The sequence below is a fragment of the Musa acuminata genome, chromosome BXJ1-4 (assembly GCF_036884655.1).
Source record: "Musa acuminata AAA Group cultivar baxijiao chromosome BXJ1-4, Cavendish_Baxijiao_AAA, whole genome shotgun sequence".
NCBI classification, from domain to species: domain Eukaryota; kingdom Viridiplantae; phylum Streptophyta; class Magnoliopsida; order Zingiberales; family Musaceae; genus Musa; species Musa acuminata.
The window spans coordinates 33,867,520-34,103,146 of record NC_088330.1 but is presented as its reverse complement, the minus strand read 5'-3'; the positions used below and the strand labels follow the sequence as shown (position 1 = coordinate 34,103,146).

The 235,627-nt window shown below is 37.9% G+C and overlaps 25 protein-coding genes, 2 long non-coding RNA genes and 1 pseudogene across 54 annotated transcripts; 15 read left to right on the top strand and 13 right to left on the bottom strand.

The window, feature by feature from the left end:
* Positions 1 to 9,263: 9,263 nt before the first annotated feature.
* Positions 9,264 to 14,849, top strand: LOC135581774 (probable methyltransferase PMT17). 4 transcript variants are annotated; one of them, XM_065175846.1, is made up of 8 exons: positions 9,264 to 10,121; positions 10,388 to 11,768; positions 11,836 to 11,897; positions 12,323 to 13,011; positions 13,121 to 13,331; positions 13,426 to 13,726; positions 13,800 to 14,267; positions 14,350 to 14,849. In XM_065175846.1, the coding sequence occupies exons 4-8, from the start codon at positions 12,328 to 12,330 to the stop codon at positions 14,573 to 14,575; spliced, it is 1,890 nt and encodes a 629-aa protein (XP_065031918.1). In that variant the 5' UTR covers positions 9,264 to 10,121; positions 10,388 to 11,768; positions 11,836 to 11,897; positions 12,323 to 12,327; the 3' UTR covers positions 14,576 to 14,849. The 4 variants fall into 4 exon arrangements, with proteins under 4 accessions (XP_065031918.1, XP_065031916.1, XP_065031917.1 ...); XM_065175844.1 differs by having other exon boundaries at positions 10,239 to 11,768; XM_065175845.1 differs by lacking the exon at positions 9,264 to 10,121 and having other exon boundaries at positions 10,187 to 11,768.
* Positions 14,850 to 15,885: 1,036 nt separating this feature from the next.
* Positions 15,886 to 23,883, bottom strand: LOC103975775 (CDPK-related kinase 3). Of its 3 annotated transcripts, none has more exons than XM_009390854.3 (11): positions 23,253 to 23,883; positions 21,337 to 21,467; positions 21,036 to 21,077; positions 20,843 to 20,951; positions 20,640 to 20,718; positions 19,787 to 20,083; positions 19,461 to 19,570; positions 17,671 to 17,778; positions 17,138 to 17,200; positions 16,274 to 16,441; positions 15,886 to 16,203 (listed from the first exon to the last, which is right to left on the bottom strand). In XM_009390854.3, exons 1-11 carry the CDS (start codon positions 23,814 to 23,816, stop codon positions 16,063 to 16,065), a joined length of 1,812 nt encoding a protein of 603 aa, XP_009389129.2. In that variant the 5' UTR covers positions 23,817 to 23,883; the 3' UTR covers positions 15,886 to 16,062. The 3 variants fall into 3 exon arrangements, with proteins under 3 accessions (XP_009389129.2, XP_065031915.1, XP_018678501.2); XM_065175843.1 differs by having other exon boundaries at positions 23,245 to 23,385; XM_018822956.2 differs by lacking the exon at positions 15,886 to 16,203 and having other exon boundaries at positions 16,312 to 16,441; positions 17,081 to 17,200.
* A 1,069-nt stretch (positions 23,884 to 24,952) lies between these two features.
* On the top strand, positions 24,953 to 31,206 carry LOC135672165 (probable serine protease EDA2). The gene is made up of 13 exons (XM_065180620.1): positions 24,953 to 26,237; positions 26,420 to 26,545; positions 26,750 to 26,905; positions 27,439 to 27,621; positions 28,128 to 28,244; positions 28,566 to 28,619; positions 28,690 to 28,761; positions 29,189 to 29,294; positions 29,448 to 29,544; positions 30,060 to 30,154; positions 30,711 to 30,785; positions 30,856 to 30,939; positions 31,103 to 31,206. Exons 1-13 carry the CDS (start codon positions 26,028 to 26,030, stop codon positions 31,204 to 31,206), a joined length of 1,479 nt encoding a protein of 492 aa, XP_065036692.1. The 5' UTR covers positions 24,953 to 26,027.
* Positions 31,207 to 32,882: 1,676 nt separating this feature from the next.
* On the bottom strand, positions 32,883 to 38,213 carry LOC135581763 (mediator of RNA polymerase II transcription subunit 19a-like). 10 transcript variants are annotated; one of them, XM_065175840.1, is made up of 9 exons: positions 37,905 to 38,213; positions 37,719 to 37,807; positions 36,268 to 36,332; positions 35,836 to 35,853; positions 35,564 to 35,724; positions 35,254 to 35,481; positions 35,080 to 35,151; positions 34,805 to 34,960; positions 32,883 to 34,403 (listed from the first exon to the last, which is right to left on the bottom strand). In XM_065175840.1, the coding sequence occupies exons 3-8, from the start codon at positions 36,296 to 36,298 to the stop codon at positions 34,910 to 34,912; spliced, it is 561 nt and encodes a 186-aa protein (XP_065031912.1). In that variant the 5' UTR covers positions 36,299 to 36,332; positions 37,719 to 37,807; positions 37,905 to 38,213; the 3' UTR covers positions 32,883 to 34,403; positions 34,805 to 34,909. The 10 variants fall into 10 exon arrangements, with proteins under 10 accessions (XP_065031912.1, XP_065031914.1, XP_065031907.1 ...); XM_065175842.1 differs by having other exon boundaries at positions 35,564 to 35,715; XM_065175835.1 differs by having other exon boundaries at positions 35,564 to 35,853; positions 37,719 to 37,813.
* Positions 38,214 to 38,968: 755 nt separating this feature from the next.
* On the bottom strand, positions 38,969 to 42,218 carry LOC135656367 (probable aquaporin NIP5-1). The gene is made up of 4 exons (XM_065175830.1): positions 41,534 to 42,218; positions 39,619 to 40,038; positions 39,476 to 39,537; positions 38,969 to 39,395 (listed from the first exon to the last, which is right to left on the bottom strand). Exons 1-4 carry the CDS (start codon positions 41,744 to 41,746, stop codon positions 39,200 to 39,202), a joined length of 891 nt encoding a protein of 296 aa, XP_065031902.1. The 5' UTR covers positions 41,747 to 42,218; the 3' UTR covers positions 38,969 to 39,199.
* Positions 42,219 to 42,304: 86 nt separating this feature from the next.
* LOC135656383 (uncharacterized) lies at positions 42,305 to 44,454 on the top strand. The gene is made up of 2 exons (XR_010504186.1): positions 42,305 to 42,756; positions 43,687 to 44,454. It is a non-coding gene; the product is annotated as an uncharacterized LOC135656383 (long non-coding RNA).
* A 1,170-nt stretch (positions 44,455 to 45,624) lies between these two features.
* On the top strand, positions 45,625 to 67,619 carry LOC103975818 (electron transfer flavoprotein-ubiquinone oxidoreductase, mitochondrial). The gene is made up of 18 exons (XM_009390912.3): positions 45,625 to 46,183; positions 48,531 to 48,607; positions 52,257 to 52,363; positions 53,163 to 53,244; positions 53,322 to 53,430; positions 55,765 to 55,811; positions 55,909 to 55,983; positions 57,036 to 57,152; positions 58,380 to 58,448; positions 61,356 to 61,448; positions 61,582 to 61,684; positions 61,905 to 62,029; positions 62,177 to 62,226; positions 62,311 to 62,377; positions 62,514 to 62,593; positions 63,691 to 63,819; positions 63,974 to 64,040; positions 66,994 to 67,619. The coding sequence occupies exons 1-18, from the start codon at positions 45,763 to 45,765 to the stop codon at positions 67,075 to 67,077; spliced, it is 1,902 nt and encodes a 633-aa protein (XP_009389187.2). The 5' UTR covers positions 45,625 to 45,762; the 3' UTR covers positions 67,078 to 67,619.
* An 8,227-nt stretch (positions 67,620 to 75,846) lies between these two features.
* Positions 75,847 to 80,429, bottom strand: LOC135581752 (trihelix transcription factor GTL1-like). 3 transcript variants are annotated; one of them, XM_065175827.1, is made up of 3 exons: positions 78,968 to 80,429; positions 76,659 to 78,306; positions 75,847 to 76,583 (listed from the first exon to the last, which is right to left on the bottom strand). In XM_065175827.1, the coding sequence occupies exons 1-3, from the start codon at positions 79,390 to 79,392 to the stop codon at positions 76,332 to 76,334; spliced, it is 2,325 nt and encodes a 774-aa protein (XP_065031899.1). In that variant the 5' UTR covers positions 79,393 to 80,429; the 3' UTR covers positions 75,847 to 76,331. The 3 variants fall into 3 exon arrangements, with proteins under 3 accessions (XP_065031899.1, XP_009389204.2, XP_065031900.1); XM_009390929.3 differs by having other exon boundaries at positions 75,847 to 76,579; positions 78,968 to 80,038; XM_065175828.1 differs by lacking the exon at positions 78,968 to 80,429 and adding an exon at positions 78,453 to 78,644.
* Positions 80,430 to 88,301: 7,872 nt separating this feature from the next.
* On the top strand, positions 88,302 to 102,101 carry LOC103975841 (sphingoid long-chain bases kinase 1). Of its 3 annotated transcripts, none has more exons than XM_065175825.1 (10): positions 88,302 to 88,581; positions 89,020 to 89,217; positions 89,726 to 90,284; positions 90,374 to 90,745; positions 92,165 to 92,258; positions 92,340 to 92,377; positions 94,571 to 94,717; positions 96,560 to 96,659; positions 100,028 to 100,974; positions 101,539 to 102,101. In XM_065175825.1, exons 3-10 carry the CDS (start codon positions 89,859 to 89,861, stop codon positions 101,686 to 101,688), a joined length of 2,274 nt encoding a protein of 757 aa, XP_065031897.1. In that variant the 5' UTR covers positions 88,302 to 88,581; positions 89,020 to 89,217; positions 89,726 to 89,858; the 3' UTR covers positions 101,689 to 102,101. The 3 variants fall into 3 exon arrangements, with proteins under 3 accessions (XP_065031897.1, XP_065031898.1, XP_009389217.2); XM_065175826.1 differs by having other exon boundaries at positions 89,001 to 89,217; XM_009390942.3 differs by lacking the exon at positions 89,020 to 89,217.
* A 1,205-nt stretch (positions 102,102 to 103,306) lies between these two features.
* On the top strand, positions 103,307 to 104,681 carry LOC135656273 (uncharacterized). The gene is made up of 2 exons (XR_010504117.1): positions 103,307 to 103,721; positions 104,273 to 104,681. It is a non-coding gene; the product is annotated as an uncharacterized LOC135656273 (long non-coding RNA).
* Positions 104,682 to 107,200: 2,519 nt separating this feature from the next.
* LOC135656206 (rab GTPase-activating protein 22-like) lies at positions 107,201 to 113,587 on the top strand. 3 transcript variants are annotated; one of them, XM_065175823.1, is made up of 6 exons: positions 107,201 to 107,695; positions 110,361 to 110,496; positions 110,601 to 110,650; positions 111,831 to 111,884; positions 112,090 to 112,129; positions 112,208 to 113,587. In XM_065175823.1, exons 1-6 carry the CDS (start codon positions 107,508 to 107,510, stop codon positions 113,339 to 113,341), a joined length of 1,602 nt encoding a protein of 533 aa, XP_065031895.1. In that variant the 5' UTR covers positions 107,201 to 107,507; the 3' UTR covers positions 113,342 to 113,587. The 3 variants fall into 3 exon arrangements, with proteins under 3 accessions (XP_065031895.1, XP_065031893.1, XP_065031894.1); XM_065175821.1 differs by having other exon boundaries at positions 112,090 to 113,587; XM_065175822.1 differs by lacking the exon at positions 107,201 to 107,695 and adding an exon at positions 107,712 to 107,961 and having other exon boundaries at positions 112,090 to 113,587.
* A 167-nt stretch (positions 113,588 to 113,754) lies between these two features.
* Positions 113,755 to 117,857, bottom strand: LOC103975870 (cytochrome b5). Its single transcript, XM_009390991.3, has 4 exons — positions 117,670 to 117,857; positions 117,513 to 117,601; positions 114,374 to 114,440; positions 113,755 to 114,231 (listed from the first exon to the last, which is right to left on the bottom strand). The coding sequence occupies exons 2-4, from the start codon at positions 117,594 to 117,596 to the stop codon at positions 113,981 to 113,983; spliced, it is 402 nt and encodes a 133-aa protein (XP_009389266.2). The 5' UTR covers positions 117,597 to 117,601; positions 117,670 to 117,857; the 3' UTR covers positions 113,755 to 113,980.
* A 6,290-nt stretch (positions 117,858 to 124,147) lies between these two features.
* LOC103975895 (protein S40-7) lies at positions 124,148 to 125,655 on the top strand. The gene is made up of 2 exons (XM_009391022.3): positions 124,148 to 124,339; positions 124,616 to 125,655. The coding sequence occupies exon 2, from the start codon at positions 124,628 to 124,630 to the stop codon at positions 125,456 to 125,458; it is 831 nt and encodes a 276-aa protein (XP_009389297.2). The 5' UTR covers positions 124,148 to 124,339; positions 124,616 to 124,627; the 3' UTR covers positions 125,459 to 125,655.
* A 210-nt stretch (positions 125,656 to 125,865) lies between these two features.
* LOC103975905 (kinesin-like protein KIN-14E) lies at positions 125,866 to 133,409 on the top strand. Of its 2 annotated transcripts, XM_018827533.2 has the most exons (21): positions 125,866 to 126,165; positions 126,235 to 126,531; positions 128,082 to 128,380; positions 128,465 to 128,636; positions 128,722 to 128,789; positions 128,880 to 129,060; positions 129,127 to 129,236; positions 129,345 to 129,444; positions 129,527 to 129,613; positions 129,696 to 129,872; positions 130,418 to 130,691; positions 130,789 to 130,950; positions 131,049 to 131,264; positions 131,350 to 131,387; positions 131,522 to 131,685; positions 131,833 to 131,958; positions 132,043 to 132,168; positions 132,261 to 132,326; positions 132,415 to 132,477; positions 132,556 to 132,618; positions 132,703 to 133,409. In XM_018827533.2, the coding sequence occupies exons 2-21, from the start codon at positions 126,519 to 126,521 to the stop codon at positions 133,189 to 133,191; spliced, it is 2,994 nt and encodes a 997-aa protein (XP_018683078.2). In that variant the 5' UTR covers positions 125,866 to 126,165; positions 126,235 to 126,518; the 3' UTR covers positions 133,192 to 133,409. The 2 variants fall into 2 exon arrangements, with proteins under 2 accessions (XP_018683078.2, XP_009389309.2); XM_009391034.3 differs by lacking the exons at positions 125,866 to 126,165; positions 126,235 to 126,531 and adding an exon at positions 127,009 to 127,540.
* A 594-nt stretch (positions 133,410 to 134,003) lies between these two features.
* LOC135656167 (uncharacterized) lies at positions 134,004 to 139,928 on the top strand. Its single transcript, XM_065175815.1, has 6 exons — positions 134,004 to 134,185; positions 134,265 to 134,477; positions 137,671 to 137,750; positions 139,214 to 139,289; positions 139,363 to 139,488; positions 139,598 to 139,928. The coding sequence occupies exons 1-6, from the start codon at positions 134,036 to 134,038 to the stop codon at positions 139,724 to 139,726; spliced, it is 774 nt and encodes a 257-aa protein (XP_065031887.1). The 5' UTR covers positions 134,004 to 134,035; the 3' UTR covers positions 139,727 to 139,928.
* Positions 139,929 to 142,973: 3,045 nt separating this feature from the next.
* Positions 142,974 to 144,849, bottom strand: LOC135672540 (AAA-ATPase At2g46620-like). Its single transcript, XM_065181033.1, has one exon. It carries the CDS (start codon positions 144,392 to 144,394, stop codon positions 143,015 to 143,017), a length of 1,380 nt encoding a protein of 459 aa, XP_065037105.1. The 5' UTR covers positions 144,395 to 144,849; the 3' UTR covers positions 142,974 to 143,014.
* Positions 144,850 to 149,126: 4,277 nt separating this feature from the next.
* Positions 149,127 to 153,135, top strand: LOC103975918 (uncharacterized). The gene is made up of 8 exons (XM_009391059.3): positions 149,127 to 149,316; positions 150,002 to 150,146; positions 150,226 to 150,394; positions 151,457 to 151,727; positions 151,817 to 152,082; positions 152,164 to 152,376; positions 152,567 to 152,675; positions 152,829 to 153,135. Exons 1-8 carry the CDS (start codon positions 149,166 to 149,168, stop codon positions 152,888 to 152,890), a joined length of 1,386 nt encoding a protein of 461 aa, XP_009389334.2. The 5' UTR covers positions 149,127 to 149,165; the 3' UTR covers positions 152,891 to 153,135.
* A 2,228-nt stretch (positions 153,136 to 155,363) lies between these two features.
* On the bottom strand, positions 155,364 to 156,475 carry LOC135656151 (mitochondrial import inner membrane translocase subunit TIM23-1-like). Its single transcript, XM_065175814.1, has one exon. The coding sequence runs from the start codon at positions 156,332 to 156,334 to the stop codon at positions 155,759 to 155,761; it is 576 nt and encodes a 191-aa protein (XP_065031886.1). The 5' UTR covers positions 156,335 to 156,475; the 3' UTR covers positions 155,364 to 155,758.
* Positions 156,476 to 157,676: 1,201 nt separating this feature from the next.
* On the bottom strand, positions 157,677 to 165,056 carry LOC135581724 (calcium-transporting ATPase, endoplasmic reticulum-type-like). 4 transcript variants are annotated; one of them, XM_065175809.1, is made up of 10 exons: positions 164,877 to 165,056; positions 164,552 to 164,766; positions 162,179 to 163,570; positions 161,470 to 161,575; positions 161,258 to 161,379; positions 160,421 to 160,699; positions 159,917 to 160,300; positions 159,265 to 159,374; positions 158,962 to 159,190; positions 157,677 to 158,500 (listed from the first exon to the last, which is right to left on the bottom strand). In XM_065175809.1, exons 3-10 carry the CDS (start codon positions 163,538 to 163,540, stop codon positions 157,937 to 157,939), a joined length of 3,156 nt encoding a protein of 1,051 aa, XP_065031881.1. In that variant the 5' UTR covers positions 163,541 to 163,570; positions 164,552 to 164,766; positions 164,877 to 165,056; the 3' UTR covers positions 157,677 to 157,936. The 4 variants fall into 4 exon arrangements, with proteins under 4 accessions (XP_065031881.1, XP_065031880.1, XP_065031884.1 ...); XM_065175808.1 differs by having other exon boundaries at positions 164,552 to 165,056; XM_065175812.1 differs by lacking the exons at positions 164,552 to 164,766; positions 164,877 to 165,056 and adding an exon at positions 164,377 to 164,509.
* A 3,096-nt stretch (positions 165,057 to 168,152) lies between these two features.
* On the top strand, positions 168,153 to 172,820 carry LOC135585942 (serine/arginine-rich splicing factor RS31-like). Of its 3 annotated transcripts, none has more exons than XM_065175802.1 (6): positions 168,153 to 168,240; positions 168,392 to 168,527; positions 170,303 to 170,415; positions 171,015 to 171,247; positions 172,112 to 172,360; positions 172,542 to 172,820. In XM_065175802.1, exons 2-6 carry the CDS (start codon positions 168,422 to 168,424, stop codon positions 172,573 to 172,575), a joined length of 735 nt encoding a protein of 244 aa, XP_065031874.1. In that variant the 5' UTR covers positions 168,153 to 168,240; positions 168,392 to 168,421; the 3' UTR covers positions 172,576 to 172,820. The 3 variants fall into 3 exon arrangements, with proteins under 3 accessions (XP_065031874.1, XP_065031872.1, XP_065031873.1); XM_065175800.1 differs by having other exon boundaries at positions 171,012 to 171,247; XM_065175801.1 differs by having other exon boundaries at positions 168,221 to 168,290; positions 171,012 to 171,247.
* Positions 172,821 to 173,629: 809 nt separating this feature from the next.
* Positions 173,630 to 174,462, bottom strand: LOC103975957 (calcium-binding protein KIC-like). The gene has a single exon (XM_009391112.3). The coding sequence runs from the start codon at positions 174,170 to 174,172 to the stop codon at positions 173,798 to 173,800; it is 375 nt and encodes a 124-aa protein (XP_009389387.2). The 5' UTR covers positions 174,173 to 174,462; the 3' UTR covers positions 173,630 to 173,797.
* Positions 174,463 to 176,798: 2,336 nt separating this feature from the next.
* LOC103975965 (probable serine/threonine-protein kinase WNK4) lies at positions 176,799 to 180,961 on the bottom strand. The gene is made up of 7 exons (XM_009391125.3): positions 180,158 to 180,961; positions 179,909 to 179,946; positions 179,557 to 179,784; positions 179,252 to 179,472; positions 178,319 to 178,476; positions 177,817 to 178,216; positions 176,799 to 177,736 (listed from the first exon to the last, which is right to left on the bottom strand). Exons 1-7 carry the CDS (start codon positions 180,269 to 180,271, stop codon positions 176,931 to 176,933), a joined length of 1,965 nt encoding a protein of 654 aa, XP_009389400.1. The 5' UTR covers positions 180,272 to 180,961; the 3' UTR covers positions 176,799 to 176,930.
* A 1,842-nt stretch (positions 180,962 to 182,803) lies between these two features.
* Positions 182,804 to 188,587, bottom strand: LOC135656032 (plant UBX domain-containing protein 10-like). The gene is made up of 4 exons (XM_065175796.1): positions 187,610 to 188,587; positions 186,873 to 187,043; positions 186,537 to 186,740; positions 182,804 to 183,352 (listed from the first exon to the last, which is right to left on the bottom strand). Exons 1-4 carry the CDS (start codon positions 188,414 to 188,416, stop codon positions 183,122 to 183,124), a joined length of 1,413 nt encoding a protein of 470 aa, XP_065031868.1. The 5' UTR covers positions 188,417 to 188,587; the 3' UTR covers positions 182,804 to 183,121.
* Positions 188,588 to 190,008: 1,421 nt separating this feature from the next.
* LOC135656006 (transcription factor LHW-like) lies at positions 190,009 to 197,290 on the bottom strand. 2 transcript variants are annotated; one of them, XM_065175795.1, is made up of 9 exons: positions 197,028 to 197,290; positions 196,797 to 196,917; positions 195,846 to 195,953; positions 192,525 to 193,116; positions 191,326 to 192,446; positions 191,136 to 191,237; positions 190,872 to 191,024; positions 190,669 to 190,794; positions 190,009 to 190,576 (listed from the first exon to the last, which is right to left on the bottom strand). In XM_065175795.1, the coding sequence occupies exons 4-9, from the start codon at positions 193,057 to 193,059 to the stop codon at positions 190,415 to 190,417; spliced, it is 2,199 nt and encodes a 732-aa protein (XP_065031867.1). In that variant the 5' UTR covers positions 193,060 to 193,116; positions 195,846 to 195,953; positions 196,797 to 196,917; positions 197,028 to 197,290; the 3' UTR covers positions 190,009 to 190,414. The 2 variants fall into 2 exon arrangements, with proteins under 2 accessions (XP_065031867.1, XP_065031866.1); XM_065175794.1 differs by lacking the exon at positions 196,797 to 196,917.
* Positions 197,291 to 201,913: 4,623 nt separating this feature from the next.
* LOC135655990 (uncharacterized) lies at positions 201,914 to 211,345 on the top strand (annotated as a pseudogene).
* Positions 211,173 to 212,462, bottom strand: LOC103976013 (dof zinc finger protein 1-like). The gene is made up of 2 exons (XM_018831218.2): positions 212,295 to 212,462; positions 211,173 to 212,065 (listed from the first exon to the last, which is right to left on the bottom strand). Exons 1-2 carry the CDS (start codon positions 212,460 to 212,462, stop codon positions 211,202 to 211,204), a joined length of 1,032 nt encoding a protein of 343 aa, XP_018686763.2. The 3' UTR covers positions 211,173 to 211,201.
* Positions 212,463 to 217,566: 5,104 nt separating this feature from the next.
* LOC135655959 (uncharacterized) lies at positions 217,567 to 221,165 on the top strand. Its single transcript, XM_065175792.1, has 3 exons — positions 217,567 to 217,894; positions 217,978 to 218,121; positions 220,845 to 221,165. Exons 1-3 carry the CDS (start codon positions 217,688 to 217,690, stop codon positions 220,986 to 220,988), a joined length of 495 nt encoding a protein of 164 aa, XP_065031864.1. The 5' UTR covers positions 217,567 to 217,687; the 3' UTR covers positions 220,989 to 221,165.
* Positions 221,166 to 224,499: 3,334 nt separating this feature from the next.
* LOC135655943 (heat stress transcription factor B-2b-like) lies at positions 224,500 to 225,868 on the top strand. The gene is made up of 2 exons (XM_065175791.1): positions 224,500 to 224,862; positions 224,953 to 225,868. Exons 1-2 carry the CDS (start codon positions 224,599 to 224,601, stop codon positions 225,568 to 225,570), a joined length of 882 nt encoding a protein of 293 aa, XP_065031863.1. The 5' UTR covers positions 224,500 to 224,598; the 3' UTR covers positions 225,571 to 225,868.
* Positions 225,869 to 235,627: the final 9,759 nt, after the last annotated feature.

Genomic DNA, 235,627 nt, shown 5'->3' with positions numbered 1-235,627 from the left:
TTTCATACAAAGGGCATGTTCATTTGGATATATAGAAATATTATTTTGAATAAAATAAGCATCTATTTAAGAAATTCTTACTTGTGAGGTTTGTTTAAGCCTTTAAAGAGTCATCTTTAACTTGTACATCTTGTCTTCTTACTCATGAATAATAAAACTAGGGGATTATTGAATATATATTTTTTCTTTAAGAAATTCATTAAGAAATATTGATTTAATATCTATTTATAAATTTTTTTTATTTTATTTGAATTGCTAGGGAGATAAGTATTCTTACTATCTCCAATCGAGTTACTAGTGAGAATACTTTTTCATAATCGATCATATATTATTATTTGTATCCCTTTGCAACTAATCGGGCCTTATATTTTTTCACCTACCATTGTGTATTTCTTTTTGTTTTAAAGATTTCTTTATGCATTTTATTTTTGTGTTGATAGCATGAATCTTCTCATTTATAGCTTGTCATCATTTTTCTTCTCTACCAGCTTTTTTGAAGGTTATTTGATCATATCAAAGATAATAAAGAATACTTATCATTGTTAGTATTTATTCTTCCGGTCACATCATATAGCTCTTGAATCATTCTAATCTTTTTTATAATCAGAATTCTTGAATAATATTACCTAATCTATTTAGGTGATCGATTTAGGCAAAGACTCTTATGTTGCTCATCACTTTTACTGTTTAAAATCTATTGTTGATCAAATTCAACATTTCTTGACATCATGACTTTATTTATGATAGGATTATAGAGTTTATAACTACTAGAATTCTCAGCATATTATGCATTTCTAATCTTTATCCTCAAGTTTAATTCTCTTTTCTTCTAGTATCTTAGCAAATACAATGCTTCTAAAAAATTCTCAAATGATGTAAGCTCCATATTTATTCTAGTGTAACATTACCAATTTGTCTTCTTGGAAACTTATTAAATAAATAAGCTCTGCACAAGCAAGAACATCTCTTGAAAATTCTTTAGGAATTCTTCTTTCTTTTAACGTGCATAGGACCATATTAAGTGTAATCATATATTTTCTTTTTGAGGTATCATTTTGTTGATGTGTATACGACATGGTGAATTAATATAAAATTTTATTATCTCTATAAAAAAATAAATTTATTTGATATATATTCACCACACTTATCAGTTCTTAAACATTCAATTAAATTCTTAAATTCTTTAAATTTACTTAAAACTTTTTTCTTTTTCTTTAACATGTACACCAAAGTTTTATCACTATGATCATCAGTAAAGATAAGAAAATACCTGCTTCCTCCAAGTGATACTGGATTAGTAGGACCACAAACATCAGAGTGCACCAGATCAAGTCAATATCATATTTTTATTATTCTTTTTAATTTCAAAGATTTTTTTTCTTGTATACCTACGACACACTTCATATAACTTTGATGGTGATCAATTCTTGATAATTTAATTATCATATTATATTTCTCTAGATGCTTTAAAGCCTCAAAATTTAAGTGAGCATATCTAAGAAATCATAATGTAGAATTATCGTCAATATCAGTTTTAAAATAATTTGACTAATAAAAAATGTATAAATGTAGAGGAAATATTTTGTTCTTCATCATTTTTACATGTGAGATTAATGTTTTCTTCGAATATAAGAGTCATATATTTCATCTTAATATCATAAACTTTTTCAAGCAATTGCCCCAAACTCATAATATTATTTTTCATATTAGAATAATAAACTTCTGAAATGTATAATTTTTTCCATTATTAAGTCTAAGAAAAAATTTACCCCTTTTATTAGTGTTTGAGATAGATTACCAAATTTAATGTTATCATAATAACTTGTATCTATTTTGAAAAAAAGTTCTTTAATGCCACATATATGATTTAAAGCTCATGTATCTAGATATCATGTCATTGACTAATCTTCTTTCAAATTATCATTAGTCATGAGCAAAATAAGATTTTTATTCTTCTCTTCTTTCTTAACAAAATTTGTTTTATTACCTTGATTGTTAAGATTATAATAACATTCAAAATAGTAGTGTCCATACCTTTTGTAAATATAACATTACATTTTAAATCTTTTAAATTTTCTATCATGTCCTCGATTATAACTTTGATCTCTTTGACTAGAATTTTCTTTATCACTTTTATTGTTTTAAGATTCTTAATTGATCTTATTTTTATCACCTTTTCCTCTTTGTCTATTGACCTCTTCATCTTTGAGATTTTGTTCACTTTTGTTCTAAAAGTAAGCTTAATTTATAGTATTTTATATATATATATATATATATATATATATATATATATATATATATATATATATATATATATATATATTTTAAGCCTTTGTTCACGAACTTGAAGAGAACCTATTAGTTGTTCTAAAGATATTTGTTCTAAGTCTTTAAACTCTTCGATTGCTATAGTAGTAAAATCAAACTTTAGATCTAGAGATTTTAGTATTTTTTATATTACTCTTTAATCACTTATTTGTTTATCATTTTTTCTCATTCAATGAATAATATAAATTATTTTTAAAAAGTGATCAAAAATAGATTTTGAAGTATCTTGTTGTAATTTTTCAAACTTAGTTTGTAAAACTTATAGATAAAACTTTTTTATCTTATCAAGACAACCGAATACTTTTTGAAATATTTCTCAAATCTCTTTTGAAGTCTTTGTTGGAGCGATGATCTCGAACATTGTATTATCAAGCCCTTAGTAAATCTTGAACAAAGTTTTTTTTCTCCTTCTTCCTATGATCTTTAATTTATTTTGTTATTTCTTTATTTATTTCTCCTTCTTCTACTGGACTTGGTTTAATAAATTTATCTTTTATAAACTCTCATATATCTTGGGAGCATAGAAAAACTTTCATTTGAATATAACATATATCATATATTTTTTTAATCAATTTAGAGATTTGAAATTGGAAAGTACTTGAGGAAGAGGCAATGACTTAACCTAGCTTTGATATCAAATATTGAAATAGATAAGGAGAGATAGAGCTATCCCATAAGGAAGATTAAAGACAAAACATAATATTCTTTATTTTGTGTAAAAGAAACTCACTACAAACTATATATCTTTCGTGAGACAACACATTCGGTTTATATAGTTTTCATGAATACATTATATTTATTATATCTAATATGAATCTTTTTTCTTCAAAAGACTCTTTTTATGAATTAATAATTAATTTAATTTATTTTTTTATAGACCTTTAATGTGTTCGACTCTTTTGATAGAACTCTTTTTCACTTTGATAAGTTTAATTCTAACATGTACTTAATGTGGAGTCAATCAACTTGTGATTAGGTGGTGTTCAACATGTGATTTTGAGATGGTACATACTGTGTGCACAATGTCGATCATTGCAGTTGTATCGACAGACCTATGACAAACTTGCTTGTAGTTGGAGTACGAAGCAAGCAAGATAGCTTTTTTGTTCAGCTACAAACTTGTTTCCTGTATAAACAACTGGATGAAAAGGTCGAAATAGAAGAAAAAATCGCCCATGGAGATTACAGAAACATGCTCCAGCCAAAGTACTGTCATTCTCTCTTTCTTTTCCAATTTCTTCTCTGTTTGGGGTTTGTGCAAGAAAGAGGACATGTTTGTCTATGTCAGCTGACAACCTTAATTTAGAATACAGCAGTCTCAATCTTGGAGTTCATAACACTAAGATAGTTTGGAATACAGTGGAACAGTGACAAGCGACATCGGCTTGAGATGTTTACAAAGCAACAAACGGATCTTTCATCGTCATCTTTAGATTCAAGGGTACGTGAACAAGAACATGTTTATGGGTCAAGCAGATGGTGCAGATTACAGAGGTGGAGGTGGCACAGACTGTGTTATAATACCATTAGTCATAGGTGACGGAGGAACTGGTTGATCTCTTGAACTTGCATGGATGAGCGGCTGCTGAGGTGTGGCCTCCAGGAGCTTCCTCCCCACCACAGGAACACCATGATCCATTGTCGCAGGAATGCAAAGCACACTTGCCATCCCCAGCAGCACCGCAACTGCAACGAGGACAATACCACCAAACCTTCTCATTCTAAATCACCTCTCTCTCTCTTCTATTTGGATCAGCACTACTCGCCCTTGATATTTGAGGACTTATATGTCTATATATATATATATATATATATAGAGAGAGAGAGAGAGAGAGAGAGAGAGAGAGAGAGGGAGAGAGGAAGTCAGGGTTCATTAGATGGTAGCGTGGAGAAGAATGCATTTGACTGGGCAATTAAATTGAAACTCAAATCAAAATTAACTATGTAATTTTCTTGTGGGTGTGGATGAAGAACACGCTTGGACTAAGGGAGCAGGTGCGGACAATTCCAAGTTTGACGGGGTAAGTTTTCTCTTGGGATCATTACTGTGGTGATGAGGACTGGTCGACTCCTAAGAAGAAAACAGTGGACTTGCTTTTTACGAGTCCACGCGTTCCCACTGCATACTGGAAAATATGATTTGCTTTCTTTTTCAAATGCATTTTTCAGTTTTTGTTTCGAGGAAAAAGGATATTTAAAATGAGATGCATAAAAGGAAATTTCAGTGCTTTCATCAGATTTTCCACATACTCTATTATGTGAAACTATGCCAATATTAAAAGATATTTAAAACATAAATAAAAATTTGTTTAGTTGATTGTATCTCTTGATCATCAGTTCTACTTGATATGAGAAATGATGACATGATCGACACGATACCAACACATGATCAGTACTTTCGTATTATATGACTAATACCCTAATGTTATGTGATTGATACCTTAGCTCTACGTGGCTAATGTCTATCTGCTATGTAACCAATACCCTAGCACCATATAATTGACATTACAATGCCATGTGAGCTAATACCCTAATAGCTCGGTATTATTTTGATCAATATTGACATGCATGAATACCAAGATCGAGTGAAGTGCTGATTCTTCTAATACTTAAGTTAATTCTAAGATGAAAAATTAGGAATATTTTGGGATATAGGTAAAATATTTCTATGTGAATAATTTATTATAACTTAGCATAAGTGGTTGCATTGTTGGTTGAGCTCCACTTCCTGTGCTGATTGTGCCTCCACGTGGTAACTTATGATTCGGAGTTAATCAGGCATGCCTTGATGTAATTTTTGCATGGTTCGATACATCCTAAATAAGAGGGATTCAAAATTTTCGATCATCCATGTTTGACTCTGAACTCTAATACGATAAGTAAAATGTATATTAACGTTAAGATGATGTTGTCCTCGGACACCCTTTAGTGGTTTGTGAGATCCAACTCGCAATTACATAATTAGATGATTTAAGTACTCAAATTCCGATCTGTAGATTAGCTAAAGATTTCTTCACGATGATTGTTTTGAAATCCTTTTATTGAGATGGTAAATAATTGCAGGCCATGTTCTCGCTGACCGTAAAAAGCAGAGACAAAAGTTGAAGACGACCATGGCAGCCGAGCAACAGGCAATTCCAGTCCCGTACATTTGAGCTTTCATTTAGCAATAGCCTCAGCGTGCCACAGGGGGGAGGATGAGGCGGTCGCATTGGCACGCGCGGAGAGGGTTTACCATACGAAGTGTGTCAGTGGTGAAGTGTGAACAAGGAGGAATACGCCTGGTGCGAGCTTGGTGGTGGCGGAGGCTGATGACGCGTATAGCGAAGGCTTAGAAGCGGAGGTGGCGATAACGATGACGATGGGCGTCAGAGATCGCGGCCAGTCAACCGACTTCCTACTTGTTGACCTCGGACTCTTTCTTCGGGATCCTCAGTCCTCGGTCAACAGTCAACACCGCTTGAACCGTCGGATCTCAGTTCTACAACTTAATCGATCAAATTAAAGGATCGAATCCGGTTCTCCTTTTCTTTTTCCTTTTTTTTTCTCTATGATCTAATTAAACTGTTATTTTAATGTATAGATTAAAAAAAACCCCTCTAATTTAAAAATAAAAAAAATCATCGATTGTTATTATTTTCAAAAAATTTCGTAGAATATTTTTTTATAAATAGTGATTTTACTCAACCAATACTCTTAATTTCGAGCCTTAGTTACATATATAGTTTAGCTTGGGTGGAGGCAACCAAGGGTTTGCTCGTGAAGGCGACTAATATCGAAGGTACAGGTAGTTAAGGCTCTTTAGGCAAAAACAGAGGCACAAGTAGTTAAGGCTCAATTAGTTAGTGATAGATGTTAACGAACAAGTATACTGTGGTTGATGAGTCAGCACGACTTGGTTCACGGGTCGATGTCGAGAGCCTTCTGTTGACTGAGCTAGACTCCGAGGTCAACCGGGCCCTCGCGACGGGGTGTTGATCCACGTTCTTTAGTGTGTCGATCCGGGCATCGTGTATGCCAACCTACGTCTCTTCGTTTCTAGGGTGGTTGGCAGCTCGTCTTCGTGAGGTGGTCGTGCCCTCGGAAAGGTATGCTGGTTGGCGTTGGTCGGGATCCGAACCAATTGACGGCTCTCTTTCTTACGTTGGGTGGCAATTCCCGGATTGAGACGCTCGCTGCTCGCGGGTGGTTGTCTGCCTGTAAAAATGACCCTCGCCGAGTGATCCCCGACTATGACCCCTCCGACGAGCAAGTCAGTGTGGGGTGGATTATTTTTTTCTCGACCATCTTAGCGGGAGGTTGGCCAAGGGTTTTATACTATTGTACAGGGGTCGACAGCGCGTGACCTCTGACCCTGGAAGGGCAGGACGAGACTTTTGACCGATCGCTGTGTCTGGGACGTGAGGAGTAGCATCAGACTTGGCGTGTAGCTTCAGCAGTGACGTGTCTGGTCTTCCAAAACATCTCGTATCAATAATGATGATGAGAGATAAAATCATCATTTATGAAAAAAAAACTGTTAAATTGTTTTTTAAAATAATATATTTTTTTAATTTGAGTGTTTTTTTTTTACTAAGACGTTTAAAAATCGTAGTTATAAATGTCTCGTAAATAATAGCTATTAAAGAACAAGAAAACGTTTGCCTAGCCGCATCTCCCCGTTCATCGCTCTGTTCTTTCGCCTCTTCGATGCCAGCTGATGCATTCGGATCCGTCGTCGACGACGAGTTGAAGAACTTCAGGTAAATACTCTAATTAGTTTATTATTTTAATCTTTGTTTCTTTAGATTGCAAAGAAGAATATGTTAGGGTTTCCTGATGAACGCCGCACTGCGAAGAATGGAATATGTAGATTCCTTCGTAGACAACGTGATCAGAGGTACAGACAATCAACTATTTTTTCCTTTTTGTGAGCAGTGTCTTTTCTGAGATTTCGGCCATCGATCCTGAATTTTTACTTGCATATGTGTATCATCATTTTGTTTAGTATATATGTGTTTACGAGATAACTTAAACATTAGTCTGTGAAGAGGAGTCTACAAGTAATTGAAAGCTCTCATTCTATTCCTAACCTTTCTCTTTCACTTTAGTTGATGACAGTGCATGAAAGCTTTGGAAGGCTGCAATTGCAAAAAGGCAAAATCTCATTCCCCGCTTACCTACAATTGAATTTAACATGTGTTTTATTTCGTTTTATACATCTTAATTAGAATTTGAGAAAGAAGGCTGTGGCTTTCTTACCAGAACAAGAAGATATTAGACAACCATGAATTAGGATATGCTTTTTAGCGAAATCGTTTAATTGGATGATTTCTTTGACAATAATGTTTGTTTGGATTTGATTGGTATATCTTCTTTATCACACAAAGCAGGGGCGTATATACCTTGAATTCTGCAAAAAAGTTGATAACTTGTTTCACTTGGAGCAAAAAAACTTGATGCAACTAAGATAGCATATTATGGTGAATAGTGTCTTTTATGACATTAATTTTTAGTTCATATATATTTTTTTACTTGGATTAATGTTATTTTCTTTGGTGTTGTCAATCCAATTCTTAAGTTCCATATATGCATACATGTAATTATTATTTTAAGTCCAAGTTTAACTAGATAAGATATCAAGGAATATTCATACAAATTCAAACTCATGGTTGATGACAATGAGCATTTTCAAGAGAATGCTTTCAAACTGACTACTATATATTTTAATTATAGATTTATCAACTGCTAAATTAGATTAACTTTGTCTTGATTTTATTATATTGTTAAGATGGATTATATAGGAAAAAAACACCACAGTCGTTTACTCATTTAACACTGAAGAGTAGCTCTTCAGATACAAGCAAATAATTAAAGATGTTTATTAGTTAGTTTTTGGTTGCTATTGCTAGAATTACTGAGATGGCACTTATGAATTTAAGATATAAAAAATAATAATTCAATTAAAGAAGGATGATGGAAGCTGTGAAGTTATTTATTACTTTGATCTAGTAATAATAGGAATTATTTATTGATTGATGTATCCAATAACATTTTGTAGATAATGTTTAAATACTATCATATTTCATACATGACTGAGTGGATATTATAATCAATTTATTTAAAATAAAGAAACTCGGAAAATGATTTAAAAGATATGATAGCTAACTGTTAATATTATATCATTAATAATTTTATCGACAGACTTAGTAGGGATCAATGAGCTAGTCTTATTATTTATTGGAAATCTGACAAGACATAGATATATAATGCTTCAAATTCATCTCAATAAAAAAAACTGGTATCATTATGTGTATATAAATATTAATTATTGTATACAATTTTTTAAATTAATTTTATGAAGCTTATGTATTCAAAATTTAAGTAAGAGGGATAAAATCAATAAATCAAAAGAAAAAAATATCCTAAACTTTAGGAAGAACATTTATGGGAAGATACAAATAACTATGATATTTTTTTGATTTAATTTATTAGAAATTGAAGATCGGTTAATCTCACTTATTTTTAGCTTTCTAATAAACAGATAGTATCATCTGTAAATATAAAATACATTAAAATTTATTAAAGTTTTCTTTACCTTCCTGTGAATTTGTGAGGATGCTTTTTTGCTTTCATCTATTGATTTTATTTTTCTTACTAAATTTTCAGAAAGTAAGCTTTGAGTACCATAAAATTCATTATAACAGCATAAAAATAAATATATAGATATGCATAAATGTTATTAAAATATTTGATGAGAATAAATTCAAGTATAATATATATATGTTCCTTTTTATATTTTCAATAAATAATAATACTGGTCCATTGATCTTTCCTAATTCTATCGAGAATATTACTCAAGTGATATGACATAAACTTTGAACTTCTAGCCTTTATATCATTTTTCTAGTTTTTTCATTTTTAATTGATTGATTGTAAGATCCATCTTATCATGTTTAGAATATAAGAATAATCAAAACTTGATCTACAAAAGGTATTTAAATATTAATTGATAAATAAGTACCATTAGTTTAATATCATATGATGACTAGATCAAAGAAATAAATACGTTTGATTTTCATCATCTCTTTTTTAATGAGTCAATCATTTGTTTTCACGTCCTAAAATTTATAAATGTGATCTCAACATTTCTTGCAATGGTACCCAAGAACTCACCTAATAACCTTTCTTTAGGTCTTATAGATCATTTACTTATGCCTAATAGAACTACAATGTGTTCTCTAGTGGTAAACTTCATACATTAGTTAGATAAGTATAATATCTTTATACAAATAATATATTATAAAATTATGACAATGTTTAAAATATAATATAATAATTGATAAATATATATAAAGTCATTTTTAAAGCATTCCTTGGGAATATTGATTCTGATCGATGGTTGAACTTGAATCTGTTTATGAGTATTTTCTTGTCTTCTGTTGTTAAGTCTGGGTTTTAGCCAAGCACAAGTACAAACATCTTCCCTATCAACTGAAAATGTTAAATGTGAATGCAAGTTATGCACTAAAGTGGTAAACATCAAGATATGGTTCTTTTATGATCATTGTCCGTGAGACATGTATGAAAAGTATATTTTGCTAGAGTGACATCATGAATTCATGTTGGATGCACAGTTTTCTTTTGTTGGCTTTAGTATATTTATAATACAATTACTTGTACTTGTATGAGGTGCATCTAATAATACGTCTGTTGGAGTTATTCTACTGATTTCCATTTCGAGACCATCACACAGGTACGGGAAAGTTGCATGTGTGCCACAGAAGGCAGTAGATCAATGCTTATGAATCCAGGTGAGAGTTTCACTATACAATACATTTTATAGGTAAAGAACATGGTTTTTGGTATTAATTGGATCCATTTGATTTGTTGATTACTTCAAACTTTGTGTGGGTGACCTTTGTTGACAGGTATGATAATATTAAATCCACTGCTCACAATGTGTTTTTACTCAGTAGCAAAGGGTGACTATAACTATGTATTCCAAGAACACAGCAACACCATGATACATCTGCAGAAAAAGTTTTAAAGATTTTTGTACTTTGCTGCAAGATGACAGAGTAGCTGAAACAAAATGGCTTAGAGAACTCACAACTGTTAGCAGCAGGGGAAGAAGTGTTAAGTGGATTGAACTTAAAATGCACAGTTCTCCTTTTGTTAGGGTGAACACGATTTATACCCAAAGAAAGATTTCTAGCTGTACTCTTAAGAGAGGATGGGAAGCACACACCCAAAGGATAAGAAGCTTTTTAATGGAAATAAGAATGTCATCCAAAGCGATCTCTAGATCAACCTTTATTTGTACTGCCCGAGTCAATATGGTATGGGTGATACGCATTGGTCTAACTGGCAATTGAGATGTGGATGGTTTGAGTCCTTGTCGGCATGCTCTAACTTATTGTGTCGGTATATCGATATATATTGGTATGTATCGATTTGATAAATCTTCTAGATGGGTCTAGCCCATGAAATGATGAACCTTGATTGAGATTTTATGATTTTGTTATTGTTGTCAAATAATATCTTTGCCCGTTGTCCACCTACTTAGTTTTGAATTCATGATTCAATCCATCAAATTGACCTGGCTCAACCATCTTGACTTAACCTCGGGCCAAGCTATCGGATCAGGTCCGAATCAGAAGCCCAATCTATTTGTAGGCCTTACAGCATTGATTCTTCGTCCATCTCCTTAGATCCAATATGCTGAAAGGCACATGCAAGAGCATCAAGAACTATAAATGCGAATGCTGCACCCAACTAAGATGGATTGGGAAATCAAGTGTTATTGGAATGCGCACTCAGTGGGAGGGCAGAAGAAGAAGCTGACTTTTCCTCAAGCTGGACCAGAATCTAACCGGGAAAGACATGGCCATACAACAAAGACATGTAGTAGTACTGTGGCATCTGCTTGTCCCAAAAGCCATTCTTTCCAATGCCAAAGTGCGACAACAAAGTCAACAAAGTGATTTTGAATGCTCTGGAGCTTTAGGCGCATCTGATACGAACGCACTCAATCAAGAATTACTGTCATATGTCATCACCCAGGAGAGAGAGAGAGAGAGAGAATTATATGGTGCTAATTTAACCGAACCGTTGGTATGGGATATCATTGGCACTACAGACACACGTCAATGCTACGATACGTGGAGCACTACAGACATCTTGTTAAACACCACAAACTTAGTCTGAAGCTAAACCACAGAGATCATCATGTGTGTGTCTCACAAAGAGAGAGAGAGAGAGAGAGAGAGTAATTTGGGGCAGGTAATTCTCCGCAAAAGCAGCGCTGGTGACTTCTATAATTTGGTTGCTTAGACCGAATCCATACATGCCGAGCCTCTAGATAAAGACCAGGAAAACAAGAAACACACAACGAAAGCAGTGTGTCAAAGGAGAGAAGCATTGAAAGCAGCTGTGATCTACGTTCTCCTTCATCTCAGGTAACCAAACCATTGCAAGCCGAGAGGCTCTTCTCCATGTTCACTACGCTTCCTGTCATGAACGCAGGGTGTGTGCAGAAGAGAGATCGGAGGACCGAAGAGAAGGTGGTGGACACGCAGCTTGTTCAGGTCTGCCCATGTTTTCACCTTTCCATTGTTTGTTCTTCTGCATCTCTGATGGTTAGATGTGATTGATTCTCCAATGAATTCTTGCTAATTTTTTGCTGCCTTTGTTTCTCCACATTTCTGCCATGCAAAAAACATTCTCTAGTTTACATTGTCTCTTCATCTGTGATGGTGTCATCATCCTCATGCCTCCTCGTCCAAACAGTGCTTGTTGTTTCCTCTTAAATGCGTATAGATGAATCTATCTTGATAAGTTTGTATGAGATCTACGCTTTGTGTTTGATCTCTGCTTGTCTGAAGCCAAACGATTCCGTGTAGGAATTAATTTCTATTCAATAGATACCCTTATTTCTCTTTTTGCCTCTTTCTACTGTGGAGCTGTCTGACTTTCAACTGCTGCTTCTCTCTGGTTGACTTTTATCTAACAGGTCTGATGGCCAGAGACAATACTGGGTCTCCCAAGATCCATCAGCTGGATTCGAACAGATGGAGCGTCACCTACGTCTTGGTCGTCGTCGGTCTCTGCATCACGTTCTACATCCTTGGAGCTTGGCAGAACACCACTCCGCCCACCCTCGACCCCACCTCCAACCTGGCCACCAATGCCGGATGCGACTGTCCCTGTCTGCGCCCCGGTGGCTCGTCATCCACCAATGCGGTTCTCGATTTCGACGCTCACCACGAGTCGAACCTCAACGTGACGCCGGCGACGAACGACAAGTTTCCGCCTTGTGACCTAAACTTCAGCGAGTACACGCCTTGCCACGATCGAACCAGGGGAAGGAGGTTCGAGAGGGCGATGCTGGTGTACCGGGAGCGGCACTGCCCCGGCAACGACGAGCTCATCCGGTGTCTCATCCCTGCTCCGCCCAAGTACAAGACGCCATTCAAGTGGCCGCAGAGCAGAGACTACGCCTGGTACGACAACATCCCCCACAAGGAGCTCAGCATCGAGAAGGCCGTGCAGAACTGGATCCAGGTGGACGGCGACCGGTTCAGGTTCCCCGGCGGCGGCACCATGTTCCCACGCGGTGCCGACGCTTACATCGACGACATAAATGCGCTCATCTCCCTGACCGACGGCAGCATCAGGACCGCCATCGACACGGGCTGCGGAGTAAGGCCCCCCCCCCCCCCCCCCATCTTCTTCCTCCTCCTCCTCCTCGTTCTGTACCGATCTCTCCGATCACTGAGACGTGTCGTCCTTCTCTGTTTCCGTCTCGGAGGTCGCCAGTTGGGGTGCATATCTTTTGAGGAGGGACATCGTGACGATGTCGTTCGCCCCGAGAGACACACATGAAGCGCAGGTGCAGTTCGCTCTGGAGCGCGGAGTTCCGGCCATGATCGGAGTTATGGCCACGCAGAGGCTGCCGTATCCCGCTCGAGCTTTCGACATGGCTCACTGTTCCCGGTGTCTGATTCCTTGGCACGCTTTCGGTAAGTCGTCACGGAACCTAATCGACATTCCAACGAACAACAGTTACATGTGCAACGACCTTGGATTCTGAACCGGAGAAAATGTTTGTCTCAGATGGTCTGTATCTGATCGAGGTGGATCGAGTTCTAAGACCAGGAGGGTTCTGGATTCTGTCCGGTCCTCCAATCCACTGGAAGAAGTACTACCAAGGCTGGGAAAGAACTCAAGAAGACCTCAAGAACGAGCAGGACTCGATCGAGGAAGTCGCGAAGCGGCTGTGCTGGAAGAAATATATCGAGAAGGAGGATCTCGCGATCTGGCAGAAGCCATTCAACCACATGGAATGCATCGAAAGCCGAAAGATCTACGAGACGACGCCCCAGATTTGCAAGAAGGACAACGCCGATGCTGGCTGGTAGGAATCGAACTCACTGCACCACACCACGTGAGCTCCACACCCCAACCGTGCCGACGATACCCTTTTGCAGGTACAAGAAGATGGAGGCCTGCATAACCCCAATGCCGGAGGTGAGCAGCCCAGATGAAGTCGCAGGCGAGGTGCTCGAGAAATGGCCCGAGAGGGCATTCGCCGTCCCGCCGAGAATAAGCAGGGGCACAATCCCCGGGCTGGACTCCAGGAAATTCGAAGAAGACAACGCGATGTGGAAGGAGCGGGTGACACACTACAAGAAGATCATCCTGCCGTTGCCCAAAGGGCGGTACCGGAACGTGATGGACATGAACGCCAACTTGGGTGGATTCGCGGCGGCTCTGGTGAAGTATCCCGTGTGGGTGATGAACGTGGTGCCTGCAAGCTCCAACCAAGACACCCTCGGCGTCATCTACGAGCGGGGATTCATCGGAACGTATCAGGACTGGTGTGAGGCCTTCTCCACTTATCCTCGGACGTACGACCTCATCCACGCCGACGGTGTCTTCAGCATCTATCAGGACAGGTAAAGAGGGCCGTGTCGTCGTGCAGCCCATCTTCTCGAAGGAAGAAACCCATTAGAGGCTGATTTGGGAGGTGGTGTGCAGGTGCGACATTACCTACATCCTCCTGGAGATGGACAGGATACTGAGGCCGGAGGGGACGGTGATCGTTCGCGACACGGTGGAGGTGCTCACCAAGGTGCAGGCGATCACAGATGGGATGAGATGGAACAACCAGATCATCGACCATGAAAGCGGACCTTTCAACCCGGAGAAGATACTGGTGGCGGTCAAGACTTACTGGACTGCTGACCCCTCCACGCAGCAGTAGCTGCCGAGAGATCTTTCCTTTGTCGCTCTGTTTTTTTTTTTGTGTATGCTCTAATTTGTATTTTAGGTTGTGCGCTCTTTGGATTGCATCTCAATTTTGCTCACCGGAGACTCTTTGAGATGGTCGGTGATAGGTAGAGAAGAAGTGCAGGGTTATGCAACCTGTGACATTGTCTGGGTGTCAACAATCAGAATGGTTGTGTAAACTATATTCCTACTGAATGTTGGTGTTGCCATTATAGAACAAACAGTGTGGGTGTGGATTCTGCTTTCAATTCTCAGTTAATAGCAACATAAAACAAACGTTTGTTTCTAAAAGCATACATATTGCAGAATACGAGATAACAACCGACAAGTTTTAATTATAAGATTTGATATATTTTTTTTATATTGATTGTCGGTGATTTAATTCATCTTTTTTATTCAGACTTGAGACCAATATTAATGATGTTTATGATATAATAATTAATAATAATAATATATTATGTTTTAAAAATTTAAAATTCTTGTAAAATATTTTTTTCATAAATAATTATTTTGCTTATGGACTCTACCTCCACTATCGCATCCTCTTCCTTTTGCATCGTCAAACCTATTGCCATCTTCACTCCTACGCAATGGATGACAATGACGATCTCATATAATATTCTCTTGTGCGTAAGGAATATGAGTCATTATTACCTTTCATGGAACCCATTGAATCCTGCTCTATTCATAAGGGACGTTGCCATGTCCCCTCTGTTGCACAAGGTCGACAGGGACCATCGTCATCACACCCCCTCTCTCATGAGCGAGGCGGGTCCGATAAGGCCCGTGAAGGTGACACAAGACAAAGGCAATACTGAATTCGATGGAGATAAAAGTAAATTAATCTTTTCACACAATAATAGATGCTTTATGAGAATCTTTCAAAGTTAGAAACATTTTATAAAAATTTCTCAAAGAAAAAGGTTTTTTCAATAATTCACCCAAGATGGAACAAATTTGTATTTATGAAATACTAACTACAAAGAATGGATTTATTAGTCACAGTAATAAACATGGCAAGTTGAAATTAAGATATTGAAACTACGTTACAAGAAATGTATCATACTAACTAACTAGTTAGTACAGAGAAATCCACATAATTGTCAAGCATTGTTCCTTAAGGTGAAGTTGTGAAACGACTAAATGCATACCAAAATAATCTGTCAAACCTTAAAAAAAATCCATTCGACCAAGCTTAGAGAAAAGAATACAATCTTAATTATTGATGGTATGACGGTTCTATGGATCGATGAATTTGCTTCATCGAGTTCTTTAGCCGATTCATAGATGAACCCATATAAGCACATTTGCAATTGATTATGACAATCGTTTTGTACAACACATTTTCTACAAAATTATAAAAAGAACACAACAAAAAAGATCAACCAAAAAAACATGCAAAATTCCATATAGGATGAATGACATGAACAAAAACAATTAAGATGAATTGTGATTTTGAGTTCAATTGTCGTATCTTGTTTTGGAGCTGCGTATCGTCACACCATGCAAAAATTTGGTGTAACCAAGAAAACTGAGCTTTCCATCTGCATGTCGTATCCAGTCACGCACCATAGAATAGGCCGCTGGGGCAAGGTTCATTTCCTGCAAAGGTATGTAACATGATCTGTAACACAAAAGATAACCCTCTTGCAAAAAGTCATGATGTCAATACCTGTGCAAGTTCCACGACAGAGATAACTCGATTGCCTTCTTCCTCAAAGTATCGAAAAGCTGTAGTTGCCATCTGTTCCCATTCTTCCAAAGCCTCAAGCTGATAAGGGCTGATTGTGGCAGCACAAAACTCTTCGAAGTCCATCCTTCTATATGAGAGTGGCTCCAACTGATTTGTCAATAACAAGTTCGCTCACATGAACATGAAAGTAGAAAACGAGAACTTTTTCTTGTTACAAACCAGAAATCAAAGTTGCATAATGAGAGTGGGAAACTGGGCCATAATATTCATGTTAAGAAAAAATAAAAAAATAAAAAGAGGCCAGTAAAGTTTTATAGAACAACACTGCTACAAAATCTCACCTTCACTACAGAATTCAAGATTTGTTCTAAACAAATATTAAATATCCAAAGCAAATTATCATCTGACCTTCTGTCTGTTAACTTAAAGATAATTTAGTTTCTACAAGAGATTTTTTTTCATGGGATATGAATTCTCAAAGGGTGACATTTTTAAGTGTGCATCCTCTACATGCATGAAAAAAAAGGCTGAAAAGGTATGAAGTTCTGCAAATGCTAAACCTGAAAATATTTATTTGATGCAATTTTCAAACAAATAAAGTGAGTTTACCCTATCTATAGTAAGGCCAGTATGTACTGCTGTTCTGTACACCAATAAAATAATCTCATGACATGTTACAACAAGGCATCAAGATTACCTTTATCAACGAAGAAGTTTCATTTAAATTTGAGGATCAATGACAGAAATTCATGTGGAATGTAAAATGACAACATGAGTAGTATTTACATGTAAGCCTCTCGCAAGAACATCTTAACTGAAGACAGAGGAGAGCAAATGTCTTACTGCATTCAAGATATCAGGAATCCTGGATTCCTTCATAGCATCAGTTGAATTGCGCCAGAGAGCCTGCATCAATTGATGACAGAATTAAAAGCCTAGAACAAATTTGCATGGTCTTAGGTGCAACCCCTGTCAGTCTCAGAGATTGGCAAGGGTTTTGTGGCATGTCTAGGAAAAGTGGGCGGACCACGTCTCTATATAGGTTGGTCAATATCGTGTGTGTACATTTCAGACACCATTGTTCTGCTGAATTTAAAACCTTATAAATTTTTTATTAAAATTCCAATCATCTTTACAACTTCAAACAATCTACCCTAAAATTGGCAGTGTGCAACCATAGAAAGGTATTTAATTCATCAATCCCAGAAAACAGATGGCTATACCTTCTTATGCATATAAATATCAAAATTACTATTCGCACTACAGCCCCCACTACTCCATCCCATGTCAGTGCAAAACAACTTTTGTTACTCATCCCCCACTAAACCTACACACAATTAGCAGATTTATAGGATAAAATGAATCAAAGAACTAACCTTTTTAAGATGTTCAAGAGAAATGTAACCATCATTATTTGGATCCAATAAATTGAATTGACATCTTATATACATGAGCTCATCGTCGGTTAGAGCCTTCGACAGTGCCTGTAAAGGAGGGAAAAGGTTAAAATGAATATTCACCAACGGTTCACATAGCATCTTTCTTCAATTTCAAACCAGCTTGCATATATCAGACAAATAAAACCAAATAGCAGATATCCATTAAAAGTTAGCAAAAAGGTCGGTTAGAAAATATCATCAAGATATTCATTCATATTGTCCCATCCCAGAAGAACCTATTTAACAAAACCAGCAACAATGTCCGTAGGTTTAACTAACAGAAAAGGGAATTATAGTTATAAAGATTCATAAATAGCTACAATATGACATTGATTTCACTCTGTCATCAAGCAATTGGGCGTCCCATGAACACTATATAACTAAAGGCCATTAGGAAAGAATATAATCTAGCCAGTATGCTGGAGACCTCAATTGTAGCACTTCAGCCAAAATCCTTCTGGTGCTTATTACCAACAGAACTTCAAATTTACCCAATGGCTATTTTGACAAGGCAGAAACAGCTCGGGGAAATATTCACAGTAGAGTAAATTGTGAAACAAACACATACTCTGTAGGTATGATCCAACTGATTGAACCAAGCACAACATACAGAGGCAAAAGATTTATTAAGGAATGAGGATTATGGTCACCAATAAATTGTAGTGTAATAAAATATATACAAATTAAACCACTTAGGATACAAACATCAGAACATAATAAACTAGTTCTCAGCTTCAGGAAAGTGTGCAGCATGGAGACAAACATACAACAGAACCAACACGGCAGATCTTTCAAAACTGGGACATGGCACTCCTTGGTTACAATTTTATATATGTATAGAAAGCATATATTGTTGTAATTTATATATTAACATACATAACACATAATTTAGAAATATCACATACATGAAGAAATTATTCATAAGAAAATCCTTTCTGAACCATCCAATAATATTTATTCTGTTTTCCAGGAATTAAGGAAATTATGCTATTCCACAAGTCCATAAGATATACATACAGCCTATATCCTATATAATTAGAGGTCTTATGTAGATAATGTAAGATATGATAAGTCGACATAGATATGAGCACAAAGTATATCACACGAATTAAGTACTCCAAGACATTTTGAGGTGCCAATGCTTCAGAGCATGTAATGCATCCAGAGAAGCATGAAATAGTTACAGGAAACCTAACAACTCCGACTAGCACAACCTAACATGTAAAACTTGGGTTGACAAATAAAAGTTTATTTTACATTTTACAAAGAAAAACTAGAAAGAAAATTAACATAAATTGTGAAAACAATGCAGACATGTTTACTACCTCTGAAAGCGGATGGAAAAAGGAATCCATTGCAAGTTCTATTTTAACAGTATATGCCTTGCCAAATATAACCTTTCAACTTGCCAATCTTTGGTGTCCACTTTCAGAAAGAAAAAACATCTTTGAACAAATGTAGATTTTGCTGTATTCCATTAGCATATGCATTTGAGAAGTGGTAATAGAAAAGGAAAATATCATCATCAAACATAGTGTTATACTAGTGCTACTTAAGATATGCATGTTAGTTGCTAAAAAATATAGAATCTCATATTTTCACATATGATGTATCATAATTCTCACATATGTTGTAAAGAAAAAAGAAACAAAAAGAATGTGAAATGCCAACAGAAAAAAGATCAATTCTATCCAGATTATGAATTTGAACCTAGAATGAGAGAGAACCTTTAGTGCAGCACGTTTGAATGGAGTGATGCGAAGGTAGGCCTTGACTGACTTATAGACTAGTATATCCAGAGGGACCTGCCACTGCTCACCTCGAAACCAAGGGTGAGCTGCCACAGAAATGCTTATTAGAATCGAGTAGACAAGGATTTGACCATCCATCTTGCAAAAGGAAAATAGTGAAATAACTTCCATTATTTAATAGTTTTGATAAGACTTTACAAATTTTAAGAGGTAAGTTAGATGTCATTATAAATTTAAACCTAGAAATTTTGAACTGATTGGTCAAACAAACAAAGGAACAGGACATGGAGCAAACTACATACTTAAAGCTTTTGCAGCAGACACTCTTTTTCTATAATCCTTATTCAGAAGCCTTCTTACGAACTCTTTGGCTTCTGCAGATACTGCAGACCAAGGTGAATCATCAAAATTAGGATCAGCTCTCAGGACAGCACGGAAAATTCCTGATTCTGTCCGTGCCCAGAAGGGTCTACTACCACATAATAATATATATGTTATAACACCAATGCTCCACATGTCTGCTTCTGTGCTGTATGATCTATGTAGAACTTCAGGGGCAACATAGTATGCACTGCCAACAATATCATTTAACCTTTCATCTGCAAATGAAACCACAAAATCAACCCCATTGCAAGATATATGAAGTCATAATGAAGATCATAGGTCCACACTTTAAGACAGAACAACAATTTAATTTTTAATTACATACGATGTGCAGGGTTTATGTTGTTCTTGATTTAATGCATGTGGCTGCTTGTATATGAAGTATATGCCATGTGACGAACATTTGCAAATTTTTATTGAGTTCTGAGATCCTGATATGAAGAAAAAATAGCTCATACAAAAATAATAATAAATTGTTTTCAACAAATAGATGTCTCAGAACAACAATGCACAACTTTAGAATGGAGAATATATTTATTACAAGATAACTTTAAAATAGCATAGCCTTTCCCATCAGTATCATGCCAGCTAAAGATCACACTGAAACACTAGAAGGCTACAAAACATTTTAGCATTAATGTCGCAAATATGATACAAATGTGGTACTAAGTGCTAAAAAGAAAATTACACAGCATAGAGACTTGTCAAAAGGAAGTATCAGTTCAAAATCCTGAGCAAGAGAAAAACTTATACTATTCAACCAGTAAATACCAGGTCGGATAAAATCAGAAAGACCAAAATCGATGAGCTTCATGGGAGCATTTTCATCCCTTGTAGTGAATAGAAAATTCTGCAAAAATCAGATGAAATTTGTGATCAGCTAAGATAACGTGTGAAATTAGAAAAACACACTATAAAAATTCACTTTCAGACAGCAGTAAGTACATGATTCAGAAATAGACCATGAAGCAGACCTCTGGCTTTAAGTCACGATGAACAATGCCTTGAAGATGACAGAAGGCAATTACACTCAACATTTGCATGACAATAATTTTAGCATCTTTCTCTGCGTACTTTCCACCTCTGCAGCAAATCACAGGATGTATCTTTTTCATGAGCATTTAAATGTTACAGAAGCAAATCGCATTCAGATAAAACATAAATTACCTGGATAAAATTCTATCTAATAACTCTCCACCTTCACATAATCTGATCAAAAGACAATGATCAGAATGAGAAGAAATTATTTTCGAATTAATCTCCAGTCATATGTAATTACAGAACAAAGCATATCCAGATAGTTTCCAACCATTGTGTAATAAATAATTTTAGTTAAGCACGTTGAACCCCCAAATCTCAATATGCAAGCATTTAGCTAACACAAGGTTGTGCATGTTAGTTAATACATGTATTAACTAAATCAAAATACAGAAACAGCATACTAAAAGTAAGTGAATAGGACACGTACTCCATAACTATGTAGATATTAAGATCATCCTCATATGCTTCATAAAATTTGACCAGATTTGCATGCCCAGATAAAGATTTCAAGATCTTTACTTCCCTACGAACATCTTCAATCGATATTGCTGTCGTCATCTGTCAAAGATGTTGGATAAGTAAATGAATTACCACACAAGCAATTTGGCGAAACCCTTATTGAGTCTTTAAAAAAATTACCAAAATTGGCAAGAGAAGCATTGACCTCCAAATGAGAAGGTTTAGCAATATGACAGTAATAAGAAGCATATAGATATTATTTCCAACAATGCAGATGAGGAGGTCTTATTAGAATTCTATTCTATTCCTTTAGTGATTCTGGTCCCATGTTAATATATTTTGGTGCAAAACTAATAGGAGAGAAGCTTATCTATATAAGAAAATAACAAGAAAGATTGAGCTAATTGTACCAAGTTTGGATCCAAGAAGAGAAACCAAACAGGAAAAGAACAATGATGAGTATGACAAAATGAAAATAGAGTTAATAAATAAGAGGCACCTAAGACGTTGAGGAAGTACCTCAGGGGGCCTGGGGTGGGGGGGGGGGGGGGGGGGAGGAGGAAAGGAAGAGAGAGAGAGAGGAAGCTAGAGATTGCTGGAATTCTTGTCACTATTCAGTTTCTATTCTAGCCAAATATATTTCTAACTGATTTTCAATTAATACCTTAAGTTCACTATTAGAAATTATAAAAAAGAATCAAAATAGAACAGAGAGAGCATAATAATCAGCCATTAAGTAGTTATCACATAGCTTTGTAGCCCTTAAGTGCAGATATTCTAAGAATCTAGGAGTCCTCAACCAAAATCAGGATCGCATAGCTATCTAAAATTAGTCAACTCTAGCAAAATAAATTCCAAACTGATTGACCGATTATATTCAGCAATAGAAAAATCATAAAAAAGAATCAAAAAAATAACCACATATCTAAGTCATTATGCTGGTAGTAGTATAATAAAACTTTGAGCATATTATTGATTAAGTTTCTTAGAGATCTCAGCTCCATAATGGTGTAGATGTAAAACATTATTTTGCTTATAATATCAAATCACAGTAGCAAATAATCTGGTAAATGTGGAAAAACTGAAAATGTCTTTTGGGGTGCACTATGGTTAATAACAAATGTTTACCTTTTTCCATTGCTTGGGTTCTAGTAAAAAACATTAATGCCATAGAATTCAAGACCACACAACACACAATATTAACAACATTCACAGGACATATCATTCATAGTAGTTTTACTACATCAGAGCAAAGTGCAAATACAAAGTCACTGTACTCCCTAGCAATTTGGCATAACCATTCAAAAGATATAAAGATTTCATTGATTAGTCTGGATCATCATCATAGCAATTATATACATAAATTAATGAAAAAAATTCAACTGCTATCAAGTGCATTAGATTTAATGTATAACTGCATTCTCTATGTAGACAAATACAGAATCATGCAATATCAAAATTCAAAATATGCAGGAGTCGACAAAGTAGGATAAGCACTCATTCAGAACCTCTGATGTCTTCTCATAGTCAACAAACAGAAACAATAATGGCGTCACAGTAGAGAAGATAATACATCCTTTCTAAATTAATTATGAAGTCGTGCACGCTTATCATCATAGCAAAAAATCACCGGAGTAAGAATGCAAAATACACAAACGTCATCTCAATAAACAAAGATTGTAGCAATGTGGACTCCATAAGTTCTTGAAAACAAGATCCAGAATCAACAACAAAAAGATAATTGATAAGGATCAGAATGCAATAAAGGTTGTGAATGATCGCAAAAGCAACAGAAGTCTTTAGGACATTACCGAGTATTAAAGTGATCATACAAAATATGGAAAGTGATGGAGGCAAAACGCCCCCCTTGACATACCACCGCACCTTAGCTTTGGAGATGATCTTGACGGCCACGAGCTGACCCTTGAGCTCCCCCTTCTTCGCGATCGCCAAGCATGTATGGCCGAAATGCCCCTTCCCCACCTCCTTCCCGACCTCGTACTTGGCCCTAAAGTTCTTCTCGTACCCGAAGCTCTTATCCAGCAGCCGCTCCCCTTCAGCCTGCCCCACAACGACGCCGCCGCCGTCCTCGGGGATGGGTCCCTCGTTGGGCTTGGGACGGCCGAAGCGCTTGGCGAGGGACGCCTTGATGTGCTTCGCCGGCGACGGGGGGCGGCGAAAGAACCTCCGGGGCGTGGAACTCGCCGGAGACGATGCGACCCCGGGGGGTAGCGGGCTGCCGGCGGCGCTCCGGGGGTAAGGACTGGGCCAGGACCCGGCGGATGAGGAGTATCCTGCAGGGGTGACGGTGCTCCTGGCGGGGGTCATCCCGGAGGCAGCGGCAGGGGCGGAAGCGGTTGGAGGTGATTGGGGGCGGCGGTGGTCGTCTCCGCCGTCGGCATCGGCGTCCATGGCGACTGCGATGTTCTTGGCGGAGCACTGACCCATGTCGTCGTTCCCGACTGCCTCCTCCTCCTTTGCGTTGGGCTTCTATTCTTCTTTCCTTTTAAATCGAATCAAGATGGAGACAATGCATCCAAAAAGAAGAGGGAGAATATGTATATATAATCAACGGTGGAAATTAAAATGGAATAAGAAGATCGACGAAACGGACGGTCAGAAGAAATCAGAAAGAGGGAGAAGACGACACGCCAAGATTCGTACTTGATATGATGAATGATTGCTTCTCTTGCATACAGTTTCTACCAAAAAGACAAACACAAAGCGAAAAATAACATCAAATGATTTCATTGACAGAAGTCTTTTGTAGCTGTTGTTTTGTTGTGTGCTTTAAAAATGTGGATAAAAGAAGAAATACAATAAATGGCAAGAGATTGAAAGTTTAGGAAAGGAATTACTGCATTTCTTTTAATTTTCGAAGGCCAGACATGATGTTGCTTGCATTTTTTGATGTCAAGTGCAATAATGGAATGATGATGATGTTGCATCAGAAATATGATCCACTTGGATTTCCATATGGCCTCTTGTGAGAACAACTTAGATGCCACATCAATGTCATATGATGTGCAACCACACAAAATACCATCTTCTTACATGTTTCCAATTCTAATACCATTTTTTTTTTGCCATCCAAATAAAAGAAATTATTCTGCATTTTGCACATGATATACTTAGCATGTTGATGTAGAGAAATATTATTTTTTGTTGTTGTTGTTGTATTTGTTTCACATAAGAACACACTCCATCTGCATTGGCTCTCTCTTGCCACTGATACTGAGCTGTCTGTGAAGATCTCCATTGAGCATTCTCACCATATTTGAAAGAAGCAATAAAGGGTGCTGAATTAATGGTCCTGTTGCTGATGATTGATCATGATATGGCTGTCAGCTTAGACTTTGACTTCTGAAGCAAAAAGACCTGATGCAGGGAAGCTTCCAACTTTGAGTCAAAAGTCAATCTGAGACTGCTACTTTGCTTGCCCAACGCGCAACGCTAAGGTTCATGTGCATGTTTTCTTCCACCCCCCCCCCCCCCCCCATCCACTCCGTCCTTCTTTGAGTCTCCAACCTGATATAAGATGGGCATTTCATCAAACAGCTGCAGAAATGCTGATGATCCATGTTTGGACAATGTAGTAATTGGATCTTGACTCCATCAACATAAATCATTACTCTTTTGGGGACCTGTGTCTCCCTTTTGTGCCACACAACTGGTCCAACTTGTTGAAGATCTGAATGGAGCAGGGGAAGGGAAGGGAAAGAAAAGGAAAGCTTGCATGAGTGGATTCCATGTGCCTGCAAAATGACGACGAGAAAAAGAAGGATTGAGAGAGAGCTGATGCTGATCGGCGTTGTTTAAGCAATAGGAACCATTTCCATTCAACGAGATAAAGATATACCGACTCCGAAACGTCGAAATCTGCATCTCCTCTTCATTTTCAACCAGCAGGCAACCACCAAACTTCGAAAAGGTGAAGCATTCGAATGAATGATCGCATCCGACAGTCAGCGAGCAGAAAAGGAAGAAGCCATTGGTGAACCAACCACTGGATTTGTAAGGTCAACTCTTGCTTTACACCTGTGCATGATCTTCTTGTTTGTCGATGCTCATCGCTGGTCAATGGCTTGTGTTGCACACAAACTGTCGGTGGGATTTGTTTGACCCCTTCGGGGGGGGGTTGGGAGGAAGACCTTCTCACATGACTCCATGGCGGCAGGTGAGCTACCCAAGTGGGCTTGGAAGAAATTGTTAGCATCAAGTAATGGATTCTTCTCTATTTTCTATGTGTTGAAGAAGCGAGGCTGTGGGAAATAGTGCCTATTTCGGCTGTGGATATAGACGACCTCTTAAGGTTGATATGTGCCTGCCATGCTTAAGGTTCCGTATCTAACACTTGAAGGTTATGGTGGTACAATACGTGTATTGGTGGGTGTAGAGGAGGATCTAAGTTCGGAAGAAAGATGTCAAGCTTCTTGATTTCCTCCGACATATGCTCCATTTAAGAGTCAATATTCCTCCGTGCATTAAATGCATATATATTAGGAGAGATGAGAAGGTGATGAAGAGGCAAAAACCCTACAAGAACATACACCATCATGGAAGAAGTGAATGCCGGTTACCAATTACTGCGACATGTAACCCATGGAAGCCTGTAACTCTTCGACACTTGTGTAACTCCAAAGATATGCATCCCTCTTCATGCATGGCCACTCTTTTGCTGCTTCTGCTCTCTTCTTTCTGTGCATGCATATGAGGACTCTTCTTGGCATCATCTCTCTTCTTCTCTTTCTCTTGTCTTTCCCCTCTGCATCGGAGTCGTATGGTCTCCGCAGGCTTCAGGAGAAGGGCGGCTACCTCACCCAAGAGGAGCACTGGTTCCACCAAACCCTCGATCACTTCTCCCCCACGGTTGATTTGATTCCTCTCTTTCTTTCTCTCCTTTGAGGTTAAAATGCCAAAGAAGAAACCCCATTAACATATTACTAAGCCAAATGCTGATTACTGCATTTTTGTTGTTCTCCTTTGGTAATCTTTGTTTCAAATTCAAAACTCCATTTAATTTTGTGTGTGTGTGTGTGTGAATTATGCAGTGTCATAGTATATTCAAGCAGCGATTTTACGAATTTCTTGATTACTACCAAGCTCCAAATGGACCAATATTTCTCATAATTGGTGGTGAATCAGAACTAGATGGGATCTACCACAGTTATGTATCTGTAAGTGCAATGCTTCTTGCAACTCACATTCTTAAGAACACTTGAGACCAAGTTAACTATGGCCCTAAACTATCCATTGTTAAAGTTCTACATATATTTCTTCTTAACACTACTCAAACAAATTATATTTGCTTTGTTAATCATGAATAATTGGTGTCCACATTCTTCTTCTTTCTTTCTTTCTCTTTTGTTGCAATATTGTAGGTGCTAGCAAAGAAGTTTGGTGCAGCTTTGGTTTCTCTTGAGCATAGGTACTATGGAAAGAGTTCACCTTTCAAAATACTGTCAACAGAAAACCTAAGGTTTCTATCCTCCAAACAGGCATTGTTTGACTTGGCTGTTTTCCACAAATATTACCAAGTATGTACTCTACATTTCAGGATTCAGAAAAGTCTATTTTTTTGTTCCCTCTTTTTCATTCTTATATTTAGTTCAACTTTCTTTGTTTTCAGGAAGTTGTATTCAATTTATTGTTCTTCATGTTATCTTCTTTGTAGCAACAACAATTGTAGAAGAAGAATTAGGCATTTCCCAATTACAAATGTAATATAAATGGTATATATGACTCGATTAGCCATTAAATATTATTTTATCTAATACGATATCATTGTTTTATATGACATTGTATAAGATATGGGGTATGGGGTGGTAAATTTAACACTATATTATTTCATGCCTTGAAAGTGCAATCTTACTATTGTGCAAAGGAGTAACATTATTCTATGTGATGATTTAAGGAACTCATTCTAATTTATTAGGAACAATTATGACTTTAGGGAATGAGTTCTAAGAATGTTCTAGTATTAAAATTATTCTTCATTTTATTTGTAATAGAATGCAAACAAATGTTTATAACATTATGGTTTTCCAACTTTTTTTTTTTTTTTTTGCAGGAGCATTTGCATGGAAAATATAATATGTCAGAATATGAGAGTGCATGGTTTGTGATTGGTAGCTCATATGCTGGAGCACTTAGTGCATGGTTCCATTTGAAGTTTCCTCACCTAACTTGTGGGAGTCTTGCAAGCTCTGCATCTATTCTTGCAAGCTACAACTTCATTGAATATGACCAACAGGTGCATGAGCATAATATATATACATGTTATATCTTTAGTTACTTTACATCACCTAAATAATCCTCTCTTTAGCCAATCCCAAGGCTAGAAATTTAATGTGCAGTCTGAACAATACTTTGGACTATTGAAAATTGGATGATGATGATGATGATGACCAATTCCTTCTCTCCATCAATCCTCACTGAAATTATGGCATCACTTTCTGTATGAGATCAAGTTGGATGGTTTCCCTTATGTGAAGGAGAAGGGAAATGGGATTTTAGTTAGGGTTAGAAAGGAATAAGTATTCTATTTTTCTTTAGCAAATTTGGCCACTGAGAGCTTTGAAAATTATTAGATTAGTTAAACCCAATGAAGAATTAGTCAAGCATTATACTTTTTTGGACTAAATAAAAAAAAAAGATTGAATATAGTGTTTGGAAGGCATTGTTCATTTGTTCTTTTTGTATTAAAATTATTTTGTAATCTCATGACCATTCAAAATCGTAATGGTTATACTTTTGGAGGTTGGAGAGTCAGCTGGTGCTGAATGTAAAGCTGTGTTGCAAGAAATTACTACTCTTGTGGATAGGAAACTCGAGGAAGAAGGACAACAAGTGAAGAACTTGTTTGGTGCAACTAAGGTACACTTCATCATCATGTTTGATTTGTGATTTATGAAACCATTGATGACAATATGTCTTCGATACAGTCAATTAACTACTAAGAGAAGTTTGGCACAAAAGAATTCATGTTTGCATAGATTACTACAAGTACAAATATAACATTTCCTTGAAATGACTAGTTTTGCATTCTCTCTCTCTCTCTTGAAAGATTGATGCAAAGTTGGCCATCTTGAGAGAAGTTTTTGATATTGTGTAGAGAACTCTTTAATTTTATGTGATTGATATCATGATATATCTAAGCATATCTAACACACAATCTATCTTGCTCTTTGGCTGCAGATTAGCAACAATGTCGACTTCTTGTATCTTCTAGCTGATGCTGCAGCTGCAGCTGTAAGCAAATGATATTCCTAACACCATCATTTTCTATGTTTCTATAACTAATGCTTCTGTATTCTCTCAGTTTCAGTATGGGTTTCCTGATGATCTATGTTCTCCTCTTGTTGATGCCAAGACAAATGGGAAGGACTTATTGGTACATTTGTATTTACTTCTCTTAATACATCAAGATTATTTGAATGTTATTTAGATTTTAGGGAAGTGTATGTAAATTATTGAAGCTATATAAAACTTCAAGATATAATAGTTAGAGGATTAGATTGGAACTCAGTAAGTGGATGATGTCTTTGTAAGAGAGTGGAATTTGCACCAATGACCCATTTGTTTGTTGATGATTAGGTCTTATCACAGTGAATCAAACTATATACACAAACATATTCAGAACCTCACTCAAATATCTGTGTTGATGTGAATAATTATCTTCAGAAGTTCTAAATCTTCTAGCCATACTTCAAAATTCAATTTCCATTGTAAATTGCTTGAGATTCACTTTCATAAATTGTTCATATAGTAAGTGTATGATAGCTATAAGAAAGGTGCTAACTTGGATTTGGTGTCTGCAGAGAGTATATGCTACTTATGTTAAGGATTATTATCTTAGGAGATACTCGTCGATCGAACTTTACGATCGTCAACATTTTCGGAATACGACTCCCAGTGAAATTAGCGGTAATATGTTGCACTAAGATCATAACTAGAGAAGCCTCTTTCAGTCAAGTAAAGGCACATTAATTATTTTAGATATGTTTTATTCTAAAGAAAAATTTTCAAATGCATTTTTTTTTCATATTTCATGTGTTAATAATATGTTTGATATCGCAGCGGGTCGATTATGGTCTTTCCAAATTTGTACCGAATTTGGAAATTTCCAAGTGGCACCAAAATTTGATGCTATTCGTTCACCAAAGATTGATTTAAGGTATTATCATTGGATCTTATACTATGATATCACACTTACCTGCATAGATTGATCTATGAAATGTCATTTGCTATTAAAACTTGCATATTTGATTTAAGAGGATCAATAACCAAGATATTGAAATAACTAAAAAGAATTCATACAAGTAGATACACCCAAAAAAAAAGTAAAATTAATTTGAAAGAATTTGGTATACATTGCACAAATTAAATAAACTAACACAATGTAAGACCAATGGACAAGTTTATGCAATGATGCAAGCAAAAGCTTCAAAGGGACATTTGAGATGTGTATAGATGGATATGGTAGATTGGCATATCAAAGGAAAAAATTGGTGGCATTATCTCTATAAGCTAAGTTTCAAAAACATCAACAGGTCTAAATTATGCTTCAAATTTGAACCCAACAAAAAAAATGTATTCAAGTTTTCTAGAATGACTGGAATGTTTGATTCTCTAAATTTATCATTTTTGTGATTGAATTTTATTTGATTAAATTTTGTTGATGACTTGTAGGTATCATCTGGACCTTTGCAAGGATATGTTTGGAGAAGGGATCTCCCCAAACCTGAATATGACCAACATTTATTATGGAGGCACAAATATTGCTGGTATGAATTGTGGCAGACTTCAAAGTTGTATAGAATTTTTAGAACAAATAAGCCAAATTGCAACTCAATTCACTAACCTAAGCAATATAAGCATGGTCAAAATAGGTGATCAGAAAGCATTAGAAGTAAACAAACATCATGATACCCATGTTCAACCAGAATTAAAAATGATGAATATATTGCTATGAAAATAAAGATAGATTGGTGAATGTGATTGGTGCATTTGATATGTCATATGTCCTCTTAATGTTTTATTTATTGTATTTTAAGAAATATTTTCTTGAGCAATATAATCTTTTCTTTAACATAAAAAGAAAAATATCAAGAAATGTAAATGTGTTTTTAGTTAGATAGCATAGGGTGGTGGAGTTGTTCTTCTTTATGACCTAATAGACGGAATCATAGAAACCCTGGTATACACACTCTTACACCAAGCCTAAATGATTGCAACAAGATAACTATCACAAACCTAATAAAGCTCAAACATTGATTTTAAGAGTCCATAAATTGTTATTTATATCATATGAGAACTAATTGTCTTCTTCTATTTGAATAGGTTCAAAAATAATCTTTACCAATGGCTCACAAGATCCTTGGCGCCATGCATCCAAGCAAACATCAACCAAAGATTGTAAGACCAACATTTCATTCAAATGGGTTCCCAGTAATGCATGTAATAATGCTTTCTTGAATTGTTTCAGTGCCTTCCTACTTGATCAAATGTCACAATTGCGCCCATGGCATCGATATCATTGGTTGCCCTAAGTCAGCTTCAAAAATTAAAGGTGCTCACTCTATTATTGAATTCATTTAATAAATAAGAGATTTAATATTAAACCTAAAGAAAGGTTGCCATTGAATTAGTGATTTACGATGAATTATTTATTTGAATATCCATCCAGCTATGGATTAGGATTGCATGATCTAATAAATGGAATTTTGGTTCAGGTGGTCTGGAACAGTGCACAACAGCGGTGCAACAAGTGAGACAGCACATCACAGACCACGTTGGCTTGTGGCTTTCACAATGTTCAGTCACTATGAGTTCATAAAACAGTATTACTTCATCTGCATTATCATTTTTATGTTTCGTTTTGTAACATGATGAAAAGAGTACTTGCGACCACTCAAAATGTCACCGAAAGGAAAGAAAAGAATTAGTAATCAAATAGGATTAATGTTTTCATTCACCCATTCAGCTCGTTTCTTATATTTAGATCTATCCTTAACCTTCGAAAGCTGAAGAGCATTTCCAATCTAGAACAAATTTTGATGAGATAATTACCCATTCTATGGCACACTTTTTAGTTATATTTAGCTCAATAAACCATTTCCCACTTGGGGATGCCCGTATACCCTACCAAATTAGCCATACAGTTCACATGAAGATTGTAGAAAACTGTGTCCACACTGCACATCACCTGACAGTTATATGGCCAAATATGTGTTCCAAAGGGAGAAACATTCACATCTCGATCTCCTATTTAACTATCCTAACCAGAATAAACCTCTTATGACAGACACAACTATTGCAGTGAATCAGCAGAGGGCATTTTCAATAACCTGTGCCGTTATTCTGATCACAATCTAAAAGATGAGGATCAACCTCCTAGTCATATGCACAACTAGAGATCTTACCCTGCTCAGCTACTTCCATTAAACCATATAAACACGCATCAACATAAAGCATAAGCTCACTGTTCCACTTATCAAGCAAACCTCCAAATTACAATATCCATTGATAAAAGCATTCCACTTCTCACGTCCCCTTTCAATCAGCAGTAAAGTTATTCAAAGAGGGCAATAAATTGTATAAAACTAAATACAAACTCTTTACCTGAACAGAAAACAACATATGAAATTACTATAGTTAAAATGAGGAGCAATAGACATAATTTGCAAAGTTCTTTTAGTAGTACTTGGCCTAACACCATATGTATGTATGTGATAGGAAAAAAGACAGGAACAGTCCCAGTCAGCAAGTTGCAACGTTCGCTGATCAGAATTGTTAAGACAAAATAGCACCTGATCTGATGTTTTCCACCAAATTAAGAGCATAGCCGTGAGATCTTCACAACTTGTTTCTTGTTAATTTGATTCTCAGTAAGCTTGCATTACCAATGTAACTAGACGATAACTAGATTTGTTAGATAGTTGTTTTGTCAGCTTACTCTGTCAAAAGATCACCGTTTAGATATAAAAAAAAGCCATTTACTGTTCATGTAAATTAGAAGAGAAATCTCTGCCCATAATGCAAATAACATCATAATGTTACACCAGATGAGAAACTTCCAGTAAGATTAATGTATATCTTAGTGCTCATCAAGAGAAGATTACCGTCGACCAAATGTGTTTATGGTGTAGAAATTCAGGAACAGAGAGCAGAAGCAACGGAAAACAACAACCATCTTTTTACACACAAGGCATGAGCAATCTCCAGTACAATCCATGTACATCTTACTGCTCATCAACAGAAGTTTATTAACGACCAATTCTGATTATGGTGTAGCAATTCAAAACCACATCCTCATCCATCTCCAGGTCTTGTGGTTTTTCACAAAACTATATAATGAAATCTGAATTTTTATCATAATGAGATTGCTTTACAACTATAGTTCTAATTAAGATAATACCAAATGTTGACATCTAGCTCACTAGATCTGCATTCACGATCATTAACCCTTTATATGCCAGAAAAAAAAATGAAGAAAACAACAACACTGTATAATGGAGAAAACAATAACATAATATATGCCAGGATAAACTAATGAAGAAATAGCAGCCATAGACAAAAGTTAACATGCTTATATAGATCCACATGATACAAAAAAGTTAAGTGAATATATCGTCAATCATCATCTTCGTCGGGTTCAAACTACGACACCTCCCTGCTCCCTGTTGCATCAAGCAGATATTGTTCTTTTCTCATGCATATTAAACCATATATACGTAGTGTAAATTTCTCATCACCTACAGATGAAGACTGAAGTTACACCTAATATTTTTAAAAGAAAATGATCCACCACTCCAGATAATAACAAATTGATTGTCATTTGGAAATGAATTCACTGTACATGTACAAACAAACTAATTATGACAAATAATTGCAATAATACAAGAATTACCTTTATTTTCAACTTCAGAACTATTTTTTAATAACCACAAAATCAACTAAAGGAAGAGAATTCTATGCCTTAAAGACCACATTTACTTGTAGAATATACATCACATCATGATCTTCCTCATAAAGGGACTAAAATATCCCAATATTACTGCTAACCTACTGAAAAGTGAAACGTTTTAGGCTACAGTACAAGTGAGGTTTAACATGTGGGTGTTCTAGCTAATTGGTTCATTATTGTGAACTGTGACTTGCTACAGAAACATTTTGGTTAAATCACTAGCTCCAACATATAAAATATTTAAAGTTGCTGAGCCATGAGCTATAAATTTAGTTTAGAAAAAGCCAATTGTGATAGAGAACCCAATAACTCTTAACTCATTAATTTTGTCTTGTTATTTGGTGTCTTTATAGTTATTATTTTTTTCTTGAATAAAATCTAGGGTTGGAAGTTGGAACATGTAATATGGATTATGGATCTCATTTGTCTTTAAATAGTTATGATGTATCAACAAAAATAACTTAATACATTAAAAGTATAAATGTTGTGACATGCAGATTGCATGTGCATCTTAGATCACAAGTACAAAATTGCAGGAGCATTCCTGGTAATTAATAACCTTCCAAAAAAACGGTTTATCTCAGTTTTGTTCAAGATCTGAATCTTGTGCATGTAGCATTGCTCCTTTGGTAGTTTGGAAAAATTATCAATCGTAACATTTGGACTTGGAATCCAATGAAATTACAAACGTGTCAAGCCATCACAAAATACACAGAACAATTCATGAACTACAGAGAACATGCCAGGTGATGCACCAAGTTAAGAAGAAAGTTAGATGAAAAAGCGATGATACAAAAACTTGCATCTTCACCCAGAAACCAAAATGCAAAGTTACTTTAAGAAAAACACTCATATAAATATTAAAGTGTGATCACTGGCAAAGCTTGTTGTTCCGACCAATGTGAGAATGGAACGCACCACGCCAGAAAAGAATTCGTGTGCACGATGCTGACCCATGCCAAGGTGTTGACGTAACATTGAGGTGCAGACATATGAGTAGACCTTTTTTTTTCTGCCCGTGCCAAAAAGGTATCACACAGAATGGCAATCCTTGAACGATGGAGTTCCTGACCACAAAATGATTAGTGGCAGTTTCTAGAGGGCTATTTCAACTAGTTCATTAATATGTATGCGTATGATTGCATAATTTCAGCTTTTTATTTTCTTTTTTGAACTTTTAACTCAGAACATAGAGACAAAGAGTGGTAGATTTAAGCCTAAGTGCCAAAGAGTACAGACATATTCAATGATACCAAAAAGACTAAAAATAATGATTCTATGATTCCAGCAACATGCCACAACAATGGTGGCAAGCCTAATTTATATAGCCATTTATGGACATAAAGTACATTCATGACACAGAAATCAGATCAGTTCATCATAACAAATTATATCAGACAATTTAAGAATTAATTGATCAAAAAGGGGTAGTCTGGCCATGTTATCACGACGACAAGAAGCAGATTACCTCAAAGAATTCTGGTGCAAGATAAGAAATCCTTCGAACTAATCTTCTCCAACAGCATGCTTGATAGTGAGACAATGAAGACAGACAACAAGTAGTCAACTTCTATCAGCTTGAAACCTTTATCCCTCCCACTTCTTCAATCTTTAGACTCTTATGCTGAGATATTTCAGAAGATTGCTTTAATGAGAGGAGAAAAAACAGGAAATATCATTATAAGAAAAGTAATGAAGTTGAAGAAACAAGAATAACTAAAATGGCAGAAGGAAGAGTCTAACCATGCCTACTACCTTACTTTTCTTGTGTTTGTGATTATCTACTGAATCTTCATTACCATCATGTTTCCTCTTCTGAAACATTAATATTTAAATAACCAAGAACATTAGGAACAAGACTTAACAAAATTAAATATACATATAGTTTGAAAAAACATGGTAAGCACGAAAAAGGACCTTCTCATGATGTTTCTTTGAATGATCACCACCAGAATCATGATGTCCACTTTTATCCTTCTTTTTCTCTCGGTCTTTATCTTTACTCCGATCTTTATGTCGACGTTTGTGCTTCTTATGCTCCTTGTCCTTTTCTCTATCTTTGACCTTGTGTTTTTTGTGCTTCCTCCCCTTGTCTTTAGAATCTCCTTTAGATTTCCCAGGAATGGTTGGTGTTCCTTTTTCTGACTGAAGAATATTACAGAAGAATCCTTCTTGTAGGAAATTACAACAAAAATATGAACTCCCATTCAGATGACAGGATTCTTACCAAAGGCAAGTCAATAGGTGCAGTATCTCGCAGCTCAAATGCTTGCCCTAGTAGATCCAAGTTGAATTGTTGAATCTGAGCTGTTGTCTCTCTCAGGTATGGAGCACTCTGAAAGAGCTGACCCAGCTCCATGCCTTCTCCCTTTCGGATTTCTGTGTCTCCTACAACATTGTGGAGATAATGTGTGTCTGAAATTGACAAAGGAAGAATTCTTTTGCAAAAGAAATCATGGTGTGCTGACAGCTTGTAGCGGTTAATCAAATCAGCAGCACCTGTAAGCTCCCTAGGTCCTGCATGTTCAAACAAATATCTCAATTGAAACCTTTTAGGATAAACGCTAAAAAAAGAATTGAAATTAACAAGAGCTTGAAAGTTGAAACAATTATTAATGACATCATACACCACCAATTGCAAAGTCAACGTTCTACAATTGTTAAGGGGAATATAGTCACTACCTAAAAAGGTCCTATTCAAAATACTAATACCGGAGACAAACTAGTGGAATCTCATCGAACTGACACATACTGACTAATAAGGTATAATATACGTTGGTGAACTAATGAAAAATAAATAATACCCAATGCATGAGACTCCCACAATGCAGGGACTAGGCGTTCCCCATCCTTATAAATAAATATGAGGACCATACTGTATTACATGTCTGAACTATGAACTATCCAAATAATTTCATTTAATAAATTTACCTCTTCCAAACTTCTTGCTCTCAGGATCCATTCTATCGTAGCTTACAATATTCACAATTCAACATCTGCAATAAAAAAAATATATGTTTAACAGAACAAAGATAAAAATAAGAGGCCACAATCCAAGAATCATTTTGCAAAGCATATCTAGTATGACGTGGATAATCTTCCAGAAGTTGCTTCACGGAACAAAGATCAAGGTCACAAATCAGAAGAAAATCTATGCAACACATATCTAAGAAACTTCAGAATTATTTAAAAGGTGCAAATACACTATTATTTGCATGAAGTTGTTTGGTAACATAATTCTAACACTGAACCACAGATGATAGTACAACTTCTCAAAGAAAAATCTCCACTGTTTAACTTCAACATAGTTATTCATGATAGAATCAGCACCTATACACTGGTGAAATAATAACCACATCTGAAGTTCTCTCGTACTATACAATAACTTCCATGGTAAGTACCAAAATCTTACCTTAACTTTTAACTTGCCTACCAATTTTCATATTAATGATGCTGTCCAATCTCATGAGGACTGGAGACCACACTGGTTTCAGTTTTAGATAGCATGGCCAAAAGAAAAGCGCCAATCCTAATCCAAGTGGATCGATTAAATCACTTCTGAATAACTTGATTTCTCTGAATTATAGGATTCAGACAGAGAAAGTGATCAAGGTCGATTTAGTGTGGTCACAACCAAAATTGATCCCTAATAAATCAATCTTGAGCTGACTGCAACAGATCCGGATCCAACAATCATAACCAACCAACTCAGCCAGTCCTTCATATCCCAACCTTAAGATCCACAAGAAATCAAATTCTCTAACCCATGCTAAGTTCAAAGATGAAGATCCAGGGTAGAGCCATATAAGGTTGTATTTTGGTCTATCCAAGTCTAGTCCTGGAAAGTCACCTGATGAAGCAAAAGAAACATTTTGCTTGTATGTCATTATCCACATACTTGCTATGAGTGTCCCATTGGCAATTTGTTTCCCAATATAGTCCTCCTTTGTCTGTATGCATATGCATACAACAAGCAATCAGATCATCCACATATGAAGCCATACAACTTAAATAAGGCTGCATAAGCTTTATACAAGATAGTCACATGTCAGACGACTCCAGCAATTAGACACATCAAGGACATTTCATATACTTGCTCCTTCCTTGAACATCCTCTTTCCTCTCTTATTTCAGCTTCCAACTTTTACTGTTAGAGACCGTCCAATAACAGTATCATAACTTTAGTTTGCTAAAAAAGTTACTAAACAACATCAATGAAATGGGAGAGAAATGTCTACAAGCCAAAAAAAGTCAAGTCTCCACTTTCGGCGACTGATCTTTAGATATCACGAGGGTAAATATAATATTGAACATCTACCGACAGATAATCATTAGTCCTCTTATGATATGCTTTTTCTAAATCCCTTCCCCGAACTCATCACCTCGTCTAGGTCAAGCATGAGAAGTAGATGCGGACGCCCCAGAAGAATAAATTCTTCCCTCGCTAACCTACATCCCGTATCCACGCACGCTGTTTCTTTGAGAGAACAGAACAACGAGAAGCAGGAAACATGAATCAGTCGTTTGCAAAATCGAAATGCAATTTAATTAGATGTTGCAAACAAGACCTGTTTTGACTTTATTATGTGAGTTCGAACCAGTCCTCCTCTAGATCGCCATGAAGAGCAAACGCGGGTTCACAGGAAGTCAAATGGAAGGAGGGAGAGGAGCCGGATGCCTTGTTGCCGGACTCCGGGGCCACCTGAGGGGACGCAGAAAGCGGAAACCGCGGCGATGACGACGGTGGAATCAAGGAGAAAAAATAATGAGAAGAGGAGGTCCGATATCGAAGGAGAAGAGGGAGGGAGTGGGGGAGCAGAGAGGGGGTTAGGGAGAAAGACTAGGGTTGAGATCGATCTGGCGTCGCAGTATTAACGGGAGTGAACTCAGTGTAATCATAATAAAAATTATTAAATGGATGGTTTCTATTAGATTAAGTGGGAGAAATGTCTCCTCTCACACGATGAATTGGATTCCTCAATACCCATTAATAATATATATATATATATATATGAATTCTCGGATAAAGCTGTCGATAAAGCTTAGAAAAATTCTTACAGAGTATTTCTTTTTTCAAATATATATATATATATATATATATATATATATGAATTCTCGGATAAAGCTGTCAATAAAGCTTAGAAAAATTCTTACAGAGTATTTCTTTATATATATATATATATATATATATATATATGAATTCTCGGATAAATTTGTCGATAAAGCTTAGAAAAATTCTTAGAGAGTATTTCTTTTTCCAAAATTCTTTTCTCTACCCAACACTATTGTATGTTGTTAGCACCCTCACCAATCCCTTGTCCTTCCCAACCCTAACCTTGCCTTCATGAACTCGTCCCCACCTTTACACTCACAACATCGTCCACTTGCACCTTCATAATTGGATCCTATGCGACGAGTGAGAACAGTGATGGTGAGGCTTAGATGAACATATTTATATTTGTACTGTGAATCCAAAAGTCACAGTAGGTATACAAACAACATATTTATATTTGTACTCGTTAATGGACAGGCTTAGATGAACATCTCATCCTTCTGTAGAAGATAATACAATACATAAACTGTGAATTCAACTAATGAAGACCCACAATGCAAGAAGGAAACACTACCGAGATACCAAAATACAAATACTAACTTAGAAGTTCAAACACGACAATTATTACAGGGCGCATATACTGCCCACTTTATTCCAAGCACTCCTCACAGCCACACGAAGTATTAAGGACACACCAACACACGGTATTCGTGGACTTCATGTCACGTCCACTTGAGCAGACATCAAGCAAAGACAAATTACTTCATACCTTAATAATATTTATTATCGCAGGTCTGCGAGTGCCAACATTTAACGGCGGAAGCTCCTAACTTGCCGTGGCATCTCGCCGTCCTCCTCCTTGAGCTTGACGGCCGTGTAAACGGCGGCTCCCGTGACTGCCCCGGCCGTCGGCGCCACCAGATATATCCATATCCGCTCGTAATTGCCGGCCGCGACCGCCGGCCCAAGCGTCCGAACCGGGTTCATCGATCCCCCGCTCGATGGCCTGATCCCAACATGTCGACCGTCAGAATAATGCCACGTGTAACAATTAATAGAGACTCGGGTCGGTTCGGTGCTACTAACCCGGCCACCAGAATGTTGAGCATGACCGTGGCCCCCACCGCGATTCCTGCCAATTCCCCCACCTGTGTGAAGAAGCAGCATTGCGTAGGAAATTAAGAGGCGGAGGTGAACGAAGGGGGAGAGGGCAACGGTGTGGAAATTACGGCACGAGTGTCGGTGGCGACGGCGGTGACGACGAAGAGGAGGTTGAAGGTGATGAGGAACTCGATGAAGAAGGCCTGGGGGGAGCTGACGGAGGGCACGGTGACGCCGCCGGAGAGGAAGGGGTGGAAGACGGCCTTGAGGGCGAAGGAGGCGCAGATGGAGGCGGAGACCTGGGCGAGGATGTAGGCGGGGACGTGGGCCCAGGGGAAGTGGCGCAGCATCGCGAAGGCGATGGTGAGGGACGGGTTGAGGTGGGCGCCGGAAATGTGGCCTGTGGACAGGATGACGATCATGACCGCCAGGCCGGCGCAGGCGGCGTTGCCGATGAGGGTCTCGGCGCCGTTGTACTTCTGGTTCACGATCGGTGCCGCCGTGGCGCCAAATATGAGGATGAATGTCCCCACAAATTCTGCTCCCAGCTGTCACGTCATCAACAACTATAACAAATAATTTTTATTTTTAATATATATATATATGTAAAAATAGTGCCTCTTTGAAATAAAATTTTAATTACATATTATGCTTTAACTATGATGTCTTATAAGTTCATACGTTGTTTAAGTAAATAGAAACTTCGAACATTAAGACTATCAACCAAATATTTTGGCGTGTCAAACACACTAAAAGACAAACTAAAAGTGACTGAATTGACGTTACAGTTGACGTGATGACTTTTATCTTCATCAAACGATAAAGACAAAGCAGTGTCATAATCTATGCTGATATAACGTCAGATTCTTGCATGTTATCACCATCAACCTAAGGAACGCATTTTGAAAGAAAGAAGCATATTTCTCTATCAGCAAAAATATTTGACCCACACTAAGAGATTGCTGGGGACATGAAGATGGATGGATTCATTAAGCCATGTCTACTCCACCTACTCAATAGAATTAGGGTTAGTATTGGGTCATGCCACCATGGATTTTCTTCTTTGTGTGTGTGTGTGACGGTATGATAGATATAATTCGCAGTGATTTAACATCTTACGGAAGGAACAGCCATACTTGTGAGGAAGGAAAAGCTTCACAGATTTAAATGTAGTTTTCGAATGTTAACAGGGATTACAGTATTTTCTTGAATTTAAAGCTAATCATATTTGTGAGAAAGGAGATTCCCTGCGAGTTGTCTTTTTCTTCTAGGGATGAGGCAGGCAGGAACGTACCCTAGTTGAAGATGTATAATCCCTATGCATGCCTGCTTCTTGTTGTGGTCAATAATGGGGAGGGTGGCAGAAGCAGGAGTTGAGGACAAAAGAGAGAAGAGGTTAAGATGCTGCCGCGATGCAAGGCAAGATGGGTGATGGGACTCGTGCCCGGTGCTGTCACTGACGGCCGTGTGCTGTGCGTCTCCGGTAGATTCCTCTCACACTTATGATGAGGAAAAGAAAGGGAAATGAAAAGCCATGCAGCATCTTCCATCTGTTCTTGGAAAGAGATGAATTCAAGAAGGTAAAGAAGAGTGCATGGATTCTTGAATTTATTCTTATTTTCTCCAGTCCATCTGGACCAGTCTAATAAAAATCAACAGATGAGGAATCAACATAAAGGTGCAAAAATAATAAAAAAAATGAGAGAGAAAAGAAATAGAATTTGATGATCTAAAAAAGACTTTATTATAATCCTTAAACTGATGCATGATTTGAGCTTTCACAAACTCATGTATATTTTTTCTTTGATGACATGAGAAATAATAAATTGTCAATCTCTGAGAAGAGATGGTAAGTTGAGAAATATGAACTCTCAACCAAACCTGCAATAAAATAGTGAAGTTGGTGACTGAAAATTCAGATAAATTAAACCCTGTCATGCTTGATCTATGGCAGTAAGATATGGTGTCTTTTAAGAAGCAATGATGATGATGATGACAAGGGAAGACATGCGCGAACGAGAGGAGTGTTGATGGGCGGCGTACCTTGCGGGTGAGGGAGACGTCGGGCTTGGGGAGCTCGATGAAGCACGTGTGGGGGGAGGAGGCCCACGACTCCAACGGGAGGCACCTGTTGCACCTCGGCATCGACTTCCGGTCGTAAGACAGCGAGTCAACTCGGAGCGAGTTGAAGAGCGGCGCCCCCGGCGTGCCCGGCGTCGCCGGGGCTGACACGTTCGGCGTCTCCGGCTCCGGCATTGCCAAAGGCTTCAGTTTCAGTGTATTTTTGGTCTTTTTTTTATTTTTTGGAGGGAAGAGTAATTAAGAAGGGACGAAGTTACATGATCTAATTGTTTTTATAAAGCTTTTGCTATGAGAATGGAGGAATTCTAGCCAGGATTTGATACAGCAGATGCAGTTTCACTCAGATATCATAAGATGAAACCCTACTATTGCTACTACCACTATTTTTTTGTGTTTTTTTTTTGGGCTTGAATTCTGCACTGAAAGAAACAAATCTTACATGATCTGAAAGCTTTTATAAACGTCTCGCTAAGGAATGATGAGAAGAAAGCAAGCCAGCTGAACTTTTGCCTACAAAGCTACTGAGATCTACAGGTGGAAGACTCAGAAGCACTTATGCCTGCAAAGAAAAGCTGCATTAAGAGCTTCCTGAAGGTGATGGTGAAGGTAGGAAGGAAGAACACTTCCGACTGCAGGGGAGGAGAGACAGAGTGGTGGGGGAAAGAGAAGCACAGAAGTGGAGGACATGGAAGAACAAGTGGGTGTATATATTGGGACGAGTGAAGGGAAGGTCAATGCCTCACAGTGACAGCTCACATCACTGTGACAGCTTCAAATAATTGTATGATAAAGAGATATTTGTCATTGCGAATCTAAACTGCATTAATTATCATTATTATTATTTGTTAAAGTTGTGATCCACCTTCAATCTTTCATTAATATTTCTATCTCATGAGAAGGAAGGTTAATTATGTTCATCATTGTGATGATTAGATATATTAGAAGGCATCACCGATCACATGTATCGATCCGAATGTATTCTTTTGTGTGCTAGCTAGTGGGCGTATGAATCCTCTCTCCTTTAGGTTCACCATCTATTCCCATGCTCGCTCACATCATGTGATGTGGTCGAAGCCTACCTAAAAGAATGGTGGGCAAGCAAGCAACCTCGACGGCATCTTCCAGGCTTTTCCATATTCTTCACTCGTTCATTCCTCTCGGTTATTCCTCCTTGAATTATTGATGTAAGTATTCTCTCTGTCCTTCACAGTTTGTAGATGAATCTCTATAATTATATCGTTTTGTTTGTTCTGCCTCCTGTGTAATTTTGCTGTGTTTGCACTTGAAAATGGAGCAAACATCTGTTCGTACGCAAGGTGTTTGTTTAATTGACCAGTTTCTGGTTCCTTCTTGAATTATTGATGTTTGAATTCTCTATGTTCTTCACAGTTTGTAGATTAATCTCTATAATTATATCGTTTTGTTTGTTCTGCCTCCTGTGTAATTTTGCTGTGCTTGCACTTGAAAATGGAGCAAACATCTGCTCGTACGCAAGGTGTTTGTTTAATTGACCAGTTTCTGGTTCCTTCTTGAATTATTGATGTTTGAATTCTCTATGTTCTTCACAGTTTGTAGATTAATCTCTATAATTATACTGTTTTGTTTGTTCGGCTTCCTGTGTAATTTTACTGTGCTTGCACTTGAAAATGGAGCAAGCATCTGCTCGTACGCAAGGTGTTTGTTTAATTGTCCAGTTTCTGATTCCTTCTCTTCTCAACCATGAGATTTAGCTTTTGAATGTCCTTTTTAGAACCTAATGGTGTGCTAAAGAACTAATATTCAATTAGCACAGAGAAATCATGTGTAGCTGTAAGTGACCACATTGTGGTGAGCACTTATTCCTTGCTTACCATGATCTTGGTGTCAAAAGCCGAGCCTTGGAGTCACTAATTGGATGATTGCCACCTTGATTACTGGAATACTTCAGAAAAAAGTTGCTTTGACCATCGGTAATCAATTTCGTTACTAAAAAATTTGCGTGAGTGTTTGAGTCTTCAGTTAATTCATCAAACTTCGATATTTATAGAACAAGCATCCGAACATCCCTCGATCACCGAGTAGAGTGTTTGAATCTTTAGTTAATCATTTCAGACTTTTTTTTTTTGCATATGCAGGTTTGAATCAAGTAGGACTGATATAATTATCTTTGAGATCCACCATATCATTTATCACTGAGAGGACAGATGGTCCATCATTTTCTTTTCTGAAGCTTTACTTGTTGGTGTTTGTTCAACCGCACTCTCCTGCCGCTGCCTCAGTTGGAGAACTGTTCTTCCACTACACAATCAGTGAACTCTTCCCTGTCTGGAGCTAGCAGAAGTAAGCCATGTTAGATTACCAAGGCACCGACCCCATGACAGCAAAAGGAACGGTGAGGAAGAGCCACAAATCATTGTTCTGCCCGAACTCACCTGATGCCTCTCCTCCATTCAACCCAAAAGCAAGTTCTTGTGGTGGTGTCCCTTTTTCTGGTTGCTTGAATGATGATGGAGCTGCACATTGTGTAATGACAGCCACTGACACCCATTCTGTCTCACCACTGGCCAATCCCTTTATTGAGTTGAACTCTCCAGAAGCCACCTCATGGATGATGCTCACCAACCATACTGTCTATCCATGGTGATAAAGAAGACTACCGAAGACTAAACGTCAAGGCAAGGCACCAACACAGATGAAGGGTGAAGCAAGGCACTGTCTGAAGACTCCATGACAAAGAAAGGGCAGAGCTAAATAGGAAGAAGATCACAAACAGCTAAAGGAAAAAGCATGATAGGCGTCTGCTTGTTGCCTTCCCTTTGTTCTTGTTCATCTTGTACAAGTCAACTATGGGGGACAACAATCTGAATTTAAAATGTGAGATGGCTGCCCACTGGATTGGTCCACTCAAATCATAACTCAGATTCCTAGTGTAAGATATAAATGAGTCTCTGGTGGCATCCAAATGATCAAAAATTTCAACCAAAAAAAAATCATATTTAGAGTGATACGATCTGATTCGATAGAATAACTGATGATTAACTCAAGAAGTTTGTGTTGTTCACATATAATATGGGAAGTTCTATGATGACCAGATTTTATGTTGCATGGCTCAATCGATTTGGCACGCCAAAAAAGATCCAAAAACAGGCATATCAAGATGGATGGATCTTTCTATCACTGATGCATTTACATCGATGTAGCACCAATTAATTGATTAAATAAATATGTTTATTTCGGATGGGTAAAAAATAACTTATATTCTTGTCATCTTTATGAGACTCCAAATATTCAGGTCAATGTAATTGCTTGCTTGTCACACCAATATTTGCTGAATTAGATATTGATTCATTAGATGTATGCAATGTTTCTCTACTTCAAAATAATTACATCACATCTAAGTAACATGCTATTGTGATGATGAATTGGTCAAGATTTCTTTCTCACTCTCTCTCTCTCTCTCTCTCTCACACACACACACACACACCCCAAAGGAGAAGTGAAAAGCCTCTGTGAATAATTTAGTCGATCCAAGAAAGGTCGAGTCTTATATATCAATATGTACTTAATATATTCAATTATATCATACATTCAATCAAATTTAAGATTTTTTTTCCATATAGTAAACAGAAAAAACATATTATACATAGTTACATACATGCATATATAATATTTTGTGATAATTTTAGGAACATTATGACATCAATAGGGAGGGGAACCTCACGAAATTGACACTTGTAATTATGTGGTGAAGGCATATTCTAAAATTAGAATTTTGTAAAACAATAAATAATAATAATAATAATAATAATAATAATAATTAATATTATTTAATAATATGTATTATAATTTTTTTTATAAAATTATAAAATAAACTATTTGATTTTGATTGTGCGAGCAAGATTCAATCGTGAGGTTCCCCTCCCTATTGATTTCTTGTATGCTTAAGGTAATAAGACGTTCGGATGATTTGGCTCGGTTATGAGATAGAGAGATGTGTCTTGAGAACCAACTTGCCTCCATCTCTTTTATTCCTTTGTTATACTACATGTGTAACATAAAACGGATAGAGATAAGACTAGACAGATGCAGGTTGATTTGGTTATTGAACACATCCTTCTGAGTTTAGTTCGTTTTGGCAACGTGGGGGGCTTCATCCATTTCAATACATCGTAGCCGAGCAACTCGTCCGGCGGCCACCCCGTACCTCCGCCATGTACAGATCAGCGCTCTCCGCCATCACCTCCAAATCCCGCCGCCCCCTTCGGTCTCCCTTCTTCTCCCCCTTCCGTGCCGAAACCCCGATCATCTCATCCGTCTCGCCATCCCCCGGACCCGAATCGCGGCTCCCGATTCCGTCGAACCGGTTCTCTTCCTTCAGAGATCCTCCGAGTCGCGCGAGTTTTGCGCCTTCGATCTGCTTCCCGGACTGGTCGCCAGGGCTGCGCCGCCGCGTGGTCAGCGGAACCAGGGGTCTATGCGGCGGGTCGGGCGACCGGGAGAGTCTGGAGTACGATGTGGTCATCGTGGGGGCGGGACCAGCCGGGTTGTCGGCCGCGATACGGTTGAAGCAGATGTGCCTGGAGAGGAACGCCGATCTTTCCGTTTGCGTCTTGGAGAAGGGTCCGGAAGTCGGTGAGGTTTTAATTATGGCGTTCTTTTCTTTAGTAGATTAGCAAATGGATGAGGCACTTTCTTGCTATGTTTGTTTGGTTCCATCTTATTTTTCCTGAGCGTGCATGAATCCTTGATGCATTTTCATAGCTTATGATAATTTGAATCAGAATGTAAGAAACAGATAGAAACATAGACTGGTTAAGGGAGAATTTCAAATTCTGATGTTAATACTTACTATGAAAAGTTTGTTGAATATGGAGGGCATGATCCGATCTAGGATTACACAACAACAATAACAACAATAAAGCTGTAAAATCCAACTATCCGGGAGTCGGCTGCATGTATCTTTTGTCGCCTTGAGATATATAAAAGAAATCATATATAGTTAAGTTGACAATTTTTAAATCTTTATTTATAGTTTTAATTAAAGTCTTTTTAGTCTTTAGGTCTAGTATTGAGTCACTCAAAATTTATAGAAACCAAAATTTCAAAATTTCTGGATATTAGCAGTTCAATATAATTAAAATTCATCCTGGATAGCCGTCTAAACTAGGAATGAGCCACTACAGAGAGTTCACAAGTATTTATCACGTTGTCCGCATAGATGCTAATCTTAGAATTGTTTTTTAGATAAATCTAGTTTCTAATCCTTTTTATTTTCTTTACTACAGAAGTTGGTCAAGGAAAAAATTTCTTGAAATTGGGCTTTTGAGACCAAATAATTGATCCATTCTAACAGTTCCAATCAGCATATTAGATACACAAATTGGATCTATTTGGTTTGAAAAATAATTCTAAAGACCTATATGAGGGCTGTACATGTATCCTACATTTCTAGTTTTCAGTGGATACCACCACCTGATAGCCTTGTGTTGTTTTGCTGGTGGGATGGAATGCCCAAAGAGAAAATAGACTGGAGGAGGATCAACCGAGATGTACTTTTAGTATCTTTTTTGTTTGCATTTTAGTTTTTGTGTATTTTGTTGCTCTGCTGGCACACACTTAAAACATGGGAATGTCAAATCCTTTTGGGGAAGTGCTGAAACCTTGGTTTCATTGAAAATTGTAATTTAGTGAGTTGATACATCCAGTTCTAGTTGGCAGTAACTGGAAGTATGCATGTTCCAGTATGTTGTTTGATGTTTTGCCAGCTCTAATTCTACTAAAATCCGTTTTAGGATTGGTCTGCCCTTATACCAATTAAAGTGGCCTTCATCTGCTGTCCCTCCAGGGAAAAAAAAAGCACATACAAACACACAGATGGAGAAAGACAAGATTCAAAAACACGAGCAAAAAGAGTAGTTGGGTGGAAGAAGAGAATTAAGATGAGGTTACACATACCAAATGGACCTACAGAAGGAACCCCAATAGAAAAACAGGTTATCCTGGCTTTGTCTTGTATATGAAACAGAGAAAACTCACATTTCCTGTAATCACATAATTTCTGTCAGAATTATTAGGAAACAGTTATGTTGCTGGAGTGATCATTTTGGGATATTCAAAATGTTAGATTTTTGAAGTTGAAACAAAGAAATTTGTGCCCCAACAATAGTAAGGAAAACCAAGTTGGTTTACTTCAGGTTTGGAACATATTGCATTGCTTTACAACATCAAATGCACCTACTCTTGGCGACCATATAAATTTAGATATTCACATTAGTCATGGATCTATGTATTAATTTAGTCATAATTCTTTTTATTACATTTTGTTTTCTTACCAAAGGGGATTAGGAGAGGGAGGGAGAGAGAGTTACCAAAGAAGAAAGATAAGTCTTGCCAGACGATTTGATTGTGTTCTCTATAATCTGTTGAAGAAATGACAACTAGCATTCCACTACAGTGCCTTGTAGCAGTTGCTTAAGTCTAACTGACTCCAATTATATAATGCTGGTGGAATGTTTATTGGTGACAACTTCCATGTTTATAGGAACAATTTAAAATAATGATTAGTTGGTATGTAATGACCTACTGTCATCAGTCTGACCAAACCGGTAATTAAATCATAGGTTTGATACCACTCAGTATGTCATGTACTATTATTTTCTCCAGCAATACCGAATGATGTAGATCTGCATACCACTTAGTTGCTTAGTCATACCGGCCTGACGCATTGTTGAAAGTTGAAACCAGTATCTGACTGGTATTTAAAGCCTTGTTTATAGATGTCATATACTTTTTTCAACTCCTTAATATTTGTTACTATTAGAAAGTTCCATTACTTGTAATGGAACTTTGTTCTTAGTCCTGTTTGCTATTTGCTCTTCAATATCATTCACTAGATTTGCACTGGAATTATTGACTGTGAATCTGTGGCAGTAGGGGTTATTGTTTATTTCATCTTCTGACTTATAGATTATGATTACAGGTGCTCATATTATATCAGGAAATGTTTTTGAGCCTCGTGCTTTGGATGAATTGATCCCACAATGGAGACACGAGGGTGTAAGTTTGACGATTATTGTTTCAGATACTAATTTTTACCTTTTAAATCTATTAAACTGCTAATTTACTTTCCATCTTTTAATCATGAATTGATTTAAAAAAAAGGAAAAAATAAAAAAGAAGGGACTTACCACCCGATTCATGGGGCTTATCGGGTGCTATACTGATCATATTGAAGTAATACAAACACATGAAATATTTTATATATTATTTCTTCTGGTGGGAAAATTATGACATACTGGACCATGTCGAGGTTTTACCAATCTGAAGATGAATCAGTATTCGGTATGGAGTGGTGCTTAAATCCTTGGTAAAGCAAACAAGATACTGAAGGCAAACTTATATATATATATACATACATATATATATATATATATATATACATACATATATATATATATATATATATACATACATATATATATATATATATATATATATATACATACATATATAATTATATGTGTGTGTGTGTATATATGTGTATGTATATTTGTATATATTTGTATATATATGTATACAAGGATTTTAATGTCGAATGATGTCACCCGTACCGGGCGGTACGTACCAGTCCGCTAGCAGATTGGTATGTGGACTGCCCACTATCGGATGGTACCATCAATTGGGGTTGTTTCCGCCCCGTTACCGTAGCGGGCGGTATTAGCCGAGGGAGAAGGAAGAGAAGGAAGAAGAGGGAGAAGAAAAGGGAGAACTTGGAGATCTGGCACCACTCTCCCTCAACGATCCTGATCCGTCGTTGCTCTCCCTTGCTGGATGCCACAAATGAGATGTCGCCTCCTCCTCGTTTGAGGCGACGAGGCCTTAGCATCATCGCGACTTCTCCTCATCCGCGTGGGGAGAAGCATCGACGGGGAGAAGAAACCGTTCCCCACGCGGGGAGAAGAAACGAGGCAACGTTGCCTTCTTATATATATATATATATACCGAGGTACCCTCGTTACACTCATACCATACTGTACCGAGCTAAGATCGAAACTTCGGTACAATACAAAATTGTAATCCTTGTATGTATATATATATGTATATGTATATGTATATATCTATATATATATATATATCTATATATATATATATATATATGTATGTATGTATATATATATACATATGGTCTTTTTTTATTTTGTTTAAAATATTTTAGTATTTAAAGTTGTTTTTTGGTAAAAGTCGTGAATTGTCACAACCTTATAGGGCAACATCTCTTGTGTTTCTATTTCAATTTCCCATGGTGCTCAAGGTAGAAAAAAATCACAACTTAATTTGATTGAGAAGTGAAAATCTTGTTTGAAGATTTCAACTCTCTAAAGAAGTTTCTTCATTATATAAGGATGAATTATTTAGATTCTTTCCTATTAATCAAATATATTATCAAAAAGAAAGTTATTCTGCTAAACAAATCTAAAATTTTATCTTCTCCAAATAGGGAAAGAATAAGTGACTGATTTGACTTGATTAATTAAATTCTTTCCTTACTTTTGTAATTTTCTATTCTTCTTGCAATTAAGGGTAGTATAAAAAAAGGGGAAGATAATGAGTTTCTTTTTTCATAAACCCCCAAAGTAAGTTTGGAGGACTTAAAAGTGAGTCCAAGAAGTTCTCTATTTCCTATTGTCTTCTCCTCTCTTTCCCAATTGTCCTACTACCTAATTCCAATATTACATAATTCTAAAGCATCAAGATGGCTACTGTTATAGATTTTCCTTTGATGATACACAATCCATCAAAGCCCAATCTGCTGAGAAATTAAAGTTTTAAAAGCTACCAAGTATTGTAGACTAGTGAATCAACATTGCGACAAAAAAAATCAACATTACAATTAAGTAAAGCTAGTTCAAAAAGGTGGTAAGTTGTAACAATGCCTTTCTCCATCATCAAGACTGGCATATATCTGATTTTGCTTTACTTATACCTTTTCATTGTTATGAATAGTTTTTTCTTTAAAACAAGCATTTTTTTAATTTTATATAATTTTCCCTCTCTATTTTGTCCACATTTTTCTCTTTTCACTAGCTCACTATGCAATCACACATTTAATTGAACTCGAATCCAAGTTTATTATCAATTCAAAGGAATTTGGGTTGGTCTTTCTTCTTTATGAGCCTAATGTAGAGTTAGAAGGTGTTGAATTCTATGGAAAAAGAAGCTTGGAAAGATGGATAAGTTTAATTAAACTGCTAATTTTAGGATCTTCTAGTTCTGACTTCTTAGACAACTGAACATATGGAAAGCAAGGACCTAGGGAACAACAATGAGATGGAAATCCCAAACATGTGGAGCATTATATATGTAAAAGATGCAAAGACTAGGAAACCTCGAAGGCTCAATTTCTCCTAACAATCATTAAGGAGAAAAACTGAAAAAGAACCTCTAAATTTAATCAAGGTGTAGAGAAGTTTGATTTTTTTTATTAGTGCAAACAGATAAGGATTGCCGATATAGAAGATGAGAACTGGGTGTAGGTCTCATGGTTTGCAGTACCGGTCCGACAGACTTTCGGTACGCGGACCATATGTTACCGTTCCGACACTGTAGCAGCACTACCGCGGACCAGCGTACGCACTGTAGCAGCACTGTAGCACTGTACACCTGAGTGTACCGAGCGGTATACCGTACCGTACCGGTACCGAGCCCAGATCGAAACTCCGGTACGGTACGGTATTGCGAACCTTGGTAGGTCTATTGCTAATTACCTTAAATATCACCAGGTCCCTGTTTAGTTTGACCCCAAAAACAATGATACTTATCCAACAAAATTTTCATCATTCATGCAGAAGGGGGAACCAACAACTGGAAAGCCAAAAAAAAGAGAGAAAAAGGGCTATTGTGATGGTTCTTGGATGAAAAGAAATTAAATGTAGAAAATTTCGGTACTTATATATGTGAAAATTGCAAAAGCAGAAAAAGGATGATGCCCTTAGCTCCTCACTAGATAGAGACAGACATATTACCTTGAAGAGAGAATTGGAATGAGTTCAAATAGAAGATATGTGGATCATTCTTGCACTTTTTACACTTTTCGTGACCCTTTGTAGTTTTTAGCCTCTGCAACTAAGGGAGTAGATAAAAAAGAAATGCCTATATGACTATTTAGAGAGAGTACGGCAATGGATCGAGAACTGAAGTTTGAACCAGTAATGTAGCACATATCTAGAACTCTGTTGAAACAACCAACAGTAAATAATCCTGAGACTTTACTGATCATAATTTATCAAAATGTCTGATTCTGATGATAAACTTGTAAGTGCTCTTAATTTAAGTCGATGTTATGTCTGTTAATAGGTGCCATCATGGATTATATATGTCAATTTTTGAATATTTTCCTTATTAATAGTGAAGTCGACCTTGATGCCATTCCTTTATATGTGAAACTCAATGTCATTAGGCCATAACATCAAGTATATACTTCCAGAATGATCTTACATTTAGCTGTTAATATGCCCATGAAATTACATAGCATCATAACTGAGATCAGTGTGTTTTGATGCATCATTAGTGCATTTACTTTCAATATTGTAACTTGTGAACATTCAAGTGGGTGCTCTTCATAATCAATATCTTCAAAATACAATGTCCAGAAACTTAAGTATTGTAGAACTCACTGTTTCTTATTTCTGTGTAAAATGTTCTGTAGGCTCCGATTGAGGTTCCTGTCTCCTCTGATAAGTTTTGGCTGCTTACAGAAAATCATTCATTGCAACTTCCATCCCCATTTGATAACAAAGGAAACTATGTGATTAGGTACATTACTTTTCATCATCTTATATCATGGATAGCTGGTGAATATTTGTGACATGCATATATTGTGCTTATATCCACAACATTTCCATAATGCTGCTTTTCATCATCTGACACTTCATTAGTGCACTTCGACACATTCACACCAGCATCTTCTGGAGAACTTCCCTCTCAATTTAGTGAATTTTTTAGGTTTCATAATACTTTCATTTTCACAAGGTTGGTAGCTGAGATAGGTTTATAACCCTCTATAATATTTTCGTCCTCTCCTATAAGTTTTGGCATTAAAAATTTACAAAAATAATTTTCTCAAAATTTGTGTTTTCTTAGATTTGTAGTGACTAGTGAGATCAAGGATTGTCTTGCCAGTCTGGTTTCGTGTAACTCAAATTCCACAAATTTTAATTAATTTGTTTTGTGTAACTCAAATGCCTTAAAAGAAATGGGTTTTGCACCAAGGTTCGACATACCGTACCGTACCGGCGTTTCGACCCGGGCTCGGTACGGTACGGTACCGGTGTATTGGGTGGTACATCAGGGCATACCGAGCAGTACACCCTGGTGTACCGAACAATTTTATACTTTTATCATACTGTAGCAGTGCTACAGTATAGTACTATAGCACTGTAGCGGTACTGGGTGGTCCGCGTACCGATAACCTGTCAGACCGGTACGTACCGCCCGGTATGGGCGGTACGCTTCGGTATGGCAGACCTTGTTTTGGACACTGTCTTATTCATGTTTCTATTTTGAAAAGAATTTCTTTTCCATATGTATCTGACCTTCACCATATACTCTGTAGTTTGAGCCAGCTGGTACGGTGGATGGCAATGAAAGCTGAAGAGGTGGGAGTTGAAATATATCCAGGTTTTGCTGCAAGTGAGGTGATATACTTGGTTGCTTAGTAGTAAACAATGAATTGATTGCTACTTATCTATTTCTAAGCTTGATAATTGGACAGATTTTGTATGATGAAAATCACAGAGTCATTGGAGTTGCAACTAACGATATGGGTGTTGCTAAAGATGGTTCTAAGAGGGAGACTTTTCAACGTGGCGTTGAACTGAAAGGCATGCACCTTTAATATCTTTAACTAAGAGACCATATTATTCAGGTCTATAGACATTTGACATAGTCCTGATCTATATATTACTTATAATCAGCTGCTGTTTTTTTTGCTTCATAGATTGAACTTGGGTTAAATTCTAGCAATTTGTTTAGCTTTAATTAGATTTTTGTTGGAGTCAGTTTTAATTCATATATTAATCTATTTTGAGTCTGTTATATTCATTTTAGGTTTGTTTAAGTCCTATTGCTAACTAGAATAGAATGTGAGTTTTGTTTTAAATAGGTTTGGAGTTTATTGTAATAGATTACATGTACTTTTCATGTTATAGTCAACCACTTCTAGTTTAATGGAAAACATAGTTGCCTACTTCATTGAGAATGTGATTAATTAGTTTGAAAAAGGATCAGCGAAATATTTGATAAGAGTCCTTTGAAGACTCAAATATGTTGCTTATTGTTTATATCTTTATAAGGTGTTGTAGATTTTGTTAAGGTGTCATAGTTTCGATAAAGAGCCCTAAGAATGTTGAACTTCTAGTGGGTTGATAATTTCCTTTAAAGAAAGTTGTATATTTCTTTAAATAATCCTGGGTAATTAGATATATATGTTAAAAGCTGCAGATTATGATATGCAGCTGGTCGTTAGATATATATTTTATGTTTCTTCTCCATTTGTCATTTTGTAAATAGAAGTCCTGTGAGTCTTTGCCTTACATTAGAGTTTTCTCTTGAGAGTCAGCGCAGGTGTACAACTCATACAATTGGATAGTGGTAATAGAACACAAATTTTCTTTAGGTTGTTGGCTCCTATTATTCTTTTTCTCCTTCATATTGGGTTCCTCCTGATCTTTTTTTTCCATCCACATTCTTCTCTCTGCAACGATTCGTCACTCTCTTTTTTATTGATGTGCTTCTCTTTATTTTTGAAACATAAAATATCATGGAATAAGATTGTGATACAGTGAGGTGATGCTGTGATAAAATCTTAGGATGATGACTCAACAGCTTGAGTTGGATCCTAGTCCCTATGGGGGTATGGAGTTGTTCACTTGCTTCATATTCTTGAAGATACTCAAATTTGTCAGGTAGTCTACATGAAATTTCATATGATCCAACTTTTCAGGGGACAAAAGTGCTGGACGAGTCTTCACATAGTTGGCTATGTTTAGGCCTTGGTTGGCTGTAGGGACTGGTGTAGATCCCAAGGTGTGGGCTTGGGCTGGCAGAAGGGGACCCATTTCACCACATCAGCTCCTAAAGTGAGTTAGATCCCGCCATAGACAAGTCTTCCAGCCTGTGTAAGAGTTTGACAAAGGTTGGGCATGGTTCGACTAGTGAACTGATTGTATTCCTACTTTTCTTAGGACTTAGGAGTAAATAAAGAATGGTCAACCCAGCAAGAGAATTCTGACTGTAATTATTTTGTTGAAGCAGCCTTAGATACAATAGGAGAAGGTTTGCATCTCTAAATAACTTAAAAGAACGAGAAGGCCATAGAGGAAGAGGGCTCACAATCTGCATGTCAAATTGGAAATCTTTTAGGAATATATCTTGTACTTGATAACCAAAACTATAATGTTTCGAAGTGACATATGAGGTGGTGGGATTAGCTTCTCTCCACAAATCCTCCAAATATATTGTACATCATTAAAGTGATGTGGACTTTCTTTTTCCTCCTCTTTATTTACACACACCTCCCTTCCCCCCTTCTCTTTCTGGCCTTCCAAGTTACCTTTTGCAGGTTACATCTTTCTTCAAAGTAAGAGTAAGATAGCACTTGATAAGATGTAACTCATGTTGTCATTGACTTCTTGATTTGGTTATTATTTTATACAAGCTATACTTAATTCATTACCTAGGTAACTAAGATTAGTAAAATGGAGGTATCCTTAACTTAGCAGAAATTCTTTTAGTTTACGTCATTGTGCTGCAATTTATTGTGTGTATATTCTATACTTGTGAATTGCACAATGTGCCATTAGGAAAGATCTTCTCACTAATTATTAGTTTGAATGACTTTTTTGTTTCTTGTGCCAGTAAATCTAGAGCCATTATACTGTATATCATGTGAACTGCTAGAAGTTGTCCTTTATGAGCATAAAGTTTTTGTCAATGCATGTTCAAATTTGGTCTTTGTTGTAAAGTATTGGCTTTTATATATAGAAGCTTTGTTTTCTGAGGGATTGTTTCTGTTTTTGGATGGATTATGAAGAGGACGAGGAGGAAAAGAAAACTGTTCGCACATTGTCCATTTTGTTGGTTTGAATCTATATTATCTTTTGCAAGATACTTCAATTTTTATTTGGCTCATTATATATATGTTGAATATGTTTTAGGACGTGTCACACTTCTTGCTGAAGGATGTCGAGGGTCACTGTCAGAGGTTTGCTTAACTTATCTGGTGATCCTTTCACAGTTTCAGTTTTTTATTTTTTGGATTATGTAGTTCATTTTTTTGCATGTCAAAATTTTTTTCTTAGAAAATGATAAGGGCTCACAAACTACACGAAAAAGTACAAGGACAGCATCAAACATATGCCTTGGGCATCAAGGAGGTAATGGATTTTTTTTTATTTAATCATTATATACATTTATGTTTTAACTTTTAACCCTTACCATGTCTCTGTTATTCTCTTAACAGACAAAACATGTTGTTTGCATATCAGTTTTTCAGCCCCTCTGTAAATTTGGGCATGAGTGCCCAAGGTTCGCTGTACCGTACCATACCGGCGTTTCGATCCGGGCTCGGTACGGTACGGTACCGGTGTATTGAGCAGTATATCAGGGCGTACCGAGCGGTACACCCTGGTGTACCGAACAATTATATATTTTTCATACTGTAGCAGTGCTACAGTATAATACTGTAGCATTGTAGCGGTATCGGGCGGTCCACGTATCGATAACCTGTCGGACCGGTACGTATCGCCCATACCGGGCGGTACACTTCGGTATGACAGACCTTGTGAATGCCCAAACATGTAGGTTCCAACATGAAGTACTTGATAAAATAGTGCAAATATTGGCTAATGGATCCTCTAAATCTTTATTTGTTAGTTTCACAGTTACTAGGAAGTAGGAAATCATTTTCCCACTCAACTTTGCATTCTACTGGAAACCAGCTTAGGAAACTAAATTATTTTTCCTCAAAGCTTGTGAGAAACTGGACAATATTCCAAATCAACTCTGTTAGGAGAAAACAAATCGATACCAGATTCAAAGAAAAAAAAAAGCAAACATAGACAAAGACACATGAATTTACACGGTTCACTCAAACTGGCCTATGTCCACGGAGCCACTGCACTGCAGATCTTCACTACAAGGGGAAAATTACAAGTGTGTAAAAACATTTAGTTCTCACCAACCTCTCAAACTCTCAGCAACTTCTATCAATACTCCACACATCCACACCTAACAAGAGAACTCCTCTCTATTTATAGTGTGTACACACCAAGAAAAAAGAGATCACCTGTAACCCATTAATCTAAAGATTCTAAACAATCTCTAATTTGTAGCCACAAATTACTTATCCTTATTTCTGAACTCTCTTCTATATGTTTTGCATGAATAATGTCGAATTGTATGACACGAGAGTACATGTCATGTTCAGGTTTGGGAAATTGAGGAAGGAAAGCATAAACCAGGATCTGTGCTACATACAATGGGATGGCCATTGGATATGAAGACATATGGAGGTTCTTTTTTGTACCACATGAGTAATAGGCAGGTGATTTAGTACTTTGCCTTTTCCTAGGTAGAATTACTTTTCAATATTTTTAAAAGCTAGATCTAAGTTGCATTTTTTATTTACAATTTCACTGTCTCGCTTTCTAGGATTAAAAGATCTACTTCCAGGGACTTCACAGTTGAAGCATTTCAATGCGAATTTTCTCTTCCTAAACTACCTCTTGATAAATAAATCAGAAAAATATTTTTTAGTGGGTTTTAAGATTCTATCAAGTTTTTTCCATAATAATGACAAACAGTTTTACAGTTTGTTGTTGTATTTATTGAATGATATATATATATATATATATATATATATATATATATATATATATATATATATATATATATATATATATATATATATATTAACATTTGCCAATTATTGACTGGTGCTAATATTACGATAAAATTCTGAAGTTCACGTGATTACAACATGTGACCCTGCAGTCAATTTCTTTAAAGTATAAATTAATGCTATAATTATTCATTATTAAGACAATTATATATTTGAATATACAAGAGATATGCAGTTATGCACATTATAACTTGTTGAAGTTAGTGTATTGGATATAATGCTTCCACTTGACATAAACATTAAAATTAATTATTATAGAAAACATGGCTAATATCTTGTTTAGCATACCTCCAGTGGGTAACATGTAATCTCCCAAAATGTTCATTACAAAAGTGTCCAGTTCCTTTAAGAGAGATACAACAATAATTTGTCTGATCCCCACCGAATATATATGATACAATACGTTGAGTTGAGAACAAAGTTTTGTCATCGAAGTCATACATAAAGACTTTTACCTGTGCCTGGCCTTTGAAGTCTATCTTTTTGCACTTCTATTTTTCTGAAAGGTTAAGTTTATGTTTTCAAGATGAAGCCACATAATCGAGTAAATGCCAATAAACTTAGTTCTCCCTTGTGTTTTAAGAAGCACAAAACAAGGATTGCATGCCAGTCAGCTCTGGGTTGGCAGGTTGGGATGTTCTGTGTGAAGTCGATATCAGCACACTACCATAACATAAAATGGCAATCCTTGGAACAAGTTTTGACTCATCTGGCTGCTATATGGTTGAGCTGTTTGTTAGCAGATCATCTTAATATCCAAATTTGGCATTATAAAGCTCAGTAAATTAGTAAATAACCAATCTGGATATTTTCCAGGCTTATCTTTTGTACTCACAATTTATCTAATTCGCAATTGCATATTATGTGTAGATCGCTATCGGACTTGTCATTGCCTTAAATTATCACAACCCTTATTTGAACCCTTATGACGAATTCCAGGTATCTCCTCTGTACTAAGGTTGATTTATGCATTTTATCCTTTTAACAGTTATTTACATCTGTTGTTGGTTGTCATTGTTTGAGTAGAATCTGGCATTTCGTTTATGCATATTGGTAGTCATCTGGTCTCTCTAACTAACAGTTCATCCTGGGTAGTGGAGAAGACCATTGCAGAATGTTATCAGCATTCCCTTGTCGAGCTAGTTAGTGAAATGACTGTTTCCATAGATGCTGGGTGTTTATGTCTTTTCACATGTTTTGCCCTCGTGATCTGACATATCTACTTTCATTCTACCTGTGGAACCAAGTTGATCTATTATTATACCCATTTTTGATAATTCATCTTCAGCTACTATGTAGAATTAAATAGTCATTTTGACATTCAAACACCCAATCCTTTATTACTGTATGAACCAGCTTTGTTATCTTTAATCACCAGATGGTGATTCGACATCAACCGGTTTTAATTAAAATTATTAACCAATATGCACTTAGTGCTAGAGATGTTTGCTACCTTGTATGTTAAAATAAGATTATGCACCTAAAGAAGTGCTTTCTAGTGCTTGATTATCAGTTTGAACAACTTGACTAGTTGAAAATGTAGCTTTTATTATCCTTTGGGTGCCTTCTAATCACCAATTCATCTGACTCTTCTTCGATTCGGAGGCATATCTGATGGCTTCATTGTATAATTTTGAAACTTTATTTGGAAAGCTATACTTGTTATGGTTTGAGAGCAAAACCATACATGTAACGGCTGATTGTTTGCAAGTGAATGCATATTCAGAATATTTTATTAGTGCTCTGACAGTTATAATATTCATCTACTTCAACAAAGATTCCCTATTTTGAGACCCTCTGTTACAGAGTCAATCACTTATTATTTGTGGTAACACCATATCTTACCATGACTTTCACGTAGTGATAACTTTATTTAGTCCAGTTACCAACATTATCTTTGTGTTGACCCCATTGGATCAGCGAGACCATTTTTAACCCAGGCCCATATAAATTTTGTGACCAGATGGGTCTGGGTCCTGGTCAGTTCTATTGTCGAAGGTGCATTGGTTATGCAGGTCAGTTTCATGAATTTGACAGTTTGAGTCATTAATATATATAATTGAATATCACTTAATTCTACAGAATCAAAAACAATAAATACCTATACTATGAGTACGTGAACATTAACATATTGATTTTCAGAAAATGGTTAACATTTCTGTTTCTATAAATTAACGGACATAAGGAAATCAAGAGCAAAATAAGGGGCAAAAAGAATATAAGCTAACTTTTAAACCATGAAAGCCCCTTTTAGGAATTACTAGTAGATTTAGTATTTTTAATTTATTATAATATCAAAATGTTGAGCTCAGGAAATTGATTGTGATTGGTTACAGCCAGGTATTTTTCACTGAACCCAAACATGGCGAATAATTCTAGTTACTCTCATAATAAGATTGATGGGCTCTAGGTTCTTGATTAGGTCTCAGTTGTGACCAAGTCTTGGCTGGATTGTCATATTCCATTCTCTAGCTTATTTCTCTACTTTTCCTTCCTAATTTCATGGTGGTCATGTTGATATTCTCGTTTTTCTTGGGAAGAAAACAATGCCTCATTTGTTGTTGTGTTGTCTTGCTTCTGTGACAACCCAATGAAGTGGGAGAATGAATATACTTGTATATAGGGCTAGATGATTTTACTACTATTAAATTAAAGATTTTTGGACCAAGTTAATGGATTAATTCTTTTGTCAGATGGGGTCATGGTAATTGGTACGACAGCAGACTAGTATTATACATGGTTGGGGACAATTTTGTTAGACATCTGCATATGTTTATCACTTTAGAAGTGGTTCACTGCAACTCTACTAACTGGTATGATTTGGGATTGCATAAATATTTATATCACTTTAGAAGTAGTTCACTACAACCCTACTAATGGATCTGTGATTTAGTGATTTCAATTTTGTAAAGCCACTCATTTTTAAAAAATCTCTCTTGCAATAGGTGCCCTAGTGCTTCCTAGGGATTGAAAACCAAGTAGTTACAGCTAATTGGACTGGTAATCCACATTCTTACTGGAGGAAAAAAAGTAAAATGAAAGAAATTCAATTTTAAAGTGCATCGGTACATGTTAGATATCCTTGCACATTGTAAAGAACGTTTATACAGTTAATTGAAACTGAAATTTATATCCATTTGGCGACTAAGCTTTTAGAACTCTGGTGTGTAGTTTGAGTTTCTCAGAGCGCAATCGCTTATACCTCCTTTAGATAGAAGGGGTAAGAAAGGTCAGGTTCATCTAGAATAGTAATGTGTGTATAAAATTAGGGAGCATATTGTAATTTAGAAGATTCTATCTTCTATTGAAAATTTCTATTGATCTTGTTACTGATCTAGTATGTTTAATTTAACTTGCACATAATATTGGTTCTGTTAATTTTTGTTCTATTGAAAAAATCCATGATTTCAATCTGATAGAGATTGGGTTTTGATGTTATACGCATCTGAACATGTTATACTGAAAGTTAAAAGAATTTATATCCTTTTAGGCTTGTGTTGATCCTAAAAACCATCTTTTCATCTTATATTGTATCCATGACTCTAAATGCACAAACCTATAGTTTTCTTATCTGTCAGTGTTTGATGTTTAAATATATAGAAATTGTTAATTTTCTTTACAAGTAATATGTCCTGTGTTTTCTAAATGAAGTTGCATTCAGCTCTTAGTTTCTGTTCTTTTATTCTCCTTGTTTCCAGTGCCTTCCAGTTCCAGATTATATTATGCTAATTAGGTAGTCTGCCTGCTTTTATGGGATTCTCATATGTTACCTGCATCTGATATATGGAAGCTAATGACTACTCTCTGGCCACTTCTTATTCGTAATTATTTCTTTCTAAATCTTAGAAATTCAAGCACCACCCTGCCATCAAACCACTTTTGATGGGCGGAACAGTTCTCGAGTATGGTGCTCGCACATTGAATGAAGGTGGTTTCCAGGTGCATATGAGCAAACTAATCTTCTCTTTGACTCATTAAAGTGACTGATGATGTATATTTACCTACATTTGCAGTTCTGTTTTAAATTTATGTTACTCATAATCTGATACAACTATTATGTGTAATGTTTCAGTCAATACCTTATTCAGTAGTTCCTGGAGGAGCAATTATTGGATGTTCTGCTGGCTTTCTAGATGTGCCTAAGATAAAGGGCACACATACTGCCATGAAATCAGGTTTTGCTTTCAGTTGCAAAATGTTCTTTGGTGCACTGTTCCATTTTTCCTGGACTTTGTTAAGCTTTTTGTTTATATCCTTCTATGATGGTAATTATATAAACAACATATTTTACTGCTTTACTATGTATGCTAGAACATTGCATTACTTCACCTTCTGCATATGTTTATTCGTTGTTTTAAAGAGTTTCCCCTGGTAAAATTCTTCTGTGCCCTCTAGGTATGCTGGCAGGGGAAGCAGCTTTTAGAACACTAGTTGAAGGAGCAACAATGGAAACATACTGGGACAATTTGAAAAAGTCCTGGATTTGGGAAGATCTGAAAAGAGCTAGAAACTACCGACCAGTTAGTCATTAATTCCTTTTCCTGCCATCTTTGGCATCTTGCTAGATAAAATTTTGCAGTATTAACATTATGAGAAGCATATGGGTCAAACTTTGCAGTTGTGTCTGTTTTCTTATCTTCAATATGTGAAGACTTCATTTCTTTCAGGCCTTTAAATATGGGCTTATACCTGGATTGGCCTTCTCTGCACTGGAGCGGTAAGGTTGAACTGTGTGACAATCTTACCTTTTCTGCACTTAAGATGTCAAACTGCTTATATTATTTTGTTTTATGTATGTCAGCTATGTCTTCAGAGGAAGACTGCCTTTGACACTGAAGCATGGGAAACCTGATCATGAAGCTACAGATGTGAGGATATTTTGCTCCAATTTTTTATAAAATTATAGTATATATTAAGAATAGGGATATGCAACAGTTCTTTTTCAGTTACATATTTTCATTTGCTAGTAGTTCACCAACTAATTAAATTCTCCTGAATGCTTAGATCGCCAGTCTGCATGCTCCAATTCAATACCCAAAGCCGGATGGACAAATATCTTTCGACGTGCCAACTTCACTGTACAGGTTTGTAGTAGCAAAATTTACAACGAAATGGTTGCTGTTGTTCCGTGCTTCTATTATCTCTTGCATTAGCACAAGCTTTCTGATGAGAGGACCCATGATTGGTAGCCATGATGTCTATGGATTTTTCCAATGTTAAGGAGCTCTAGACCCTTGCTCTTGTGGCACATCAATTGTTGCCTCCATTTGTAGGTTTTTTATGTGTTAAATGCCTCCTTGCTTGGCTTGGCAAGAAGAGATCAAGCATAGTTATCATTTATAAATGCATCCATGGAAGGGGACAAGAGACTTGTATAACAGGGCTCGTATCCTGCAACGCCCTCAACATCCAACTAAAGGTTACTGTGGGACAAATGGCTCCCCTCCTCCGAATGCATGCATGGAGAGGCAGAAAGATATGATGTATAATCATCGATGCCTATGTGTAGGGCGCAATGTGAACATGGATTTGAGTTTCAATCTATATGCATTCATGCATCTATCACGAGCATCCCCTCATTGCATTACTGGTGTAGAGTCCATGCTACTATGTTACTGTCATCATGTATTGTGCTGACACATGATTGACGTATGCCTATTGGTATTTTCCAAGCAGGGAAGGATTTCAAACACTGTCAGGCCTATATATACCTACTGTATATACAAGCCAACCAAACACTGATATCAGACCATATAGATTGTTACTGACGGGTACTTTTTTTTTTTTACCTTGAGACATCAAGCAGTATGGATCAGTACACCATCCAATATTTTCAAACTGAACTGGTCCAACCATTTGTCGAAACTGGTATTAGATAAAGTTCTTGATATAGGGCATGCTACTTCTGCTTAAACTTGTTGCAGCCTTCAACCCTATTCCATCTATTGGGCCCATCGATCTGCACAATCTTTACCTGTGGTCTATGTACCATGGTTTAGGGTGGGGGGTGTGTGTGTTGGGGGGACTGGTCTATTTAATATTTAGAACCATGACCTTAATAACCACAAAGTTTCTGGAGTAGCTTATATCAGCAATTCAAATTATTAGCTTTTCATGTATTCTATCCTTTTCTCTACTTTTCCCTAATGATAAGTTTAAATGGATTGAATTTATACTGCAGGAGCAACACAAATCATGAACATGACCAACCAGCTCATCTTCATTTGAGGGATTCAACAGTACCTGAATTAGTAAATCTTCCACTATATGCTGGACCGGAGTCGAGATATTGCCCAGCTCGTGTTTATGAGTAAGGAATAGTGTTAGTACCCATTACTGTACCATTATTTTTTCCGATTATTCTCCATATACTAATTGTGATTGAAGTAATGACCAACAAACTAAATGATGAAATAGATGTAAAAAGCTAAATTATGATTTTTTTCTTTTTGTACTTGACAAAGGTATACTCCAGATGAGAATCATCGTCTGAAGCTCCACATCAATGCCCAAAATTGTCTACACTGTAAGGTACTGATTGTTTATTCAGATTACTGTTCTTTGTGACTGTGATACAAAATGATTAGAAACAGCAATATAATTGTTTAACAAGGAAAGTTGTCTCCTAATAGTTTAAGAGGGTGTCTCATCCATTATGATCAGTGATTTCAATAGGCGCTCGAGCGCTCGCCTAGGTGCTTGGGTGAGGCGAGGCCCGAGCGCCTCGGTTCATTTCCAGGTGGCGCGCTTCAAAGAGGCGCCGCTTGCTTGAGCCTAGGTGACGGGCGCTTCGAGCGAGCGTCCGGGTTAAACCAGGTGACCGAACCAGCGTTTTAGGTCTGGTTCGATCTCCGGTGCTCTAGTTGGTTCAATCGAACCAACTAAAGCACCGATATTAGCCTTCCTCTCGCGACTTTCCAACCCTAACCCTGCTCATCGCTCCCGCTGTCGTTGCTCGCTGCTACCGCTGCCATTGCCGTTGCTCTCTGCTTCCACTGCCGTTGCTCGCTATTATCGATGCCGCTGCTCACCACTACCGCTATCGCTGCCACCATCGTTGCTCGTCGCTCCCACTCCTGCTGCTCGCTGCTGCCACTGTGGTTGCTTGTCGCTCCCACTCCCGCTTCTCGCTGCTGCCGCTACCACTGTCGGTGCTCGCCTCTCCTGCTTCCACTGTCGTTGCTCACTGCTACCGCTACCGTTGCCGCTGCTCTCAGTCAGCAGCCTTGGTCTTCCTCTTACTCTCACTCTTCTCAGTCTTACTCTTACACTGCGTCCCCGCTAGCATTGTCGTTGCTCGCTGCTATTGCTATTGCTATCGCTGCTACTACCGCTGCTCGCCATTATCGTCACTCCCGCTGTCGCTACTCGTCGTTACTATTACTCTTACTCTCTCTACTCACATCGACTCGATAGTATACTGTTAACAGTATATTAACTATATACTGTTAACTGTATACTAGTAACAATATTTTTTAATCTATTAGATTAATAATATATTATTTTGATTTTAATACTGCTAATTTTTATTTATTTGGAATTATTGTTATTGTTTTGAATTTTGAGATTTTTTGTTAATGTGATATTGTGATTTTGTAAGATTTTTTAATTTAATATCATATTTTTTTATTTAAATAATTATATTTATTAATTATATTATATATTTTTATATTTTAGTGCCTCGCTTCGCTCGGGTGTTTTTGGACCTTGGCGCCTTTTGATGCCTAGCGTTTTTTAAATCACTAATTATGATATTCAATTGAAAGAGTTAGTCCTGCTATATTTTCTGATCTTGATAGTGCAAAATTAGTTTTTTTTATGCAAAGGGGTCATGTTACTGTATATTTGTGAACCATTTTAGTTTTTCTGATGCTTATCAATCCAATATGTGAAATGCGATACCTGATACTCTTGATTGTCACTGCCAGTGGAGGTGAACTTTTTATCTTTACGTATTGATTTTGAAGTTTTTGATGAGCTTAAGTTAGCTTGATTCATTCTGGATGCTGCTTCATCATCATTATGGTAATTAATTCACAAGATTCTCCTTAGTTCATAGTTAAGCAGGCAGGGCAAATTCATGCACTAGAAACAGCACTTGGCTTTGGAGTTTGTTATGGTACAGTCATAAACTGATAGATTAAGTTTTATAAATAATTCTTTTGAGGCAAAGGATAGACAAAAGCTTTCCAACTAATAGCATTAAGATAAATGAGTAAAAAATGAGAAAATGGAAAGAAATTTTGGGAGGCTTTGTGGAACAATAAGTCTCCAGGAATAAATTCACCATCAAGAGTCCTTGAGGCTCCATTTGGTATGAATACTAGAAAATCTTTGGATATCGTTAGAAGTTCCAAATAGGGACAAAGTTTCAAGTCACATTTTTGAAATCTCAACTTAAGATGTTCAAATAGCACCTGGGATTTCATTTTTCTGTGTTTGGTTCAAAGATATTATTATTGTTTTGTTTAGCCTAGGGTTTAATCCTTTGTTTTTCAAGTTTGAAGAGTATATTAGGATTCTAAAGTCCCATGCTTCAGATTAGGGTTTTTGAATAGTCCACTTCCACATGAGCATAAGGTGTTTGGTTTAAATTTTTGGATTTCAGAAGAAATTCCCATTGCATCTCCATAATAAACTAGGCCTACACAAGTTTTGGGATCTATATCAGGGTTCCTAGAATTATCAGAAGTAGTAGACTGGCACAACCTTCAATCAGACCAATATAGCAAATCCATCCCTGATTTTCCTCCATACCAAGATAAATGATTAAATTCCCTTATTACCCCACTAATCCTGCCAATTTGTGCAGCAAGGTTATGGAATCCTGGGAGAAGCAATGGGATGACTTGTTTGTGCCAATTCCTTATAAGATTATTCTACAGTGGATTTGATAACATGGTTAGAGCACTAATGTATCTTGAACTTACACTAAATTCGGTTGTAAAAGATTAAAAAAGAAGAATCAGATTGTTCATGAATATGTAAGGAACTAGATTGATGTGGAAACCTAAGAATGGAAACTTGTTTATGCAAAATAGTAAATAGAACTAGTAGCATCAGAAATTTCTCTCTCTAGAATGTAACTAAGTAGTAGAGTAATCTCTACAAGAACCAATTGCATGAAGATTTTATCAGATTGGTTAATGCATAATGGACTTCCAAACACTCATCCAAATGCATCTTGCTTTGTTGATCTTTATGCATTGCTATAACCTTTGATGAAAGCATTGAAAAATATGAAGCTGAAGGTCCATATCACTTTTTCCATATTGTGGTCTGCCTCAGGCTTTGCTCGTCAACAGAAACATCAAGTCATCATAAAGTTCGTGAATTTCAATTTGTTTGTTGAATGGTCTTAAATTTTTTGAGTGAAAAATAGGTCTTAAATTGGTATATTGTTATTAGTCTTCAATTGATTCATCATTAGAATCAAATGTTCTCCTGAATTGTCCTAACTCTGTTGTTATTAATGATGTCATAGGCTTGCGATATTAAAGATCCGAGGCAAAACATCAAGTGGACGGTACCGGAAGGTGGTGGTGGTCCTGGGTACACAATTATGTGATATCACATATAAAGGAGTCGCACTTTTGTTCATAATAATTAAGGCCGAAATGCTAGCTGGTCTTTCCCTCTTTGGTGATGTTTGCCAGATCTAATAGCTGGACACTATGATCAGTAATATGATAGATTAAGAGAAGGGAGCAAATAGAGGAATGCATTTTTCCTAGTCTTTCTGTCCTAGTGTTTTTCTTATTAATAGAAGTGACCAGCCCACCATTTGGAAATGGCAAGCCATGCCATTTATAGCCTGCTGCGATGGGAATCATTTTTGAAGACCTTACAGATTATAGAACTAGGAGACACTTTTCCAAGTAGAGGAAGGATGGCTCCTGATATACCCCAGAAGTGTGACCTAGAAGAATGAGTTGAAATTTCTATGTTTGCAAATGATTATTTCTGTCGTATCTAGACTTGCAAATACTGATGATGCTGTGCCTCAGCAATTTACATGTGTCTGAGTAAAAGTCTGTCATTTTCTGACAACTATTAACATTTTAGACTGTAATAGTCTTAGTTCTTTGAATATGTGCAATTGCTTTATTAGAGCCAGTTGTAATATGAGAAATTTATTGTACTTTGAATTGTGTGATTTCTCAATTTACCAAAATTTTGAGTTTCTATCCATTCTGTCTGAGGTATTTTAATGATTTAATCCCTGACAGAATTTTCTATAATTTCGAATTAAACTTATCAACTGATATTGACTAAAGAGGGCATATAGAGAATAAATTATGGCCAAATTTCCAGGACTATAAATATGGTGATAATTGTTTTAAAATTCATAGTTCAAATGGAATCAGCTGCTAAGATTGTCTTTTTGTTTCTTCTTTTTTCTTTTTTGCTTCCTTGTTCTTTCCTTGTGATAATATTCATTGACAAGTAACCAGCTTCTAATATCCAGTATGTGCTTTTTAGAAGCTTAAGCGGCTGAATAGCTGTAATGTATCACCAGGTCACTCTAAGTGATTATATATCAAGTTTATTAGTGAATATTATTATTCCTTTTGCTCCAGCACAATATGGGTGACAATGTATCATGTTAAGTGTCTGATTAAGTATTTGGACATTTTGGTGTAAAACTCATTTTTTTGGAGAACTAACTGTATTCTTTCAAAAATATTAACTGTCAGAGTACTTTATTTTGGAAAGTATCTTATTCACAATCAATTCTTTCACATGCATCCTATCTTAATCTACCTTATGTTAATTGAACTAGATATGTCATACAAGTCTATGCTCTAGATTTGAATTACGCTTGAGAACTTGATGTATTTGAAATTAGGGATTCGACTACAAAGTTATTGTTGAAGATTTGGCAATCTTTGTGCAAACAAAACCTTGCTCATGGGAGGCAGATCAGTTTTTCATAATTAGGTCAAATATTTTCATAATTTCTTTGTAACTACATCTCATAGTTGAAATCTATGGATGATGTAGCTGTTTTTAAGGCCTTCCGTTATTTGGCTTTAATTGTTTTGATATGTAATCATATAATCATTGTAAAGAACATAGTGGAATCTTCATCTAGAGCAAATGCTGAAAGTAGCAGCTACAGGTGCAGTTGATTCTGATTCATGCATGTATAGTTGTTATTTGCAGCAACTAGAGGAGACCATGATCGATGCTTGGGAGGAGGTAGTGGTTATATGGAATGAATTAGATGACTTACAACTTAACCTACAAGTACAACTTGTGGTATTTCTTGATGACTAATTACATAGGTATATCAGCATGAGACCTTTCTTGGTATGCACAGCAGCAAAAATAACCTTTGACTGCACATTTATTGCTCACACTTACGATGGCATCTCCTGTGTTAATCTGCTATAAAATCTTGATGGAGTGTTGGTGAATATATATGAAAAAAGAGCCTTTAGTTGAATGTGTACATATTGCTGGTTTATGAGTGACATGTTCGTATGGTCATAGATGTTATTTTAATAATCCCTTTCTAGTCTTGCCATTATTCTTATGATTGTTATGTATATATTGACATAAGCTTTTGTTGGTGTCCATCTATGTGCTTGACACAATTTTTTTGCTTCCCAGTTGATTTTTTTGCTTCCCAGTTCCCAGTTTCTTAGTGAACCGGAATTTTCTTTTGTTTATTGCTGCTTTCACCATCTTGTCATTTTCTTTATGCTGCATTCATGTTTGACACCAAGTTACACATAGAATTAATCAATCGCATGTAACATCCTGGTTTTCTTGGTTTGATTTCTTTTCTTCTTTGCAGAACTTCTTTGATTCTTTGCAGAACTCCTCTGCCACTAAACCATAATTAAAACAGCCAGATAGCCGTAGAACCATAGGCAAGACCCTGATATGTATAGCTGAAAAATCTAAACACTTACGCTGTATTTCTGCAAGAATTTGATAGTAGTTGCCAGAACATGAAGCTTTATTTTACCTTAGAAACAAGGAGTGCCAATATAGTTTCTATTAGTTTGTTTGCTTGAAAGAAGCACTTCTGCGGTTGATTTTTCTGCATGGACAATTGTTCATCGCATCATGTTTTTTTGCTTTTGTGTTTGTGGGAATGGCTTATTTAAAGGGATAAATCACTGGATCTGTAATTGATGTTCTAATGGTAAATCCTAGATACTGCACAGCAGATTTAGAATAATGAAAGCCCCTCTGTAGGCAAAATTTAAGAGATGACAATGAAGAAACCAACCAAATTAGGTGGAATATTGAGTGGTTAGACATGTTCTTGCCATCAGACTTTGTGACTGGATACCAGTCTTCATGTTGGTTCATATTAGGAGATCAAGGAAAAAAATCAGTTCAGTGGATCTGCTTTCTTCTGCACATCACACATTGTAATTTAGATTGACTTCCTAATGGTAGATTATATGTGTACTGTCATTATATTTAACAGAAGAAATTAAAATCAAGGGAGAAGAAGTCAGCGAAAGTAGAATAGAGGATGAATGATAGATCTATGCATCAAATGATGACAGATAAGGTTCTGAATGAGGTAGAAGACTAGGATAGAGATAGTAAACATATATTCCAGTGTCATGTGGTTTTAATATGCTTCAGATATAGATATAAACTAATTCAGTAAGCAACACACAATGCACCGAGTTAATGGGATAAGATCATTATTTATCAAATATCACATTCAATGTATCTGTGATGTTCTTTTCTTCAAGTGGAATAGTTATGGACACTTGAACTTCTCATCAATAAAAAAAAATTGGCTTTGCAAGCATGATGATCAAATAAACTAGAGCACCCTTTTCTTCTTTACTGATTATTCTTGTCACATGTGATTACTGCTACTATATTAAGTCTGAAAGATTCCCCTTGTTCAAAAGTTAGGATAATCACTGAGGCCTTTATCCATCCATCACTTTTGTACTAATAGATTAAGTCTTGAGTGACAACTTTGTCATTAAATATCATAAAAGATGAAGATGAACTGGGGGGGTGTTACCTATGATAATGACCACATGAAGTGTCCCTCTCACTTTCAGAAAGTAAGGAATGCCATAAGGTGAAATGTTTTGTTGGGATAAGATTGTCTCCAAGGTCCCAACTCTTTTTACCATTACAACTCAGCTGTAAAAATGGGTGATGTCACAAGCTTTGAGTGGTACAGCCAACCTGAGTACCATCCTTTTCATGCATGCCACAAATATCATCATCTCTGCAAGCCAAGCTTTTAGTCTTTGCAAAAGCTGAGATTTGTTTATTCTACTGATATTAAAGGAGGGAATGCATTGCATATCTGCATCTGGAAGGGAATATGTGAACAAGGAATAAGCAGTAAAATTCTCAAGTTAAGTTGGGTGTTGAGGGGTCCATGCTGGTGTCAATTGATGGGTGAATGAAGCCATGTGCAAGAGGTGCAACAAGTGGGGAACAAAGGATGAAGGGAGTAACATGGGGCATTATCCTCCTCTGGCACAGCAAGCTGGAAAAAACTCAACCCTCCCCCAGCTTTAGCTAGACCTTGCTTTTCCTTTAAGCCGACCACTCTTTCATTAACTGGCTCCTTTAATCTCAATAAATTGTCATCTAAATGCAGGGTTTATTCCCATAAGTTTTACAGTTGATTGCCTGCAGCACAGTTGCGTAGAGACTCACCACCCTTCATCAGCCATATCATCAGATCCACACACAAGGAACTTTGTAGGATTTCATATTGTGGTAGAAGATTCTGCTCAGTCTGTTATCAGTGGTGAGAAGAATATATTCAGGTAATCAAAGAAGGGCTTTTCTTCTCAAATAATAAGAATCATCTTTGCTCCGAAGCTGACATTGAAGACTGTGTTGTAAGAGATGCTGATCACCAGAAGAAATAACATCCTGTGCTCATGTATGCTTATGATCTATTAGAGTCTGATTACTAGTAGCCTATTGTGGGATCCTGGTGAGATTCTGTCATCATGTAAACCTAACAGTGAAGTTAAAATGATCTGTGTGCTCCTCTGGAAACTGTGGAGACTGGAAATAGACCTTCAATACTATATGCATAGAGTGAGTAATGGATGGAATCAGAATAATTTCTTCCTTGACAATTTGAAGTATAGTGAAAATTTTCAATTAGATCTTCAGATCAAGGCCAGCACCAAACTGGTGTTGATGGTGAGAGTCACAGCAAGTTTCTTCCAATATATATTCTCCTTGTACTCATCAAGGGAGACACACTCGTGCCACCTTCAGATCTACTCATGGAGTGGATGACAATGACCCACTAGTATAATAGAGATTGGTCGTTAATTTGCTTGTTGAGAGTTGAGTTTGGATCAGCATCCCTAAGTGGAAAAGATGTACTGCTCCTCCTGCTTGTTCATATATTGATGATCACATCATGCTTTCTTATCAGGCAGCATGTTGCTCATTATACAAAGGCTTTATTCCCCTGTTTTGCTATCATCACTTGACTTTTCAATGCCTTTGTTGCCATCAATGCATGATTTGGATGTTGGCATTACAGCTAAACAATCTGCAGGTCCAGAAAGTGATGAGCTAACCCTAACCCTCTAATATATCAATTTGGTGCTGGTCTCTTGGCTGGCAAATATGCTTGCTGAATGTATTCGTTAGATGCTCACAGGATTGCAAGATAATTGCCATCTTGTAGATCTTAGTTAACCACCAAAATTGTGGCGTGTACGAAAGCTGGAAACTCTTTATAGTAGAGATTCTCTTATGAACGATGTTATTTAAGGGGGATGATGTCACCTCTCATACACATTATATTGGTGAGAGGTGAGATTAGTTTTATGAGAGTTGATATCTCTCTTGAAAATTGTTGGTCGATTCATCCTGTCATCCAAATGGCTTCTTTCTAACTTCTGATTGCGTCTGTTTAGGCCAAATGTCACTTTTAAATATCAAGTCAAATAAGAATAATTATCTTTTTCACATGCATTATTTTGTTTCTCAAATCAATGTTCATTTTATCTTCTTCTTCTTCTTCTATGTACCTAATGCGAAAGAGAAAAATATACATAAGGCTTCATCTTGTGACAAAAATATTTTCAATGTGCTTTTCCCCTCTCACATCTATTTTCTGCTTGTACTGTTTTAATCTTATATAGAGTTCATTTTTTGTAATAAAATAAGCCAAAGCAAAGTCAAATAAGGTTAGTTTTGTCTGGAATTCAATGCTAAATGCGTGCAAATAAATGGTTTGGCTTTAGTTGATGTGCTCTTCTTCTCCACATACTAAATTAATGTTGTCATGCGAGTTGGCACTATCATCAGATAGTCACCACCGAAGCCTTTTGTTCGATCACGCATCTTTCGAGTGTGGCTTTTGATTTGATGTAGATTCCTTTGTTGAATGCTAAAACGACCGGCTCTAAGAAGCTTCAACTCATGTGATATGCCAAATATCTTTGGATTGAATATAAATATAAATAAATGCAGATTTCAAACTCATGACCTGAACTGATACCATCATAAGAATTTTGATTGGGTGATCAATAATCACACATGCTTAAATTTATAAGATTTAATGGGGAAATTTCGTGTGATTGGCATTAGCTATTGTTATATCATATTCTTATCACCATTTGATTAATCTTTTATCAATGTAAGTGTAGCAATGAACTTTGAATATTGATCTAATTTTAGGAACTCAAATTTTAGCTCATTCTTGGTTTTTATATTTTTTTCATTAATTATCGGTGAGGGTTTCAAAACCGACGATTCTGAAAACAGAATCATACAGAATTAGTATCGAAATTGGACTCAAGAACTATTGATGTTATTTTGGTTTCGATTTCATTCGTCATTTATTATTATTATTTTTTAAATTAAAAAATAATCTAAAATTAAAAAAAAATCATTAGCCTTAGCTTTGATTTTTAAAAATTGAGAATCTGATTCCAACCCAATTCAGTTCTGATTTTAATTTGATTCGATTATTATTTGAAGCCAAGTATAGTCAGGCTTACCTCATCCTATGGATATCATCCTACTAGTTTAGTTTTGATTTGTTTAAGTAGGCGTGAATGATTCGTCCTGTTGGAAGATGATGTGAAATTATTTATTGTTAAAATCACGACTCAAAAGCTACACAGGACTTCACTTGCAATGGATTCATAATAGCAATAGCAATAGCAATAGCATAGTGGGCAGAATATTATTGTACGTAGTGATGCTCGCATGATCATAATTAGAATTCGCCATCGTACAATGCCGAGAAAGAGGAGAGCTGCTGCAACTCCCCATGCGATGCATCATATGATCCAAACTGCACGAATAAACAAGGCAAAACCCCCCTTTTGGAGTCGGCGTACGTTTCAATGATGCCTCCCATCAGGTTTAAATACACACACTGCTTCCTCGTTCCAAGGTGGCGTTGGATCTGCGGAAATCGTAAAGAAAGACTTATTATAACACACTCACATAGAGAGAGAGAGAGAGTGTGTGTGTGTGTGTGCCTGTAACATGCTTCCTTCAAGTTTTCACCTTCCCTTACCTCTCTGTTCATCTCTCCCTCCGCAAACACTTGCCCTCACACCCACACTGTGGACCTCACGCAGGAGTTATCATTTGCCTGATGCCTGCAGCAGCTGCAATCCACAACCGGAGTCACATGCATGCACTGCTGCGAGCTTGATGATCCAAAAGGATCAGAAAGATAAGATATATTAAGTGTCGAGCATGTGGAGTTCAATGATCCCGCAACTGCATGTGAGAACGGCTGGGGACTGACTTCACTGTTTCCTCTTCTTTTAAGCTTCACAAGCAGCCATGTAGATACAGACAGCGAGAGTGAACGAGGAGGGCTCTCAGGGTTACGTGGCCGATGTTCTTTGCATGGATCGGTCATTTGAATGATGACACCCCTTCTCTCTGATCGACTGATCACTGCGCGATTCGATGGTAAGAGGTTGCTAACTTCAACTCGATAATTGCAATGATACATAGCATTTCTTAGTGACATTAAGATGTAGTCCGTTAGATGACACATCGTATTCATTTTTGAATGATGTGTTAATTCGGTCTCTGTCCCACGATGATGACGACGTAGATGGTGACTCGCATACATGTATAACTCATTCAACTAGATACCAATCAGTGATCCTTCATGTCAAGATGAGCAGTTACCTCACAATCATAATGTTAACGGTTCGATGTACAATCTCATGATCACAAGTCTAATCATAATTTTGGTTCGATGAACGTCGCAACAAAAAGCACTCTCGAAAAAGAAAAAATCCAACCCGTCAAAGTCCATTTCTAACTTAAGCATCGTAAGGGTTCCGTTGGATATGCTCTCGATATTGAGCTCGAAAGTAAACCTACTTTAATACAATTGGCGATATCTTTATTACTTTGATATGGTTTATTACGACTTGAAAATATGTAAATGATATATCATTTACGTCTATTAGAAATAAAAGTACTCTCGAAAAATAAAAAATCCAACCCGTCAAAATCCATTTCTAACTTAAGCATCGTAGGGGTTCTGTTAGATATGCTCTCAATATTGAGCTCGAAAATAAACCCTGATTTGATTAGAACATACTTTAATATAATTAGCGATATCTTTATTACTTTGATATGGTTTAATACGACTTGAAAATATGTAAATGATATATCATTTACGTCTATTAGAAAAAAAATAAAAAAATCTTAGGAAAATAGACACTTTCTCATAAAAAATTATCTCAATAACTTCAAAATATAAAATATAGTAAATTATATTGAACTCGGTTGATTCACCCATGATAAATTAAAATTCAACTGAAATTGTATCAATCTTTTTTTTCCTTTTGAGGACAAAAGATCAAATAAGATCTTTCTTAATTCCAACAATGATTGAGAGAAGATATATATGATAAGGCGAAGAGAATATAAAGCAAAAAAATAAGGAAATAAAAAGATTGAGAAAATGAACTCAAATCTGTAGACTAAATTTAGGCAGCAAGGAAGCAAATAGTGAGTGAGGGGATCATTTGGGCAATTCAGATCAACACTACATGTAACAAAAAGGAGGGCATTCTGGGAACACAAAGAACTGAGACTTACTGCCAAGACTTGCTGTGTCTGCTACCATTTCTCCCTCTGCTGCTGCTGCTGCTGCCACAAAGCAGAGAGAGCTGAGGATAAAATAGATCATGTCATAAAGAAATGTTGACACAGATTGACTCCTTGCAATCTCCTCACAAAAGGCACCTCAACTCTCCTAATTTTCCCTCTCTCTCCATGCTCATCCATCTCCTCTTTTGTTGTTACCTTACTGGATTCTCACTGTAGCTCACTCAAGTCCTTGGCAGATAAAAAGTACTCTTCAGCAACATCAAGAATCACTGTGACAGTGCACATCAAATCATCAACAGAGAGAGAAACAGTGTAGAAAAGCTGTTCTACTACTTTTTCTCTCACAGTACAGGAACTAAAATTGTAGTGTGAAGTAGATAAGAGAGATTTGAGATGTTGAGACAGTGAGATGTTTTGACAATTTTTGTTCTGATTTACCACATTTCCATGTATACTCCACAATACAGAATTCTCCTTATTTCTCTGTCTCTAAGACTCTCTTCTACCACTAGTAGTGAATGCTTGCTGTGTTATTACCTCCGCTGGTCAACGTCTGCCCTCGCCGTTGGCCCGGCGAGGATTCTTATTCCACAAACAAATCAATAAATTGCAAAGGACGGATTGATGAGATGACTATAAGACGCACAGAATTGGGATTATGTTGGTGGTGGTGGTGGTGGTGGTGAGGATGCATGCACGGAGGAGAAAGCAGCATGTACGGTCATGGATGGTTGTCGGTAGAATCTATTGGACGATGGCCAAGAAGGAGCCTGCAGTCGCTGCGGCCGCCGATTCGTTCCCTCCGCCTCCGGCGCTCACGTTTTGCCTCTGGAACTGTATCTTGTACTGCATTTTTCTAGCCTCGTCATCGTCGTCGTCGTCTTCGTCGTCGTCTTGGTCGAGGTTGATGCTGTCAGCTTCGTCCAATTTTTCGTAGTCGTCCATCACAGATTGCTGTGGCGGTTCCCCCATCAACTCCTTCACAATGTCTTCTGGCTTCAATGCAATACCGGTCCATCACATTGTGATCCATCAGCGAAGAAGCATAAACCCTTAGGGAGCAATGGTTACCTTCTTCAATCCCACATCGAAGAAGCTCGGGGAGAGCTCTCCGTTGCTAGTCGGTACCTCTGAACCACCTGGACCCTCGCCACCCTCGGAGTTCCCACCGTTTTGATTGTTGTCGCTGCTGCTCTTCCCATTATTGCTTTCAACCTCTGTGGCAGGTTGCTGCTGCGGCGGTGACTGTGGCGGTGGTGGTGATGCCTTCTGTTGTGGCATGATCGTTAGCGCGTTACCTTGTTGCTGACTGGAAGGGGGATTGGTTTCGTGGCCCTGCTGCCCTTGAATTCCCGCAGTGCTGCCGCTGCCGCTGCCACTGCTGCTTCCAAGGAGCCTGTTGCGGTAGAGGGTATCCAGTTGGTGGAAGTAAGGGCAGGTCTTGGAGTCCTCGGGCCGAAGCTTGTTGCTCTCCTTCACCTTCTTGAAGTACTTGTTGATGTTCTCCCACTTCTCCTTGCACCGCTTGGCTCTCCGGTTGTAGCCGAGCTGCTGCATTCTGGCGGAGATCTCTTCCCATAGTGGCCCCTTCGGCCCAGCATCTTGGAATTTGGACTCCAGCGCGCTCCGGATCTTGATCAGTGCATGTACCTCCGCCTTTGGCCACCGGGAGGATGACGACATGGCCTCCTGCAGGCTCGCACGTCCGACCGCATCCTGAGGCTCCGAACCTGGGACAGACTCCGTTGCGGACGACGGCTGGTGGTGAGCGATCTCGCTGCTTTGGAGGTGTCGCTGAACCTCGTGCTTCTGAGGGAGTGGCTGTACCGGTTTCTGCTGCTGCAGCGGTGGGGGGTGTAGTTGTTGCTGGGGAGCCGCTGGTTGTGGCGGCGGAGCATGCGATGGCTGATGGGGGGGAAGCGGCACGATGGAGATGGGGGTGGCAGGCATGGCGGGCACCCGGAAGGTCTGGCCGCTTATTTTCTGCAGGTAGGAGATTATGGCGGTGTCCCGTGACGCCGCCATGGCGCGCTCCTGCGCTAAGACCTCCTGCTCGCGGTTCAGCCGCGCCATCTCCTGCCTCCGCCACGCCTCATCTCGTATCATCCTGTCCTGCTCTCTCTTCTCGATGGCCTCCAAGAACCGCTGCTGCATCACCTCCTGCCGCTCCATCACCTGCCTCATCAACCGATCGAAGAATGCCATCATCTTCCGGCTATTTCCCGACCCACGGCCGCTGTGCTTCCGCTTTCTCCCTTCCTGTCTCTCCGCGGCCTCTTCCGTCTCCTCGTCAGACTCGGACGACGACGAAGAGGACGAATTCGAGGAGAAGCTGATTCCCATGGCGGCGGCGGCGCCGCCGCCTGTGGCCAGGCTCGAGATTCCTTGGAGGCCACCGAGGGGAGGGGTCATCTCGGGCATAACCGCCCTGGTTGGCATCGCCATGGTCGGTGGGGCCACGGAAGAGATAGGCTGAGCTCTCCCGGGTGGTGGGCCCGCCATGGCGGCACTGAAGGCGGACGAAGCAGCGACGGCAGGAGGAGGAAAGGCGGCAGCGCTGCCGCTGTGGAGGGCTTCTAGCTGACTAAAGAAGCGGTAGCTCTTGCCGTCCTGCCGTCCGGCCCGGCCGTCTTTGGTGCGCTTGTAGTACTTGTGCACGTTCTCAAATTTCTCCTTGCACTTCTTGGCGCTTCTCTTGTAGCCCAACTCCGCCAGCTTCCTGTCGACAAGGTAACCACAATTATACGCAACAGCCGCAGCAGACGAGGCTAATAGAGTAAGGACCCATAAAAGAGAAACAAGCAGCACAACAATGAAAAGGCAAATGGCCGCAGGAAAAACGAGATGATCATGATTACATTATACCTCGACAGACGCACAAAGCATCTTAATCCGATTATATTACAATTATGAACTCCCCCCCACCTCGAATACAGTTGTGACGGAAAAGGGAGAAAGCAAGAAGCAGTCGTCATAATGAGTAGTGGCCTCGAGGGGAGGAGCGAGGGAATGCATGCTATGCTGCTTCTGCATCTGGGAATCTTAGACGCTTGGAAACCAAGGACTGGATCGGGATTGGTGTAGCGGATCTGAAGCAGCAGTCATCGAATTCGGAGACCGCTATAACTTGGGAAGGAGAGAGAGAAAGGAGTGGGTGGGATGTGAGGAGGTTTAGAAGAAGAGAGGAGGAGCTCTGAAGTCGCAGTAATGGAGCGCTGAAGTCGGTTGCAAGGAAACCGTTAAAGGGAGGTCGGAAGCCCATGTCTGCGTCTCGATCGAAGCATCAGAGATCCGTGAATTCTGTGAAGGGGAAGGCTCCACATTCTGGTGGCGGTGTCAAAGGGGAGCATGCAGTGGGAATCGTGAAGGACTTTAATTACCTGGAGACCTCCTCCCAGAGAGGGCCCTTGAGGGTGGCGTCCCGGAAGACCGCGTCCATCTCGGAACGGATCTTGAGCAGGGCGACGGTCTCCTGCCGCGGCCATCGGTTGGCGGTGGCGCCGGTACCCCTCTCGGCGTCGTCGCCCGCCGCAAGGACCACGTCGTCGGGGAAGTTGCCGGCCACAGCGGGGACTAGCTCGTCAAAATCGGCAGAGGGCGCGCTTCCAGCTGGAGGTGGTCGGCTGCTGATGGGCGACGCAGTCTCGGCCAGCGGCTGCTGCTGCTGGAGGGGATCGGGGCCGGGAATTCCGAGCAGGGGCGCCCCGGGGCCGACCGCAGAGGTTGAGAATGGGGCCATTTCGGAGGGCGGCAACCCGTACGTGGCCCCTCCTTGCTGCTGCTGCTGCTGCTGCTGTTGCTGCATGTCCTTGGATTTATTATTATTTGCTCTCCTCTTCTACGCTTTTGAGCAATCCGCTACTCTCTATTACCACAGTGCGTGGCTTGATCGGTACACCGACTCCCTCCTCCTCCTCCTCTCTCTCTCTCTCACACCTCAGCGGGGAGACAGAGGGGAGGGAGTGGGGATTGGCGCAGTCGGAGAATTGGAAAAGGAGCCCAGTACATGAAGGGGTGAAAAAGATGGGAGCACAAACAACTGGAAAGAGAGAGAGAGAGAGAGAGAGAGAGAGATCCAATTCCAAACCCAGCTTAGACAGAAAACTAATACCTCTTCTCCTAACAAAACGCTGAGTAATTCAGCTCACCATGCAACAGACCCCCCGCGCGGGGGGAGGGTTGGGGGGTGGGGGGTGAAGGTTGAAGAACACGAAGGGGAGTGGGAGAGAAAGAAAGATCCAACGACGTGAAAGAGAGAAGAGATAATGGAATGCCAGGGAGTAGAAAGAAGGCGAGGGAGGGGGGCAGATGATGATGCTGATGATGATGTGAGAAAGAGGAGAGAGAAGAGATGGCAAATGATAAAACAAACGAGATGCTGCGTTGTCAGGGAGGCTTACTTTGTGCCTAAGAATAGTTAACACCCAAAGGACAGTGCAGAGAGAGAGAAAGATAGATCAGATATAAGCTCAGGTTTGTACCTGAAGCAAGAGGGGAAGAGAGAGAGAGAGAGAGAGAGAGAGTACTGTGCAAGAAAGAGAAGTAATCTTGCACCGTCGGCATGGAATATCTCGAGTAAATTTATCCCTCCCCCCACATGCTCTCCCACCTCAAGCCTGGTTGGTAACATCATTCATGCATGCAAGTCTCCCACAAGTAAATAACACCACCCACAGAAGTTGCTTCACCTTCTTGCTCACCCCTGCAGCTCACAGCCTTGCGATCCCATGATGGTCGCCCTTCTGCCGTGTGGTGGCCCAGCCTTTCGACCCGGTTGATAGTAGCCGGAGGTGCAGGAAATATATCTATATTTCTCTGAGACTGTGAACAGGGAAAGCGAGGGGGAGGGAGACAAGCATACGTTGCAACAGCTGTAGCATGGGCCTCCTCCTCCCTCCTCCCTCCTCCCTCCTCCTCCACGGAAGGGTAACAACGTGCAAGGCGATTAAAGCGGATCCCACGCACAAATAAACCCACGGCATGGCATGTTAACGCCTCCGTAAGCCAGGTCATGACCCCATTCTTTTGTTGCCCTTAAAGCTCGATGGAAAGGTCGACAAAGACGATCCAGGAGGCCCTACTGCCGTTGTAGAGGAAAGCGAAGGAGGGAGAAGAGTACATGACGGTCAAATGGCTGATGATGATGGTGCCTCCTCAACCGTAGCTCCTCCATGTAATCACCCCAAAACATTACTTAGAGATGAGGGGTTGAGTTATTACCGTGGGCCCGCCTGATCTGGTCAAGTAATAATAGACCCCATCCTTCCCACTCGTCTCTCCTGTTGTTGTTGTTGTTGCTTTCCATTTCTTTTTCTTTTTCTATATAATTAATATTTTTAACCTCACAATATATTTTTTAAATAATTTTAGGTGAATTCTCGAAAAAAACATTTTCTATTTATTTTTTTCGTTTTTCCCTAATACATTAAATACCCCCAATGATCTTTTTTTTTCTTTTCTATGAACTAGTCTAGTTATAATATTTTTATATTTAATATTAAAATAATATGTTTTAGTATTTTTATACTATATTATATTTTCTAATATTATTAAAAAAAATAAAAAAGTATTATATTATCATGGTATAATGTTTTTCCTAATATTACTTAAAACACTATAACATGTATAAAAATATTATACTAAATATTTTTATATTATGTTATAACGAGATCGATTTATCGTATAGACAGATCCACAAGAAAAGAGAAAAAAAAATATTATAAATGATTTTTTTGTAAAAAATGATGCTTCTCAAAAATAGCCAGAAAGATCCAATAATTATTAATATGAATTAGAGTTTCAATTACCTGTACAACATAATATAAAATAGCCAATAATGAGGGATTGGTGGCTCCAATCAATCTCAGATCACCGAAAGCCATAATTGTAGCAATTGGCTACGGCAAGAATTCATGGCAAGTCGGCATCAACAACGAACCCGACCGGGTCCGATTTATTGGGTTCGGGTCGATCGGTAATAGAATTAACGGAAACGTGAAATGACTGAAACGCCCTCGAGTGCTGACGGACTCCGTTACCACGTGGTCGTTTTCGTCCCGACGCCGACAGCGTTGGCGTCGCTCCGCCTCCCCGAGGAGACGGCTTCCGGCGGCGGGGCCCCCGCGGTCCCCCTTCGATGATTTAATGAGCGGGCCGGGAGATGAGACGCTCGCCGTGGGATCTCGATCGGACGGCTGCGGTTGGGTCTTGGTGCCCCTCCCGGGTGGCTTTCTTGGGTCGTGCGCAGGTGATGGCTGCATCGCGATCATGTGGCCACCGCTCCCTTCGGCTTCGCCATTAAGTCGTTTCTAATGCCACTATGACTCCGATTTGGATGGGTGGGTCCATATTGCTTTGGACCACTGTATTGCTTTGGATTTTGCTACCATAAAGAAGAAAATAAATCTAAATTAAAATTAAAATCAGTGTAAATACCCTTATTTCGGATTTACACTAACTTAAAATATAATTTTGACCGAATAAATGATAATATCCCGATTATTTAGTACAAAAATTAATTCTGACTGTAGTGAAGGGTATATATTTTATGCATGCAAGAAATAGGATTTGAAACACATACAAAGATTAAGTCGGAGCCTAATGACATTTTGATAGGGGTTTTTAGATTAATATTTGTATTGTTAATGAATAGTGAGAGTATATAAATGGGGATGAGGAATCAAAGAAAAAGCCAATTGAAAGTGACATTTTCCCTACTAAACCACCTCAATAATACATTGAACCTAACTTGTTCTTGGTCGGGCCATAGAAAGAACACCAACAAAAAGTTCATTTTGGATTTACCTTTTCTATTACAAAATAAAAATATTTAAGTTGAATTAGCTTTAGTATTTTTAATATCATATTGAGTCTCTAAGGTGTGTCGAATAATGATTGAAAAACACAGACTTTACATTTAAAATTATTGAAATGGATATAAAAAATCATTAATTTTGGAGGAATATATATGCATGTGAAGTTTTCTCCAACAAGGCAAAAAAAGAAAAAAGTGGATGCTTATCAACCCTTTCATTCCATAAATTGGAGACTAATGGATCCTCCAAAGGCAATGGCCCTCATGCAATGGGGATACCACTTTTATTAAGGCATCAACACATCCATCACATGATACCTAGCTTACTTACTAGGTTGGGCATCCAACTATTTGTCCTCCTCTCTCTCTGTCTCTCTGTGTCTCTCTCTCTCTCTTCCATTTTTCATTGGCCTCACCATGTGAAAAGTTGTTTCACAATTATGGACACATAATTAAGCATCCAAAGATGACATTACTTGGGGATATATTCTTCATTGCAGTAAAGGAATCCAAAGCATGTGCTCAACAAGTGATCATGACACTCAAAATGTTATTCCATGCTAACATGAACAGTTTCATAAGAAATATCATATAAATCCTTAAAATGTATCTTTTCTTAACTTAATGGTGTGATGCGGTTATAATTATACGGTGAAGACGATTACGTTAGACTAAACCAAATCGAGTCTAAGCAAGTAAAACATAAACTTAAAAATAGTGAACACAAGATTTATATAGAGCAAAATTTTCACTAAGTGTTAATGATACAAGAAAGAAAAATCTCTCTTGAATTAAATCAAACATGAGCCTAAGGTGTTTTTGAATATTTTCTCGTATAAATTGAGAAATATTTTCATATGAATTCTATATATCCATTGGAGAAAATTTTAGGTCTTATTTTTTTTTCTTCTGCAACACATTCCAAAAAACTTATACATGAGATATTTATTATATACCTAATATTTAATTTATAAGGATTTTTTTCATTCAATTAGAAATGTTTTAAATTAAATTTTTTTTATCAATCAAGTAGATTTATTTTCCAAGTCTTTAAATATTAGACATATTTATAATTAAGATTTTTTTAAAAAAATACTTGTCATCTTTAGCATGCACAAAGCTATATTATATTGGCTAATTAAGACTAGGAGCTTCACAATATTGGAGAATTTTAAGAGAGAGAGAGAGAGAGTTTGAAAAGCTTTGAAAAGAAGAAATCTTGAAAGAGAGAGAGAGAGAGAGAGAGAGAGAGAGACAAAGATCCAAAAAACCGTTGGCAAGAGGAATCTCACTCTTTTGCTTCAATCATTTCATGGACATCAGTGGGGGAAATGGTCACATGAATTCACAGGAGGAGAAATGTTTGCTTTGGATGCAAATGGATGGGAAATATCATGTCAAAAAACATTTCATATAATTTCTCTCTACTGCTACATTATTTTCTTATCATAATAAGAAACTTTTATTCAGCCAAATAACTGATTTTTTGGAAAGATGAAGGCATTGTTTGAGTGGATAAGAAGATGAAGGCATCCATCCAATCGCAGTCCAATCACAGAGAAACTTATCTTAAAAGTCCAGAAACAAGTCCCACACTGACTGACTCTCCCTCCCACCTGACCTCACCATTGGTGGTGGATGTGGGCTTACAACATCATCTCTGCAACTGGCAAGGTAGGAGGAGAAAGTTATTGAGTGTAAATCCTTGGGGCACAGTTCACCATCCTTATCTTGAGGCCCTACCTCCATGGCTGGACCATTGCATGAATTATCCACATTCTTATCTTCAATTATGAAAGGGAATAATGGCTCAGCTACTAGCGAGAATGGTACCAGCAAGAGTTGGATCCAGTCATGTATGTTTGTTCACTGTCTCAGGCCTTTTCTTGGTTGTAGTTTCATGTGTCCTTCACATATCTGCTGTCTTGCCATGGAAGCTTGCAAGAGAAAGTGATGATCAGCTGTGCATTTTATCTCCTCTGATTCAATAGAACTTTATAAAATATACAGTAAAAAATTGTCAATAACAATCTTGAGATGTGAAATTGCTCAAAATCTTGATTCCATGCAAAGGTTTTTGTTTTTGTTTTTCTTCTATGTTTCCCTCATCTGCAAATTCCACTTCAGTCAATTTAATTATTAGGTAAGACAAAAAATGATTGGTTTCATGATTTCAGATCACAGCATTTTCTTGACAAATCCTAGCAAAACTCTTGCTCTTTATTATTCCTTTAGGATATAATTTGTTTCTGTCATCCAACTTAGTGACATTAATGAGTGCATGAATCTTGTAAATAGTGGTGCATGAATCTTAGTGACATTAATGAGAAAGAATTATGAGGTTTAGAAAGTAAAGGAATCATTCATAAGAAGTGTGGATTCTGAACATGTAAGTCTGATACATTAGCCGGAAGACACAACTCACTGTCCTCTTGCGGAGAGAGAGACTGGATTGCATGGATGCAAGCATCTCATTTTCAGATTGGAGCTACTGATGATGAAGAATACTTCACTATATTTGACATGCATCAGAAATTACCATGTTCTGAAATCTTGTTTTCTCACTGAAGAGCCAATCACTGGCAGCTCCTTCGCAGATCATTGCATGGTGAACCCTAAGGAATGTATGAGGAGCATGTCGATTTGTGGACGCACAAGGCACACCCCACAGGTTGGTTGAGACCGTCAACCACCCTCCGCATAAAGCTTGATGTTATCTGCCGCTGGCTGCTGCTCACCTCTGCGCCATTAATGTCGACCACAACCACTGGCTGTGATGAAACAGTGCGGAAGCCGAGGAGGAGAAGTTGGTGCAGAATTGATGCACCACCACATCAATCTGCTTCAACGAGATCGACTAAGAACACAACCGTGACATGCATGAAACATGGACATGGATCAATGGCCGCACAGGAGTTGGGCTGCATTAATGAAAGCAGCAACTTACAGGTCAAGCAGCGAAGGACATGGGTGGCCTACTCCATTCTGTGAGATGAATGAGTCGGTGATGCAGCACATGAAGTAGAATGAATGCATCATGGACAAGGAGAATTGTGATCCATGACAATTTGGTTGAAGCCTTCCGAAACCTTCAAGTGGGACTGCCTTGGTGGTTGGTACTTTGCCCCTGGCAGGCACCAGTCTCCTGCTCTCCTACTTCATCAACCGAAACAATCACCATCTCAGCTCATTAGGCCTTCGCAGATTCAAGAACAGGAGGAGATGGGTGACCAACCGAGCTGACATATAACTGCACTGGGCACCATCTGAAAGTGAAGCACAAAGGCAAGTTGGAGAACACAGATTCCTTTGATTCAGAAGCTAAGCAACCAAAGACAAAACAATCCATCTCACAGGAGAGTTCACCACCAGATCAGGCAAGTCACAGTCTCCTAAATCAAAATCCAAGAACATGAAAGACACATGATGTACAACAATCATCACAAACAAAGACTTGTAGATAAGATGTGATGAAAGGAATCGAAGATTATTTAAGGAAAGAAAGGCATTGAAGAGTAGTGTCACTGTGGTGTTCTCCAAATAAATTTGACAAGCATCTAATTGTCCCTATCAAACTTGGAGTATCTAAATATCATGGCATATGAATCTTCTGAACTGACAAGGGGAAAGAAATATGCCAACCCCACTTATCAAAGCTATCAAAATTGTTGCAAATGATGTGGCCAAACACTAAGCAAAAGTGATAAAGAACAGACTTACCTACTGATATCGATGGATTGAATTTGATGACCTGATCATCCAATCATTCTACTTGATGGGCCTTTAGATTTGGGTTTAATTTGCAATTGAACTTGCAACAGGTTTTATGGGCCAACACTAATATGATCATTTTATGAAATAACTTGTCAAATTCTAAAGTTAAGCATGCAATTCAAATCCTATTAATCTTCACCACCTTTTCACTGTTCATCCAAGTTACACATAAGTTTCCATTCAAAAGAAATAAGCCATCTGGTAGATAACTCTCACAAAAAATTTAGGGAGTATTATTTCATATTAAATGACTGCCCAAAAAATGGATTTATTTAATGTTTGTATAATCATGCAAGAAAACTATTAGCTTCTATATGGAAGTTGAAAGGATTAATCTAACCTCATCAACACATACATGGAGCATGATTTTGGATCAACTCTTATGTTGATTATGTTGATGAAGATGACAATTAGATGATTAAGAGCTGTAAGATTTATTTAAGGGTTCGAAATCTTATTTAATATTCTTAATACCTTAAATATTAATTTGATAGTGGTAATATCAAATTTATGAAATATTAAGGATTTAAAATTTTATCTAATATATTTTATATATTTAAACATTGATATAATAATGGTGTGTCGTTCTCGCTTCGATATAATTTTACATCATAAATATTTATCTGATGATAATATATCAGATTTTGAGTTTAACATCTCATCTGATACATTTTATATCTTAAATATTAATTAATGATATAATTTAATATCTTAAATATTGATTTAATAGTGATGTATGACTTACTTTTCGAAAATTGAAAGTTGGAAATCTCATTAAAAGTATTTTACTCATTAGTATGGTAGCTGTATAACATACACACATACCAAATGTTAGGATTCAATATATTTTATACCTTAAATATTGCTTGATGGTAATATATTAAACTCACATATTTGAAACCTTATTTCACAGGTTTTTATTATTTTTATTAGATTTAATTATCATATTTAGAAAGGTATTAATTAGTTTATTTGATAATTTTTTTAATAAATTATCTTAATATTTTTAGCTTAAATATTATTTTAACCACTTATCCTTTATAAAAAGAATATTTAGTTACTAACAATAGATCACCAAAGGTAAGTATTAAAACAAAAAACTCAAAAATTGCTCTTTACAGGTGAGAGAGAGAGAGAGAGAGAGAGAGAAATTATGTGCCAACTATAGCATTATTTCATTTAATTCAAGGAAAAAAAAGAAAAATAAATAAATATTAATTTAATTGTCCGAATCACCCAATAAATGTCTCCCTGTCTTGGTTCGGTCAACCTGGGTGTCATTGGATGACAGAGTGGCTCCCAGTGAAGTGCCCTCGGCCGTCGAGCAGTCGACGTCACATATGACCCGACCGTTCCATCGCCATCACCAAATTTATCCCACATTCCAAGGTTCTACCGTCCGTTCAGAACCTTTTAATCTATCCGGTACCCTTGGACCCCGACGGCCCATCCAAGCCGAGGCCCCACCCTTCTCTCCGAAACACGTTTGCACTGCTGCGACTCCGCCGGATCATTGTACCATTAGTTTTAATCTCTGACAGCTGGCCGAACAGTAAATGGCGTGCGCTCCAACAGCGGGCGCAGAGAGGCACTTTTCTTTTACTATTTCTGTCTCGCTGACCGATCCACCCGTGTGATGATTGGTGAGGTAAATCTTGCGGGCCCACGTGGGGCCGCCGGAGCAATCCGCTGACTACGAGGGTGGGGAAGCGGGCTCAGTTTCAGGCGGGATTAGGTGACCGTACCCCTGGGATATAATCCTCTGCCCGGTAAGCTTCTCCCCCGTCACCAGCCACCCAACATAACATAGTATAATCCGAGGAGAGAGAAAAGGAAAGCGAGACCTGTTCGGATCCTCTCCAAGTAATAGTTTTGCCAACGGAGCTCGAACTAAAATCTGCACCTCTCTGACGGATATGAGCGGTTGAAATAAGAAGAGGAAGATCTTATTTAAAATATATTTTAGAGTGAATCCTCTTGCAGGAAACAAAAAGGCGGGCTGGCGGTGACGCCACCGATACCTTCGCCACCTTCCAAGATAGAGAAAAAAAAAAGAATTAAATAAATAAATTAAGAACACTAAGAGGCTGATAAATAGAGAAAATGAAAGATATCGGCATCCGCAACGCCGCTTCGTGTCGGAAACGCGACTTATTAGACGGCTTCTCGGAAGACGCTTTCTCCCCATTATTATTCTCTCCTTCAGTCTCATCGCCTTCCTGGTTCCGGCCGCTTGTTCTTAGGGTTCTTCTTCGGGCTCCGACCAGAGTAGACGCCGCGGGATCTGGGATCTTCGTTGTTTGTGTTCTACCTCGTTCTGATTGGGCATCGGCGGCGGTGGAGGCTTTCTTGAATTCAGTGTCGAGTATCGGGCGATCTACTCCGCGGATCGGAGCTCCGTGACGGGTGCGACTTGTTCTATTAGCGTTCCCTCCTGCGTTTGATGAGAATTGCATGTTATCGCGTCAATGCTTCGTTTATTCGGATTTGATTTGGTTCCGTCTCGTTGATCTTTTAGTTATGTGGACTCGCGGCGATCCGAGCTTTCGGACGCCTAGGTTTCGTTAAGAGGAGGATGGATTAAGCAAAAAGAAAAAATAAGGTTATTTTAGAAAACTTTGTGTTATTATCTTGATTCTTGAAATTAATTTGGATGAAAAGACCGAAATTTGAATCTATAAATTGAAGCTGACAAGGGTATTGGTGCTGCTTTCTTGGGTGCGATTTAGCCACTAATTGATCTGGTGATTTTTCAGATGATTATGGATAATTTAGTTTAAAAGTATGCTGTTAGGACATCATAAAGAAAGTAATTTTTCTGATAGATGAAGGTTTTTGAGGCAGAGAGACCTGTTATGATTGAGACTCTCCTGTTTCACTGGGCTTTCACTCATGCGACCACAATCCAGCTAGGGAGCAGTTTGTTTGGAGACAATGGCTCCCCGTCTAAGTTGTTTCTGTTGGAGGTCTGGAACTTCCGGATTTGGGAATCTTAGGAACACCAGAGCGATAACAAAATTGATCAAATAAATTTGTTTACAGGTTAGTGTTTCTGTTTGTCTTTGAAGTTATATGTCAAGATGAAATTCATTGGGTTAGGTATATGTTTCTGTACCTTGGTAGAATCAACATTGGTAAATCACCCGGCATCATCTGATGTTTGCACAAGTAAAATAGTTGGAGAAGCCCATCTTTGGCAAACAGTTGATTCCATGTATGAAATTAATGGTCTTTCAAAGCACTATGTGATGTTCGAAAATTCTTGGTTTTCTTGTTTGCTTCAGATTAGAGTAGTCGTCCTTTTTTATGCAACTAATGTGCCGAATTCCTCTTATCTATAAGACCACATTGATGGCTTAGAATAAAAGCATTTTGCAATTTAAGAACATAATCTATAGGACACCGTTTATACCAAGATGCACTAAAGGTACATATTTTAAAAGGGAACTTTGATATGCCTACATTTCAGAAATTTCAATACATGGTAGATAAAATTTCCAATTCTGTTCCATGCTTTTTATAATGCCTAATAGATATTTGTAATTTGCAGAATTCATTATTATGCTGAGAACATCTGATGGGCCCTGTTGAGTGATGTTCCTTGTCACTTGTAAGATATTGCTCTCTTTGTTCAGTATTTGTGACCTGTACTCATGTCCTGAGGCACCAGTCGAAGAAGAGCTATGCAGAATTCTGCCAACAACCCTCAAGATATTACCTCGCCAAGAGGATCACTGCAGCAATATGTTCGCCGTTTGAGCAGCAAAAAGTCTCAAACAACAAAAGGTCAGCATTCATCTCCGATTGTTTTCCCAGACAAAAGAGGCAAAGCAAAATCATTGAAGAAGAGTGATGCTGATGTTGCAAATGAAGACCTTGAGAAAGTAAAGCCCAATGAGCACAGGATTGATATCGGGGATGAAAAATCTGATTTGCTAGGGTATGAAGTTTTCTCTGGGAAGCTTGCTTTGGATAAAAAAGCTAAAAGTGTTAGTGTCCATGAGCAAACAGGATCAGGAACAGGAAACCCTGATAAACTTGAAGCAAAGCTGACAAGCAAGGCCCTGATCTGGGGTTCTAGTATTCTAAATCTTGATGATATCATTTCTGTAAGTATCTTAATTGCTTTATTCCATTAAAGCTATTCCTACATTTTACATTGCTTAAGACCCATTTTGTTCTGTTTTAACTTTGGCAGGTGTCTTACTGTGCTGGTTTAAGGCATTTTACTGTCCATGCATATCCTACTAAAAGGAGGTCATGTGGACTTTCTTGTGTTCTGAAGCCACAAAGAGTTCAGAGGGACTTCCGTTTCTTAGCTTCGAATTCAGAAGAAGCCGTTCAGTGGATACGGGGCTTTGCAGATCAGCAATGTTTTGTAAATTGTTTACCTCATCCCATGATGTCCAATAAGAAGCAGGAATCTGATATTCTGTCCCATGAACCTCTGTATGATATACCATATATCAAATGCAGAAGTCCCCCAAGCCTACTTGTGATACTGAATCCTCGCTCTGGACATGGTCGATCGAGTAAAGTATTCCATGGAAAAGTTGAACCAATTTTTAAGGTGTGCAATATCTAGTAAAATTGATTGTTATAAAGGATTTAAAGGAAATTGTTCTTTTCTGTGTGATTTCTGTATCTTTATCCTTGATAAATTCCACTTGTTTATGGCTATTATGGATTTTGTTATATTTCTATTGAACTAGTCTATTTTAAGCATGAAATAATGATTCTTTCTAGTTTTTAGGAGGTCTGGATCTGGTTGGATTATAGGATTTATCTATGCTGAAGTAGGATTTTAGCATGTTGAGACATTAGGTTCCTTGAGGTTATTAATGCTCATAGCTGAGGATAATTATTGAGCTCACTTTAATATTATATGTAATACTTTAATATTATATGAAGGTCTCATTTGATCATGAAGAAGTTCCTTTGAGGTTCATTACCCAAGAAGAACTGCAGCAATGGATACCCTATGGAGGACGTGTGATTAGTTAGCTAGAAAATATATGAATTCCCTCATCATTCAGCCTCACATTCTCACATTGGAGTCCATAAGGTGTATGGTAGAAGTATAAAATGTAGATATATTTACAATAATATATGTAAAATTCCCTGCAATTCTTTCTGTAATTACTTAATTTTTTAATTTAGTCAATCTTTTTTCTTCCCTAATATGGCCTAATTATGTACCACTAAGATACACCTTAAATATTGGATTTTTATTTTACCAACTCACCTACATGGCTTTGTGGCTTCACTTGCCACCATGTAATTCAGAAATATGCCAGCTATTCAACTATTATTTCTGAAGAATAATAAGGATTCTTGAATATACATGAAAATTTTCATATGTGACTAAACCAATTAATGCTTAATTGGACAACATGACAATTGCCTACAAGAAGTGAATAGCTTAGTTTTAATTAGATCGAATATATTTACAACTAGTTGCATCATAAGCTTTTATGTAAATTTAACACAACTTGGTCTAAAGTAATTGTAGGATGCATCAAATTAAATGAACAAGATACAAAACTTTGGTGAAAGATATGAATTTCATTAACTTAGCTTTTTTATGCTGAATTATGATTCTATGAAGCAATATTCCTGATGCCAAAGCAACGTTCTCCTGGGCTGGGTACATGCAAAATTTAATGCAGCAACTTTAGTTGGAATATATATGACTATTTTATTGTCTTTACTGTCTTTATCTGGACAAGTAGCTTGTTTATTTGGTGACAACTGCATCTGGCAACTGGTCTATTGTATCCATAATACTTTCAGATGTATTTGCATCTTTGGTTTGGGTTGTGATTCATGATAATTTATTAATATTACTTGTATCTGCTTGGAAGATCCATCTTATTTAGCATATTTTCTGTGCCTATCGAAATTGCCCTTTCTTACTTCCTGGTTTTGATGAATAACGATCATTATAATTCTTAGGTATGTTTTCTTAATGATAGAAAGCTGGTAACAGCTTGCAGGTTTTAAAATGGAAGTAGTTAAGACGACATATGCTGGTCATGCAAAAAACCTTGCTTCTACAGTTGATTTCAGCATGTGTCCTGATGGTATGTAGCTCAAGTTCACTTTTTTTAACGTTTCTCTTAACCATTTTGGTCCTCATTGTTGTGTCTAAAATGTTCTTTCAGGAATTGTATGTGTTGGCGGTGATGGAATTGTTAATGAGGTTAGTTATTTTTACCATGTTTTTGTTTATGCCCATATTCTTTGAGTTCCCTCTGTGCAAATTATCTGAGATAATGTGGTTAACCGTTTGAGAAATCAAGAATGTTAAAGAGAAAGCTTATTCAATGAATCTGCAAGGTTTAAGAGCAACTTGTGCCATAATTTTCCTGGGAGAAATGCAAGCAAGTGCTCTCCTCTTTCCGAAAGAGGTCAATTGCTAGTTGAAGTACTAACAAACTAATCGACAAATAATAATACTTTGTTAAAAATATAATTTTAGATTATTATTTGATTATAGTGATCATAAGCATATTTATGATAACCTATTAATATAGTTATGCATAAAATACCTCCATATGTGAAGTGTGAATGATATCAACTTGGCTATGTACAAAAACATTTAATTATTCACTTGGCTAAATTTATTTCATATAAAGAGAATGATATCTAACCATATGGCTTCAAGACTTACATATATATATATATATATATATATATATATATATATATATATATGGTGCTACAGTATTATACTGTAGCACTGCTACAGTATGAAAAAAAATAAAAAATTGTTCGGTACACCGGTACTGTACCATACAGAGCCCGGGTCGAAACGTCGGTACGGTACGGTATAGCGAACCTTGTGTATATGTATATATACATATGTATATATATATATACATACATATGCATACATATATGTATATATATGTATAATACATATGCATACATATATGTATATATATACAAAAACATTTCGCAGTCTGGTCTACTCCTTTGGTAAGTGGCTCCATTCTGAGTTCGCCATTGATGTGGTACCTTGGACTCTTGTTTTCCTGTATAGTTTGTTGCTCTCTGCTTCAACCTTAATGTAGTCCACCAGTCTAAACATTCATATTGCTGATTGGATTGCAATTTCCTTTTCTCTGAATTTTTCACTAGTTAAAGCAAAATCTTGACGGCGCTTCCTTGGTTTGATGATATTGAATATGACCATGGAAGTTGATCTTACACTACAGCGCTTCCTTGGTTTGATGATATTGAATATATGACCATGGAGGTTGATCTTACACTACGACTGATTTTTAAGTTCATGGAAGGTCCTCAGTTGCGTTGGTTGCCTTTGCAAAGAATTATCATTCATTTTTACTAGTGAGACTTCAAGTTGAATCTGGTCACAAAAAATTTTCCTATTCTTCCAAGAAGCCTTCACATCTTGGAGTTTGCAGACCTAGTCGAAGGATAAAATGTGGAAGATGGTCAGTTATGTTAACATAATTGACATAGTCAATTTTCATAATCTAGTTAAGATTTTAATTCTTTGATCATAGTTAAAAACCTTTTCTTTTTGTTATTTTTTCGTTGACTTAATTGTCTCCATCTCCCTCTCCTCACCCCCTCACCCCTCTCTCTCATGTCTTTATGTTTTTATAGATTTCATCCTTCACTAGGTTATGATTTCCTCCTTTTTGTTCATCTGATTGCAGGGCATATTATGTTCTCTTACATGTTTGCTGGCTTATATTTATTGTCCTTCTAGTAAATAATAAATCTCCCATCTTTCTAATTTTCCATGCATGTGGAGTACTCTTAGGATACAGTCAAATGATAACGAAAAGAGTAATTCCTTTTTCCTTTCTGATTCTTATTATTCTGGTATTGGCATTACATTTTTCCTTCATCTTGGTTGTGTACTCAGACATGTAGCTCTACTCGTGATTCATGTAATAGATGGTTTTCTACTAGACTTCTCCATGATCTGCGTAAAATGTTGATCATATGTGTTTCAGCATCTTAACATAGATGGTCTTGTTGTTTCTTTGTTCTTGCCCCAACAATGTATATGCCTTTCAAGTATGCCAAGATGGGAGGCTATCTAGGAATAGATACGCATAGAAGTTCTTCATGCATTCAGTATTTTGTTTTGCTTCAAGTTTTAGTGTTTGTTATTGCTGTCAGCATTGATAATTCTAATTTCTAAGTATCAGATATCTAAACATTTTTAAACCTGAAAAATCCTTTAGCAGTTCACTCATGCTTTTTTAAGTCACATCAGAAGTCATTTGCTTAACATTTCTTTGAAATTATCATCTACCCCTCTATGATTAATTTATCTACAGTGCATATGTAGAAATATAGTTGTGATGTTTATTTAAAAAACTTATTAAAATATGTAGTTTAAATGATGATGCAGGTGCTTAATGGTCTTCTAAGTAGAGAGAACCAAAAGGAATCGATTTCTATTCCGATTGGTGTCATTCCTGCTGGTTCTGATAATTCACTCATTTGGACTGTTTTGGGAATTAGAGATCCTATTTCTGCTGCAATGGCCATTGTAAAGGTACTACTGTATTGTTAGTACAGAAATACAACACATAAAAGCTTTGTGTTGCCTTTTCGTTCTCCTCTTTTTACTAATATGCAATTCTCAAGTTTTTGAACCAATTATAATCATGTGTCAGACTAGAAAAAATTTTCTGATGTTGTTCTGTTGATATAATGATGCCTAAAACAAGATATGACCTAGTATGATCCTGATTATCTGTGTGTGTGTGTGTGTGTAAAGACATAGAAAGAGATATAGTTATGTGCTTTGGCCTAGGCAACCATTGCCATTAAAGGTGATGCCTTAACTGGGTCTGACATGTTAATATATTAGGAACATTCCATAATGCATATCTGAATTGCATATATGTTTGAGAGAATTCTTTGTTATGTCTTGCATAAGGACAAGTCATGTTTTCCAACTTTCTCTTGGATTAATGATATTCCTTTTTGTTGGTGAACTAAAAGCAAACTTGTGTTTTGCTGCTTGCTTAACAAGGGCATCTATAAGTTGTTCTGTCAGGTACACCTGCAAAAATGATAAAAGGGGATGAATGGATCCTAGCTTTTGCACTATACATTCAGACATCTCCACGATATTGACTCTTTCAAGCCCAGTTCATCTTGAGTGCTTTACACAAGTTACATTTTTGTATCTTTGTTCAACAGAGTAGCACGTAGGATCCCATATCTTGGCACTTCTTTATTTGACTATATGATTAGGATATTAAGAAACTTGTATGGTGCCTGTGTTGACAAGACACGGCAAGAACACTGGGTGTGGTAGATGCGCTAGACTTGGTTGGAATCTGTAACTGGGCAAGAGTAAACGAAAAATAGACCTGCCTGTTGGGACTGATTCTGGCCAATTAGCAGAAGATTATTGGGAGGAGAAAAAAAGAGAGGATAAATATACCTTTATTGATCTGCTGTAGCGACTGTTGCAGTGCCACTATCCCGTGCTACTGCTAAGATGGTGTGCCACACCACTGTTAGCTGAAGACAAACAATTCTAGAAGATATAGAATGTTCTGTAACAGTAAGCATTGCATGGTAGTATTGTGGAGATACAGAGACGGGGTCCCTGTGGTGACAGAAAAACAGAGGACTACCAAATTTATCTTTTAAGATCTTAATTTCCTTTAATTCTCTGAGACTGCTTGCAGCCGTAGGCATGCTCTTCGTTTTAGGATTTATTCCCATTATTATTTTGGCACTGACTGCAACCACAAGCAGGCTTAATTCTGACTGACAGTCAGACCCACAGGCATACTATTGGTCTTGGATCTTTGTTTAAATCAATTCCCTAGTATTGATCAGAGCCACCAGTGTGTTCTTAGTTATAAGAGTTTTGCTTCCATTAATTCCTTAAACTGATTGTGACCACTGGTAACCTCTCAGATCCCAGGTTTCCATCATAGCTATGCTTAAAGCAACAAACAATTTTCATGTAAATGTGCATGGGTAAGGTGTGAATGCTGAGTAAATGGTTTAAATTAGAGAGGAAGAAGTTGAAGATGACTATAATTTTTGTAAGTTTCAGCTTTATATTGAAATAAAATAAGGTTGAGAGCATGACTATGTGAAACAAAATTAATTGAAGGATCCAGGTTTATGGTTGGAATTAGATGAGCAATTAGTGAAAGGCCAAGAGTTCGACTAGTGATATCGCTTTGCAAAATGATGCTGTGGAAACGGTCTCTGAATGGATCTGGCATGTTGATCAAGATCATGATTTGATGGTGTTGGATTGTTCAGTTCAGAGTTTAGTATACCATTGTTGAACATTTGTTTATGTCTCCTATAAATTTATGCCGTTATTTCTCATATTTGATGGTTTATTTTTTCTGTAATACAGGGGGGACTCACTGCTACTGATGTTCTTACTGTTAAATGGATCCAGAATGGGATAACTCATTATGGGACAACAGTTTCATATTTTGGTTTTCTCAGTGATGGTAATTTCATTAATTTATCATGCTGGATATTTGTTGGCAATATAGTAGTTATCGTCAATTTTGCTGCATTACCCCTTATCTATTATGCTACCTATACCTATATTTTTTGCACAATAAACAAATTGCTATATGTTATGCGAACTTTGATATGACAAAGTTGGTAATCACATTCTTAAAACCTCTACTCTTTCACTATGGTACCATATTGTTGATGAGTGATTCTGGCAAGCCAATCTGTGTTCCCCAGATTGGAACTAGTTAATTTTGTATTTTGTGAGTTAGATTTACCAAATCTTTATCTTTCTTTTATTGAGTGGCTATTCCTAGTACCTTGTTGAAGATACACACATTGCTTCTTCAGTCATGCCATTATAATATGCAGAAAAAATCAGTTATCTATGTTTATTACATTCTTATGTTTAATTAGGAGGAAAAAAGTATGAAGACATCATTTTAAATGGGAATATTTCGTGTTTAAATAATGACTACTTTAAATCTTTCTAGATAAGATAATTTGAATATGGTGATCATCTAGGGGTGAGTTTTCAAGTCATAATAAGGTTGCTTGTCTGCAACATAGGTAATCGAGGTTCAAGTCACAGGAATAGTTTCTGTAATTACAGGAGTAAGGCTAGATACATTCACCTTCCCAAACCCCATTCGGCAGGAGCGTTGAGCACTGGGTTTGTTATTCTATCTAATTTTTGGATGTTGCGACTCCTTCGTTATGGGTTCAATATAGGTTAGGGAAAATTCATATATAAACTGGGCAAGATGGTTATGAGCACAGTTAATCTGTTATACTTATTCTTTAGGTTGTGTCAGATTAGACCCAATGGTTGTGTCAATTAGCATGTGTCAGTACATATCTGGGATGTACTGGGCTAGAAAGGTTTCAACCTGTGCGATGTTTGTTCATGTCAATTGTGCCTACATATGGTTAAGGTCAGATTTGGATTTATATTGGTCGGTAAAAGCACATGCTGATAAACATAAGGGCATATGTCAACTGTCATAACATAGAGCTACACCATGCGTGAATGGTATCTACTTGTTCTCATGCCAAAAACCAAGAATATTTGTTTAGATCTACCATTGATTGAAAAAGGCGCTCGGGCGCTCGCCTAGGCGCTCGGGCGAGGCGAGGCGAGGCCCGAGCGCCTCGCTAATGTCCCAGGCGGCGTGCTTCAAACAGGCGCCGCTTGGGTGCTCGCCCGAGCCCAGGTGCTGGGCGCTTCGGGCGAGCGCCTGGGTAAACCAAATGACCGAACCAGGATTTTAGGTCTGGTTCGGTCCTGGTTCGGTTGTTAGTTGGTTCAATCGAACCAACTAAATCGATATAACCCTTACCCAACCCTAACCCGCTGTCGCTGCCGCTCCCGATCCCGATCCCGATTTCGCTGCTCGTCGCTCCTGCTCCCACTGCCGCTGCTCGCGCCTCCCGTGAGCCCTCCCTCGAGCCTTCCCGTTGCTTGCGACTCCCGCGATCCCTCCCGTTGCTCGCGCCTCCCGCGAACCCTCCCGCTGCTCGCGCCTCCCGCTCCCTTTCCCTTTCCCGCTGCCGCTGCCGCCGCTCGCCGCTGCTTCCTCGTTTCTCCGTCAGGCTCAGTATACAGTATACTCTTAATATTAAGTTTATTTGAATTTTGAAATGATTAATTTTCAATACTGTTAATAGATTAATAATATATTATTTTGATTTTAATGTTGTTAATTTTTATTTATTTGAAATTATTGCTAGGTTTCAACATAAATGACAAGTGTAGAGAGCAACTCAATAGAGTCTCCAATGGTATCAAAAAAAGATCCTGCATGGAAGTATAATTATTTGAAGGATCCGAAAGATCATAATGCAGTGACTTACATATTCTGCGATAAGACTACCAGAGGTGGTATTTTTCGTGCAAAACAACATCTAGTAGGAAAGAGAGAGAGAGAAGTCACAACACACTACTAAAAGACTTTTTTTCTATCACAGTAAAGAAATAAACAATACTAAACAATAATCTCTCAGACTTATACGTCATATTTGGCAAACTTAAATAAGTTTCAGGGAAAGAGTTTCTTTTTCTCGAGGTCTCAGGTTTCCACAATATCCTCTCTAAAGACACATCTAGAATTTGCAAAGCATAAATCTTAATAGCTTAAGCACTCCCCAACCTACCTGTCTATAACTAAAATAAGGCTCAAAGATAAGAACACAACTTAAATTATGACCAAACTCGACCTAAATAGCAACTAAAAAACGTGTGTGTGTGTGTGTTTATATATATATATATATATATATATATATATATATATATATATATATATATATATATATATATATATATATATATATATATATATATATATATATGTCCGAAGATAACATGAAGAGAAAATCAGACCAAAAAAACATTGTTTAGGATCAGCCAAGTTGGGGTCCTCGCATGGGTGGTTTGAGGTTCAACTGTTGTCTAGTAGTTCAATCCCCTTGCTGTTTTGTCACTGAGTTAACTAATTTCATTAAACTATCCTATTCGTAGTTTTGTGCAGTATTTGGAGCATTTGCCTAAGATAATCAGCATAATCTTTGTATACAGAATTGTTGTGTATATGTTTTCGATCCAACACTTTGGGTTACTGTTAAAGTCTATAGTACTTTATATTAGCTTAGGAAACCATGAGAACAAAATACCAGGCCACATGCTAATGCCCTTTTTATGTGAACCATGATGGAATAGTTATAATGTATACGACTCTGATAAAGGGGAGACTTCTTGCACTTTGAAGTCATTGGAACTGACATCCCTGGGTCGATAAGCAATGGTGATGGGCAGAATAATGTTTCTTCGGCAACAGTAGAGTACTAATTTGAAAATAAAACAAAAAGGCAAAAATCTTGTATTGCCTTTGTTTTCCATGCTATGGATAAGTCCCTTCTGGCCTAGTTTTCATGGCTGGAAAATTGTTAGCTTTATGAGTAGTAAATGTTACTTTTTTCTGTTCTGCTTCTTTTTCTTGCCAGATAGGCAATGTCAATGAAGTTTATTTTAAACACAGCTCTCGATTGATGTATACTTCTTCTTTTTCCTTTTCCAGAAAAAGGTGAGCTAGTGTCAATAGTTTGAATACTACATATTTTCTGTTCAAAATTTTGTGTATGTCACTAAGTGATGCTAGTTCTTGTAGAAGTACAATGTCCTACCATCTAGCATGTCAAGAAACCACAAACAGAGTTGTCCAAGATATCCTGCCTCTATGTAAATTAAATTGCAATTATTTATGCATGAACATGCAGATTTTTTTGTTAATAAATCGTAGTCAATATGCAATTCTAATTAGTGATTGTTGTATCTTGATTTATTTTGCTATAAACCATGCAGTTCTGGAGCTCTCTGAGAAGTATCAGAAACGCTTTGGTCCTTTGCGCTATTTTGTGGCTGGGTTTCTTAAGTTTCTTTGCTTGCCAAAGTACAACTTTGACTTGGAGTATCTCCCGAAGGCTCAGGTGATAAATGCAGAAGGAAAAAGCTCAGAAGATCAACAAAAAATTGACATGTCAGACTTTTATACAGACATAATGCGGAGGTCAAGAAAAGAAGGTCTTACCAGAGCTTCTAGTTTGTCTAGTATTGACTCCATTATGAGTCCAAGTAGAATGTCTGGAGGGGATGTGGATGCTACTGGTAGCACAATCGCAAGCAGTGAGCCATCAGAGTATGTCCGTGGACTTAATCCAAAAGTAAAACGGTTATCTTTAGGGAGAAGTAATTTAGTGGCTGAGCCAGATGAAGTGCTTCACCCCCAACCTCACTTGTCTGTCAATTCAAACTGGCCAAGGACCAGATCAAAATCTAGAACTGATAGAAGTTGGACTGGAATGACTGCTACAACTGACGCCAGGTGTTCTTGGGCACCCACCACTTTGTATGACAAAGAAGACATATCATCAACAATATCTGATCCAGGACCTATCTGGGATGCTGAGCCAAAGTGGGATACTGAGCCTAACTGGGAAACTGAGAATCCCATTGAGTTGTCAGGGCCACCTGATGACATAGAGTTAGGGTTGAAGAAGGAACTTGTTCCAAGCTTAGATGAAAAGTGGGTTGTTAAAAAAGGCCAATTTCTTGCTGTTTTGGTATGCAATCATTCATGCAAAACTGTTCAGAGTCTAAGTTCCCAGGTCGTTGCACCAAAAGCAGAGCATGATGATAACAGTTTGGATTTGCTATTGATCAATGGGAGTGGAAGAATGAGGTTGTTGAGATTCTTTATGTACTTGCAGTTTGGTCGGCATCTTTCTCTGCCATATGTTGACTACGTTAAGGTATAGCAATACTACTCTTTATTGCCTCTCAAGCGTAGAATCTTTCTTTATGTTTAGTACTTTAGTACAGTTTTTAAACTTATGTTTGTTTCTTGTAGAAAATTGTCTTGTGGGGTAACCCAGCCTCTTCTGATCTTCCTGTTAGTTTCTCGTGCTTGCCAAAAGTAGATTTTGATGTTCTTCATGAGTTTCTTGAGATGTATTTGTCGAATGCTGATTTAATTTGTTTTTTCCAGATATGGTAAAGCATGTAAAACAATTAGAAATGGAGTTGCTTTGCACGCGGAAAGTAGTTTTAACAATTGAAACTTAATAATTATTTTTTGCTTTATTCAATGCTGCTCTTATGTCCTTTTTATATCTTATATTACAAACAACTTAATTTGCTTATGATATGGATGTTCTGATTTTAAATTTTTGTTCGGAAAATGTAGTATCCTTCTGCTCATAATAGTATCTGTTTCCATAGTTCTTTATTTTATGGTGACTGGACCACCATCATGAACTCATCTCTTTGTGCTATCAAATTTCAACAGACATGAGACCTTATTCTTGACATTGCAGGTGAGGTCCGTAAAGCTTAGGCCTGCTGCAAACACGAACGGTGGGTGTGGTATCGACGGGGAACTTATTCATGTTGATGGACAAGCCTTTTGTTCCTTGCTACCGGATCAGTTTAGACTGATTGGCCGCCCTGCCAAGGATCGTGCATAGTAGTTGCTGTGTTTATACAAGTTCTTGGCTTTTTTGCTTCGACGACTCATAAGAGATGTGGTAACTAACTACTCGGAGCAGTCAACTCTACTATAACTTGGATCTGCCGCTTGTTTGTAGGTCTCTGTATATTTAAGTGCCTTTGAAGCACGGCGAGCAATCAATTTTTTTCTTTTCCCCATCACTTAATCGGTAATCACCTTTTGCTTCTCTTCACCACCTGCTGTCCATCCCTTCTGTTACAGGTTTTTTCTCTCTGCCCCTAATAGTCTATTAGATGAAACCCGAGTTCATTTTTTTGTATGTACTTGTATATTTTAGCACTTCTCTGGATGCTACTTGCATGAACAGCTATGTATTTGTATGCTAATTCAACACCATGTTCTATGACATTCTGGTTATATATTTATATACATTGGAAACAACCAAATGTAGACAGACAGATTATGTACATCATCTGCACTCTGAAACCTCTTATTAATTTCTTTTAATAAAACCTTGAACCATGAATACAATCTTACATGTCCATATGTTATGAGCATTTAAACATTTAGATGGTGCTACTGCTCTCCAACACATGCACCTATCAATGAGCTATGGAGTCATCAAACATGGCACTCCAATCTTAAATTGACTGATGGTTCTCAGACCACCAATGGACAGGCCCTATTTCACAGCATATATGCTTTTACATACAGCTAGTCCAAGCCAATCTATGGATAAGAGAATCTCTCTCTCTCTCTCTCATGTATGGCAAATGAATCCTACTTTGTTTGCTGTACTTGCTTCATCTTCCACAATGCTGAAGCTTCTGTATCACTGTCAGATGAGAGCGGCACTGTGATTTAACGATGGTGGCGAAGTTACATGTTGGCTTTGGACAAGTAGGCCACCTGGAAAGGTCAGTGGATACTATTGGCATACATGTTAACACCTGCAGATATTGCAATGCATTCTTAGACCATCATTTACTATTTGATGTAGAAATCCGCTCCATTCTTATTCTGTATGAAGAACACAGTAGAACCTTTTTGACTCTGTCGCAAACTGAGTCGATGCTGAGAATATCTGCCAGAATTGACATAAAAATAATCGGGGAATAGTCAAAAGATAGATGGCTGCATGTCGGCGATGGATATATTTGTTCTTTGACTTTGTGAACGAAAAATGGGCTTTCAATCAATTTTATCCGTATGATTTAAAGAGAACCCCTTCTTTAGGTGGATGAATACGCTGAAGTATCTGTTGCCTGCAGCAGTATACTCCCTGCGGAGGAATAAAAAGTGTTTATTTTGGAGCACTTGTCATCTCTATCATCGACGAAAGCATATGCTGTGAGGCATTCATATTGATTTATAACATCTGATTACTCTTTTAGAGGAATACATTTTTCCAAAACAGTAAATTCCATGATGACGGCCACATTGATCAAAGCAACCTCTGCCGCTCTCTCTCTCTCTCTCTCCTCACTCCAACCTATCCATGTCGTGTGTGTGTCTGTATATATACGTTAATTCTCAGTTGTTGATGATCCCTGGACCGTCCAGATGCAGCTAAAGGGTGGCTGGGAAGCGGCCTGTACTGTCTTGTAGACCGAGAGACGACTTCCATCTATAAAAGGAGAGAGAAGATGGGCTTTCATGAGGTCGTGATGGTCTTATCCCAAACGTCAGTCGTAGGGTTTGGGCCACTGCTACTCCATTTCTTTTGTCTCACCTTCTTCACCTCTCTTCTTTACTCTTGTTGTTTCTCTTGTTCTTTTCCTCTCTCTCTCTCTCCTCTCTCTCTCTCTCTCTTACACTTATAATTTCACGTATAATTGCGATCCAGACTCCTGTTTGCTTCTTCCAAATCTATAGGGTTGAGAGAGATGACAAATCAGGAAGTTTTTCTTTGAGGGGAATGTTGTCTGGCTCGAGGACACTTTCGACTCACCTCTCTGTGGAAGAGACCTCGGACCAGGCTTCATTCCCCCCAATCACAGCTTCCGTCTCCACCAACTCACTGCATATGTTTGAATCGCAGATCTGCAGGTTGGATGGCTTACGACTTCGCTTCTCCTTTTGCTTGTTTGAGTGGTGATATGATCTTTGTTCTCTCTCTCTTGATAGCTTGCTCGTTCGGTTGTCTTGTGATTAGGTTCTCAGGGTACATGTGGAGCAGCAGATTGGTGTAATGATATTAAGTTTGACCAGCTTTCATTCTCTTGCTTTCTTTTTGTTTCCTTTCACTTCTTTATTCCCTCCGGGCAGTATGGGTTGAAAAGTCTGTCATCATTTCTTCATGATCACCTTCTGAAATATTATTGCACCTTTTTCCATTTTCTCTGTTCATTTTATGGAAATGAAGATCTTTTTGCATAAATTTCAGATTTCTTTGATGGTTAATCAAACTCTTGTTTTCTTTCTTTCTTTCTTTCCTTTTTTTGTTTTTCTTTGTTCATGCTAATTTCCACTTGATGAAAAGAACATGACATGAACTAAGGAAAACATCTATTGGTTCTAAAATTTGCTTGGATTGCTTTGTTATCATATTAAATTGTATATATGTCATGATGAATATTGAGGCTGTTTTATTCCCACAGCACAACATTTCACCTCTTCTCCATCCCCAAGACAGAAGAAGAACATCGAGCAAAAGACACCATAGGAAAATGAGCCATAAAGCTAATGCCGACAGTACTTGCAGATAGCTGTTTAATCACAGTACATGAGTAGGTCCTGCGGTCAAACATGTTAGGGTTAGAGAGATACAAGCTTAGTGGTGTCGTTCACCGGCAACCTTGTCCTATTGGTGTACACACCATGGGAATATGGTGATGGCAACCTCTCTCTCTCTCTGGCAGGAAGCTCTCGACTCTTGCTCGCTCCTTCTCTTACCATCAGGCATGTTCTTGGGATGGGGAGTGATGCCTTTTGTGCGTTGGGGAATATGAGCTTTATCTTGGATTTTGATATGCTTTATTATGGGAGTCTCACGTCCACAACTTTCCATGGCTGATTGCAACTCTTCACACTTGGATGGGAATAGGAATGTGGGATCGTGCACACACACAAGAAAAGGAAAACAAGTGGCACTGTGATGCTTGGCTTGCTTTTTCCTTCTTCTTCTTCTTCATCTTCCTCATCTTCCTCATCTTCTTCTTCTCTACAGATACTGAAGGATGTGGAAAAGAATGAAGGTTCTGCCTGTTTTGACTTCACAGTGACTTGCTTTAACACTATCATGTGCTCCTGAGATTTCTTGTACTTGCTATGTTAGCTAATTCATGTTCTAGTATTCTCTTCTCGCACTTTTTGTCTGCCTATGCACATTGAATTTGCTGCAGCAAGAGTTGATGTTTGATTGCTAGTTAAAGTGGAACTCCATGCTTTCAAGTCTCCTCTATCTATATGTCTTAAGCTCAAAGAGAGCTAGCTATCTGCTATGAGGAAAACCTTGAAGAAACTACCTACATAGAATTGTAAGTCTTTAAGAACCTCTTGCAAATGAGACCATCAATGATTAACTAAACCTTATAAGCAAGTCTCTTTTATCGAGCTTAATCTTATAGTAAAATCTTAGGATAGTCTTCACTATCTACCCTTTGAAAAAAAGTAAAAAACAAAAAATCTTAGGATACTTTTGGTGTTTGAGTGGAGAGATTATATGATTCTAATATGATAAGTTACGATGAATGATTACTATTGATAATCACTTGTTTTCGATAACTCTTTTAATAAATAATAAAATTTTATTTTATTATTTATATTATAATATTATCTTTTTTTTTTTCTTCTTTACAACCTCACTCTTCTTGCTAACGTCGTCAGTGTCCTATGTTCTCTATCGGTACTCTCGATTGATGGCAACACTCTTTCTCTTCCTATCGATGTCATCCGACCTTGTTGCTTACTATTCGTCCTCTGAAAATTAATCTTATAGAGTATATGAATTTTAGGAGACACTTTAGAGCAAAAAATGAAGTTGCAAATATATGTTAAAATGTCATTGCACTTTCTTTGGTGATAATTGCAAGTTTAATTTCTTTATTAACTTTACATACTTTGATCCGAAACAAAATTTATAAAATTCATACAAAGACAAGAAGGTCTTATATCAGAAAGGCCTCTCTAAAATATGATTCTTTTTAATGGTTAATTCTTGAAAAAAAAATATTTTTTTTAAAAAAATTGACTCATTTTAGTAAAATTTTCTAACACTTTTTCTTAAACTAATATCTGAAAGACTCTCAACGCCTATCATTTTGTCCTCTCTTTTTTCTTTCTTTTTCTTTTCCTATAGATCGGGTCATAGTTTGAATCAATCCGTAATATTTTCACATTTTGTTATAGTATTTAAAAAAAGGAAAACACTATAATTACTATGTTATAGTATTTTTAATAATATCAAAAAAATAAATATACACTGAGTGTAAAAATATTATAATTAGATCGATTCATGCACCTATTCATAAGAAAGAGAAGAAAAAATTATTCTAGATTTAAGACAAAAGAAAAATAGAACACTCTTAAGGAATTCAAGAAATGAGAGGCACTTCATGAAAAAAATAAAAAAAAATATTTTTCAAAGATTTCGCTCATAATATTTCAGACTTCAATTTTTTTTTTAAATTTTAATTAGGTGAGATTAATTACTACATTTCAGAATTAGGAAGTAGAAAAATTAATGATCATAAAAAGAAAAGGAATCGGACAAAAAAGTATTGAGCATAATGATTGATTTGCTCTGAGTTTGTATCTATCATTAGAGAAATATTTTTCCACTAATTAAAGAAAGTAGCATATGATGTTTATATGCTGATAGTATTTTTTTCTATTAGATTACAAATAATACAGAAAAATAAATATCACTTTATATTTTCGGATATAAATTAGAAGAAATTATGATATTTTAAGTCTCATGTCACCATTGTTGAATTGTCTTTGACATACATCATTCGTTTACGTAAGTCTCAATTATTTGAGATGGATTAAAAAAAATATTCAAAAAAATAAAAATAATTGCATTCCATCATATTGAATTGCATATAAAATATTTGTGGAAAGACTCAGACAATATGATGCTAACCACCAGATATTAATGTTGTAGGAAGCACAAGTCTTTGTGTAACTAAGTCAATAATATTGACCTAAAGATCCATTGCTAATTCACTAAGACTCAGTCAAGCAGACTTATTTTGACATATATCCCTATCTTTGTCAAGTTGATATGACAGTATCATCATCAATCATGTCTTATGAAATTAATTGGAGGAACCCAAAGACTCTTTCAAGTTGAGATGAGCCCAACAACAAATTATTTGACATACTCTTCAATTCCTTTGTACTTCAAGTCATTTGGGTTGGGCCAAAATCTCAACATCAAGTAGCCCAGCCCACTTCTTTCTCTCTCTCTCTCCCTTGATTCCAATAGGGTTGGTGGAAGGAACAAAGCAAAACCACAAGCACAAAGAGACAAGGAGTGCATTCATTGATGTAGAGAGAGAGAGAGAGAGAGAGAGAGAGAGAGAGTTCCTTCTGTCCCACTCTCTTTCTCTTTTGTAGATTGGCTTTCACAGGGCCATCAACACATGTTCCCCTTGCCCCTCTCTTTGAACATACAAAAGTTAAAGCCTCCCCCCTTCTCTGCTCCCCATACCATCACACCAAGCTCTTCTTTTTGCTTCCTCTCTGGCTCTGTTCTGCCGCAATTGCCCCTGATCTCTGTTTGATTTCGCCCGGTCTCCATAAAGGGTGATACAGATACACACACAAGAGAGCAGTGCGGTTGGGACTGGTGGTTGGAAGAGGCTGCGGGGCGGTGGCGGCGGGCGATCGATGTGGGCTTGGAGCTGGGTGGAGCGTGGGATCGGGAACTTGGTTGGGAGTGCGGCGGGTGACGGCGGGGCGTGGATCTGGGGCGGCCCCGGTGGAGGCGAGCGGTGGCATGAGGGAGTAGTGGTCGTCGGCGTGACGGCCATGGCCGGACTCGCCCTGGCCGCTACCCTTGTCATATCCTCTCGTAGGTAAACAGCCAAAGGCGCTTCATTTCCTGTTCTTTCCCCCACCTCTCAGGAAGTAGGAGGTTAAAAATCGAGTCTTTAGAAGAGAGAGAGAGAGAGAGAGAGAGAGAGAGAGAGAGAGAGAGAGAGAGAGAGAGAGAGAGAGAGAGAATGAGCGCCCTTCGACGATCCCATACTTCTTCGTCTTCACAATCTTCGTCGTCGCCTAAGTCGTCATGGATCCATTTGAGATCGCTCCTCATTGTTGCCTCCTCACCTGTTCCTGATCGGTGAGTTCCCTTTCCTTTCCCCTCTTCTCATGCGGGTTTCTTGTTCCATGCCTTTGATTACCTTCTTGTTTTTCACTAGAAGATCAGTTTCCCTATAACATCCCGGCTTTGTTCCCAATTAATCAACTGAAAAAAACAAGGGAATAACAGCTAAAATGCCTGCCGGTGACTCGGTTCCTTTCTATTGTGTTCTCCCTTATGAAATTGCTCGAAGAGTTTCACTACGTTGTTGCCCGTAGTCTCAAATTATCCATTCCGCTTATATCAAAGCTACCATCTTTGTCTCTTTTCCCCTCTTTTTGGTGGGCAGTGATCATTGATAAATCTCCACAGTGTAGTGTGATCACTGATTGATGCCCTCTTATCTTTCTAATAAGAGTATAGAAGAGTAATTTTGGCCTCATCGGTTGGAACACTAACGCTCTACAAACTTTATTAGCAGTTGAAGAAATTTGGAAAAAGGGCAGCTTCGTTTTCTTGTATCGTTAGATCTGCTAAGCATGAATCATATCATTAGTTCTGTTTAATACTGTATTAGCCTAAATGATATGCTATCAAATTGTTATGATGTCATTCTTTTCTTTTCTAGGTTGTTTGTACTTTGTAGGATACAAATCAATCATTTTGACAGTAAATACTAAAGACTCACCTGCATCTATTATAGAGACATTAGGATGCATTTCAGTACCTTCAGTAACTATTGAAGTTTTTCCAATTTTGCTGTGTTAATCTTGCTCAGCTGCCAACACCTTATTTGAACAAGTGATTATTCTTGTATTTTATGTTCAGTGGGGATGGTCTCTTTTGGAGTTGCATTTTAGCATTGTGGTCTGCAATTTTGGTTTCAGTTTTGGTTAAATTGTCAAATCTCACGTATGTTTTAGAAAATTTCAATAATAAGGAAGCTTTAAGCACCATGTGTGTAGAAAATAATAGTATTATAACAGTATGATTTTGTTTATAGGAATATAAATGTGAAGTTATGAAGCAACCAAAATTGTAAATTCTGTAGGTTTGGACAAGTAAAAAAAAATTGTGAACCTAATAAAAAAGCCTTATCCTGTGTTATATCAAGTGTCAACATTACCCATTTAGCTTAGAGCGGTGAAGAATGTGATCTTTTGCCCCACCTTACTGCGAAGTCAATGAAACAGGGGTTAGAGGATATAGCTGCCGACCATAATTAGTCATCTGCTCATCTACACTCTACACAGAATGTATGAATGAAGAACATTGTACAAGTGGACTTTTATTTTAGTGTGAAATTTACTAAATACATGAACGGATGGGTCATAAGATAAAATTGGCATGGACAAGATAGGAAATGTATGAGTCAGAGGACTCATAGGCAAAGACAAAAAGGTTGAAAGATGTATGGAAATGTCAGCCTGCCAGCTTATTGTCATTCCAGGGACTAGTCTGATTTCGACTAAAGTATTTAGACTTAAAGAACCTTATACTTCCTGTTGAATCAACTGAAAGTGGCCTATGATCGATGCAATCTTTGGTATCCCAACCGAAAATGACTATTGACTCCAGCTTTGAGTTTGTTTCAGGGACTTATATAGATAGTATTGCAGCTTGCTGAGGAATTTGATTCATCATGTCATATTGCCCATACATGCTAGCCTACTGCCAGATTAGGTCAAAGACTGGTCTAGGATCTCTGATTGAACTAATATTTGAAAGGTTTTGGGTTTGTTTCGTTCATTGATATACTGCTTGAAAGTCTTAGAACAATACAAGAGGCTGATTCAGCCCGACCATGATGTTAGCTTTTGAGAGTCACAAACTTCATGCCATGATATCCTTCAAAAAATGAATAGGGATCATCATAGCACGCAAAGGGACATAGACGTGTTTGTATAGAATTCTTTCTTCTTTTCTTTGGTTTTCCTCCCGTTCTTTCTTACTTGGTTGTTTTTCTTTTGTTGGCTTGCGTTTACATGGTGGCATTCCGGACAATGAAGAAGGCACTTAGCTATCTGTCTGTCCTTCGATTTACATTGGTTGTGCTGCCTTTTCCTAATTTAGACTTCTGTAAACAGGCAGATCTGTTTTGATTAACAATATTCTATTCTTGATCATGGATAATTATCTTTAGTATCTATCTTTTTCGTCCATTGAAAAGAAGTTATGGCCTAATATTCTTCAGCTTCACCTTTTTAGGTCCTAGTCTCTCTTGACTATGAAGTTGCTGCCATGAAAATTGCAGATTAAATTATAACATGTTTAATTAATGGCTTTGACTTCACAATTCTATACTTGGCTATCTTAGAAAAGTACCCAGCCACTTCAGTTGTAAGTGAGTGGTAGTGACATGGCCATCTGTCTTTAATTTGTTTGCCTTTCTTCATTCTTTAATGTTTTTCATATGTGACGTCACTGCAAATTTTCAGAGGAAGCCTTAGGTCACCATGGTCTCGAAGGAAAAGGAAACATGCACTTACAAAGCAGCAGTGGAACAATTTTTTCACATCGGATGGAAAGCTCCGTGATGGAGGGGTGAAATTTCTAAAGAAAGTTCGCAGTGGAGTAAGCTCCTAGTATAATTTATCTTTCTTTTATCACTTTATCTTAGTTGTCTTGACCCATTTTGACAACGGTCGATTAAAGCAGTTGTTTTACACATGCTTCAGGGAATTGATCCTAGCATCAGGGCTGAAGTCTGGCCATTCCTTCTTGGAGTGTGAGATTCTAAACTATTTTTTTGAAATTTTTCTATGCAATGCTTCTGAAATTGTTATAAGATAAGGTTCAAATTGTATCTATTTTGGTACTTCCTAATTTTCATCTTCAAATTTTATGATTATATTATTGTCTAATCCATCTTTTCAAAATGTTTCTATGTGAAATTGTTGGTTTATTGATCTTCTGAGTGTTGTTAGTTGTAATGGATAAAATATTCAGAGGATTTAATGGATAAAATATTCAGAGGATTTAATGGATAAAATATTCAGAGGATTTAGTTGTAAGATAAAATGTTTCTATGTTGTTAGTTGGTTTAATGGATAAAATATTCAGAGGATTTAATATGTAATCTCCCCCTTTTAAGTGAAAACGAGTCACCGATCTATCTGAGTGATAGATATGTTCTTGATGCGAAACTGGGTAAACACATCATTTTAACTGTCATCTGATACTATGTTTTCTCTTCGTTCTTCAAGCAAAACATTGAGTATACCTCTTGGTAGCATTTGCACCATTCTTGATGCCTCTGCTGCATTTAGTTTCTTTTATTTTATCTGTTTAAAATTAAATCTATCTATTTCAGCTAGTAGACATTTGTAAACCCTATAGTTTCTCTTAGCTTAATCTCTTAAATAATTATTAAACTTCTAGAAAAATAATCTTCTTTTGTTTGGTATGTGTGACTAGTTGTGCATCTTGTCAAAACCACATTACATTTCCAGCAAGCAGAGGCTTGCAACACGGTTTATATTTGCATAGTTAATTCCTAATTATTTTACGACTCTCAATAGCTTATTTATAGCTCATTCTTATTGGTATCATTATCATTCTTGTGTGATGTGTCATTATGTCGATCATGTAAAAATGGTCATAGCACTCTTAAGAAAGGTACTATAGTCCTTGTGCTAAGAAATGTTATATCTTTTTGAATGCTAATGCATTAGTATGCAAGAAGCTGCTTATTTCTGTCACTTCGATGCAATAAGCGGAATTATGTGTAGCAAATGGAAGTCATAATATTGGTCTCTGGGTGCTAAACATGATATTTTTGTTTGGACTCGAGGCATTTGACAAATTATTAATTAATATGTCTATCTAAGCACTTGAACTGATATAATCTTTATGTGGAGCTGCTTGAAGCATGTTATTAAATTTGAACTTTTTATTTTGTTGTGCAGATATGACCTAAAAAGCTCAAAGGTTGATATAAAGGCCATTCAAGCACAAAAGAGGTACTTGGCCTTTTTGCTAAGCGAATTCAGTTCTTAATTCTCTTCCCTTGTTTTAATTTATGCATAACAAGATGGTCCCAAATTCCATTTCTTGAACTGTCAGTTTACCTTTCATCATTGTTCGACTTGGATACAGATATAAATTGATTAATACCTGCCAGCCTTGGAGGTGGCTCATTTTGTTTCTTTTCTGGTTTCATAACAGGAAAGAATACGAGAAACTAAGAAGAAGATGCCGGCAAATGGTAAATCGCAGCAATGATGGTGATGAGTTTAATGAAATAATCAAAACAAGTTATGCTGACAGTCCCAGCTTTATACAGGGACGTGATTCTGTTTGCTCCGAAGAGGTTTTTAGTGCCAGAGAATCCCTTTCCACTGAACGAGGTAGCCCGCGTAATGACACTTTGGAGCAGAGAGTGAGTGAGGAAACACCTGCCTCCGGGTTAGTTATACCGGATGAAGATGACAAAAGTGGAATAACCCATGCTGATGCATCTGCTGAGGATACAGAATCTTCTGAGAGCGAGTACTCCACTGATGAAGAACCTGGAAGCATTCTGATGTCCTCCAGGGCAGAAGGATGCATTGGAACTTATCCTAAGCATACCAAGATTGATTCAGTCATGGGCGAAGACATTAAATCTGATCGAAAAGCTGAGGATTTTGCAACATGGCAGCGTATCATGCGATTAGATGCCATCCGAGCTAATGCTGACTGGATAATGTATTCTCCAGCTCAAGCTGCAGTCTCCAAAGACAAGGCTTTCAAGTCTGCTATTGCTGTTGGTCTGAAAGACTATGACCACTTGGAGCCATGCCGAGTGTACCATGCGGCACGACTGGTTGCTGTACTAGAGGCATATGCACTCTACGATCCTGAAATAGGCTACTGCCAAGGAATGAGCGACCTTCTATCTCCCATACTTGCCATCGTGGAGGAGGATCATATGGCGTTTTGGTGCTTTGTAGGGTTTATGAGGAAAGCTAGACATAATTTCAGGCTTGATGAGGTGGGCATCAAGAGACAACTGAACATCGTCTCCAAGATCATCAAATCCAAGGATTCTCATCTCTATAGGCATCTGGAGAAGCTTCAAGCTGAGGACTGCTTCTTTGTGTACAGAATGGTTGTGGTTATGTTCCGAAGAGAGCTAACCTTTGAGCAGACTCTGTGCTTATGGGAGGTGATGTGGGCAGACCAGGCAGCAATTCGAGCAGGGATTGGGAAATCAGTATGGGGGAGGATAAGGCTACGTGCGCCTCCCACCGATGATCTGTTGCTCTACGCCATCGCAGCGTCGGTGCTGCAGAAGAGGAAGTTGATCATTGAGAGGTATAGCAGCATGGATGAAATCATAAGAGAGTGCAACAGCATGACAGGGCAACTGGATATCTGGAAGCTTTTGGATGATGCCCATGACTTGGTGGTGACCCTGCATGACAAAATTGAATGACCTCTGTTTCTCCATTTCTTCTCTGGTACCATTTGTACCATCTCTCATAGTCTTTTAGTTATTTGCAGTTTCTAATTGAATTAATTCCTCCACAATGTCTTCTTCTGAGAGACATGAATAGTTGCTTCAGCCAGGCATACACTGATAGCCATGATTAGCAAAAACTGCTCAATTGCAACATTGGACTCACTCAAGTGGATTTACCTATTGTACCAATGATTCAAAGAAACATTTCCCATTTTATAACCACCGCTGTCCGGTACTGGTCTTTTCTTTTTTACCTTTAAAGTTTGCATAATTGATGAATAGAACATGTAGCAATCTTGTTCAAGATGGATAATATAGCTGGAAAGTTTGTGATTAGATGTGTTAATTCAGAGCAAGATCAAAAAGAAGAAATCCAGATGCATGGGTTTCCATAAATTCTACTTTTTTGGGATTCAACATTAGAAAGCTGAAGAATATCCAGTACAGGAAAAACACACACAATCCAATTATGACAGATCTAGACGAGCACAACTTAACAAGGCAATGCATGCCATGACAGCAGAAACAATGCCAAAGTCTTGGGACTGGTAAATGCTTTCATCCGCCATTAGACCAAAGCTTCAGAGGGAAAGGATGATGATGGCAACACAGCTAATCCACCTTAGTTAAGTATCGGACGGCAAATGCTAACCCCAAGATCATTACGGGCAGAAGGAACTGTAATATTTTGATCACGAACTCCGGGGAGTTATCAGGCTTATGGATTACCTGCTGCTTCTGTACGTAAGTATCCTTTGTGGGAAGAGTTGAAGCATCTATCTTTCCAATGTAGTATTTATCCATCATCTCCCGGGCAGCATTACTGTGACCGATATCTTCGAAATCATTGGTTGCATCTTTCCCTGCAAAGACATGCTTATTTACTGGAGTATTTACAACGAGGAAATCCATGGGATTTGATCCGTTTAGTCACACCTTTTTCCTTTTTCTTTTGATGAAGTAGAGAATAATGAGCAAAGCAATAGAAGAGGATATTGCGATTACCAGATGCTGTTAGCAGAACGTCATCACCACCAGGATGCTCGTCCATAAATTGAGTGACATCATAAACCTGGAGAAGACATCAAGGGGAAAGAAAGGGTGATCATCTTGATATAGGACCATATTGTAACATTTCACATCACAAGAACATATCATTGTGCTTAAAGAGCATTGGTGAACATGCCATACAGATTCTCGAATTGTATTTGCTTCTGAGATACACTACCTGATTTAACAGTAAGCCATGAATGAGTTTGCAGATGACAACACTTCATTGCGGAAACACTGACCAAGCTAGTTATGAAACCATTGAAATATTGGCAAACATGGGAATATCAAAATTGATAATGTCTCACCGGTTGTCTCCAAAGAGACATTCTAGTGGTCCAGACAGTGTACACAATTAACAAATCAGGAGTTTGAGTTTTACTGTAAGCATTTGATAGGCATGCTATATGATACCTGAATGAAAAAAGTAAATTAGAATAAAACAAATACATTACATGTGAGCTTTTTCCATATAATCCTAATGAAACAAATACCCAGGGTCCATAACATGGGAAAAGATTCTTTAGATGAATTAGAACTTGCCAAAATTGGCTGTTCTGTTAGTAAGAGATGCTTGTCAGAATATAGAGGTGCTTGGTCCACGTGTAGAGGAAGAGAAAAGCTGAAAAAAGTAAATTAGAATGAAACAAATACATTACATGTGAGCTTTCTCCATATAATCCTAATGAAACAAATACCCAGGGTCCATAACATGTTTAAGATTCTTTAGATGAATTAGAACTTGATGCTTGTCAGAATATAGAGGTGCTTGGTCCACATGTTGAGGAAGAGAAAAGCTGAAAAAAGTAAACTAGAATGAAACAAATACATTACATGTGAGCTTTCTCCATATAATCCTAATGAAACAAATACCCAGGGCCCATAGCATGGTTAAGATTCTTTAGATGAATTAGAACTTGCCAAAAATGGCCGTCCTATTCATAAGAGATGCTGGTCAGAATATAGCGGTGCTTGGTCCAAATGTAGAGGTCGGTAAGTTAGATACAAAATTATGAGAACACCATCCTATAATGTCAAAATGAAGCCATAAAGAATGATGTGCTACTGATATATTAAAAATCATGAAACATGAGTTTGAATATACCACTTATTTGCATTGTTTTTAATTCAAGTCACAAGCTCTAAACTATGAACTTAACACTACGACTTGATAAATGATTGTAACCGTAGCCAACCAGCCTCAGTAAGTGTGTTTTACCATAGATTATTAGACTGTTGTTAACAAGTAAATTATGCATATATTTCCAAAGCCCACAAAAAAAAAAGGAAATCTAACTGAACTAGCTCTATATGACATTCAACTGAAGAAATTACACCAGGGATCAATAAATTATTTTCGGAGTATATTTCTTTAAACTTTTAATGAACCTAAGACTTATTATCTATGTCATTTATGTCATCATCTTGATTACTTTTTGACATCTTGTTTTGCCCAATGCTGGTAATCATATATATTGCACTTTGCTAAGGAGAAAATCTTGTCTCACTTGCAGAAAAAAGGGTTTCTGCTTCTTACCATTAGCATATGCATCAAATATTTTTCTATTTTACTAACTAGGAGGCTAAACCATGACTTGGAACAAAAAGTAACATACCTACGTAAGCAAAACAAATAATGTAACATCTGAAAAAAAAAAAAACTTTAGAACATCTAAAAAGGACAAACTACACTTTGCCCATTTTGATCAAGAATGGCCAAAACAGCAACAACTTATGCTAGCAAGTGGATGAAGAATTGGAGGATTCTGAACTAAATGTTCATGAATCTTCATTGTGCCATAAATGGGTTCTTTGCCGCTGAACTGAGACAAGAAGCACATCAGAAGGAAACACTAGAAGGCACAAAATGATTTTAATTCAAGTTATAAGATTCAGTTGAGATTAATTTATTATCAGCACCATTGTGTTATGTTATTTGAGTCAAAATAGTAACTTGAGTTTATATTAGAAGCCTAGTATTCTCAAGTCTGAATTGATGTTTCATTCAAGATCATTAGTGGAATCAAACAGCTAAATGAAATGTTCTGTTACTGTCCATTGCACTGTAGCATGAAAAGCATCTGCTACAGTTACAAGAGGTAGAGTTCAGTAGATTTTTTTTGTCCCTCTAATTCTGGAGTCCTAGCAGGTTTGAGAAGTTTTGGTGGTCTGTGTACAAAAGGAGCAGTCACCCATTTATTGGAGAAGAAAATCAACAGACTGCCAGCCCTTCACTTTATTTATATATTCATTTATTCCTTCTCTTTTTTAATTCCACGAACCACTTAATCATTGTACTGAATCAAAGTTGGTATGACTTTGCCAAATGCAAGGTCGATAAACCTATGTTGTTGCTAACAATTCCACTGGTACAAATTCTTTATCCTCAAAATGGAGACATTTTTTGTTGTGTATAGAACATTTTACAGAGATTTTTTTGCCTCTGAACTTTCAGGAACAGAACAGATTACGTGGAATCAATTCACCTTCTTCAGCTAATGATACTAATAAAGCTTGTTTTGAGAAACCTTTGAGAAGTAATTTGGTCTTAAAACAAGTACATTCAACTCATATTCTTCAAATTTAAACGTAAAAGGTTTAATCTTGACTCTTATATTAAATGAAACAAGAAAAGCGATGCAATGCCTTTGTTACCTGTTCTTAGAAACAACATGAGAAACAGTGTCAAACGGCCATAAAGGCATAAACAAAGATCAAGAAACTGATTTTGAAGTGAAAAAGAAACTTTCTAAAACTTGTCAGATCGTTCTACAGAAGCGAGACCAACGGAAAGCAGCTGACGACTCCTATAAATCCGTCTCAAAAACATAGATAAAAAAACTTATATTTTTGAAGTCCAAAATTTATTTAAAGCTTTCAGATCGTTCCACAGATACAAAACCAAAACCCTCCCAATACTCCCTATTTCGAATCAAAATATCCGCTTTCACACAGGATCATCCGCGAGCGGCTTTCTACCTACAACCATGCATGGTAAGTCGATCTATAAACCACCAATCTCTTCACACAAAGAAAAGATAAAAGACCTTCCAATGAAAAGAAGATCAGAAAGATGAGATGCGGTGAGCTTTACCTTTCCGGAGATGATCAGCCAGCAATCTTTCGCACCCTTGTGCTTGGCAACCTCATCGAAATGGTAGATTTTGGAATCGGCCATTTTCCCTGCTCCAGAAGCTGATTGAGATCTCCAAACACAAAAGAAAAAGATATAACAAGAGAAAGAATCTTACTTGAGAGGGGGAAGCTGAATCAGATTTAAGTCTACTCTCTCTCTCTATATCTTTCCTCCCAAACTCTAATGAGGGCCTCACTCCGCAGCCTTCCAAGCTCGACGTTCCCAACCATTTAGCGCATCCATTGATACAGAAAATTACCAATCTGTCCTAAATTTCTCGGTACAATAACGGAGTTGAGATACCTAAATTACACATACATCCCTTCAAAGTCTGTTCTTTATTAAATATTATAAATTAAGTTTAATAATAATAATAATAATAATAATAAAATGAGATACATGGATCTTTTATGAACATAATATTAAAAGATAATATAATATTCTTGTACTAATTATAAGTTTTTTGAAGGGTAATATAATATTAAAAGAATACAATTAGGATCAACCCCAACATAATATTCATTAGGAAACAAAGGGCAAAAGAAACGTTTGGGCACACAGGGGATAGGTAGGTGAGGTGGAGTCAAATAGGTATCTGCCAAAACATTGGGCTCGATTCCCTACGTGAATTTTAAAGTACCAAGAGACTAGATCTTGGCCACACATTAAGGCCTCCTACCTACCTACCTCTGTCAGTGGCAGGCGAGTCGCGTCACCACCCGTCAGGCACCGGTAATCGCTGCAATTTTCCAATTCGTTTCTCTTTTTCCGTTTTCTAATGGGCGATTTCTCCACCCCTGCCCACCTCTGCCGCCGCCCGTTGTCGCCCGCCGTCCACGAGGCACGAGGGGATGAGAGGGGAGGAGGGAAAGGAATGGGAGGAAACGGGAGGAGGGGGGAGGGAACGGAAGGGAAGGGTGCCAACCTCCGCAGCCGTCGCTCGCCGTCCATCCGTCGCCGTCGCCCGCCGGGAAGGACGGGAGGAGGGAAGGGAAGGGGAGGAGGAGGAGGAGATGGCGGGCTAAGCGGAAGGAGGGGAGAGGAGGAGGAGAAGAGGGCGGGCGGCGGCGCGGCAGAGGCGACCGCGGTGGAAGAGGGGTGGAGGAGGGGGTAATTTGGGTAGTTTCAGAATTAGGGATATGATTTGAGAAAAAGTAAGGATATGTTTTAGAAAAATAATCTTTTTTTGATTCTTGGCTTCGAGAATTCGATGCCGTGATGGAATTAGTGCAATTAAGTCAAAATGTTTGACTTTCGCCAAATATTTTTTTGAGTTATATAAGAAAAAAAAATAAAAGTTCAGGTCTTGATATTAGAGTCAACATCGGAGACGTTTGAGAATCCAATATTTGATCCTCGCTGCCGCTTTTTTTTTTTCCTTTGTTCAGTTTGAGTTTGTGCTCTAAAGTTCAACGAGTTGATGCAGGAAGATGTTATTTATGAGAAAATTTTGTAGTAAGTCAACCGTTTTAAAAGATATTTCATATTGCATAGTAAAGAAACGAGTGGTTTGTGAAATTAATATACGAAAATAACTTTTTGTAAACTCACAAAATTGTTTCGATTACGGTAATTGATTGAAATCTAAAAGATTAACGTTCGGAGATGTTTTCTTGTGTTTTATAATAAAAAAATGAGGCTAAATTTTTTAAAAAATTTGTGTTTCAAGTTTAAAAAATTTATAATAAATTTATAAATTTATTTATAAATTTATAAAATTATTTTTTTCTTGAATATGTCGTTATTTCATGAGCTGTCTTTATTGCTCACAACCTTTACTTTGATTATCCTCTTTGCTTATAGCTCTTACACAGTGTTTGTCGTTGCACTTTTGTTATTGATCGTGGAGGGACTATGTAATCTCTTTGCATCCCTTCCTTGCTAACGTGATTTTCTCGTACTCTTTTCTCGTCATCGATCGTAGATGAGAAAGGAGGGAGCTTATGACCTCCATTGTTGGTTGTAGAGGGGTCATGAAGGCTACGCATTTATCACGAGTCTAACGAGTTTGACGAGGGCCATTATACCTTTATTGCTAGATGAGTTCGACAAAATGGGGCGGGGTGATCGACATGTCGAAAAAGAGCAATTAACGAGGTATAGTGCGACGATTGACGAGGGATAAAATGATTATTCTGAAAAGAAAAAAGAATGTGCAATGTGATTTTTTTAAACCTGGGCTCTATATAATTTTTTTAAACTTAGGGTGTTTTAAAAAATTTACCCAAAAATAATCAAATGTGTTTTTGATTTTTTATCCATCTTTAATGCATGCATATTTAACGAATTTGAAATAATTTCAATAAACCTCTAATAAAGGCATTTGGTTACTTTATCTTTTTGTTTTGTTTCATTTGATCCTAACTCAAACGATGGTTCATATCAAGATACAACCATTATTAATCTTGCTGAATTTAAACCACTAATATTCATGGTAAATCGAATTTGTTGCGTCTGAACCGCTAGGGTTTAGACTTCACTGTGGTTTTGGAACTGACGATTCCATGGAAAATGGAATCACAACCGGAGCAGTTCCAAAAACCGTTGGTTATGGAGATGGATCACATTATGCTCCTTACGCGCGGCTCTTCTCCCTCAGTCAGTCTTTATCCGCCGTTAACACCAACACCCATGGAAAATGGAATCACAACCGGAGCAGTTCCTCCATGCTCGGCGCCTGCTCCATTTGCAGGATCACCGATGGGTTGCTTAGGTTCGTCATCCCCAAGCACAGTAACATCCGAAAGCTATCAATCCTCTCCCCCAACATGAGATCTTAAGAACCCAACGGCTCCATCCTTAGAAGAATGGGTGGAGCAACACTAGCCCCTAGATGGCGCAACAACGGCTCCGGTGGAGGCCACACCGCTACCCTGGAGTTTCATGGGTGGTTCGGTCTCGCTAATAGTCTGTTTTCCGTTCTGGTGCCGGTCCGGCGGCTATTTCTACGTTAGCCCATGAAATGCCGAGCGTGCCCGCGTCCTCCTCGTGTCTACGGATCTCGTCTCCGTACTCCGAGACGGCGAACCCTAATCCTTTTCCTCCCTCAATTTGTGGAGCCGGAGTGAAAGAACGGCAGGTCTCGCCATTCCCGGACGAACGGGCTCCCGAATCAATGGAGTCCCTGGCGCCACGCAAGGAAACGTGGATCAGGGCGGAGCGAGAGGGCAACGACGCCCTGCCCGTTGCCGAGGCCGGCGACTTGGGCGACCGCTCCTTCGCGACGAGTGAGCCTGCGAGCGATTTGAAGGAAGAGGTGAAAGGGTTTGTTTATGGGAGATCCGGTGGGGTGGACGGTTCTGGACTCGATGGCAGCAGGTTGTTTTTTTCCCTCCGTTATTTCTTTCTGGAGAATCTTGATTTGGAAGGAACTTATCATGGCTAGTTTTCCTTTCTTTGTTTGGTCGAGCTTTTCAACAATGCTTCATTTGCTATGATCGTCCAGATTAATTACATAAATTGGTATCCCCATTTGTTGTTCTTGCTGATCAACTTCACTGGATAACCTGTTTCTTGAATTCTTTAATCTATGTTGTCAAAATTAATTTCTTGGCTGTCCAATATCCTATTACCTACGGGTTGCTCAGTTAAGATGATAACAGGCTAGCTTTGCTTCAGAACAATTGATACTCATCGTGTTTATATATTTGTTGGCTTATCCTCTTAACCATTTTCACTTTGTTTAATAAATAATTGCAGTGGCAAGATCATGTGATTATGTACTCTCTAGAAATGCATCTCTTCAAATTCATTTAAGAAAACAAGCAAGAAACTTTCATATCTTTATTAAGTCTTTCTCCATGTATCTCTATCCTTTTAATCATTTAAAGTTCCATACACTCTGTTTTCTAGCTAATGATTTGTAAGTTTTGAATATGTTCTTATGCTTAGATGGAAAAGGTATGTTAATATGCTTTATATGTCCATATGTATATGTACATATACATATGAATATGTATATGTATATACATATAAATACATACGCGCATATATGAATATGTAGATGTATATATATATGCATGTACGTATATTAACATTTTATCTTATCTTCATCAACTGGACATTTTTTTGTCATCTTATCTTGATTCAGCTGGAATGATGCTTCTACACACACACACACACACACACATATATCCCTTCAATTCAAGACGATCGACTAAACAATTTTTTTGTCATCTTATATTGTTTCAGCTCGAATGATGCTTCTACACATCTAGTCAACAATGTGCCTGAAACAGACAAGGGAGTTCATTTCTCCCAGCCATTTCTTGTTTTTGGTGCAAACAAGTATGCCTCTGTCTACTTATATACTTTCCCTTAGCAGAGTTAAAATCACATTTTCAGAGATTTTTTGTTCTTGCATATTGGATTGATATTATCGAACCTGTATATATACATATATTTTGTATATAACATATTTTATTCCCACTATCATCCCAAAAGAAATAGTAAAAGAAGTAAAAGAACAATATTTGGGCAGCCCATATGGTCCAACCAGAAAGAGGCACCAAAGTGAATGATGAGGCGGCAGCAATGATCCAATAAGCTAATGAAATCTGTATTGGACAGGTACTATAACAATTTAGTAGTATTGTATGTGGCACTTCTGTTTGTTCCTCAATTATATTGGAAGTTGTTAATCCTTCTTATTTGTATAACTCTCTTTGATTATCAATTGGGCTAGTTTCCTGCAAATGATATTAACTTCTAAAGAGATTACTTCTAAATATGACTATTACAAATAGTTGTTAAATGTCTTGATCATTTCTATTATTTGAGCAAGTTTTTTTATCTGCAAGCGCCACATGAATCTGAATCTGTGTGACAAAATCAGGCTTAGATCACTATATTCTTCTTATGATAGCTGTAATTTATTGTTATCTCACTATTTCCAGGTGATGAAGGCTGACAAGCAGTCAACGGAAAGTCCTGACAGGCTACGAGGATCTGCACGAATATATAGATCATCAATTAAAATTGATGTGCCTAATATTGTCTCCGTGTCAGCATATGTGGACCTAACTCTACCAGGTAGTGCTGGCCCTCTGTGTACACACAATTCATCATCCTATTTACTTGGTAAAAATCCTTCGGCCCAAACAAGAAGATCAAAAATAGGATCTTTTATTATTTTTCATGTTCTAGTTTATGTGTCCTTGTGACTGTCAGAATTAGTATATCATTCCAGAAATAGAAATTCAGTTATTTTCATAAAATGTTTGAGATGATTTACAATTTCACATCACACTTTCACTTTAGGATTCATCTATGACAAGAATTATCGTTTTGTTCTGGGCACCACACAATTTCATGCCATTCCGATTTGCTTGCTGATTGTCTGGCATAAGTCGAAATTTGGAGTTGCACATCTGTTGGCACCTATGAGATAGATTGACATAGCATGTGCAGATGCTACATGGGTACGGCATCGAACAACTTGGTAATGGTTGATCTCTACTTATTAGGACTATGAATGAGCCTCGGTTGTTGTTCCTTAAGTAAACCCTACTGGATAATCTAACCTTTGGAACCCAAGCTTGACACCGAACTTGTGATTACAAGATTCATATTTAAAATTTATATCATGTTGTGTTGTTGCAGTATTAGTTCGGTGCCAGCCTTATGCATTTATCTTGTATCGCTGAGATGCAGAATGAGTTGAAGAAAAGCCCTGCCATTCAAGACTCCCCAGATCAAAAAAATTCCAGTTATCTCATTAGCGTACAACTGGGAGGCAACCATTTGAAGGAAAATTTTCAGAACCTTGAGATAGTGCCATATTGTGTTGATCTTTTGATGTGATCTCCATTTACATTCCCTATCAAGCTCAGCAATGCAAAGCTTGTGTATTTTTTGGTTCATCAAGCAGACCATTGTTTTCTGTTGACAATCTAAATTCTCATGTTGTGCTCCTCCAGGTTGCTGACTCATGGTAGTCTCTGGAGGGATGGCTGGATGCTACTCGCCTTGTCTGCACCATTTTTACCCAAGGAAAGAGTGATATTCTTGCCAGCATGCTAACTGGTTGACCACCCGTATTTGAGAATTTGTTCTCAAGACATCATGTTATATAACCTGATGAATTCCAAGTGTCCGAATACGTATGTAGCGTCTCCTCGTGTCATTTGGTTGTTGCGTACCCATACGAACAAGAGCAGTAGTTCATATCTCCGAAAGGTCAAGCCAAAGTTTACCACAGATGTCGGTTTATCCCCATGTCATTTCTGTAGTTGCTGATGCAAACACTGTGAACTTGTCGACTATTGGCGTCGTTGTCTCAGTGAAAATACTATCTTATCTTACCATTCATGTTTGGCTGGACATTATCCAAAACTGGGCCACCAAAATGATAGAAATATTTATGTTTTTTTTTTAAACATCCCAGGTCTCAATCTTTAATCATGTTGAAAGGGAGAGCTTTGCAGGTATGTTCCATCAGTCACCCCCACTGTTCCATCCACCCCCAAAATAAATGTTCCTGAACATGATGTGCTATTTTTTTGCAGCCCAGCTACGACAATGGAACCAAATTATGTACAGCATGTATTGGCGTCGGCAGGTCAAATCATTGCAGCAATAAATAATTGGCAGAATGCATGAGAGCCGCAGAGCGAGCCCGCAATGGCGTTATGGAATCACCAGGTGAAGGAAAGAAAGAACAGGTGATTGGATTTGTCATGTTATGGGCATCTTTATATGAAAAGATTGAAGCTGGGGAAAAGAAGGGGAGCACGTTGGACCGCCAAAAGTTTCAAGGTCTTTTCTAATCATTGCCGCTGATACTGGTAAGGGAACTCTTCTTTGTCTTTATCGTCATTTTTGATATCGTTCCGATTAATTGATCTTTAATCAGACTGTTAAAAATGATTAAGAATAGTTTTGTGAGAGGTTGTTCGATTTTTTTTTTTTTTTTTTTTTTTTGTGAATTTGATTGTTTAGGGTGAAAGCCAAAAGCTTTTGGATGAAGTTGATCCATAGACACTTTTCCTTTTTTCTCCTCGTCAAATTAGCTGGCTCGGGGCTCGACCGGGACAGGTGATCCTCAGATTAATAGTGTGCAGGATTCCCCTGACATGTCGCGTCCGCTGCTCCTCCGGACCATCCTAACTTCACGCTGTGCCGGCACCCCTCCATATAGACCGGAGGCGCGCGCAGTCGGGGGAGATGAGCGGGGCCGCCGGAGGATGGAAGATGCCGCCTCTGCATCTGTTGCGCAGCCGTCCTCAGCGACCTCCTTCCTCCGCCTCCTGGGCCTCCTCAAACTGCCCGACGCCGACCCCGACCCCGACCCCGACCCCTTCCCGACTCGCCACCTCGAGCTCGACGAGAGCGACGTGGTTTGGTCATCCCCCTCCGAAGAGCTCTCCTCCTCGCCCTCCCCGTCCTCCTACGACGACCGTGATTCCGTCGATTGCTTCTCCTCCCCGTCGCCTAGTCTCGTCCGGAGCTCTGTCCCGGGTTCCTCCTTCTCGCCCTTTGGCCGATTCCGCTGCCGGCCAGCGCCGGAAAGGTGCGGCCTTTCCGCCGCCCTGGCGGAGGACCGGCGTCCCCTGGTTCTTCAGCGATGCACAACCGAGAGCACCACGCGGCCGGTAGAGATGCCGGAAGGGAGGGCAGTGGAGGCTTTGGTGGCCGGGAGGGTGGCCCACCATCAGTCAGCGCCGGTTAACGTCCCTGTGTGGCCGAGGTGGAGGAGCGAGCGGAAAGATGATGTCTTGGATGGATTGGAGGAAGAGGAAGGACGGGAGGACGAGGAGGAGATGGTGCCGCCTCATGTGATCGTGGCGAGATCGCACGTGATGACGTTCTCGGTGTTCGAGGGCGTGGGGAGGACCCTCAAAGGGAGGGATCTCCGGCGGGTGAGGAATGCCGTGCTGCAGAAGACCGGCTTCCTCGACCTGTAAAAGGCCAAAAGCCATCGCCTTCCCTCCCTCTGCTTCATTTCTTTTAACTTCCTTGTTTGTGTGTGCACGTTCTTCCTGTTCATATAAGGAATAACCAGTTGAAATGTGGCTCTTTTTTGTGGTCTATGACTGTTCAAGTGTAGTTACAGGTTTATGGATCCCAAGAATTCTCGTGATGTCAATTTGCTTTGCCTTTATTTGTTTCCCTCAACTTGTACACATACTTATTGTTGGTGGGTTGAAAGATTTAGTGTAGTTTTCTCTGTCTTCCTATTAGCAGATAATTTTGGTTACTCGTTTGCTAGATGTTTAATCTTTTCTATATGGTTCATATATTCCTTCCCTCTTTCCCTTCATTTGGTCAAGAAAATGACACTTTTGAGCAGCCAATTCCAGATATTGGTTGGAGAGTTGAAACATAGGTGGTAGAATCACAAATAAGATTGCAGGCTTCATGTTCTTCAAATAGTTCTATTGATTTGATCAGTTTGGCTGTCAGTGTAGAAAAGCTGAACCCTTTAGTGTGGATCATTCTTTATCTTTGGAGGTTGTGGCCTTTTCTGCTCCACCACTTCTTCTCTCAGCTCAACTTGTGATCCATATAGCCTTCTCATGCTGACATCCAAATCAGAAAGAAACATATCATGTTTCAAGTTGTCTCCAATAATTCTGCCTCGAATGAATCTTTCTATTAAGAAGCAGAAAAGGTTGATTTTTTTGGTTTTAGCTTATCACCTACGATTTCCATGCTGCATCTAACACGATCTCTTTTGCAGATGTAAACACATGCCACCACCACCACCACCACCTTTTATTCATTTCTCTCAGCCACAATTCTGTCATCAATGGCTTTATCTGAAAGAAAGTGAGCTGGTACTGTATTTGCTTGCATAGAAGAAATTTTGGTAGATGATGATGACTTTGGAATAACTCGAAGAAAGATAAAAGAAGTTATGGGGTGATGATGCCATGAAAATGCTACTGCAGAAAGTCTAGGAGTTTTCTCCTCTCTCTCTCAATGTGAGAGTTGTTCAAAGGACCAAAAACAGAACATAACCTGATGAATGAAACAGGTATGCTGTTGCATCAATTTATTGCCAAATGTTCATCTAATTCAATTCTTACATTGTTGTCTCTCAGGATACTTGTTGTTGAATTGGTGGAACTGTTATGAAAATAATTGAGGAAAAAGAAAAAGAAAAATAGGTAGAGGAAGATGTTGTCAAGGATTACCTACCTACCTACCTACCTATGATTAGAAGATCAATTGTGCACTAATGTTAAAGCATGTAGCCATGCATGCATCCTGTATGTATGCTCTTATCGAATACGGGATTTGAAGAAAAATCTATTTGTGTATCAAATACGGGATTAGAATATCCTCTGAATGAATAATCAAAATATATTAAAGATTAAGAATCTATTTGTGTATAAATCGTAATATTGTTCGAACATGTAAAATCTAAAATTACTGCTGATTGCTTTCTCTGCCTCTTTTTCTGACCTTTTGCCGATGATATTAGCATCGATCCAACGTGAATCGATCGTGTCGGGTTCGACCAAACCCTAAAGCAAAGAACTCCACAGTGTAGACCAAGTGACGTGGAATTGGGACCGTAACAGCGGTCGGCTTAATATCTATCAGTCTAAGATCAACGGCTAACGTCATCTTTTCGCCCCACCATTACCGTATCTTTTAAGATGGCATTAAATGGCAACGGTCGGCTGCTCCCAACGGTCACATTTTCCTTCAAATTTTGAGCTGTTTTGGGACCGAAATGGCGGAAAGAAGACAAAACGGGCAAACACAGAACACAAAAGCAAAGAAACTCTATAGTCTCTCCTCCTCTCCCTTCTCCCCGGTCCACGATTCTTGGAGGTATGCGCGACCGAAGCCCTAGCCACGAAGCCTAACTCCCAGATCCTTCTCCCCTCTCCTTTGTTTGCGGGTCCAAGATTCGGAGGTGGAGAAGACCCCGTCACCTTTGCTCGAACCGGTGATGGACGACTCCTTCGATTCGATGGTGTTGGTCTCGGGGCCCAAGTTCGTTCTATGGGGGATCGGCCAAATGGCGTTCAAAGGTCATCTTTTTCTTTCCCTTTCTTGATCTTTTTTTACTTCGATTTGGTATGGGGGTCGTTGCTGTTATTTGGTTCTTGATGGGGGAAACTAGGGTTTTGTCATATTTCTTCGAGGAATTAGGGTGATTTTGTTTGATCGCTCGACTTGGATCTCCTGTTACTATGGTTGACTAAGAGGCGTCCGTTTCGTGTTCTGTGATCCCTATTATGAAGGCTCAGTAATTCCCTTTTTATATAGCTTTAGGATTTGGGTTGTTTTAAGTGGATATCACTATCATGCGTGCTTTAATTTTTCTCAATGTTGAATTTCTTTGTATATTCTTTCATGGTTGGACTGCATTTCGAGTTCTTTATTTCTTTTTCTTGTATTGTCTTTACATTACACTTGAATTAGAGCTAATATTTGATACCCTGATGTTCTGCCGTAATAGACGAATTGTTACGTGTGATTTATCTGAGCTATAATTCACTTCTTTTTTTGCTGAAAAAAATGAGATTTTTTTTGCTGCTTCTGATTCTTTTCATGCTTATGCTACACCAGATGATGTTGTAATGTTTGTTAATGCGGGAGGCCACGAGATACAAGGCCAAGATTCCCGTGTGAGGATTGAGGGCGATTCTTGCTTTCAAGGTGGAGATGTAATAGAGACCAACGAGATGATAATAGAAGGTGGCGACTGCCCATCTCTTTATCAGTCTGCCCGGTATGGAGACTTCTGCTACAAGTTTGATAGTCTTGCTCCTGGGGACTATTTCATGGACTTGCATTTCGCGGAGATCGTCAATACAAATGGTCCTAAAGGAATTAGGGTGTTCAATGTATTTGTGCAAGAAGAGAAGGCAAGATATAAATCTTTAACCTTTAATATTATTCTGCATAGATGTGTGGTTTCTGAGAAATTCTTGTCTGTGTTAGAATTGCAGATATTGTCTGGGCTTGATATATTCTCTGTTGTTGGAGCTAATAAGCCACTGCAGCTAGTTGATCTCAGAGTTTCTGTGGTGGATGATGGGAATATTTTGGTAAGATTTGAGGGACTTAGTGGGACTCCAACAGTTTGTGGGATTTGCATCAGAAAAGCACCAGCCTTATCAGGTACAGTCGATATATGTTCGTGAATCGGTTCCTTCCTTTTCTTTTGTTTTGGTCTCTTTTAACTTCTGTGGACTCTTTGTAGCAGACTTGGCGAAACCTGAACATCTTACATGTATCAAATGTGCCACTGAGATAGAGGTTTCTCCACTTAAGGTCAGGGAACAAAGGTTTTATTAGAATTTTTCATCTTCATAATAGGGAGTTGATGTTTGTCACTGAGATCAATTCATTTTACTATTGCAGAATAAATTTCAAAATAGAAACATTGCTCAGTACGAGAAGAAAATACAGGAGCTAACCAGTGAATGTAAAATGAAATCTGATGAGTGTTATGAAGCTTGGATGTCACTGACAGATGCAAATGAGCAGCTGCGAAGGCTGAACATTGAGCTTGACAATAAGCTCTTCCAAAATGAAACACTTGGTAAGAAGCTAACTTGTCTTTGGAATTATATCCTTAAACAAATTTGCTAATTTTTCTTGCTCCTAGAACAAAATCTCGAAAGAGAGATGGAGAAATTTAGAGATACCTCTGAAAGGTACAAGAATGATAAGAAGCTTTGGTCCGCTGCAATCGCTAATCTGGAAAAAAAGATTAAGGTACAGATGCATCAGATCTGATAGTACATCAATGAACTTTTGACAAGCAAATATAGAGCTCATTGTAAAGCGAATTTGCTCATGGTACAACCCTACTTCCTACATCAGGCCATAAAAGAAGAGTACACTCAACTTTCTCAAGATGCACATGATTGTGCCAACTCAATTCCAAATCTGAATAAGATGACCATTGCGGTTCAGGCCCTAGGTATGTTTCCACAATTATATCTGACTTGACATACCCAGCAATCACCACACAGAAAGTTTCTTACAAAGATTTATATACATAGTTGCACAAACTGAAGATCTTAAATTGAAGTACAGCGAGGAGATAGCCAAGAGAAAAAAGCTATATAACCAAATCCAGGAGGCAAAAGGTACACACATCTCTTTCTCATTTATTGACTTATCTGTCTCACTCTATTGTTTGCATAATAAAAGCTTTTTTAATTATCTCAGGGAATATCAGGGTGTTCTGTAGGTGTCGTCCTTTGAGTAAGCAGGAGGTTTCAATTGGTCACAATGCTGTTGTAGATTTTGATGCAGCAAAGGATGGTGAAATTGGAATTATGAATGGTGGAGCGACAAAAAAAAGCTTCAAGTTTGATCGGGTCTATACTCCAAAGGATAATCAAGGTATTCATAGAAAAAAAAATCTATTTTTTTACTGATAAAAGAATCGACAACCTCTGCAAAAATAACTTGAACTCAGATTTATAATTAGAGTGAACTTGATGAAATAAAGATGAATTGTATTCATAGAAAAAAAAACTATTTTTTTACTGATAAAAGAATCGACAACCTCTGCAAAAATAACTTGAACTCAGATTTATAATTAGAGTGAACTTGATGAAATAAAGATGAATTGCATTAAGATGATAACAGGAGTACTTCATTGTACTTAACTCTAGCACATAAGATAATGCACCGAAATCTAAAGCATGTATTTGTAAACAAACATTTTACAAGTTAGTAACAGAAGGAAATTAAATAAAGGAAAGTGTTACAGGATCCTGATTACATGGTGTACACTGTTCTTAGGGTGGTCTTGTCCTGATTTGACTCTGCCATGTGAGGAGACAAAATGATACAAATAGATAGATTATGATCAATGTGTAATTGTATTGGCACAAGCAGATTGTTTCCTGATGCTGTTGGAATAATCTTCTCATGATGAGCAGCTGACGTTTACGCGGATGCTTCACCCTTGGTCACATCAGTCCTTGATGGCTACAACGTGTGCATATTTGCATATGGGCAGACTGGAACAGGGAAGACTTTCACAATGGAAGGAACTGAGCAAAATAGAGGAGTTAATTACAGAACGCTGGAGGAGTTGTTTAAAATAGCTGAGGAACGGAATGAGACGTATTCCTATAACCTTTCTGTGAGTGTTCTGGAGGTGTACAATGAGCAAATCAGAGACCTGTTGGCAACATCTCCATCAACAAAAAAGTACAACTCATTTCTGAGAGTCTAAATAACTGGTTTGTGCATGGGTTCCTCAAATGCTTACTTACTTTTGCATCGTTTATTCTCTTTTCCAATTTAGGTTGGAGGTAAGGCAGGCAGCTGAAGGGTTTCATCATGTGCCAGGGATAGTAGAAGCTAAGGTTGAAAACATAAAGGAGGCTTGGGATGTCCTGCAAGCTGGGAGTAACGCCAGATCTGTTGGATCTAACAATGTGAATGAGCATAGCAGCCGATCGCACTGGTCAGTAGCAGCTGGATGTGCATTATTTGTTTTAGTTTTCTTAAGCATGGTGTTTGCTTGTTTATATGCTTAAAAAATGATCGGCTTTGATACCTCAGCATGCTTTGTATAATGGTGAGAGCAAAAAACTTAATGGATGGAGTCTGCACAAAAAGCAAGCTTTGGCTTGTGGACTTGGCTGGAAGTGAGAGGCTGACAAAGACAGATGTACAGGGGGAGAGGCTTAAGGAAGCCCAGAACATTAATAGGTCACTCTCTGCCCTCGGCGATGTCATTTCTGCTCTTGCTACCAAAAACAACCACATTCCTTACAGGTTTGAACATATTATATCGATCCCTTGGAAATATTGTTGTGTTATTGCCTTCATAACCTAACAAAATTTTAAATTTTTTTTTCAGGAATTCCAAGCTGACACATTTACTGCAAGATTCACTAGGTAGTCTAACAAAGTATATCTGAATGTTTAGCATATCCCTCCATGTGATTCACCAAACATATGAATTCAGCAGGTCTTCTTCAAATTTCTTTTCACCTGTATATAACTATTTAGTTTCTTTTCATGCAATGCAGGAGGTGATTCGAAAGCTTTGATGCTTGTACAAATTAGCCCCTCAGAGAACGACCTAGGAGAAACTGTCAGTTCTCTGAATTTTGCAAGTCGAGTACGGGGAGTAGAATTGGGTCTTGCAAAGAAGCAGGTTGACACAGTTGAGTTGCAAAAGATGAAACAGATGGTAAGTGTTCCATTGCATCGTAAGTGCATGATGCTAACTAGCAAATGCATGCTTTCATAAATTTCTTTCCGTTTAAGTACGCTAGGTACTTTCAGATACATCACTTGCTGCGTATATTTACCCTGCTTCTTGTAATTTCTGTTGAAGATTGATAAAGTAAGGCAGGAATCTAGAACTAAGGATGAGTCATTGAGGAAGCTTGAAGAGAACTTTCAAAATCTAGAGAACAAACTGAAAGAAAAAGAACAGCTTTGCAGGACTCTCCAGGAAAAGGTACTGAACATTTATATCAAATACTATGCCCAGCTCTCGTTCTCTTCAAAACTACTGACTTTTATTTCCTTTTTACTCTTGTAGAACAAAGAGCTCACAAACCAACTGGAGTCTAACACAGAATCACAAAGTTTGTCAGAGAGAAAACAGTGGCAACTCATAGAGAAATTGAATGGGAAGGAAGAAGCTTATGCTGTGCTTCAGCAAAAAGTATGATTTAGATAAACCATAAGCACATTTCATTGTCTTTACTGCTAACAGATGGCATTACCAATCAGAGAATTGTATTTCATTTGTTTCAGGTAAAAGAGATGGAGTGTAAATTCAAGGATCAGCAACACTCTGAATCTGTTATTCTTCAGCTAAAGGTTAGTACAACCAACAACATTTTTATAGTTCCAACAATGAAATGGCTTATTTGACTTCTTTGCTTTCAACTATAATGTTGTCAAACAGGTTAAAGAGCTTGAATGCAAACTTAAAGAACAAGCACACTCTGAAAATGTAGCTGCACAGAAGGTAGTGTTGTCAACCAATACTCGGTTCTTCTCTCCGCATTTAATTCACTCATTAACAACACTTTTCAAATGTTTACAGGTTAAGGAATTAGAGTACAAACTAAAAGAAAGACTACAATTTCAGTTGAATCTTGAACAAAAAGTAAGGGATGTGGCAGGAAGATGTTTTTTTTTTCCTTTTACTAAAATTTAAAAGGTGTAGCAACTAACAAGCATTAATTCACAGGTCAAAGAGCTGGAAAACAAGCTAAGAGAACAGAAAGAAGAACAAGACTCCATGTTACTATTACAGTCAGCAGATAGATCAAGAATTGCAACACCAATAGAAGGAAGATCATTTTCGAGTAATGAATCAACAAGTCATACAGACCCTCAGATACTGAGAAATTCAAACTCCTTAAACAAGCCAATGACAAGTCAGTTTTCCTTCTTACTTAAAGGAGTAGAATCTCTTCATGAGATCAAAAGGAAAAGAGACTATAGAAGTGCGTCTGTCGAAAATGAGAATGTTATTTCAGCAAGCTTAGTAGAGAAGAAGATGGCACCGACTGAACTCATCAGAACTAGAAAAGTTGATCCAGCAAAAGCATATGGAAGGCTAACTAGGACAACAAAGGTCATTACAACACAAAAACTCTTTCTTCATGGCAGAAATAAGAAGGAACAGCAAGATGGTGCAGCCAGGGAGAAAGATAAGACGAGAGCCTGGGTCTAGGTAGTCCATCATATGAGAACATTTGCATCCAAAATGCAAATTTAAGTTGAAATTTAAGTTGTTCTCAACTGTATCTTGTTGTTGAAGCCAAAATGCACATTTGCATTGTAACTTAGAGAAGCATTATGAATTTTATGTTGATTTTTATCTGCCAAAATACTTTTTGAGCAGAATACAAAATTCTTCTGCTGTTTTATATCAACTAGAATTTGGAGTAAGGTCCAACATGCTTTCATAATTTTATCAAGATCCACATCCACCTGGAAGTTCATAGTGTGTTCCTTTTGGAATTTTAGCATGTTTATTTACTACCTAGTTTCTTGATTCCAATGCATCATTTTTCTTGCAACCCTAATCTTATTATTATTTCTTCACTATTTTCTTTTTCTTTTCCCCAGAGGAAAACCATTTCTTTGACCCAAATGACAATGTAAAATTGTGGAATTGACATTGTTGTTGTATTGCAGATTTGCTTGGTGACATTTAATTTTTGTGCTACAAGATTGTGGTGTCCTTTAAATTACATGAACATTAATTTCAACTCTTCAATTGCTACATCTCTAATAATACATTCCATACATTTATTTATAATGAGTGGTGAGGGGAGAAATGTAAACGTGACTCCAATACTACACAAAACATCAACATCAAATGAAACGTGAAACTTGATATTAGGCTTAGTCGCAACTCCACACGCTCCCCGTCGACCGGGCAAATGAACCGGCGGTCCATCCGGTTCAGCGCTTCGATCGCCGGTCTGCTTCGAAAACCTAAAACCCCTTTTAGAAAACCGACCGCTTTGGTAAGAACTCGGCTTTCTCCTCGGGACTCCGTACGTGACGGAATGATCGTCTACGTCGCTTCTCCCTCGTCTCCGCCCACTCCCCTCTCCTCCTCGTCCCTCTTCCTTGCTTCGCCGATCCCTTCTCTTGTGGCTTTGTACCCGAAAACAAAGAACAAGATCTGGAGGCAATCGCAGAAGACTCGGAACAAGGTAGTCTACCACCTAATCCCTCCATCTGTCCTCTTTCTTCGCTGTTGTCAATATATAAAACCTTAGCTTGATGAAACAGGGATGTAGGAGAAGAAGCGGCGTTTGTAGGGCAGAGTTTGTGCACGACGCGCCTTTTGCCGCTGCTATCGGCGCCTGCGTCCTCAATTCGCTCGTCTTCCCGATCTCGGCCGGTGAGACCGAGGATGAGGACGGTGGTGGGACGATCGATGCCACGGATGCGAGGTTCGCGGTGATGGGGATCATTAGCTTCATCCCTTACTTCAATTGGCTGGTGAGGCTACTGAAATTAGAGGGCTAACTACAGTTTGCACTTAGCTGCCTCTAGCGTTTCGCTCCATATACTTTAAAACTTATACTTTTAAAAAGTTACATTGATATCCCTATAATTATGAAAGCGAAACGATCAAGTCCATTTACCCTAATGACTTCAGTTTTTATCGTCGGAGACATAAAAATAAAAGGTAAAAAAGTAATTTTAAGTTTGGTGATGAACAACGTCGATGGAAGACGACAGTGTTGCTGGCATCGGTGGTGGTGAACGACGGTGCCACTAGCGTCGATGGTGGCAAACCCCTCCCCGCCCCCTCTCCTCCTTTAAGCGAATATGAGCTCTGGAGCAGTCCAACTCTCTAGCTGCTTCGATCATACCTCTACATGATCAAGTCCCTTTCATAAGACTTATTGGTACTTGCATTCGAACTTTTCCCTCGGTAGTACACAGCCCCCATATGCTGATGATCAAGTCTTTCATCCAATGCAAAATTCGATGCACGCACGGAAGACTCGCCTTTGCGGTACTATAGTCTTCACTCCTTGAATCCATAACCCTTATTGCCATCGTGTTGTTCACCGAAGTGGAGCTCCCAGTAGCTCCCGATCATACCTCTGTATGATTAGTCCCTCACGGTACTATGTCGTGTGTATCGCATTGTCACGAACTATTCCACCACAATCCGCTGCACCATGTCGCCTCCTGGTGACATCTCCATTGCATTCTGATCCTTGTGGGATGAACTCGAATTGTGATCCCTCCATGTGTGGCCTCTGCCAATACATCGCAGGGTCTCTTCCACCTTCGATTTTGTTTACTCCTTTGACAATTGACCTTCATCCATCCGCTCTTGGGTCACACCTAGATGAAGCACCGCTCTAGGACAGTCAGTCGCCTAGTAGCTCCCGAAGTCCACCGACTTCGCTGAAATTAGTGCACCATTGTCTGGATCCTGGGCCTCTGCCCCTACCAGCACAATTTTCGCTGTGCACCGCTTCCTTCATGACAACTTGAATGGCAACACTATGGCATATTCTTCAAGAGTACCCGCCTTCGTGTCCTCTTGCATCGTGCCAAGGCCTTCTAAACCCAACTTCACCTCCGCAAGTTGAGTTGCCTTATTCCTCCATCAAATGCTTCTCCGAGATAAGGTGCATATGCCCAGAAGCTCCCTTCGTCTTTGGCACCATGCAAGATGAGTCTGCTCCATCAGAATGAAGGACCCATGGAATAACATGATCCTGCTCTTGCCTTTGCAAGAGTTCATATCCTTAACCTCTGTCCAAGGAAAGCTCTGTGCCTCCGCTCCATGTTCCATCTTCTATGCCGGCTCACTTCATGCGGCTTGGGTACTTCGCCAAGTTACACCCAATTTGTTCCGTTCCTCGTTTTGCATTGAGTTGAAGGTGGCCCTCGTGCCCACCATTCCACAGGTCAGCCCTCCCTTGAGTCTGATCTCCATATCGACTCCAAGTATGCCTTCATTTGTGTTGCTTTGGGTCGCTCCCCACTTGATCTCGCAATGCATCCACCAATGCATTCTCTCAAGCGAGATCATGCGACGACTCTTCGCTGCTCGCTCGGTCCATTGAGCTTCGTGGAGTTGTTATTTTTGAGGTACTCCTCAACATGTGCGTTCTGTTGCACATGATTCTCCCTCTAGAGAGCCGAGACTTATCCCTCCTGGATATCTATCCCATTGGAGCAACATCTCTCTTCGTTTTGGAGACCACCATCCCCTTGGACTACTCTGATTTGCTGAACAAACTGTGCATTGTTCTGCCTCTTGCAAACGCACTTGCTAGATTGCGACTCCACGTCAATACAGCCCCCGCTGCACCACTCAAGGCCTAGCAACATGCTGAACTCGCTGCACACTTCAGCCTCCTACGGACGTATCCTTCACATGCCGAAGAGAAAGTTTCAATGCTCCATGGCGTCGAGTTTCGATCGCCTTGGGATGGCCGCGAACATTCCATCGTCCGCATACAAGCCCATCCATGAGTACCAAATTCTTCGAGTTAGCAATTCCCCTCACCTCTGTGAGCTTTGCACAACTCTTTCGGTCGCTGAGCAACTCATTCCGCCTTGCATAGTCTCATCCTTTACCAAGTCCCTCGCTTGCCTTGAGAATCATTAAGTATAGTTGTCAACGTCGAGCCGTAGCTCGAACTTAGCCATCCCAACCTTTGTGCGCTTCGCATTCTTCCAAGCTTGCTTGTTCTCGTGGTGCCTCTTACACGAAGGGTTGGTCATTCCTCTAAATGCCAATCTCAGATGCCCGCTCGTTCGAGCGATTCCTTTTCCCTACATCTCCATGCCCGTTTTCCCCCAAACGGTCGCGCGTGCTGACTGCCCTCAACACAGTCCCGCTAGGTCCCTCACATTTGCATGCCAAGTGTTTCTATGAGTGCTTGTCCCGCTCTGATACCATCTGTCACGGACTTAGCTGGTTTTGCCTAAGTCGTGCGGTACCCTTGCGTGTTCGTCTGCAAAGGTAAGCCTCCCCGGAACCTACCATGGTCCCTTAAGACCTACAAAAGAGAAAACGGGTTAGAGAAAGCGTCTCACTCGGGATCCACAAGCAAACATTTCAGGAAACACTTCATAGACAATGCAAATTACAAACAGACTTTACAAGCTCTGAACGGTTGCACAACAAAGGGTCAAAATGGTCCACTGCAGACCGAATATCTCTCACAAGTGTCCACATGACACAACCTTTATTTACAAGCCTAAGAAGGCCACCAAACCCAACTAAAATGGGGCTGTTAAGCTTTCGACCATCCCTCTACATGCTGTGCAAAGCATGAACAAACCAAAAGACACGGACATACATAAGTATTACATTAAACATCCTGTTTAGAACTTTGTCCGTGACAAACCGTCCACCACCATCGATCCCAATGACGTCATTGTCCGCCATCAACGTCATCCTCCACTGGACATGAAATTACGTTTTTATCCTTTATTTTTATGTTTTCATCGATAAAAACTAACGTCGTTAAGGGAAATGGACTTAATCATTTTACTTTCGTAATTACAGGGATGCCAATGTAACTTTTTAAAGTATAGGGACCGAGACGCTAAAAGTAGCTAACTACAGGGGACAATCTGTAGTTAACCCGAAATTAGAACTGTTTGATTTCCTATGTCAGATGGGCATGTGATGGCTTTCTTGTTTTTGGAGCAGAGTTGGGTTTTTGCTTGGATGGACAGCAGTAGACAGCGTTACCTCGTTTATTCGATCGTCTACTTGGCTCCTTACTTGAGGTTTGAGCTCGTAAATCATCAAAATGGGAACTTTTCTCCTCAAATTTTGACTTCATTTGTCTTAATTATTGAACATCTGCTAGGTCTTAGGGCAGAGTACACTGATCTCATGTCATACAATATTGTAAGAAACAGTCATTATGAAGAAAAAAATAGTAAACCTTTCTTGAACGAGCTTCGTGATGGTGCTTATTTGCTTTATCATGTTATCTTTTCAACCCTCTCATGCTTCTTTATAATTTCTTCATAGTTTTGAATTTTCTCGTTTGTATTAAGCTGTCACTATAGCTTCCTCTTTAAGTTTATCTTTGTGATGGAGAGATCAATTATGTATAACTAATTGATAGTAGACCAGTTGTGGTTGTTCTTCTTGATGGTTAAATTCTTAATTGCACATGTAAGGAAGAAAGCTATATTATTAATTAACTTTTTTTTCTCTCATCGATTGTTAAGCAATAATTAATTTTTGAGAAAATGGTTATGCCTGGGTAATCATCGCAATGATTCATACACCATGTAGAGATTAAGATCTCTAAATATATATACTTGGTATATAGTGTAGGTTTCAATTAAGAAGCAAAACAAAATAAGTGCTAACCATTGGCAGCATAAGATTAGCACTATGTATGCATTTGCATTACTTATTGGTGAACTTCAATTCCAAACAATCTCTTGGCATGTTTTTTTGAATTGCTTTTGCCCAGATAGAATTCGAAATGATGCCAATTTCTCCTCTATAAAGGAAGCGACTTTCTTGATACTATCGAATTGAATTTTTTAGTAAGTGGCTCATCTTTTCGTAATATTAGTGTATCATTTGCATGATACTAATAGTCAATTAAAGGGGCAAACTAAGTACACCAGGTTCTCACCAATGTGGGATTTGGAAGGATCAATGCTTGTAGCCTTACATATAAATTTAGAATGGCTATTTCCTATACTCAAACCTTGAGCTCTCTTGTATTAGAAAGGAGCAATGTTATTGGCCCACACAACCATTGAGATTAATACATAGCCCATAAACTTCCTATACAAAATCTTCCAAAAATTGAAAAATAATAGTGTAAAATTGTCAAAGTAAAACGTTTGTAAACAGCATATAGTATAGAACATAGTGCGTATTGGTAAATCATAATTTGAACACCTTGTTTGTTGCAAAATATGTTTTTTTGCACTGGATATATCCAAAAGCAGTATGTGTTTGTTTAATGAGTCTATTATGTGGATGAAGTCTAAAATCTATTCTGTCCAATTTCCATTAACATTTGACATTTTAATTTGACGACTAGCATGGCTGCATCAATATCTGTATAAATAAATTAAGGAGCAAGTTTATACTTCTCTGTCTCATGTTCTTAAATATAGTCAGAGCCCCATGTTCAAGGTGCTAAAGTGTCTTTTCATGTGCAACATTTTAGTCACAAAGTATATCTCCTCATCAATTGTCTGATGTAATTTTACAGGACTAATTTGTCACTTTCACCTGAAGAAAGCTGGTTGCCTATTGCTAGTCTACTTGTTTGCATTCTTCACATTCAGGTCAGTTTGAGAGCTTATGTGATTATAGCTTACAAGATTTTCCTTGATCTCCAAACCTTTTTCTAATTGTCAGCTGGAGGTGAGCATTAGAAATGGAGATATCAAAGGCATCCATTTTTTTGATGAAGCACAAAAACTACATTCCTTGATAAGAAAAAGAGAGACTGAATCTAAGAGTCACCAGCAATCTGCCAAGAAGGTAATTTGTGTTTCAAGCTACATTTCTTTTTTTGCATAGGAAAGAAAAGCTGCATATTTTAGTGTTTCTACAGTGTTGAATTCTTGGTTTTAATTTACAACTGGTTCAGGAAAGAAGCAAGAGACATATGGGATTACCATCTTCACATGGACTGAGAGATGAGGTCAAGGAGTGGGAAATCCCTAGAAAACAAAATGAAGAACTAGATGTGGATGAAAAGAAAAATAATTCACAATAAGATGAGCAGGCAAACTTGGTGTTGTATCATGTACTTGTGTAGTTTCAGCCTCGGCATACTATTAGCTGAGGCTGACTTAATTTCTTATGGAGCCTTCACATGATAGATCTACATATGTGTTATTATCATGTAAATCTAGGACATTGTCTTGCCTAATTCTACCTCATTTCAAGGTATAGACCAGAGCTAAACTTGATGTTGATGAGTATTGGTCAAACTGAGCAATCCCCAATCATCTGACTATTGGATTGACACAGGTTTCCCGATCTTTGGACAGAAACCAAGCTTATCTCTTGGTCGGATTTAAACATAGTTCTTTTTCTTTCTTTTTATCTTGGTGGTTATTCACAGGAGTGAGACTGACACAATGGTGTTGTTAGTACTTGTACTCTCATTATCCAGTTCTTATGGAAGGTTGATCAGATTAGGGGGATCTAAAACCTTGACTAATAGATTCAAGCCTAATGTATTATGGTAGATCAAAGAAGTAGATAGATAATTCTTGAGGTTTGCGTGACAATGTGTATAAGGAAATTTGAACTTGAGGTTTAAGTTAACTAAAAGGTGTTTATCTTTTTATACTATATTTATTCACATATAGTTAAAGATTTAATTATTAATCTGTGGGTATATGCAAGGGGTGTTGAATCATATAAATTTTGTGTATTATCTTTCTTCGGGTTGATGTTCACATTGCTGCTTGATTCTCTTGTTAGGTATCTTAAGGTTAGAGTTTTTATACAAAAACACATGATATCATTTAGAATTATACCAATATATCTGTATTCAAAAATATTAGGCTGCAAAAATTAGGATGTTTCATTTTACATTGGATCTTAAATAGGTTCCAAGAGAAGATTTGGTTAAAATTCTTATCATCTTTCATAAGTTCTACAGCAATAGAAATCCCATCATCCTTGCCATCTTGATGCTGATATCTTCCAATTGAGTCTTCTTTAACCATATTATATTAGAAATACCTAATGAGAAGAAACAGATTATTCCACAAGTCACTCAAACCTGTTGAGAGTACCACAAAAGCTTCCAAGATGATACAAACAACCTCAAACACTCCAACTAAATGAGACACAGATAGGATAATGCATAAACTACTGAGAACAGTACTTCATAAAGATGGAGCTTTCACCACCCAACTCTGGGAGAAAAGAAGACACTATCATTGCTTGCAGCAGTCACGCCTCTGCATGTGATTAGCATCCTGCAAAAGAAAGGAGAAGAGTGCGACTGATGAGGGAAGAAAGCAAGAGTGGTGATGGGCAACAACAACACAGAGTTTGCCACAGAACAGTGTGTCCTTAGAAATCCCACGCGTTCAGTGATGAGATTCCTAGGTAAAGTGCCAGCCTCTGTTCTCCTTGTCAGCTCACTCTCCTTCATGTCTAAACCCTCAGCATCTTTTGCATGCATGCTTGTCTCATTTGCTTCCTGCTGTGCTCACACATGACTTCAGAATCCTCTAGTGTACTTGAACAGTTGTGGTTGTACTCTTTGATCACCATTAAGCTGTCTTCATATGCACCTTGCAGCTAAACAACAACCTAAAAACCAATCTGTGTCTTCACTGTTATATTGAATGTTATCCCACCAGACCTTCAATCAACTATGTTAGGTTCTTATTCAAGGTGTATATTTATTTCATAGATTCATGTAGGCCCTCAGTGTTTTTCAGTGCTCCCAGTTGATGATTTGGATGATGATTGATGCATGAAAGAGAATGCTTGCCACCATAATTAATTGAGAAGGAAAAGAAAACAACAGGGTCATCAGTTTGTAAAACCAGGGTTTAACAGGTTTTGGCAACCCTTCTTCTTGTCCTGATGAGGAGTCATTTAGGTAAGAAATCAGAGGTTTACTTATTAATGCTTAGACTCTAGAGAGAGAGAGAGAGAGAGATGTTTATGGGGTGTTCCACTTTGAACCAAAACATGCATTAGACTAACCATTAATGAATGGTTTAACAACTACTGCATGGTTCAAAGTGGAACACCCCATGACCATGAACATTTCTCTCTCTAAAGCCTAACCATTAATAAGTAAACCTCTGATGTCATACCTCAATGACTTCTTCTGCGGGAGGAGAAGCTGAAGAGTTGATGGCTTCAGTCAAAACAGAGAGTAAAAGTAGCTTCAATGGGTTTTCTAGGATTTAATCTACTTTTTGCTAGCCACTAGAACTGAATTTGTTCTTCAATAGATTTGGAAAATTGTAACCTCAAAAAATCATAGTAATTTAAGACAACAAAAGAGAAATCATAAGAGGTATTAACTAAATATTTCTATTAATTATTAAACAAATTGAGCATAAGTTGGTTTTGAGAGTCATATAACCCAGATTTCTAATAAATTAGGATGAGACATGCTGTTTATCTATAGTATGATTTATGATTTTGTAACATGCCAATGAGAGAGGTTGAGAGAAGAATTATGATTAACAGTCTATCAATTTTTTTCATCTTTGTCATTTATCCTTTACCAAAAACAAAAAAATCCAATCTATTTTCCAGCTTTCATCATCATAAGTCATTCATATGTAAACTTAATTTTGTTAGAACTCATAATCCTACTTTAACTTCTAAATGACTCCTTATTAAAGTTTAATTTGCCTTGTAGAATGCTTAATCATGTCATAAAACCTAGGATTTGATTCCAAGTTCCTCTGACTCTCACCAGTAGCAGTACATGCCCTTTTGCATGGAATGGAACATATGATGATGATGTTACCTGTGAATGGAACATATGATCACAGATGCACCACAACATATTCTAGTCATAACATATCAACAATCATAATAAAACAAAACATTCTCCCTCTCCTTCCCACAACATACATGACAAATTACAGGTTAATCACAGCTAAGTACAACAGCTCTGAATTAAAATTATATATGATTATTTTAAACATAGTAATATCATTTGGAATTTTAGTTCATAGTCTAATGATAATTAACTATGGATGTTCATTGTATCCAAGTTTTTTGTTCTGAAAGTAAACATATGTTAGGCTTAAATCACAGGATTGAGTTTAAAATCTGATAAATAAATACATAAAATATTCTCCTTGTAGCAACACCCTGAGATCAAATCATTTGTCATCTATAGTTCCTGAGAGAGAAAAAAAATTCAATCAATTATTATTGGATGAATATATAGTAAGAACAAACGGTCGAGTGTTCTGATCTGAGCTAAACGACCCAAAGATCGGTAAGTCTTCGATGGGATCCAACTTATCCGACGTCCAATCTGAGGCGGCCGCCAGCTTCACCGGCGTCAACAAAGCCGCCTACTCCTTGTCCTGATTACCCCACACCATCTTCCGATCCCCCTCACGGTCGGTGGGTCGTCCTCTGCCACCGGCCCATCGCCGCCGCGGTCCTTCCGCTCAAGCAGTTGTTGTCCCAAGTTCGGCGCCGACGACAAATGTTGCAGCTCCGTGATCACCAACTTCAGCGCCCGCTTCGGTGACCCCCTGTTCGCGATCATGATCTCGCCGACCTTCGCCGGGCTCATCTTTGCGCCTCTCTGGAACACCTCCTCCACCATCGGATACAGCTTGTGGTCGTTCAGCCGCAGGTAGATTCTCGCCAGCGTCTTGAATGCTTGGAAGTCGCACATCGGGAAGTGGATGTGGACGTCGAGCCGACCCTCCCGCAGCACCGCCGTGGCCACCGCTTCTATGCTGGTCATTGTGTACACCATCACCTTCTCGTCGCCGCAGCACGATAAGATGCCGTCCATGAAGTTCAGCATCCTGGCGTGCCTCGAGTTGCCTTCGTGGCCTCCCTTTGCGCTGAGGTAGAGGTCGAGGTCCTCGACGAGGATCACCGACCGGGAGCCCGTGGCGAGGAGGAGGGCCTTCAGGTCTATGCCGTCGGAGACGAGGGCGAGGTCGAGGTCGTAGACGTCGTAGCAGAGGAAGTTGGCAATGGCGGCGGCGAAGGAGGTCTTCCCCGTCCCCGGGGGGCCGTGGAGGAGGTAGCTCCGCCGCCAGTTGCGGCCGACGCGGTGGTAGTAGGCCCGCCCGTTGAGGAATGCCTCGAGGTCGGCACGCACCCAGGCCTTGACCTCCGGGTCCATCGCCACCGTATCGAGCCTCGCCGGATGTGTGAAAGGCGCCACCGGCCTCCATCTCGGCTCTCCACTTTCCCCGCCCCCGGTGGAGATGACGAAGAGATTGGTCTCGCGCCGACGGAGCTCGAGGTTCTTGGCCACGGACTCGACGTGCTGGAGGTAGGGGCGTAGGACGCGTGAGCAGTCCTGGCGACGGAGGCGAAGGACGAGGCGGTCCCCTCCACCAGTGGCAGACCAGGAGAGGCGGCAGCCGAGAAAGGAGTCGGGCACAGGGTGACCGGGGGCGGGGTGGACAGAGAACTCATTGGGCTCGTAGCCAGATGAGACGATAGCGACAGCGCACTCACGGGAGGAAAGGGAAGCGACATAGGCGGTGGCGTGGCGAATGAGGGGGTTCTCCAGCCCGCTCTCGGTGTACCGCGGGATCTCGAAGTGCTGATAAACATGCGTGTGCTCGTCCAACCACGACCACCACCGCCCGAGGAGGTAGAGCAGACACTTGAAGGATAGCCCGGCACGGAGGAGGAACAGGCCGCCAAGGACGGCGACAACCACGGATACAGGATCACTCGGGAACATTTGCTGAATCTAATCCACGGAAGCTTAGATTGTCGAGGGCTTTGGATCGACGAGATATTGTAGTGGGAGAATCATTCTTTGTTTCCTGCACAACGATCCAAAGATACGCGGCCGAGCTGATGATAATAATAATAATAATAACAATAATAATAATAATAATAATAATAATAATATATGTGTGAAAGAAATATTTCTTTTTAAGTGTTTTCCGGAGAGAATTTTCTTATAACATTCATCTTCTTTTTTTTCCCTAATAACTATAATATTCATGACTTGACAATTAGCTATTTATCCTTTTTTTTTCTTCCTTTCTTTTTCTTTTCTTATAGATTGATCAATCCGATTAAATATTATTACACTATGTTATAGTATATTTTTGTAAATTTTGTAAAAACATTGTGTTTATAGTGGTCTTATATTATCTTATGGTATTTTCAGTAATAGCAAAATAATATTATAATATAATAACAAAATAATTTTTTACTATGTTGCAGTATTTTTTTGGTATTACTAAAAGTATTATAATATAATATAATAATACTGGACCAGTTTACTATATGGAATGGGTCATAGGAAAAGGAAAAAAAAAATGGTGACCGGGGTAATATAAATAATAGGCAAAAAAAAATAAAATGGATTTGTTTTAAATTTTATCCTCTATATTTATTTATTTATTTATTTATGGCATTGCACAAAATGGAAGGGCAAAGATCGATGTTTGTCGATCATGGTGGGCCCAACCACAGTAAGCTTACCTGATTTAGAGTAATGCCATTGGTGGAATCTACCCTGCTTTGAAAAGACATAAAAAAATCACTTAGAATCTTCCATTTTAGTTTTATTTTTTTCAATTCAATCATCTGTCTATTTTGAATAAAAAACCTGACTCATAAATGTGATTTGACTGAAATATGTAATAAATAAAAATAAAAATAAATAAATAATACTTTATTTATTTATTTTTAGGGTGAAACCAATTCCTAATCAAGCTAAATGGAACAACATCATCGATTTTTGTAACATGTAGGTACTCATATTCTAAGTTCATAATTAAAGTATGTATAACTAAAATAGGAAGTCACATTTCTATCTTCGTTACTATTATCAGAGGAGAAAGCTGCAGCGATGCTGTAGTGATACTACAACATAGGAGGAAGCTGCTGCAGAGGAGGTAGCTACAGCAGAGGTGCAGTAGATGAGGTAACTGCAGCGATGCTATAGCAGAGGAGGAAGCTACAACGATTCTATAGTAGATGAGAAAGCTGCAGTATATGAGGAGAAACCTGTAGCATAGGAGGTAGCTGCAGCGATGCTATAATAGAGGAGAAAGCTACAGCAGAGGATGAAACTACAGTACAGGAGAAAGTTACACCGATACTATAGCTGCTACAATAGGAGGAATCTACAGCGATTTGGTGGAGAAATCTACAGCAATTTGGTAGAGAAATCTACAACAATTAGCTCTTAGCAAGAGTTGAGGATCGATAGTTGACAGCGAGGCAGCGAGCTACGATTAATGCATATCACAGCCTGATGAAGACGATGCTACGGTGGCAGACAACCCAAGCCTAGGGTCAGTGCAGTCAACGTCGGTGAAGAAGAAGGCCGCATGGAGGAGAAGAGGGAAGCAGCGGGCAAGGGTTGGAGAGGGATCCACTGCCGAGGGCGAGATCATACCAAAACAGACCCTCGTTGTTGTGGCTGCACCTGATGGCGACGTTGGGTGTGGTCACGACAGCGACTGGGGTAGTAGCGAAGGCATCATGCACCATACAACAGATGACCATACTACAGACAGAGAAGGGAGTCCGATAGGGAAGCGAGTCCGACGGGGAAAGAGTTCCCCCCTTCTCTACTCTACAAAGGCAAGGAATGTAGTGAATAACAGGCTTCGATGGTCGTGGAACCTCGCTAGTCTCACTTGTTCTGATACCATGTTGAAAAGAATAGAAGACAAGAAGAATTATTAAAGAAGCTGTTTTATATTGAAGCTATTCTCCCCCTATTTATACAGATTAAGAGGAAGGATTTTCCTCAACAGAGTAAAGAGATTTTCTCATACAATTAGAGAAATCTTATCAGAGTAGAGAGATTTACTCATATAGTTAGGGAAACTATCAATAATATATATATGTACTCCTACACTATACGTCATAGCATATACGTGCATTACATATTGTAACATATCTATACACTCCCACACCGCACGTCATAGAAAACACATACACTCTCACATTGTACATCATCATATATGCATGTATGAAAGATATTTTTATCATAGTTCATATATTTTGATATGTACAAAGCATATATATTTTCATTTAGCTCATGATAATTATATCATTCGAAATATATTTTCTAAAATATATTATGCATATGATAATTCATATGATCACTATTTTATAGTGAATTAAATTTATATTTACTTGATTAAACTTAAAAATAAAAATATTAAGGAAAGATCATGTTCCTTAACAATCAAGGATACTAGGGAGCGATATACCTTTAAAATTAAGAGCATATAGTCATGAAATATATTGATTAAGAACCCTACCTCTTGATTATCGATTTATAATAATTCATAAAAAAAAGTTTGATAAAATTCTTCATAAAATAAACAATACTTAACCTAGATTCCATCACTAAAATTTCTAACAATTTATTATATAATCAATCAAATGAACTAGTATTAATCAAACTATCACATAATTCAGTAAAGAAATTTTTTTCACTATTCTAGTTAACCAAACGATCTTGAATTATCATAAAATTTTATAAAATACTACAAAACATATAGAACTAAATACACACCAAAATTTACCTTTAAATAAAATCATTTGGAGGCTATATACCCTCATATTTCAATTATCAATACTTATTTTATTCTACTTAAATTGGGTTAAGATTATTTAAACTTATAAATATCGTATCCTGGTGTATAGACATGGTTTTTACTCAATTTCAAATCTCACAAAATCATGAAAACTTTTAAAATATATGAAAAGGTTAGAGTTTAATCATATCCTTAAATGGATTAATTTAGCTCTAACAAAACTCATTCTAAAAAAAATAGAAGATTATGAGTATCTCAGATTAAAATAGTAATAACTCTATACACCAATATCAAATTAAGATCATACTAGAGGCCTTAAAACCATAAGAAAATAATCCAAAACATATCTAAAAAATATAGATAAATTCGAAGTTTAGGTTACTCAAAGTAAATAAAAAAAAGATCAACCTATAATTCGTAAGATTGAAACCCTAAGTATAGTAAGGGAAGAATTGAGTTATTTTACCTTAGTGTTCTTTAGAGTTGGGGTTTACGATCTTCTTGAGAGAAGCTAAGGGAATGACTAAAGAAGGAGATAAAGGGTTATGAGTTATTAGCTTATTAGCCGGGTAAAAAGGATGAGGCCAAAATTAAGATAGAAGCGCTGAAAAGATTACCTTGAGATATAGGATTCAATCCTATTAGGCTTTATTTTAAGTTTTTTATTAATATAATTTTAATGTCATAGCAATTTTAATTAATTTTAATTTAGTTTGGACAAAGATGATATTTTTAATCTAAACTCATCTTTCAATCTCACTTATATATTTCAACATTTAGTTTAATACTTCTCTTTCATTTGTATTCTCATTTAATTTTTTATTACTCGTAAGTGTCTTATTATTCTCTAGATACATAAGATTTAAAACATAATCTTTCTTATTTTAATTATATTCAAGTTTCAATATTCACTTCAAATCGATTATAATTCAATCATCATTTCTAGTCTATGTTTATTACCATAACTTAATCTCATTTTCAAGCCCGCTAACACACTTATTTGTACTATGTTTAATATAAACACTTATGTAAACTGAGTCAAAAATTTATATAACACTAAGAATGATATTTTTAAAATGCATATACTTCAATTTTAAAAGTTAAAAACATGAACATGTTATTATTTATCATATTTATTAAGCATAGATATCACAAATCATATCATAAAGTGAAGGTAATATATACATATTATTTGTGCTTCAATTGATATATTAATTATAACATGAGACTTAAGCACTATAATATTTTCTATGGTGAGCAGTGAAAGACCATATTTTTCTTTCGGAGGGAATGTATCTTTAAGCTGATACATAATTATCTATGTATTTTTCTATTATCTTTTTATTATTACTGTGTTTTAGTATTCATTCTCCTATGATACCACTAATATTACAACCCAATCAAAATTCATGTATGATGCCAATTCAATCAACCAAACGTGTGTGTTTATGAATTGGCGGGAAGAATATTTCTAGAAATATTAAATCTATTTTTATATTAAAATACGACTATCAAGTTTTTTTTTATTTTAATGAAAGAAATATCACAATTCACATGTTATGTATGCATTAAAAAGCTCAATCCAATTATTCTCATCAAACGTAGACTTATTAATGAATCGTTCAAATCGAGCTCCAAAATTAAATTCCTCATTGTAATTAATTCCACATCAATTATAACTTAATGCAACCTAAGTTTTGACCACAACGAATAAATATACCAACAAAACGAAATAATATCTCGTACATCTCTTTGGTCAGTCTCACGTGTCACCTGCAATCCGTTGGTGTTGACGACGTTGGACCCCACGTGACCGCCACGTGGTGGCCGACGGTTCCCCTGCGAAACCATATAAGCCGAGTGCGTCGAGCCCAACCGACCACATCGCTGATCTCTCTCCTTCTTGCTCGATCGAGCTCTGAAGCAGAGGGGGGAGCCATGGAGGTGTTCTACTACCTGGTGTTCGGCGGGCTGGCGGCGGCGGTCGCGGCGATGGAGCTCAGGAAGACGAGGAAGGACCGCGTCGCCATCTCCTCTGCTTTCGACACGTTCAAGAACAACTACCTGTTCGTCTACTCCCTCATGATGGGTTCGTCCTTCCCTTCCGCTTTGGATCTCGCCTTTATCCAAATCGATTCGCGCGTTCGTAGGCACATCGGAGCCGTCTTTTGCCCGACCCGATGGATTCTAGAGTTATTCCCGTTTTCTAGTAGCTCGGTCACTTGGTTTCTTGGGATCTTGATTTTTCTGTTTCTTGATGTTTGATGTGAATGCCGGGTTTGAACCGATGAATTCTAAGGGTTGTTCCCGTTTTCTGGTAGCTCGGCGACTTGGTTTCTTTGGATCTTCATTTTTCTGTTTCTTGCTGTTTGATTTTTTGATTTTTCTGTTTCTTGATGTTTGATTTGAATGCCGGGTTTGAACCGATGAATTCTAGGGTTGTTCCCGTTTTCTAGTAGCTCGGCGACTTGGTTTCTTGGAATCTTAATTTTTCCGTTTCTTGATGTTTGATTTGAATGCCGGATTTGAACCGATGAATTCTAGGGTTATTCCCGTTTTCTGGTAGCTCGGCGACTTGGTTTCTTGGAATCTTGATTTTTCCGTTTCTTGATGTTTGTTTTGAATGCCGGAGTTGAAGTAGGTTCGTATGATCGAGAAACGGACGCTATTCTGAATAGATCCGAGTCTCGAAAAGTGACCAGACATCATTTTTGTCATCGTGGATCTTGTCACTGAAGGATCTGATTGAATTGCGTGTTTGGGTTGGTTTCCAGCCGGTGACTGGTTGCAGGGTCCGTACGTCTACTACCTCTACAGCCAGTATGGGATCAACAAGGGAGAGATCGGCCGGCTCTTCATTGCGGGGTTTGGATCTTCCATGTTGTTTGGGACGATTGTGGGATCTTTGGCCGATAAACAGTGAGTCTTTCCTCGTCGATCGATTAAATTGCTCGAGTTCTTTCTGAGAGGCGTCTGCGGTTTTTGAAACTGAGTGCAGGGGTCGTAAGAGAGCTTGTGTCACCTACTGCATCACGTACATTGTCAGCTGTCTGACTAAGCATTGTCCAGAATACACGTCTTTATTGATAGGCCGGATACTGGGAGGAATCTCTACGTCTCTGCTTTTCTCAGCATTTGAATCATGGCTTGTTGCAGAACATAATAAGGTGAGGATGACCAACCACTACTAGAACTTTGAGGTTGTGACCACTTCGGTTATATAGAACAATGAGATTTTGTTCATGGCTTAAAGGGTTAAGCTGCTGGACTGAGATGAGATGTTGATCTTGTAGGAATTAATATGAAATAACTGTGACACTCTTTGTCTCTGCTATAAAACATCCTAACTCTAGCAGCTCTTTGACTTGTTCGATATTTCCTAGGTTCTTTTATATGTAGGTTTTGCTTCTTCAATTTGCTAGCTCGTCATTCACCCCCTTTATCTGCACCTTCTTTCTTAATCAAGATTTAATATACATTGTGTATCAAGACCATTTTGAATCATGGTTTATGATCAATAAATGATGACTTTTGGCCTGAAAGCTCTGTAAAAGGTGCTGTGCTGATGGGAGCCACGAGGGCCACGGCTTCATTTAACAGCCGGCAAGGCCTCCATGGAATGATAGTACTTGTACTTTCTTGGAGCCTCAAGATAAGCCGAGTCCATTCCTTAGCGTTCAACTGTTGGGGAATGCATAAATACTCATTTCTTTGGGTATGTGGCTCAGCTATGTCTAAGCCCTATATGGAATGATTATATGATTATGTTTGTTTATGTTTCGGTGGGTGTGCACTTGTGACAGAGTCACAGATATGAATATTCATCGACAAGAGTAATGATAGAAGCAATTCTATAAATTCATTTATTGTGCAGTTTCATCTGTCTACTAATCCCCAGAAGTTTTCACTTTATGTTTTATGTATCAGATCTCCTGCAGTTTTTGTTCCATGTATTAAAACATTGCCTATTGTATTTTGTATAATTGGTAGCTTAAAACTAGGATAAAATACTCTTTTCTGTAGCCAAGTTACTGATCTGACTAAATTTATTATCATAGGGTGTAATTAATATTCTTTTTTTTTTTTTGCGTAAAAGAATAAATTGTCATTACATAATGAGAATTAGAACTGCTAAACCATTGGGTCTGCTTGATCAGTCGGCTACAAGCTCATATGACATTAGTTTCCTATTCCTTGTTCTGATGAATCGGTTGTTGCCCCTTCCACAGAGAGGGTTTGACCCACAGTGGTTGTCAGTAACTTTCTCAAAGGCTATCTTTCTTGGCAATGGTCTTATTGCCATTGTTTCTGGACTTTTAGCTAGTTTATTGGTTGATAACCTGGAATTTCATCCTGTGGCTCCATTCGATGCTGCTGCATGCTTCCTTACCTTTGGCATGGCTGTTATCTTGTCATCATGGAGTGAAAATTATGGAGATCCTTCTGAAAGCAAAGACTTGATCACACAGTTCAATAGTGCTGCCGCAGCCATTGCTTCCGGTAAGTGTGATTTAACTTCTGTTGACAACACCAGAATACCTTTTTTAATTTAGGGCCATCAGTTGCTCTAATTGTTGTGTTGATAACAGATGAGAAAATTGCTTTGCTGGGTGGAATACAATCACTCTTTGAAGGTTCCATGTACACTTTTGTCTTTTTGTGGACCCCTGCTTTGAGCCCAAACGATGAGGATATACCTCATGGCTTTATTTTTGCAACGTTCATGCTGTCTTCGATGTTGGGGAGCTCTATAGCATCCAGGCTGATGACCCATGCAACTCTCAAAGTTGAAAGTTATATGCAGATAGTGTTTGCGATCTCTGCTGTCACTCTGCTGCTTCCAATTGTCTGTAATGTAAGCCTGTTATTAAGATGTAGTACTTTTGAAAGTTTTCTTTTGGCTAAAGAGTGTTACTTCAACGTTAATGTGAAACAGTTCTTGGTAGCACCTTCTGAGCAAGGTGACAGCATATCTTTTGGAGGCTGCATCCAGCTCCTTGGTTTTTGTGTCTTCGAAGCCTGTGTTGGCATATTTTGGCCATCCATTATGAAGATGAGATCCCAGTACATACCCGAGGAGGCCAGGAGCACGATTATGAACTTCTTTCGCATTCCCCTCAACATCTTTGTCTGTGTGGTACTCTACAACGTAAGCATCGAAACTTTCTACCTCATGATTATTATGTAATGAAGTTGAAATGGCTATGTGATAGCTCTATTATAAGAAGGAAGTCGCTGATTGACGATGCTGTATTTATAAGCATCATCGATGCATATGCAAAAAAGAATACAAAACAAACTGCATTTTTCACAAGTGATTTACTTTGGGTTTTATGCAGGTAAATGCTTTCCCTATCACAATCATGTTTGGAATGTGTTCTATTTTCCTGTTCATGGCCTCAGTCTTGCAAAAGCGGCTCATGGAGATTTCTGACAGCCACAAATCAAGTAAGTAATACATGTTTTATCAATTAGTAAAAATGTGATATTGAATTATCATTGCAGCTTTTTTTATATTATTATTATTTTCTTTGGCTAAATTTTGCCAAGCAAATCTGACCCTTTCATATCACACTACACTGGGGGTGCTTTCTTCTGCAGTGATACATGTTTGGACTGATATGACGGAGGGGGATGATGAGGCAGAGACTCTGAACATTTGAGCCCCTAAAGGGGGGGCAGTAGAGCACTCACAGTATGTGATTAAATGGTGAAGAAAGAATTTGGAGTCTTCATTTTTCATTTAGAAGCAGCAAAAATTTTCCAAATGGAGTGGTTTGTATCTGATTCTCTGTTCGATTTACACAATATAGAAATACATAGAGGCGTCTCCGTTTAGAGAGCTGGCCAAATAAATAAATGGTCAAGCATTCTTATAATCCATTGGCTGTTCCATCTGCTATTCCAAATGTGGTCAAAACGTTTTGGTGGTTCAATGCTTCACTCGTCTGTTTGTGTTGTTGGTGCCCAAACACTTGTGTTGCCAACGTTGTTGGCTCGTATCGCTACAACTTTCTCATCAATTAGTTTTTTTGAACTTTTATTACTACGTAGAAAAATAAGACCTCACTCTCTCTCTCCGCCGTAGCTTAAATGGAAGTCTTGCTGAGAGCCCCCGACCATCGAGGAAATCTGAGCTGGTCGTGCATTATGGGGGTTGCTGTTCCAGTAAATCACCTGTTCGAAACGGATGATATATACCACTCCGAACTTGAACCGATTCCCGTTTCGTTCATATAAAAAAGGAAACGCAGTTCGTATGATAACCCTAATCGCTTCTCGCACACATCATTCATTCATATAAAAAGGAAACACGTAATCGCATGCACGTAGGATTTAACACAGTGAGTGATCACATGACCTCACCGCATAATACCATACCGAGTGCGCGTCTTATTTTTCATCTTTCTCCACCATTTTTCTTCTTCCTTCCTTCCTTCCTCTTTTTTTTTTTTTCTTCTCTTCCTTCTTCCTCTTTTCCTTCTTCTTCCTCCCCGATGTACCGTGGACACATAGCACACCGCTCCTTCCTCTTGTACTTTTCCTCTCCTGGTATTGACTGGTGGACACATCGCACACCGATATTGACTGATACGTGCCGATCCGATCAGATCACCATAATGATGATCCTTGCTACAATCACATTAAGAAGAAAAAAAAAACAAAACAAAACAAAACAAAACAAAAGAAACCTCAAATAATTCGAACTGTCAACCATGTCCTAACACAAAAGGATCGACCTCCGTGACTACAAGCTCGTTTAAAAATAAAAATAAAAAAACCATAAAAACTAGTTGATGCAACCCACCCCATGAACGTCAAAACCGCCCTTAACAATTAGTTCAAACTTACTTTCACTTTCACAATCTTTGAAACTCTACAAAAATAATTAGAGAGAAAAAAAAAGGAGTGGTCACACTATTCTCTCCTCTAATGCTGCCATGGACGTGTAACTAAAGAAAATATCATGTCCAGACAAGAGACAGCGCTTGTGTTACACACTTGCTAGCTTTGAGGAAAAATACATAGTCGTTCGATGCCATCCTTCTAAAGAACCCAGTAACATAACTCCAAGAACAACCTTCAACAATGCTATTCTGAAGCAGCAACAAAGTTACTGCCCAACACAGTGATGATCAAACAGAATGTGCAGCAATTAAATTAAAAGGTAAGGAAGCCTAACTAATGTGAATGACTACCAACCAATGTTTCCCAATGGGTATTGATGCGCACAAAAACAAGTTGCCACCATTATTACAAGGTTCAAGTGGTAGGATGGTCTATGCACCATCTTTGCAACTTGATTCTTGTAACGGTTGAACTCTTAATAACGATCCCAGGTGATTCACTTTCCAGGACAATCAACCAAAAATACGATTCAGATGGATGCCGACAAAGTTACTACAAAGAAACACAGGCCGCATGAACGGGAACTACAAACAGATGAGTGGAAAACGAAAACTAAAATTAAAAGGAAATATAACATCCATAACAAGAAGCTATGGAGAGAAAATACGTAGGCTTTTGTTCCTTGTGGTGTAGCTTTCATTGGAAGCAAAAGATGACACAACAAATGTCTCAAGTGTCACCTATAATCAATAATTAAAAAAAAGAGAAATCAATTATTTCTACAGAAATAAAGTTTATCAAGTACGAGATGCCTTCAGTACCAAATTCCGATAATGCATATCTCTATCAACAGAAACTTTCACCTATTCGATACAATTTCCTATCGAGGAATTTTAAGTTGGACTCTTTTCCTTCTAAGCAACTTGTTAAGCAATGTGAAGCAGTAACCTGTTGTCGACACAAACCAACATTTATATCAGATAGCAACTCGCTCACCACACATATTTGCTAGATCAAACGACCACAAGATGACCAGAGACCATCCGACAAGAAGAGCACCCAAACTATCCTCACACAAGACTACATCTTGTCACTCGTAAAGTTCATTCCAAGTATGTCTTGAGTAGCCGTAAAGCTAATTCAATTTGGTTCAGCATGATTAAAAGATGTCCTTCCAGACTGATATGCATCAGATAATCCATTGATACCTAAAAAGGGTTTATTTATAATTTTCTAAAGTGCAACAACATAATGCAACATAATTTTCTACAGTTGAGCAAGACAACATACAACATGAACACTATTCCATTGCAAGATAAGAATCAAACTAGTTTCACAAAACGTATGGAGTACCAGAAGCAAAAGGAGAACCTACTAATCAAAATCAAATTGTTCCCCACTTCCCCTCTCTCTTCCATGAACAGCAATAAGTGCCAATGGGATCTCCATTCTTATATTCAAAATCCAACAAGCAGATGTATGCTACTCGTCAATCCAAATGCGAGCAGCTATTTTCACAAGATATAATATGTCGATCAATTTGGTGCTAAGAAACTTATTGCCACAAATTTCTAATACCCTCCCGGCGTTCCACTGTTACGTGCAAGGTCAAAATTTGGCATGAGAAAGATTGAAGGAAGAAAGAAAAAGAAGGGGGAAGAGACAGAGATCCAAACCAAATGCTATATCGGCACGTATCTCTTCAAGACCTGTTTCCCAGCTACAGCAGCGCCGACCATCAAGCCGCCAATGGCACCGGCGATGGCCGCCGATCGAGGCCCATTGGCGGCCTTAAAGAGGGCTCCGGTGCCGAGCCCGGCCAGGACGCTGTTGACCCAGTCGTCCGTATCCCTCGCGGCAACCATCCCGCTCTCGAGACCGGCGTACATGAGGCCGATGACGCCGACCCGGTTACCGATGCGGCGGCCATCCTGGCCACAGGAGTTCAGGATCCGGTTGATCCGGATCTTGAGCGTGTCGCCGGGCTCGGCGGAGCGAAGGGCGCGGCGGAGGCCGAGGGAGGCTCCCGCGACGGAGCCGGAGAGGTAGCCAATTCCTGTGTAGTAGGTGAGATTCTCGCCCCAGGAACGGCGCTGGGCGAGGGACTCCTCCTGGAAGAGAAACTCCGGCGAGGTCGGGAGGTCGTAGAGGGTTCGGTAAGGGATCTGGAGGTCCTGGTAGGGGTTGTAGAGTCGCCTGTTACCGGAATCCTGGCGGTGGTCAACGTCATCTCCACCGTGTATTCCTGGATCCGCCATCGGAACTCTTCCTTTCGCCTCTATTCCCTCGGGTTCCAACTGGAAGGAGCACGACGAGAGAGAGGGGCGGCGAAGAAGGCGAAGGCGAAGGCGAAGGCGGTGGGGTGAGGAGAGTTCCAATTGACGAGGGTTTGTCTCACTCTAATTACAGAAAGGTCCCTCGTGAGTCTTCCGTAAACAGCAATGCTTCGTCGACCCAGTTGGCCGCCACCCGATTCTCCTCACGTGCCTGTTTGGCTATTACTTGTATACCTTGATATTTCGATCGCTATACTTATAAATTATAATTACTTTTAATATTTTGATCTCTATTTTTTAAAAAATTATATTAAGATCATTATATTTATAAAAATAAAATATTAAATCATGTATAGAAATCATGATTCACTTTTGTAAGTATACGAATCTCAATATAATTTTAAAAATTTAAAGATCGAAAATACTAAAGATAACTAATTATAATAGATAATATGTAATTAATCCTATATAATAAAAGCATCAAATTTTTTGATAAAATATTTTTTATTTCTTAAAATATATTATAAATTTAAAATAAGATAAATTTAATGATTAATATTTAAAAGTATTATATTTAATTCTCATATATATATATATATAATTAAATATAATATAATATAATAATATAGATAAGAGTTGGGCAAGGACAAGAACGAGAATGGGTGAGGAGTATTATACCCATCACTGCCTTATACGATAATAGAAAATATCTTCATCTTTGTTTATTCTCTCATTTTCATTTTATTGAGAGCGGATCCTATGAAACTTACACTCATAACCATAATTAATACATCCGAAGGTGACCCTAAGTGTTAGATCTTCTTCTACCAATATGTCACAGACTTAACTGGTTTTGTCTAAATTGTATTATACTCTTATGTGTCTATCCGTAAAAGGTCAATCTCCTCGAAACCTCTTATGGACTATTAGGAATTTGCAAAAGAGAAGACAAATAACTATTTCAGCAAACACTTGATAGGCAATATAAATTACAAATATAAATTTTACAAGCTCTGAACAATCGCACGATAAAAGATTTAATGATCAATAAGAGAAATTATATGAACTTAGCGAAAACATGGTCCATGATCATAATGAAAAAGTATTGGTAGATATATGCTTAGAAATGGTTGGTGCATTTTCTGCAATTAGCTGAAGATTTCTTTTATTTTATCTACTAATTTCTTCCACCAGCAGAGATGAAGTGAGAAACTAAGTTCTCTATCTGATAGAAAAACTTGATAGCCTGAAACAAGTAGTTCCTACATTAGTAACCTGTATGAGTACATACCACTTGGTCTCACCACAACAACTTGCCAGTAGCTTAACACCAATATAGACCATAAAAGTTCAATTGAGGAATACAACACATTGATCATCATACAAACTTTCAGCTATAGATGTATCCGTATGTGATACAAGGCAATACAAAGACATTGAGAAATGAAAATTTTTCTTCTGATGGCTTCCAAAGGACTAATACTAGTCAATTTCCAATAAAAATCCTACTATACAATTTTATCGATATCTATAAGACCTGCAACAATCTCTCAAACCTTGGACCTTCAAGTTCAAAGCAACAATCTATGCTATCTTCTGCTTATGATCATCGATCCAGCACTGCTTCCTGCTGATGTACTTCAGAACTTCATCAATTAGCACCACAGGCGCAGAAACTAAGATAACCAGTAGCCACTCGTTCAGGCTCAATGGAACAATGCCAAAAATACTTGCCAAAAAGGGGACATAAAGAATGACAAAATGCAGGCCAAATGAAACCAGCATCGCAAGAAGGAGCCAAGGATTCCTCCACGGCGGCATCTGAATTAAGCTATTGTCTTCTGAAAGGGCATTGAGAGAATTGAACATCTCAATTGCTACTAAAACAGATAGTGACAAGGTCATTGCCTTAACTTTTCCAACAGTGAAGTAGTCACAGGGATCTGCGAAAGATATTTCACGATCACCAGCCAAGAACGGATTAGGCAAGAAATCGGTCCATGAGGAGCATTGTCCCCATGAGCGGAGTTCAGCCAAGGAGATGATTGTGTGGCCGTCACTTGCAAGATCTATACCCATGAAGGATGGCTGCGTGTACCACATGACAAAGACACCAACGGTTGCTACGCCAACATATGAACCGATCACCTGATTAAGGAAAAACAGACATTAATCCATGACCAATTTGTACACCACAAGTAATTGATTGATGCAAATGGAAGTGACAGCTAATGACTTATTTCCAAGCTTTCTACCTCAGTGCTTAAATGTCTATGATAAGAAACTATCATGATTTATCTTGAAAAGCAATAGTACTTAGAAAATCATAAGAACAAACTAACAGCAACACATGTTAAGACGAGAATAATATACAGTAATTTCCTCTACTTTTAAACATCTATGTTTCAAGAGATTGTCCAAAACTCAGTAAAACTTAAATGGCACTGTCTCATGTTAAACCCAGTATTTCATTGTTTTGAACACACATTATTTAGGGAACTTACTCAGTTAAATTTTAAATCTGTGGATGTGGTTCTTCAATCAAGAGTGCAGATTTCATCATTTAAAGGAAACTACAGAAAAGCTTAAACATGAAGCATTGTACTTACCATATAACGGAAAAGAACCCAAGAATTGATAAGAGCATCATTGCTCTTGCGGGGTGGTTTCTGCATAATATCAACATCAGCAGGGTTAAAACCCAGAGCTGTTGCAGGAGGCCCATCTGTGACCAGATTGACCCAAAGAAGCTGAACCGGTATTAGGCATTCAGGTATGCCAAGTGCAGCAGTCAGAAAAATGGATATCACTTCTCCCACATTAGATGAAATCATATACCTAAACAAAAAATTTGTATAAAATGAGCAGAGCCCATAGAAAGTTAGCAAACTGAAAGATGCTCAGAAAGATACCTGATAAAAGATTTCATGTTGTTGTATATAGCACGACCTTCTGCAACAGCTGAGACAATCGTACTGAAATTATCATCTGCCAAAACCATATCAGCAGCTTGCTTTGCTACCTGAAACAGATACAAACTAGAAACTGTCATTTTAGATCAATTATATTTCAGTAAATAGTGGTGGAACTCCTAATCCTAGTCCAAACATAAGCTTGAGAGTATAATCAGTAAAAAGACCTTTTTAAGGTACAGAAGAATATTTCAAAATTTCTAAACAGTACTTCATGATTACCAAGATAGAGAAGTTGGTACTAGTTAGGAATATGCCTAAGACCAGAAAAAGCTTAAGAACTGATACATTACAAGTTCATCTCCAAAGTAATCTCTAAAGAACAATATTACAATATTTATTTTCAGATGGATGATTTGATAATGTTTTCTTTAATCTTACTCCTTCCATGTAAACATTGCATAACAAGAAGGCTTGACACCAACAGAATTGGAACACCTAACTTCTAGATTGTGCACATTGCACCTTAAACACTAGCTTGTCATCTCAAATAAATTTGAAATATTATTTACAAGGCTCATAATGTTCCACTACTTTCATAAGGAGAAGTTGCCTAAATTTAAGGCATCAAAGAATAACATGCTTCATTTACCTCGGTTCCTGTTATACCCATAGAGATACCAATATCAGCTAGCTTTAGTGCAGGTGCATCATTGACACCATCTCCAGTCATTGCAACTATCTCACCCATGTCCTTCAGTAGCCGCACAATATCTTGCTTATGCCTAGGCTCGGCACGTGAGAAAACTATACCTCCAGGCTTTGACAAAATTTCTATTTGTTTGCTAACTGGAAGAGCCGTGAACTCTTTGCCAGTAAAACTTTTTCCTTTGAGGCTTGTTTTGTCCAGAAACAACCCAATTTCCTGGCATACTGCCTCTGCTGTGGACTTGTTATCACCAGTAATGACCATAACTTTAATACCTGCACAGTTACAATCTTCAATGGCCTTATGAACTTCATCACGAGGAGGGTCCTACTCAAATTTGAAAGATCACAATTATCAGTCCACAGAAAAATATTTGCAATTCAGAGTAGTTAAAAAAGCAACAGTGAAGACTACAACAAATGATAAGGAATAAATCAAGAACTTTACCCTCAGACCAACAACTCCAACAAAAATTAGATTACTTTCAATTTCAGAGTAGTTAACAGGATCAAGCAACCACTTGTGAGCAGGATGAGTTTCTGAATTGTAGTCAGAGAACTCTCCCAAGTCGTCTTTAAATGCAAATCCCAAACATCTTAATCCCTTCGAACTCATCCCATGTACATTCGACATTATTAATTGTTTACATGCCTCATCCAGTAGAGCAAATGATCCATCTGGAAGCTGAACATGAGAACTCCTCTCTAAAACACTTTCGAAAGCACCCTGACAATGACAACCAAATGAATGCAAAGAGGACAATATCAGATGCTGTTAAATATTACCATCAAGATAAATACCTCTACATAAATGTCAAATACTATAAACTAGATCAAGCAGTTTCAGAAACACTGTATGCTTCAATAAAAATTATCTCATGCTGTTGTTGATCTAGTGAAACTGACAAACTTCTTGTGAAAAAACTACTGAGTCATTTGATGGGAACACTAATTCAGGTGCTGGCGATGGCACAATCGATAATTAAATACAACTGCAATCTCAGACCTAATTGTTTGTGTTGGTTGTGTATTGGCTGTGTATTTGTAGTGTATAATTTTTTCTATGCATTAGATACATATGAGGGCTCCACCTTTACCTGAACTTTGCATTTCTATGTACTCAACAATTCACTTCTCAATGAGTGGAGGATTACATCCTTTTAACACAAAAAGAGATGCTTCATTAATTAATGGGCACAAAAAGTTAAAACTATGCCTTAATTTTGGAATATAGAATGTTACAATAATCAAATTGCAATGTAAGTAAATCAGAAATATTAAGCACCTTCACAAGAAGACGGTTACTTCCAGTTGATTCACGGACAATAACACTCATTGACTTACGCACTCGGTCAAACTCCAATGCTGCAATCCTTTTTGATCTCTTTATCCACCATTCACAACAGCCTGTCTTAAAAAAAAGTGATAAAGAAGACAAAATTTATTGGGGGGCCATTACAATGTCAAACAACTTAGATGAAACATGTTTCTTCTCACCTAATTTTACAGTAGTATGGTTGATGGAAAAGTCAGAAGCAAACTCTGCATCATGAATTCTGCTCCTTGCCTTTGCATCTGGAAGTCCCATCTTCTCAACCAGTACCTTAAAGAGAGGACATCAGAAACATTTTATTGAGCATCAGAAGAATAAATATATAAGGAACCATAAGAGACACATACACTAACATGAAAATTGAGCAGAATTGTAAAAAGTAAGAAAAGAGTCATTTGTGGCAACTTTTTGCCTCTTTGAAATGCATAACAATTTTTTTATTATCTAAAGGTGAGAACACTGAGGAAATCTGCAAAAGATGGTCAAGAATAACATCAAAATCAGGTACCTAACTTACTGTGCAGCATAAGCGATAAATAAGGACCACCATTCAATTCTTTATCATCGATCTGCCACAAGCAGTAAGCTGTGCACTCAACCAATATGCAATTATTATGTACTTTGCACTAGTTATCCCTTCTATGCACATAGAAATTTATCAACTACATGCTTTATTCACTAATCATTAATCATTCGGTTCCATTATGGTTCTTTGACAACTCTCCATTCAAATATCTGAAAACAGGATGTGAAAATTCATCGCGTCATGAGTTCAGGAGCAATGTTGAATTAGTAGTCATCAACATTTAATTTATGTATATGGGTACCTGCTTCTATGATAAAAGCGAAGCCACTATTAGGTAAGGCACAAACCTTGAGAGCTGCCTCAGTAGGCAAACCGATAGCTCGGAAAAGATAGCCTTCACGATAAAGTCCAGCATCATTGCAAACAGCACATATCTCTGCCAAAGTCTGCAAGCTATCATCCATGTTGCACTTGCTCCAGCCAATGATTCCTCCATCCTTGGGGTTGTATGTTGTACCATCTACACGAAACACTCGAGTAGTGTAGAGCTTCTTACCTAGGGTAAGAAATTCATTCACAGACATCTGGTTGGTTGTAAGAGTTCCAGTCTTATCTGAGCATATTACAGTTGTACATCCTAGTGTCTCCACGCTTGGAAGCTTCCTAACTATCGCATGCTTTTGAGCCATCTTCCTTGTACCCAAAGCTAAACAGGTTGTGATTACAGCTGGAAGACCTTCAGGAATAGCTGCCACTGCAAGTGCCACTGCTATCTTGAAATGATAGGTACATTTCTCAAAAGAAAAGTGAAAATTCCACACTGATGTATTTGAGTTGTCCCAAGTGATAAAATTTTGATAGTTGATGACCCAAACTATCAAGCAAACTGTTCCAATTGCAGTAGTTAGCCTTTCACCAAACTCATTGAGCTTCTCTGTCAGGGGTGTGTCTTGTTCCTCCTGTGAAGCTTCACTGATTTGAGTCTGAATCTTTCCTATTTCAGTGTCCATTCCGATGCTAGTGACTATACAAATACAGCTACCATTGACAATAGTTGTTCCTGCAAACAGCATGCAATCTTTTGCTTGCAATTCACAATCATCTACAAAACCAGGGCTTGTTCCTTTGAGCACAGGCATGCTCTCCCCGGTCAATGAACTCTGCTCAACCCTCAAAGTCGACATAGTCAGAGTTGCTATTCTCATGTCGGAAGGGACCTTATCTCCAACCCTCAACTCCACGATATCCCCTGGAACTAGCTCTCGAGCAGGCAAGTCGGGAACACAGCGTCCATCTCTGCGAACCTTGGCATATTCACACTGCATGTTCTTCAGGGCTTCAAGAGCCTTTCCAGCACTAGTCTCCTGCCAGACACCCACAATTGCATTGAGCATAAGAATCAAAAGGATAACAACAGGTTCCACATACACCTCAAGCCCAGTGTGGCCAGATTCATTTCCCTCCAGGTAGGCTAGCGTAAAGGATATAAAGGCTGCAATCAGTAGGATCTTGACAAGCACATCATCGAACTGTTCTAAGATGAGAAACCACAAAGGCTTTCCCTTCTCTTTCTTGAGTTCGTTCCACCCATACCTCTCCCGCCGTGTCTCAGCTTCAAAGGAGCTTAAACCCTTGCTCAATTTGACATTGTACTCCTTCAGGCACCGCTCCACGGACCAAGACCAAGCTGGGAATAGCTTTTCCTCCATATATCAAATGTTTTTAATGACTATACTTGGCTGTTACCAGAGAAGCATTTAATCAAACAGTAAGTGATCGATCGACGAAGCATACATAAAAGTATCATCTGGAAATTCAAATGAGAAAAGAAAACCAAAACGTGGTGAAATTACACAGTAGGATCAATCAAAAACAAATGGAACATTGTAAAATCTATACAGGCCATCTCAGAGAAGCATTCAATCAAACAACAAGAGCTCTTCAAGTACGTAGCAAACACAGAAGTCTCGTCTGGAAGCTCAAAGTTGATAAAAACGATCAAACCTTGATTGAATTACACTGTAGGATCAATCAAGAATAAGCTAACTGAGAGTTGTCAAAATGCCTTTTCTCCCTCCCAAATTGATCCAAAATGTCTTTTGGATCAAGCATTAGGAAGCAAAAAAAAAAAAAAACAAAGAAGCATACAGAGAGATGGATTCCAAATAGGAACCATTAATGTACTCTGTGATCGCGAAATAGTCTGTATACATCCATCAAAGTCTTACGACGCAAAACGAACAACACAGAAGAAGCAACAACGACCCTCAGTTTAAAACAGATGGTAACGATCATTCTCCTTTCAATACTCTACCTTGCCAAGCCAATCCAAGTAATCCGATGAAAGCATTAGCAATAAGAGAATCAAACAGCCAAAAGAAACGATCTTTTCATAAGAACATACGAAAAAGTAAATCATTTATCCCGTGGGCAAGGGTTCGATCATACTCTACCCACGCAAACTGGAACAGCTTCCCGGAACTGCAGGGGTTACAGCAGTACAAAACAGAGAGGAGAATAGTAACTGCTCCATATGCGAACATACCTCCCAAAAGAACCCCTTTTCCTCCCAAACTCTCAGAAAATGAACCGCTTTAACGCAAAATAGCAACTAGCGAGAGTATGGAACGAAGTTGCAATAGCAGTGAGAGTACAAAATAGGCCCCAAGGAAAAGGAACGGAAGGAAGAAAGGTACGAAGAGAAAGAGAGGATCCCGCACCTTCGTGGGATGGGACGCGACGCATTCATTCGCATGGGCCGAAAGCAAGGCATCGGTGTCGACCAGAGTGGAGAGGGGCGCGGTGACTTCCTTCTCTCTGCCCGTAAAGATACTACTCGAGCATCATCAAACAAAATTCCCAAACGATGTGATGATGATAAGCATTTCCTGAATTCGAGTACGAGAACAGAGTGTTGATGAAAGGTTCGATCTTCCTGAGGAAGCACAGGCTAGTTTAGCTGGAGCCAGGTATCAATTTGTCGGACTTACGTAGATTGTCCGACATATTTAGAACAACATTTTATGAAAGATCTACTCCGACAACCTCCAGATGTAGAATTCAGATTGCAACTTCTGTCGCTCATTGCATTGGCTCAGACTTCAGAATTGAGCAGTAGATGAACTAAAACAGCATAGAAGGCATTTATCACAGACCGATTCGATTCTCTTGCTCCTCTTTCTTTCAAGCGCTCGCTCACAACCCGAGGGCTTGAAAGAAAGGTAACACTGGGAGGAAACCTACAGTTTGACTTCATGTCATTGGTTCTTATGATTTATATTAGAAAGAGTTTAAAAGATCCATTTTAATTCCTATAATTTTGATCATTTAAATTTTTATGATTTATTTGTGTTAAAATAATATCTATATTTTAAAAAACATAGCATATAAATTTCTTTTATTAAGTTTGAGTTAATAGATATTATACTCTTCTTACATAAAATACTAACTCACAATAAATCATTAATATAATGATATATGAATTTTAAGTTTAAAAAAGATTAAGATTTATTTTAGTCCATATAATTTTTGTCATGGACCATTCAAGCCTTTATGTTTTATTTGTATCTAAAATAACTCTTATATTTTAAAAAACGTAGCATATAAACTCTCATCGTTATGTCTGAGTTAATAGACGTTAGAGTCTGTTAACATACTAACTCATAATAAATAATTAATATAATAATATATATAATTTAAGTTAAAAAAAATTAAGACCACCATCAATGATGGGAGAAGACGTCATCGTAAAAGCAACAACCAGTAGTAGCACCGAGCCGCTACTGCCTAGCAGGGTATCATATGCATGCAGCCTCTCCCACGCCAACGACGAACTCAAGAGCGTCCGATCCTATCTCAGGTAGATGTGCATCGACCAATTCGACGCTAGACATATAATGGTTTTCTCGTCCCTCATTCTCCTCTTGGGCATCTTTGTCCCCACCGCCTCTCACTTTGTCCTCTCTTGTGCCCTCACCCGTCGCGCCTACAATATGGTGGTCCAACTTTCCCTCACCTCCGCCTCCGGTCTCTCCTACCTTTGCCTCTTCGCCTTTATCCATCGTTACGACCTCTAACACTTTCTCTTCCTTGACAAAATGGACCTTAATCCTTTTTTAAACTTAAATTATATGTATCATTATATTAATGCTTTATTATAAGTCAGCATGCCACGTAAGTAGACTCTAACATCTGTTAACTCAAACTTGACGGGAGGGGCTTATATGCTATATTTTTGAAAATGTATAGGTTTCTTTTAGACATGAGTAAACTATAAGGGTTTAAATGATCCATAGTTAAAATCACATGGGCTAAAATGAATCTTAACCTTTTTTTTAACTTAAATTATATATATCATTATATTAATAATTTATTATGAGTCAGCATGCTACGTAAGTAGACTCTAACATCTATTAACTCAGACTTGATAAGAGAAGCTTATAAGCTACGGTTTTTAAATTGTATGAGTTATTCTAAATATAAGTAAACTATAAGGGCTTAAGTACTCTAATCAAAATTACAGAGGTTAAAATAAACCTTAAACTATATTTTAAATGCATGATTGCACTAAAGAGCTTTAGAAACCTTTACATCTACGGTGCAACTCAAAATCTAATATTTAAGAGAATGCCAAAGCAATGGATGGTTTTAAACGATTGGTGTTTCTTGAATTATTTTAGCTTGGGATTAGCCTCTAATATACTTTCGCAAGTGAGAAAATAAGTTTATTATATTTAGTATTAGATTATGTATATATGATTAGTCTATAAATAGATATGACCTTCTAGAGACTATATATAAATATGTGGATATGCAGATAAGAGATGACGAAGATACATAATATTATTGAGATATTATAAATATTTTCTTATTTTATCTTATTTACGTGAACCACTGAGAAATTATAGATATTCTTTTTTCTGTGCTTAAATCTATCACCCATAATTTTGTGAGTGATAAGAATAGATGAGAAGACAAGTGTAGTTCTCTTGTAAATCGATATTATTATAATTTTTAGATCCGATAACAATACACTCATAGATCAGATAAATTTCTTTTGAATAACATTAAAAGGTACGTATGCTAATTTTGATATATTATTGTTTGATTTTAAATTTTAATGTTAAAAATTTTCACCTAACAAAAGTATAAGGATGGTTTTTATGGTATCATTTAAATCTTTTACAAATTTCATGTATATATGTTTTGACCACCTTCTTCTGTCCAATTAAAAACTAAGAAAAGAAAACAGTGAGGAACTTGAATTATGTTTTACTGATCAAGCTGAAACTACATGAACACCAGTGAAGAGTACAAACCAAGATAATAGATGTTGCATATATGTAGAATGAGTTTCTGCAAATAGCTGTTCATGATTGGTGTTTGGGAATAGATTCCCATGAAAAAACTTGTAAATCAGCACATAAATATTTATGATCGACAGTACCACCATGGAATTGGAAGTGGGATTTAGATTATCAACACCCAAAACCACTGTCACATCATGCAATATCAAATTAATATATGACTCCAATGAAGTTGCTCTGTGCTTTCCTTTCTCTCAATAGTTCATCTTTTATATCCACTTAATGGTCTGGAATCAACTAAAGAAAAATTTTGACTGTTCATCGAGGTTCAATGCGGAAGAAAGAGAAATGGTTTCTTATTTTTCTTATGAATCGGTCCACACTATGAATTAGTCAAGTTACAATATTTCTACACTATGTTATAATATGTTCAGCAATACCTAAAAAACATACAAAAAATATTATATTATATTTCTACTCTGTTAATAGTATTTTTGTAGTATTGTTGAAAACAAAAACACTATGTTTTTTTTACTGTGTTATAGTTTTTTCTTGTATTGCTAAAAACAAAAACACTATGAATATCAACATAATGTTTTTACAAAATTTATTTCTTAGATTTGTCTAATATTCTTAGATTAGTAATTGTTGAATTGATTATTTTTTAATATTCTTAGATTGGTCATTAAACACTATGCTTTTTTATTATGAGCGAATTAACAGAAAAAGCTTTTTTTTGGGGGGGTTTAATTACAGTTTATACACCTGCAATTAAATTTACACAAATTATTAGCATTATGTCGTCGTCATTATCAATCTAATATTCTTAGATGTTGACGTTGCGACGAATTGTGGTTGGGCTGTGACTGGAAGCCGATAGTGGTCCCCACGAGTGGCCCCATTTGTTCTCCAATGACCGTCCAGGTTCGATGTGATGCGTAACGTCTTGCTTGACCAACTAGTGGTCCCCGCTGTAGTTCCCAATTGGGTTTGGGCTGTGTCCAATTAGCGTCAAAGTCGGTCCACTACTCGATTTAAGACGGCTTAGCGCCCCTCATCGGAAGGCGTTCTTTTATCCTTGGCTGGTCGCCTCGCATCTCTTGGTACGATTAGGGTTTGCTACGGTCGTTTGTTCTGGACTTCTTTTCCTTCGGTTAGGGTTCTTCGTTACGACGTTCGATGTCGAATCTGATGTTCGAGTACCTTTGTTGATCGGTTTGGTTCTTGCTTCTTATAAATATACCTCGCACGCAGATTTGCTTCCTTCGTGATCGGTTCGGAACGATGAGGCCTGTTTTCGTTGGAAATCTGGAGAGCGATACTCGCCATTCCGATCTCGATCGGCTTTTCTCCAAGTATGGAAGGGTAGATCGCATCGACATGAAGTCTGGTAGATTCCTCCCCTTCTCTTTTTCCTTTCTTCTTGTTTGGTTTTGCTCACGTTCAATAGCCGGAAGGGTTTAAGTGGCTGCCTCCCTCTTTTGTGGAGTTTTGTCTCAAGTAACCTTCTTGGAGAAAAACGGTGTTAACCATGGTTGGTTTTTATTTTATGGTGTTAGTCTGTGCTTTTAGGAGATTTGGTGAATCTTTTTGGGTGCTCCTATAGAACCTTTTTAGCAGAGGAGCATTGTGGTTTATGAGGTTCCTGGAAAGATTAAAAGAAAGCCTATCTTAGGGTAAAAATTTTGTAGACGTGACTAACCATTTTCTTTCTTTGGGAGAAGCTGCTGGTTTTCTTAAAAGTATACATGCCATTCTTGTTGCTCCACATGGAAATTAGATGACAGTTTAAAACACAGTTGCTGCAACATATTTTGTTCTTTTATTATTGATCTGCTTGGAGTCAGAGCTCGTAGTTGTCGAATAAATTAAACAATCCCAAGAGATTATTGCTTTTTTTTTTCTTGTCTAATCGGTTATCAGGTGAAAAGCTCAAGTGTCACCATCTAAGTTTAAGTTAATGCACATGTTTTCATAAAATAACCATTTTAACATAATCTTATGGTAGAAGAATGAGCATTTAACTGACAAATATATGATAATACAGGTGTTGCTGTCGTACAGCAGTGTATCTTAGATATCATTATATAATCTAACCGAAGCAATATATGCACATATAAATTACAAGATCATATAATTCTTATCTGTTGATTACCTTTAGTTTAGATAATGAGCTTTTAAGGTTATAGGTGAGTCACTGTTTTTTAACAATGTAGATAATTGACAGGGCACAAGCAAAATTAAGTATATCGTAAAAAGGGATCCCTGTGTAGTTTTGATGAGTTTTGGTTCTGGAGGACAATTGCAATGTTAATAACCTTACATTATCAATTTTAACAAAATATTCTAAACACGGTATTCTTCATTACTTTGTTAAACATACCAAATATATTGCTGGAGGTTGCTTTGATATCTTTCCAGAATGCACAAAGATAAGATGTTTCAAAAGTTTAACAAAAATGCTATTAAATTGCATCCACTCACAGCATGGGTTGCTTTACATGTCACATCACAGAGTGTTTTGTCTTGAGAAGACCAGAACTGTAATACCTCTGTGAAGAATGCCTATATTTAAAAGTTTGCTTTGATGCAGGAACTACTAAGGACGCTGAGCTCTTTCTAGGCTCTCCAAGTTCCATGCAAAAACCATCCATGTCAAAGGAAACCTTTCTTTCAGAACATCAACTCCTCCATTATGCAACCGCCACTCTTCATTTGCATCAAACAAACACATGTTAGGATCTGCTTTGCTTAAAGTTGTTGCCCAAGCTTGATTGTTGAAGAATCGTACCATCATGCCATGCCTTCAGATCATATCATCATGCCATGCCTTCAGATTGTATCATCATGCCATGCCCTCAGATATCATCATTACATGCCAATTGAACGCTTGCTCTATTCGGGGGAAGCATATTCAGCAATGACTTCTTACCTTGGTTTTACATATACGAAATCATGTTTTAGTTGCCATCATATCAGATCTCCATTTTTCACATTCTTAAGGTTCATCAGACCTACAGATAAATGCAGGTGTAGTATTTCTGATATTTCTTGCTTTCCTCAAGCTTAAGAAATCAGTTTTGCATGTGATACTGTTAAGAGAAAAATGAAAATGTACCAACGAAATTTTATTGCTCTCAATATAATTATATTTGTCTTTGGCAGGATATGCTTTTGTTTATTTTGAGGATGAGCGTGATGCTGAAGATGCCATTCATAGGCTTGATGGTATACCTTTTGGTTATAGTAGACGCAGGCTGTCAGTCGAGTGGTCAAAGGTAATATGCTTTCTGACTAAAATTTTCTGTATACAACCATAATATATTTATAATGCAGTTGAATAGATGTATTATCTGCTGATGTTTCAGGATCATGATTTGATCATGAATCTCTTAAGGGACTTCATAGGATCATAAACAAAGGTTGCATCATAAATCAAAGATTTATAGATTTGATGTGTGTGTGTGTGTGTGTGTATATACATGCGCATATGACGATTGATGGATACCTGAAAAGCATCAACCAGCATATTATTTTATTTTTCAAGGTCTTGTGGCACTATTATGAAGCTGACTGGGTTGTTTGTCATGCCTCACTAAATGAAAAAATGGTCAAATTCTGGTTGAGTCAAAAATTCACCAAAGGATTGTCCCAGGCACAAGGCTCCCATTAATACCCTGCTTTGGCAAGGGTTTCGATGTACCTAAATTTTTTGTTCCCGTGGTATGAGTCAGACAGATATTGGTTTTGATCCAGAAAGTACAATTTACGCTATGAGCTGACTGACCCTGACAACTTTGGTGTCTTCAAAATTTTCATATTATCTCACCCTAACTTGTGCTGATCTGTTGTTGTACTGGGTCTAATTTTTCAGCAGGGAGGACGTGGACCAAGGGATCGTGATGGTTCCAGGCCAGCAGCAAACACGAGGCCTACTCGAACTCTTTTTGTTATCAATTTTGACCCAATTCATACAAGGGTCAGGGACATTGAAAGGCATTTCGAATCTTATGGGAAGATTTTAAATGTTCGGATCAGAAGGAACTTTGCATTTGTTCAGTTTGAAACCCAGGAGGAAGCCACAAAAGCCCTTGAATGCACCAACCTTAGGTTCGTTCTTTCTGCTCTGATCTTTTATGCCCTAAATTTTTTTCCACCAGTTTCGTGTGAATTGATATCTATGACTATGGTTTCCCTCGTCATCCTCAGTAGTAAAATTAGCATGATGTGTATGGTATTCATGGATGTTTGCCCAGTTTTTATCTGCATATGTAAATGATATTGCAGGGACTGCTAATTCATATTGCAGTGACTGCTGCAAATATGTCTTCACTTGATCATGATACTTTACATGCAATTTCAATAATTACTTTTGAAGCAACTGTTGATGCTTTGATTATTTGTCTTCATGCTAGCGACATTTTGGCTTGAAGTGTGAAATTCTGACAATCTCTTTTTCATTCTCAAACAGCACTACGTTAGAACATATTTTCAACATGGTAAATATGTTTTCCTCTGTTGATGTTTTCTAGCGTTCTCATAATCATTAGTTGGAGAATCTTAGCCTTTTATTTTAGAAGTGCATTAAGAACATATTGTTATGAATGATTTTTTAATCAAACCTTGTTCTCTCTTTCCTTAATTTATTAAACATATCTCCTATAATTCTGAATTTTGTGTTAATGCTTCATTCATGTACCATGTACTAGCAAACAATCAACTTTGCAATGCATCAGAATTCAGGATGAAGTTAACAGAGTGCAGTTAAATGAAATTAAAAAATAACTCAGCCACCCATTTAAGAACTTTAGTTTTCCCTGTTAAAATCACAATAAGTTGTCATTTGCGGCTGGGAGCTGCTGCAAAAAAAGGAGGGGCCGAGTTGCTAATTTCTTGCAGCTTCTTTAACTGAAATATGCATTTTTGCAGGATTGTGCTGACTATATCCTTTTTTTTAACCTTTTGGTTTGGCAGCAAGATATTGGATAGGATGGTAACAGTTGAGTACGCCTTTAGGGATGATGATGATGGTGATCATGGTGACGTGCGTGATAGCCGAGGTGGTTATGGGAAGCAGGACGATAGGGCATATGGACGCTCTGACAGCCCAGGATACCGAAGGGATCGACCTAGTCCTGATTATGGACGTGCAAGGAGTCCTGTCTATGACCGATACAATGGTCCTTCGCATGATAGGAGTCCGGAGTATGGTCGTTATCGAAGGTGAGGACCACAAATCGTTGAGATATGAAGTGTTTGTAGTCGGAGGCATTTGAGATTGACATTTATGGCATATTGATAAGAGTATCTCAAGCTTTTTATTCTGTAGGTTGTTTTTAAAATTCCACTGTGACATATTTCCATTGCTCAACTTGTTGATCGCATCTGCTTTTCTGGATCACAGCCGCTCTCCTCCTGGTCGAAGATCGAGGACTTGAAGATCATGCAGGGGATGTGAATGAAGAAATTTTGTGCTGGTTCTGTTGTTGATTGCACTTGTCGTTTTTAGACATCCTAAATATTATGCATATGATACTGCATAGAATGTCATGGCTAGATATTAGTTTCTTTACTTAAAATCTGATGATTGTTATGTTGGGTGACTCTTTGCTGGCAACTTGTTCAGTGTATTAGCTGTTTTAACCTCTTGGAATGCTGGTAGCATTTATATTTGCCCGTTTAATTCCTGTTATGAAGAGCTGCTAGGAACACTCGAATACAAGCCTAGTGTTGTTGTGGTTGGATAACCACGATGTGGTTGTGATGGAATATGCTGGATAACCACGATGTAACCAACGATGAGGATTGTAACCATGAAACCAAAGCAATTGGACGGAGGCCATTGTCCAGTTTTTTCCTCTGCCCTTTATGGATGTTCTAGTGAGCATGATTTGCTCATACATCTGGGTTCAGTTTCCCTGGTGTTTGGTTCAATTCAAAACGTTGGAGTTGCCTTTGAGTGTGGACGGTGTTTGTGGTGTGTGTTTTTAAAAATCACGAGTACTACTACCTCGGTATTTAAATTTTATATTTTATAATAAATAATTATGCTTAAGATTTAGTAGTAAATAAATGTGATACTTAAAGATTTCTATATGGATTTGAATCCGACCATTTATTGTATTGCTTTTATGGTTCATCTTTGTATTTTATAGTGGTGTGTCATATGAGTCTTGGCGCTTGAGGTGTCTGTTTGACTCTGGTGGTTTGGTGTCTTTTGTTACACGATTGTTCAGAATTGAGAGTTTATGAAATTTATTTATTATATTCTATATCACTTATCGTGTATTTATTGGAACCGTTGCTTTTGAGATGTCAAGGCTTCATTTAGCCGTGCAGGAAAAAAAAGTTAATAACAAAACTAGAAAAATTCAAGTTGCATCTTATTGTTGCTTCAGGGGAAAAAAAGAAAGAAAAAAAATAACTGTTCTTTATGAATGAAAGGAGGTAATCAAACAGCAAAATCATTGCACAGTATTTTGTCATCAGTCATGCGAAATTATATACCATTTTATTGCGTCGCATGTTTTCCATCAAATAGGAGAAATCTACATTGATTGTCGAAGAGGTGCTGCAGCCTTTTTTACAGCATCCGATCGATGATCAGCAGCTAACCACATTTATTAACGCAGATCTATGATCTCCAACATCTTCCAACAATCACGCCGTGGGTCTCAACACCTCCCTCTCGATCGCCTTCTCCAGCCACGCCTCGGCGTCCGCCATCATCTCCGGGCTCAGCCTCACCATCAGCACGCAGAACTCCTTCTCGTCGAGCGCCCCGTCCCCGTCCATGTCCCCTTCCCTCACCATCGCCGACGCATCCTCCGCCGTCATCCCCGCCATCCCCAGCGCCGCCGCGTTCCTCCTCAGGCTCTCCGGCGTTATGACCCCCCTCCCGGGCTCCGCCAGCAACCGGAAGCCCCCGCACAGCTCCGACACGAACTGCTCCGCTTCCAGCCTCTCGGCCATCACCGGCAGCAAGTCCTCGTACTCCTCCGACTCCGTCGCAGCTGCGTGCTTCTCTTCCTCCATCGCCAGACCTTCCAAGTCTCTGTTGATGCTGCAGAGATGGTTTAGGCGTCGATCGAGGGTACAACTTGTCTTCTTCTATCGGCTTCTTCGGCCAGGCTGCAAAGGTGTGGGGCCGAAGCCGGACGTGCCGACCGCGTCACGCGCCATTCGCGTTTGCTGTCCTTGTCGTCGTGGAGGTTTCAAATGGGCGCTTTCTCCGAAGCTTCGTCGTCGCTTCGGAGGATTCGGCATCGCCTGTGCTGTGAGCTGCGAGCGACTTCTTCTGGGGCAGGTTTCATGCGGTCGCCACGCGTGAAGGATGCGATCGTTCGATCCCGTGACGACGGGACGGGGCCAATTTTAGCAGAGAATTTGACTCTCGACCTAATTGTCGGCCAATCAACACGGTGTTGAAAAGTCAAAACGTGCAACTGTCAGCCTCAATCAGCCGCTCCACTTCCACGTTAAGTGCGTTGTTGTTCATTCTGCTCTCAGTTTGGTCTCCAATATCTTTGTTGGATGGAAAGAATGAAAAAAAAAAAGTGATTTCACGAGAAGATATCTCAGTTTTCAATTTTTTATTTAGCTTTTTTTCAATACCTTAAATATCAATGATCGTCAATGCTCTTTTTTCAAGTAGATGGTGAGGTCAAAACATTCAAAATAATTTATATTATTTATCAAGTATTTACTAAAATAATTATTCATAAGATATCGAGTTAAATATTTTCTTTAATTTATCTTTTTTTTTAAGTCTTTGAAAGACTATAAAAGATTTCGGAGAGACCAATCCTTTACGAATTAAGATTCTGTATGATTTAAACAAAACTAGTTAAGTCTATAATGGATGATATCAGAATTGTCTTGATTCGTAGCAATATTATATGAGCACTTGTGAGGACTTATGCTCATAACGGATCACCTTTGATTATTTATCATATAATCATTTAGAGTTTATGAAATTTATGTTTATAATTTATATTATCTGTTTAACGAAATAACTATTTATAGTAACCTAAGTTAAATATTTTCATTAACCCATATTTTCTTTTCTTTCCTATGTTCTTAAGGGATCATAAGAAAATGGTTTGGGGAAACTAATCCTTTGCTAACGAACTTATAAAGGGCTAACTAAGTTTATGATAAGGAGGTGATGATGCCTATCGGAAGGAGATGATCGAGATATTTAGAGAAAAAAAAAACACGAAATGAGAAATTTTGTTTTCAATGCCTTGAAATCACCCAATGAAAAAAATAAATATCATAGAGTTCATATATTAATTAAATTTTGTTTTCTATTCTTTTCGTCTCTTTAATTCAACTGCTTAAGCTTTTTAGGTTTTATGATCATCTAACCATAATCTTATCACAACATCATCTATTTCTTCTATCTAAATTATTAGATTCAGCGGGGATTTGGCCATTACAACTTGTTGGATAGAGACAAGTGCGTGGATGGCACTATCGAGGAAGTTGAATGGTTTGGTGAGATTTGAATCGAGAAGAAAAGATAGAATAAGATTAAAATTTTCAAGAAATTGCTATAGAATCTCTCTTTTCCTGTCTTCGTTTATCAGTTCAAGAGAAGAGAAGGTGCTTCACTTTATTGGGTTGATTCCACCAGAATGCAGATAATTCTAGTATGCACTGTTGGTCAATAAGACACCATGATGGATCGGCTGATAAGGTTGTCTTACACTTGCATAGCAAACATACCACCACTAAATCTACTGAATTAGAAAAAAAGTTTTACAAGATCATTAGATAACCTTCAAAATAAAATTCTTTGAATTCTAATTCACAAAGTAACTAATGAAAGAACAGCAAAAGTACTCGAAGGAAACTTCATAGCAAACATCTGAAATAGATGTAGCAATTCATTGGAGGGTTCAATAGTAAGTTGGATACAAACCTGCAGGCAAAGCTGTAATTTGGTACCTTATGTTCAAAGACCAGAATGGTATAGTCTCTTTGATCTAATGAACAAACTGGAATACAAATTTACAACACCCATATAAATTTTAATACAAAAAAAGGATGAAAAAAAAGCCCTCTTGTCTTGACAATGTCATGATCAGGATGAAGAAGATATAACTACAGCTCAGCTCAGCAATAATTTTCTTTTGGCTTAGCAGCCACACCCAATCTTAGATGTTTATGCACCCTCAAGAAGATATGGAATGAAATATATTCTCTTGTTCCACATGATCTATCTAAATAGTTCTTTTTCTGACATAAAAAGGCATCACAAAATTATGCATGTCACTGATGATGGCAGAAGCAGTTCTAACAGTGTCAGTAGGCACAAATGAAAATTAAATGTGTGATGCTAGTTTGGTTACTTCCCCAGGGATGGCAAAAGCAGGAAGGACAACACAAAGTCTATACAAGTCTTTGCTTCAGGTTCGGGTCAACCCCTCGATTAATAGATGTCATGATAGTCGTAGAAAGACTAGTTTGCAATAATTCATGGAAGATGATATCTCAACATAGTCGTAGGCTGAAAGATGAATTGTGCAAATAAGAAACAAATGTGCCTGGATTCTATATTGTCCAAAAAAAAAAAAAATCAGATTTGAAGCAAAAGAATAACAAAACACACGGCAAATTGTAAGTCCATGGAGTCCAACCATATGCAACCACATCATAAAAAATCACATACTAACACTAAATGTTGCCATAAGTTCCTTGGACAAGGTAGCCATCATATTCCATAGGAAAACCCCTACCAAAATAGAAAAAGATTAAGTTTGAGATAAATAGGAAGAGTAGGATACAATTAACCACCACTCTTCCTTGCAAACCATCTCTTCCTAGCATTCTCCATTGCCTCCTCTCGCATCCTTGATAGCTCATAAAAACAACGTTGGTATTGAGCTTCAATCAAATCAAGCTCCGCCCTCAATTCACATTGATCTTTATCCGTCAGGGACAGTGAAGAAGAGGCCTTCAATAGATACGAACTACTATGATGTTCACCTACATGATATATAGAAGGTTCCAAATTATTCACATTGCCACTCAAAGGAAGTTCCTCAGCAATTTCCCCAACACCTCTATCTCCTTTAGAATCAACATCAGTAGTATATTCACTTAAGCTTTTTGTAATTCCAGAAACAACTGAATTAGCTGACATATGAGAACCTTTATCTGCTCCATCAACCCCACTCCATAATAAATTACAACCAGCAGTTGCCATTGCCTCATACATCTTCTTGTATGATATTCCATCATCAACTTCTGCAAGTTGTCCTGAGATTCCCAAGTTTAACTGAGATAACTCAGCATGGTCATAGCTTCTCCCAGAGTCAGCACTCGACTTTAGTGTATTTGAAGGACACTCAGAGTGAAGTTCATTATTGTCATAAGCATCATACCGCTTGCATGGGCTGATGTTCTCACTAGAAGAATGATTGGTAGAAGGTATCCAACCAGGTACGAATTTCATGATCAAAAAATCAATAAAATCAGCTATGAAGACAACATCATAATCAGACAGATCTAGCTGCTCCACCATTTCTGCAGCCACTGCAAGTGCTGTGTCCGAATCCAAGTAAAAGAGGAAATGTATGTTCTTCACCCTACCTACAAGAATGAAGGATAACAGATGGATTAACAATTTTACAAAAACTCAAAAAAAATCACCAATACCTTTGTTTACGTACCGTATGTGTCTGCAATACGCAAGATTAATGAGACAGAATTGTCATCAATTTTCTCTCCTTTCAATTTAAATTCGTTATTTCGATTTGTTCTTTGGAATTCCAGCGCCGGGGTAAGTGCTGTTAGATTAAAGTTCTCAGTGCAAGTACTAGTTGGAATTGACTTGTAATCAGAATCAATTTCCATAGATAGAGGCCTTGAAATTGGATTATCCATATTCTGTATATTGTTGGGCACATGAATAGGATCTGTAGGAGGTTCCTTTGTGCTATTTATTTGAAGAAATGGATCTTTCAAGAGCTCCTTGGCAGGCAATCTCTTAGCAGCAGAAACCAAGCACTTCTCAATAAACTGCCGTGCTTGAGGATCTTTTACTTTAGCAAGTGCAGCAGGTTTTATTCCCTACAATATTACATATGCAATGATTCTTGATCAAACAAAAAGTGCTTGTAAATTTTTTAATAACTCGTTGGGCATACATGCCTAATATAGTTAGCAACTTACAGAGGTGACTTTCTTATAAATCTGAGCTGGATTTTTGCATTCACTGTATGGGTATTCAAGTGTAATCATCTCCAACATGCACATTCCAAAAGAATAAATGTCAACTAATTCATCATACTCCTCCTCATAAAGCTCTGGGGCCATAAACTCAGGGGTACCTACAGGTATTAACACACAGTAATTACTTACCCTAAGAAAACAAATATATGGAAAAAAAAATCAAATACATTTCCTGAAACAAGTTATAAATTTAAAGAAAAAACTAGTACATGGCACTTAACACATTGGGCTGGTGGTCATAATACCAGATGTACTTACCAAAGATTGAGGGTTCGAAACTGATCCTTTGTAATAAAAACTAGAGCATGGGTAATAGAAAGATAAATACAAAGGCATTAGTTGCTTAGTTACTATGAAAGTGCCAATAGGCAACGCTAATATAGATCATCATCAAGATAAATTCTCCATTAAACCCTAATGATAAATATGTCGATAATGCGACCAAAAGTCTACAAATTGTTTATCGACGCGCTTTCAGATAGTCTAAGATTTTTATAGGTATTAACACGCATTATTTAATTACCCTAAGAAGACAAATATATGCAGAAAACCAAATGCAGTTGCTGAAACAAGTTATAAATGGAAAGTAAAATACTAAATCACGGGCAAAAAGATAAAAACAACAAAGCCATAAGTTGCTTAGCTACTATGAAAATGCTAATCGGCAATACTTATATAGGTGATCATCAAGACAAATTCTCCATTAAATCCTAATGACGAATATGTCAATAATGAGACCAAAAATCTATGAATTGTTTCCCAACACGCTTTCGAGTAGTTTAAGATTTTTCTAATTGTTGTGCACAGAATACGAACAGGTGCAGTTTCATTCTTTAGCACAAAAGGATAAAAAAATCAAACCATTTTTCTTACCAATAACACTTCGAGCTCTAGGTTGTTGCATGACAATTGCCAACCCAAGATCGCCGATTTTAACTTCTCCATGATTGCCATTCACGAAGATGTTATCACATTTCAGATCTCGATGAAGAATAGGAGGCTTGTGATTGTGAAGATACTCCAAACCTCGAAGAATTTGCCTTGCCCAGCTTTTGATTGCCTTCATGTCAACATGCTTATGCTTCTTACGATATCTACAAGTTTAAAACAAAAAATGACTTACAAGAGTTTCTTATCCGAAGAATCCAAGCATCTGATAGAATGACCAGAAAACCTACTGCCTTAGACTTCCGGAAGTGAAAAGCTCGGTAATGATGTTTATGGTCTTATTTTGATGATCAACCCATGAATCATAAAATTTGATGATATTCTCATGCATTAAGGACTTGAGCAGATAAACTTCAGAATACAACCGTTCCAGGTTGTCTGGAGATTGCAACACTTCATCGAGGCACACCTGGTTCCATGCAACTTCTATCCCATCAATCTCATCAAATGCTTTATACCTACACAGCACCAGGAGAACATAAATGTGCAAAATTCAGAGACATTTATCATGCTTAAACTTTTCCAAGTGCAACAAACCAAGCAAATTATAAATGGAAACAGGTTTAGTATTTTGAGACATACACAGTCTTGAACGCTCCTCTCCCCAAAATCTCTTTATACTGCAGTGCCAGACAAAGAGGAAACCAATAAATTAATAAAAATTATAAGTCGGAAGAGATCAACCGAAATAGTAATCAGTTTACAATAATAAGGAAAAACAAAGGTCTCAAGTATCTACAATCAGCTCGTATGGTGAAAAAAAGACATCTTACTTGAGGTAAATAATTGTACAACCAATATAACACATGGCGTCAAACACAATGAACTCACACGAATATAGCGTCCGTTGGGATTAACCTCCACGCACTCGGCATCCAACGTGCCGCCACCAACGCCTCGGACCCCAAGTTCTAACGGGAATCCATTGATGGATGCCGGTCCCATTTGTAACGACGACGACGACGACGACGACGACGACGAGAACAAAAACAGCAAAGGAAAAAAGAAGGAAGGGAAGGAAAGAGAAAAGGAACTATCTTAGGCGCCTTGAGGAGATCCGACAGAGACAGTAGCAGCCTTCTCAGAAAACGCCTCGGACGCGACGGAGAAGGAGTCAGAGGCAGATCGCAGGCGGCACCTGCAAGCCACGGCGGGGGTCTCCGCGAAGCCCAGATCCATCACCCCGCTCCCGCTAGAAGATCGGCGCCGGCCCCTCATTCTCCAGCGACAGCTCCCGGTGCCCGCCGATTGCTCGTGGTCTCCATCCCCCGATCGCGAAGGGGTCAAGCCCCTACGAGGCGGGTCGGAGCAGGAGGGCGGCCCAAACCACCATCACAGGGATCGGATCGACAAGGCGCGGGGCAGGAGCCGGATTCAAGGGAAGGGGGCGAGGGGAGAAGAGAACAAAAACCCTAACTCGATCAGGGGCAGGAGAAGGCGGGCGGAAAGGATAGAAACGGCGAAGCGGGAGGCGGACCGAAAGAGAAGGGAAGATCTAACAGGTGTTGGGTAGAATTGCCGAACCTTTTCTCCCTTCCTATTTCTTAGTTTCGGATAATTAAAGAGATCCCTCTCCGGTGGCCGTTTAATTGCGGGAAACGACCTCTCCCTCCCTCCCTCCCTCCCTCTTTTAGCTACCGGCGATACAATAGGAAGGAAGGCCGTCTTCCGAATAATATTATATATATTTTTATTATTTATTTAAGTCGATCAAACTCGATCAACCATCAAATAAGAATTATTTGACGACCCAAAAAAATCTAAATAAATATGGTTTTCTATGCACTCGCTGTATGCGGTGCATGTGAAAGAAGAAAGAGATTTAATGATGGCAAAGTGAGAAAGAAGAATGAATACATGGCAAGAGATCGGTTCCAAACCATTTCCCCATCGCTTCTTAATTGTGCTCCAAATCCGAACAATTTAGACTCCATCAATAATTTATTACTCGATCATTAACAATATTTTGAAATCATTCCAAATTATTTGTGTGTAGGTTTTTCCTCCTTCGTACGTACTATTCAACATAAGAATGAATGTGTGTTCGAATGTTGTGCATAAAGTTAATTAATAGAGTTAAAATTAGGATATGAATAAGAAATCATTTTATCGAAAGTTGTTGAATCCACTACAATCTTATAATAAGGTTGCTATTTGTTAGATCTATTATTAGATCAACTCAACTTGACACCGGTTGATTCGAGCTTAATTGTGATGATTATTGGAATCATCTCGAGGATGGAGCTCTGATTTTGTTATCAGAGAGGATCTGATGATTTTGTGTATTTTGATTGATTATAGATATTTCAAAAATAGAAATATGCTACGTTGTGAGGCCATTGCAATTTTGGAAGGGCTTAAGGCTGTCGAGCACAAGAAAATTCAACACATTGGTTTGGAAACAAACACGCAAATCTTTCTTGGTCATCTACTTGGGAAAGAAAGAATCTTCTCTACTATGGAGCATCTTAAACATGCAATATCTCATATTGCATGTTTAACGTGAAGACAATAAGATTGTTCATTGGAATAATATGTCAACGAATGACCAATACACAGCATAATGATACAACTTTAGAATATAATAATGTTTCCATTTTGTTAAGGCCCACTTGCTCTTCTTATACAGAGGAAGATGTAAGAGGTATAATTAAAATTAAGTAGAGGAGGAGTTATGCTTTGTGTAGAATAGGATAATGTCAAACAAAGCTTTAGAATGTGATGCGTTCATTTGTTTAAGTAAAGCCAGCCCCCACTGGCCAACATGCGGTCTTCAAGTCTAAAGTACGAAAGCCACATAAGAGAGTGTCGTGAGATGGATTTTTGGGTAGCCTTCACGATTATGAACAAAAGTAATATATCTCCCTCGAGAGTTAGTTCTCTTTTTTTGTATTTATTATTTTAACTTTAAGTTTTCGATTAAGGTATTAAAGTATTTAAATTTTAAATTAGCATAAATATTGGTAACCATGATTAATAGCAATTAGCAAACCGAGTGAGTCATTTTTTTTTCATTCGACTCGATTAAAGTAAAGATATTCTAATCGGACTTACCTAATCGAACCAATTCAAAACCAATTAATCGATCAATATTTTTAAATGAACGATTCAATTTAATTGAATGGAATGGAATAAAATCTAGATCCAATTGAGTCAACATAATAAGATTCGTAAAACTAAGTCCAGAAAACTTAGGATAGTAAACTCAATTGAACTATAAAATTTTAAACTAAAATCGATTTGATTCGAATTCCAATTCTATTTTTCGAACACCCAAAGAGTTAAAGATTTTATGCAAAAGCTAAAACATTTAATATAATATACTATTAAATTTTGAAGAGGCATATGCTTTTATGTAAAAAAATTAATGTACATCTAAAAACCATTATATGTTAATTTATTGCGACTCAACCACTAAGCTAGATGTAATACACAGCCATATGTTTCTTACACTCTTCAGCCAATTCCCCAAGTCGATAAAGAAAATGACTGCTGCGGTTTATTAGACCTCCTATAAAGTACATAGCGCAAACAGCTAAATGAAGTCAAACACACGGCCTAACAATCAACATTATTGTACTGACCATGAACTGTAGAATCCTAATTATCATCATGAAGGAAAGGAAAAGGATCATAATAAAGGAGAAGAATTTGAGATGAATGGAGAACATCGAATCATGTTCAACAAAACACAGATGACCTTCCCTCGCGCTCTTTTCCCCTTCGTTTAGAAGCAAAGGTAGTATCTACAAGAAGCATGTAAGTACTCAAAAGGCCTGACCTCATGACTAATTCTCATGAGTCGATCTCAACGAAGAGGCTTGCCTGTGGATGCAGACCTGCTTCCTTCAGCGTCAACGAATGCTTTTCTGACCCATAGGAAACACGGGGAAAGTTCGAAACCAGTGTGCAGTTTTCAGCTTTCAAGCACCCCAGCGAATCGACATAGTCATATAAAGAGCTAACTGTTGCTGAGCTATTGAACCTCCTTTCCTTGCGCTCTCCGGTTGGGAATCGAACGAGGACCTAATTTTAAATCCAACATCAACATCATTATTTTAACATTAAAATAACTTGATATGGACGGTTCATAGTAATTCATGGATGCGCATGCAGAAAGTTGGAATATAAGATTGGCAGCAGCATTTGATTTATAAGGAAATCAACTGACAAACAGGAACAAATGGTACAGACATTTTATACAGATAAAAGACAGCAAATTTGGGGCTTTATTATGGTCAATCAGGTTTGTAGAGAAGAACTGCTATAACATCAGGATAAGTGATTTGATGTGAATAATTAGATACTTATAGAGTATATCTAACAAAAAAATTACAAATTTCTAGACTATAGAGTCCCAGTTAGTTTACAAAATTTTAGTACTAATAAGCCTGTAAATAGCTATACTTATAATACCTCATGTACAGACTAAGGAATTTAATGGCAAACAGAGTCTAGCAATCTGTTATTTTGGTGAAAAAAGACAAATGTTTTAGCCTTCCTCTTATCTGTGCCCCATTTTCTTTTGTAATAGGAATGTTGGATCCTTGTTTCTCTCTCGATTCAAACTTTTTTCTGAAGCTGATTTTCATTTATAATACCTCATGTACAGACTAAGGAATTTAATGGCAAACAGGGTCTAGCAATCTGTTATTTTGGTGAAAGACAAATGTTTTAGCCTTCCTCTTATCTGTGCCCCATTTTCTTTTGTAATAGGAATGTTGGATCCTTGTTTCTCTCTCGATTCAAACTTTTTTCTGAAGCTGATTTTCATTTATAGGCCTTCCCAAATCAAAATGATTGCTGAAACATGAACAAATCTCTCTCGAAGTCCTCCCAGGTCCCACTATCTGAAGCCTGTTGAACCTTGGCTGGATTGAGTCAGACTAGTGTTCAGATCAAGTCCAATATGTACTCTCTATATTGTCCTCCAATCCAGTGTTACTACCTATCACCTAACTTCCTACCAACTCCCAAAGTTCCTTAAATTTAACTCCACTAGATGCAAATACCTAATTATGTTCCCTTTTGCTGCATGGCATATTGATGTGTACACTAAAATCAATCTGTAGGTATCCTCATAAACTTTCTTTTAAAAAATACATAATTTAATTTTGACAGAACTTTTGAGATTAACTTCTGTTCTAGAAGTTGGCCAATTTTCTCAACTTAAACCAGCAACTGTTCATGTACATTCAAACATATATTTCAATTATGCTAGAGTGAAATTTCTGTTCCAAAGTATAGATTTGTGTATGCTCCCATCAATGAAAGACTTGTTTAAATTAGTTTATAAGTTCAGATGATTGTTCAAACAAGCCCAAATAACTAAAATAGCATACAAGGTGCTTTTTGTGAGTAATATCGGTTGCATTGAGCCATGCCAACTACACACACCACTTTACATTAGCAACAAACCCATACAAAAGCAATATTGAGATGCCCCATATCTAGCCTGGCATGAATAAGCATCCTTTCAAATACTTGTAAATTACATACTAGCATTGACTGTAACCTTATCATTTAGTCGAACAATGTGAATTTATTTTCAGAACCACCAAATATAGAATTTTCATATAGTAATACCAGGCTACCATTTTGAATGTACGTATATCAAATGCTTGCAGACAAATCCACTAAATCTAGCATTAACTTCTACAGATTCCATGCATCTTGTAAAAATAATGATAACTATTAAATAAGTAATATATTCCCCTTCTTTCTTCTGAAACCTGCTACCTAATTGGTGACCTAATTTATGAAAGATACATGGCAAAAGTAAAGCCCTTTTTTTTTTATCATGGTGCAGTAAACAAGAAGCACAGATACTAGCAAAGATATTACATTTTCCTTCTACACTTACCAGTGATTAAAAAAGCGCTAGGCGCCAAGGTCCAAAAACGCCTGAGGAGCTAGGCGCTCGCCCGAGTGAAACGAGGCGCTAAAATATAAAAATATATAATATAATTAATATAATTATTTAAATAAAAAATATGCTATTAAATTAAGAAAATCGAGTACAAAATCGCAATGTCATATTAATAAAAAGTCTCAAAAATCAAAACAATAAAATTTTACATCAAACCTATTGAGTTGCTCTGTACACTTGTCATTTATTCTGAAACCTAACAGTAATTTTAAATAAATAAAAATTAATAGTATTAAAATTAAAATAAGATAATATTAATCTAATAAATAAAAATACTATTATTAGTATACAATTAGTGGTATACTGTTAATATACTGTTAACAGTATAGTGAGAAGAGTGTGAGAAGACCGAGGCTACTGAGGCAACGACAGCGGTAGCGGGAGCGGGAGTGGGAGTGGGAGTGGGAGCAGTGAGCGACGACAATAGCGATAAGCGACGATTGTGGCAGCAACGAGTAGCGACAGTGGCAGCAGAGAGTAGCAACAGCGGAGAAGAAATCTCGACGACAAAATCGCGAGTGTTAGGGTTGGGGAAGTCGGGGAAATCGTGAGAGAGAGCCTATCGGTGATTTAGTTGGTTCGATTGAACCAACTAAAGCACCGGAGACCGAACCAGATGTAAAACACTGGTTCGGTCGCCTGGTTTAACCCGGGCGCTCGCCCGAAGCGCCCGACGCCTAGGCTCAGGCGAGCGCCTAGGCGGCGCCACGTTGAAGCGAGGCGCTTGGACATGAAACGAGGCGCTCGGGCCTCGCCTCGCCTCGCCCGAGCGCCTAGGCGAGCGCCCGAGCGCCTATTGAAATCACTGACACTTACAATTTTAGGTTCTCGAGATTCCAGTCGTGTTCGATTAAGCATTATGTGAGAACCACTGGACATTTCAGTCACGTTCAACTTGAACTCATGACCATTGTGATGGTAATTATGTCAATAAGAAACATGTATAACGCAAGTAATCAATGACATCTAGAATATAATTTTGTTAGCAAAAGGGGAAAATTTCTTGAGAGCAAAACAAACTTATGATTCACAAAGACAAATTTGTTTTTCTCTGGTCAGCTGCAGCATATTATTATATGCAAAAAATGACAAGAATTGTTTCAAATGATAAGTTCTGTCATAACTATTCCAGCAGTATTGGGTAACAATTTCACGAGGCATCTTACAACTAGGTCAGGACAGTATTTAACTGTCATTTTATATGACATGAGAAAGTATCACAAGTTAGCAGACAAGGTAAAGAATTAACACCATATTCAAATTCAGTTATCAAATACCTACTTGCGTAACATCAGGCCCTTTGTCAGGCTCAGGACCCAGCGATATTGCTTTCTCTTGCTGTCTTCTAGCAAGAGCAGCTTCTTTCTCAGCAGCTTCACGTGCTGCTCTTTCCAAGGCCTCTTGTTCTTCTTTACACTTCCTTTCAGCTTCTTCAGCTTCTCTCTTTAACCTCTCTTCTTCTTCTCTCCTCTGACGCTCTCTGGCCTGGTTTAACAGAAGTTTTACAGTTTTTAGATGCGAACAAGGTTTACATAGATATCCCATTTGGTAAAACATTATTGCCTGTGAAATCTCATCACAAAGCATACTGCAACTTAGACCAAGAAAGCGGCATACTTGATCAGCTTCAAGTGCTGCTCTATATGCGGCGTCTTGTTCTTCTCGCAATCGCTGATTGTTTCGCCGTTCTTCTGCATCAAGTCTTGCTACAACCAATGATGGAGCACACTCCTCTACTACACGTTGAAGGATGATAAGCATTTCTTCTGGAGACTTGGATCCCTCGATCTGTAGAGCGTAGTATAAGGGACAACTGGAAAGTCATTAAGAAATTATGGCATCCACTATGTATATAAGCAAAGATTCCATGTAAACAGAATGCAGAAAGAGACAAAAATGTTAATGTCGATTGTGAACCTTAGAAGCATCAGCTAGACATCACCCACAAGCAAAAAGTAAAGAACAAGTAAGGTACCTTTGTGCTTGAAAGAAAAATTAGTCCAAGATGAGCAATTGAATTTTATCTCAATTATTCACATTCATAAAAATGAAATATGAGTATATATTACTTGTTTACAAAAGTGTGAGTACATAGAGATTTTGCACATGAGAATAATTATAAAATACTCCAAACCACTTGTCATACGATTTGATATAGATCAGTCTATAGTAATGCCAAATGGTTGGGCTGCTACTACAAAATGTGTCATTTTCTCTAACAACAACGATCTAAGGTCCTCTGTAATTTACAGTGGCATAATCTTGTTCCAGTCCAGATATCAAGTTCAAGAAAAACTCAAATGCATAAAAATGCATACAAAGTAAATAAAAGAACAACACAAAGACTGACACACCTGCTGAAGTAGAACAATCCTCTGGTTAGTGGAAGGCATGACCAGGGCACAGAAGGGGAACCGTGATGCCTTAAGGCTATTGCTCATCTTGAATCCTTCCTCCCTCCTTATGCTCCCGCCCCAGGCCACAAAGTTCTCGTTCACAAATGCCGCCACTGCGGGTGAACACAGGCATCCCTCGCAGAAGGCCGGCACGTCCGGGTGTTCCGGCGAGTGCAGGTACACGAACATCAGCTTATACTCCCGCTGGGATCGATGGAGGGCGTCCATGAACCCCTCTGCGACGAAACGGGGCCCTGTGCCGGAGGCGGCGCCTCCGTAGTCCCTCTCAAAGGCCGCGACGAAGTCCGCAGCCTCAGCTGCGGAGGCGGAGAGGGGGATCAGGCGGTCGGCCTCCTGATCCCTCGGCGCGGCGGAAATGCCAAGAAGACTGAGGGTCCGGGATAGGACCCCGCCGGCGATCCAGAAACCAAGGCCAACGGCGCCGGTGACAAGGTGGACTCCGCCGGACACGACGTAGAAAGGGAGGGTGACGATTTTCCAGGCAAGACCAGGAGGAGGGGCGGCGACTGCCGGCGGGGCGGAGGAGGAGGCCGCAGCGACAGAGAGGGGAATGGAGGAGGAGGCCGCAGCGGAAGAGGGGGGAATGGAGGAGGAGGAGGACGGGGCAGCATGGGAGGTGAAAGAGGAGATGGCTAGCTCGAGGTCCCAGTTGTGGGCGGAGAGGATCTCGGTGCAGAGGTCGGGGTCGTCGAGGCCAGTGATGGCCTGGAAGTAGGCCAATTTCTCGTCGGATCCATCCGCCATGGCTGCTACTTCTCGCTTCGTCGAGATCGATGCCACTAGGTTTTCTTTGATTAGGGAGTTGGGGTTCGACGCTCCAAATCAAAGAAAGGTCTCTTTATCTGCCTGCTTTCTTCTCCTTCCACCTTGAATCCCGAAGGTTCTCTCGATTTCGCTTGTTTCGCATCTTTTCGAGTGCTAATATACGATCGATACTAATTTCGATTTTATATATATATATATATATATATATATATTCTTTAATTCTTGAAAACTATAATAAAATTCCCAAAAGGTCTTGACATATCCATTTTAAGTGAATGGGAATCTTATAATTTTACATATAAATCCTGGCTAATTTTGTTAAATCTCTTTAGCATCTCGATTATTAAACTTAAAAAAATATATTAAAATATCTATAATCATGAAACTAAAATATTTAATCTTATTTATCCTAACATTGTCAATTTTGTTGATGGACAATACATCACGTGACAACGAATGATATAAAAATGATAGATAAAAAGATAATTTTAATGATGATAGAGGATGATGAAATCGCGGGTGACAATCGACCTTATCGATATCGATCCGAATATTTACGATGAGAAAAAAAAAAAAAAAAAAAGAGACAGGTGAAGTATCTAATTAATGTTCCTTTTAACGTGACTGTACCAGTCTGCTTATCAACCATGTTATTCTAATTGATGTTCCATAACCCTATAACCTTTTTATCAGAGCAATCTTCAAAGTAATTAGAGCCTCTGCTATCTTAGAATATATATATGTGAGTAAAGATATATCGATACACGCCGATCACTACACATCGGCGATCCTTCTTCAGCTCTTATGTGGATATAGTCTCTTTGACTATTTCAGATGCTGTTTTAGAGAAGTGGCACAAAGGATTCAACTGTGTTGACAAGGGATGTGAACACTCAAAACTCTTTTGATTTTCTAGAAGGATGTGGGTCTCGTTTACCACAGGATACAGAAGACAATGATAGCATCGTACATGCAATATCCACTTTCATTCCTCGGTAATCCCGAGCAAAATCAACAATGGTATTAGTTCATGATCAAATTGGTAAATATATCAATGCTTGAAAGAAGAAAAATAAAATAAAATAAATAAATGATGATGGAAGAAGATGATAGCGGAAGAGGAGGAAGAACAAGAGGGATGAGGAAAGAAGAAAAAAAAAATGATGAAAAGAAAATAGGGTAGAGGAATAAAAAAAGAAAAGATAATGATGGAGGAAGAAAAAAATAGAAAAGAGATTAGGAAACACAATCATGATTGAAGACAACAAGAGATGAGATGCACAATATGACATGGTTCTACATTCCCCACACACAAAGAATAAAGCTTACTGTTCATGAACCCTATTTGATGTAGTAAGTTACCCTAATTGAAATGAAAAACTTTGTTTTAAATTTCTTATGGGTTGAACAGGACTATCTAAAACAGAAGTAATCCGTGTATCAATTAACGTCTACATTGGTACATACCACCCGTTTGGCACCAATCCTTATGAAACATCATTCCATATCTATGACATCAGATTTTTTTAAATCACAGCTTAATTCTACTAAGGAGAATAACAATGAGCCTGTAGACAGCATCAAGCACATTATAACAGCCAATTCCATCATTTAAACAGGTTAGATTACTTACTGGAGGTCAGAGTCTCGACGACTTGACAGACTTTACATGGTTAAAAGCAATAGATATCTCAATCCAATGCACACATCATGACATGATGAGATTTGATGAATATGCCTTTTCTTCAAGCCTAGATATTACATTGGCAGCTGCAAACTCTATCAACCATCAGTGGCGGTATCCATGGTTGACTACCTGCCTACACATAAAACGGTATGTTTGACCACATCATTTGCCATCTTGATAGCAGGACTTTTTACCTTCAAGATTTCAGGATGCCATACTCGACACATGTGTAGCTTCAAGCATTTATAGAGCTAACACATGTATTAGATCATCACAACCTGTCAGATACACTAACTGGAACTAACAATAGGAGATTGATGATAACCAGGGAACACTGGAGCTCCTTTATCCATGACCTTATTCGCTAGATCACCGGATCTCAAGCAGCTGTTTTGTTGTAAAAGTTGGATGAGTGACAAAAATATATCCATCCTCGTCACCTCCCTGTTTGCCTACAGTGGAATGGAAACACAGCTTTGACTGCTGAACATAGTATCTAGCATGTACAAATTTGTTTAAAATTCTTCCTTAAAATGAAACCTACCTCAACCAGGAATCTTGCCCAAATTTTACGCTCACGAATCTCCATTATTCCCTTCAAGATTATCAAGCCGAATCCACGTATGATATCTGCTATCTCAAGAAAGAGTCCTCGGTCTTCACAAACCATCTGCACTCACATGATGTGGCCGATTCTCAGTTCTTGGAACTAGAAGTAAAAAAAATTATGCTGCCTGCTATTTTTACCTCAACTAGCATCTGGCCAGGGGGTGTGAGATCCTCAACTATTATTGGACAGACCATTGTTTGCCCTGCCACTTCATATGCCCAGGTTGCACCACCACCGCCAACACCACCAGAATTGTCTTTTAAAACAACACCACTCTCCTCACCAATAATCTACAAAATTCATATAATGATATAAGGAGTAAATGAAAAACAGACTAAGAAATATGTTGCTTGCAATAAGCACATCGAAAACAAGAATGAAGCTACAAAATTAGTTGGTACCTTGGGCTCATCAGCTTGTTTGAGTTTGTCTGCATACTTTGTCACACTTTGCAAAAAGAGCATATGTTTGATCGTTTTGTCCAATAGAGCATCAATGCTACACTGTTTAAGTCCCAGAAAAGCATATGATAAACAAAGAATAAAAATAATGCAGAAACAAATTCAGTAAATCACAAAGTTCCGAGTGTACCTTTGCACCATTGGGCACAATCTCCCTCAATTCTTTGAGACGATCTTGTATCTGTTGACGATCTTTTGGTCTTGGCCGTGTACTTTCACCAGGTCTTGCCCTTTTCTTAACAACTTTTGCAGCTTCTTCAGGCTTCTTGGGCTGATTCAGAACAGAATTCTCAGTATTCATACTGCAGCTATCATCAATCCATGAACAGATGGTGGTGTTTGAGAGTTCTTGTTTTGGAGATCCATGACCAATTTCAGAGTTACAGTAAGGCAACAGAACACCAGATGTACCGTTTATGGTAGGAACACCTATTGATGGAACCAGATTGCTGTACACTGAAGGTCCAACCAAACTAGTAGAAAATTGATTCTCCAAATTAGGACCAGATATGGCATGAACATATTTGGCAGCAGAACCATGAGAAGATGCTTTATTTAGGTGGTCACCGACAATAGCATCCAGTAATTGTTGAAGACTAGATTCTGAGAACAGCCCTTTATCACCACGAGGACGTAAGCCCATCTCTGTCACTGAGATGCAATCTGAATCAGCACTCATATTCGAACAACTGTTATGGCCAGTATTATCATCCCACAACTCATGCACAAAGTCTTTTGGCCTCATATCTAACTGCATGCCATCAAATAGGTCATTATCAGAAAGTGGTTGCACAGGTGATAATGAAGACTTCTCGTTATCATTTTCTAGGACCAGTGAATTAACTGCAGCTGAAATGGAACTCTCAACTTGCTTCCCAGATGATCCATTAATCAAGCTGTAGCCAGTAGGTCCAGCAGGTATAGACCTGGCACCCAGCAGGTTCTCATTCATTTGTGTTGTTACATCATCAATAACATGCTCTGATTGTTGATGACAATGGCTAGCCACTAAAGCATCTTTAGGATGACATAATAAAGGATTTTCAGGTGTCAAGTCTGAAGGATCAGTGACAAAATCATTTAGATGCTCTGAAGCAAAAGAGGAGAAAAGGCCAGAAGGCTTGCTACCGTATAGAGCACCCAAAGGCAAAGGTAACTTCTCTGCGCCATAAATGCAAGCTTTGACAACATTTGAAGATCTTGCTTTGGGAATGGAATCATGTAATGCAAATTTGCTAGACGATGGAGAATCTGCACAAAATTTATGCAATATATTCATACAATGAAAAGGAAGATTTGAATTTGTAAGAACTAAGTGATTCCGCATACCAGATGGCAGCCCGTGCTCCATCATTGGCATATTAAAAATGTTGCTAGAGCAATTAACTGTCTTCAAGTACGTCACACCTGAATTTTCTGGATGATGAGAAATAGATAGAAATTTGGTATTGGGTGTTACTTGAACTTGAGCTTGAACAGAGACTGCATTTTGTTGCTCTGTCAAGTCAAATGAGGAATTTCTACTCGTGAAGAATGTATTCTGGAATGAGTTGCAGAAGTCTCTAGAATCACCAGTAGAACAAGTTACTGGGGTTTCTACTGCAAAAGGACTCATTTTGCTTTTATGAGAACTGGAACCATGATAAGACTCCAAAGAGAATATATGGGGAGCCATAGCTCGTCCACCTAAAGTGTTGGTGTTATTTAGCTGCTCTCTATAGGCTTCATGGATTGTATTGGTGTTCTGGTAACAGGAATAAGCATCTCCTGAAGAACTTGTAAAACCAAATGCTCCATGCTGATCATGAAACTCCACTTCTTCATGAGTATCTATGCATTGGAAATGTCCTGTCACGCTCTCCATTAGCTGGACTAAGCACTTGGCTTGATTTAAAATCCAAATATCAGGAATATGTTAGGCCTGTACCAGAATGAATCATGATCGACATCAGAAATGATAAAGAGTTCATCAAGTGATTTGGAAATAATCAACATGGTAAACAATAAGAGTTCCAAACGATAAGAGAAATAATTGGCATTAAGTTGAGGAAAATGCAACATAGACCTATTCTTGTTCTATGTGGCACATATTGAAGAGGCTTGGAACAAAAATAAAATAAAACATTATGGCAACAAACAAATGAAGGATATCCTATATGTCTCCTGTCCAAGGCAATACATCCCTGCCTTATGCAATACCAGGACTTTGTTCATGCCTATTAACCACCGCGGATAAACTTCATTTTCACATGTAACATATCTTTTTAAAATGACCAAAACAGCCCAATTAATTTGCTATTTGTTTTGATCAAATGCATCAATTTTTTTTACAGAAAATATTTTTTAAAGGTCTACTGCCTTGAGGTTTGAACTTTCCTATGTTGTAAAGGTTCACAATTATTAAGTTCCCATGGTAACAGAGTGCTTCTATGATGAACAAAAACAATTACAAGTTATTTTGAGGGAAACACAACATGGAAGTTTATTTATAGAAGGGGACTTATTCTAGAAGATTTTGGACATAGCTAACACTCCCACAATAGTGCATCTTATGTTTCTAATGCATACTAATGCAATTAGATGATCCTAGCCATAGACTACGAAGATTTGACATGCTGCACTAAATGCCCATGTTGTGTTTGGAATATATTTTAGGTTCAATGCTACTATAAAACACCACAACAAAACGCTCCAGGTGCTAGCATCAATAAATATTCCCTGCTACTTGACAAGTGTGCATATTTGCTTCAATAGTAAGAATAGTTGAAACTATGAACAACATATAAGGAGTGGCTAGATCAATATGTGCAAAATCTTTAACTTCTAAAGTTGAAAAAGATTTGGCATATCACTATATCTTGACTGCCATCACTTACTAAACTACACAATTTTTGTAAGAGAATGGTTTATACATATAGCATTCCAGAATAAACTTTTTGGATCTCTCCGTCTGTTTACGGTTTTACTTATTTGTTTAAGTGAATTAATTTACTTAATTATCTAAATCTGAACCATCATCGTCATCAATAGCACATAACACGTTTTCATAATGGACTTTTATATTCATCCTGTTACAAGCATGGCCAATATGCTCACAATAATTTATTCTTAGGATTGTTAACATTTTTAGATTTTACATTTCAGTACAGTCAGCAATTGACAAATTAATGGCCATATATATTTTCCTCATTCTGTTCCACATTTGTGTTATTTGTTTAAATATATGATTTGCCATAGATCAAAATGAATAATGTGATAATGATCTTAATATAGAATGGGCACTGTGTAGCAATTTTGCATGGGTGGCAAACTTCTTTACTTGTCATCTTACTTCCATAGTGTGACAGTTCCCTAATGTTTGAAGCATATGGAGAGAAAGAGTCATCATCTTTTAAATATGACAGAACATCAAATGTCATAAATTCACAAAAAGGAAGTCCAGCATCATTATTGGAAAGGTTCAAGTCATGTAAACAAGAGATGATTAAGTTATTGAAAGTTAACACATCTGCTTGAACATTATTTAACTTGACAGGAATCATAGCAGAAATCTTTCTTTTACATAATCAATCATCCATTCAAGAGTTTTCTTGATTTTCTATGTAAGCTGAGTTTTTTCACCAGGTCTTATGCTTCAGTTAAAATTCATACTCTGGTTCCCTCATTCTTAGACATTTATATTTCAAGAGAATCGGCTCATTCTTTCACAAGCTTAATGTCTTCAAAGGAATATTTGATTCATGAAGCTTAATTTCATCAAAGGCGCCATTCTTTATGGTGTAATTTAAGCCTGGAATGTCGAAGAAATCACCAATATTAGTGCATACTTCCAGTGGTAGTTATTTGTAGTTCAGCAGCCAAACTTAAGAAAGCATCCCATTTACTGATTTAGATAAGTAATTGATTTAATGGTTTATATTATTTAGTAAACCTGCACTTAACTGAATAATAAGAACATAAAAGAACCAAACAAGAATCTTGCTTCCAGCCAAGTGACATATATTTACCTTGAAAAGGAGAGATTATTGAGCAATAAACTAAACTTCTTATTAATTAAAGACACCGCAGCATCCATCGATACATTACTTAAGAAGTAACAGTGTCTGTATGATGCAAATACCAGAGGTTTAAATTTTTCAGCAGTACAAACAAAAATGAAGTACAAGCAAAGACACACTTTCCAATTTTGCTTTCAGAAGCAGCAAAGTAATCAAATTCTAGATACTATCTTAATATATAAAAGAATAATACTACAAGGGTGCGTGTGGTGGTACTACATACATTTGGATTTTTTTTTTTTTTTGAATTATGAAAAGATGACACTAGCAAAAGTAGCCTTTGCAAGACACTAACCACTACAGAGCATATGCAATTTAATGGATGAATGTTTCATATTTTTTTAAGGCTTCTTTTAACATATGGAAGAATGAGACAGATGTGAAATTTGTTCTCTATATGACTTGCAAATACGTATGTTGCCTAAAACATGTATTCTAATGCCTCTAAACAATTTTGCATACCTTCCAATTTTAACTTTCTGATCTACTTTAACAAGATAAAAATATCAAGAAATATTCTCATCTTTTTATTATCAATGTAAGTATGGCAAAGAGTGTGTGCAACTTAATACAAAAAGATATTCAGCTCTACCTGAGACAACTTCAGCTGGCTAGAAGAGACGCTGAAACTAGATCTCAACTATAAGAATAGTGGCAAATTCACTATTGCTTTTCACTTGTAACCTCTCCAACAACTATTCTGCACAACAAGAAACAGAAGAAGATGTTGGCATTCCAAAAGAACAATTATTTTTGCAACTAATAAACATAGATCATCAGAACATTTGGATTTTTCACGAAGCTATGCATACAAGTAATAAGAAACAACTCAAAAAAAAATGTATTTACACAAATAAAAAATAGTAAACCCAGGAAGACATCAGCTAAACTATATAGGAAGAATATGTGGGGAAGAGTAATTATACTAAATTAACCCTGAAAATTGAGCAAGAGATATGTCCAATTGTTAAAGAAATTCACACATCAAGCACTTTAGACCAAGAAATGTCCCACAAAACTGAATTGGATCATACTATTGATACCCAACGCAATAATAAAATGAAGAAAGCAAGTGTAGTCCAGTTAAAACACCACAAATGGTAGCACCCTTATCCTAACATACCGTAGAAAGAACTTTTCAGTTTTTCTAAAAAGGAACTTCAGCACATACGTACAAGTCTTCTAGATCTAAATCTTTTGTCAAGGAAAACTACTGGTAGTTCAATTGCAAGAAGCTCGTTTCTAACAGAATAAGAACTTATAGCCCCTTAAAGAACCACAAATCGTTTTTCTTTCTGTTGCTTTGGCAAAAAAGAGAGAACTTTTACCAGGAAGGGGAAAAGAAAGGGCAAGGCTTTTTATTTTTTTCTACTGCAGTATAAGAGGAAAGCCGTCCATCACAGGCAAGCAAAACCCAAAGAATATTCTCTTTGAACCATCAAGAACCAAACCAACATATACGCATCAACAAAAGAAAATGTCAATAAAGACGACTGCTGAGAAATCCTTCAATCTCAAAAGCAAGAAAAGGACTGACTCTTACCGGAGAACTATGTTCCATTCATGTCATATTCCAACAGTTTGGGGATAAGGTAGGGAACATAACAAGGAAGAAGCAGGCCTAAATCGAACCCCCAAAGAATCCATGAAGCTTACATCGGTTCCTAACGCAAGAAAACAAAAGATACCGCAGGCGTCTGTAAAAACAAACCCGAAAAGATTCCGAATCCGGGAACCGAATGCAAACAAGTTAGAGATCACAGCCGATCCCTACCCATAATCTTGGCGGTCGACGCACCAGACCAGAGCACACCGCCGTCGCCGCCACCACAGACCCGCGAGCGCCTACCTCATCCCCTGCTCGGCCGACGCCGCCTCCGAGAACACCTCCTCTGTCCGAGATGCCAAGGAAAGAGAACAGAACCAAGAAGGAGCAGAAAAAGAAACCCTAAAGCTAACCTCGCTTTTGCTCTCCCACTCCCCTCACAGTCTCTCTCGCGCGCTCTCTCTTCTCTGTCTCTCTCTCTCTCTCCCTTCGAGGGAGGGAAAGGCGGTTCAAGTAGCTGTCGGGTCGACCGGGCCCGGTCCAGACACCGGTTTCCAGATGCCAAAAATAATAATAATAAATAGATAAATAAATAAAAATCGCAGTTGGGGGGCGTTATAGGTATAAAGATCGGCGATCTTTTGGCGATGGGATATTAGTGGGCTCCCTCGTGAAAGGGAGAGAGAGGGTGTATATTTTTATCTGATTATTTAATGGTAATTAAGACGAACAACACATGCACCAGAGAAAAGGTAAATGTGATATCTTCTCCATTAATAAGTTGGCAAATTCTTAATTAATGATGATAATTAAGAGAGATAGTATGATTAGAGAAGAGGTAAATGTGATATCTTCTCCATAAATAAGTTGGTAAAATATGCTCCAAAAGGGAATAATACATATTGCAAAACACATAATTTCCTCATAAAATAATCTCTCTTAGTTCTTTTGTTTAAAATTGTAGCTGTAAAGTTATGTGAGACCTACTTACATAATTTGATATTAGTCATCCATAAGAATGACATAATTTGAATTAATTGGTGATATAAGGTGAGGCTTTTACTAACATGGCTTAATTCTGTGGGACAGTACATTACCTGCATTCAACACAGCTTTCAAGAGTTCTTAATCTCCTTAGACTGCTAGGATAGTGATGAAGCCTAACCAAGATGGAATCAAAAAGTCTTTCTTTCTCCATATACATGTGTATTTATATATGACACCAAGGTGCATAAATTCTTGCATTCCTGTTGCAGAATTCTTTTATGAACTGGGACTCTCTTTCAGGTAAAATATAAATCTATAGACATTGTCTGTCTACTCTTATACTTTTATGGGTGTAAGATAAGGTTGTAATCCCCCTAAAAAAGAGAATGGATAATATATGCTGTACCAGATCAGTCCCTCCTCTCCTATTTCTGAGTGTTTTTGTTTTGTGCCAGTGAACTGTATCTACTATTGTGCTGGGACCTCCACAGGCCACTACCCTAAACTTTAGAGATCACCTGTCACACTCTCTCACTCTCTCTCTTTCTCTCACTCTCTCTGAACCACAAGCTAAAGCTCTCTGGCTATGGAATCCAAGGTCCACAGTCATAAAGTGTAGGGATCATCCATCATAAGGCATAATGTCTGTCTAGGACAATGGCACTCACCCCTTCCCTCACAGAACCAAGAGATATGACCTCTCTCTTTAATATGATAAGACCCACACAACATAGGAATCTTGACTAGAAGCTTTAACCTTGAAAAAAACCTAACAACAGAGAAAGAGGAAAAAGAAATGGTTCACACAGTAAACATCTAGAGCCTGTGGTGGTGTTATCCTTGGCTCACTTGGCATTCCAACAACACAAGTGATTATTCTATTGTTGCTAATCCGATCATACTTGTTCACCTATGATTGAGAGCCTACCAAAGGAATATTTCATGGTTTTCCTACTGAGTTTGTTTGAGTCAGCCCTTACGATTATTCCATGGATGTGGTGGTCTGGGGGAAACCCTAACCCACCATCATCATCATCTTGTGGGTGGGAAAAGCTTGAGGGTGGGGGTCCACCACTGGATGCTGCAAGCACAAAGGTGTTCCCATTATTCTTGGCATCAAGCCCTATAATTTTGTCTCCTTAAGCTTCTGAAAGTGTTCCCCCCTTAATCATGGCCGCTCACAGCAGGGTCAATGGCCTCAGAAAGTGCTGCTTTCCTTGTGTTTTCACTCAGTTTTCTTTTGCAGAAAGAGAGCCGGTGAAAAGAGGGGCAGTGTGTTGCTGGTTGTGGATGACACCAGAGCAAAAAAGAAGATAACCCCATGTGAGTTCACTGTGGACTGAAATGCTGCATCAACTGTGTCCTTTGTTTACTTGATGTTCTTTTCCACTTGGCTCCTGCTGATCAAAAACCTAGTGTTCTGTCCCTCAACGAGCCTACTGTTTGTTGCCTGCAGTGAGTGACTGTTTAGATGTTGTATCTATCTAGTTGTGCAGCTACTTGTTTGTTCTCTTGGAAGAGTTTGGTTCTTTCATTCTTTTCTCCATGGAAAAAGTATCAAGTAGGCCTGCAAGTATTTCAATAGCCAATTTGCAAGAACTCAACTGCAGGACAAACATAAACTACAAATAATAGTGGTCATCAACAAGAGCAAACAAGATATATATCATCCCATGCACCTATTACAATACTAAGGATTCATATTTCTTTGGAAGTACAACAATGAAGATTTTAAGCTCATTTTGCTCTCCCAAGCAGTTATATTGCAGTAAGATATGGTTTTCATAATTTCGGGCAGAGAACATCAGCTTACTGAAGTTGTATACCATAAAATAAGAGCATCACTCTACACTCACACTGGGGCTGCTTAGAAAAATTGTTTTCCCCACTGTAGTCAAAGTGAATAATAATATAGCATATATTAGGAGGTGGAAGAGCTTCTTTTGCATGTAAACCACCAATATCATCCAAAACAAAAAAATTGATTTCCTTTGTTCTTTTGACCCCAATATGGCTTGTCTTTTCTTTATGTTAGCTGATGAGGGCGCGAAAGAGACAATCTATAGTTACTGTAGTGGCATCGATGAAACCAGAGAATCGAGTTTAGGACATGCATTCCTCTACTGGAGGAATGCTGAAGGTGTGTATAGAAGACTAGGTTTGATTGGTTAAGCTAACCTCATGCAAAACCATGCATACGTAGCACTTGTCATTGCATCGAGTGTCTTATCCGAGCATGCCTAAGGCTCAATTAGCTACTGTCTTATGTTTGGCATGGAAACCCAGAAAGTATACGTTCCTTTGGGATCTCAAAGATGGCTCTTTTAGTACACAAGAGAACTGTATCTTCTACGAACCAGAAGAATGGAGTTAAACAGCATGCATCTCTTTGTCGATCAAAAAAACACCAAACTCAGTGCTTAATTGCAAATGAACAGTCTTTTCTGAGTTTTTTATCTGATACTGCAAGTCGCACTGCCGTAGAGATTACGAAATGCCCAACGCAGCCTTCCATCTTTCATGGATGTCACCTTCAAAGAGTAGAAGAGATGCTAAGATCGGACTGCAGTGTGTGAATGGAAGCAACTGCTAAGGTTTTGGGACTGTGATATTGCGTGCAAGTTGGGCAGCCGGCACACAAGCTTGTGCAGTGGATTATAAGCAGATGGTAGGTTTAAGTGGCTCGGGACCATCCTACATTGGTGCACCCAATACCAACATATGTTGATCTACTAAGAGCTATTACATCAAACAATGTTTCTACATTTTGCTTCCGCATTTATCTCAAAGTCATCATGTATCGAGTGAAGAAAAATCCAGAGCCAAGATCCTACAAGACTATGTTCCAAACATACTCGATAAGACTTATTCGATACCTAAGTTAGTCTTTTGATCAAATGATTGTATCATATGTATGAGAATATATTGAAATAAATAAAGGGTTGAAATGTTCTTATAGCATGATATATATGAGATTATTATTTTTGAGGTTGTGGTTAAATATTAAGAGTCATTGTGCACCGTTCCGAATGATAAATGACCACATATGATAAGTGCGATCATATAGCGTCGAATCTGAAACATGTGAAATAATGATTACTAAATTAGCTTTCTATTTGTGTGACATGATTGACTTCGTAAAGTCGAATTGACCTCCTAATATATGACCATTAGACCGTTTAAGTAAATTGAACCGACCTGAGCCGAAAATACCCAGGACGAGTTTAAAGGGCAGCCACGTGTCTGTCCGGATGCCGGATGACGTCACCGGCGACGATGCCCACATTACTCTCGGCGCCGGGCTGCGAGTGTCAGACGGGCGGGGACAGACATTTGTCGGTAGTAGACGGTTCACTTTCCGGTCCGGTTCGACCGTTCCCATGGCGTTCGGCCTCGCCGGAAGTGGCAGACAGAGAACGACATGCCCATCATGTGCATTTAGGGCGATGATGGTGATGATGATGATGATGATGATATGATGCGACGGATGCGTAAGCATAAAGCCAATAAAAGCGTAAAGAGTGGCCTGACGCTTCCGTATCTCTCTCTCCGCCCCCACACCCCACCCCACCCCGCCCCCCTCTCCGCCTTTCGGTGCCTTCGTCTCTCTTGGTACACACGCACACACGGACATCTCTGCACCGGCCTCTGGCTTTCGGTACCGCTCTCTGTTACCACTGTTTCAGTTCTCTCTCCTGTTCTTGGCGCGTCGCTTACAGCAAGTCGAGGGGCTTATGACACTTAACGATATCGAACGATACGATCTGCTTGTGGCGCGACCTTCAATGTTTTTAGGAGCCATTGTCTTGATTGGTATGACGGGCTTATCCCATCGTCATCTCTCCATCTGATGGGTTGTGGCGTGAAAATTAAAGCACCTTCGTTGGGAGTACCATGGACTTATCATTGGGTCGGAATCCTGTTAGATGTCCAACCCGGCCCACTAAGATTACGCACTACCAAATGCAGGTTGCAAATTTATAGTTAATTATGTGAATTTTTTTTCTTAATATGTAGGATTAAATTGGATTAGCGAATATTGATGAAAATATTACGTGGATGGATGTGATGGAGGGATCCGACCGTCTGATGTGGTGAAATCGTGTTCCCTGTCTCAAGCTTTAAGCTTCAACCCCCAAAATGTAACAACTTTGCCCGGAGTTGCTCGCTCTGCCTCTCTCTCGCATTCTCTGAAGCTTTCTTCCGTCGGTTCCGTCGCTTGTCAGGAATTCTGCAAGAAGAATCCGACCCTTCTCTTTATAAACTCGAATATAATGTCCGGAGGGTGAGAGATCGGAGAAGAGGGCAAAGAGGCGGCGCCGTGGATGGCGAAGCTATACGTGCAGTTAGTGCCGCCGGCGGATCTGAACAAGAACACGGAGTGGTTCATGTACCCGGGGGTTTGGACCACCTACATCCTCATCCTCTTCTTCTCCTGGATTCTCGTCCTCTCCGTCTTCAGCTGCACCCCGGGGACGGCATGGACCGTCGTTAATCTTGTCCACTTCGCCGTACTCTTTATCTTTATCTTTGTAACTTGATCTTGTGAATAATTGACTTCATTCAAGAGCTTCCTTAGCTCTAAAGCATGGCATATACCTGATAATGCTGCTATATATTCCACTTCACATGTAGATAATGCCACAATGTATTGCTTCTTCGAATACCAAGTGAAAATAGTGTCGCCCTTATAAAATACAAAGCTAATTCGATCTTTTAGAGCTCCACCCCAATCACTATCGGAATAGCCAACAAGTCAAAAATCATTAGAAAATGAATATAGTAGACCATGAGTTATGGTACCTTTGATGTGGCGTAAAATTCTTTTAGCGACCTTCATGTGTGTTGACTTTGGTTCTTCTATAAATCAGTTTACTAATCCGGTTCCATATCGAATATCTGATCTCATGCAAGTTAGATATCTCAAGCTTCATACTAGGCTTTTGAAATAGGTTCGATCAATTATATCACCATCATCTTGTCTTGAAAGTTTGATGCCACATTCAACTGGTGTGCCAATTGGTTTACAATTTTCCATCTTGAATATTTTGAGAACCTCCTTGGCATATCCTTCTTGTGAAATGAAGATACATTCTTTACTTCGCTTCACTTTGTTACCAAGGAAATAAAACATGAGCCCAATGTCGATCATTACAAATTCTTGGACCATTGTTTGCTTGAATTCTTCAAACATAAGTTGTTTCCTATAAAGACAAGATCATCTACATACACGCAATGAAGTAAGATATCTTCTTTTTTGTTCATATTCTTATAAAGAGAACTTTTATAAGGACATTGTTCATAACCATTTTGCTTGAAGTAGTCATCAATTCTAACATTTCAGACTCTAGGTGCTTGCTTTAACCCATACAAAGCTTTCTTCAACTTAAAAACTTTCTTTTTATACCCATTTTTAATATAACCTAATGGTTGTTCTACGCATGGTATGCAGTACCGAATGGTACCGTCCGATATGGGTGGTACGTACCGGTCCGACGGCGTACCGGTACGTGGACTGCCCGGTACCGCTACAATGCTACAGTATTACACTGTAGCATTGTTACAGTGCTACAGTACTATACTGTAGCAGTGCTACAGTGCTACAGTATGAAGAAAATATATAAAATTATTCGGTACACCAGGATGTACTGCTCGGTACATCGGTACCATACCGTACCGAGCCAATCTTGAAACACCGATACGGTACGGTATTGTATACCTTGGTTCTACGTATACTTCTTCTTTAAGAAAACTATTCAAAAATACAAATTTAACGCCCATTTGATAAATTAACTAATTATTTTATGCGACAACGGATATAATCAATCTAATAGTTTCCACTCAGATAATAGGGGAAAATACATCATCATAGTCCATGCCAAATTTTTGCTTGTAATACTTTACCACCAATCTAGCTTTGTACTTCTCAACTTGGCTTTATGCATTTTTTTTTATTTTGTAAACCCACTTCATACCAAGAGGATTTTATCCTTGATGTAATGATGCTGGCTCCCAAGTTTTGTTTCTCATAATGGAGTTGATCTCTTCATCCATAACATCTTTTCACCTTTTATCTTTCATGACATTTTTATATTGAAGTGGTTCACTATTTGCAAAGAGACAAACAAGATACAATTCATTTGTTACTTCGTATAAATCTCTTACACTTCTTGTCCTTTGAGGTACTGGGCTATCTTCTAGAACTGATTGTATAGAAGAAGAAGATGTTAGCGATGATGGTAGTGTAGATGGCAAAGCAATTTCAAACTTTGTTTGCTTTTGTTCGTCTTTATGCAACTCTTCAATGTTTTTTTTCCCAATTCCATACACCTTCATTGAACTTTGCATCCTTGCTTATAACAATCTTTGAATTATTAGGATTAAATAATTTGTAAGCCTTGGATTTAGCGTTATACCCAATGAAGATGAGTTTGGAGCTCTTGTCGTCCAACTTGGTTCTTCTTTGATCAGGTACATGTGCATAACTAATGCACCCAAATACCTTGAAATGTGAGACGCTTGGTTTTCTTCCGGTCTATGCATCTTGTGGAGTCTTGTTCTTCAAGTTCGATGTAGGGCACCAATTTAGGATATAGACAACACAAGCCACCACTTCAGTCTAAAATTCTTTGGGCTTTTTTTGGTCTTGATCATGCTTCTTACCATGTTGAGAATCGTCTGATTCTTTATCTTTACCACACCATTTTGTTGTGGAGAATATGTTGTTGTGAGCTTATGTCGAATACCATGTTCATCACAAAAATCTTCAAATGCTTTGGAGGTGAATTCACCATCTCGATCAGAGCAGATGGTTTTAATGTAGAAGTCACTTTCATTCTCCACAAAAGTTTTCAAGTCTTCAAATGCTTTGGAGGTGAATTCACCATCTCGATCAAACCACGATAAAGTTGAACTTTTCATGTATTGATCCAAGTACTTTTTCGGCAACACGTACATTTTCTAGATTCTCACAATTTCTTCTTAGTTGATTGACTATAGTAAGAACTCTCGTAAAATAATCCGAAATAGTCTCAGACTCATTTATTTGCAATGTTTCAAATTCAGCTCTAAATGATTGAAGTCAAATTTTTCTCACCTTCTCAACTCATTTGAAAGAGTTTTGAAGAATCTCCCAAGCATCTTTGAAGGTGTTGGCGGTCGCAACTTTCTCCAAGCTGCCTTCATCCAACCCTTGGTAGACGAGGAAGAGCACCTTCTTGTTTTTCTTCTTTTTGTCCTTCAAGGAATCTCATTGGCTCGCCATAAGAATGACATCATCTTGAGGCTCCTCTTAGCCTCTCTCTACCACTTCCCATATATCTTATGATCCAAGCAAGATTTTCATCTATATGCTCCAGTTTTCGTAGTTGTTTTTTGTAAGGCGAGGCACTTGAAGTTGCATGTTATTAGTTATTTGGACTTGGCTCTGATACCACTTTGATGGGGAAAAGAAAAGATGAGATAGTAAGAGTTAGAGAGGAAGAATTGAGGGATGAAACAAGATGCAAACTAAATTTTTTATTTCTTGTAGATAAGTCTTTACACTTTTCTTTTCTCTCTTTTTCTCATGACAAAACTCATCTATTTATAGGACCATAGATGAGAGTTGCAAAACTCAATTGTTAAGACTATATTCATATACTTTTATTGTATGTAACCTATCTAATTTACCAGTGGTTTATTATTTTGATAACCTCCTTCTTCGTGGTGATATTAATCATGGTGTAACCTTTCCATTCTCATTAAATTATAGAAGTTACAATTGTTTTCACCTATGTACTCATGAGAGATGTTTCAATCCTCTCTTTTAATTAAGTTTAATTCTCTTAACAACCTTGTTGGCATTTGACGAACTTGGTTTGATGGTCAAGATTTTGAGTGATCATTGGGAGGCTAAGGACTTTTTAACGGATCTGCTCTTGTATAATTGTGACTAGAAACTGGTGTTTTGGAAAGAGTAAAAGTTACGAATACCGAATTAAGCAGTCCTCGCAATACATAAATTGCACTTTTTCTTGGTTTCCTTTTTTGGATTTAAAAAGGTTGGGGTATTAAAAAGAAGTCGTACATTGTGGAGACAGGATTCACTTGAGATCCTGCCTTTATTATGATTACTGCAATGGGAGCCTAAGGATGAGAATTAGAAGCTCAAAAGAAGAGCTTATGCATGACAACATTAGCTTCGATTTTTCACTTGTTGTTGTTGAGGGTGGGGGCCTTGAAAGTGTCATCTTTGACTTGTTTTTAAAATAATAAAAAGGAAAAATCTTCTTAATTAAGCCGAGAAGTATTTAGCTTTCTAACTAAATGGAGGAGTCTGACAGGGTATAAGCAGAGTCTTTAGCTTTAATTAAGCTGCTTATGCATGATAAAGTTGAAATATTTTGTTCCTTGCAAATATAATGCAGGTGAATGCAACAATGATTTTTGGGATCACTTTCACTTAGTATTCATACTTTCTGAAACAATATTGTAATATTGTGATTCTACTTCAGTTCTTAAGCTTAAGGACTTCAATTTGAATTGGGATGTGTGTTTCTTCTTTTTCTTTTTTTTTTGTTCATTTTCGGGGGTTGCCATTTTTCTGATGTAGTTATTATGTGACTGGCACATTTATCAGAAGGATGTATTGTAAGATTTTTTTTTTTTTTCGTTCATTGTCAGATGTTAATAAATTGTTTATGCTATTCACTGACTTGATGAATTGATGTTTTTCTGTTTCCATAACCGAGTTACGATGCAATGTAGAGTTGGACCAGTTATAGACCTCGATGCTGTCCATTCAATTTGACACTATTTCTGCTTTTATTGTTATAAAATCAATAAGTAAGAATACTGTTTCCATTGTGTTCAGTTTTTAAAGACATATTAGGTGGTTGTAACTTGTTTGGTTGTTTGGAAGATCAGATGCTCATGAGTTTCGCAAGGACCATTGGATGGTCATGAGGTTAAAATAGCTGCTAGTTGTTCTGCTACCAGGAGACTTTGAGAAATAGAACCACATTTAAGAAACCAAAGAGAAAAACAGTCCTAATTTACTAAAAATGTTGTGTCCAGTCTTTGATTATTTACTTCTTGGAAAAAAATGAAAAATGGAAAATGGAAGCAATGTCTAAGAAGAATTAATTGGTGTAGATCTTTTGGTGTAAAAACTTGCCTACAGAGTTTTAGTGCTGAATAAGAAATCATCATTAAGTGAAAATTTTTGATTCCCCTTTCGATGAATTCTGTATCTTCAGATCACAGAGAAGTCCTTGGTTGTATATCAAATTGTTTTGAGCCTACTGTCCAAGTTCCGTTCATTTATTATAGGAGCCCTGTGCTTACAGTTAGTGTCATATTTATATAATTCTTTTCTCTTCTTGTCCGATTACTTTGTAACTTGTAAGTTGGACTTGTCTAATGTCTTGATATCTAGGATAAAATAATTTGTAGGACTCTGTAATTCTAAGACTTCTAATCTTTGATTTCTGAGGCCTAATGTAACCACAAGTTGCATCAAAAATATATGGCATCTATATGTAACTCAAAAATGGTGTTTCTGAGGTTCTAAAATATTTTATCGAGGAATGGAAGTTGCAAAAACATTTTATAGTGTTATAATAAATTGTCAACATTCAGTCAGAAGGGTGTTCATTTACTTTTCATTATATTATGCTATTGGAAAACTATTCTATATTAAGTTTGTGGCTCATGAAATATTGGGTCAGGTTTTGGGATGTTAGCTTCTGTTGTCACCTTGTTCACAGAATTGGAAAAAGTGCATTATTCTGTTTTTCAAGATACTGTGTCATTGTCATCTTGTATTTTGGTTCATTAAAATTTCTATATGCATTTGTTGTTATGGATTTCGTGCTGGTTCGTACCTTGACTTCAGGATCCAGTTATAGTTTTTTTGTATTTTCATAAAGCTAGAACACAATATGGTGTTGGTTCATAAGGCCTTAAAAACTCCGCACTATGCGAAAATCTGAGGGTATCGATATGTGATTACGAATGTGGTTACTGTAAGATTGAGCTGCAACTTAGTTTAATAGTTGAGAATATTTTAGTGTTTGTCTCTATGATCAAGTAGTTATGTACCAAGAATTTCAGCTAATTGGCTTTCAAGTATTTTTATACTGCTAAGTTGGTGACTAGTAGAAACAGGACTTTATTGAATTTTCTCTTGGAGTTTCACCCAGCGGTGTGTTCAATTCATCTGCAGAAACTGCAGATTTCGTTGAGAAATGCAACACAAAGTATCACTTACATTACAGTTCAATGGATGTATTGTTCGTTCTCTGTTTCAGTACAATATCTAGCCAGCTGATTGCATTTCAATCTTTTGAATCCTTTATGTTCTCTGATGATTTGGGTTTTCCAGATAACCTACCACTTTTTCCATTGGAAGAAGGGAACACCCTTTTCTGATGATCAAGGAATCTACAATAGCTTGACATGGTGGGAGCAGATGGACAATGGCAAACAACTTACACGTAATCGGAAGTTCTTTGACCGTTGTCCCTGTGGTTCTGTAAGTATTCTTTTGTCAATCTTGCCCTCATTTGATATTCAATTTGTGAAATGAATGATCACTAGCAAATTATGTTGTACAGCTGACTCATATAGGACTTACAGATACTAGGTAGTCAAGTTAGACGCAGCATTCTTTCATTAGTGAACCAAGCATGTTATAAAATATGTGCTTTCTTGGCCTCTTTAAGCACATGTATCATAGAAAGGCAACAGAGGAGTTGGTCTGCAATAGTCAAGTATTTGTTTGTTATACGATAGAGAAGTAGGTAATTGCCAGACAGATCCTTGCTACAAAAGTTAAAACTTTTTTAGCATTATTAAGCATTAAAGTTGGATAGGGATGATTGTTGGTTGATTTTAGATTGATAGTTATAAATCTTATCATACATATGCTTTTACAAACTTAAGTATGACATCGATGTGATGAATTTGCTTTGAAAGGTTAGAATCATGGACGTTACTCTAGGATTAAGAGTTAAATAGTTACAAGTTATTACTTCATAATGAACTATAAATATAAAAAATCTTAGGAAGAGAAACAAAATACTTAAGCACGCCTACTAAGTTACCTTTGAGCTTCAGGATCTTCAAAATGAATGGCTTTGTTTCTAGTCAAGATAAAAGTGCAACAAGCTGTAATGTCTCAAATATTTGGGTTCATCTACATCAATTTATTAACTCTACTAAGGTCCGTTTAGAGCAATATCACCGGTTGGATTAAGAGCCATGAAATATATTTTTATGTTTACAGGAATACTTTCTACAGGTGTCCTTTTGGAAAAGGACATGGTTTAAATATTTGGGTTCATCTGCATCCAGTGCACCTATGGATCTAACAAAACTTGTGAATCACATGGTGTGAAAAACAATGAGCTCGAGTAAATATTTTCATAAAGATGTAGCTTGCATTGAGAGATTCCAAGTGTTGGCATATATCTCTGATTAAGAACTGGAATAATGAGGAATTGTTTGCATGATAAGATATTTTTTGGTTCTGTATCTTCATCTGGCACAATTAAAGACGCTTGCCGCAGAGCTAGATTACTTGATATATATCTTGGATTCTTCTGATTTTGCCCATCTTGTTGACCTGGTTTGATTACTTCAAGTAGGAGTATATTGTGTGCCTATAGCTCACATCAAGGAATTTTTTGTGGCTGAGCTTTACGAGTCATCTCAAACCATCATCATTTATATCGAAATGTAAAAAATGATAAATAAAATAAATACTTTTCTACTCATTTCTCTGTTTCCTGCCTAAATAGATGGTCGTTATCTTAAGGTTTGATCGCATACATCGATTAAGAAATTTTGCATCTGAACAATTGTGTGGGCCGTTGCTTTTTGACCAGCTGATTTTAATCGAGTGGTTTGCCAATTTCTTCTTCCAGGTCCTTCATAGCTTCGCACATGTCTGATTACCGACATCCAGTGCTTTTCCTGAACACGATTGCAGTGATCGTTCTGGTCATTGCCAAATTGCCCAACATGCACAAAGTACGAATCGTTGGGATCAATGCAGGTTACTGAGTGGCTATTGATGGATTACAGATTCCTTTTGTGGTGGTACTACAAGGGTCCTGGTGATACTGATCAGCCCATGAGCCACCAAGTTGATGCTTATAATGTCTTTGTACAGAAGCAACTCTTAAGTCGATGCTTATACTGTCTTTGTACAGAAGTAACCCGAGTTAAAACGATGTCATGATGCTTAGGATGAATGAGAAGTTTGTTGTTCCCGCGAGCAGAATGGATTGGCTTTCAAGTTTTGCTATAAGAATAAGCTTTTATCGTGTCGTTTGAAATTATAGATCTTTTTAAAGGATTTAATCTGTTGCTTTTCGCTGCAGGAAAAGTCTTTTTGATATTGGATTTGGCTTTGCTGGTGATGTCAAAGCATTGTTATGGTGACGATATCAGACAAACCGGGACAATATAATGTATGCTTTGAGTTACTTCATGCTTTGCCTCTTCATTCATTCCAAGAAAAATCAAGATCTTTTAATCTTGGGCAGGTTCAACATACCGTGGCTCCTTTGCGACTCAGGAAATCAAGATTCCAACTATACAACACAATGGTAAGACCTCGTTCTTAAATTTTTAGATATAATCAAAATCTTTGTCAATATCCAAACGTGGGACTTACTGTGTACTGTCACCACCCAAGCAGAGAAGAACAAGGAGAGGTCGGCTACACTTGTAGTCATTACCTTTTGCATTGGGTAATCAGGACAACGGAGGTACATGCAATAATGTTTAGGCTCAGTTTCGGTTGCCTAATAAGACAAGGAAAGCACGTGAAAGATGCACAGTACGTGAAGAGGTAGTGGTACAAGGAATAGATGCACAAAATAAATAGCTCAGCTCATCATTTGGCACTGTGTTCTTCTTGCATTCTCAAAGATGTATTTACATCGAGAAATGCATGGGAAGGAGAGATTGGCTGCTATTTGTTAGGTGAAGACAGAGAGGGATATGAGAAAAGTGCATGAATCCTTGGGTGAGGAAAAAACTTTTCCCCCCTGTGCTGCTGCCTTCCTGCGGCTACTATGTGCAGAGGGTTCTACCTCTTTTCTTGTTTTGTTTCCTCTGTGAAGTGGAAGGGTTAAAAGGAAGTGAGGCGAAGAGGGAGATGTACTTTTTATGGTGGTAATAATCCAAGTGGTTGCACTGCCCACTTGCAGATGTGCTTGCACAGTTATGGAGCCATGCAAATGAGAACTCCTTTGGATGTGTGTGTGTGTGTGTTGTCATACCTCTGTTCTCATGGCTGGAAGATCTCAGACCCATTGCAGAAGAAAGCAACATCAAAAGATTCAAAGATAGAAGAGGAAATTAAAGCATGAAGTTACTTTTTCTTTTTTGGTTTTGTCGTAATCCATACACAATCTTTTTCTTCACAGGTTCGCGCTCGAGTCCTCCAAATGGTGCAGCAGTTTCCCGCAAGAACACTCCTCCAACCCTTGCAAGCTCCCATGGCCACTACTGCTCCCTCCCCCGACACTTGCATTGAATCCAACCAACGTTAGATTCAGCGTTGGCGGTCCGAGATCCTGCAATCCAGGGCCACAAGGGTACTCCATCGTCACGGTCGGGGTGAATGGCGCAATCAGTCCTCCTGCAGGTATCCCGCTCCTGAGCAGCTCCGTTATGGAGTCAGCAACGACGGCGGTGCATGTGTTCCTGCCATCACTGCTGTTGCTGTTTCCGTCTCTGGATCTGCCGCTTTCTGAGCTGCGGAACTTGTGCTGCTCAGGGGGGCTGTGGTGAGGAAAGGCCAGGTTGAGGTCATGTCCCTCGTAGAGCTTTGGGGCTCCGGGGGTGGAGGAGAGGGATACAGGAGGAGAGACGAGGCCTGCAGGCGTCAACTTCTTTAAAGTAGAGACGGTCGTTGATGAGGTGGAGGAGGAGGAGAATGGCTTCTTGTTCTTGTTCTTTCTCGAGCCGCCACCGACAGGGACGTTCCTGAGTGATCCACCATGCGTCCAGTACCTCCGGCAATCTCCGCAGAAGTACCTGGGCTGGGTGAGGCTGTAGTTGTTGTAGTAGCAGAACTTGGTGTTGGTGGAGTTGCACCTGGGGCAGTCGAGAGCCTTCTCCTTGTGTAGCCTCACCTTCCTCTCCACCGCCTGCTGCGGCCTGGTGGCGGTGCAGATGCTGTTGCCTGCCATGGTACCGACGGTGGTGGTATAAACCAAGCCGCCCTCCGCGGCCTTCAGCAGTCCTACGTCGTCCTCAAGACCACCAATAAAGCCGCATCCCTACACTTGGAAATAGAAGAGGAATCTTTGAATCTTTGAAGGAACCTTTGAATCTTTGAAGGAACCTTATGCCAAGGAGAGAGAGATCAATGAAAGACAAAGCTCCAGCGCAGCATGAGAGAGAGAGAGAGAGAGAGAGAAGAGAAACAAAAGACACACACCAGCTTAATGAAACCCACGAAGCAAAAATATGGAGGCAAGACTTATGTTAGCGCTTGGGGTCATTTACCTGAGTCCATTGCACTCTATCCATGCAGCTCGCAGATGTAAAGATGGAGAAGAAGTGGAGGAAAAAGCAGCAGCAGCTATTCTCAGAGACGGGCTGCCAAGGATAATCGTCAAAGATGACAATCTCGTGTTTGATTATTTTTCTGCAATGCACAGATATATATATCATTGCATTACTTGCATTAAAACCAAAATTTGGGTAAGTATTTGCCCACTTTCTGTACTTATAGCCATCTCTTTGTGCAGATATATATATATATATATATATATATATATATATATATATATATATATATATATATATATATATATATATATATATATATATATATATAGAGAGAGAGAGAGAGAGAGAGAGAGAGAGAGAGAGAGAGAGAGAGAGAGAGAGAGAGTGAATCAACTAGTTAACTACACTTTCGGTGATGTGTGTAAGATGCAGGTGACAGGTAGCAATCATGGTGTTGGAGATTGCTAGGTCAGAGATATGCATCATCTCCTTTTTAATCCTTTTTTATTTTTATGCATAGACAAGTTGAAGTAGGTGGTTGGTGTCAGTTCTTCTCAAATTGAAGGAGATCCAATGATTGAGGACCCATTGCATAGAGCTTCATAAATGTCAAAGCTCAAGAAAGAGTCCCAAACTGGGGAACTTTGCATGAATGGGATATCTACTTCCCACTGTTTTCCCTTGTTGGATTGGGATTGTTCAAAACTAAGACCTCCATTTGAGATGAGTTTATGGACTCACTGTTAAGATGTGATAGTATAAAGTGATTCTAGTTAATGATAATAATAATAATAAATAATAATTTAAATATTCTTGATTTAACTAAACATATAATTTCTTATATATTTGATCCTAAGTAATTAGAATTTATTATTTTACTATTGTTATCAATAATATATATATATATATGTATATTCAGTATAAGAAAAATTATTAAAGCCTTATGATTGTATTTTTTTTAATATTTGGGGCAGGTATTAATAACTAAAAATATAACAATTATAAAAAACATATAAATCAATAGAAGTATTCTGTTAAAGCACTTACTAAGTTAAAGTTTCTAATTCTCAGAGAAAACAGCAAAAGCTCACAGAGCCTTTATTCTTGCCCAGTCATTTAGACTGATCTCTATATGCTCGAGGCAGAGAAAGAGACATATCGTGTACAAGTTCAGATTTCGAGGTCAATATAGTGTACATGAGGCCCAACTGAAGCCTAATATAATAATAGCTCAATTTTCCCCAAAAGCTTCAACAATTAGAGGAAATAAGGTTCGAGACTTTAGCTTAATTATATCTGCATTTCTAATCTATTTTTAATCTTCATAAGAGATCTCCAGAACAGGTGCAGAAGTCATGCTTCCATTGGATTGCTTAGCTTAAATTTGAATATTTTATGAGTCTTCCATTAACACCGAGATCGAGATTAGGTTAGGAGTGTTCAAATCGAGCTCATATTACTTATGAAATTATGATATTGAAATTGATATGAACCAGTTAATGGTCTTAACAATGAACACCATTAAGCTAACATTTTTTTAAAATTAAAATCGATTCAATCTAGTTCCATCGAACTAATTAACTAAATCAAAGAAGAGTAAAATCATTTATATCATTTAAAATTCTTATGCTATAGATGAACTAATCCATAATTTGATTTAGTTTTTGTATTTGATTGGGACACCCCCAACAAAGATAGTTTTTTTCTAAAATACTGGAATTAACTGTGGTTATTATTTAATGAGATGATATTAGTTTCAATCATAATTATTGAGAGTCTTAGGGATCCTCTTATCTAAATTCAATAACTATGAATCTTTACATATTTTAATCATGGAGTGAGAACATTTTGTTAGGTTTTTGTGGTCATTTTATAATTAGATAAGATCTTATCGTAAACCCTCTACTCTCGTCTATAAAAGAACAGAACCTCTAGGGGTTGAAATAGCGTTAGCACGTTAGCATGTATACACGTACAGACACACCTCTCCATTAAGTTTTTCTCCTCAACTCTCTCCCCTAAAATCCATCAAAATCCATCAATCTTAGTAGGATCTACTCCTTTCAATCTTAACATATAAGTTATTTTCGTATTTCAGATATAACATAATTACATATTTTTATGCTTACACATATCTCCAAATAACATGAAAAATAGGATTCTAATTCCTTCCTCATATCTCGACAATCCATTAATAGCACCACTGTTTCTTGTCTTCTAATATTTTTATGAGTCGCTGAGGATACAGTATGTCCAAAGACTTACGGGCACTGTGCAGTGCAGCGCCAGAGACCTCTGCAAGATGACTGACTGCCCATTAGGTGGATGGATCATTGCGCATCACCTGCAGCAGTGAGGAAATGATGTTGAGTGTCTTTTGCACTGTGGATGGGTATAAACAATTGCAGATCTACCAGCAGTGTGTTGTGTTATTTACTATGCACTTCCATGCGTTCATGGTTTCTGAGGAAGTCAAATTGATGTGGGAATTTTCATCTGTCTTTATTTCGCAGACTCCATGCATGATAAACATGCTTTTTTGGATGAGACAAAAAGGACAACATCAGATGACATTCTCTTCCGCAGGATTTAGATTTCATTGAGTTTTTAGATGAATTCACAGTGGCCAATAATTAATTCACATGTAGTAATGGCTTTCAGAAATATTTTGGATAATTAGCTGCTTGTGTTAACATGTCAAGGTGACTGAGAATGGGGTTGATTGCCATGAGCACAGCTTTTCACAGAGACAAGTCCTTGTTTTCATGCTTATTTATTTTGAATCACCTGATGCTCTCACTAGGGAGCAACTGCAGTTAAATAATACTACAAATATGAGTGATCCATTAGTGTACCATCAATTTTTCTAAGGAGAAGACACCTCTCTCTTTCTCTCTCTTTCACTCTCATGCAGCTGACAGTGCCAGGACTCTCCACATGCTGCAGGACTATGTGTTATCAAATAGAGATTGATTGTAGTAGCTTTGAATTGGGATCAAATAGGACCAGGTTTAAACTGTTACCAGGATACGACTCTCCAGAGATTCCCCAAATCTCTTTCATTTTAGTTTCAATGAGAACTATTAAACTACTTTCTTGGAAATGAGAGGAGTAGATCTGTCTGATATCTATATATATATATATATTTTTGGAACTGTTTATAAGTAAATCCCACTTGAGATATCTTTGTTGTTTTTGTTCATTTAAGTGGGAATGGATCCATAGAGGAGAAGTAACCTTTTCTTTAAGAAGTTTTCCTAGAAAAATTTCTGCTAAATACAAAAACAGAGCTTTTTACTAAAATATTTAGAACAGTTTTCATGAAAAAAAAAGGAGAGGTTTTCTCTTTAAAAAAGGGAGAAAAAAAGAAGAAGAGTATTTTCCATGGAAACTGCTTTCCTTGCAGATTCTTCTCCTTGGAATCAAACATACACAAGGGATAAAGAGAGGAATCCAGAGAGACATGAAACATGTAGATCAGAACATGAATCCAGAGATGCTCTCACTTTCAGTGCATCATTCGGTGTCTACTTGAGCAAGAAGACAGACCATGAGAAAGTTCTCCTGCAATCCAAAAGCACTAGAAGAGTCATCAGATACGAAACACGTCAACCAGGAAACCAGCAACTAGCCTAGCTTGGGAAGGGAAGAGAAAGAAGCTGCCTGTGCTGGGAACCCTTCCATGGAATGCATCTTGCCCGAGTGAGCATTTCACCTGCAACCCCACACGCCATCATGGCACACGAGGCTCTGGATGGAATACTCACTTGAGCAAAAGGCCTTCCTATGGGAGGTTTTACTCAGACTTCCTCTACTCCTCCACCTTCTTTCTGCTGATGAAGGATGCTGCTGTCCTTCTTATAGAGCCCGAGCTTGGGCTTCATCTGCCTCTTCCTGGCCTTCTTTTAGGTGCGCCTTACTTGGATGGAATACTGAGAGATGGCATGCGTGTATTCTTCTGCTTTGATGGTTTGTTGGAGCCTCTTATGGCTGTCAGATGGCATGTGACGATGACATTATCCACGATCTTGAGCTTAATATCTCTTAATCTTTCATCACCTTTGTCAGTTTATTTATGTTCTTCTATCCACCCCTTAGCAGAACACGTCAAAGTTCAAAGACAGCACCTGGAGACGTGTTCTTGGAACCTGAACAGAGCCAGCCTCTGAGAGTGCACACCGGAGAAGAGAAATGAAATCATGTGGAGTCTCACCTACCGGTTCTTCCCACCGGGACATTTCTTCCGGTTCTGCTGTCGCCTCTTGAATAGAACCAGGAAAGTCATGGAGCACCACAGAGACATGCCATTCGTTGAGTGGCATTTCACCGACCCGGACCGACGGATACATACTTACTATATTTTGATCTTTATATTTAAAAAAATATTTATATAGTTATAATTATAAAAATAAAATATCTAATTTTATTTACTATAATATCATTGATTTTACTAACAGAAATATAAAAATAAAAAAAAATGACGAATGACAACGTCGAAAGTCATGAGTGACTATTATAAATGAGAAGAGCGATAGCAAGAAGTGAGAGTCGCTCTACATCAGTTGTGTCGAATGGTTCTTTCATCGTTCTTCGTTGATGTCTACTTAGTTGCTAAGCATTGAAAGGATCGTTGATGTAAATACTAAGCGACTCTCATCTTTCGTTGTCGCTCTCATTATCCATAACAACTACTCGCGATCCCTAACGATGTCGTCATCTGTCACCATTAATTAAAATATTAAATTTTTTATATTTTTATATTTTTATTGATAAAATTAATAATAAATAAATTTAGATATTTTATTTTTATAACTACAAGGATGATAATATAATTTTTTAAAATATAAAAACCCTAAAGATAATTAATCCGTACGCACAAAGAAGAAAGGAGAGAAGAATCCGAACAAACGATAAGGCAGGCACATAACAACGTCATTGTAGACATGATTTCCAAGAGATATTTCTTGTCCTGCACACAAGCACGTTGCTCATGTGGTCAATATTAAATGCCCGGTTCCCTTCTCTGTGGCTACAGAACAGCCCAAGAAACATTGATCTAACTAATAAGACATGCGTGTTCCAAATAATATCTATCTCAACCCAACCTCCAAGTAAATAATTGGAATAGTTTATAAGATAAGACCTTGATGGATTTACTAGCTTAATCCTAGCTTTATATATATATATATATAATAGATTTTAATCGTATTTATTATTATTATTATTAATGATGGGTCTCTTTCTTGATCATCAAATTTAGGTCGTTCGTCCGTATTGGTTCGAGGGTGGGGGTTCAAACCGTAAGGCGTTCATTTACTTTTCATCTCTCCCGTTGGCCGTCGCAAGCCCTCGCCTCCGCCTTACGGGTCAGCACGGTCTGAGGAGAGATGACCGCGCCTCCGGAGCAGCGACAGAAGCCGGACCCCAGCGCCGCTACCAAGGGCTTCTTCCGCCATCTCGGCCTCTTCGAGATGCTCCCCGAATCCGCCGACAAGAAGGATTTCTTCTCCGACCTCATCCGCAGCATCCTCAAGGTCGACCGCGTCGAGCCCGGCCGCGTCACCTGCACCCTCACCGTCCGCTCTGTCGTCACCGTTGAAACCCGCCCCTTCCCCTCTCGTTTCTCCTCCGTTTCGCTCGTCAGTTGATTATCTTTTCCTTCTTATGTTGCGTGTAGAATCCATACAACACGTTGCATGGAGGTGCGGTGGCGGCCGTGGCAGAGATGGTGTCCCTGGCTTGTGCGAAGACGGCGGCCGGCGACAAGGACTTCTTTCTCGGGGAGTCGAGCACTGCTTACCTCTCCGCTGCAAGGCTAAATGTGAGAAACCAAGCCCATCAAGGGTCTTCTTTGTCAGATTCCGCTTGTTGGTCTTTTGTTCTGATAACCGTCTTCGTTCAAATATTCTACTTGATCGGAAATTAGTGCGTTTGATTTGATGTTTTTGTTTAGTCTCAGTACAAAATTTTCACAGTAGTAGCATTATTCGAGCAATAAGAATAAGTTGAGATTAGAAGAAATCTTTGCCCTAATGGTTCTTATGTTCCTTGTACAAGAATGTTTGGATATGAACTATGATTTTATAAGAAAGTCTAGTCTTATAAAAATGAAAAAAAGGCAATATTGAATTAACATATCCCTTTGAAATTAGTGGATTTTTTTTTTATTTACCCCTATGAAATATGAAATATTCCTTGTATTCTGATTTCTACATAAGAAGAGAACAAACGTGCTCTAAAGGCAATCTGTAGGACTTCTTTAACAAAACCATTTGATTCTTCTTCTATCCTTATTCAATTTCTAAAACTTCTTGCAAAATGACTTTTCTAAATGGTATTTGTCTTATAGAGTACCTATGTTCTAGCATAGTCAACAAACTTTTACGTTCTTTAGTATTGCAAATAATTGGCTGTTGCACCAGTTGTATCTCTTTAGAGGTGTGATTTTACACAAAGTCTCCTTTTACCTCATAAGGATTATCAAAAAGGCACTCTTTACCCTTTTTCTTGTTTGTGGTGACTGAGCAATAGTAATTAATGCAACCAGAGTTGCCTAGCAGACATTTTTAGATGGGGTTTATGACACTGTTTCATGTTTCTGTCAGGATCATGTCTCCATTTTCTGTCATCTCAAATTCACTGATCCATATATGTTGTGCACTCTTTTTATGTCCTACGTTTTTTCTTTCCATTTACATCATATGAATTTGACATGAATTCATATTTTAAAAATAAGTCAAAATCATCTGATCCATATAGATTACATTTTGTGTTTCCCTTGCTTATTATGAGCACTCTGTTATTATGATAACTTGCTATTACCTTACACACATCTCAAAGAAATCTGTGATATCTCTTTCGAACTGAGGAGAGGATGTGATATGTTATGTGACACATCTCTAAGGTACCTAAGAGCTTTATTTGGATTATGATCTCATCGAGACAAATTATTACAATATCCTTTAAAAATTAGTTGGGATATTTTAATCTCATTGGATAAGAAAAGTGTATGATGCTCTCTGAGTTGTGGCCTTCTTTTACTTCCTGTGATTATACTGCTGTCCTATGATCCTTATATGGTGCTTTGTTAGCTTTGTTTGATGGATTTTTGATGATAAATCATCAGTTATATGAATTACTTTATATATGTTTTTCTATTTGTTATTATTTCCTAATTAATTTCTGGTCAACTAAACTTTGTAATTCTTTTTAAATATATTTATACTTGTTGTTGTCTTCTTGAAAGCATATATTCATTGAACATTTGTGACTTGCTGACCACCATGTTGAAAAGGTATACTTGGACACTCTTTTTTAGGTGCCACATGAAAAGCATCAGAAGAGTCCCCTGCTTTTTCGTTGACTTGGCAATCTATTCTAAAGTTGTATAAGATTTTGGGTGATGAGGAGTAGTACATAGCTTGCAGACTTGTAATCTGGAGTTAGAATAAAGAAAATTTAGAAGATCTAGGAATTTGATTGGTTTCTTTGCCATACGTGCATGCTTGCAGTCATTACTACTTAAATGGTTAATGTAATTCTTTGTTGCTCAAATGGCATCACTATTAGTAGCTAAATTGGAGGAAGCTGATCTTTATATGTATTCATCTCTTCCCCATTAGAAGTCTGGCATGATTTTCTGGTATGTTAATTTATGTCAAAAAGGCTAGCTTACAATAAAGTACCAGTTATGGGCTTCAAATTAGATGGTGATGTACTACCTATTTTCTTCTTTTGTTAGTTGCTGAGGCTAAATTAAATTGTGGTTGCTCCATTCACACTGTAAGGCTTCTTGAGCTTTTAGACACTTCCATTGCATATGATCAATAGCCCACTTGAGTCGTTGCAAATGGCATAAAATTACCTTTCCAAGCTCCTAAGCTAACATGCATGGGACAGGAGTTATTTCTTCCATGGATTGCCATACTAGTGGCAGACATGTTGATCTGTAGTCAAACTGGTATGAACGGTATACTGACTGCATCACCTGCATCTGCTGAAAGAAACAGGTGAAAAATTAATATGAGTTAGGTTTTGGTTTAGGTTTTACCTTCTTCTGCTCTCTTAGGGCCCTTCATCTTCCTCCTCTGGAATCACTTGTTGAAGCAGATCAATGTAGAACCTCCATTTAACAAAATGTTCAAAACCGGCAGGTTGGCTGGTTGAAACATTATGTACTGCATGGTATGTACTGATCACATCAGGTAGCACATGAATGATCTCATATAGACCAAAGATGGGGTATCCTTGAGGTAGGGTCACACCGGAGACAAATGAGACTTTTGGGCCAATTCTAATGAGAGAATCGGACATTAGAGAGGTAGAATGTGACTTGCGATTGGAAGTTTATACAAATTATTATCAGATGCCTACTAATCAGCATCCTGATGGAATATGCAACTGATGGTTTGAATCCAAAGTTTTATTTGCTTTAAAATTCATCTCATCTACTCTTGTCATGGTTGGTTTAGTTGACCTGAATCGTATTAAAAAGAAAAAAACCTTGGTTTATCTCTAACTTACGTTATGGATGACTATTCGCAGGAAGATGTGGAAGTCAATGCATCCATATTGAGGCAGGGTAGAAACGTGGTAGTAACATCAGTAGATTTCAGAACAAAGAAAACTGGGAAGCTTTTATTTACATCTCGCTCTACCTTTTACATTATGCCAGTGTCAAGTCTTTAAACTCTATTTTATGAAACTTTATGTATTATAATAAGTTAATATGTGAATAAGGAACAGCAACCAACGAGGTGGTATATTTGCATTGCTCCTCTATTTATGTAAATGGCGATCTTATGTTGATTGTATAATAACAAAAATTTTCTTTTATGTCAATCCTACTCAATGTTGGCTATTCAATTCTTTGCAATTTTTTCCCATCAAATATCTTAATATCTTTGTGTAACAGTCTTTCTTTACATCATGACAGTTAATTATGATGAGACTGCTAGAGGTGCCCCTTGCCAAATTATAAGCACAGGTAAATAAATACTGTTCTTAGGTAGAAACATCAGCTGCAATATACTTCTTTCCTGGTTACTTTATTTCATGATTCCTATCTCCTACCTGTCCTGCTACTACATCTGATGTGAATTGACATAAATAATGTAATTTAGCTTTTCCAATTTGATTCATCCTCTTATATTCTTCTTCACACCTGTGACAAATTAATTCTAACTGCATATTTATTTCTCGTTAATTGATTTTTTTATATATATAATCTTTGCAATTGACATATCAAGGTCTTCTTTACCATATTTCATTCATCTGTTCTTCATGTTTCCTACCAAGAAAGTGGTTCTTGTAGGAAGTCTGGTTTTTATTCCTAGTTAAGCACTGATACTACTCCCGAACATTTTGTCTTTCATCTCATTCGTGAACCTTTGTCATCTTACGTAGTTCAAACAGAGAGATAGAATTAGCATAGTGGTATTAAATCTCAAAGATCTATATTCTTGATAGTATCAGCATTTGGTGATGGTTAGTCGCAGTGACAAAAAAAGTAATTGGACTGAACCATGATACTGCAGCATTTGTGTAAGAACTAAGAAGTGCCAACTGATCTCTGTTAACACATCCGGGTTGGTTAATGCATGGTTACTTCACAAAACCAAAAACAAAACGTTCTCAAGAAGCCAATCGAGAGTGCCTAACATCAATAAAATTGTTGCACTATAACGCCTGATGGGCCTCATATGGATGATTTCATGTAACCATCTCAGTGAGCTAACTTTTTCTCAACGATTATCCTAGTTCATCCAGTTGTATGTTTGAATCTATCTGAAAGTTATATCATTTTCGTTCTTGAATCATTTGAATTTTCACTAATTTAAGCATCAAGGTATCTTTGTCGATTACCTCTCTAACATTTTTTTTATGACTTCTTGCTGAATTTCTCATCTCCTCGACATCAATGGATCCGAGCCATTGATTTGTCGGACAATCAAAATATGAGTTAATATTTTTTATTATTTTAAAATTATTACAAGTGTTACATATATCAAAAATAGAATTGGAAAAGAATAATATACTTAATCAATATATAAAAAAGAAAATACCGATGTAGCTAAATGAGATCAAACTCCCGTTCAAGCAATATTTAGTTTTGTATTGGTTGAAAAGCTTGGGAGTCCCTTGTAAAGAATCAAATGTAACATCAACGTGATGCCGACTAGAATTTAGTCAAGAAATTTTCTCGTGCACTTACTCTTAGCTGACTTTGCACCTATGATGAAGGAAAAGTCGCTGATTCTTCTCCTTCGTTTAGGAGAAAATATCATTGATTTCTTAATTAGTCTGAACTCGTGTGCGCATAATTTTCCGAAGTAGAAGTGTCATGCTTCCGAAGTATCACCACATATATGAAGATCGAGATTAAGAGAGGTTTCTCAACCCAATCTCTCCGACGTTAAGTTAGTAGTATTCCCAAATATAAATTCGAGTAGTTTAAAAAAAAAAGAGCTTTTCTCTTATTTAAAATATATTTTTATACATTAAAGAATGATAAGGAAGTTTGGAATAACTTTTCTTGTGATAAATTTTATGAACGAGAAAGAAATTTATATTTTCTTCTTTAAATCTCACGTGGCAATAAGAAAGATTATATGAATATATACTCTAAGAGGCCAAGTAGAAATAGTCATCGTTTAAGAGGAGAAGAAATAAATAAACATTGACCTGTTGATTTTGGAACGAGCACTTCAAATCCAACTTGTCCACACCAATCACACACGCAAGTGAATATGATCCATCGAAAGATCTTCGACTCTTCGAGATACAAAGTTTAGCCGTTGGATATAGCACGAAAAGTGGAGATTTTGGGATGTTGCGGTGATCGTCAAAGTACTTTTTGAGTACGACAGTTAATTTGTTCTACACGAAATTGAAATAACTTGCAGACAGCTTCGTCTTCTAAGCTTTACTTATATTAACAATAAAATGGATTTAGTCGACATGGTTTCTTCGGTTTCCAAACTTGCTTACAAATGGCCACGGGTGTATCGATCAACTGTCTTTTATTTAAAGTTTCATGATGCTATGATGCTCTTATTGGATTTGCCACATTCTTCGGACAAATAGATTTGAATGCCTAATCATAAAAGGGAACCAATCACCCGAACATTGTTACATGTTATTTTTCCTATCTCGGATACCGTGTGGTCTGTTCCATCAAATTCTCTCGTGATTTCCCATGTTTTCTGTTTCCGTTGAAAGCTGTTGTATTATCGGTTAAAATATATAATTATGATCAAGATTATGACAATATTGATCACATGTTGTTCTTTTTCTCACTCTATTTTGTCGTCATTGTTGTGGGTTATCATCATCTTTTATCTTGGAATAAAAATAAATTATTTTTGTAAATATTTATGCTCTTAAATTGGGTCAACAAAGTTGGTTCGCGTCTCATCATCCACCATTCATGGCTTTCTCCAAGTGGCCCAAATTTCGAAGGGCCGAGTCACTTCAAAGCTATGCACCAATTCCATGTGGATGCTACTGCACGAGAACACTTTAGTACAATTCCTGGCTTTAGACCACGTGGAATGATGACGTGACAGCTTCCACGGAGTCTCCAAGTCGGGCGCCGTTCAACTTTTTAGATTTCTGGCCGCCGTTCTTGGAAGATATTTCGGAGGCGTGCACGTGAACGGCACCGCCCGCCACAGTCACATCCAAACCCCGAAACGATTGAAGTCAGGAAGACGACCGCCGCCGCAGTAGTAGGAGGAATGGAGGGCACAGGTTAGCCGTATCCGGATCTGCTGAGAGAGGAGTAAAAGCTTCTGCAGCAGCGGTTGAGGCTTATGATCGCTCATCCTCCTCCATCATCAATTTGACCGCTGCCATTAATGCAATAGGATGAATCCTCCACTGTCGTACCCGTCTCCGATGTACATTTCGCACAAGGCGGATGGATAAGCCTTCTCATATTCGTGCACGTGGAGATTCGTGCCGTGGAATTTGATGGGACTCTCAGCCTCGCACAAGACGAGGCTGAGAGTCCCACCTCCGGGTCGCGCACGTGGAGATTCGTGCCGTGGAATTTGATGGAATTCTAAGTCGCTCTTGCGGTTGGATTTGCACCTTCGCGGGATGTAGCGTATCTCGTTCCCATTAGGCGACCGACGCGTGTCGATTCGTACTATAGGTACAACTTCCCGGAACCTTCTGGAAAATAACGTAGCCTCTCGACCCGATCGTTTCCCACCGCCATCCGCGTTACCTTACCTCCGCCGTGTTCCATCTGCCCTACTAAAACCTTTGGCTGGCGAGCTATCCTTGCCCTCGCATGGGTCCACGGACACGAGCACCGCGGGCGCCTGGTGAGGAGGCGGCCGAGGTGGCGCCGGACCCGCAGCGGACGGTGCCGACGCCGTTCCTGGCAAAGACGTACCAGCTGGTCGACGATCCCTCCATCGACGACGTCATCTCATGGAACGAGGACGGCTCCGCCTTCGTGGTGTGGCGCCCCGCCGAGTTCTCCCTCGACGTCCTCCCCAACTACTTCAAGCACAACAACTTCTCCAGCTTCGTCCGCCAGCTCAACACCTACGTGCGCTCGCCGTGCTCTTTGATTCGATTCGATTGACTTCTCCTTTTCTTCGGTGTCAAAAAAGGGGTTTTTTCGGTATGGAATTGGTAGGGGTTTCGGAAGACCGTGCCGGATCGATGGGAGTTCGCCAACGAGTGCTTCCGCCGAGGCGAGAAGCGGCTTCTCTGCGAAATCCAGCGCCGGAAGTTGTTGCCCACGCCCGGCCTCGCGGAGGTTCCCGCGGCTGCTCCTACTAATCGTATCGGATCGCCATCGAGTTCCGGAGGCGACCAGGTCCTGTTCACGAACCCTTCCTCTGGCCGCGTGCGACTGCCAGCGGCGGCCGAGGGGGGCAGTGGCGGAGCCTCGGAGATCGCGGAGGAGAACGAGCGGCTGCGGCGGGAGAACGAGCAGCTCTCCCGGGAGCTCGACCAGACGAAGGGCCTCTGCAACGACATCCTCCAGCTCATGTCCGTGTACGCGCCACGCCGGGGAAACGGCGAGGCAGCCGACGAAGGAGGAGCGTCGACATCTCATCCCCCAGAAACGGGAAGGTCGTCGAATGGGGACGAGGAGGAAGAAGGGGAGGACGAGGTCGCGGCGAAGGAGGCGGAGGCGGAGGGAAGTTCCGGCCGGGGCGAGGGCCCAAGGCTCTTCGGCGTGTCGATCGGGTTCAAGCGGAACCGCGGAAAAGAAGAGAGCGCCTCGGACGCTGTCGCCGAACAGTGACGAGAGACAGCGGAGCACAACGGTTGATGCTTCGGACCGTACCGCGCCGTGCTTGCGACGGGGTCGACGGCGCTCGGGCGACGAGGCCAGTGCTGGCGGAAGATCCGAAGCACTCGTTAGGATCCGAAGCTTAGGGTGTTTGTTGGTTAGCTTTCTTTTTCTTTTTTCATTATTTTTTCTGTTTACTTTGAATATTTTCCTTTTTCTGATCTAAATCTCGGCAGTGATTAATCTCAATACACTTCCGCAGGGATAATTTACCGGTAAGAATTATTATTTGTTCTGTAGAACACCTCTATTTTCACTATTTATTGCAGAGTATTTTTCTGATGTTCCAATATTGTCTTATTTTTATTTTTTTCTCTATTTAATCGATCCAATTTTTTTCTCTTAATTCAAATCAACAAACAATAAAATAAGATCGGTCAAATTTTAGGGAAACTTTTAGAGAAAAAAAAGGACAAGAAAAACTAAAACAGTAAAACACTTGTATAGGATAAAGGAAATATAGGATAGCATATTAGGATTACTTTCTAGTAGAAGAAAAGCCTAAATCGGTTAGATCAATCAATTATTGGAACCTATATGATGAAATATATATGAAATACAAGTCATATAGTTATTTTGATTGTTCAAACCATGCCATATTCGAGTCACCTCAATCAGGAATTACAAATTCATGTTTGAATTTGGCTCATACTTTCCTTTTTGGGAATGAGCCAAATCTAGTCAAACACAGTGTCCAAGTATTACTTCTCGGAAGTAAGCCAATTGTTTTGGTATCCTCAATAATGATCGTACTAAAATTTTCATGGTGCATGAAATAAGCTATTACAGACGTGAGACTCCATTAGTTTCACTAGTCGTTGATGATTGCTAAGGGATAATTATAGTGACAGCCAAAATGGCATCTAACTATAATTTTGTAGTGAGAAAACTTGTTTGTTGATTATGTATAATCTGAGATTTTAAATACTGATCAAATTAGTAAATTAGATGTAATATCGATATAAAAAGATATTGCTACTAGTACATACTAATATAATATATTTAATGATATAGGTGGATGTGACAGTACTGTAGCTTATATTTTAATACTATATTATCAAAATCAATATTAAAACAATCAATTAAAATATAGATATCATAGTACTACTGTAGCTCATCCATCATATCCTATGATCTCGATTTGTCGAGGTGCCCACAAAAGACACAAAAGAGGATCGATATTGAGATGCCCATAAAAGAGTTTTTTTCTATTTGTTCGTTATGATGCCTAAGTTGGTAGAACTTTAATATTCAGTCTAGAGAATATATATACTTTCTAATAAAAAAATATTAATAAATTTTATCGTGTTCTTGTCACATTAGTCTGCATGTATCAAGTTCTAAAAAGGATGAATGTAGCACTAACCTTCCCATATTCAATTATTTGTGCCAAATCATTCAATTTACCAAGTTATGTTTGTAGCACTCACCATGTTGTTCCATTGTGGTGTCAAGTCTTGAGATTGATGTGAAAAGGCAGTAATCATAAATTATTTAGCTTGAGAAGAGCTCACAACACTCCAAGTGATGGGATGTTTGTCACTTGGTCGTCTTGCTAGCAGCTCAACTTTGCTTATGATGTACGGCATTGACATTTTCATTTGAGCTGAAGTCTTCTTACATGGCCTGATCAGCGAAGATGAATTAAATAAGTTGACAATAAGCAGCAAATGTCAATGATCTCAGTGTTTCTTCTGAGATCTCACTATATGCAAAAATAACTTAGCTGAATGATTTCCAATGAGTGATTGGAACCAATGCAATCCAACACACAAATAGCTACCTACCTTTGGCTTGTCCCATCAAAGCTGACTGCCATAATGGTGAAGCTCCCGGAAGAGTTGAAGATGATAACATAAAGAATGACAACTTGTGGGGATTAGCTTTTGACTGCAAACCTGTGTGGTCAGCAGGGAAGAATCCTCATCTTGCTAAAGTCCAGTGGTAGAAATCAGCCCCAAGACTGCATAAAGATATCAAATGACATTTAGTATGAGTAGGCCATTTCTCCAATTTGGAATTATGGTAGAATTATACATTGATCTAATCCAGATTCAGCATAATTAACCTCACAACAACGTCTGGAAAATCTTGTTTTGCCTCTTCGATGTAGCAAATCTCTTCAACCACATGCACTATGACTTGCACCAATGGCAAATGTCTAGAATGCTTTTCTGATTTAGACGTATTAAAATGTATGCCAAGAACTTGCAATTTTTTGTGTGAATAATGTGCTCCTTTAAGAGAAGCTCATGGAGTTGTGACTGCCAAATTGAACTTCTGAAGATTGAGAAGCATATTGGACATGAATATGGCTTGTGTTATTTAAAATTCTTTTAGGACTAAAAATATTGAAAGACCAATTGACAACAATATGCAAATCAATGGCCTAATTAATTAATATTCAAAATTTCAAGATTAGTAGTAACTTAGTTTTTTCACACCTTTTACCAACAGAGATTACCCCTAACCAATATTTTAAAATAAATAGCATACTATTGTTCAAGATATATATATGAGAATTGTTAATTTACTTTCATTACATGGTTAGACATTCCTTTATTTGTAAATGTACATTGTAACTAATTTATAGAAATGTTTAAATAGGCTACATGAATAATTTTACCATGTCTATGACTTAATAGAACAAAAAGATCTTATATATGTGTGTGTGTGTGTGTGTGTGTGTGTGTGTGTGTGTGTGTGTGTGTGTGTGTGTGTGTGTGTGTGTGTGTGTCTATATATATATGTGTGTGTATATATATATGTGTGTAGATATATGTATATATATATATATATACACACACACACATATGGTCATCTTTTAATTGTCAGCATTCTTATCTTGGAGTCTTCTTTTAATTATTGGAGTGTTGATACAATGATCAACTTATCGAGCTATAAACTGGATTTGTTATTGGATTTCTTTTAATTATTAGGTCAAAAAAATCTGAATAATTTAAGTTAAATTTGTGGACTAATAAACCCAAGCTATACTTCATTAAATCTCAATCTCTCATGTATTCTCAACATTAAAGACCCTCACAACAATTTGTTCTCAAACTTCTTCATAGCTTCATTTGTAGAAAGATATACCTATATGGAGATTAATATAATCACAACGGTAAAGCTCGATGCTTCCATAAGAGTCTACCTTCTTTAACCTAACTTTTCTTTGCCTCATTATGGAGAGATTTGTGCTTGATGCAGCTATCCTCTAAAGAGGAAGACATCTTGGTCGTCTTTGATCAGAATACATGAAGACTTCTCACTCTTTTGACACATTTGTGAGGTTGCCAAAGGAGTTCTTTTGTGCCTTCAAATTATGAAGACCTCTTACTCTCAAGAAAGAGAGGTTAGCTTGGAAGAGGTTGAGTTATAAGTGCAATGACTTGGTAGGTGAATGAGATAAATTAGTTGGCTTCTCTTGTATTAGGTATGAGGGGATGAACGCATCAAATGATGTATAAACCTCCTGTAATATTATTATATATTTGAAATAATGGAATAATGCATTCCAATCATGTGACATGATCTCAGAGCCATCAGAGAGAAAAATACAGTGAGTCTTAGTATCATTCCAAGCCCTTTGTTGTCTTGGGATCCAATCAATGGCTTAATTCCTTCTTGTCTTGGGGTCCATTTTGTTCTGTTCCAATGACAATATTCCTACACTTCAAATGCCTAAATGAGTTGCTTAGCTAAGATCTAATGATGCAATATTCTGAAGGAGTGCATTATTTTCCTTGTCTACTATTTTTTTTCTTAGGAGTTCTTCTTGTTTATTATTCCTAGTATCAGAATTGGTTGTAGATCGAATTCGAGAACTAGATCTTTGAGGAGGACAAATGCTTTTTTGGGATGATCCTAAAGGGTCTAATGTGATATCTATATGATTAGCGTTGAAATATAATTGATAAGACTAGTTCAATACTCAAGTCAATTCAACGACTAATGTGAGTTTAGAATTTTGAATCATATGTAAGAGAATATTATTTATAGAGTGACGAAGAAAACATTCTTGATGTGAAAAAATATATTTTTTCCGAAGATTCTTCGCTCAAGCTTAACGTCGAATCATATGTCATTCTGTTTTAGGAAAAGAAATGAGAAGTAGACCTTTGTTTTCATTAATGTTTTGTTCTTCTAACTCACTGAAAGTGATTAGATGCTCAACTCCTATTTTGTTTTGGTTGCAATATCCAAACTTTTGGGTTCTTCCTCAAGCTAATAAATGCCAATAATGTCACTTCTACATTGAGATCATGCTCAGAAACATTTACTTTCAATTAAGCACACATTACTTCTAAATGTATCGGCCATATTTCATGTCCCCATGCAATGATACAATATATATGTATATATATGCATATGCCAATATAACCTGTAATGTTCTCAGCTTAAATTTTCCTCATGGTTGAGTGGATTCTTTACATCCAACAACTGCTCTTCTCCCTCTCTCTCTCTCTCTCTCTCTCTCACATTCTCATGGAGAAAAGTGAAACTTAAATTAAGAATCTTTCTAGTTAGACAAACGAAAAGGTCTTTTGTCAGAGTGTAGTCACCACCTTGATGTTAAAACCAGCTCGGAAGCAAAGGTGAAGTCCCATCATTTTCCATCTGCATGCAGCTGCCTCCATTGATTCTTGTTCCCTGCACACCAAAGCCTGGTCGAAGAAGAGTCTCCATCATCCATCTAGTTTTAACCTGATGTCACTTTCTCGTGCTTTGTATCGTTTGATCCAAAGAAACGCAGACAGTAGCAGTCTGAACCAGATTTTTTCTTCTGTGCCAGTCTTGGAGATGGACTACAACATGAGAAATTTTCTCTCTTCCATGACACCACAAATCTAATAGTGTACCTTAGTCTTGAAAAGAATATCATATATTCAAATACAATCATCATATTAATTACTTTAGCTAATAAAGATTTTAATAATTTATCATAAGATTTTTTATAAAAATTATTATTATTATTATTATCTTTCAGATGAACTTTCATTAACATTCATTAATATTTATATATATATGATATGATATGATATGATGAAGTCGACTGAACTTAGTGACATATTAGGATTTTCTTTTACTTTGTTATACGAAGAAAGTTGATTATTGATTGGATTAAATTAAACTATGACGAAGATTGGATAATGCTGCTATTATATTTTCGAATTGTAGCAATTTTATCAACCGAATAACAGATATATTTTACGTTGATGGTTGATATAAAAAAAATAGATAGTCTCTTTTTTCACGATAAATTTTGAATAGTACTAGGAATATTTTATAACTAATGTTTGTGATGAGTCATCTCACATGTATTTTGTGAAAAGAATTATATAGCAAACTGATTGCCACTCAAACTAGGATCAATGATTTTTCTAATATTTGAAGGAATATATATCATCCTATTTATTTTTTAGTTTGTGTTTGCGTTGACACAAACGGATAGTATCCTTTCGATTAAGAAAAAGGAGGTAGCAAAGGCAAAGAACAAGGCAAAGACGGAGTGGAGAATACGTCCTCTGCGTCCGACAATGGCTGCTGGGACAAATCATCTCAACCTCCGAAACGGTGACGGTGATGCAGCTTTCACAATCTAAAGGCACCGGAAAAGCTGATGCAAAAGCGGAATGCTCACAGCCGCCCCAGTTGTCGTGATGCCATCTCCGCCACCAGCATCATGTCAAACACAGCCTTCCTTGCTGCGTGCGTGTGTGCGGCCTGCCCTACCTCACTGTTCGCACAGCCATTGCGTTACCCTTTTTGCTGCTGCCGCTACTTCTTGTTGGGTGGTGTTTGGAATCGGGCAAAAGGCACCCTTGTCGATGTCAAGTGTGCGACGAGAATGATGATAGGATCTATGATGGATTCGTGTCACTTGCCGACCGACTCTGACTTCACTGTCGAATCACAAGATATTTCCGGGTTGACGGTGATGGGATGACCAACCTCACAGGATGTTTGAGGTTGGAATCATCGGAGGATGTGGTGCCATGGCATTCGGAGGAGATATTATGTTCGAAAAGAAAGATTTGAGATGCAGCGATTGCTGGGCTGCGGTTTTAATGCAGAGTTTGGATGTCATGTTCGAATAAAACAATGGACAGTAAAATTCTCAAATATTTTATTTGTTATCATTTTTGACATGAGATAACTACACTTGTAGGTTTGATCCTTTCGACATATGTATATGTTTTATTTATATCATTATATTTGAATTTAGAATATATTTATATGATCAATATTGTGGGTTAATCAAACATTCTCATTATCGCTCTCTTTTTAAGTAATAGCTTTTCATTTATGGTTCAAAATCTAAAATCTTTTTTAATCTTGGATTTGTCAATAGTTTAAGTATGGAGTAATCATGTTTATAATATAATAAGAGACTCATCGTAAAAGAGTCATCCTAAAGCAATATCCAACCACTTTAAGGATAACATTCGGATTGACTTGGCTCAATAATAAAACATGTATGATCGTATTTTAATTTAAAATATATAGTTAAATAATTAATTATATTTATATTCGAGTTTGGACAAAATTTATTAATAATCTCGAGTAATCATCCTTTATACTTGTCTATAACTCATTATTATATTATAATAAAGCCTTAAAAATATTAATTAATAAATTATTAGAAGCTCAACACTGGTTTACAAAATTGGAAGTTAGCTACTACAAATACAAAGTAGTAAATACATTCTTGAAAAATCTATGTAGGTCAAAAAGGACCATTATAATGTAAGCATAAAAATCATTTCTATACTACTTTTATGCAAAAAAAATTTAATGTCAAAATATAAAATTAAATAATAATATATCTAAATTTAATGAACACTATACTCCATAACAACCCTTACTAACGCATAATGGCTTCGCAACCATTGTTTGTTGTCTAAAGAATTAACTTATCTTTTACTTTACCACTTGCTCTTATTTATTACCATGTTCATTCTCTTCTTGATTACTTTATTCTCTATAGTCTTCTCCTAGTTTGATTATTGACTTCTTCTTTAACATCTCGCTTATATACTTTCTTCTCTTAATCCAAGCTTAAAAGCTAATTGACTAACTTGGCTTGCATTAAAGATAGAAGTAGACTAAGCCTTATGCTATTTAGACTAATTTGCAGGCATACCATCATTGGATTCGAAAAACATAGTAATATTGATCTGTAAAAAAAAAAACTAGATTTATATTCTTTCTCTTTTTATCTTTCATAGGATCACTATGAATAATGGGATTAAAGATAAAAAAGAGATGGGAGAAGATACATATTCTTTCATTGATTGATTCACGTGACTAAAGAAAGATCTGTAATCTCTCAATAATATTACGTATCTATATGTTGTATTATATTTTAGGTCCTTAGGATATCATGTTTATTTATAAACGAAAATAGATGGTCTAAGATAAGTAATTAAGAGTGTCTCTTCTATCAAATTTATCTTCTAAGAAATTATACCATAATTAATTTATTTTTATTATTAGATAAATATAATTATATTTAAAATATATCTTACATAATTAGATATGATCAAATAATCTAATATATAAATCATTATTAACATCTAACAAGTTAAGCAGTTCTAATTTTTAGTAAACAAAAAGATTGTTCATGGTACAAAATGAACTTCTAAAAATAAGAGAGTCGAGTTAGATACATACTATCCATATGAGAAATAATTATTATTAGTGATGTAAAAAAGTAAAAGAGATCTAAGAATATTATTAATAATTATAAATAAATATTTAAATAATTTTAATTTAATTGAAGTTATAAATTTTAACCTAATCGATCATAAATTTATTTAGATATGATATAGGAAATGCTCACCCCAATCAAGACTTAACATATGACAATCAAATCATGACTTTCCATAGTCGACTTAATATGAAATTTTTAAAAAAATATTTTACTCATATCATAGAATATTTTTTCTTATTAAATCGATTATAAAATCTCATCGGATCACTATAATTGAGGTCAATTATAAATTCCAATCAAATCTCAAACATCAATAATATCTCTTACGTCAGGATATTGAAACTTGTTTGACAACTCCATTTGACTCTAATAATTATTGGACAAATCCATTCGATTCTAATAACTGTATTTATTTATAGCCACTGTTCGATGCGCACCACATAGAAACTAAGAAAAAGCAACCATGGTTTCCATTAGCTCGTAGTTGTTGGTGGCATACAATGACATTAATTGCCACTACATCTCCATAGTCAACCATGTCCAAGAAAGTTTGCAGTAGAAAATGGAGATGACGCGGAAAACTAGCAACAAGAAGAGACTCAAAGATGGAAGCAAACCAGTAAAAGATGAAGTGGTGGCCATTTGGTGCACCATTGCTTCCCATAAACTTCCATGCATTCTTTTTATGACCAGCAAATGTAATGTAAAGAAAGAAGTGCACGCCATACTTTCAAAAGGGTACTTAAAAAAGATCAAAGGAAGGGACAAAGGAAGCTTATGTTGTCCATGACTTTTTGGTGCCTCATTGTCTTCCCTTTCGGTGGTGCTTTGTTGGATTCATTTTGTTACATTTGAGATAATAATAATTATAATTTTGTACTCTTATTCCTATAGTGTCCTCACTCATTAATTAAGCATTTCTAACATTGTTTAGTATACGAAGTGGAGTGCCAAGCATGTGGCTAGAGAAATAACTTATGTAAGCTGGAGTATCTTAATAATGACATGAGGGAAACATCAAATTATTAATTTGATGCGCTCCTTAATTACTAAGGACATCTTGTAATGTTGACAAATAATTCAAGGAAGATTGATATCTATGGGTTGAAATCATGGTTTCACTTTTTTCTCTCATATTATAATTAAATTATTTGCTCCTTTAGATTCTCTCTAATCATCTTTCTTTCTTTAGATTCCATATAAGACTAATTATATATTATCTATATTATCCTTTAGCATCATGGTTCTTATATTTAAAAAATTTATACTAAAATCTTTATAATTCTGAGATTAAAATAAATAACTTCGTTTGTCCTAACACCATCAGTTGTATTGATGAAAAACATAATATGTAACTCGATCGACACGAAAATGATGGATAAATGGATAATTCTAATATCTTTTTTAAAAATATTAAAATTATGTTTTTATCAATTAAATCGTTAGAAACATAAGAAATATTAAAATTATTTTTTTTACTAATCATTTTCATACTAATTTAACATGTGATATCACGTATTGTGTTTTCTATCAATACAACTAATAACGTTACTACAAATATAGTTATTTATTTTATTTTTAAAATTATAAGAAACATAATATATATATTTTAAGTACAAAGATCGTGATGTTGATAGGATCCAAATATAAGGAATAACCTATAATTAGCCCTTTGGTGATAAATTGAAAATTCAACGGTAGTCCGCTATACCAAATTTTATTTGACCTTACAAAGAGAAAAGTCTTGCCTCCGACTAAGTAGATTGGAAAATTCAATCCTTCTATTTTGGTGGCATCCGACGCTCACTAAGGGATCTGGTCAACGTCAGAATTCTGGAAGAAAGAATGGATGCATCGAGTCTACTTAGTCAATTTAGAGGCAAGGCTGTCGTTGAATCTCTAGTCTATCACTCAAAATTCATCTTATCGAGATACCGAGATTATGAGGAAGCAGGTTTTGTAGGATTTCCAGCGACAGTAGTAAGATTTAAGCTATTCTCTGATTGAATTGTTCAATCATAGAACTGGAAAGGCGATTCTAACATATTTGTCCTCTTTTTAGACGTGAGGTGGCTTTCGATAAGTGTACAAACTGGTATCTCAATCGAGCATCAACTTTATGGATCCAATTAATTGTGTTGTGACAGGTAAGACGTACCCCTTTGCTATCCCATTCTTCTCTGCATCCTTGCCATGATTCAATTAGATTTTTAATTCATTTAATAATAAATAATATTTTATTTTTTGGAAATGGACTCGAATATGAGATATATAATAAATAATACAAGTAAC

Excerpts from the sequence above, each read along its gene's own strand:
- LOC135672540 (XM_065181033.1), bottom strand. The coding sequence starts at position 144,394 with ATGTTCCCGAGTGATCCTGTATCCGTGGTTGTCGCCGTCCTTGGCGGC.
- LOC135585942 (XM_065175800.1), top strand. The coding sequence starts at position 168,422 with ATGAGGCCTGTTTTCGTTGGAAATCTGGAGAGCGATACTCGCCATTCC. Across the intron at positions 168,528-170,302 it reads TCGCATCGACATGAAGTCTG|GATATGCTTTTGTTTATTTT; the intron begins GTAGATTCCTCC and ends TGTCTTTGGCAG. Across the intron at positions 172,361-172,541 it reads GAGTATGGTCGTTATCGAAG|CCGCTCTCCTCCTGGTCGAA; the intron begins GTGAGGACCACA and ends TCTGGATCACAG.
- LOC103975818 (XM_009390912.3), top strand. The coding sequence starts at position 45,763 with ATGTACAGATCAGCGCTCTCCGCCATCACCTCCAAATCCCGCCGCCCC. Across the intron at positions 53,245-53,321 it reads CAGGTTTTGCTGCAAGTGAG|ATTTTGTATGATGAAAATCA; the intron begins GTGATATACTTG and ends ATAATTGGACAG. Across the intron at positions 62,594-63,690 it reads GTGCCAACTTCACTGTACAG|GAGCAACACAAATCATGAAC; the intron begins GTTTGTAGTAGC and ends TTTATACTGCAG.
- LOC103975905 (XM_009391034.3), top strand. The coding sequence starts at position 127,459 with ATGGACGACTCCTTCGATTCGATGGTGTTGGTCTCGGGGCCCAAGTTC. Across the intron at positions 131,388-131,521 it reads TTTACTGCAAGATTCACTAG|GAGGTGATTCGAAAGCTTTG; the intron begins GTAGTCTAACAA and ends CATGCAATGCAG. Across the intron at positions 132,327-132,414 it reads CTGTTATTCTTCAGCTAAAG|GTTAAAGAGCTTGAATGCAA; the intron begins GTTAGTACAACC and ends GTTGTCAAACAG.
- LOC135656367 (XM_065175830.1), bottom strand. The coding sequence starts at position 41,746 with ATGCCGGAGCCGGAGACGCCGAACGTGTCAGCCCCGGCGACGCCGGGC. Across the intron at positions 39,538-39,618 it reads TCGCCACCGACACTCGTGCC|GTGGGGGAATTGGCAGGAAT; the intron begins GTAATTTCCACA and ends TTCTTCACACAG. Across the intron at positions 39,396-39,475 it reads CTCAACATTCTGGTGGCCGG|GCCATCGAGCGGGGGATCGA; the intron begins GTTAGTAGCACC and ends TGTTGGGATCAG.
- LOC135581752 (XM_065175827.1), bottom strand. The coding sequence starts at position 79,392 with ATGCAGCAACAGCAGCAGCAGCAGCAGCAGCAAGGAGGGGCCACGTAC. Across the intron at positions 78,307-78,967 it reads CTCTGGGAGGAGGTCTCCAG|GAAGCTGGCGGAGTTGGGCT; the intron begins GTAATTAAAGTC and ends CCTTGTCGACAG. Across the intron at positions 76,584-76,658 it reads TCGATGTGGGATTGAAGAAG|CCAGAAGACATTGTGAAGGA; the intron begins GTAACCATTGCT and ends ATTGCATTGAAG.
- LOC135656032 (XM_065175796.1), bottom strand. The coding sequence starts at position 188,416 with ATGGCGGATGGATCCGACGAGAAATTGGCCTACTTCCAGGCCATCACT. Across the intron at positions 187,044-187,609 it reads GGATTGTTCTACTTCAGCAG|ATCGAGGGATCCAAGTCTCC; the intron begins GTGTGTCAGTCT and ends TACGCTCTACAG. Across the intron at positions 186,741-186,872 it reads CAGCACTTGAAGCTGATCAA|GCCAGAGAGCGTCAGAGGAG; the intron begins GTATGCCGCTTT and ends CTGTTAAACCAG.
- LOC103975870 (XM_009390991.3), bottom strand. The coding sequence starts at position 117,596 with ATGGCCGATTCCAAAATCTACCATTTCGATGAGGTTGCCAAGCACAAG. Across the intron at positions 114,441-117,512 it reads GGCTGATCATCTCCGGAAAG|GTTTATGATGTCACTCAATT; the intron begins GTAAAGCTCACC and ends TGTCTTCTCCAG. Across the intron at positions 114,232-114,373 it reads CGTTCTGCTAACAGCATCTG|GGAAAGATGCAACCAATGAT; the intron begins GTAATCGCAATA and ends ATGTCTTTGCAG.
- LOC103975895 (XM_009391022.3), top strand. The coding sequence starts at position 124,628 with ATGTCGCGTCCGCTGCTCCTCCGGACCATCCTAACTTCACGCTGTGCC.
- LOC103975965 (XM_009391125.3), bottom strand. The coding sequence starts at position 180,271 with ATGGGACCGGCATCCATCAATGGATTCCCGTTAGAACTTGGGGTCCGA. Across the intron at positions 179,473-179,556 it reads ACTTCCGGAAGTCTAAGGCA|ATATCGTAAGAAGCATAAGC; the intron begins GTAGGTTTTCTG and ends TTAAACTTGTAG. Across the intron at positions 177,737-177,816 it reads GCGTATTGCAGACACATACG|GTAGGGTGAAGAACATACAT; the intron begins GTACGTAAACAA and ends TCATTCTTGTAG.
- LOC103975841 (XM_009390942.3), top strand. The coding sequence starts at position 89,859 with ATGCAGAATTCTGCCAACAACCCTCAAGATATTACCTCGCCAAGAGGA. Across the intron at positions 90,285-90,373 it reads ATCTTGATGATATCATTTCT|GTGTCTTACTGTGCTGGTTT; the intron begins GTAAGTATCTTA and ends TAACTTTGGCAG. Across the intron at positions 92,378-94,570 it reads GTGATGGAATTGTTAATGAG|GTGCTTAATGGTCTTCTAAG; the intron begins GTTAGTTATTTT and ends ATGATGATGCAG.
- LOC103975775 (XM_009390854.3), bottom strand. The coding sequence starts at position 23,816 with ATGGGTCAGTGCTCCGCCAAGAACATCGCAGTCGCCATGGACGCCGAT. Across the intron at positions 21,078-21,336 it reads AATATCTACATAGTTATGGA|ATTATGTGAAGGTGGAGAGT; the intron begins GTACGTGTCCTA and ends TCTTTTGATCAG. Across the intron at positions 19,571-19,786 it reads GTCTGCTGCAAAAGCTTTAA|CTCACCCTTGGTTTCGAGGT; the intron begins GTATGTAGTTTG and ends TTTCTGTGGCAG.
- LOC135656006 (XM_065175795.1), bottom strand. The coding sequence starts at position 193,059 with ATGGAGAGCGTGACAGGACATTTCCAATGCATAGATACTCATGAAGAA. Across the intron at positions 190,795-190,871 it reads CTGGCCAGATGCTAGTTGAG|ATGGTTTGTGAAGACCGAGG; the intron begins GTAAAAATAGCA and ends ATGTGAGTGCAG. Across the intron at positions 190,577-190,668 it reads GGGCAAGATTCCTGGTTGAG|GCAAACAGGGAGGTGACGAG; the intron begins GTAGGTTTCATT and ends ATTCCACTGTAG.
- LOC135581724 (XM_065175808.1), bottom strand. The coding sequence starts at position 163,540 with ATGGAGGAAAAGCTATTCCCAGCTTGGTCTTGGTCCGTGGAGCGGTGC. Across the intron at positions 161,380-161,469 it reads CCATACTACTGTAAAATTAG|GCTGTTGTGAATGGTGGATA; the intron begins GTGAGAAGAAAC and ends TTTTTAAGACAG. Across the intron at positions 158,501-158,961 it reads GGGTTCTTTTCCGTTATATG|GTGATCGGTTCATATGTTGG; the intron begins GTAAGTACAATG and ends TTCCTTAATCAG.
- LOC135581763 (XM_065175835.1), bottom strand. The coding sequence starts at position 36,298 with ATGGATCCTGAGAGCAAGAAGTTTGGAAGAG. Across the intron at positions 35,854-36,267 it reads GAGCAAGAAGTTTGGAAGAG|GACCTAGGGAGCTTACAGGT; the intron begins GTAAATTTATTA and ends TTGAACATGCAG. Across the intron at positions 35,152-35,253 it reads CAAAGAAACATCATGAGAAG|AAGAGGAAACATGATGGTAA; the intron begins GTCCTTTTTCGT and ends TTAATGTTTCAG.
- LOC135656167 (XM_065175815.1), top strand. The coding sequence starts at position 134,036 with ATGATCGTCTACGTCGCTTCTCCCTCGTCTCCGCCCACTCCCCTCTCC. Across the intron at positions 137,751-139,213 it reads TACTTGGCTCCTTACTTGAG|GACTAATTTGTCACTTTCAC; the intron begins GTTTGAGCTCGT and ends GTAATTTTACAG. Across the intron at positions 139,489-139,597 it reads ACCAGCAATCTGCCAAGAAG|GAAAGAAGCAAGAGACATAT; the intron begins GTAATTTGTGTT and ends CAACTGGTTCAG.
- LOC103975918 (XM_009391059.3), top strand. The coding sequence starts at position 149,166 with ATGGAGGTGTTCTACTACCTGGTGTTCGGCGGGCTGGCGGCGGCGGTC. Across the intron at positions 150,147-150,225 it reads GGATCTTTGGCCGATAAACA|GGGTCGTAAGAGAGCTTGTG; the intron begins GTGAGTCTTTCC and ends AACTGAGTGCAG. Across the intron at positions 152,377-152,566 it reads TCTGTGTGGTACTCTACAAC|GTAAATGCTTTCCCTATCAC; the intron begins GTAAGCATCGAA and ends GGTTTTATGCAG.
- LOC135656151 (XM_065175814.1), bottom strand. The coding sequence starts at position 156,334 with ATGGCGGATCCAGGAATACACGGTGGAGATGACGTTGACCACCGCCAG.
- LOC135656206 (XM_065175821.1), top strand. The coding sequence starts at position 107,508 with ATGTGGGCTTGGAGCTGGGTGGAGCGTGGGATCGGGAACTTGGTTGGG. Across the intron at positions 107,696-110,360 it reads CTTGTCATATCCTCTCGTAG|AGGAAGCCTTAGGTCACCAT; the intron begins GTAAACAGCCAA and ends GCAAATTTTCAG. Across the intron at positions 111,885-112,089 it reads GCCATTCAAGCACAAAAGAG|GAAAGAATACGAGAAACTAA; the intron begins GTACTTGGCCTT and ends GTTTCATAACAG.
- LOC135672165 (XM_065180620.1), top strand. The coding sequence starts at position 26,028 with ATGCATGGCCACTCTTTTGCTGCTTCTGCTCTCTTCTTTCTGTGCATG. Across the intron at positions 28,620-28,689 it reads CTGATGCTGCAGCTGCAGCT|TTTCAGTATGGGTTTCCTGA; the intron begins GTAAGCAAATGA and ends GTATTCTCTCAG. Across the intron at positions 28,762-29,188 it reads CAAATGGGAAGGACTTATTG|AGAGTATATGCTACTTATGT; the intron begins GTACATTTGTAT and ends TGGTGTCTGCAG.
- LOC135581774 (XM_065175846.1), top strand. The coding sequence starts at position 12,328 with ATGGCCAGAGACAATACTGGGTCTCCCAAGATCCATCAGCTGGATTCG. Across the intron at positions 13,012-13,120 it reads CCATCGACACGGGCTGCGGA|GTCGCCAGTTGGGGTGCATA; the intron begins GTAAGGCCCCCC and ends TCCGTCTCGGAG. Across the intron at positions 13,727-13,799 it reads GACAACGCCGATGCTGGCTG|GTACAAGAAGATGGAGGCCT; the intron begins GTAGGAATCGAA and ends ACCCTTTTGCAG.
- LOC103976013 (XM_018831218.2), bottom strand. The coding sequence starts at position 212,462 with ATGATATATATATCTGTGCATTGCAGAAAAATAATCAAACACGAGATT. Across the intron at positions 212,066-212,294 it reads ATAGAGTGCAATGGACTCAG|GGATGCGGCTTTATTGGTGG; the intron begins GTAAATGACCCC and ends TTCCAAGTGTAG.
- LOC103975957 (XM_009391112.3), bottom strand. The coding sequence starts at position 174,172 with ATGGAGGAAGAGAAGCACGCAGCTGCGACGGAGTCGGAGGAGTACGAG.
- LOC135655959 (XM_065175792.1), top strand. The coding sequence starts at position 217,688 with ATGACCGCGCCTCCGGAGCAGCGACAGAAGCCGGACCCCAGCGCCGCT. Across the intron at positions 217,895-217,977 it reads CCGTCCGCTCTGTCGTCACC|AATCCATACAACACGTTGCA; the intron begins GTTGAAACCCGC and ends TGTTGCGTGTAG. Across the intron at positions 218,122-220,844 it reads TCTCCGCTGCAAGGCTAAAT|GAAGATGTGGAAGTCAATGC; the intron begins GTGAGAAACCAA and ends GACTATTCGCAG.
- LOC135655943 (XM_065175791.1), top strand. The coding sequence starts at position 224,599 with ATGGGTCCACGGACACGAGCACCGCGGGCGCCTGGTGAGGAGGCGGCC. Across the intron at positions 224,863-224,952 it reads TCCGCCAGCTCAACACCTAC|GGGTTTCGGAAGACCGTGCC; the intron begins GTGCGCTCGCCG and ends TGGAATTGGTAG.